The sequence below is a fragment of the Pristiophorus japonicus genome, chromosome 23, assembly GCF_044704955.1.
Source record: "Pristiophorus japonicus isolate sPriJap1 chromosome 23, sPriJap1.hap1, whole genome shotgun sequence".
NCBI classification, from domain to species: domain Eukaryota; kingdom Metazoa; phylum Chordata; class Chondrichthyes; family Pristiophoridae; genus Pristiophorus; species Pristiophorus japonicus.
In genome coordinates, this window is record NC_091999.1 from 21,713,115 (window position 1) to 21,981,567 (window position 268,453).

The 268,453-nt window shown below is 46.4% G+C and overlaps 3 protein-coding genes, 1 non-coding gene and 1 gene segment (V, D, J or C); 3 read left to right on the forward strand and 2 right to left on the reverse strand.

The window, feature by feature from the left end:
* Positions 1–314: 314 nt before the first annotated feature.
* On the forward strand, positions 315–125,133 carry LOC139235431 (Ig heavy chain Mem5-like). Its single transcript, XM_070866551.1, has 6 exons — positions 315–478; positions 15,284–15,350; positions 114,482–114,497; positions 117,392–117,705; positions 118,193–118,238; positions 124,931–125,133. Exons 1-6 carry the CDS (start codon positions 315–317, stop codon positions 125,131–125,133), a joined length of 810 nt encoding a protein of 269 aa, XP_070722652.1.
* Positions 125,134–125,670: 537 nt separating this feature from the next.
* On the forward strand, positions 125,671–132,475 carry LOC139235432 (Ig heavy chain C region, membrane-bound form-like). The segment is given in 5 exon segments: positions 125,671–126,004; positions 127,965–128,273; positions 129,173–129,502; positions 132,199–132,326; positions 132,467–132,475. Coding segments are annotated over 5 exon segments (1,110 nt in total).
* A 17,394-nt stretch (positions 132,476–149,869) lies between these two features.
* Positions 149,870–171,337, reverse strand: LOC139235434 (gastrula zinc finger protein xLCGF3.1-like). The gene is made up of 3 exons (XM_070866552.1): positions 171,305–171,337; positions 167,691–167,833; positions 149,870–150,251 (listed from the first exon to the last, which is right to left on the reverse strand). Exons 1-3 carry the CDS (start codon positions 171,335–171,337, stop codon positions 149,870–149,872), a joined length of 558 nt encoding a protein of 185 aa, XP_070722653.1.
* A 17,379-nt stretch (positions 171,338–188,716) lies between these two features.
* On the reverse strand, positions 188,717–189,403 carry LOC139235435 (zinc finger protein 154-like; the record flags this gene model as incomplete). Its single annotated transcript, XM_070866553.1, has 1 exon — positions 188,717–189,403. A coding segment is annotated over one exon (687 nt), but the record flags the coding sequence as incomplete, so codon positions are not given.
* A 75,270-nt stretch (positions 189,404–264,673) lies between these two features.
* trnad-guc (transfer RNA aspartic acid (anticodon GUC)) lies at positions 264,674–264,745 on the forward strand. The gene has a single exon. It is a non-coding gene; the product is annotated as a tRNA-Asp (tRNA).
* The last annotated feature ends 3,708 nt before the right edge of the window (positions 264,746–268,453 follow it).

The window sequence follows — 268,453 nt, forward strand, 5'->3', positions numbered from 1 at the left end:
GTTGCTGGGGGTGCGCTGAGGCAGGGAGACCTCCATGTCTGCCGAGGCCTCCCGCTCCGCCCCCCCTTTTCCTTTTCTTGCCCTCGCCCGAGCCCCTCAGCGGTATTCGTCAAGGGCTCGGGCACGGGCTCAGGGCACACCGCGCTCGCCGGTGACTGGGTTGGGCTGAGCGCAGTGGTCAATCCTTCCGGCGCACTGAAGGGACCCGCCTCTAGATGTTTCACCTTGTTCCGCGCCTTCTTTCCGGTCGGACGCTCTACCTCCCCCCGCCGGAGGCCGTGAAAACAAAGGCCCCCGACGATGCCCGTGCACCTATGGCTCCAGGCACGCGGACGCAACTAGGGGGAGGGGTGGCGGCGGCGCCAGCCTTGGCCGCCTTTGGTGGTTTGGCGGCCTTGGAGGTGGAGCAGTTCTTCCAAACATGCCCCACCTCCCTACAGGCATGGCACCACACGCCGTTCGACGTCCAGAAGATGCGGTAGGCAGTCCCCTCGTGCACCACATTAAAGTGCCCTTCCGTCGTGTCCTCCCGCGCCAACCGGACAAAGAGCTGGCGGCGGAAGGAGAACACGTGGCGCAGGCTGTTCTCTCTGAGGCCGAGCGGTATGGGGTTGATCCACGACCTTACCTCCCCCAGTTGGTGTAGATGAGGGAGGGGAGCTCAGCGGGAACAAAGGGCGGGACGTTTGACACGATGACCCTCTGCGCGGTGGCCTCGAGAGGGTCCACCGGCAGGAACGTCCCGCCCACCGTGAGCCCCTTTTCGATGGCCAGGGACACCACCCGCTCCGACCCCAGGAAGAACATGACCTTCCCAGACATCTTGGAGGCTGCGACAATGGCCGAGGGGCCGACTACCCCAGCCATCGCCCGCACGCACTCCTCGATGGTCATTGTGGGGTGAGTGTAGCTCTTGACCCCGTGTTTTTTTGTGATGAGTTGAAAAGGTGGCAGGGCAGCAGGTGGCGCAAGAGGTGCCGTGGATGTGGACACTGCCTGCGCATATGTCCTCGCTGGCCCCGCCACCGGCGTGGATGGGGTCGCCATCACGGGGTCCCATTAAGGGCTACACCCACCCCATAATCACAGGCCTCAAAGGTCTTAATTGGCCTCGTTTGATTAGACTGAGCAGAGGAGCTCTTAACGAGGCACACCTCTCCCCTAGTTGGCAATTGGGGAGGGGCCTTGCTCCCTCTGCTCAGTTCTCTTAATTTTTTTCTATTTTTAAATTGGGAGGAAGGGGTCTCAGAGAGAGAGGGGAGAAACAGAGAGTAACAGAGAAAGAGAGAGGGGGGTGGGAAGGGGGGGAACTGCGAGGGCAGGTCTCCCCTCGCAGCTGTGGGTGGGTGCAATCCCCAGATGGCAAAACACAAATAGTCTTTGGGTTGGTCTTCGGGTGAGGGGAGAAGATGTCTTCACCTGGGGCAGCTCGAGCCACCAGGCACACACTCCTAACGATGTTAAATGGGTGATTAAAGAAATGAAATCTTCAGCCTGGTAGCTCCAGCTATCCCAGGCTAGGCAATTGGGGGGGGGGGGGGGGGTTCAATTGTGTGTGGGGCCTAGTTGTAGGCAAGTCCCCCACACACACTTTCCACACACACACACCCCGCGCGATGTTCCGGCCCTTAGTGGTCTTCTTTCCTCCCCCCACCGATACAACAAAATCTATTTGGGAAATGCACCCACACCCACATGTAGAATGGTAGTCTCCCTCCTTCCACACTGGATGTTGTTGTTGATCTTTCCCCCTCTCTCCAACTCTTTGTAGAAAAGGTAAAGATGTTAAACGCTTTCTGCCTTCCTCCTCTCCCTCTGGGTGAAAGTTGGTGGTGAAGCCCCTTCCTTCCTTCACACTGCCACACACAGATACCGTTTCCTTGTTTCACATCTCAATACAAGGACCATCTCTTCACACATCCCCTTTATGCACAATTGCAGCAGACATGAGCAAGGACGTGAGGCTTATTAAAAGACACATTTCATTACAGCAAAGGTTACACTGGGAGAAATGTTCAGTTATTTTCCATTACAGCAAAAATGCCAGACAAACCAGCAGCATACTAGCACCTGAACAGTGTCTCATTAGCCTACAGGCTTTCCTTAAATAGATTTGCTGCGTGGAAATAAACTTAAACCAGCTTTGCGGGCATGATGCTCTATTCACACATTGAAGGTGAGATAGATGCTGTGGGGCACACACTAAGTCAAGCAGCTGAAAGTGATTTACAGACTGGGTTTTGTGTTTAATGATCCCGGGCGTGTTACCAATGCCGGCAAAGATGAAGCCCATGGAATAAAAGGGACAGTGGATACTGTCTCACTGTGAGCGTGTCAGAATGAGAAGCTTTAACAACAACCCATGTTTCACAAAGGGAGACCTCACCAGACGAAAGGACATTGGGCGTTTAATGGGATGTTTGTGTCACTGGGCTACAGGAGGCTACTTGTGACAGAAGGAAAGCTGGACACAGCAAACGAACAGTTTAATGGCCTGCCCAGGGCCCACTCTGACCCCCACCTTCTCTCTCTCACTATTGATGGACACTGCTGCAGTAATTGCTCCTCTAACCTTTGCTCTCTTGTCCCTCCCACACCCCTAACCCGAAACAATCTCCCTCCTCCTACATCCTCACTGTGCTGGAATCCACACCAGTCTCCCGATCTGCTCCTTCTTCTCTCCCTGGATCCTGAAACTACAGAACTCACTGATCTCCAGGCTCTAAAACTGAAGCTTGGTGGCCCTCAGTCCCTACTCCTTGATTTACCTCCGCTTCTCTCCTCCTCTTTCCCCCTTGGTTGTGTTCCACACTCTGGGCCTTGGACCTTCCCCGGGGATTCTCAGTATGAACAGGGGGATGTGTGTTGAAACAGGATGTTACTGCTCTCCTCCTTTAAAGGGAAATGGAGAGGATCAGTTGGGCTGATGGCCCTGCTTTATGACATCACCGCAGTGCCTAACAACCAACCTCCCTGAGCCCTGATCATTTTGGGCTGGGTTGAGCTCAGTGCTGTTACAGGAAGGGAAACAGGAGCAGGAATTGACCCGTGTGAAGCCCAGGATTAACGGGGAGAGGTACAGGATCAATTTATACCTTATTGAGTGCGAAATGTCATTGTCCCAGACACTCCTTGTCCCTCAGTATCTGTGTCGGGGAGCGACCGATGGGTTCACTCTGTATCTAACCCGCGCTGTGCACGACTGGAGAGTGTTTGATGCTGGCACGAGGTGCACAGCTTAATGAGCATAACATTTAATCCAAAGATGATCAGATAAACCCATGAGCTTCACCTCTGGACACAGGTCCTGAAGGACAGGGAGTGTCTCTAATAATTTGGCTGGTATCCTTGATCAAATTTAAACACCTCGCATCTCTTTTTCAAAATTCGTTCATGGGATGTGGGCGTCGTCTCTCATCTCGCATTCTTCTGTACGAGAGCGAATATAGGTCTCGTCTACTCAATCTCTCATAGGACAATCCCCCCATCCCAGAAATCAGTCTGGCGAACCTTCATTGCACTCCCTCTATAGCAAGTTTATCTTTCCTTACATAAGGAGACCAAAACTGTACACAATACGCCAGGTGTGGCCTCACCGGAGTCCTTTATAATTGCAGTAAGATGTATTTACTCTTATACTCAAATCTTTTTGTAATAAAGGCCAATATACCATTTGCTTTCTTAATTGCTTGCATGTAAACTTTTAGCGTTTTGTATACAAGAACACCCAGGTCCCTCTGATCACCAACATTTCCCAATCACTCACCATTTAAAATAAATACTCTGCCTTTCTATTTCTACTCTCAGTTTATAACTTAACATTTCTTCACATTATATTCCATTTACCATGTTCTTGCCCACTCACTGAGCCTGTATATATCCCCTTGAAACCTCTTTTCATCCTCCTCACAACTTATATTCCCAACTAGCTTTGTAGCCTCAGCAAACTTCGATATATTACATTTGGTCCCCTCATCCAAATTATCGATATAGTTTGTGAATTGCTGGGGCCCAAGCACCGATCCTTGCAGCACCCCACCAGTTACAGCCTGCCAACCCGAAAATCGCCCGTTTATTCCTACTCTCTGTTTTCTGACCGTTATCCAATCCTTGTTCATATATTACCTCTAATCTCACGAGCGATAATTTTGTTTAATAATCCCTTGTGTGGCACCTCATTGAATGCCTTTTGTAAATCTAAATAAATCACATCAAGTGGTTCGCCCTTTTCTATCCTGCGAGTGACAACCTCAAGAAATACTAACAGATTTGTCAAGTACAATTTCCCTCTTATAAATCCGTGTTCATTCTGCCCAATCGTGTTATTACTTACTACGTGCTTAATAATATATTTTAGCATTTTCACTACTACTGATATCAGAACTATCAGTATTGCACGGGTTAGATACAGAGTAAATCTCACTCCATCCTGTCCCAAACACTATCAGGGTTGATACAGAGTAAATCTTAGACTACAATATCCCAAATACTCCCAGGGCAGGTGCAACATGTTTTAGATACAGAGTAAAGCTCCCTCTACACTTTGCCATTAACCAGTCCCAGGGCAGGTGCAGTACAGGTTAGACATGGAGTATCTTTTCCTCAACCCTGCCACAAAACATTCTCAGGGCAGGTACAGCACGGGTTAGATACAGAGTAATGCTGCCTCTGCACTGTCCCATGAAACACTCCCAGGGCAGCTACAGCACATGATTAGATGCAGAGTAAAGCTCCCTCTACACTGTCCCATCAAACACTCCCAGTGCAGATACAGCACGTGGTTAGATACAGAGTAAAGCTCCATCTACACTGCCCCATCAAACACTCCCAGGATAGGTACAGCACAGGTTACACGGAGTACATCTTCTTCTACCCTGATCCAGCAATTCCGTTGCAAATACAGCATTTGTTTCATATTAAGTAAATCTCCCTCTACACTGTTCGATCAACCACTCCCACAGCAGGTACTGCATTGGTTATACACTAAGTAAAGCTCCCTCTACACTGTCGAAATAAACACTCCTAGGACAGCTACAGCACAATGTAGATACAGTGTAATTCTCTCTCTAATCTTTCTAGAATTCTGCACAGTTTTGGTCGCCTTAGCTAAAGAAGGATATATTTGCCTTGCTTAGAAACAGAGTAAAGCTCCCTCAACACTCTCCCACCATACATTGCAAGGGCAGGTACAAAGCAGGTTAGAGACAGAGTATATCTTCCTCAACCCTACCCCAAGCATTCCAGAGCAGATACTGCATTGGTTAGATACAGATTAAAGCTCCTTCTACACTGTCCCATCAAACACTCCCAGGGCAGGTACAGCACGGATGAGATACAGAGTAAAGCTCCCTCTATACTGTCGCATCAAAGACTCCCACAGCAAGTACAGCACGGGTAGATATGGAGTAAACCCCGCCCTAGACTGTCCCGTCCAATGTTATTGAATGGGGAGCAGGCTCCGGGGGCCGGGTGGCCCCCTCCTGCTCATATTTCTTATGGGGGAGAATGTGCCGCACTCAGACTGCAGGAGCTCAGTGTGCAGGTGCTGGTCCTGGCTGTGTTTGGAGTATGCGCGGTGCGTGTAATAGTGGAGGAGACACATTTCGGGCAGGCTCCACAGAAGTATCCTTTTCAGTGGGACGAAGGGGAATAATGGACCACCGGGGAGTAAGGGAGGCTTCATCAACAACCAGTACCCGCCGCAAGCCCGGAATAGTAACCAGAATATCGGCGATTGCAGCTTCGGCGCTTTTTCCCAATCACAGGCCCAGGCTAACAGCGGGCATCTTGGTGCAGGAAAGCAGGTTCAGCGCTCCGCCATCTTGATTCACTTAGTAGCACAGTGCAATGTGCGGCCATCTTGGTGCAGGAACAAAGTGAATGATATCAGTGTCTGGAACTGAACCCAGCAAGAGCAAGCAACTTCAGGGGAGGGGAAACAGTGAGTGCAGAACTGAACCCAGCCACAGTCAACACATTCAGGGGAGGGGAACCAGTGAGTGTAGAACTGAACCCAGCCAGAGTCAGCACCTGCAGGGGAGGGGAAACAGTGAGTGTACATAGAAACATAGAAAAATAGAAAATAAATGCAGAAGTAGGCCATTCGGCCCTTCTAGCCTGCACCGCCATTCAATGAGTTCATGGCTGAACATTCAACTTCAGTACCCCATTCCTGCTTTCTCGCCATATCCGTGATCCCCCTAGCAGTAAGGACCTCATCTAACTCCTTTTTGAATATATTTAGTGAATTTGCCTCAACATCTTGCTGTGGTAGAGAATTCCACAGGTTCACCACTCTCTGGGTGAAGAAGTTCCTCCGCATCTCGGTCCTAAATGGCTTACCCCTTGTCCTTAGACTGTGACCTCTGGTTCTGGACTTCCCCAACATTGGGAACATTCTTCCTGCATCTATCCTGTCTAACCCCATCAGAATTTTAAATGTTTCTATGAGGTCCCCTCTCATTCTTCTGAACTCCAGTGAATACAAGCCCAGTTGATCCAGTCTTTCTTGATAGGTCAGTCCCGCCATCCCGGGAATCAGTCTGGTGAACCTTCGCTGCACTCCCTCAATAGCAAGAATGTCCTTCCTCAGGTTAGGAGACCAAAACTGTACACAATACTCCAGGTGTGGCCTCACCAATGCCCTGTACAACTGTAGCAACACCTCCCTGCCCCTGTACTCAAATCCCCTTGCTATGAAGGCCAACATGCCATTTGCTTTCTTAACCGCCTGCTGCACCTGCATGCCAACCTTCAATGACTGATGTACCACGACACCCAGGTCTCTTTGCACCTCCCATTTTCCTAATCTGTCACCATTCAGATAATAGTCTGTCTCTCTGTTTTTACCACCAATGTGGATAACCTCACATTTATCCACATTATACTTCATCTGCCACGCATTTGCCCACTCACCTAACCTATCCAAGTCGCTCTGCAGCCTCACAGCATCCTCCTCGCAGCTCACACTGCCACCCAACTTAGTGTCATCCGCAAATTTGGAGATACTACATTTAATCCCCTCATCTAAATCATTAATGTACAATGGAATCAGCTGGGGCCCCAGCACAGAACCTTGCGGTACCCCACGAGTCACTGCCTGCCATTCTGAAAAGTACCCATTTACTCTTACTCTTTGCTTCCTGTCTGACAACCAGTTCTCAATCCATATCAGCACACTACCCCCAATCCCATGTGCTCTAACTTTGGACATCAATCTCTTGTGTGGGACCTTGTCGAACGCCTTCTGAAAGTTCAAATATACCACATCAACTGGTTCTCCCTTGTCCACTCTACTGGAAACATCCTCAAAAAATTCCAGTAGATTTGTCAAGCATGATTTCCCTTTCACAAATCCATGCTGACTTGCACCTATCATTTCACCTCTTTCCAAATGCACTGCTATGATATCCTTAATAATTGATTCCATCATTTTACCCACGACCGATGTGAGGCTAACCGGTCTATAATTCCCTGTTTTCTCTCTCCCTCCTTTTTTAAAAAGTGGGTTTACATTGGCTACCCTCCACTCTATAGGAACTGATCCAGAGTCAATGGAATGTTGGAAAATGACTGTCAATGCATCCATTATTTCCAAGGCCACCTCCTTAAGTACTCTGGGATGCAGTCCATCAGGCCCTGGGGATTTATCAACCTTCAATCCCATCAATTTCCGCAACACAATTTCCCAGCTAATAAGGATTTCCCTCAGTTCCTCCTCCTTACTAGACCCCCCAACCCATTTCATAACCGGAAGGTTGTTTGTGTCCTCCTTCGTGAATACCGAACCAAAGTACTTGTTCAATTGGTCCGCCATTTCTTTGTTCCCCGTTATGACTTCCCCTGATTCTGACTGCAGGGGACCTACGTTTGTCTTTACTAACCTTTTTCTCTTTACATATCTATAGAAAGTTTTGCAATCCGTCTTAATGTTCCCTGCAAGCTTCTTCTCATACTCCATTTTCCCTGCCCTAATCAAACCCTTTGTCATCCTCTGCTGAGTTCTAAATTTCTCCCAGTCCCCAGGTTCGCTGCTATTTCTGGCCAATTTGTATGCCACTTCCTTGGCTTTAATACTATCCCTGATTTCCCTTGATAGCCACGGTTGAGCCACCTTCCCTTTTACATTTTTATGCCAGACAGGAATGTACAATTGTTGTACTTCATCCATGCGGTCTCTAAATGTCTGCCATTGCCCATCCACAGTCAACCACTTAAGTATGATTCGCCAATCCATCGCAGCCAATTCACGCCTCATACCTTCAAAGTTAGCCTTCTTTAAGTTCTGGACCATGGTCTCTGAGTGTAGAACTGAACCCAGCCAGAGTCAGCACCTTTAGGAGAAGGAAGTGTACCTGTGAGTGTCGAACTGAATCCAGCCAGTGTCAGCACATGCTGGGAAGGGGAAGGAGGGGAACCAGTGAGTGTAAACCTGAACCCAACCAAAATTGGTAGTGAAAACTGGGAGCGGAGGAGAAACTGTCTCGAAATTTGTGTTGATTTGGATTTCAGCACAGCAGGTGGGCCAACGTGTGGGACAGGGATTTATAGCTTTGGAAGGACAAGGGAGATAAGCATGTTCAATGGAAACTAGATGAGTCTATCCTGAATTTCGGTCCTGTACTGACAGCGATGAGTTTTGTTGTCCCCTTTTACAGTGTATTAGAAGGGGAGATTTTCAGACAGGTAACACAAACCAAACATCATGTCAAGATCTGACAGTCACTCGATGCATCAGGACCTGAATATCATCGGCCTTTCAGAGTGGAAGGAGAATTGTTTGTCTGTCTTGCCTGTGGGAAAAGATTTCAAACATCAGTGTGACTGGAAAAGCACAGAGACACACACTCCCGAGTGAGTGTTCCAGTGCACGGACTGTGGAAAGAGCTTTAACCAGTTACACAGCCTGAAGAAAACATCGCAGCATACAAAGCACCGAGAAACTGTAAACGTTTTGTGCACATGGGTTAGGCTTCAACTGATCGACCAACCGTGGAGATTCACAAGGACACCCGCACCGCGGAGAAATCGTGGAAATGTGGTGACTGTGGGAAGAGACTCAGATCGCCGTCAGAACTGGAAATTCATCGACGTAGTCACATTGGGGAGAGGCCATTCACTTGCTCTCTGTGTGAAAAGGTATTCACTGCATCATCCCACCAGTTGAAATCCAGCGAGTTCCCGCATGGGAGAACACGTTCACCTGCTCTGAATGTGGGAAGCGATTCACTCGGTCATCCCACCTGCTGACACACCAGTGAGTTCACACTGGGGAGAGGCCGTTCACCTGCTATGAGTGTGGGAAGGGATTCACTCAGTCATCCGACTTGCTGACAGACCAGCGAGGTCACACTGGGGAGAGGCTGTTCACCTGCTCAGAGTGTGGGAAGGGATTCACTCAGTGATCCACCCTGCTGATATACCAGCGAGTTAACAAGTGACTCAAGGGGTTAGAATCTGCTGTTATTGCTGCTGTTAATCACATCCCGACTGAACCATGTTCATTCTCATAGTTGGGATTTGTTTCTGCTGATAATAACCCTGAAACTGGGCTGGATCTTAATATTCTGGATATATTGCTGATTGTGTTCTCGGGGCTGCAGTGTCCATTTAAAAACCCTGTGTGTTATCTTTCCCCTTAATTCAGCAACTCTCAACAATAAAATTATGAACTTTTACTTTAATCCTACCTTGATCTTTGGTGCACAATCTACAATAATATAAACGTTTGTACTGAATATAATCTCCAATTAGAAAGAGCTTGCTGACAATGCTTACTGACTTGCACATTAAACACAGCGGCCCCTCCATTATCCACCAGAAAGAAGGAGAATGGGAATTGGTGGGGAATCATTGTCCCCAAATGGTTTCCCCCATCTGGTGCAGCAAAACCCCTGGCATGGGAATGGAGTCAAGTCCAAACCAAAACTGTGTGTAGTACTCCAGGTGTGGTCTTACCAACGCCCTGTACAGTTGTAGCAGGACTTCCCTACTTTTATATTCCACCCCCCTTGCAATAAAGGCCAGCATACCATTTGCTTTCCTGATTATTGCTCTACCTGCATGCTAACGTTTTGCATTTCATGTACAAGAACCCCCAGATCCCTCCGTACTACAGCATTTTGTAATCGTCCCCATTTAAAGAATAATTTGCTTTTTTATTTGTACTACCAAAGGGGATAAGCTGAAATTTTAACACATTACAGTCCATCTGTCAGATTTTGCCAACTCACTGATCCTGGCTATATCCTTTCGTAGATTATTTGCGTCCTCCTCACAGCTTGCTTTCCCAACTATCTTTGTATCATCAGCAAATTTGATTATGTTACACTCGGTCCCTTCATCCAAGTTATTAATATAAATTGTAAATAGTTGAGGCCCCAGCACTGATCCCTGTGGCACTCCACTAGTTACAGTTTGCCAACCTGAAAATGATCCATTTATCCCGACTCTCTGTTTTCTGTTAGTTTGCCAATCCTCTATCCACGGTGATACATTACCGCCAACCCCATGAGCTCTTAGCTTGTGCAGTAGCCTTTTGTGCAGCACCATATGGAATGCTTTCTGGAAATCCAAATATACAACATCAACTGATCTCCTTTATTCACTCCGCTCGTTACATCCTCAAACAACTCCAGGAAATTTGTCAACATGATTTCTCTGTCATAAAACCATGCTGACTCTGCTTGACTGCAATATGATTTTCTAAATGTCCTGCTACTTATCCTTAATGATAGACTCCAGTATTGTCCCACTGACAGATGGTAGGCTAACTGGTCTATAGGTTCCTGCTCTCTGTCTCACTCTTTTCTTAATTAGGGGTGTTACATTTGCGGTATTCCTGTCGATTGGGGACTCGCCAGAATTTAGGGAATTTTGTTAGATTACAACCGATGCACCGACTATCTCTGCAGCCACTTTTTTCAAACCCTAGAATGCTTGTCATCAAGTCCAGGGGACTTGTCCGTCTTTAGACCCATTAGTTTGATTAGTACTTGATCTCTCGTGATAGTGATTGCTCCCCCGCTCCCCCGCCCCCCCGCAATAGCTCCTTGGTTATTAACTATTAGGAAGTTTTTAGGTGCCCTCTACCGTGAAGACCGATTCAAAATTATTCTTTTAAAGTCTCTGCCATTTCCATGTTTCCTATTATTAATTCTCCAATTTCATCTTCTAAGGGACCAACGTTTTCTTCAGCTGCTCGTTTCCGTTTTATATCCCTGTGGAAGCTCTTATTTACTGTTTCCATATTCCTTGCTAACTTGCTCTCATCTGCTATCTTCACTGTCTTCATCATTTTTTTCGTCGTCCTTTGCTGCTTTCTTAAAATTTCCCAATCCTCAGGCTTTCCACTGTCGTTCGCAACATTGTATGCCTTTTTTCAATTTGATACCATCCTTTACTTCCTTAGTTAGGGTGGGATGGTTCATCCTTCTCTTACCATCTTAATTTCTCACTTGAATAAATCTTTGCTGAGAGTTATGAAATATCTCCTTAAATGTTTGCCATTGCATTTCTACAGTCCTACCCTCTAACATATTTTCCCAGTCCACTTGTTGTCAGTGACAAGGGTTGGTTTATATCACATGGGAGGAATTTGGTGTCAGTGACTGAGGGGTTATGGAGTGTACTCTACAATTTCTGCTGTCCATATTCCCAATACAAGCCTCCTAAAGCAAGTGCTCTACTCGGAGTTTCGACATGGCAGTGACAATGCGTGGGCGGGGCTTCAGCATGTCTGTCAGTTTGATTGGACCACATGTTTGTGCCCAGGTCAGTGGCCCCTGAAAGGGAACCTTGTTGTTCTGATGATTGTTGTCTGGTGACTCTGGGCCAAATTGGCTCACCCAATTGGGTCAGCCCGTTATCACCCTATTGGGCTAGCCTTGGCTCACCTGGCCCAGGCCATCCCAGGCTCACCTCATTGGGCCAGCCTGACTCACACTATAGGGTGAGCCCGCGCTCACCTATTGGCCAGCCTGGGCACGCCCTATTAGGCCAGCCCGGCTCACACTATTGGGCCCGCCCAGCTCACCCTATTGGACCAGCCCGTGATCACCCTATTGGGCTAGCCTTGGCTCACCTCTTACAGGCCATCCCAGGCTCACCCTATTTGGCCAGCCTGGCTCACACTATTGGGCCAGCCCGCGCTCACCTATTGGCCAGCCTGGGCACGCCCTATTAGGCCAGCCCGGCTCACACGATTGGGCCAGCCCGGCTCACACTATTGGACCAGCCCGGACTCACCTATTGGGCCAGCCTGTGCTCACCCTATTGCGCTACCACGTCTCACCCTATTGGGCCAGCCCATCTCACCCTATTGGGCCAGCCCAGCTCACACTATTGGGCCAGCCCGCGCTCGCCTATTGGGCCAGTCTGGGCACGCCCTATTAGGCCAGCCTGGCTCACACTATTGCGCCTGCCCAGCTCACACTATTGGGCCATCCCAGACTCACCTATAGAGCCAGCCTGGGCTCACCCTATTGGGCCAGCCCGGCTCACACTATTGGGCCAGCCCGGGCTCACCTATTGGGCCAGCCTGGGCTCACCACAATGGGCCAGCCCATCTCACCCTATTAGGCCAGCCCGGGTCACCCTATTGGGCCAGCACAAAAGACCCATTGTCCAGCGGAGAGAATCAGCAGCTCATTGATTTTATTCTCACTCTGCGCATAGTGGATGCAGAACTGAACCCAATCTCGTAAGCTGGAAATGCATCGTCACAGTCACACCGGGGAGAGGCCGTTCAGCTGCTCTGAGTGTGGGAATGGATTCACTCAGTCATCCCACCTGCTGACACACCAGCGAATTCACACCGGGGAAAGGCCGTTCTCCTGTTCTGAGTGTGGGAAGGGATTCATTCAGTCATCCCACCTGCTGAGATACCAGCGAGTTCACAAATGACTGCAGGGGTTGGATTCTATTGTTTCTGCTGCTGGTAATCGCATCCTGATTGAAACATGTTTGTTGTATCAGTTGGGGTTTGTTTCTGTTGATGTGATAAACCTATAACTGGGCTAGAGTTTAATATTTTCATGTTTCAAATAACACAGTGTGTCGATGTTTGATATCTCCAAGATAAGAGGGGATTAATTGATGTCCTTTTACTGACTGCACCATTTTGGGCCTTTTCTCCTTTCTAACTCTGGATTATTACAGTTCTCATACCATCGGTTACTCTCCGGGACAAGTTACCAGTCTATTAATCACTTTCAGATACTGGACTTAGCGTGTGCCCCGCAGCATCTCTCTAACCTTCGATGTGTGAATGGAACACCCCGCCTGCAAACTTGGTTTCAATTTAAATTTGAATCCACTCAGCAAATGTATTTTTAAAAAATATGTACATGTAAACTGATCACATGAAATAATTGGCAAAGGTTTAGAGTCACCAAGATGAATAAGTAAACACATCACGGCCCAATAACCCAGCTCTATATTCACAGGAGAAAGTCTGTTATCTATCTCCTCGAATGGCAGTGGGTGAGATGAGCGATCGAATCACTATCCACGCTCAACAGCATACATTCCCACTGTCCCCACATTGAGAGTTGAGTCAGGTGGGCGCACGAGTCTCACAGGCTGAACGATTAGTTGTAGGAGCATCCACACACAGAACACGTGTCCTGTTTCTTCCCGCTGTGATTGGTGTTTTTACAAAGGCTAATGATAAGATGATCCTGATCAATCCGGCGAATCTGTCAAATCTTAACGCGATGTCTGGATTGCGTTTCCCAGTTGCAGATCCTCCCCTTCTAATACCCTGCAAATAAATGGTGGTTACAAACGTTGTTACTTTAAGTACAGGATATAAATTCAGAACAGACAATTCTAGAATCTATAGATCTTTCTGTCCCCTCCTGTCCCTCCTAAACTGTAAATTCCTTATTCTAGACATTTACTGTCTAAAATCAACTTTCATTTCATCGCCTGAGCTTTATTATCTCCAGAAAGTGCTGAATCTGGCTCAGTGCAATGCCACAGAGATTAGTTAACCTCTAGTGCCTCACGGTCAGTCGATTCAGTGAGTGCCAGCAGGATTTCCACTGTGTTAGGCATCACAGCCTCAACTCCTGTCGTCAAATGACATCCACACACTTCCCAGTTGTACTGAGGATAATTATAACCTGTGAACTGCTGCCTTGGCTGAGCTCAACTAACAGCCCAGATCAAGGATCGAACTTGGGAAATTCCCATTCAGTACTGCAGTATTTTAAAATTTGCGGGGGGGCGCGGGGGGGGGGGAGTTGGAGAAGGGTGGGAACAGAATATTTTGAAACAAATTTGACTCTACCTGTAAATGAAACCTTCATCACAATGCACAATTCTGAACTCTTTCCAAAGTCGACAAGCAAGTGAAATGGATCATCAAAAACAGTGAGACATTTTTGAATGGCTCAAGTCACTGATATAGCTTTACAATCATTGCACAGTACAGAAGGGAGCGACAGGTAATGGTAGCTCGGTTCGTAAAGTCCTCCGACACAATATAAACTGGACTGTCCCTTTAACTATAAAGAGGTAGAGAAACGGGAGTCCCTGTCCCTTTATGTATATATATATATATATGTATATGTGAATGTATATATGCATGTATGTATATATGTGTGTGTGTCTACAAAGCACATCATTCTTAATATTTGCTAATCAATTGCACAGAGATAAATTATTACACGCACAGGCATCTTCCACCCTTCAACATGTAGTTCAGGATCCGGAATATTAGGACCTTCATTGAAACACCTGTGAACTCATCCCTTTTCGGGGTGGAAGCAAGTCATCCTCGTTTCGAGGGACCGCCTATGAAGACGATGATAATGGTGCAAGATTACCAAGAGGCTTGTTTAAAATGGAAATAACTTCAAGGTGTTACCGACCTTGAACTTTGCTGGAACAAAAGAGAAGAACTCCAGTAATGTCCAGCTTCTTATATGCAGCAATGAATCTTGAATGCCACAGCATGGTAACAAAATTGAACTTAAGACTTTAAAAACAAATGCTTGGAATGAATGATTTGGAGTCATGTGTTATCTTCTACGACAGACTGCTCGAGGGGGAAGATAACAGACTTGCTGTAAACGCATTGCAGATAGCTTTTGTATTGTTAAATCACAAAGGCTGGACACAGGTTTTTGTGAAAATAAAATTGATGAGCTAAATAGATAGGAGCTCCTGCTCAAGCATTCGGGACAGGAAATCTAATTCAGATAAGCTAAGTTTGACCTATGGAGGGAAGACCTCTCACAGAGCGGTGATGTTTTTCCTTTGTTTCTTTTTCTTGCAGAAGCAAGTGGAAGCGAGGGCGCAGGATGCAATATCGCAACCAGCAAGGGCCAGGTGAACGAGGGAAGGTGTGTGTGCCTAGAATGCTGGGGAAGCATCGCTGACCTACATAATTCCCGGTTAAGCAATGCCTCGATTTCAAAATGTTCATGCTTGTTATCAGATCCCTGCAAGGCCTCGCTCCTCCCTATCTCTGTAATCTCCTCCACAGCCCCACAACCCCTGAGATATCTGCTCTCCTCTAATGCTGCCTTCTTGAGCAGCCCTGATGATCATCGCCCAACCTTCTGTTGCCTTGGCCCCAAGCTCTAAAACTCGTTCCCTAAACCTCTCTGCCTCTCATTCTTCCTTTAAGATGCTCCTTAAAACCCATATCTTTGACCAAGCTTTTGATCACCTGTCCTAATATCTGCTTATGTGGCTTGTGTCAAGTTTTTTGTCTTATAATACTCTGTAAAATTCCTTGGGACGTTTTACACATTAAAGGCATTATATAAATACAAGTTTTGTTTTTGTTGTTGCTGATACCCTTGATTTGACCTTTCACGGTATTTTATAGAACGTGCAGCTCAGAAACAAGCCATTTGGCCGAACTGGTCCACGTCGGGGTTTAAATGCCACACGACCCTCCTCTCAAACTATCAACATACCCTCCTACTCCCCTACATTGAGCAGTTCCACATTCACTGGTTGCCTTCCAGTGCCTATCCAAAGGGCCAATGTGTGAGGGTATGCAGTGATTGTTGGCAGCCTATTCAACCTTTGGGGCATCATAGTCCCTTTGCAGACTTGGCCTTTGCTGCTGTGGTGAGTGTACAGTGACCAGTGGAAGGAGCCCAGGGCGGTGAGGTTAACTGCAGTCTGCCCACCAGCAGCCCATCCTGGGTCAGCTGACAACCCCCACAGTGAGCAGCTGGAATGTGCAACCTCTCCTGGTCTGCACTGGGGAGCAAGGGAGGTCAAGGGTCAGCACAGAATTTCATCAACGTTGACCTCCAGCCTCTCTACCTCAGGAGAATCAAGTTGCAACAACGTCATGTTGTCATCACTTTCCAGCGCGCGTCACACTCGGCCCCCACTGTTCCGGCGATCTCAGTCCCCATTGGGTGGAAGCTCCTGTCAATCAGGTCGTGGGTTCTGGTCACATGCCCAAAGGCTGGAGGCGGAGAGAAGATTCCGGAACGGGGAAGCGTCGGGCAGCTCAGGGGAGCCCTGGACCTGGCCGGGGGTGGGTCTTTCTAAACACCCGAGTTAGGCCTCAGGCCCCAAGCAGGAACATGCAGCTCCGGCGTTTGCCCAGAGCTCGAGTGTGTCAGATGCTTCACGGAGGCGGTCGGAGATTGTAGGGGCGGGGAAGGATGTGTATCCGCGTGTGGGCCGGGGAGCCTCACACACATCCGTTGTTGGCCTCAGGCCCCAATCACAGCCCACAGGCCCCGGGTATGCGCGGCTGTGACAGGCCCGGCTCAGCGGGGTCACTGGCCGCCGTCTTGCACAGGGCGGGGTCACAGTGCATGCGCGACCACCTTGCCCAGGAACAATAAGTTGGCGGGGCTTCAAGGTCCCAGTGCCCGCGAGATGGAGCAACCTGGGCATCAGGCTCTTCATCACCTCGCAACAATAACCAAGGCAACAGGCTCTTCATCCCCTCACAACAATAACCTAGGCAACAGGCTCTTCACCCCTCACAACAATAACCTAGGCAACAGGCTCTTCATCCCCTCACAACAGTAACCTAGGCAACAGGCTCTTCATCTCCTCACAACAATAACCTAGTCAACAGGCTCTTCATCCCCTCACAACAGTAACCTAGGCAACAGGCTCTTCATCCCCTCACAACAATGATCTAGGCAACAGGCTCTTCATCCGGTCACAACAATAACCTAGGCAACAGGCTCTTCATCCCCTCACCACAATGACCTAGGCAACAGGCTCTTCATCCCCGCACAACAGTAACCTGGGCAAGAGGCTCTTCATCACCTCACAACAGTAACCTGGGCAACAAGCGAGTCATAACCTCACAACACCATCCTGTTCAACAGTTACAACATTAGCCTCTAATTATATAGTGCCTTCTACGTAGAAAATCGTCCAAGGGCACTTCATAGGGACGTTATTGGAGAATAATTTGATACCGAAGCGTAGAAATATAGAAAGTAGGTGCGGGAGTAGGCCATTCGCCTCTTTGAGCCTGCAGCTCCATTCAATATGATCATGGCTGATCATGCAACTTCAGTACCCCATTCCTGCATTCTCTCCATATTTCTTGATCCCTTTAGCCATAAGGACCACATCTAACTCCATTTTCAATATGTCCAACGAATCGGATTCAAAACTTTCTGTGGGAGACAATTCCACACGTTCACAACTCTCTGGGTGAAAAAGGTTCTTCTCATCTCAGAGGAACAAAAGAACATAAGAATTAGGAATAGGAGTAGGCCATCTAGCCCCTCGAGCCTGCTCCGCCATTCAACAAGATCATGGCTGATCTGGCCGTGGACTCAGCTCCACTTACCCGCTCGCTCCCAGTAACCCTTAATTCCCTTATTGGTTAAAGATCTATCTATCTGTGATTTGAATACATTCAATGAGCTAGCCTCAACTGCTTCCTTGGGCAGAGAACTCCACAGATTCACAATACTCTGGGAGAAGAAATTCCCTCTCAACTCAGTTTTAAATTGTCTCCCCCGTATTTTGATGCTGTGCCCCTAGTTCTAGTCTCCCCGAACAGTGGAAACAACCTCTCTGCCTCTATCTTGTCTATCCCTTTCATTGTCTTTAATGTTTCTATAAGATCACACCTCATCCTTCGGAACTGCAACGAGTACAGACCCAGTCTACTCAATCTATAATCATAGGGTAACCCCCTCATCTCCGGAATCAGCCGAGTGAATCGTCTCTTTACCCCCTCCAAAGGTAGTATATCCTTCCTTAAGTAAGGTGACCAAAACTGCTCGCAGTACTCCAGGTGAAGCCTCACCAATACCCTACACAGTGTGAGCAGGACCTCCCTGCTTTTGTACTTCATCCCTCTCGCAATGAAGGCCAACATTACATTCGCCTTCCTGATTACCTGCAGCACCTGCAAACTAACATTTTTTGGGGATTCATGCACAATGAGAGGGAGGGGTGTTCAACAAAAGACTCCGCTCCCTCTCCCACAATAGGTTAAGGTAGAGGTTGCACTATGCTTTTGCCATGAAGATACCCATAGCCAAACTCAACATCAACGGCAGCAGAGAGGCACGCCATAGATTTGACAATTTTTCGTTCCTGCGGGAGGGGAAATATGCGGTGTGCTTCCTGCAAGAAACCCACACCGTTCCGGGAGACGAAGCCATGTGGCTCCTGGAATGGCAAGGAGAGGTCCGCATGAGCCACCTCACCGCCATTTCTAGTGGGGTGGCCATCTTGCTGGGCCCGCATTTTCAGCCGGAGATCTTGGAGGTCGAGGAGCCCGTGCCAGGCCGCTTGCTGCACGTAACGGTTCGCCTGGGGGACGTGCCGCTCCATCTCGTGAGCATGTACGCCCCTCAGCCCGGCCCGCAGCAAACGCGCTTCTTTGAAGAGGTGTCCGCTCTTCTTGGCTCCGTCGACGTCGGCGACTGCATTGTCCTCGGGCGGGATTTTAACTGCACCCTCGAGGCGAGGGACCGCTCCGGTGCCCCGCAGTGCATGACGGCGATGGAGAAGTTGAGGGACCTGGTCGGGTCCTTCGATTGGTGGACGTCTGACGAAATCTCCACCCAGACTCCAGCGCCTTTACTTGGGTGAGGCCTGGAGTAGGATGGTCCAGAGTCGACCGCCTTTACGTGTCTTGGGCGTACGTTTCCTGCATCCCGGCGGCCTCCATGCGGCCGGTGCCGTGTTCGGACCACCACCTGGTGTGGGCGGAGCTCGCTTCGCTCCGCGCGAGGACGGGGTCTGCGTACTGGCACTTTAACAACCGGCTGCTGGAGGACGTGCGGTTCCAGGACTCGTTCCGTCGATTCTGGTCCGACTGGAGAAAGAAGCAGGGGGGCTTCCCCTCCTTGAGGCGATGGTGGGACGTGGGCAAGGCTCACGTCCGCGTCTTCTGTCAGGATACGCGAGGGGGTCGACCAAGAGGCGGGCGGCCAGGGTCGGGCGCCTAGAAAAAGAGGTGCTCGACCTGGAATCCCGTCTCGGTCAAGTCGTCCAGGACCCGGCCCTGCGGACGGTGTACGAAGTGAAGAAGGCCGCGCTGAAGGACCTGCAGCTCGTCGGGTCCCGAGGCGCGTTCGTGAGATCGCGGATCCGGTTCCTGCGGGATCTGGACCGCGGCTCCCCCTTCTTCTACTCGCTGGAAAAAAGGCAGAGTGTCCGTAAGCAGCTCTTGACGCTGCTGGCCGACGACGGCTCTCTCATCTCGGATCCGGAGGGCGTCAACAACAGGGCCCGTGAATATTACGGGGCTCTGTTCTCTCCGGATCCGTCCAGCGAGGAAGTGCGTAGAGTTTTGTGGGAGGACCTGCCGAAGGTCAGCCCGGAGGGCGCCGAAAATCTGGAAGCTCCGCTAAACCTGGCGGAGCTGACCGACGCCCTCGACCGGCTCACGAGGGGAAAATCCCCGGGGCTGGACGGGCTGACCGTGGAGTTCCACAGGGCGTTCTGGGACGTCCTGGGGAGCGACTACGCGCGGGTCCTGGGGGAAAGTCTGGCGACCGGGGAGATGCCCCTCTCTTGGCGCAGGGCAGTCATCGTCCTGCTGCCTAAGAAGGGCGATCTCCGCCTCCTTAAGAACTGGCGCCCGGTCTCCCTCCTCAGCACGGACTACAAAATCTTCGCCAGGGCGATGTCTGCTCGCCTTGGTGCCGTGCTGGACCACATGATCCACCCCGACCAGTCCTACACGGTCCCGGGCCAGACAATCCACGATAACATCCATCTGGTCCGAGACCTCATCCATTGTTCCCAGGAGGCTGGTCTGTCGGTCGCCTTCCCATCACTCGACCAAGAGAAGGCGTTCGACAGGGTGGATCACGACTATCTGCTCGGAACGCTGCGCGCTTTCGGGTTCGGGACGCATTTTGTACACCGCCGCGGAGTGTCTGATTAAGGTTAACGGGTCCTTGACGGCGCCCCTTCGCTTTAGGAGAGGGGTGCGCCAGGGATGCCCCATGTCCGGCCAGTTATACGCCGTTTGCGTGGAGACTTTCCTGCGCCTCTTGTGGACGAGGTTGACGGGACTGGCTCTGCAAGGGCCGGGTGTGGAGGTCGTCCTCTCGGCTTACGCCGATGACGAGCTCCTCGCGGTAGAGGATCCTGCTGACCAGCGGAGGATGCGTGAGTGCCAGGAGATTTACTCGGCCCCGTCCTCCGCCAGGATCAACTGGGGGAAATGTTCCGGACTCCTGGTGGGTCAGTGGCGGGTGGACCCCCTGCCGGAGGAGCTCAGGCCTTCTGCCTGGAGCACGACCCATCTCCTCTATCTGGGAGTCTACCTTAGCCCCGACGAGGGAGCCTGGCCGGCGAACTGGCAGGAGCTGGAGGCCAAGGTCGCCGCTCGCCTAGGGCGCTGGACAGGACTGCTCCGAGTGCTGTCCTACAGGGGTCGAGCGCTAGTCATAAACCAGCTGGTGGCCGCAATGTTGTGGTACCGGCTGGTCACTTTGACCCATCCCCCTGCGTTTGTCGCCAAGATACAGAAGAAGCTGGTGGACTTCTTCTGGAACAACAGGGAGCACTGGGTCTCTGCCGCGGTCTTGAGTCTCCCGCTTGAGGAGGGCGGTCAGTCGTTGGTGTGCGTCAGCGCCCAGCTCGCGACTTTCCGTCTTCAGACCCTGCAGAGATACCTTTACATCGAGCTCCCTCCTAGGTGGTGTGCTCTGGCGACGTATTTCTTCCGCCAGCAGCGCGACCTCAATTATGACACGCAGCTCCTGTTTGTGAACTTGGGGGGTGTCAGGACGGCCCTCCGGGAGCTGCCTGTCTTTTACAAGGAACTCATCAGGGTCTGGAACAAAGTCTCCACCAAGCGCAGCTCTCCGCCGGCTGCAGTGGCGGCCGTCCTGCAGGAGCCGCTGCTCGGGAATCCGTACCTCCACGACCGAGGTTTTATGTGGCGGTCGGAAGAGAGGGCTGTGGCTGGTGAGGTGACCAGGGTCAGGGACCTGCTCGATGGAGGAGGAGCGGGCTGGATGGCGCCAGACACGCTGGCGCGGCGCCTAAATTCTGCCAACGTCCGCCACGCGGCCGATGCCATCGAGTCGCTAAAAACAGCTCTGGGCCCTGACTCCGTTAGGTGCATCGAGGAGGCTCAAGCACGTGGGGAGATCCCGTCCGAACTGACCCCCGTCTGGACGGAATTCCTCATTGGCGCCAAACCCCGGAACCTCCCTCGGGGGCCGGCGCCTCACAACTTGAGCCAACTCGAGGAAATCCCCTCCGTGCCTTTCAGTTCCGCGCGGAGGGGTTTCCTGTACGGGATGCTCCTGCACACTCTCAACTTTGCCATCCTCGCCTGCCGTCCGGACACGCCATGGCATACCATCCTGCCGTCCGGAGGAGGCGGGGGTCCCCGATGGAGGGCACTCTACGCAGGGGTCCTCCCACTATTCAACGGGGAGTTGGCCTGGAGGGTGGTGCACGGAGCAGTGCACAGCAATAAATTTTTAAGCCAGTTCACGGACTCCCAGGCCGCCTGCAATTTCTGCGGTCTGGAGGAGTCCGTGTTCCATGTTTTTATTGAATGCACGAGGTTGCAGCCCCTGTTCCATTATTTGAAGGGGCTGCTCCTGAAATTCTGGCTGCACTTCAGTCCCACTCTCCTGATCTTTCGGCACCCTGTGCGGAGGGGAGCGGGTAGGTCTGAAGGCCTCCTCTTAGGACTGCTCCTGGGCGCGGCCAAGGGTGCCATCAGCCGGTCCAGGCAGCGGGCGGTCGAGGGGGTCGTTCAACCTGACTGCCTGCCTCTCTTCCGCTCTTACATCCGGTCCAGGGTGTCCTTGGAGATGGAGCACGCGGTGTCCAACGGTACGCTCGCAGCCTTCCGTGAGAGTTGGGCACAGGAGGGACTGGAGTGCATCATCAAGCCCGGCAACCAAATTTTAATTTGATTTTACGTTTTAAAGTTTAATTTGATTTAATTGCCGGTGCTTTTAGTGTCCCCCTTCCCTTTTATAGGGGGCACTGGGGAAAAATTGTGATTTTAGTGCCAAAAAAAAAACCAAAAGAAGAAAAACACAGAAAGAAAAAAAAAAAGGAGAAAAAAAAAAGGGCCTTGTAAATGTCTGGTGTGTCACCCAGGTCGGGTGGCACGGTTTAATGTTTTTTGTTTTGCAGATAAGCTCCAAAAAGAGTTTCATGCACAAGGACCCACAGGTCCCTCTGCACCGCAGCATGTTGTAATTTCTCCCCATTCAAATAATATTCCCTTTTACTGTTTTTTTTTCCAAGGTGGATTACTTCACATTTTCCAGCTTACCCATTATCCTTAGACTGTGCCCCCTGCTTCTGGACTTCCCCAACATCGGGAACATTCTTCCTAAATCTAACCTGTCCAGTCCAGTCAGATTTTTATATGTTTCTATGAGATCCCCTCTCATTCTTCTAAATTTCAGTGAGTATAAGCCGAGCCGATCCAGTCTTTCCTCTTATGTCAGTCCTGCCATCCCGGGAATCAGTCTGGTGGACCTTTTCTGCACTCCGTCAATAGCAAAAACGTTTTTCCTCAGATTAGGAGACCAACACTGCACACAATAGTCAAGATATGGTCTCACCAAGTCCCTGTACAACTGCAGTAAGACCCCACTGCTCCAATATTCAAATCCCCTCGCTATGAAGGCCAGCATACCATTTGCTTTCTTTACTGCCTGCTGTACCTGCATGCCTACCTTCAATGACGGATGAACAATGACACCCAGGTCTTTTTACACCTACCCTTTTACTGATCTGTCACCATTCAGATAATAATCTGCCTTCCTGTTTTTGCTACCAAAGTGGATAGCCTTAAATGTATCCCCATTATACTTCATCTGACATGCATTTGCCCATTCACCGAACCTGCCCCAGTCCCCTGCAGCCTCATAGCTTCCTCCTCGCAGCTCGCACTGCCACCCAGCTTAGTGTCATCTGCAAACTTGGAGATATTACATTCAATTCCTTCGTCTAAATCATTAATGTATATTGTAAATAGCTGGGGTACCATCACTGAACCCTGTGACACCCCACTAGTCACTGCTTACAATTTTAAAAATGACTCGTTTATTCCCACTCTTTGCTTCCTGTCTGCCAACCAGTTCTCTTTCCACGTCAATGCATTACCCCCAATACCATATGCCTTAATTTTGGACACTAATCTCTTGTGTGTGACTTTGTCAAAAGCCTCTTGAAAGTCCAAATACATTACATCCACTGGTTCTCCCTTGTCCACTCTGCGAGTTACATCTTCAAAAAACTCTAGAAGATTTGTCAAGCATGATTTCCCTTTCATAAATCCATGCTGACTTGGATTCATCCTGTCACTGCTTTCCAAATGCGCTGCTATTACATCTTTAATAATTGATTCCAGCATTGTCCCCACCAACGATGTCAGGCTAACCGATCTATAATTCCCTGTTTTCTCGCTCCTTCCTTTTTTAAAAAATGAGGTTACATTAGCTACCCTCCAATCCATAGGAACTGAACCAGAGTCAATGGAATATCGGAAAATGACCACCAATACATCAACATTTTCTAGGGCCACTTCCTTAAGTACTCTGGGATGCAGATTATCAGGCCATGTGGATTTGTCGGCCTTCAGTCCCTTCAATTTCCCTAACACCATTTCCTGACTATTAAGGATTTCCCTCAGTTCCCCCTTCTCGCTAGACCCTCGGTTCCCTAGTATTTTCGTGAGGTTTTTCGTGTCTTCCTTTGTACAGACAAAACCAAAGTATGTGTTCAGTTCGTCTGCCATTTCCTTTTTCCACATTATGAAATCACTTGATTCTGTCTTCACTAATCTTTTTCTCTTCACTAATCTACAGAAGCTTTTACAGTCAGTTTTTATGTTCTCTGCAAGCTTACTCTCATACTCTATTTCACCCCTCCTAATTAAACCCTTGGTCCTCCTCTGCTGAATTCTAAATTTCTCCCAGTCATCAGGTTTGCTGTTTTTTCTGGCCAATTTAGATGCATCTTCCTTGGATTTAACCCTATCCTTAATGTCCCTTGCTAGCCACGGTAGAGCCACCTTCGCTGTTTTATTTTTACTCCAGACAGGGATGTACAATTGTTTAAGTTCATCTATGTGATATTTAAATGTCTGCCATTGCCTATCCACCGTCAACCCTTTAAGTATAATTTTCCAGTCTATCCCAGCAAGTTCACGTCTCATACCGTCGAAGTTTCCTTTCATTAAGTTCAGGATCCTAGCCTCTGAATTAACTGTGTCACTCTCCATCTTAATAAAGATTTCTACCATATTATGGTCACTCTTCCCCAAGGGGCCCGTCACGACCAGATTGCTAATTAATCCTCTCTCGCTACACATCACCCAGTCTAGGATGGCCTGCTCTCCAGTGGGTTCCTCGACATGTTGGTCTAGAAAACCATCCCTTATACACTCCAGAGGATTTACTGTGATTGAAAGGCTGCATTCGAGGGAGCAGGGTGCGGCGGCGCGGTCCCGGCCTGCAAGACCATCAGCAGGCCGGGGCCATCAGATGTAACTGCGTGCGGCAGTGGCATACCACTGCAGGAGGTCGACGGCTGTGAAGCCAGGTCGCTCATTGCAGTATGAGCAGGCACAGCACGAGGGGCCTAGGAGCTGCAAGAGATTGTAGAGGGAAGTGACCCGGGCCCAGGGAAGGCGTGAGTCTGGGGCCCAGAAGAGGCGAGTGCCCAGAGGCAGCATGGACCTGCCCACACTGCTATATGCGTGTATGCTAGGTCCGTGCAGCAGAGCTGTTCTCCAGTCGTCTGAGGGAATCATTGCCATTGGACCAAGACCTAGCTGTAACAAGCCTGTGTGGTGGCTGGTGTGCAACGGCCATTACACGTTAAAAATATCCAACCACAGGCATCGTACACCCTCCAAAGTGTAGTTCGTGATCTGGAATATTAGGTCCTTCATTGAAACACCTGTGAACTCAGCCCTTTTTGGCGCAGAAACAAGTCATCCTCGCTTCGAGGGACTGCCTATGGTGATGATACACTCCAGGAAATCCTCCTCCACAGTATTGCTACCAGTTTGGTTAGCCCAATCAAATTATGGCTTAATGTCACCCATGATAACTTCTGTACCCTTATTGCACGTGTCCCTAATTTCCTGTTTGGTGCCATCCCCAAACTCCCTACTACTGTTTGACTGTCTGCACACAACTCCCACTAATGTTTTCTGCCCTTTGGTGTTTCGCAGCTGTATCCATATAGATAAAACATCATCCACGCTAATATCCTTCCTTACTATTGCGTTAATCTCCTCTTTAACCAGTAACACTACCCCACCTCCTTTTCCTTCCTGTCTGTCCTTCCTGAATATTGATTACCCATGGATGTTGAGTTCCCAGCCTTGGTTACCCTGGAGCCATGTCTCCGTAATCCCAATTACATCATATCTGTTCACAGCTACCTGCGCAGTCAATTCATCCACCTTATTACGAATGCTTCTCGCACTGAGAATCCGAGCATTCAGGCTTGTTTTTTAACAGTCTTTGTCCTTTTAGAATCATGTTGTAGTGTGCCCTTTTGTAGGCCTTTTTTGATTTTTGTCCTTGATTTCTCTGCCCTCCACTCTTGCCTTTCCCCTTCCTACCTTTTGCTTCTGCCCCCTTTTTATTTCCCTCTGCCCCCCTGCACAGATTCCCATTCCCCTGCCATTTTAGTTTAAAACCTGCCCATTTAGAATCATAGATTTAGAATCATAGAATCATAGAAATTTACAGCACGGAAGGGGGCCATTTCAGCCCACCGTGTCCGTGCCGGCCGACACAGAGCTATGCAGCCTAATCCCACTCTCCTGCTCTTGGTCCGTTGCCCTGTAGCTTATGGCACTTTAAGTGCACATCCAAGTACTTTTTAAATGTGCTGAGTGTTTCTGCTTCTACCAAATTTTCAGGCAGTGAGTTCCAGACCCCCACCAGTCTCTGGTTGAAGACATTTCCCCTCAAATCCCCTCTAAACCTCCTACCTGCAGAGGAAAGGAGTTCTGGAGCTTTGGGCCTAGGCAGCAGAAGGCAGGATCACCGATGGTTACGCGATTATAATTACGGATCCTCAAGAGGGCAGAATTTGAGAAGCACAGATATATGGGGAGGGGGGTGGGCTTTTGAGGCTGACGGATATTACTGAGATAGGGAGGGACGAGGCCACGGAGGGATTTGAAAATAAGCTGAGAATTTTGAAATTGATATGTTGCATACCAGGGAGCCAATGTATGTCACATGGATGATGGGTGAACAGGATTTGGTGCGAGTTAGAACACGGCTGCAGAGTTTTGGATGAGCTCGGGTTTACTTAGTGTAGAACATGGGAGGCCAGCCAGGAGTGTGTTGGAATAGTCAAGTCGAGAGGTAACAAAGGCATGGTTGAGGGCTTCTGCAGCAGATGAGCTGTGGCAGTGGCGGAGACGGACAATGTTTTGGGGGTGGAAATAGGTGGTTTTGGTTAAGGTGCGGATATGTGCTCGGAAGCTCATTTCAGGGTGAAAGTTTGCGAACAGTCTCGTTCAGCCTCGGCCAGATGCTAGAGAGAGGGATGCAGTCAGTGAGGAGTGAATGGAGTTTGTGATGGGGACAAAAGACAATGGCTTCAGTCTTCCCAATATTTAATTGGGGAAGATTTCTGCTCACCTGGTACTGGATGTTGTACAAGCAGTCTGACAATTTAGAGACTGTGGAGGGGTCGAGAGAAGTGGTGGTGAGTTACATCTGGGCCTCGTTAGAATCATAGAATGGTTACAGCAGAGAAGGAGGCCATTCGGCCTGTCGAACCCATGCCGGCTCTCTGCAAGAGCACTTCAGCTAGTCCCACTCACCTGCCTTTTCACTGTAGCCCGAAAAATTTATCTCCATCAGATACATATCTAACTCCCTTTTGAAACCAGTGACTGAGTGAACCTCCACCATCCCTTCAGGCAGTGCATTCCAGATCCTAACCACTCGCTGTGTAAAAATGATTTTTCTCATGTTGCCTGTGGTTGTTTTGCCAATCACCTTAAATCTGTGTCCTCTGGTTCTCTAACCTTCCACCAATGGGAACAGTTTCCCTCTAACTACTCTGTCCAGACCACTCATGATTTTGAACACCTCTATCAAATCTTCTCTGCTCTAAGGAGAAAGCCCCAGCTTCTCCAGTTTATCCACGTTACTGAAGGCCCTCATTCCTGGAAACATTATCGTACATCTTTTCTACACCCTCTCTAAGCCCTTCACATCCTTCCTAAAGTGCGGTGCCCAGAATTGGACACACTACTCCAGTTGAGGCCGAATGAATGTTTCATACATGTTCATTTTAATTTCCACACTTTTGTACTCTATCCCTCTATTCATGAAGCCCAAGCTCCCATAAGTTTTTTTAACTGCTTTCATAACCTGTCCTGCCACCTTCAACGATCTGTGCACATAAACCGTTAGAGCTCTCAGATGTATTCTCGACCTGACATCTGTCATACGCGCTCTTCTTCGGCTTCACCTTACTCCCAGGCCACATGTGATGTTCGCGGCCTAGATAAGTCCATGGGCCATGTATATATTCAGTGTGAGAGGTTGCAGCCCCTGAATAGTTACCTGAAGTGGCTGCTCCTCAACTCTTGGTTACACTTTAGCCCCGTGTTCCAAATCTTTGTCCGCCTGGTGCAGAGGGGGGTGGGTAAGACGGAGGATCTTCTCCTGGACCTGTTCTTGGGCCTGGCTCAAACAGCAACTTGTAGGTCCGGCGTGGGCGAGGCCCACAGGTGGATCACTCTAGCTGCCTGCCTCTCTTCCACGGTCAAGAAAGGAGGGAGAGAGAAAACGGGAAACTACAGAACAGTTAACCTGACATCAGTCCTTGGGAAAATCCTGGAATCCATTACTACAGAAGTGGTAACAGAGCTTTTAGAAAATCATGGTATGATTAGGCAGAGTCAACATGAATTTATGAAAGGTAATCGTGTTTAATACAGTTATTAATTTTTTTGAGGATGTAACTAGCAGGGTGGATGAAGAGGAACCAGTGGATGTAATATTTTAGAATTTCCAAAAAGCATTTGATGTGCCACATGAAATGCAACTTAAGAGCTGATGGAGTTGGGGGTAATATATTAATATGGTTAGAGGATTGGTTAACGGATGGAAAACAGAGAGTAGGGATAAACGGGTCATTTTCCAGTTGGGAGGCTGTGACTAGTGGGGTGCCAGCGCTTTACTTGAACTATTTACAGTCTATATTAATGACCAAGTGCATTGTATACATGATTGCTGACGATTCAAAGCCAGAAGGGAAAGTACGTTGTGAGGAGGACGCAAAGAGCTGCAGAGGGATATGGACAGGTTAAGTGAGTGGGCAGTAAGGTGGCAGATGGAGTATAATGTGGGGAAATGTGAGGTTATTCACTTTGTTAGCAAGAATAGAAAAACAGAATATTTTATTAATGGTGAAAAACTAATAAATGTTAGTGTTCAGAGAGATTTAGGTGTCCTTGCACAGAAAACTCAGAGAGCTGGCATGCAGGTCCAGCAAGCAATTAGGAAGGCATGTTGGCCTTGATTGCCAGGTGGTTGGAGTACAAGAATTACAAAGTCTTGATACAATTGTAAAAGGCCTTGGTGAGACCACACCTGCAGTGTAGTGCACATTTCTGGTCTCCTTATTCTGAGGGAGTGCAACAAAGGTTTGTCAGATTGATTAACGGGATGGGGGATTCTCCTATGAGGAGAGATTGAGAATAACGGGCCTATACTCTCTGGTGTTAATATGAACGAGAGGTGATTTCATTGAAACATATACAATTCTGAGGGGGGTTGAAAGGGTAGTGCTGAGAGGTTGTTTCCTCCGGCTGGAAAGGCTGGAACTAGGAGGCATAGTCTCAGGATAAGGGGTAGGCCATATAAGACTGAGATGAGGAGGAATGTCCGCACTCAGAGATTTGCACATATTTGGAATTATCTACCCCAAAGGATTGTGAGTGCTGAGGTGTTGAATATAGTCAAGAATGAGACAGGTAGAATTTTGGAATCTCGGGAAATCAAAAGATATAGAGAGAGGGCAAGAAAGTGGAGTTATGGTCAATGATCAACCATGATCTTATTAAATGACGGAGCAGGCTCGAGGGGCTGTATGGCCTATTCCTGTGCCAAATTCTTGTGGTCTTTTGTGTTGTCGGTGCCCGGATGGCCCTGGACAGAGAGCATGCATTGTGCACTTGTTCCTTAATCCCTTCTGCGACCAGTGGTACCTCAGGGTATGGAGGGTCTCATACATACTGGGAATTACATTCAGGTTTCATTGGGAAGGTTCCCTTTGCTTTTGTTGCTTATGTTGCCTTATTCTAGTTTGATTGGAACACATGTTTGTGAGAACGAGAGAGGAAAGAATATTCCATAGGAACTAGAATTGTCTGTTTTGATTTTCTATCCTGGACTTTTGTAAACTCCTTTTTCGCGTGTTAGAAGGGGAGGATTTACTGACGAGAAATTGAAACCAATCAAGATCTGACAGTCACTCGATTCATCAGGACCTGAATATCATGAGCCTTTGAATGTGGAAGAAGAAATGTTTGCCTGTTCTGTCCGTGGGAAAATATTTCAAACATCAGTGTGACTGGAAAATCACCGAGACATGCACACACACCCGAGTGAGAATGTTCAAATGAAATGACTGTGGAAAGAGTTTTAATCTTTTAAAGTGTCTGAGAAATATTCCACCATTCGCAGCGGGGAGTTCTACACTCACTGGTTCCCCTCCCCTGAATGTACTCACTCTGGCTGGGTTCAGTTCTGCACTCACTGGTTCCCCTCCCCTGAGGGTACTGACTCTGGCTGGGTTCAGTTCTACACTCACTGGTTCCCCTCCCCTGAAGGTACTGACTCTGGCTGGGTTCAGTTCTACACTCACGGGTTCCCCTCCCCTGAAGGTACTGACTCTGACTGGGTTCAGTTCTACACTCACTGGTTCCCCTCCCCTGAAGGTACTGACTCTGGCTGGTTTCAGTTCTACACTCACTGGTTCCCCTCCCCTGAAGGTACTGACTCTGGCTGGGTTCAGTTCTACACTCACTGGCTCCCCTCCCCTGAAGGTGCTGACTCTGGCTGGGTTCAGCTCAACAATCACTGGTTCCCCTCCCTCTTTGCCCCTGAAGGTGCCGGCTCTGTCTCCATTCCTCTTCCCAATACTCTGTCTTTCACTATAAGCTTTCGCTCTGTAATTTTGGTGAGGTGCTCTCCTCAACTAATCACCAATGTGCGGTTATTTACAGACTGTCCATGATTCCCTTCCTGTCCTGGAGTTTGCCATGGGGCCGCTTTTTTGAGCTTCGGGCTGAAACATTGCAGGAGAAACCGGGAACTGGCGGCTGAGGGGTGGATAATGTTAGATAGAGAGTAAAGCTCCATCTTCACTGCCCCAGCAAACACAACCAGGGTACGTACAGCACGGGGCTAGGTACAGATAAAGCTCCCTCTACTCTGTCCCATCAAACACTCCCAGGGCAGGTAAGCACGGAGTTAGATACAGAGTAAAACTCCCTCTACACTACCACATCAAACACTCCCAGGGTCGGTACAGCACGTGTTAGATACGGAGTAAAGCTCCTCTACACTGTCCCATCAAACACTCCAAGGACACGAACAGCACGGGTTTAGATACAGAGTAAAAATCAATCTGCAATGTCCCATCGGACATCCCAGGGCTGGTACAGCACGGGGTTAGATACAGAGTACAGCTCCCTCTACACTGCACCATCGAAACTTCCAAGACACATACAGCACGGGATTAGATACAGAGTAAAACTCCCTCTACACTGTCCCATCAAACACTCCCACGGCAGGTACAGCACGGGTTAGATACAGAGCAAAACTCCATATACACTGGCCCATGAAACACTAACCAGGGCAGGTACAGCACGCATTAGATACAAAGCAAAGCTCCATCTACACTGCCCCAACAAACATTCCCTGGGCAGGTACAGCACGGGGTTAGATACAGAGTAAAGTTCCCTCTGCACTGTCCCATCAAACACTCCCAGGAAAGCTACTGCACGGGTTAGATACTGACACCAATCCCCACCTGTCTGATATAAACCAACCCCACAGTCACTGACACCAATCCCCTCCTGTCTGATATAAACCCACCCCACTGTCACTGACACCAATCACCTTTTGTCTGATAAACCAACCTCACAGTCACTGACACCAATCCCCTCCTGTCTGATATAAACCCACCCCACAGTCACTGACACCAATCCACTCCTGTCTGGTATAAACCCACCCCACAGTCACTGATAACAACCCCCTCCTGTTCGATATAAATCAACCCTACAGTCACTGACACCAATCCCCTCCTGTCTGATATAAACCATCCCCACAGTCACTGACACCAATCCCCTCCTGTCTGATATATACCAACCCCACAGTCACTGACACCAATCCTCTCCTGCCTGATATAAACCAACCCCACAGTCACTGACACTAATCCCCTCCTGTCTGATATAAACCCAACCCACAGTCACTAACACCAATCCCCTCCTGTCTGATATAAACCAACCCCACAGTCACTGACAGCAATCTCCTCCTATCTGATATAAACCAACCCCACAGTCACTGACACCAATCCCCTACTGTCTGATATAAACCCACTCCACAGTCACTGACACCAATCCCTTCCTGTCTGATATAAACCCACCTCACAGTCACTGACACCAATCTCCTCCTGTCTGATATAAACCAACCCCACAGTCACTGACACCAATCCCCTCCTGTCTGATATAAACTTGCCCCACGGTCACTGACATCAATCCCCTCCTGTCTGATATAAACGAGCCCCACAGGCCCAGAAGGATTAAACTCAGCCCGTTACTTGGATTGTACTTGTCTCCAGAGCTTGGAGTGCTGCAGCATAAAATGGCATTTGTGAGTTTGGTAATTGGGTGAGTTTTAAGGGTTATTCTCTTTAAATCATTTGGAGGCTGGAGTAAATTTTTAGTGGCAATTGCCAGTAGCTTCTAAGTAAGTAGCAGTTTAATTTAAAAGGGAAACGTTAAACAGTTGGGAATCTTTCAGATTTCGGCAGAGAAAAACAAGGTAACTGTCCAGTAGGAGGCAATTCGCAGTTAGTTAAAATCAGTTCTACAAACGACTGACCAGTAGTGAGTCATCTGACCTGGATACAGTTTAAAAAGAGGCAGCTCGTGCAGTGCACCGAGTGCAGCAGCATAGAGTGGCATTTGTGAGTTTGGTAACTGGGTGAGTTCGGGCAATTTGGGGTGGCTGGTGCTGTTTTGTCTTATTTTTCCTACCAGTGCTGACACTAGTGCAGCTGACAAGGAGTGCGAGAATAGGAGACGGAGGCCCAGAGTCAAGCCCAACCAGCTGCAGATAAAGATACAATGGTGTGAAATCGAAAGGTGACGTCACAGCCTAGCTGGTAAGTGATTGGCTGTTCGACTGGTAAGTATAACTCTCTTTTAGACTAACTTTTAGATTGGTTTAATTGGCAGCGAACTGCTAAGCAGCTGTTTGGTCTTTAAGTAAATTTTAGTAAGTAAATTAATTTAAGGGTTAAGTCATGGCAGGAGAGCTCGGACCCGTGTCATGCTCCTCCTGTGCTATGTGGGAAATCAGGGGCGCTTCCAGTGTCCCTGACTACTATGTGTGCAGGAAGTGTGTCCAGCTGCAGCTCCTGACAGACCACATGATGGCATTGGAGCTGCGGATGGACTCACTCTGGAGCATGCGCGATGCTGAGAATGTTGTGGATAGCACATTTAGTGAGTTCGTCACACTGCAGGTAAGGGTTAGGATAGATAGTGAATGGGTGACCAAGAGACAAGGCAAGAGCAGGAAGGTACTGCAGGAGTCCCGTGCGGTCATCTCCTCCAAAAAAAATATACCATGTTGAATAATGTTGGGGGAGATGACTTACCAGGGGAAGGCACCAGCAGCCAGGTTCATGGCACCCTGGGTGGCTCTGCTGCACAGAAAGGCGGGAAAAAGAGTGGGAGTGCTAAAGTGATAGGGAACTCTATGGGAATAGATAGGAGTTTCTGCGGCTGCAATTGAGACTCCAGGATTGTATGTTGCCTCCCTGGTGCAAGGGTCAAGGATGTCTCGGAGCGGCTGCAGAGCTTTCTGGAGAGGGAGGGTGAACACCAGTTGTCGTGGTGCATGTAGGCACCAAGGATATAGTTAAGAAGCAGGAAGAGGTCCTACAAGCTGAATTTCGGGAGCTAGGAGTTAAATTAAAAAGTAGGACCTCAAAGGTAGGAATCTCTGGATTGCTACCAGTGCCACGTGCTAATCAGAGTAGAGGGAGCAGGATAGTTAGAATAAATACGTGGCTTGAGCAGTGGTGCAAGAGGGAGGGATTCAAAATCCTGGGACTTTGGAACCAGTTCTGGGGGAAGTGGGACCTGTACAAAAGGGACAGTCTGCACTTGGGCAGGACTGGAACTGATGTTCTAGGGGTAACATTTGCTAATGCAATTCGGGAGTGTTTAAACTAATATAGAAGGGGGATGGGAACTTATGCAGCGAGACAGGGCGAATTAATATGGAGCCAGAAACAGACGGTAGAAAGGTAAAAAGCAATAGTGGAAGGCCGAGTAAATAAAGGCAAGAAAGAAAAAGGGCCACACTACATCATAATTCTAAAAGGACAAAGGGTGTTACAAATAACCAGCGTGAAGGCTTTGTGTTTTAATGCAAGGAGTATCCGTAATAAAGTGGATGAATTAACTGTGCAAATAGATGTTAACGGATATGATGTGATTGGGATTACAGAGCCGTGGCTCCAGAATGATCAGAGCTGGGAACTCAACTTCCAAGGGTATTCAACATTCAGGAAGGATAGAATAAAAGGAAAAGGTGGTGGGGTAGAATTGCTGGTCAAAGAGGAGATTAATGCAATAGTTAGGAAGGACATTAGCTTGTGATGTGGAATCTATATGATTAGAGCTGCAGAACACCAAAGGGCAATATATATTCGTGGGAGTTGTCTACAGACCTCCAAACAGTAGCAGTGATGTTGGGGAGGGATTCAAACAGGAAATTAGGGGTGCATGCAATAAAGGTGCAGCAGTTATCATGGGTAACTTTAATATGCATATATATTGAGCTAACCAAACTGGAAGCAATACGGTGGAGGAAGATTTCCTGGCATGCATAAGGGATGGTTTTCTAGACCTATATGTCGAGGAACCGACTAGGGGGGAGGCCATCTTAGACTTGATGTTGTGTAATGAGAGAGGATTAATTAGCAATCTCGTTGTGCGAGGCCCTTTGAGAAAGAGTGACCATAATATGGTGGAATTCTACATTAGGATGGAGAATAAAACAGTTAATTCAGAGACCATTGTGCAGAACTTAAAGAAGGGTAACTTTGAAGGTATGAGGCGTGAATTGGCTGGGCTAGATTGGCAAATTATACTTAAGGGGTTGACTGTGGATGGGCAATGGCAGACATTTAGAGACCACATGGATGAACTGCAACAATAGTACATCCCTGTCTGGCATAAAAATAAAAAAGGGAAGGTGGCTCAACCGTGGCTGTCAAGGGAAATCAGGGATAGTATTAAAGCCAAAGATGTGGCACACAAATTGGCCAGAAATAGTAGCGAACCCGGGACTGGGAGAAATTTAGAACTCAGCAGAGGAGGACAAAGGGTTTGATTAGGGTAGGTAAAATAGAGTACACGAGGAAGCTTACAAGGAACATTAAGGCGGACTGCAAACACGTCTCTAGATATGTAACGAGAAAAAGGTTAGTAAAGACAAGCGTAGGTACCCTGCAGTCAGAATCAGGGGAAGTCATAACGGGGAACAAAGAAATGGCAGATCAATTGAAACATAGAAAGAAAGAAAATAGGTGCAGGAGTAGGCCATTCGGCCCTTCTAGCCTGCACCGCCATTCAATGAGTTCATGGCTGTAAATGAAACTTCAGTACCCCTTCCTGCTATAGAACAAGTACTTTGGTTTGGTATTCACTAAGGAGTACACAAACAACCTTCCGGATATAAACGGGGTCAGATGATCTAGTAAGAAGGAGGAACTGAGGGAAATCCTTATTAGTCGGGAAATTGTGTTGGGGAAATTGATGGGATTGAAGGCAGATAAATTCCCAGGACCTGATGGACTGCATCCCAGAGTACTTAAAGAGGTGGCCTTGGAAATAGCGGATGCATTGACAGATATTTTCCAACTTCCATAGACTCAGGATCAGTTCCTATGGAATGGAGGGTAGCCAATGTAACCCCACTTTTTAAAAAAGGAGGGAGAGAGAAAACAGGGAATTGTAGACCAGTCAGCCTGACATCGGTAGTGTGTAAAATGATGGACTCAATTATTAAGGATGTCATAACAGCGCATTTGGAAAGAGGTGACATGATAGGTCCAAGTCAGCATGGATTTGTGAAAGGGAAATCATGCTTGACAAATCTTCTGGAATTTTGTGAGGATATTCCCAGTAGAGTGGACAAGGGAGAACGAGTTGATGTGGTGTATTTGGTCTTTCAGAAGGCTTACAACAAGGTCCCACACAAGAGCAAAGTTAAAGCACATGGGATTGAGGGTAGTGAGCTGACGTGCACTGAGAACTGGTTGCCAGACAGGAAGCAAAGAGTAGGAGTAAATGGGTACTTTTCAGTATGGCATGCAGTGACTAGTGGGGTACCGCAAGGTTCTGTGCTGGGGCTCCAGCTGTTTAAATTGTACATTAATGATTTAGACGAGGGGATTAAATGTCGTATCTCCAATTTTGCGGATCATACTAAGTTGGGTGGCAGTGTGAGCTGTGAGGAGGATGCTATGAGGCTGCAGAGTTACTTGGATAGGTTTGGTGAGTGGGCAAATGCATGGCAGATGAAGTACAATGTGCATAAATGTGAGATTATCCACTTTGGTGGTAAAATCAGAGAGACAGACTATTATCTGAATGGTGACAGATTAGGAAAAGGGGAGGTGCAACGAGACTTGTGTGGCATGGTACATCAGTCATTGAAGGTTGGCATGCAGGTACAGAAGGCGGTTAAGAAAGCAAATGGCATGTTGGCCTTCATAGCGAGGGGATTTGAGTACAGGGGCAGGAATGTGTTACTATAGTTGCACAGGGCTTTGGTGAGGCCACACCTGGAGTATTGTGTACAGTTTTGGTCTCCAAACTTGAGGAAGGACATTCTTGCTATTGAGGGAGTGCAGCGAAGATTCACCAGACTGATTCCTGGGATGGCGGGACTGACATATCAAGAAAGACTGGATCAACTGGGCTTGTATTCACTGAAGTTCAGAAGAATGAGAGGGGATCTCATAGAAATGTTTAAACTGTTGACGGGTTAAAACAGGTTGGATGCAGGAAGAATGTTCAAAAATGTTGGGGAAGTCCAGAACCAGGGGTCACAGTCTAAGGATAAGGGGTAAGCCATTTAGGACCGAGATGAGAAGCAACGTCTTCACCTAAAGAGTGGTGAACCTGTGGAATTCTCTACCAGAGAAAGTTGTTGAGGCCAATTCACTAAATATACTCAAAAAGGTGTTAGATGTAGTCCTTACTACTTTTGGGAAAAAGGTATAAAGCGAGAAAACAGGAATGGGGTACTGAAGTTGCATGTTCAGCTATGAACTCATTGAATTGCGGTGCAGGATCGAAGGGCCGAATGGCCTACTCCTGCACCTATTTTCTATGTTTCTATGTTTCTTTTCCCCTGCCGAGAAGATTGATGCACCAGACGGAGGGGCAACATTTGGGACATTGATTCTCCATCAATTCCCATTTCCCTTCTTTCTGGTAGATAATGGAGGGGCCGCTGTGTGTAATGTACAAGTCAGTAAGCATTGTCAGCAAGGATTAATCAGCACTTTCTAATTGGAGATGTGCATCAGTGAAACCTTTCAGACACTGAATTATAGATATTGTACCAAAGATCAATTTAGGATTGAAGGAAAAGTTTATAAATTTAGTTGTAAACACATTTCTGAAGAGCATTCTGAGGAACAGTCATCAAACTGAAGCTTTAACTCTGTTTCTCTCCAAAAAGGCTGCCTGACCCGCTGAGATTATCAGCATTTTCTGTTTTTATTTCAGATTCCAGGACAGAACAGTTCAGGACGTGACATTCCAGGATACTCACAGACAGAACACACACATATTTATCCTTCCACATTCACAGGCCGATTATATTCAGATCCTGATTACTCGAGTGACTCTTGACGCGATGTTTGGTTCGAGTTCCCTTTCTCCAAATCCTCTCCTTCTAATACCCTGTAAAAGGAGTTTTCAAAATACATCACTGTAAGGACAGGATATAAATTCAGAACAGACAATTCTCGTTTCTATGGAACATTCTTTCCTCTCTTATTCCCCCAAACCTGTAAATCCCCGTCACACACACTCTCCTTCTTCCCTGTGCTGAAATCCAAACCCATTTCACCATCTCCGACGTTTCTTTCCTGCACTCCCAGTTTTTTCCTTCCCTCTGCTCTGGATGGGTTCCGTTCTTCACCCGCTGTGTGCAGAGCGAGAATAAGATCAATGAGTCAATGATTTTATCTCCTGGTCACTGGGACACGAAATCCCTGCCCTCTCTTCATTCCAGTACCAAGATGGCCGCACTGCGAGGGGAACCATTAGCTCTTTCCTTCACCAAGATGGCTGTCCGTAACGGGCCTGTCACCAATAAAAAGCCTCACGGGCGCCGTCGGATGGAACATAGACCGGGCCGCTGGTTCACTTTCAGGCCTTGAGCCTGTTCTCCAACATTATAAATCGTGTGGTGCGGCCTACCCGCAGTTTATTAATCACCCGCTCCCGCCCGCCAACACTATTTTGCTTGTGTTTTATTGCCCGCGTTGCTCAAGATCCAAATCTGGAAACACAGAATGAGCAATTCAGATCTCATTGAAAGCTAAATGATTCTGAGGGGGTTGACATGTTGGATGCCGAGAGGATCTTTCCCCTGGCTGGAGAGTCTACATCTAGAGGGCATAGTTCCAGGATAAGGGGCGGGCCATTTAAGACAGAGAAGAGGAAAAATTTCATCACTCAGAGCGTTGTGAATCTTTGAAATTTTCAATCCAAAGGCCTGTGGATGTTGAGTTGTTGAGTATATTCAAGGCTGTGATAGATAGATGTTTGGACTGCAGGATAATCAAGGGATATGGGGATATTGCAGCAAAGTGCAGTTGCGGTAGATGATCAACCATGATCTTATTGAATGGCGGAGCAGGCTCGAGGGGCCGTATGGCCTACTCCTATTCCTAATTCTTATGTTCTTATCTAACTTCACACCTTCCCATGAAAACCTCCTCAGAATTGAGAACACTAATTGTGTCCTTTGTCGCTTAACTCCCCCTGATCTCTTGGCCTTCTTGTGATTTGCTCTGAGAAACTCCTCTGGCGGACCGTCACTGGGAGAATGCAAGTTGTTGTGTGTGGAATTATATAATCATGTTTACAAAACGCTGGCGCCTGCAGTATAGGAATAGTGCAATCAAGCAGACGGAACATGGATTCATGGAGGAGAAATCATGTATAACTAAATTACTGGAATTCTTTGAGGATATAACGAGCATGGTGGATAGAGGTGTACTGATGGATGTGATGTTTTTAGATTTCCAAAAGGCATTCGATAAGTTGGCACACAAAAGGTTACTGCAGAAGATAAAGGCACCTGGAGTCAGAGGAAATGTATTAGCATGGATCGAGAATTGGCTGGCGAACAGGAAGCAGAGAGTCGGGATAATTGGGTCCTTTTCGAGTTGGAAATCGATGGTTAGTGGTGTGCCACATGGATCGGTGCTGGGACCACAACTGTTTACAATATACATAGATGACCTGGAAGAGGGGACAGAGTGTAGTGTAACAAAATGTGCAGAAGACACAAAGATTAGTATGGAAAGCGGGTTGTGTAGCGGAAACATGAGAGGCTGCAAAGAGATTTAGATCGGTTAAGCGAATGGGCTAAGGTTTGGCAGATGGTATATAATGTCGGATAATGTGAGGTCATCCACCTTGTTAAAAAAACAGTAAAAGGGAATATTATTTGAATGGGGATAAATTACAACATGTTGCGGTGCAGAGGGATCTGGGGGTCCTTGTGCATGAATCCCAAAAAGTTAGTTTGCAGGTGCAGCAGGTAATCAGGAATGCGAATGGAATGTTGGCCTTCATTGCGAGTGGGATGGAGTACAAAAGCAGCGAGCTCCTGCTGCAACTGTATAGGGTATTAGTGAGGCCTGGAGTACTGCGTGTAGTTTTGGTCACCTTACTTAAGGAAGGATATACTAGCTTTGGAGGGGATACAGAGACGGTTCACTCGGCTGATTCTGGAGATGAGAGGGTTATCTTATGATGATAGATTGAGTAGACTGGGTCTTTACTCGTTGGAGTTCAGAAGGATGAGGGATGATCTTATAGAAACATTTAAAATAATGAAAGGGATAGACAAGATAGAGGCAGAGAGGTTGTTTCCAATGGTCGGGGAGACTAGAACTAGGGGGCACAGCCTCAAAATACGGGGGAGCCAATTTAAAACCGAGTTGAGAAGGAATTTCTTCTCCAAGAGGGTTGTGAATCTGTGGAATTCTCTGCCCAAGGAAGCAGTTGAGGCTAGCTCATTGAATGTATTCAAATCTCAGGTAGATAGATTTTTAACCAATAAGAGAATTAAGGGTTATGGGGAGCGGGCGGGTAAGTGGAGCTGAGTCCACGGCCAGTTCAGCCATGATCTTGTTGAATAGCAGAGCAGGCTCGAGGGGCTAGATAGCCTACTCCTGTTCCTAATTCTTATGTTCTTATGTTTTTATGTTTAGTATATGTTTATGATCAGCAGGTGGCGACAGTGAGCTTATTGAAACAGGAATCATGCAGAGGCTGCTGTTGCTGAGCAGATGTGTCACAGTCTGCATGGTATCAAGGCCGTGAAGATGGTGCAGAAAAGATTTACTAGAATTCTGCCAGGAATGTGGTATTTCAGTCATGCAGAGACGAGGGAAACTGGAATTGAGCAGAGAAGGTTAAAGGATGATTTAATAAAGGTGATTAAAATGATGAAAAGTTGTGACAGAATCATCGAGGTTTACGACACAGAGGGAGCTCTTTGTGCCATCATGTCCGTGCCGGCCGAAATACAACGATCCGGCCGAATCACATTTTTCATTGTTCCATAGCTCTGTATGTTATGGCACCTCAAGTGCATATGCAGGTACTTTTTCAATGAGATGGAGATTTCTGCCTGTACCTCCATTTTTGGCAGTGACTTCCAGACCCCCACCACCCTCTGGATGAAAAGGAATTCTCCTCCATCCGCTCTAATCCTTCCAGCAATTACTTTCCATCTATTTTCCCAGGTTATTGACCACTCTGCTCAGGGAAATAGTTCCTTCCGAGCAACTCTATCTCAGCCCCTTATACTAGAAACATAGAAACGTAGAAATTTACAGCGCAGATGGAGGCCATTTCGGCCCATCGTGTCCACGCCGATCGACAAAGAGCTGCACAGGCCTTGGTCAGCAGTCCTAAAGTTTACATATAAACCTATGAAGAATGATCGAAAGGCAAAGAGCACCCAGCCCAACCAGTCCGCCCCACACAACTGTGAAACCCCTTATACTAAAACATTCTACACTCCACCTCAACAGGAGCCATGTGATCTCAAAACAAGAGGCAAAAAACAGATACAATCTTAGGCCAATTTAGGGAGAAAAATTCTGGGAAAATTACTCTCTGACCCATCCAGGTGATCGAAATTATTCGGAGAGATCACCCTGGCCGAATTCTGTTCCCCACAGTACTTACCATTATATCTGCTCCGTCCAACAAAAGGTCGTCCAGTCTACTCCAAACTATCAGCTCTCGGTCTGTAACCCTGCAGATAACGGCACTTTAAGTGCCCATCCAACCATCTCTTAAAAGTGGAGAGGTTCTCTTCATTCACCACTCTCCCAGGCATAGATTTCCCGATCCCCAGAACCCTCTATGTAAAGAAACCCCCCTTTCAAATCCCCTTTAAACATTCCACCAACCATCTTAAAAGTATGCCTCCTCGTAATAGATTGCTCCACCAATTGAAATAGGCCCTTACTATCCACTATGTCCAGGCCCCTCAATATTTTGTACACTTCAATGAGGTCTCCACTCAACAACCTCTGTTCCAATGAGAACAAATCCAGCCTATCTAATCTGTTCTCATAACTAAGATTCTCCATTCCAGGCAGCAAACTAGTAAATCTCACCTGCACCCTCTCCAGTGAAATCAGAAATCACGTCCTTCCTATAATATAGCTACTAGAACTTCACATCGTACTCCAGCTGTGGCCTAACCAAAGTAGTATACACTTTAAGCATAACCTCCCTGCTCTTATATTCTATGCCTTGGCCAATAAAGGCAAGCATTCCGTATGCCTTATTGACCACCTTATCCACCTGGCCTGCTACTTTCAAGGGTCTGTAGACAAGCACTCCATGGTCCCTTTGTTCATCTACACTATTAAGTGGCCTACCGCTTAATGTGTATACCCTTTCCTTATTAGCTCTCCCAAAGTGCATCACCTCACACTTCTCTGAAATAAATTCCATTTGCCACTGCTCTGCCCACCTGACCAGTAGAATGATATCCCCCTGCAGCACATGACTTTCCTGTACATTATTAACCACAATTTTAGTGTCGGCTGAAAAATTCTTAATCATACTCCCTATATTCAAATCTAAATCGTTGATAGTGTAGTGTATGGAGAAAGAGTCAGACTGAACACTGTGAGCTCAAAGTAAAGTGTGAACTTAATCTTTTATTGCAGGTCTCCAGAGTGCTTCTCCAACCTGTGAAGCTTTCTTAAATATGGGATCCCTTGGGACTCCGGGGAATGAGCCCTCTGTTGGTTGTACAGTGTAGATACAAGTCCACAAATATAACAACACTCCCGCCCAAAGTCAATAGGGTAACTATTTACAATGTGAGTCGATATGGGTCTCTTGTTGCCCTGGTTGAACATCTCGGTGTGAAAGCTGGTGTTGTTGTTGCTGAATAATTTGTTGGGCCCTCGCTGGGCTCTGTGCAGCTGGCCTTGCTGGGATGCCTGGTGTGTTGGGCTCTGCAGGGCTGGTGTGGATGATGGGTTCTGCTTCGTGGTCAACCGTGGTGTCATTTGTCACTGGTGTTTATGTTAGGGATCTAAAAATGCAGGGTCTAAGGTGGGTTGCTCAGGGTAGTCCGTGAATGTGAGTTTGATTTGGTCCAAGTGTTTCCGGTGAATGAGTCCATTTGAAAGTTTGACCCGAAACACACTGCTCCCCTCTTTGGTCACGACAGTTACGGAAAGCCACTTGGGACCTTGTCTATAATGTAATACAAATACAGCATCATTGACTTCAATCTCGCGTGACACATTTCCACTATCATGGTTTGCACTTTGTTGAAGCCGCCTGCTCTCTACCTCTTCATGTAGATCAGGGTGAACGAACGAGAGCCTTGTCTTAAGTGCTCTTTTCATGAGCAGTTCAGCAGGTGGGATCCCAGTGAGTGAGTGGGGTCGCGTGCAGTCGCTAAGCAGGACTCGGGATAGGCGAGTCTGCAGTAAGCCTTCAGTTACTCTCTTCAAGCCTTGCTTGATGGTTTGCACTGCTCTCTCTGCCTGACCATTGGACGCTGGTTTGAACGTGGCAGATGTGACATATTTGATCCCGTTACGGGTCTTTAATTATTTGAACTCAGCACTGGTAAAACATGGCCCGTTGTCGCTCACCAGAACATCGGGTCAGCCGTGAGTGACAAACATGGCCTGCAGGCTTTCAGTGGTGGCGGCGGACGTGCTAGCCGACATTATCTCACATTCAATCCACTTGGAGTACACATCTACAACCACATGGAACATTTTAACCAAGAACAGGCCTGCGTAGTCGACGTGTACCCTGGACCACGGTTTGGAGGGCCAAGACCATAAACTTAGCGGCGCATCCCTGGGTACATTGCTCAACTGCGAGCATGTATTACATCTGTGAACTCAGGATTCTAAATCCGCATCGATACCGGGCCACCACACGTGAGATCTGGCTATCGCTTTCATCATTATGATGCCTGGGTGGGTACTGTGAAGGTCATTGATGAAGGTGTCTCTGTCCTTCTTAGGGACTACTACTCGATTGCCCCACAGAAGGCAGTCTGCCTGTATAGACATTTCATCTTCGCGCTGCTGGAATGGCTTTATCTCTTCCTGCATTTCCACTGGGACACTGGACCAGCTCCCGTGAAGGACACAGCTTTTGACTAGAGATGATAAGGGGTTCTGGCTTGTCCAGGTTTTGATCTGCCGGGCAGTGACGGGTGATTGCTCTCTCAAATGCTTCCATTACCATGGCTGGATCTTCAGGCTGCACCATTTCCACCCCCGTGGTGGGCAACGGCAGCCTACTGAGATCATCGGCGCAGTTTTCTGTGCCTGGTCTGTGGCGAATGGCGTAATTGGTTGCGGACAACGTGAGCGCCCATCTCTGGATGCGGGCCGATGCGTTGGTATTTATCCCATTACTCTCGGAAACCATGGATATAAGTGGCTTATGGGCAGTTTCCAATTCGAATTTTAGCCCAGACATGTTTTGCTGCTTTTTCTTTACCATTGACACATGCTAACGCTTCCTTTTTAATCATGCTGTAGCGTCTCTCGGCCTTAGACAGATTTCTGGATGCATAAGCAACTGTTTGCAGTTTCCCGAAATCATTAGCTTGTTGCAATACACACCCGACGCCATATGACGACGCATCACATGCTAGTACCAAATGCTTACATGGATCAAACAACACAAGCAATTTGTTTGAGCACAATAATTCTCTCGCTTTTACGAAGGCATTTTCTTGGCTTTTGCCCCAAACCCATTCGCCACCTTTTCGTAGGAAGAACTGTAATGGTTTTAGCAGTGTGGTGAGACCCGGTAGGAAGTTATCAAAGTAGTTCAAGAGTTCCAAAAACGACCGCAGTTCGGTCACGTTCTGTGGGCTCGGTGCATTCTCGATTGCACTCACTTCGAGCGTTTTAACCTGAGCCCCACACGGTTGAGTCGACGAAGAACCTCCTCCAGGTTCTGCAGGTGCTCGACTGTGTTCCGACCTGTGACCAAGATTTCGTCCTGGAAGACGAAGGTTTGCGGGACCGACTTCAGTAAACTTTCCATGTTTCTCTGGAATATTGCTGGCGCTGATAGAATTCCAAACGGACATCTGTTATAAACAAAAAGACCTTTGCGCGTGTTGATGCAGGTGAGGGCCTTCGATAATTCCTCCAGTTCCTGCATCATGTAGGCTGAAGTCCGATCCAGCTTCGTGAACGTCTTTCCTGCCGCCAGCACTGCAAAGAGGTCGTCGGCTTTTGGTAGTGGTATTGGTCCTGCAGGGAGAAACGATTGATAGTTACTTTGTAATCACCATAGATTCTGACGGTGCCATCCCCCTTGAGGACTGGGAGAATAGGACTGGCCCACGCACTGAACTCGATCGATGAAATGATGCCCTCTCTTTGTGGACTGTCTAGCTCGATCTCTCCCCTTTCTCTCATCATGTATGGTACTTCTCTCGACTTGTGATGGATGGGTCGCGCCCCCGGAATTAGGTGGATCTGCATTTTTGCTCTTTGGAATTTCCCGATGCCTGGTTCGAACAACGAAGGATATTTGTTTAAGACCTGGGCACAGGAATTGTCGTCAGCGGGTGATAGCGCTCGGATGTCGTCCCACTTCCAACATATCTTTGCCAGCCAGCTCCTGCCAAGCAGCGTGGTACCATCGCCAGAGTGGTAGTTTGTGCACAGCTCAATCGTAAGAGACCTTTACGGTAGCACTGCCGATTACAGGAATCTATTCTTTTGTGTAAGTTCTTAGTTTCCTGCGAATTAGAGTTAAGACTGACCTTGAGGCCTTGTTGCACCACAACCTTTCAAAAGTCATTTTGCCCATAATGGACTGGCTTGCACCCGCGTCCAGCTCCCTTGACACCGGGAGCCCATTTAGTTCAACATTCAGCGTTATCGGGGGACAATTCGTGGTGAATGTGTATACCTCATGTACCTCTGCCTCCTCTATCTGAAGCTCTGTTTCGTCATGATCCTCCTCTGTAACCTGGTGGTTTGCAGGTTTAACAGGCTGAGCAGCTCGCCTGCATACTCGTCGGACGTGTCCCATTGTTCCACAGCCCTTGCAAACTTATCATTTGAATCGGCATGAATGGAAACGATGATCACCCCCGCAGTGCCACAAGGTGTTAATGGCCTTGCATTCATCACCCTTGATGTTAGACTCTGAGACATCTGCCGACGTGTAGCTGCAGGTATGTGTGACCTGTCCTGTACGTTCCGATTCGAAAACAACGTGACTTTGTTCATCATACTTGTAGCAGCACAAACTGTATCTCGTCGCCAGTTTAGTGTGTGGAGAAAGAGTCAGACTGAACACTGTGAGCTCAAAATGATGTGTGACCTTAGTCTGTTATTGCAGAATGCCTCTCCAACCTGTGAAGCCTTCTTAAATACCTGTGTTCCCAAGGGATTATGAGATCCCTTGGGACTCCGGGGAATGAGCCCTCTGGTGGCTGTACAGAGTAAATACAAGTCCACATATATAACAGATATATACCACAAAAACCAAGGGACCGAGTACTGAGCCCAGCGGAAACCCACTGGAAACATCCCTCCAGTCAAATGAAATCCATCAATCATTACCCTTTGCTTCCTACCTCCAAGCCAATTTTGCTTTCAACTTGCCACTTTGCCCTGAATTGCCATGCTCTTTATACCTCATTGCATTTTTTGAGGAGGTAACCAAAAGGGTCGATCTTCCCTTAAGCAATCCGTGCTGACTGTCCCTAACTAATCCTTGCCTTCCAAGTGTAGATTCATCCTGTCTTTTAGGACTTTTTTCCAATAATTTTCCCACCACAATAATCTTGTACACGTCAATTAAATCTCCCCTCAGCCTCTTCTGTTCCAAACGAAACAACTCCAGCCTGTCCAATCTTTCCTCATGGCTAAAATCCTCCAGTCCTGGCAACATCCTCTTCAATCTCCTCTGTACCCTCTATAGTGGAATCACATCTTTCCTGTAATGTGGTGACCAGAACTGCACACTGTGGCCGAAATGGTATTTTGTAGTGTTAATGGCGGACCACGCCGCTCTTATATTCTATGCCATGACCGCTAAAGGCACGTATTCTGTATTCCTTTTTAAAACAACTTATCTGTCTAGCCTACTACTTTCAGGGATCTGTGAACCTGTACTCCAAGGTCCTGGAATACTGGGGCAGTTTGGGTCTCCTTATCTAAGGAAGGATATACTTGCCTTGGTGGTGGTGCAACTGAGGTTCACTAGATTGAATCCTGGGATGAGAGAGCTGTGTTATGATGAGAGATTTTACAGAATGGGCCTCTGCTCTCTGCAGTTTAAAAGAATGAGTGGTGCTCTCATTGAAAGATACAGGATTCCGAAGGGGATTGACAGGTTAGATGCTGAGAGGTTGTTTCCCCTGGCTGGAGAGTCTACATCGAGAGGGCATAGTTTCAGGATAAGGGGCGGGCCAATTAAGACAGAGAAGAGGATGAATTACATCACTCAGAGCGTTGTGAATCTTTGAAATTCTCAATCCAAAGGACTGTGGATGCTGAGTCGTTGAGTATATTCAAGGCTGAGATAGATAGATATTTGGACTGTAGGAGAATCAAGGGAAATGGGGATAATGCAGCAAGGTGGAGTTGAGGTTGATGATCAGCCATGATCTGATTGAATGCTGGAGCAGGCTCGTGGGGCCGTATGGCCTAATCCTGCTCCTAAATCTTATGTTCCATATAACTTAACACCCTCCCAAGAAAACCCCCTCAGAATTGATAACACGAATTGTGTCCTTTCTCCCTTAACTCCCCCTGATCTCTTGACCCTCTTGTGGTTTTCTCTGAGAAACTCCTCTGGATCAACGTCACTGGGAAAATGTAAGTTGTTGTGTGTAGAATTAGATAATCATGTTTAAAAAAAACTCTGGCCCCTGCAGTAGATGTTTATCATCAGCAGATGGCGACAATGAGCTTATTGAAACATTATTCATGCAGAGGCTGCTGTTGCTGAGCAGATAAGTCACAATCTGCATTGTTAGAACATGTTATATAATTGCTATCAATCAATAATTACTAATACTCAGATTACTGCTCAGTCCAATTTTAAGAGAGCAAGAATCCTTATAATTAATCTAATGGAACAATAGAGATTGAATTAATTTCAGTCCAGACTTTGGGAAATGTGTCACGGCCTTGAAGACGGTGCAGAACAGATTAAACATAGAAACATAGAAAATAGGTGCAGGAGTGGGCCTTTCGGCCCTTCGAGCCTGCACCACCATTCAATAAGATCATGGCTGATCGTTCACCTCAGTACCCCTTTCCTGCTTTCTCTCCATACCTCCAGATTCCCTTAACTGTAAGGGTCATATCTAACCCCCTCTTGAATATAGCCAATGAACTGGCATCAACAACTCTCTGCGGCAGGGAATTCCACAGGTTAACAATTCTCTGAGTGAATAAATTTTTCCTCATCTCAGTCCTAAGTGGTTTACCCCTTATCCTAAGACTTTGTCTCCTGGTTCTGGACTTCCCCAACATCGGGAACATTCTACCCGCATCTAACCTGTCCCATCACTTCAGAATTGGGGTAACTTCATGCCCTAAAATTGCTTCACAGGAGCGTTATCAAACAAATTGTGGCACCGAGCCACAGAATGAGATATTGGGACAGGTGATCAAAAGCTTCGTCAAAGAGGTAGGTTTTACGGAGCGTCTTAAAGAAGGGAAGACAGGTGGAGAGTGTTAGGGAGGGAATTCCAGAGGTTAGGGACTTGGCAGCTGAAGGCACGGCGATGGTGGGGTGATTAAAATCACGGATGCTCAAGAGTCAAATATTGGAGGAGCGCGGAGCTCCTTGGAGTGTTGTGGGGCATAACACAGCGGTTCCTACATGGAGCTGCAACACGGCAAGCGAGCAGAGGAAACATTTCAAGGACACCCAAAAGGCCTCCTTGATGAAGTGCAACATCCCCACCAGCACCTGGAACTCTCTGGCCAAAGACCACCCTAAGTGGAGGAAGAGCATTCGGGAGGGCGCTGAGCACCTCGAGTCTCATCGCCGAGAGCATGTAGAAACCAAGCGTGGACAGTGGAAAGAGCATGCGGCAAACCAGACTCCTTACCCAGCCTTTCCTTCAACCACTGTCTGACCACCTGCGACAGAGACTGTAGGTCCCGCATCGGAATTTCCAGTCACCCGAGAACTAACTTTTAGAGTGGAAGCAAGTCATCCTCGACTAGAATTCTACCAGGAATGAGGTATTTCAGTTATGCAGAGACTAGAGAAATTGTGATTGAGCAGGGAAGGTTAAAGGTTGATTTAATAGAGGTGATTAAAATGCTGAAAGGTGGCGATAGAATCATAGACGTTTACATCACATTAGACCCTGTCTCTATTTATATTCCACTTGACCCTGTCTCTGGTTTAATACACTAGACCTTGACTCTGTTTATATTCTACTAGACCCTGTCTCTGTTTATAATACACTAGACCCTGTCTCTGTTTATTTTACACTAGGCCCTGACACTGTTTATATTACACTAGACTCTGTCTCGGTTTATTTTACACTCGGCCCTGACACTGTTTATATTACACTAGACACTGTCTCTGTTTATATGATACTAGACCCTATCACTGTTTATATTACACAACATCTTGTCTCTGTTTATAATACACTAGACGCTGTCTCTGTTTAAATTACACTGGAACCTGTATCAGTTTTACTGCCCTAGACCAAGAGTGAAATATTTTACAGTATAACCTGCCCCTGTTCATATTGCACTCGACCTTGTCCTAGTTATTACTGCACTAGACAATGCATCTATTTATAATATGCAAGGCTGTGTCTTAGTTACATTTACTGAGGTGATTAAAATGATGAGACGTGGTGATAGATTCATAGACGTTTACAAAACACTAGACCATGTCTCTGTTTACATTACACTAAACACTCTCTCTCTGTTTATCTTACAAGAAAACCTGTCCCAGTTATTACTGCACTATAACATGACTCTGTTTATACAGTGTGCGATAGTATAGTGGATATGATACTGGACTAATCCACAGATCTAGAAGAATAATCCAGAGACGTGATTTCAAATCCAGCCACAACAGCTGGGCGAATTTAAATTCAGTTAAATGAATATAAAATTGGAATCATAAGCTAATATGAGTAATGCTGACCATGAAACTACCAGATTGTCCTTTAGGGAATGAAATCTGCCATCCTTACCCGGTCTGGCCTATATGTGACCCACAGTAAGGGTCTCTTAAATGCCTTCTGGAATGACCCAGCAAGCCACTCAGTTGTATCAAACCGCTAGAACAAAGTCAGCACTGAGTACTTTCACCACACGCACTGCAGCGGTTCAAGAAGGCGGCTCAGCACCACCTTCTCAAGGGCAAATAGGGATGGGCAATAAATGCTAGCCTTGCCAGTGAAATCCAGACCCCATGACGAAGAAATAAAAATGATTACATTAGGCAGTACCTCAGTGATTACAGCAAAATGATATTTATTATACAGCAGTACCTGTCTCAGTTATTACTACACTATACCGTATCTCTGTTTATATTACACTAGGCCCTGTCTCTTTATATTATTCTAGACACTGTCTCTTTATATTATTCTAGACCCTGTCTCTGCTTATATTACACTAGACCTTGTCTCTGTTATTACTGCACTAGAACGTGTCTCTGTTTATATGACACTAGACCCCGTCTCTGTTTATATTACACGAGACCCTGTCTCAGTTATTACTGCACTAGAACGTGTCTCTGTTTATATTACACTAGACCCTGTCTCAGTTATTACTGCAATATAAGATGTCTCTGTTTATATTACACTAGACCCTGTCTCCGTAAGATAGAGAGACAGATGATAGATAGATACTGATAATCGTCAAGATATATATTTGCGTGTGTGAGAGGATGCAATAATTGTTTTTTTTACTTAGGAGCACATTTATTCTTGTTAACAGCTATCAGCAGCAGTGGGCAATGTCCTATTGATCTTGTATTGTGACGGTAATATTTGTGTTGAGAGGATGGGGTGAATCTCGTAACAATCTCCCAGAGATGGTCCGGGATTGAGGGACAGGACTGAAGGTGAGCAATTCACTGCACTTTGCACTACTTAGTGGCACTCTGTGTGTTAAATGTTACTAATTCACACGTGTGTTGCCCTGTGCCAATTGCTCACAGTTTTTAATGTTAAGGATTGTTTTTCCTGCAGTATTTTCCATTCAGCTTTCACATGGCCCACTGATTGTGTCAGACAGAGCCTTGAATCGTGACCTCACAGCACCGCCGGATGGGCAGCCGCAGAGTCCTAACGTGCACTCAGTTCAACAGCTCTCAGTTTGTTGAGAGGAACATAAAAAACACACACAAGGTGTTTGCTATATAAGAACATAAGAACTAGGAGCAGGAGTGGGCCATTCGGCCCCTCAAGCCTGCGCCGCCATTCAATCAGCTTATGGCTGATCTGATATTGGCCTCAACTCCACTTTCCTGCCTGTACCCATAACCCTTGACTCCTCTGTAGTTCAATAATCCGTCTGTCTCAGCCTTGAATGTATTCAATGACCCAGCTTCTACAACTTTCTGAGGTAGAGAATTCCTCAGATCCACGATCCTCTGATAGAAGAAATTCCTCCTCATCTCCGTGATAAATGGGTGACCCCTTATTCTGAAACTGTGCCCCCGAGTTCCTGATTCCCCAACGAGGGGCAATATCCTCTCAGCATCTGCCCTGTCAAGCCCCCTCAGAATCGTATATCCACCAATAAGATCACCTCATATTCTTCTAAACACCAATGAGTACAGACCCAACCTGCTCAAAATTTCCTCATAAGGCAACACTTTCAATTCAGGAATTAACCTCATGAATCTTCTCTGAACTGCCTCCAATGCATGTATGTACTTTCTTAAATAAGGAGACGACAACTGTAGGCAGAACTCCAGGTGTGGTCTCACCAACACCCTGTGCAGTTGGAGCAGGACTTTCCTACTTTTATACTCCATCCCCCTTGCAACAAAGCTCAACATTCCATTTGCCTTCCTGATTACTTGCTGTACCTACATGCTAACTGTTTGTGTTTCATGCACAAGGACAGCAAAATCCCTCTGTCGCGCAGAATTCTGTAGTCTCTCTCCATTTAAACAATATTTTCCTTTTCTATTCTTCCTACCTAAGTTGGTATCCTCACATTTTCCCACATTATACGCCAGCTGCCATTTTTTTGGTCCGCTCACTGAGCTTGTCTATATCCCTTTGCAGACGCTTTGTGTCCTCTTTAAAACTTGCATTCCCACCCATCTTTGTATAATCAGCAAATTTGGCAACATTACACTGTCATTTAATCCATGTCATTAATATAGATTGTAAATATTTGCGGCCCCGGCATTGATCCCTGTGGGACCTCACTAGTTACAGTTGCCAACCTGAAAATTACCATTTTATCCCAACCCTGTTTTCAGTTAGTTAGCAAATCCTCCATCCATATTACCCCCAAAACCATTACCTCTTATCTTGCGTCGTAACATTGATGTGGCACCTTATCGAATGCCTTTTGGAAATCCAAATACACTCCATCTACCAATTCCCCTTCATCCACCCTGCTCGTTATATCTCAAATAACTCTAATAAATTTATCAAACACGATTTCCCTTTCATAAAACCATGCTTATGCTGATTGATTGCAATTATGATTTTCTAAATATCCTGCTACGACTTAATATATTTAAGGTGGAACTAGATAGATTTTTGAATGATAAGGGTGTGAAGGGTTTTGGGAAGCGGGCAGGGAGGTGGAGCTGAGCTAGCAGCAGATCAGCCATGATCTTATTAAATGGCGGAGCGGGCTCGAGGGGCCAAATAGACTGCTCCTACTTCTATTTCTTATGATCTTACGGCCCATCGCGCCTGCTCTGCCATTCAATAAGATCATGGCTGATCGGATCATGGACTGAGGTCCACTTCCCTGTCCACTCCCAATATACCCTTATTCCCTTATCGTTTAAGAAACTGTGTATTTCTGTCTTAAATGTATTCAATGTCCCGGCTTCCACAGCTCTCTGAGGCAGCGAATTCCACAGATTTACAGCCATCTGAGGGAAGAAATTCCTCCTCATCTCAATTTTAAATGGGCTGCCTCTTATTCTAAGATCTTGCGCTTTAGTTCTAGTTTGGCGGGAAAAAAATCAAAGATCAAGTTATTATTTAAATGAAGAAAAATTGCAAAGTGCCGCCGTACAGCGGGACCTGGGGGCACTTGTGCAAGAAACGCAGAAGATTAGTATGCAGGTAGAGCAAGTGATCAGGAAGGCAATCGAATCTTGGTCTTTGTCGCAAAGGCAATGGAGTATAAAAGCAGGGAAGGCTTGCTGCAGTTGTACAGGGTATTGGTGAGGCCACACCTGGAATACTGTGTGCAGTTTTGGTTTCCATATTTACGACCAGATGAACTTGCTTTGGAGGCAGTTCAGAGAAGGTTCACAAGGTTGATTCCGGAGATGAGGGGTTGATTATCAGGAAAGGTTGAGTAGTTTGGGCCTCTACTCATTGGAGTTCAGAAGAATGAGAGGTGATCTTATCGAAACGTATAAGATTATGGGGGGTTTGACATAGTGGATGCAGAGAAGATGTTTCCACTGATAGGGGAGTCTAGAATTGGAACTAGCGGTTTTCAGTCAGTAGTGAAAACTGACTGCAAAAGCTTCTATCGATAGGTGAAGAGAAAAAAAATAGTTAAGACAAATGTAGATCCCTTGCAGTCAGATTCAGGTGAATTCATAATGGGGAACAAAGAAATGGCAGACCAGTTCGACAAATGCTTTCATTCTGTCTTCAAGAAGGAAGACACAAATAACCTTCATGAAATATTGGGGGAACGAGGGTCTAGTGAGAAGGTTATTAGGCGGGAAATTGTGTTGGGGAAATTGATGGTGTTGAAGGCCGATAAGTTCCCGGGGCCTGATAGACTGCATCCTGGAGTACTTAAGGAAGTGGCCCTCGAAATAGTGGGTGCATTGGTGATCATTTTCCAACAGTCTATCGACTTTGGATCAATTCCTATGGACTGGAGAGTAGCTAATGTAATAACACTTTTTAACAAAGTAGGGGAGAGAAAACGGGTAATTATGGACCGGTTAGCATGACATCAGTCGTGGAGAAAATGTTGGAATGAATCATTAAAGATGAAATAGCAGCGCATTTGGAAAGCAGTGTCAGGATCGGTACAAGTCAGCATGGATTTAGGAAAGGGAAATCATGCTTGACAAATTTTCTAGAATTTTTTGAGGATGTAACAATAGAGTAGACAAGGAAGAACCAGTGTATGTTGTGTATTTGGAATTTCAAAAGGCTTTTGACAAGGTCCCACACAAGAGATTGGGGCGTAAAATTAAAGTGCATGGTATTGGGGGTAATGTACTGACGTGGATAGAGAACTCGTTGGCAGACAGGAAGCAGAGAGTCGGAATAAATGGTCTTTTTCAGAATCGCAGGCAGTGACTAGTGGGGTGCTGCAGGGCTCAGTGGTGGGACCCCAACAATTTACAATATACATCAATGATTTAGATGAAGGAATTGAGTGTAATATCTCCAAGTTTGCAGATGATACTAAGGTGGGTGGCGGCTTGAACTGTGAGGAGGATGCCAAAAGACGACAGGGTGACTTGGACAGGTTAGGTAAGTGGGCAAGTGCATGGCAGATGCAGTATAATGTGGATAAATGTGAGGTTATCCACTTTGGTGTCAAAAACACGAAGGCAGAATATCATCTGAACGGCGGGGGATTAGGAAAAGGGGAGTTGCAACGAGACCTGGGTGTCATGGTACGTCTGTCATTGAAAGTTTGCATGCAGGTACAGCAGGTGGTGAAGAAGGCAAATGGTACGTTGGCCTTCATAGCGAGGGGATTTGTGAACAGGAGCAGGGAGGTCTTAGCGCAGTTGTACAGGGCCTTGGTGAGGCCTCATCTGGAATATTGTGTTCAGTTTTGTTCTCCTAATCTGAGGAAGGACGTTTTTTGCTATTGAGGGAGTGCAGCGAAGCTTCACCAGACTGATTCCCGGGTTGACAGGACTGACATATGAGGAGAGACTTGATAGACTGAGCCTGTATTCACTGGAGTTTAGAAGGATCAGAGGGGATCTCATAGAAACATAAAATTCTGAAGAGAATGCACAGGTTGAATGCATGAAAAATCGTGCCTGTGCCGGCTCTTTGAAAGAGCGATCCAATTAGTCCCCCTCCCCTGCTCTTTCCCCATAGCCCTGTGATGTTCTCCCTTCATGTATCTGTCCAATTTCCATTCGAGAGTTATTAGTGAATCTGCTTCCACCACCCTGTCAGGCAGTGCGTTACATTTCACAACAACTTGCCGCGTAAAGAAAAACATCACCATATAAAATGAAAGGGAGCGAGTCACCATCTCCAGGCTTCAGAGAGCAGAGGGAGCTCAGTGACCGATCCACACACACCGCCAGTCATTTCCAGAATGGACACTCTGAACAACAGGCTCATTTGCAAATGTCACCGCAATGTGTGGCTCTGCACCGACTCCCTGGCCAAGTATAGGTCTCTTGTCAGATGTTTCCACCAGATTGCGGCCCGTGTGTTTATTTACTGCCCAGAAGTGAGATGTGCGGTTTGGAGCCTGCAGCACAGAAACAGGAAGTTGTGTTGCCTGAGACTGAAATAACGTCAATTTGATGTTATCACCATGAACAGGCTTCCGGTCTGTGAGGGAGGCCTCACCCTGACAGCACCAAGACCCACAGCACAGATTGCCATTCATCTCAACATTGCATTCACCTCTATTCTCATTTTGAAGATTAACACCCAAGCACTTATTTGGGGTTTAACACGTTCACCAAGGAGCGAGATGGACTGAATGTGATCACTGGGATAAAAGAGGGGAGATAAAAATGAACTTACCCCAAACAGTGCTATTGGAAAATAGAAGGTTTTTGGTAATTTAGATACTCTCTGAGAGATAGAGAGGGAGAGATAGGCGAGAGGTAGAGTGCGTTAGGTGTTCTCTGAGGCAAAGGCCGCTACATCTTTTAAGGGACAAAATAAAAACAGAAAACACTTTAAATCTCAGCTGGTCAGGCAGCATCTGTGGAGAGAGAAACAGAGTTAACGGTTCAGAGAGAGGAGAGAGGTTGTGTGAGTTCGGTGATGTCCGAGAGAGGAAGACAGAGAGGAGATGTGTTAAGTCTGAGGCAGAGAGGAGAGAGGATATGCGCGTGAGGCACTCTTTGAGACAAAGGCCGCTACATGTTTTAAGGATTAAAACAAAAACAGAAAATACTGGAAATCTCAGTGGGTCAGGCAGGAGAGAGAAACAGAGTTAACGTTTCAGGTCGATGACCCTTCATCAGAACATCTTTCAAGGGGACGGTGGAACAATTGTCTGAAGCAAGTATGATACCAAGCTATGCAGAAAGAGTGGACCAGCATAATTAGATTTGGGTTATTCCAGTACAGGTCCAGTACAGATGCGGTGGGCCAAATGGCCTATTTCTGCGCAGTGAGCTACTAAGATTCTATGGTACAATATGAGGAAGGGAAGGGACGTATTTGGACATCCCGATTAAGACCTCTCGCTCTCCCAGCGCAAAATAATTTATTTCACTACACCCGTGAATAACTGGACTTTCGCTTGTGTTAATTACCAACATTTTAACACCATTTCTTGTATGTGGAGCACATTGATGTGTTTGTGGAGCACACTGATGTGTGTGTGTGGAACACGTTGATGTGTGTGTGGAGCACATTGATATGTGTATGCAACACATTGATATGTGTGTGTGGGGCACATTGATGTGTGTGTGAAGTACATTGATATGTATGTGTGGAAATATTGATGTGTCTTTGTGACAGATTGATGTGTCGGTGGAGCACATTGATGTGTGTGTGGAGCACGTTGATATGTGTGTGTGGAGCACTTTAATGTTTGTGTATGGAGCGCATTGATGTGTGTGTGGAACACATTGATGTGTGCAGGGAACATTATTGTGTGTGTTGATCATGCTGATGTGTGTGGTTCACATTGATGTGTGTGTTGCTGTCCATGTGCTGATATTTCTCCTTCTTCGGCGTGGAAATGCATCGTTTGAACATCATTCAAAAGAAAATGCATCAATTAGAAAGAAAGACTTGCATTTACACAGGTCCTTTCACCACCTGAGCACGTCCCAAAGCGCTTTACCGCCAATGAAATTACTTGAAGTGTAGTCACTGTTGTAATGCAGGAAACATGGCAGCCAAAATGAGTGCAGCAAGCTCACACAAGCTGCAAGTGATCATTGAGCAGATAATCGATTTTCTCTGTGTAGTTCGTTGACTGGAAGTTATTGAACTGGACACTGGGGAGAAATCACCTGTTCTTCTGCACAATCATGCCATGGGACCTTTTAAGTAGATCTGAGGGGGCAGATGGGGCCTCGGGTTAACTTCTCAACCCAAAGACGGCAACTCCGACAGTGCTGCACTCCCTCAATACTGGCACCAGGAGTGATGTGCCTGGACTTTGCGCTCAAGTCTATGGATTGTGAGTTTATCCCAAAACTATCTTAGACCAAGGGGAAAGTGAGATACACTGAGCCTCGGCTGACACAAACAGACGTTGCCCTGTGCAATGCAATGAATACATGCCCCCGGGTAATATAAACAGAGACAGGGTCTAACGTAATATAAACAGAGACAGGGTCTAGTGTAATATAAACATGGATAAGGTCCAGTTTAATATAAACAGGGACAGGGTCTAGTGTAACATAAACAGTAACAGGGTACAATATAATATAAACAGAGACAGCTTGTAGTGTAAATTAAACAGTGACAGGGTCTAGTGTAATATAAACAGAGGCAGAGTCTAGTGTAATATAAACAGAGACAGGGTCCAGTATAATATAAACAGAGACAGGTTGTAGTGTAATATAAACATTGACAGGGTCTAGTGTAATATAAACATTGATAGGGTCTAGTGTAATATAAACAGAGACAGGGTCTTGTGGAATATAAACAGAGATAGGGTCTCGTGTAATATAAACAGAGACAGGGTCTCGTGTAATATACACAGAGCCAGAGTCTAGTGTAATATAAACAGAGACAGAGTCTAGTGTAATATAAACAGAGACAGGGCCCAGGGTAATATAAACAGAGACAGGGTCTAGTGTAATATAAACAGAGACAGGGCCCAGGTTAATATAAACAGAGACAGGGTCCAGTGTAATTTAAACAGAGACAGGGTCCAGTGTAATATAAACAGAGACAGGGTCTAGTGTAATATAAACAGAGACAGGGCCCTGTGTAATATAAACAAAGACAGGGTCTAGTGTAATATAAACAGAGACAGGGCCCCGTCTAATATAAACAGAGACAGGGTCTAGTGTAATTTAAACAGAGACAGGGCTTAATACAATATAAACAGAGACAGTGCCTAGAATAGCAGAAACTGAGACATGGCCTTGCGCAGTCATAGCTGTGCCCTTTGTTTAATGGCCCTGCTGCACGTGGAAACATTTTCACAGAATCACAGTGCCCGAATTTGTTGGACTTATTGCCAGCTGCCACCGCGTTTTCTCCGCGCTCTCCCTGTATTTTGAGTGCCCTCCTCTCCGAGCGATTTTGATGAGGTCGCAACACCAACAAAAGACTTCCTGCCCGCTCCCTCCCGAGATTGGTCCAGCCAGTCCTCCACTGCGGCAGCAGAAGATAGTGCACTTGTTTTCTTCATTGCTTTTGTAGCCATTTTGTTGGTCCTCTGAAGAATTTGTTGAAATGTTTTTGTCCCGTTACCCCCTCCGTGGGCTGGACTCTATCCACGGCGTTGCTTTGCTAAGGATCGCATTTACCAGCCAGGATCCGAACCACGGCCCGCTGCTGCCTAGAATCGGCGTGTAAGGCCAATTTTTATCCACTGGGCATTATTTTCCCATTTTTCCACCAAACTTTCACCCTGCACCGTGAGGAAATTCGTAGTCCTTTCAACGTTACATGGGCGGTATTTAGCTTTGACCAAACTCGGGCCCATAGATTAGTACAGCACGGTCAGTGGCAATTCAGCCAATAGAGTCTGAGCCGGTTCTTCCCAAAACCAATCAAATTAGTCTCACTCCACCACTCTTTTGCTATATCCCTGCATTTTTCTCCTTCAGGTATTTATACAATTTCATTTTGAAAGTTAGTCTTGAATCTGTATCTACCACCCTATCAGGCAGTACACTCCAAATCCTAATCAGTGGTTGCAAAAATAAGTTTGTCCATATATTGCCTCTGGTTCTTTTGTCAATCACCTTACATCTGAAACAGTTTCTATTTATTTACTCTATCTAAACCCTTGATGATTTTAAACACATCTATCAAATCTCCTCTTACTTCTCTCCTCTAAGGAGTAGAATCCCATCTTCTCCTGTCTCTCCACAATGACTGAACTCCTTCATGCCTGGTACTCAACTCGTGAATCACCTCTTAACCTTCTCTTCTCCACGGAGCATAACCACAGCTTATCCAGTTTCAGAATATATGAACGCCCGGTGAAGGAATTGGGTGCAGAAAATTCCAGCTGAGGAATCCTCATCGATGGAAACAGAAACACTGCAAAGGGAAAAATAGGAATCACTTTGGCTGAGAGAATGATGAAGGGAGGGAGGACTGGAGCAAGCGAAGAGTGGAGTGATGGAGGGAGGGAGGGGTGGGTGCAGGTAAGGAGCGATTGATGGAGGGAGCGATGGAGGGAGGGAGGGATGGGTGCAGGTAAGGAGCGAGTGATGGAGGGAGTGTTGGAGGTATGGAGGATGGGAGCGATGAAGGGAGAGAGGGATGGAGAGATGGATGGAGGGTGAGAGGGATGGTGAGAGGGAGTGATGGGCTATCTCCCAATTAACCTGAGCAAAACTCTCCATGATTTTGAACACTTCTATTAAGTGGCCCAAACCTGCTCGGCTCTAAGGAGAACAGTCCCAGCTTCCAGCTGCTCTGATGGTGTAGCTCACAGAGGGTAAAACTCAGGTTCCTTGAGTCCTTCTGCCTGGGGCACTTTGAGATGTTCCTTGCGGAATTGCCGACACTTTTATATGGACCCAGTGTAAATCCTAGTGTGGGAATGACATCCAAGGCAAGAAAAGAGAACTGGCCCCTGATAATAAATGGATCAGTGTAATTCTGGTCTCAGGCCCTCAACTTCAGACACGATGAGCTGAATGGAAATTTAAAAAAATACAAGCTGTGATATGTTCAAGCCTCGGCTCAGTGTGGTCGCTCTCGGCTCCTGACTCAGAATGTCACAGATACTAAACCCACTCCAGAGACCTGAGCACAAAATCTATGCCGACATGCGCAGTGCCAGTACTGAGGTCGTGCTGCACGATCATATGTGCCATCTTTCGGGGCAGACATTAAACTGAGGCCCATATTCCAACTCAGTTGGATTTAAAGGACTCATGGCACTCTGTTAAAGAGCAGAGGAGTTCTCCATGGTTTCAAGGTCAAATATGTAACCCTCAAGCAACTTCTGAAAAATTGATTATCTGATCATTATTCCATTGCTTTTTCTGGTCTCTTGCTGTGCACAAAATGGCTGCCCCATTTCCTACATTGCAACAGTTACCACACTTCCAAAGTAATTAATTGGCTGTAAAGCACTTTGTGACAACATGAAGTCGTGATAGGCGATATATAAATGCACGCTGTTGCTAAATTTCAACATTTGAAAATACAATTTGCATTATGTGAAACGTTCAGATATTAAAGTGATTGTAGGACACTCCTCTGGTCACTGGTGTAACTTGTTTAGTTTCAAAAGGTTAAATCCTCCACTAAATGGAGATCCAGTGGAATAGCAGCCTGTTCATAGATGATCCCAGCAGCAGAATATTTAGAACTGAATTATTCATTTTAATATTTATTCGCTTTGATAAAAATCACATCTGTTTTAATTGAACAAAACTGAAGCCAACTTCACTGTTCGACATATTTCTATTAATGTTGTATCAACTGTCAATATTCTTAAAATAATTGCTTGTTGTGAGTTGAAACTAATCAATAACTGACTCTGTTAATCTGATTCTGCTGCCATGAACACTTCATGGGAACCAGTGAGTCGTTTATGTAAATAATCAGATAAAAAGAAGTCCCAGATTAGAGTATTGAGCGATGGAAACACAATAAATGTGTCCCCACCAACACAGCACAGAAATAAAGATAGAGAGAAATGCAAATCTCTCAACAGATTCCAGCAACAATTGTTTTTTGGTACATTTCACTAAATTATAGGAGAATAAAATAAAGATGATACCCACGGACAAAATGGGGAAAGATTCTAATCACCGTACACAGCAACATCACAAGTGTGACAGTGGAGATTTCCTGTATCTCTCCCTCTCCTATTTCCACTTTCCATCTTGTCTCTCAAGAAGAGATAATTGGCCTTCCCGCACAACTAGATGTCAACATCTAACAAATGTTTTCCTTGAGCCCCAATGATATGCCTCGGAACAAATTGATTGGGTTGCACAGAAGGAGCATTAATCCAAAATATGACACGTGTATTAAATTATCTGGCATTGTTTGATGGAACAGTGCAGAGGGATCTTTACACTGTATTTAACCCGTGCTATACCTGCCCTGGGTGTGTTTGATGGGACCGTGTAGAGGGAGCTTTACTCTGTTTCTAACACCGTGTTGTACCTGCCCTGGGTGTGTTTGATGGGAACATGCAGAGGAAGATTTACTCTGTTTGCAACCCGTGCTGCACCGGCGCTGGGAATGTTTGATGGGACGGTGTAGAGGGAGAATTACTCTGTATCTGACATCTGCTGTACCTGCCCTGGGAATTACTGGGTTGAGTGTAGTAATAGCTGAGACAGGGTGCAGTGTAATATAAACACTGACATGGTGAATTATAATAAAAGCAGAAACAGGGTCTAGTTGAATAGAAACAGAGGCATGGTCTCGTGCAGTAATAATGGTGACAGGGTCTCGACTAACATAAACAGAGACATGGTCTAGTTTAGTAATGTGAAAGGATGGGGCCAGTGTAATATAAACAGTGTCCTTGTCTAGTTTAATATAAACAGATTCAGCTTATTGTGTAATAGAAACAAAGGCATGGCACATTCCAGCAATATCTGAGTCAGAGTCTAGAATAATATTAGTAGCTCTACTGCAATAATAACTGAGGTGGAGCCTTGTGTCGTAATTACTGATACAGTGATACTTTAATTGGTTCCTGGCATGTGGGTGTGGGTGCCGCTGACGAGGCTAACATTGATTCTCTATCCATAATTGGCCTTGAGAAGGAGGTCATGTGCGGCCACCTTGAACCGCTGCTCTCCGTGTGGTGAAGGGACCCCCACAGTGTTAGGGAGTGGGTTCCATGAATTATACCCAGCGACTATGAGGGACGGTAATAAATTTCCTAGTCAGGATGTTGTGTGATTTGGAGTGAACTTTGAGGTGGTGGTGTTCCCACGAGGCTGCTGCACTTGTCCTTGTAGGTTGAAGAAATCGTAGGTTTGGAAACTGCTGTCGAAGATGTCTTTGCGAGTTGTTGCAATATATCGTGTAGATAGTAATCCCTGCAGACATGGTGTGCCGGTGGTGGAGGGAATAAATATTTAACGTGGTGGATGGGGTAATATAAACTGGAGCAGGGTCTAGGGTATTAATAACTGAGACAGGCTCTGATGTATTACAAAATCATAGAATAGTTACAGCACAGAAGAGGGCCATTAGGCCCAAGTTGCCCGTGCCGCTCTCTGCGAGAGTATTTCAGCTAGTCCACACTCCACCCTTTCCCGTAGCCCTGTGAATTTTCTTCCTGCAGGTACTTACCCAGTTCTCTTTGCAATGCCATGATTGACTCTGCCTCCACCACCCTTTCAGGTAGTGCATTCCAGATCCTAACCGCTCGCTGTTTAAAAACGTTTTCCTCATGTCGCCTTTGGCTCTGCTGCCAATCACCTTAAATCTGTGGTCCTCTGTTCTCGACCCTTCCACCAATGGGAACAGTTTCTCTCTAGCTATTCTGTCTTGACAGTTTATTTTTCTGAACACCTTTATCAAATCTCCTCTCAATCTTTTCTATTCTACAGAGAACAACTCCAGCTTCCCAAGACTACCACGTAACCGAAGTCCTTTATCCCTGGACTCACACTTGTAAATCTTTTATGAACCCTCTCTAAGGCCTTCACATCTTTCCTAAAATGAGGTGCCCAGAATTGGACCCAATACTCTAGTTGAGGCTGAACCAGTGTTTTATAAATATTCATCATAACATCCTTTCATTTGTATTCTATGCCTCTAATTATGAAGCCCAGGGTACCGTATGCTTTTTAGCCACATTCTCAGCCGCCTCTGCCACATTCAATGAGTTGTGCATGTATACCCCCAGTTCACTGCGTTCATGCATCCTTTAGAATCGTATCCTTTAGTTTATTTTGCCTCTCCTCGTTCTTCTTACCAAACTTTATCACTTCACAATTTTCTGCGTTTAATTTGCCACGTGTCCACCCATTCCACCAGCATGTCAATGCCATCTTGCAGTCATTATTATCCTCCTCACTGTTCACTATGCTTTCAAGTTTGATGCCATCTATAAATTTTAAAATTGTGCCCCTACACCCAAGTCTAAGTAATGAATATGAATCATGAAAAACAGTGTTCCTAATGACAACCGCTGCGGAACTCCACTATATACCTTCCTCCAATCCCCAAAAAAAACCACTACTCTCTGATTCCTGTCACTCAGCCAATTTCATACCCTGCCGCCACTGTCCCTTTTATTCTATAGGATTCAACTTTTCTGCAAATGATATTTTCAAGATACTTTATCAAACGCCTTTTGGAAGTCCACCACATCAACCATATAAACTGAGACTCGGTCTTGTGCAGTAAAAACTGCGACAGAGTCTGGTGTAATGAGAGAAACAATAATTGCAGATTTATTAACCGTATGCCAGGTACAGGTGCAGTTTCATGTTGGCCATCACTTGCACCAATAATCATACACTCGAGGTGTATAACAGGGCATTCTGTCTGGCGGTGAGGTGATCACTGGTCAAAGAAGCTCAGAGACTGGTGGTGGTCTGCTCATTATCCTCGGTGTGAATTAATCCCCTTTCCCACTGAACACTGCAAACAGACATGGTCACCTTGGTAACGGAATGGTCAGTGTGACATCACTTTCTAAAGCAGAACACGCAAGACAATGTGTTATCAATAAATATTAAAGGTAATAAACGACCTACCATTAGCTGCAGAATAACATTTAAAGGAAAAAAAGTAATGGTTGAAGCTAATCATTTATCTTTGTTGATAGCACTTGCACGTATTATAAATGATGTGTCTTATACACACACACACATACACAGACACACACACACGCACACATACACACACACATCATAGGCAGTCCCTCGGAATCGAGGAAGACTTGCATTCACTTTAAAAATGAGACCTTAGGTGGCTGAACAGTCCAATACGAGAACCACAGTTCCTGTCACTGGTGGGACAGAGAGCCGTTGAGGGAAAGGGGCGACGTGGTGTGGGACAGGTTTGCCGCACGTTCTTTCCGCTGCCTGTGCTTGCTTTCTGCATGCTCTCAGCGATAAGACTCGAGGTGCTCGGCACATTCCCGCATGCACTTCCTCCACATAGGGCAGTCTTTTGTCTTTGGCCCTGCTGTATGCCTCAGAGACATGGACCATGTCGAGTACAACCCTCAAGCCGCTGGAGAAATACCACCAACGATGTCTCCGCAAGATCCTGAAAATCTCTTAAGAGGACAGACGCACCAACGTTAGCGTCCTCGACCAGGTCAACATCCCCATCATTGCAGCACTGACCACACTTGATCAGCTCCGCTGGGCAGGCCACACTGTTCGCATGCCAGACACTAGACTCCCAAAGCATGCACTCTGCTCGGAACTCACGTCAAACGAGCGAAAGGTGGGCACTGGAAGCGTTACAAGGACACCCTCAACGCCTCTCTGAAAAGGTACACACACACAGACACATATAGCGAACACTTTGTGTATGCTATTTTCAGTTGTTCGTCTTAACCAAATGAGCGATACAGTTTTTGAAGACATTAGGACCCTGAGGCCGCCCATCCAGTGGTGCTGTGAGGTCACGGTTCCAGGCTCCTTCTGACATAACCAGTGGGTCACGTGACAGCTCCAGAGAAAATATTGCAGGAAAAACAATTCTTATCATTAATTAACTGAGAGAAATTGGCACAGCACACCACAAGTGTGAATTAGTAACCTTTAACACACAGTGTGCCACTAAGTAGTGCAAAGTGCAGTGCACTATTGCCCACATTCAGACTTGTCCCTCAATACCAGTCCATCTCTGGGAGATTGTTACAAGATTCACTCCATCCTTTCAGCACAAATATTAACGACATGGCACCAGATCAATTAGGCATTGCACACAACCTTTGATAGCTGTTAAGGAATCGAAACATATGTTCCAACCAAAAAAGTATTGCATCCTCCTACCCACACACATGTATATCTTTATTTATATTAATATCTCTCCAGCGTCTATATATCTTCTGTGTTGCTTTGGCATTCTCGTGTCCTGGCATGCAAACTATGTGGCCTGCCCAGCGGAGCTGATCAAGTGTGGTCAGTTCTTCAATGTTGGGGATGTTGGCCTGGTCGCGGACGTTACAAGGACATGCTCAAAGCCTCCCTGATAAGGTGCAACATCCCCACTGACACCTGAGAGTCCCAGGCCAAAAACCGTGCTAAGTGGAGAAAGTGCATCCGGGAGGGTGCTGAGCTACTGGAGTCTCATCGCGGAGAGCATGCAGAAATCAAGTGCAGGCAGTGGAAAGAGCGCATGGCAAACCATTCCCACCCATCTCTTCCTTCAATGACTATCTGTCCCACTGTGACAGAGACTGTAATTCCTGTAATTGGACTGTTCAGCCACCTAAGAACTGATTTTAAGAGTGGAAGCAAGTCTTCCTTGATTCCGAGCAATTGCCTATAATGATGGTCTTCTGTCTAGCTAACAGACGCATGGTCAAGTGCCGAAATAACTGAGACAGGGTCCGTTGTGCAATAAATTGAAATATAGAGCCTGGAGTGGGTGTTTATTCAAAAAATATCTGAGACCGAGACAAAAGTGAGACATACTGAGCATCGTCTCACACAAACAAACATTGTCCTGTGAAGCGCAATGGATATATGGCCCAGTGTAACATAAAGCGACACAGGGCCTAGTGTAACATCAAAGGATACAGGGCCTCGTGTAATATAAACAGAGACAGGTTATAGTGCCATTTAAACAGAGACAGAGCCCAGTGAAATTTAAGCAGACAAGGCGTAGTGTAATATAAACAGAGACATGATGTAGTGAAATTTAAACAAAGACAGGGTCTAGAGTAATATAAACATGGACAAGGTATAGTGTATTAAAAACGGAGACACTGCCTCGTGTAATATAAACTTAAGAACACAAGAACATAAGAAATAGGAGCAGCAAGAGACCACCTGACCGCTCGAGCCTGCTCCGCCATTGAATAAGCTCATGGCTGATCAGATCATTGACTCAGCTCCACTTCTCTGCCTGCCCCCCATAACCCTTTATTCCCTTATCGCGCAAAGATCTGTCTATCACCGCCTTAAATATATTCAATAACCTAGCCTCCACAGCTCACTGGGACAGAACATTTCATAGATTTACAACCCACTGAGAGAAGAAATTCCTCCTCATCTCAATTTTAAATAGGCGGCCCCTTATTCTGAGACTATGTCCCCTTGTTTTATGTTGCCCTGTGAGTGGAAACATCCTCTCTGCATCCACTCTGCCAAGCCCCCTGATTATCTTATACGTTTCGATAAGATCACCTCTCATTCTTCTGAATTCCAATGAATAGAGGCCCAACCTACTCAACCTTTGCTCATAAGTCAAACCCCTCTTCCCCGAAATCAACCTAGTGAACGTTTTCTGAACGGGCTCCGAAGCAAGTAAATCGTTTCTTAAATATGGAAACCAAAACTGCACGCAGTATTCCAGGTGTGGCATCACCGATACCTTATGGTGTTGGTTCAATGGTGTAATGGTGAGCACTCTGGACTTTAAATTCAACGATCCGTGTTCAAATCTTAAGATAGATATAGCTGTGGAAAGCCGTCCCTGCTTTTATACTCCATCCCCTTTGCAATAAAGGCCAAGATACTATTGGCCTTCCTGATCACTTGCTGTACCTGCATAGTATCCTTTTGTCTTTCATGCACAAGTACCCCCCGGTCCCGCAGTCCTGCGACAATTTGCAATTTTTCTCCATTTAAATAATAACTTGCCCTTTGTTTTTTTCTGCCAAAGTGCATGACCTCGCACTTTCCAACATTATACACCATCTGCTAAATTTTTGACCACTAACTTAGCCTGTCTGTGAACTTTTGCAGATTTCTTGTGTCCTCATCACACATTGCTTTTCCTCCCATCTTTGTATCATCAACAAACTTGGCATCGTTACACTCAGTCCCTTCTTCCAAATCATTTATTTAGATTGTATACTGATCCCTGCGGCCCCACACTAGTTACTGGTTGCCAAACAGAGAATGAACCATTTATCCAGACTCTCTGTTTTCTGTTAGTTAGCCAATCCGCTATCCATGCTAATATATTACCCCCAACCCCGTGAACTTTTATCTTGTGCAGTAACCTTTTAGGTGGCACCTTGTCAAATGCCTTCTGGAAGTCCAAACGCACCACATCCACTCGTTGCGCTTTATCCTCCCTGTTCGTTACATCCTCAAAGAACTCCAGCAAATTTATCAATCATAAATCCATGCTGACTCTGCCTGACCGAAGTTTCCTTTTCCAAATGTCCTGCTACTGCTTCTTTAATAATGAGTTCCAACATTTTCCCAACCACAGATGTTAGGCTAACTGGTCTATAGTTTCCTGTTTTTTGTCTGATTCCTTTTTTAAATAGTGGCGTTACATTTGCAGCTTTGCAATCTGCGGGGACCTCCTCAAACTCCGGGCAATTTTGGTAAATTACAAGCAATGCATCCACAAACCCTGCCGCTACTTTTCTTAAGACTCTAGGCTGCAAATCATCAGGTCCAGGGGAATTATCTTCCTTTAGTCCCAATATCCTACTGAGTACCACCTCCTTAGTGATTGTGATGGTCATTTGTTGATTAGTAGAGCACAGAAGGTGACAATTCAGCCCATAGAGTCTGTGCCGGTTCTTTTGAAGAACAATCCAGTTAGTTTCACTCACCCGCTCTTTCGCTATATCACTGCATTTTTAACTCCTTCAAGTATTTACACAATTTACTTTTGAAGGCTACTATTCAATCTATATCTACCACCCTATCAGGCAGTACACTCCAAATCCTAACCAGTGGCCGCGTAAAGAAGTTTGTCCACATATCGCCTTTGGTTCTTTTGTCAATCACCTCACACCTGCAACAGCTTCTATTTATTTACTCTATCTAAACTCTTGATGATTTTAATCTGGTCTTTCAAATCTGCTCTTAGACTTCTCTCCTCTAAGGTGGAGAATCGCATCTTTTCCTATCTCTCCACATTAACTGAAGTCCCTCATCCCTGGTAACATTCTATTAAAGATGCCCTTAACCTTGTCCAATCCAAGGAGAACAATCCCATCTACTCCTGTCTCTCCACATTAATTGAAGTGCTTCATTCCCGCTGCTATTCCACTGAATTCCCTCTTAAACTTCTCTACTCCAAGGAAAACAACCCCAGCTTCTCCAGTCTTTCCACATAATTTTAATCCCCCATCCCTGATGCGTTTCCAGTAATTCTCTTCTGCACCCTCTCGAAAGTCTTCACGTCCTTCCTAAAGTGTGGTGCCCAGAATTGGACACAATCCTCCAGCTGGGGCCGAACTCGTGCATCTAGTCTTTCATCCTTGGTGCCAATCTGGTAAATCTCCCCTCACCCTTCTCTGCTGTAAGAAGAACAGTCCCAGATTCTACAAGATGTCCGTGTAACGAGAGCTTGCGTCCTACCTTCCAGTACACACAATGTCATCGAGCTCCAGGCAGGAACTGGCCCAACTTCAATAGCGAGAAGGGGCAAGAAAAAGGAGCAACTGAAAGTCGCGGATGTCTAAAAACAATTTTTCAAACTGTTACCCTTATTTATTTAATTTATAAGCAGAAAAAGTATCCTCACTGCCCCAGCTAGAACTTCTACCCAAAGCCAGTTCCCCAGCCAACTCCCTCTCCGAAAAGGTCACCATTTTATTTCTTGTCAGTCTTTTTAGGTGGGGAGGGGTTGGGAGGTTAAATATAAATATTTGCCATCGCTCGCTCTTTTATTTGTTAATATATATGGAAGCCCGGTGAAGGAATTGGGTGCAGAAAATTCCAGGTGAGGAATCCTCATCGATGGAATCAGAAACACTCAAAAGGGAAAAATAAGAATCTGTTGGGCTGAGGGAGGGATGGAGGGACGGACGAGTGGAACAAGTAGGGGTGGGGTGATGGATGGGTGGAGGAATGGACGGAGGGAGGGATGGGTGCAGGGAGAGAGTGATTGATGTAGGGAGGGATTGAGGAAGGGGGGAGTGGAGCAAGGGAGGATTGATGTGAAGAATGGGTTTAGTGTGGACAGAGGCAGGGAGCGGTGGGTCCAGGGAGGGAGCGATTGATGGGAAGGGGGATGGTGGGAAGAAGGGAAGGAGGGATGAAGGGAGGGAGGGAAGGAGATACGGGTGGATGGAGGAAGGGATGGTAGGAGGGAGTGATGTAATATCTCCCAGTTTACCCGATCAAAACTCTTCATAATTTTTAGCACCTCAATTAAGTGGCACATAACCTGCTCGGCTCTAAGGAGAACACTCCCAGCTTTTAGCTACTTTGATTGTGCAGCTCACACATTGTAAAACTCAAGTTCCGTGAGTCCTTTTGCTTCGGGCACTTCCAGATGTACCCTGCGGAATCGCTGACACTTTTATTTCGACCCAGTGGAAATCCCAGTGTGGGAATGACATCCCAGGCATGATAAGATAACTCGCCCCTGATAATAAATGGAGCGGTGTAAGACTGGGCTCAGGTCTTGAACTTCAGACACGATGAGCTGAATGGCAACATTTTAAAATACAATCTGTGATATGTTTAAGCCTCGGTTCAGTGGGATCACTTTCGCCTCTGACTCAGAAGCTCACAGATACTAAACCCCACTCCAGAGACCTGAGCCCTTAAGCTGTGCTGACACATCCGGTGCCAGTACTGAGGGAATGCTGCATGGTCAGATGTGCCGTCTTTTGGGGCAGGCATTAAACTGAGGCCCCAGCTTCCCACTCAGCTGGATATAAAGGACTAATGGTACTATCCTAAAGAGCAGAGGAGTTCTCCACGGTTTCCCGCGCAAAAAATTATCCCTCAACCAACACCTGAAAAATAGATTATCCGATCATTATTTCATTGGTGTTTGTGGGATCTTGCTGTGCATAAATTGGCTGCCACATTTCCTACATTACAACAGTGACCACATTTCCGGAAAAACTCATTGGCTGTAAAGCTGTTTGGGACAACATGAGGTCAGGAAAGACGCTGCAAGGTGTTTCTAAATGTCAACATTTGAAAATAGACGTTCCGATTTGTGAAAAGCTCAGATATTACTGTGATTGTCGGGCACTCCTCTGGTCACTGGTTTAACTTATTTAGTTTCAATGGGTTAAATCTTCCAATAAATGGAGATCCAGTGGAATAGCAGCCTGTTCAGGGATGTTCCACTGATTTCAGCTGCAGAACTTTCAGAACCGAATTATTCATTTTGCAATTTATTCCCTTTGATATGAAACACATCTGCTCTAATTGAACAAAACTGAAGCCAAAGTCACAGATCGAGATATGTATATATCTGTGTACCAAATGTCAATATTCTTAAAATAAGCCCTTGTTGTGAGATGAAACGAATCAATAATTGACTCTGTTGATTTGATTTTGCTGCCATGAACACTTCATGGGAATCAGTGAGGCGTTTATGTAAATAAACACAGAAATAGAAATCCCAGATTAGAGCATTGAGCGACAGAAACACAATAAATGTTTCCCCACCAGCACAGCACAGAAATAAAGATAGAGAGAAATGCAAATCTCTCAACAGATTCCAGCAACAATTGTTTTTTTGGTACATTCTCTAAATTATAGGAGAATAAAGTAAAGATGATCCCCACGGTCAGAATTGGGAAAGATTCTAGTCACCATATATAGTGACATCACAAATGTGACAGTGGAGATTTCCTGTGCCCTCTCCCTCCCGTATTTCCACTTTATGTCTTGTCTCTCAAGAATGGATAATTGGCCTCCCCCCCACAACTAGATGTCAATATCTAACAAACGTTTTCCTTGAGCCCTACTGAAATGCTTCGAACCATGTTGATGATAGTGCGCAGAGGGAGATTTAATCCAAAATGTGACATGTGTATGAAATGATCTGGGAGTTTTTGATGGGACAAAGTAGAGAGATCTTTACACTGTATCTAACCCGTGCTGTACCGGCGCTGTGAATGTTTGATGGGACGGTGTAGAGGGAGCTTTACTCTGTATCTAACCCGTGCCGTACCTGCCCTGGCAATGTTTGATGGAAAGGTGTAGCGTTAGCATTACTCTGGATCTGACACATGCTGTACGCGCCCTGTGAGTTACAGAGTTTAGTACAGTAATAACGGAGACAGGGTCTAATTGAATATAAACAGAGGCATGGCCTAGTTTTTTAACATGAAAGAATGGGGCTAGTGTAATAAAAACAGTGTCTTTGTCTCGTTTATTATAAGCAGAGACATGGTTCTGAGTAATAGGAACAAAGGCATGACATATTCCAGTAATATCTGAGACACGGCATAGTACAATATTAATAGCTCTAGTGCAATAATAACTGAGATAGGACATAGTGCAGTAATTATTGATACAGGGACAGTGTTTTATTCATGCCTGGCATGTGGGTGTTGATGGCAAGGCCAACATTGAATGCCTAACCCGAATTGGACTTGAAAATCAGGTGTTGAACTGCGACCTTGAACCGCTTGCAGTCCGTGTGGTGAAGGTACTTCCACAGTGTTAAGGAGGGGGTTCCACGAATTTGACCCAGCAATTATGAAGGAACCGTAATAAATTTCCAAGTCAGAATGGTGTGACTTGGAGGGGTACGTGGAGGTGATGGTGTTCCCATGAGCCCGCTGCTCTTGTCCTTCTAGGTGGAAGAGGTCGTAGGTTTGGAAAGTGCTGTCGAAGATGTCTTGGCGAGTTGCTGCAATGCATCTTGTAGATAATACTCACTGCAGACAAGGTCCGCCGATGGTTGAGGTAGTGAATTTTTAATGGATGGTGCAATATAAACAGGAACAGTGTCTAGTATACTAATAACTGAGACAGGCTCTGGCGTAATTATACAATCATAGAATGGTCATAGCACATAAAAGTGCCATTGGACCCATATAGCCCGTGCCGCTCTCTGCAAGATTATTTCAGTTCGTCTATTCCCACGTCCTTTCCCGTAGCCATGTGAATTTTCTTCCTTCAGCTACATATCCAAATCCATTTGTAATGCCATGATTGACTCTGCCTCCACCACCCTTTCAGACAGTGCATTGCAGTAATAACTGTAACAGGGTCCAGGGTCTCAATTACCAAGACAGGGACTGCAGGGTGGAAGAGTAAACTGACCACAGAACCGAGGTAAGGGGGCCATTCAAGTGGGGGAGCAAAACGAAATGTTGGGTGGGAAAGCAAATTGTGAGGAAGACACTAAAAAATCTGCAAGAGGATCTAGACGAGCTAAGTGAGTGGGCAAAAATTTGTCTCACGATGTATAATGTGGGAAAATGTGAGGTTGTCCACTTTGGCAGAAAAAATAAAAAATACAATTATAATTTAAATGGAGAAAAATTGCTAAGTGCTGCGGTAAAGAAGGACCCTGAGGGTCCTTGTGCATGAACCACAAAAAGTTAGTATGCAGATAAAGCAAATAATCAGGAAGGCAAATGGAATTTTGGCGTTTTTTTCAAGGGGGATAGAGTATAAAAGCAGAGATGTCCTGCTACAACTGTACACTGTATTGGTGAGGCCAAACCTGGAGTACTGCTTACAGTTTGGATCTCCGCATTTAAGGAGGGATATACTTGCATTGGAGGCTGTTCAGATAAGGTTCACTAGGTTAATTCCAAAGATGAGGTGGTTGTCTTATGAAGAAAGGTTGAGTAGGTTGGGCCTATACTTGTTGGAATTCAGAAGAATGAGAGGTGTTTTTATCGAAACATATAAGGTAATGAAGGGGTTCGACAAGATGGATGAAGAGAGGATATTTCCACTCATAGGGGAAACTAAACCTAGGGGTCTTATTCTCAGAATATGGGGCTACCCAGTTCAAATTGAGATAAGGAGGCATTTCTTCTCTTGGAGGGTTGTGAAGCTGTGGAATTTTGTGCCAGAAAGAGCTGTGGAGGCTGGGTCATTGAATATATGTGAGGCGGAGATGGACAGATCTTAGAGCGATAAGGGAATAAAGGGTTATGGGAACTGGCAGGGAAGTGGAGCTGGGTCCATGATCAGATCAGCCATGACTAAATGGCAATGCAGGCTCAAGGAGCCAAATGGCCTCGTCCTGCTCCTATTTCTTATTTTCTAATATTCTTATGTCCTAGCGTGATTTAAAAATATTCCTTGTCCATTGCAATAATAAGTGCGGCAGGATCTAGTGTTTTATAAATAGAGACGGGTCTTAGTGTAATATGAACCTAGACATGATGTAGTTATAGAATAACAGAATAGAGAATGATACAGTAGATAACGTGCACATTCAGTCCACTTGTGCCTGCGCCGGCACTAAGCTGAAACAGCTAAGCAATTAGTCCCACTCCCCTTGCTGTTTCCCAATATCCCTGCATTTTTTCAAATACCATTATTTACCCAATTCCCCTTTGAAACTTATTACCGGAACTGCTTCCAGCACCCTATCAGGTAGTGGATTCAAGATCATAACAGCTCGTTGTGTATTTCTTTTTCCTCATTTCGCCTCTGGCTCTTTTGCCAAGTTCCTTAAATCTGTATCCTCTAGTTACAGACCGGTCAGCCAATGAAAAATTAGCTTCTTATTTATAGTGTCAGACCCATTCCCGATCTTGAACATGTTTGTCAAGCTCACTTTAGCCTTCTCTGCGCGAATTACAGCAATACCAATGTCCCGAGTGTCTTCACTTTACTGAAGTCTTTAATCCAAAGTACTATTCTAGTAACTTTCCGCTGCACCATTGCCAAGGCCGTTCAATCGTTCCTAAATATGGCGCTCACAAAAAACAATGCCTTCCAGATGCTTAGCAATATGTTCCTTGCATTTGCACCCTTTATCTCTATTTATAAAAACGAAAGATAAGGTATACATTCTGCAATTCAGATCAGAACAACTTGCTATATCAAAACATCTCCTCATCTCCCTTCTGTTATTTTTTTGCAAAGGATCTTAAATCTGTGCCCTCTGGTTACCGACACTCCTGACAGTGTAAACAGTGTCTCATTATTAACCGTATCAAATCACGTCATAAAGGGAAGGCTATAACTGGCAGAGGCATTATTTTCTGATTGCTCCAGAGATTGATTGGTAGATTTTGGTTCCGTTAGGATGTTACGTGTGACGGAACTAATCCTGGTCGATGGAATTAAGATGCCGATCATCCGTCATCTAATTGAGTAGAAGAATGGTATAGTTCAGTACTAATTGAGAAAGCGTATCGTGAAATTTAAACTGAGGAATGTTCTAATCCATTAATAACAGAGACAACACCTAGAGCAATATAAAGAGGAGACATCGTCTAGTGTAGTAAAAACTGTGACAGTGCCTAGTGTAACATATATAGAGACATGGTATAGATTGTAATAACTGAGAGTGCCCAGTGTACTATAAGAATAACATTGCCTAGTGCATTATAACTGAGGCAAGATTTCGTGTAATATGAGAGATACATAGCCGAGTGCAGCAATAAATGAGACAGTATTTAATCTTAGACTATATGAATACAGGCACGGTCCATTACAATAATAAACTGAGAGAGGGCATCGTGTAATATAAACTGAGACAAGGCTGAGTGAAATTTAATCACATGCATGGTCTAGTGGAGCGATAACTGAGACAGAGCCTAGTGTAATATAAAGAGACACGTGTTCTCATGCACTAACAGAGAGAGCCTTGTGTAATATAAAGAGAGACATGGCTTAGTACAGCAATAACTGAGATATGGCCCAGTGTAATATGAACAGATGCAGAACATAGTGTAATATAACTAGTGACAGGGTCTAGTGCAATGATGAATGAGGCTGGACATTGTGCAATATTAACAGAAACAGAGTCTAGTACAGTACTAATGGAGACAGGACCTAATGTAATATACCAGCGATATGGTCTGGTGAAGTAATAACTGAGACATTGTCTCGTGTAATGTAAACAGGGACATTGTCTTGTGTAATATAAACAGAAACATTGTCGAGGACAATGTAAACATGCACATTGTCTTGCGTAATAAAAATAGAAAAATTTTCTTGTGCAATATAAACAGAGACATTGTCTAGTAAAATATAAACAGAGACATTGTCTGGTGTAATATAAACAGAGATATTGGCTAGTGTAATATAAACAGAGACATTGTCTGGTGTAATATAAACAGAGATATTGGCTAGTGTAATATAAACTGAGACATTGTCTACTGTAATATAAACTTAGACATTGTCTAGTGTAACATGAACTGAGACATTGTCCAGTGTAATATAAACAGAGATATTGTCCAGTGTATTATAAATTGAGTCATTGTCTACTTAAATATAAACTGAGATATTGTCTACTGTAATATAAACAGAGACTGGACCTACTGTAATATAAACAGAGACAAGTTCTATTGCAACAAAAACTAAGATATGCCCTACTGTACTTCTAACAGAGGCATTCTCTAGATCAATATAACTGAGGCAGGGCACAACTGTCTAAGTTATTAGTGTAGTTAACCTGGTCTTCGTTTATATTGTACTGGACCATGTCCCTGTTTATATTACACATGGCCCAGTCCCAGTTATTCCTGCACCAGAACATGTTTAATTTAAATTATATCTGACAATATCTCTGTTTATATTACATAAGTCCCTTTATCAATTATTACTGAAACAGATATTTTTCTGTTTATAAAATTCATGACCTGGTTTATATTATACTCGGTCCTGTCTGAGTTATACTGCACTACACACTGTCTCAGTTTAAGAAAATAAGGACATAACAATTAGGAGCAAGAATAGGCCATTCGGCCCCTCAAGCCTGCTCCGCCATTGTGGCTGGTCTTCGACCTCAACTCAACATTAACCGAAGTCTCTCATGCCTGATACTAATCTACTACATCTCCTCTTAACCATTTCTGCTCTAAGGAGAACAGCACCGGCTTCTCCAGTCTCTCCACATATTTGTTATCGCCCATCCCTGATGCGTTTCCAGTAAATCTCTTCTGCACCCTCTCGAAAGACTTCATGGACGTCCGATAGTGTGGTGCCCAGAATTGGACACAATACTCTAGCTGGGGCTGAACTAGTGTTTCTAGTCATTCATCCCTGGTACCAATCTGGTAAATCTCCCGTCAGCCTTCTCTGCTGTAAGGAGAACAGCCCCAGCTTCTCAAAGTCTGTCCGCGTAGTGAGAGCTTGTGTCCTACCGTCCCACATAAACAATGGCAGCGAGATCGAGGCGGGAACTGGTCCGTCCCCAACAGCGAGATGGGGGTGGGAAAAAGGGCAGCTGAAAGTCGACGATGTCTTGTAACAATTTATTCTTTTTATTTAAAAATAGTAAAAATTTCCTGACTGCCCCAACTAGAATTTCTACCCAACACCAGTTTCCAACCAACTCCCACTACGGAAAGGTCAACATGTTATTTCACGTCACTTTTTTAGGGGAGCATGGAGGGATTAAATGTATAGATTTAGCATCTTTCGCTCTCTCTTATTTGTTAAAATATATGAAAGCCCGGTGAAGTAATTGGGCACAGAAAATTCCAGCTGAGGAATCCCCATCGATGGAAGCAGAAACACTGCAAAGGGAAAAATACGAATCATTTGGGATGGATGGAGGGTGGAAGGAGTGGAGCAAGGGCGGGGTGGAGTGAAGCAGGGTTGTAGTGAGGGACAGCGGGATGGAGGGTTGGGTGTAGGGAGGGTGAAATTAATGGAGGGAAGAATGAAGGGTGGGAGAGAAGGAGATACTGGTGGAGGGAGGGAGGGATGGTGGGAGGGAGTGATGGAGTATCTCCCCTTATAGCCGATCAAAACACTTCATCATTTTGAACACCTCTATTAAGTGGCCCATAACCTGCTCGGTTCTAACGAGCACAGTCCCAGCTTCCAGCTGCTCTGATGATGCAGCTCACACAGTGTAAAACTGAAGTTCGGTGACTCCTTCTGCCTCGGGCACTTCCAGATGTTCCCCGTGGAATCGCTGACATTTTTCTATGGACCCAATGTAAATCCCAGTGTGGGAATGACATCCCATGCAAGAAAAGAGAACTGGCCCCTGATAATAAATGGAGCGGTGTAAGACTGTGCTCAGGCCCTGAACTTCAGACACAATGAGTTTAATGGCAGCATTCTAAAATACAAGATGTGATATATTCAAGCCTCGGCTCAGTGGGATCGCTCTCGCCTCTAACTCAGAAGGTCACAGATAATAAACCCCACTCCAGAAACCTGATCCATAATCTACGCTGACTCGCCCGGTGCCAGTACTCAGGGAGTGCTGCACGGTCAGAGGTGCCATCTTTCAGGGCAGACATTAAACTGAAGTCCATCTTCCCACTCAGTTGGCTTTAAAGGACTCATGGCACGATATTAAAGAGCAGAGGAGTTCTCCAGGGTTTCCAGCGCAAATACTTATCCCTCAACCAACATTTGAAAAATAGATTATCTGATCATTATTTCATTGCTGTTTGCGGGATCTTGCTGCGCACCAATTGACAGCCACGTTTCCTACATTACAATAGTGACCGCACTTCCACAGTAAATCATTGGCTGTAAATCACTTTGGGACATCATGAGGCCATGAAAGGCGCTATATCATGCAAGGTATTTCTAAATGTCAACATTTCAAAATACAAGTTGCAATATGTGAACAGCTTAGATATTACTGTGATTGTCGAACACGCCTCTGCTCACTCGTTAAACTAATTTAATTTTAGTTGGTTAAATCTTCCATTGAATGGAGATCCAGTGGAATACGAACCTGTTCAGAGATGTTCCACTGATTAAGCAGAACTTTCAGAACTGAATTACAAATTTTAATATTTATTCCCTTTGATATAAATCACATCTGTTGTAATTGAACAAAACTGAAGCCAAGGTGACTGTTCGACATCTTTCTACTTATGTGTACCCACTGTCAATATGCTTAAAATGAGACATTGTTCTGAGTTGAGACTAATCAATAAGTGACTCTGTTGTTCTGATTTTGCTGCCATGAACACTTCATGGCAACCAGTGAGGCGTTTATGTAAACAGACACAAACATAGAAGTCCCAGATTAGAGTATTGAGCGACAGAGACACAATAAATGTTTCCCCACCAATACAGCATCGAAATAAAGATAGAGAGAAATGGAAATGTCTCAACAGATTCCAGTAAAATTGTTTTTCGGTGCATTTTACTAAATTATATTAGAATAAAGTAAAGATGAAACCCACGGACAGAATGGGGAAAGATTCCTTCTCGTCAGCATATAGAACAATATCACATGTACCGTCTCCCTCTCCTTTTTCCATTTTCTGTTCCATCTGTCAAGAATTGTTCGTTGACATTTCCCCACAAATAAATGTCAACAGATAACAAAAGATTTCCCTCAGCCATAAGGATATGCCTCGGACCAAATTGATTGGAGTGCACAGAGGAAGCTTTAATCCAAAATGTGAACTGTGCATTAAATGACATGCGAGTATTTGATGGGAAAGTGTAGAGGGATCTTTACTCTGTATCTAACCCGTGCTGTAATTGCCCTGAGATTGTTTGATGGGACTTTGTAGGGGGAGCTTGAACTCTGTGTCTAACCAGTGCTGTACCTGCCCTGGGATTCTTTGATGGGACTTTGTCGGGATAGCTTTACTCTGTATCTAACCAGTGCTGTACCTGCCCTGGGATTGTTTGATGGGACTTTTTAGAGGGAGCATTATTCTATGCCTCAACCGTGCTGTACCTGCCCGGGCAGTGTGTGATGGGACAGGAAAGAGGAAGTTTTCTTGTATCTGACACATGCTGTACCTGACCTGGGAGTTACATGGTCTAGAGCAGTAATAATTGAGACAGCGTCTAGTTTAATATAAACAAGGACATAACCTAATGCAGTGATAACGGTGACAGGGTCTAGTTTAATATAAACAGAGACATGGTCTCGTGCAGTAATGTGAAAAGATGGGGTTAATGTAATATCAGCAATGTCCTTGTCTAGTTTAATATAAACAGATGCAGGGTTTTTAGCAATAGGACAAAACGCATGGCATATTCCAGTAATATCCGAGAGAGCGCTGAGTACAATATTAGTAGTTCTATAAAGGGACATTGTTTTATTGGTCCCTGAAATTTGGGTGTCGCTGGCAAGGCCATCATTGATGGTCTATCCATAATTGGCCTTGAGAAGCAGGTGGTGAGCTGCCACCTTGATCTGCTGCAGACCGTGTGGTGAAGGTACTTGCACAGTGTTAGGGAGGGGGTTCCACGAATTTGACCCAGCGACTCTGAAGGAACGATAATCAATTTCCAAATCAGGAAGGTGTGTGATTTGGACGGGTACGTGGAGATGATGGTGTTCTCATGAGCCTGCTGCCCTCGCCCTTCTAGTTGGAAGAGGTCGTAGGTTTGGAAAGAGCTGTCGAAGATGTCTTGGCGAGCTACTGCAACGCATCTTGTGGATAGTAATCACTGCAGACATGGTGCGCTGGTGGTGGAGGAAGTGAATATTTAACTTGGTATGTGGAGTTATATAAACTGGAATAGTGTCTAGTTCAATAACAACTGAGACAGGCTCTGGTGTATTATAAAACCATAGAATGGTTACAGCACAGAAGAGGGTCTTTCGGTCCATATAGCCCGTACCGTGCTCTGCAAGAGCATTTCAGCTAGTCCACTGCCCCGCCCTTTCGCGAAGCCCTGTGAATTTTCTTACTTCATGTTCTGATCGAATTCCCTTTGCAATGCCATGATTGAATCTGCCCCTATCACATTTCAGATTCTAAACACTCGCTGCATAAAAATATTTCTGTTTTGTCGCCTTTGGTTCTTCTGTCAATCACCTTAAATCTGTGTCCTATTTTCTCAACCCTTCCGCCAATTGGGAAAAGTTTTTTGCCAGCTACTCTGTCTAGACCCCTTATGATTCTGAACACCTCGATCAAATCTCATGTCACCCTTCTCTGCTCTGAGGAGAAAAACCCCAGCTTCTCCACTCTAACCACATAACTGAAGTACCTTATCCCTGGAACCACACGTAAATCTTTTCTGCACCCTCTCTAAAGCCTTCATATCTTTACTAAAGCGCGGTGCCCAGAATTGGAGACAATACTCCATTTGCGGCCTAATCAGTGTTTTATACAGGTTCATCATAATTTCCTTGCTTTTGTATTCTATGGCTCTATTTATGAAGCCAAGGATGTCGTATGCTTTTTAAAACACTTTCTCAACCTGCCCATTTAATGATTTGTGCACATATAACCCCAGATCTCTGTGTTCATTGCACCCTTTAGAATTATATCCTTTTGTTTATTTTGCCTCTCCTCATTCTTCCTTCCAAAATGTATCACTTCACAATTTTCTGCTTTTTATTTGCCACGTGTCCGTCTATTCCACCAGCATGTCTATGTCCTATTGAAGTCTCCTACAATCCTCCTCACTGTTCACTATACTTCCAAGCTTGAGTCATCTGCAACTTTTGAAATTGTGCCCTTACACCTGAATCTAAGTCATGAATATAAATCAAGAAAAGGAGTGTTCCTGGCACCAACTGCTGAGAGCACCACTGTATACCTTCCTCCAGTCCAAAAAAATCACTGCTCTCTGATTCCTGTCACTCAGTCAATTTCGTATCCATGCTGCCACTGTCCCTTTTATTCTATCGGCTTCAACTTTGCTGGCCAAGATATTGTCAGGGCACTTTTTCAAACACCTTTTGCAAGTCACCCACAACAACGATATAAACTGAGACTTGGTCTATTGCAGTAAAAACTGCGACGGTGTCTGGGTGTAATGAGAGAAACAATGAGTCAGCTATTTACAGATTTATTAACCTCAAGCCTGGTACAGGTGCAGTTTCATGTTTACCATAATTTGCAATAATCATCACACACTGCAGGTGCATATCAGGGGATTCTGTGTGATGGTGAGGTGATCACTGGACAATAACGCGCAGAGACTAGTGGCTGGCTGCTCATTTTCCTCGGTTTAATTTAATCCCCTTTCCCACTGAAAACTGCGGACAGACATGGTCACCTTGATAACAGAAAGGTCAGCGTGACATCACTTTCTAAAGGAGAGTATGCAAGACAATGTTGCATCAATAAATGTTAAATGTATTAAACGATCTGCAATTAGCTGTTCATTGAAATAAAATGCTGAAAAATAATGGTTGAAGATAATCATTTATCTTTGTGGCATGCAATTGCACATTTTATGATTTGTACATACAGGCACAGACACACATACATTTGCACATTCACACACACACACACACACACACACACACACGTACACACACACACACACACAAACACACACGCACACACACATACATACGCACATATATAGCAGTCACTTTGTCTGTACTCTTGTCAGTTGATCGTCTCAACCAGAAGAGATTATCTTTCGGTGGACATTAGGACCCTGCGGCCACCCATCCGGTGGTGCTGTGAGGTCACGGTTCCAGACTCTGTCTGACACATACTGGTCACGTGAAAGCTCAATAGAAAATACTGCAGGAAAGACACTCCTTAAAATTAAATAACTGGGGGAAATGAGCACAGTACAACAAAAGTGTGAATTAGTAACCTTTAACACACAGAGTGCCACTAAGTAGTTTAAAGTGCAGTGAATTGCTCACCTTCAATCCTGTCCCTCAATCCCAGTCCATCTCTGGGAGATTGTTACAAGATTCACCCCATCCTCTCAACTCAAATATTACCGTCACAATACCAGATCTAAAGTACTTTGCACACAACTCTTGATAGCTAGTAACAAAATTAAACGTATCTTGCAACGAAAAAAGTATTGCATCCTCCCACCCTCACGCATATATATCTTTATTTATATTAACATCAATCCACCGTCTATATAGCTTCTGTCTATCTAACAGACGCATGGTCGAGCGCAGAAGTAACTGACAACAGTGTCTGTTGTACAATAAATCGAGATATAGTCCCTGGAGTGGGAGTTTATCCCAAAACTATCTGAGACTGAGGCAAAAGTGAGAAAAATTGAGCCCCAGTTGACACAGACAGACATTGTCTTGTGAAGTCAATGGATACATGGCCCAGTTTACCATAAAGGCAGACTGGGCCTCGTGTAACATAAAGGGAGACAGGGTCGACTGCAACCTAAACAGAGACAGGGCGTAGTGTAATATAAAGAGAGACAGGATCCAGTGTAATATAATAAGAGATAGGGTCTAGTGTAATATAAAGAGAAACAGGGTCTAGTGTAATATAAAGATAGAAAGGGTCTAGTGTAATATAATCAGAGACAGAGCCCAGTGTAATATAAACTGATACAGGGTCTAGTGAAATATAAATATAGACAGGGTCTAGTGTAATTTAAACAGAGACAACGTCTAGTGTAATATAAAGATAGACAGGGTCCAGTGCAATATAAAGAGAGACATGGTCTAGTGCAATATAAACAGAGACAGGGTCTCGAGTAATACAAACAGAGACCGGGCCTAGTGTAATATAAACACGTTAATTATAGGTTAATTAGTATTTTAATGTGATACTTGTGTCTGACTTTTTTTTAGATATGTCACTAATATTAGGGCATATAACCGATACGGCCTCTCTCATTTCGTGTTCAAGTTCGATAATTTTTTCTCTTTTTTTGCATTTGATGTTCATAAGAGATGTGAATCCTAATTCGCAGAGATGTAGAAAACTGCATCAGAATTATCAAAGCTTTTTTTGATATTGCAGGATATTCTTCTTTAATAGAAATCCAGAATTCATCAAGAGACATATCTGAATGTTTCATTTTAAGACTGTGGTCTGTAGAAGTAGAAGTCAATTCTTCTTCTTCTTGCAACGTAAAATCAAAATCTGACGTATTAGTTGGAGAAAATGGAATCATATTCTCTACATACAAAGATCGAAAATATTTTTTGATGCTGTCTTCCAGTGATGCCAAATGCTCTATCACAATAGGAGCAACCTTTTTAATACTGTGATTTGGTATCAAAGGGAAGGTTTTAAGATTTTTTTTCTGTTGCACTCTTTTTTCCAGGGAGAATTGTTTTTCTGAAAAACTAATAGCTTGTCTGTCGAGGTGAGAATGTTTTCATTTCGCCCTTGCATACTGGTATTAACGCTGTTTAGACAATTAAATACAGCTGCCAAATATGCCAACTTAGCACACCACTTTTCACTCTTCAGGTATTTGCAAATGGTATCATTTCCTTCTTTTTCAAAAAATACTGACAATTCTTTTTTAAGTTCAAATACACGACATAAGACTTTTCCCCTTGAAAGCCATCCTACCTCTGTATGCAAAAGTAAACATTCGTGCTGTGCATCCATAGCTTTGCAGAGCTGTTTAACAAGCAAGTTTTTAAAGGTCTTGATTTTATATAATTTACAATATTATCAACCTGATCTAACACAGATTTTAATTCGAGCAGTAATGTCTTTGTAACAAGTGCTTCTCTATGCAAAAAGCATTGGGGGAATATATTTGGATTATGTTTTTTTGCAAGCGTAATGAACCCTTTGACAAATCCCACCATAGATTGAGCACCGTCAGTGCAGATTCCAACACATGAGTCCCATGAAATTCTCAAGTCTTCTAAATATGAATTCACAGAATCAGATATGTCTTGACCTCTAATACTTTTGGGAAGTTCTCTTCAGCACAGAAATTGGTTAACTATCTCGTTTTCATGAATGAAGCGAACAAATGCTAACATTTATCACTAATGTTGGTGGACACGTCGATTTGCACAGCACAATTCGAGTTTGTAAGTTTATTGGCTACATTTTCTTCAATGTTAGGTGACATTTCATTTATGCTTCTCCGAATTATAACGTCAGACAGCGGAATGTTTGCAATTTCTTGTTCCGCTGCATCACCAAGCATTATTTTGGCAATTTTACGACATGTATGCAACATACGTGACTCAGCTACAGTATGAGACTACATTTTCTGCGCTATTAATTCAGCAATTTCCTAAGATGCAATTTGAAACTTACCTTAACATTTTTTTCAAAATATTTCACTTGTTTTGATTGCGTTGCCATCAATCTCTGAAAATACATCTGATCTTTTGTTGAAAGATGTGCATGTTTCGTAGTACAATGACGTTTGAATGTCCTGGGAACCATTGCACTGTTCTACAGTTTTTTTTGCCGCACAAACACACAGTGGAATGGGGCATTCTTCTTCTCCTGTCCATGAAAAAGTGAACCTCAAATAATCCTCCATATATTGACGATGAATTTTGGATTTTTTAGGATTCGGTTTGGCGCCGCTTGTACTGGCGTTGGTTGTAGGCCTACTAGCGCCACTTGTAGTGGCATTGTGATTGATATCACCTTGCTCATTGTTACGTTTTCTTATGATGAATATGTCCATTGGGAGGACAACATTTTTCTTCTGAATGATCCAAACTCCGGACAGATACGAACTGAGTCTTCCAATTTCCAAACTCCAGAGAGTCCAGACAGAAACGAAACTAGAGTTGAACAGGAAGTTTTGATTTTGACTGTGGTCAAAATATGCCAAAAGCGAACGCTCAGAAATCAAAGTAACCGCTAGAATGGCGAGGCCAGGTCAAATTGGATGACGCTTACATCAAAGGAGGAGCTAATTGGCGCTATATCAGGTCAAAGCATCAAAGATGCCGCCAGTCCCGGCCACACATCAAGCTGCAGATCAATGAACAAAAATAACAAAATATAAATAAGAATGTAATTAAATAAGGTTTGACATTTTCGTATAAAAACTACACATTTTACTGCATATGTGTTAGAGTCATCTTTCATTTCTTTCATCCAATATAATAATTACATTTTAAGCTTTTCAAATGAACAATTTAATACTATTATTTTGGATTGGGCATGGACATGGCCCAACTGCCCCCCTGGCTAAGCCTTGGTACAGACGCACATACACACACAAGCACACGCTTACACACACAGTTTCAGTCGATGGTAGGCACTCGCACTTCTCTATCAGTAATGGGAGGGAGTAAGGTAATGATAGAGGTGGGGTGGGGGGGGGGGGGGCGGGGTTGTGCGATGTCGAGTACTCAAAGGAAACAAATTTTGCCAAAGGATTTTGTTCTGAGTATGGACATTTAAATTGTTTGTATGTGCTATCTCTTGTCATCATTACTTGTACAACTCTAGAACATAGTTTTTTTTAATAATAATAGAGATAAATAGATAGTTATTTGTCAATATTGACAATGTTTATGACAGCAGTGGCGTCATACATATAGGTAGATGACATATGTGTCTGTCTGTTTCTCTCCCTCCCCCTCCCCTTCTGTTTCAGAGTGAAATGGTTTGTGTTTCATTGAGAAATCAGCTAAAGTCCACCATACTTTTACACAATTTGCCGGCACACTTGTGAAGGGTTCACGGCACACCAATATGCAGCGGAATACCTGTTGAGAACCATTGATCTAAAACCTTTATGATTTTAAACACGTCGATCACATCTCCACTTTAACTTCTCTTCTTCAAGTAGAACAATCCCATCTTCTACAGTCTCTCCACATTAACTGAAGTCCCTAATGCCTCGTACTAATCGTGGTTGGAAAAATGTTGGATTCCATTATTAACGAAGAAGTAGCTGGACATTTGGAAAAACAAAATTCGGTCAGGCAGATGCAGCATGGATTTATGAAGGTGAAGTCATGTTTGACAAATTTGCTGGCGTTCTTTGAGTATGTAGCGAACAGGGTGGATAAAAGGGAATCAGTGCGTGTGGTGTATTTGGTCTTCCAGAAGGCATTTGACAAGGTGCCACATAAAAGGGTACTACACAAGATAAAAGTTCACGGGATCGGGGGTAATATATTAGCATTGACAGAGGATTGGCTAACTAACAGAGAACAGAGAGTCGGGATAAATGGTTCATTCTCTGTTTGGCAACGAGAAACTATGGGGTGCTGCAGGGATCAGTGCAGGGACCCCAACTATTTACTATCTCCATTCACAGCTTGGAAAAGGGACTGAGTGTAACGTAGCCAAGTTTGCTGATGATAAAAGGATTGGAGGAAAAGCAATGTGTGAGGAATATACACACTATCTGCTAAAGGACATAGACAGGTTACGTGAATGGGAAAAAATTTGGCAGATGGAGTATAATGTTGGAATATGTGAGGTCATGCACCTTGCAGAAAAAAAAATCAAACAGCATGTTATTATTTAAATGGAGAAAGATGGCAACGTGCCTCCGTACAGCGGGACGTGGGGGTACTTGTGCATGAAACACAAAAGGATAGTATGCAGGTATAGCAAGTGATCAGGATGGCCAATGGTATCTTGGCTTTTATTGCAAAGGGGATGGAGTATAAAAGCGGGGAAGTCTGCTAGAGCTATATAAGGTATTGGTGAGGCCACACCTGGAATACTGCATGCAGTTTTGGTTTCCTTATTTATGAAGGATAAAATTGCTTTGGAGGCAATTCAGAGAAGGTTCACTCAGTTGATTCCGTGGATGAGGGGGCTGACTTATGAGGAAAATTTGAGTCGGTTGGCCCTCTACTCATTGGAATTCAGAAGAATGAGAGGTGATCTTATCGAAACGTATAAGATTATGAGGGGGCTTGTCAAGGTGGATGCAGAGAGGATGTTTCCACTGATGGTAGAGACTAGAACTAGAGGGTATGATACTAGAATAGTTTTCATCTCATGAAAAACTGAGATGAGCACAAATTTCTTCTCTCAGAGGGTGGTAAATCTGTGGAATTCCCTTCCTCAGAGAGCTGTGGAAGCTGGGACGTTGAATACATTTAAGACAGAAATAGACAGTTTCTTAAATAATAAGGGGATATGGGTTTATGGAGAGCGGGTCCGGAAGTGGACCTGAGCCCATGATCAGATCATCCATGATCTTATTGTAGAGCGCAGCAGGCTCGAGGGACCGTATGGCCTACTCCTGCTCCTCATTCTTATGTTCTTATGTTCTTATAATTTACTAAATCTCCTCGCAAACTTCTCGGCTGTAAGGAGAGCAGCCCGAGATTATCCAGTCCCTCCACATAATTATAATCCCCATCCCTGATACATTTCCAGTAAATCTCTTCTGCACCCTAGCGAAAGTCTTCATGTCCTTCCTAAAGTGTGCTGGCCAGAATTGGACACAATACTCCAGCTGGGGCCGAACTCGTGTTTATAGTCATTCATCCCTGGTACCAATCTGGTAAATCTTCCCTCACACTTCTCTGCTGTAAGGAGAACATCCCCAGCTTCTCCAAATCTGTCCGTGTAGCGAGAGCTTGCATCCTACCGTCCGGTACACACAATGGCAGCGAGCTCCAGGCGGGCACTGACCCGTCCTCAACAGCGAGAAAGGGGAGGAAAAATGAGCGGCTGAAGTCGATGATGCGTTAAAAGAATTTCTAAAATGATTATCTGTTTTTTTAATTACATAACGGAAAAATATCCTGACTGCCCTGTCTAGAATTTCTATCCAGTGCCACTTCCCCAGCCACTCCCTCTCCGGAAATGTTGCCATTTTATTTCTTGTCAGTTTTTTGGGGGGATGGTATTAAATATAAATATTAGCCATCGCTCTCTCTCTTATTTGTTGATATATATTAAAGCTCGGTGAAGGAATTGGGTGCAGAAAATTCCATCTGAGGAATACTCATCGATGGGAGCAGAAAAACTGCAAAGGAAAAAAATAATAATCGGTTGAGCTGAGGGAGGGATGGAGGGGGGGAGAAGTGGAGCAAGGGAGGGGTGGCATGTTCGAGGGGTGAGAAATGGACGGAAGGAGGGAGGGATGGTTGCAGGGAGGGAGAGTTTGATGGAGGGAGTGATGGAGGGAGGGAGGGAAGGAGAGACAGGTGGAGGATAGAAGGGATGGAGGGAGGAAGCGATGAAGGGAGGGAGTGAAGTAGAGTCGGGTGGAGTGTGGGAGGGATGGAGGGACGGAGTGATGGAGTATATGTCAATTTACCCGAACAAAATTCTTATTGATTTTGAGCACCTCTATTAAATGGCCCATAACCTGCTCGGCTCCAAGCAGAACAGTCCCAGCTTCCAGCTACTCTGATAGTGCATCTGACACAGTGTAAAACTACAGTGTAATCGGTGAGTCCTTGTGCTTCAGGCACTTCCAGATGTTCCTTGCGTATTCGCTGACACTTTTACATAGATCCAGTGGAAATTCCAGTGTGGGAATGACATCCCAGGCAAGATAGGAGAACTCGTCCCTGATAATAAACGGACCGGAGTAAGACTGGGCTCAGGCCCTGAACTTCAGACACGATGAGCTGAATGGCAATATTTTAAAATACATGCTGTTATATGGTCGAGCCTCGGCTCAGTGGGATCACTGTCACCTTTGATTCAGAAGTTCAGATACTAAACTCTACTCCAGTGACCTGAGCCCATAATCTATGCCGACACGTCCGGTGCCAGTACTGAGGGAGTGCAGCACGGTCAGAGGTGCTGTCGTTCAGGACAGACATTAAACTGATTCCTCTTCTTCCCACTCAGGTGGATTTAAAGGTCTCATGGCACTATGTTAAAGTGCAGATGAGTTCTCCAGGGTTCACAGCGCGAATGTTTATCCCTTAACCAACATCTGAAAAATAGATGATCTGATCATTATTTCATTGCTGTTGGTGGGATCTTGATGTGCACCAATTGGCTGCCACACTTCCTACATTACAACAGTGACTAAACTTCCAAAGTAATTCATTGTCTGTAAATCATTTTGGGATATCATTAGATCATGAAAGGCGCTATATGAATGCAATGTGTATCTAAATATCAACATTTCAAAATACAAGTTGCAATATGTTAAATGCTCAGATAATCCTGTGATTGTCGGCACTCCTCTGGTTACTGGTTTAAATTATTTAGTTTCAGTTAGTTAAATCTTCCATTAAATTGAGATGCAGTGGAATAACAGCCTGTTCAGAGATGTTCCACTGATTTCAGCAACATACCTTTAAGAACTGAATTATTCATTTAAATATTTATTCCCTTTGATATAAATCACATCTGTTGCAATTGAACAAAACTGAAGTTAACGTCATTGTTCGACATATTTCTACTTCTGTCAATATTCTTAAAATAAGCCATTGTTGTGAGTTGAGCCCAATCAATAAGTGACTATGTTGATCTGATTTTGCTGCCATGGACATTTCATGGCCAGCAGTGAGGCGTTTATGTAAATAAACACAGAAATAGAAATCCCAGATTAGAGCATTGAGCAACAGAGACACAATAAAAGTTTCCCCACCAACAAAACATAGAAATAAAGACAGAGAGAAATGCAAATCTCTCAACAGATTCCAGCAACAATTGTTTTTTGGTACATTTCTCTAAATTATAGGAGAATAAAGTAAAGATGATACCCACGGACAGAATGGGGAAAGATTGCTTCTCATCAGCATTTACAGCAACATCACAAAGGTGATAGTGGAGATTTGTGTATCCTCTGCCTCTCAATTTTCCATTTTCCTCCTATCTCTTAAGAATGGATCATTGACATTCCCCCACAACTAGATGTCAACATCTAACAAAAGATTTCCTTCAGCCATAAGGATCTGCCTCGGACCAAATTGATTGGAGTGCACAGAGGGGGTTTTAGTCCAAAATGTGACCTGTGCATTAAATGGCATGGGAGTTTTTGATGGGACAGTTTAGAGGTATCTTTACTCTGTATCTGACACATGCTGCACCTGCCCTGGCAGTGTGTGATGGGACAGTATAGAGGGAGCATCACTCTGTCTCTAACCCGTGCTGTTATTGTTCTGTGCAAGTGTGATGGGACAGTATAGTTGGAGCTTTACTCTGTATCTGACACATGCTACATCTGCCCTGGGAGTTATATGTCTAGAGCAGTAATACCTGACACTGCGTGTAGTGTAATATAAAGAGAGACATATTCTCGTGCAGTAATAACGGTAACAGGGTCTAGTCTAATATAAAAAAGAGACATGTTCTAATGCAGTAATGTTAAAGGATGGAGCTACTGTAATATAAGCAATGTCCTTGTCTAGTTTAATATAAACAGAGACAGGATCTTTTGTAATCGGAACAAATGCAAGGCCTATTCCATTAATATCTGAGACAGGGCCTAGTACAATATTAATAGTTCAAATGCAGTACGAACAGAGGTAGTGGCTAGTACTGTAATGACTGATACAGGGATATTGTTTATTGGTTCCTGACATGTGGGTGTGGGTGTCGCTGGCAAGGCCAACATTGAATGTATTTTCCTAATTGGCATTGAGAAGCAGTTGGTGAGCTGCCACCTTGAACCGCTGCAGACCTTGTGGAGAAGGTACTCACACAGTGTTAGGGACGGGGTTTAAGAATTTGGCCGAGTGTCTATGAAGGAAAGATAATACATTTCAAAGCCAGATTGGTGTGTGATTTGGAGGGGTACGTGGAGATGATGGTGTTCCCATGAGCCTGCTGCCCTTGTCCTTCTATGTGGAAGAAGTCGTAGATTTGGAAAGTTCTGTCGAAGATGTCTTGGCGAGTTACTGCAATGCATCTTGTGGATAGTAATCACTGCAGACATGGTACGCCGGTGGTGAAGGGAGTGAATATTTAACATGGTGTGTTGGGTTATATAAACTGGAACAGTGTCTTGTGTAGTTATAACTGAGGACAGGCTCTGGTGTATTATAGAATCATAGAATGGTTGCAGCACAGAAGAGGGCCATTCGGCCTTTATAACCCGTGTCGTTCTCTGCAAGAGAATTTGAACAAGTCCAGTCCTCCGTCCTTTCCCGTAGCCATGTGAATTTTCTTCCTTCAAGTACCTATCCAATTCCCTTTGGAATGCCATGATTAAATCTTCGCCCACCGCCTTTCAGGCATTGCATTTCAGATCATAACCACTCGCTGCATACAAACGTTTTCCTTATGTCGCCTTTGGTTGTGTCAATCACTTTAAATCTGTGTCCTCTGTTCTCGACCCTTCTGCCAATGGGAAAAGTTCATCTCCAGCTACTCTCTCGAGACCCCTTATGATTCTGAACACCTCATTCAAATCTCACCTCAAACGTCTTTGCTCTAAGGAGAACAACCCCAGCTTCTCCTGACTAGACCACATAACCGAAGTACCTTATCCCTGGAACCACACGTTAATATTTTCTGCACCCTCTCTAAGGCATTCACATCCTTCCTAAAGTGCGGTGCCCAGAATTGGACACAATATTCCAGTTGAAGCCTAATCAGTGTTTTTTACAGGTTCTACATAATTTCCTTGCTTTTGTATTCTATGCCTCTATTTAGTAAGCACATGCTCCCATATGCTTTTTAAACCAATTTCTCAATCTGCCCTGCCACATTCAATGATTTATCCACATATAGCCTGAGGTCTCTGTGTTCATCATACCCTTTAGAATTGTACCCTTTGGTTCATTTTGGCTCTCCTCGTTCTTCCTACCAAAATGTATCACTTCAAAATTTTCTGTGTTTCATTTTCCAGGCATCCGTCTATTCTACCAGCAAGTCTACATCTGTTTGAAATATATAATAACCCTCCTCACTGTTCACTATACTTCCAAGCTTTGAGTCATCTGCAAATATTAAAATTGTGCCCTTACACCCAATATAATTCATGAATATATATCAAGAAAAGCAGTGTTCCTCGCACCAACTGCTGCAGAACACCACTGTATAGCTTCCTCCAGTCCAAAAAAAAACACTGCTCTCTGATTCCTGTCACTCAGTCAATTCCATATCCAGGCTGCCACTGTCCCTGTTATGCTATGGGTTTCAACTTTGCTGGCACGGATATTATCAAGGCACTTTATCAAACACCTTTTCTAAGTCCACCACATCAACGATATAAACTGAGCCTGGGTCTAGTGCAGTAATGAGAGAAACAATTAGTCAGGTAATTACATATATACTAACCTCATGCCAGGTACAGGTGCAGTTTCATGTTTACCATCACTTGCACCAATCATCATATACTTGAGGTGTATATCAGGAGATTCTGTGTGATGGTGAATGATTGTTGGATAATAAAGCGCAGAGACTGGTGGCTGGCTGCTCATTATCCTCGATGTAATTTAATCCCTTTTCCCACTGAATACAGCGGACAGACATGTTCACCTTGGTAAGGGAATCGTCAGTGTGACATCAGTCTCTAAAGTAGAGCGTGCAAGACAATGTGTTATCAATAAATGTTAAAGGTATTAAACGATCGGCAATTAGCTGTTGAATAAAATAAAATGCTGAAAAATAATGGTTGAAGATAATCATTTAACATTGTGGAATGTTCTTGCACACATTATAATTTGTACATACACACACATACAAACATGTACATAAACACACACACATACACACACACATATACATACACATATAGAAAATACTTTGTGTGTTCTCTTTTCAGTTGATCGTCTTAGCCAGATGAGAGATTGAACTCCGGTGGATATTGGGAGCCTGCAGCCGCCCATCCGGCGGTGTTGTGAGATCACGGTTCCAGGCTCGGTCTGACACAATCAGTGGGTCACGTGAAAGCTCAAAAGAAAATACTGCAGGAAAAACAATCCTTAACATTAAAGAACTGGGAGCAATTGGCACAGGAGAAGACAAGTGTGAATTAGTGACCTTTAACACACAGGGTGCCACTAAGTAGTGTAAAGTGCAGTGAATTGCTCACCTTCAGTCCTGTCCCTCAATCCCAGTCCATCTCTGGGAGATTGTTACAAGATTCACCCCATCCTCTCAACACAAATATTACCCATACAATACCAGATCAATACGACATTACACAAAACTACTGTTAGCTATTAACGAAATTAAACTGATGTTCCAACCAAAAAAAAGTATTGCATCCTCCTATCGACACACATAAATATCTTTATTTATAGTAATATCTATCCACCGTCTATATAGCTTCTGTCTCTCTAACAGACGCATGGCAAAAATAACTATCTGTTGTACAATAAATAGATATATAGTCCCTGGAGAGGGAGTTCATCCCAAAACTATCTGAGACCGCGGAGAAAGTGAGACACCCTGAGCCTCAGTTGACACAAACAGACATTGTCTTATGAAGTCAATGGATACATGGCCCAGTTTAACATAATTGCAGACAGGGTCTAGTGTAACAGAAAGAGAGACAGGATCTAGTGTAATATAAAGAGAGACAGGGTCGAGTGTAATATAAAGAGAGACAGGGTCTAGTGTAAGATAAAGAGATACAGGGTCTAGTGTATATAAACAGAGACAGGGTCTAGTGTAATATAAGGAGAGACAGGGTCTAGTGCAAAAGAAACAGAGACACGGTCTCGTGTAATACAAACAGAGACAGGGTCTAGTGTAATATAAACAGAAACAGGGTCTAGTGTAATTTAAATAGTGACAGCGTCTAGTGTAATATGAACAGAGGCAGCGTCTAGTGTAATTTAAGAGAGACAGTGCCAAGTGTAATGTAAGCAAAAGAACATTAGAAATCTGAACAGGAGTGGGCCACCTCGAGCCTGCTCGCCATTGAATAAGATCATGGCTGATCTGATCATGGACTCAGGTGCATTTCCCTGCCCGATCCCAATAACCCTTTATTCTCTTAGAAACATAGAAACATAGAAAATAGGTGCAGGAGTAGGCCATTCGGCCCTTCTAGCCTGCACCGCCATTCAATGAGTTCATGGCTGAACATTCAACTTTAGTACCCCATTCCTGCTTTCTCGCCATACCCCTTGATCCCCCTAGTAGTAAGGACCTCATCTAACTCCTTTTTGAATATATTTAGTGAATTGGCCTCAACAACTTTCTGTGGTAGAGAATTCCACAGGTTCACCACTCTCTGGGTGAAGAAGTTCCTCCGCATCTCGGTCCTAAATGGCTTACCCCTTATCCTTAGACTGTGACCTCTGGTTCTGGACTTCCTCAACATTGGGAACATTCTTCCTGCATCTAACCTGTCTAACCCCGTCAGAATTTTAAAAATTTCTATGAGGTCCCCTCTCATTCTTCTGAACTCCAGTGAATACAAGCCCAGTTGATCCAGTCTTTCTTGATAGGTCAGTCCCGCCATCCCGGGAATCAGTCTGGTGAACCTTCGCTGCACTCCCTCAATAGCAAGAATGTCCTTCCTCAGGTTAGGAGACCAAAATTGTACACAATACTCCAGGTGTGGCCTCACCAATGCCCTGTACAACTGTAGCAACACCTCCCTGCCCCTGTACTCAAATCCCCTTGCTATGAAGGCCAACATGCCATTTGCTTTCTTAACCACCTGCTGCACCTGCATGCCAACCTTCAATGACTGATGTACCATGACACCCAGGTCTCTTTGCACCTCCCCTTTTCATAATCTGTCACCATTCAGATAATAGTCTGTCTCTCTGTTTTTACCACCAAAGTTGATAACCTCACATTATCCACATTATATTTCATCTGCCATGCATTTGCCCACTCACCTAACCTATCCAAGTTGCTCTGCAGCCTCACAGCATCCTCCTCGCAGCTCACACTGCCACCCAACTTAGTGTCATCCGCAAATTTGGAGATACTACCTTTAATCCCCTCATCTAAATCATTAATGTACAGTGTAAACAGCTGGGGCCCCAGCACAGAACCTTGCGGTACCCCACTAGTCACTGCCTGCCATTCTGAAAAGTATCGCTCAAAGATCTTTCTATCTCCGCCTTAAATATATTCAATCACCTAGTCTGCAAAACTCTCTGGGGCTGAAAATTCCATAGATGTACATACCTCTGAGCGAAGAAATTCCCCGTTAGTTCAGTTTCAAAAGTGCAGCTTGTTTTTCTGAGACTATGTCCCCTAGTTTTATTTTCCCCTATGAGTGGAAGTATCCTTTCTGCATCCACAATGTCGAGTGCCTTCATTATCTTATAATTTGCAATAAGATCACCTTTCATTCTTCTGAACTCCAATTTTTATTGGCCCAACCTACTCACACTATCTTCATAATTCAACACCCTCATCTCCGGAATCAACCTTCAACGGAATGCCTCCAATGCAGGTATATCCTTCCTTAAATACAGAGGCTAATACTGGACGCAGTACTCTAGATGTGGCTTCACCAATATCCTGTCGAGTTTTGCCCATTCACTTAGTCTGTCCATATCCCTTTACAGGTTATTGGTGTCCTCCTCACAATTTTCTTTCCCACCCTTCTTTTTATCATCTGAAAATTTGGCTATATTATACTGGGTCCCTTCATCCAAGTCATTACTATCGATTGTAAATATTTGAGATTCCACCACCGATCCCTGCGGCATACCACGAGATACTGTTTGCCAATCTGAAATTGACCCATTTATCCCGACCCTCCGATCTGTTAGTGAGCCAATCCTCTATCCATGCCAATATATTGCCTTCAAACCCGAGAACTTTTATCTTGTGCAGTAAACTTTTATGTGGCACCATATCGAATACCTTCTGGAAATCCAAATACGCTATATCCACTGGATCCCCCTAATTCACCCTGCTCGTTTCATCCTCAAAGATCTCCAGCAAAGTTGTCAATCATGTCGTCCCGTTCATGAAACCATGCTGATTCTGCTTGATTGTATTTTGCTTTTCCAAATGTCCCGCTACTGCTTCCTTAATGGTTTTCAGCATTGTCCCAATGACAGATGTTCCGCTCACTGGTCTATAGTTTCTTGCTTTTTGTCTGCCTATTTTTTAAAATAGGGGCACTACATTTGCAGTGTTCCAATCCGCTGAGACCGCCCCAGAATTCAAGGAAGTTTGGTAGATTACAACCAAAGCATCCACTATCTCTGCAGCCACTTCTTTTAGGGCCATAGGATGTAACCCATCAGGCCTTGGGGACTTGTCCGTCTTTAGTCCCATTATGTTACCGAGTACAACTTCATTAGTAATAGTGATTGTAATAAATTCCTCCCTCCATATAGCCCCTTGATTTTCCACAATTTGGATGTTTTTAGTGTCTGCTACCATGAAGACCGATACAAAATATTTGTTCAACGTTTCTGTCATTTCCCTGTTCTCCATTATTCGTTCCCCAGTCTCATCCGCTTGATAACCAACATTTACCTTAACCGCTCTTTTGCTTGTTATGTACCTGTAGAAACTCTTACTATCTGTTTTTATATTTCGCGCTAGTTTACTTTCATAATCTATCTTCCCTCTCTTCATCATTTGTTTCGTTGTTCATTGCTGGCTTTTAAAAGTTTCCCAGTCCTTTGGCCTCCCACTAGTCTTGGCCACACTGTATGCCTTTATTTCCAATTTGAAACCATCCTTATTTCCTTAGTTAGCCACGAATGGTTATCCCCTCTCTTACAGTCTTGCCTTCTCATTGGGATGTATTTTTGTTGCGAGTTATGAATTATCTACTTAAATGTCTGCCACTGCTCATCAACCATCCCATACTTTTATCTATTTTCCTAGTCCGCTTTAGCCACAACTGCCCTCATACCTTTGTAGGCTCCTTTATTGAAGCTTTGGACAGTGGTTTGAAAATCAACTCTCGCGCTCTCCAACTGAATTTGAAATTCAACCGTGTTATAGTCATTCATAGATTAGTATGGCACAGAAGGTGATAATTCAGCCCACAGAGTCTGCGCCGGCTCTTTCGAAGAACAATCCAGTTACTCCCACTCCCGTGCACTTTCCCTATATCACTGCATTTTTTCCTCCTTGTAGTATTTGTACAATTTCTTTTTGAAGGAAACTATTGAATCTATATCTACCACCCTACCAGGCAGTACAATACAAATCTTAACCAGTGGTTGCATAGAAAATTGCGTCCAAATATCGCCTCTGGTTCTTTTGTTAATCACCTTACATCTGAAACAGTTTCTAGTTATTTACTCTATCTAAACCGTTGATGAATTTAAACAGATCTATCAAATCTCCTCTTAGACTTCTCTCCTCCAAGGAGAACAATCCCATATTCTCCACTTTCTACATATTAACTGAAGTCCCTCATGCCTGGTAATAATATTGGTTGGGAAAATGTCGGAGTTCATTATTAAAGAAGCAGTAGCAGGACATTTGGAAAAGCAAAATTCGGTGAGGCAAAGTCAGCATGGATTTATGAAGGGGAAGTCATGTTTGACAAATTTGCTGGAGTTCCTTGAGTATGTAGCGAACAGGGTGGATAAAGGGGAACCATTGGATCGGGTGCTTTGGACTTCCAGAAGACATTTGACAAGGTGCCACATAAAAGGTTACTGCACAAGATAAAAGTTCACGGGGCTGGGGTTAATATATTAACATGGATAGAGGATTGGAGCAAAGAACAGAGAATCAGGATAAATGGTCCATTCTCTGATTGGCAACCAGTAACTAATGGCATGCCGCAGGGATCAGTGCTGCGACCCCAACTAATTACAATCTACATTAACTACTTGGAGAAGGGACTGAGTGTAACGTAGCCAGGTTTGCTGGCGATAAAAAGATGGGAGTAAAAGTAGTGTGTGAGGAGGACACAAGAAATCTGCAAAAAGACATAGACAGGCTAAGTAAGTGAGAAAAAAATTGGCAGATGGAGTATAATGTTGTAAAGTGTGAGGGCATGCACTTTGGCCGAAAAAAATCCAAGAGCATTATTGTTTAAATGTAGAAAGATTGCAAAGTGCCGCAGTACAGCGGGACCTGGGGGTATTGTGCATGAAACACAAAAGGACAGTACGCAGGTACAGCAAGTGATTAGGAAGGCCAATGGTATTTTGGTCTTCATTGCAAAGGGGATGGAGTATAAAAGCAGGTAAGCCTTGCTACAGCTATATAAGGTATTGCTGAGGCCACATCTGGAATACTGCATGCAGTTTTGGAGTCCATATTTACAAAAGGATATACGTGCTTTGGAGGCAGTTCAGAGAAGATTTACTAGGTTGATTCATGGGATGAAGGGTTTGACTTATGAGGAAAGGATGAGTAGTTTGGGCCTCTACTCATTGGAATTCAGAAGAATGAGAGGTGATCTTATCGAAACTTATTAGATTATGAAGGGGCTTGACAAGGTGGATGAAGAGAGGATGTTTCCACTGATGGGTGAGACTAGAACTCGAGGGCACGATCTTAGAAGAAGGGGCCACCCATTTAAAACTGAGATGAGGAGCGATTTCTCCTCTCAGAGGTTGTACATCTGTGGAATTCGCTGCCTCAGAGAGCTGTGGAAGGTGGGATATTGAATAAATTTAAGGCAGAGATAGACCGTTTCTGAAACGATAAGGGGATAAGGGTCTATGGGGAGCGGACGTGGAAGTGGAGCTGAGTCCATTGTCAGATCAGCCATGATCACACTGAATGGCGCAGTAGGCTCGAGGGGTCGTATGGCCCACTCCTGCTCCTCTTTATTATGTTCTTATGTTCTTATAATTTACTAAATCTCCTCTTAACCTTTTCTAATCGAAGGAGAACAGCTCCAGTTTCACCAGTCTCTCCACATAATTTCAATCCCCCATCCCTGATACATTTCCAGTAAATCTCTTCTGTACTCCATCGAAAGTCTTCACGTCCTTCCTAAAGTGTGGTGCCCAGAATTAGATACAATACTCCAGCTGGGGCTGAACTAATGTTTCTAGTCATTCATCCCTGGTACCAATCTGGTAAATATCCCCTCACCATTCTCTGCTGTAAGGAGAACAGCCCCAGCTTCTCCAAGTCTGGCCACGTAGTGAGAGCTTCAATCCTACCGTCCCGTACACACAATGAAGCGAGCTCCAGGCGGGCACAGGCCCGTCCTCAACCGCGAGAAGGCGGAGGAAAAAAGAGCAGCTGAAAGCCGACGATGTCTTGAAATTTTTTTAAATTGTTATCTTATTTTTTTTATTTAAAAAAGGAAAGATATCGCGACTGCCCCAACGAGAATTTCTACCCAGTGCCGGTTCCCCAGCCAACTCCCTCTCCTGAAAGGTAAACATTTCATTTCTTGTCAGTTTTATTTAGCGTGGGGGCTTCAATATATATATTTGCCATCGCGCTCTCTCTTACTTATTAATACATATGAAACCCCGCTGAAGGAATTGGGTGCAGAAAATTCCAGCTGAGGAATCGTCATCGATGAAGCTGAAACATTGCAAAGGGAACAATAATAATCGTTTGGGCTGAGGGAGGAAAGAGTGGAGGGTGGAGTGGAACAAGGGAGGGATGAAGTATGGTGGAGTATGGAGGAATGGTGGAGGGATGGACAGAGGGAGGGAGGGATGGCTGCAGGGAGGGAGCGATTGATGGAGGGATGGATGGAGGTATGAACGGAGGTAAGAATAAAGGGAGAGAAGTAAGGAGAGACGGGTGGAGGGCGAGAGGGATGGTGGGGGGAGTGATGGAGTATCTCCCAATTTACCCGATCAAAACTCTTCATGATTTCAAACACCTCTATTAAGTGGCCCATAACGCGCTCGGCTCTAAGGAGAACAATCCCAGTTTTCAGCTGCTTTGATGGTGCAGCTCACACAGTGTAAAACTCAAGTTCCGTGAGCCCTTCTGCCTAGGGCACATCCAGATGTTCCTTGCGGAGTCGGTGTCACTTTTATATGGATCCAGTGAAAATACCAGTGTGGGAATGACATCCCGGGCAAGATAAGAGAACTCGCCCTGATAATAAATCGATCAGTGTAAGACTGGGCGCAGGCACTGAACGTCAGACACGATGAGCTGAAAGTGAACATTTTAAAAAGAAGCTGTGATATGTTCAAGCCTCGGCACAGTGGGATGACTCTCGCCTGTGATTCAGAACGTCACAGATACTAAACCACATTCCAGAGACCTGAGCCAATAATCTATGCCGACAAGCCCGGTGCCAGTTCTGAGGGAGTGCTGCACGGTCCGAGATACCGTCTTTCAGGGCAGGCAATAAGATGAGGCCTCATCTTTCTGCTCAGTTGGATTTAAGGGATTCATGGCACTATATTGAAGAGCAGATGAGTTCTCCAGGGTTTCCAGCGCAAATATTTATACTTCAACCAACATCTGAAAAACAAATTATTTGATCAATATGTCATGCTCTTTGTGGGAGCTTGCTGTGCACACATTGGCTGCCATGTTTCCTACATTACAACAGTGAGCACACTTCCAAAGTAATTCATTGGCTGTAAAGCACTTTGGGACATCATGAGGTCAAGAAAGGCACTATATAAATGCAGGGTATTTCTAAATGTCAACACTTGTAAATACAAGTTGATATATGTGAAAAGCTCAGATATTAATGTGATTGTAGGACACTCCTCTATTCACTGGTTTTACTTGTTTAGTTTCAATGGTTTAAATCTTACACTAAGTGGAGATCCAGTGGAATAGCAGCCTGTTCAGAGATGTTGCATTAATTTCGGCAGTAGATCTTTCAAAACTGAATTATTAATCTTACTATGTATTTCTTTGATATAAATGACATCTGTTCTAATTGAACAAAACTGAAGCAAACCTCACTGTTGTGGATGTTTCTATTAATGTTGTACCAACATTTAATAATTTTAAAATAAACAATTGTTGTGAGAGGAGACGAATCAATAAGTGACTCTGTTGATCTGATTTTGCTGCCATGAACACTTCATGGGAACCAGTGAGGCGGTTATGTAAATAAACACAGAAATAGAAGTCCCAGATTAGAATATTGAGTGACAGAAACAATTTAAATGTTTCCCCACCAATACAGCATAGAAATAAACCGAGAAAGAAATGAAATTTCTCAACGGATTCCAGTAGCAATGTTTGGGGGGACATTTCTTAAATTATAGGAGAATAAAGTAAAGATGATACCCAGGGACAGAATGGTGAAAGATTCGATTCGCCGTCTCTAGTAACATTACAAATGTGTCAGTGGAGATTCCCTGTATCCTCTCCATCTCCTATTTCCACTTTTTGTATTGTCTCTCACGAATGGATAATTGGCCATCTCCCACAACTAGATATTAAAATCTAACAAAAGTTTTCCTTGAACCCTAATGATACGCCTCGAACCAACTTGATTGGAATGCGCAGAGGGAGATTTAATCCAGGATGTGACCTGTGCATTAAACGATCTGGGAGCGTTTGATAGGACAGTGTAGGGAGAGCTTTACTCTGTATTTAAACTGTGCTCTACAGTGTCCCTGGGAGTGTTTGATGGGACACTGTAGAGGTCGCTTTACTCTGGATCTGGCACATTCTGCACCTGTCATGGGAGTGTTTGATGGGACAGAGTCGAGGGAGCTTTAAACTGTATCTAACCCGTACTGTACCTGTCCTGGGAATGTTTGATTAAAATGTAGAGGTCGGTTTACTCTGTATCTGACGCATGCTGTACCTGACCCGTGAGTTACAGTGTTTAGTGCATTAATAACGGTGACAGGGTCTAAATTAACATAAACAGAGACATTGTCTCGTTTAGTAAAGTGAAATGATGGGGCTAGAGTAATATAAACAGTGTCCTTGTCGAGTTTAATATAAACAGAGACAGGGACTTGTGTAATAGGAATAAAGGCATTGCCTATTCCAGTAATATATGAGACAGGGCCTAGTACAATATTAATAGTTCTATTACTGTAATGACTGAGGTAGGGCCTAGTGCAGTAAGTACCGATACAGGGACATTGTTTTATTCGTTCCTGTAATGCAGGTGTGAGAGTCATTCGGCCCATATAGACCATGCCGCTCTCTGCAAGAGTATTTCAGCTAGTCCACTCCCCCGCCCTTTTCCGTAGCCCTGTGATTGTTCTTCCTTCAGGAACTTATCCAATTCCATGCCATGATTGAATCTGTCTCCACCACTCTTTCAGGCAGTGCATTCCAGATCCTAAGTTTTCCTCGTGTCGATTTAGGTTGTTCTGCCAATGCGACAAATCTGTATCCTCTGTTCTCGACCCTTCCGCCAATGGGAACAGTTTCTCTCCAGTTGCTCTGTCTCGACCCCTTATGATTCTGAACACCTCTATCAAGTCTCATCTCAAACTTCTCTGCTCTAAGGAGAACAACCCCAGCTACTCCAGTCAATCCACATAACTGAAGTACCTTATCCCTGGAACCACAGGGAAATCTTTTCTGCACCCTCTCTAAGACGTTCACATCCTTCCTAAAGTACGGTGCCCAGAATTTGACACAGTAATAGCTTGAGGCCGAAACCGTGTTTTACACAGGTTCATCATAATTTCCTTGCTTATATATTATATGCCTCTATTTATGAAGCCCAGGATCCCATATGTTTTTTAAAACACTTTCTCAACCAGCCCTGCCACCTTCAAATAATTTTGCATATATACCCCCAGGTCCCTGAGTTCATCACAGCTTTTAGTACTGTACCCTTTAGTTAATTTTAATCTCCTCGTTCTTCCTTCCAAAATGTATAACTTCACACTTTTCTGCATTCCATTTGCCACGTGTCCGTCTATTCCACCAGCATGTCGCTGTCCTCTTGAAGTCATCACTATCCTCCTCTCCTCACTGTTCACTAAACTTCCAAGCTTTGAATCGTTTGAAAATGTTGAAATTGTACCGAGTACACCCGAAACTAGGTCATAATTATAAATCAAGAAAAGCAGTGTTCCTAGTACCAACCGCTGAGAAACACCACTGTATTCCTTCCTCCAGACCAAAAAAAACCACAGCTCTCTGATTCCTGTCACTCAGCCAATTTCATATCCATGAAGCCACTGTCCCTTTTATTCTATGGGATTTAACTTTTCTGGCAAGGATATTATCAAAGCACTTTATCAAATGCCTTTTGGAAGTCCATCACATCAACTATATAAACTGAGACTGGGTCTACTGCAGTAAAAACTGCGATGGGGTCTAGTGTAATGAGAGAGACAATATTCAGATAATTACAGATTTATTAACCTCATGCCAGGTACAGGTGCAGTTTCATGTTTACCATCACTTGCACCAATAATCATACACTTGAGGTGTATATCAGCGGATTCTGTGTGATGGTGAGGTGATCACTGGACAATAAAGCGCAGAGACTGGTGCCTGGCTGCTCATTATTCTCGGTGTGATTTAATCCACTTTCCCACTGAATACTGCGGACAGACATGGTCACCTTGGTAATGGAATAGTCAGTGTGACATCACTTTCTAAAGAAGAGCACTCAAGACAATGTGTTATCAATAAATGTTAAAGGTATTAAACGATCTGCAATTAGCTGTTGAATAAAATAAAATGCTGAAAAATAATGGTTGGAGCTAATAGTTTATCTTTGTGAAATGCACTTGCACACCTTATGAATGATGTGCATTGTAAATACACACACACACATATATATACACACACACACACATATACACGCACACACATGCACACACATACATACACAGACATACAACACACATACACACACACACATACATATGCACACACATAAACACACACACACACATGCACACACACACATACATATAGAAAACACTGAGTGTGTGCTCTTTTCAGTTGTTCGTCTTAAGCAGATGAGTTGTTCTTCTGGTGGATGTTTGGACCCTGCGGCCGCCCATCCGGCGGTGATGTGAGGTCACGGTTCCAGGCTCTGTCTGTCACAATCAGTGTGCCATGTGAAAGCTCAATAGAAAATACTGCAGGAAAAACAATCCTTAAAATTAAAGAACTGGGAGCAATTGGCACAGTACAACACAAGTGTGAATTAGTAACCGTTAACACACAGAGTGCCACTAAGTATTGCAAAGTGCAGTGAATTGCTCACCTTCAGTCCTGTCCCTCAATCCCAGTCCATCTCTGGGAGATTGTTACAAGATTCACCCCATCCTCTCAACACAAATATTACCGACACAATGCCAGATCATTTCGACATTGCCCACAACTCTTGTTACCTATTAGTGAAACTAAACATATGTTTTAACCAAAAAAGTATTGAATATTCCCACCCACACACATATATATCTTTATTTTTATTAATATCTATCCACCGTCTATATATCTTCTGCTTATCTAACAGTCGCAGAAATAACGGAGACAGGGTATGTTGTGCAATAAATAGAGATATATTCATTGGAGTGGGAGTTTATCCCAAAACCATCTGAGACCGGAGCGAAGTGAGACACGCTGAGCCTCGGCTGACACAAACAGACATTGTAACATTATAAGACCATAAGAATATAAGAAATAGAAGCAGGAGTAGACCATACGGCCCCTCGAGCCTGCTCAGCCATACAATACGAAGATGGCTGATCCGATCATGGACTCAGATCCACTTCCTTGCACGCTCGCCGTAACACATTAATCCCTTATCGCATAAGAAACTGTCTATCTCTGTCTTAAATTTATTCAATTTCCCGGCATCCACAGCTCTCGGAGGCAGTGCATTCCACAGATTTACAACCCTATGAGAAAATAAGTTCCTCCTCATTCCAGTGTTAAATGGACGGTCCCTTATTCTAAGATTATGCCCCTAGTTTTAGTCTACCCTATCAGTGGAAACATCCTTTCTGCATCCACCTTTTCGATAAGATCACCTCTCATTCTTCTGAATTCCAATGAGTAGATGCCCAACCTCCTCAACCCTTCCTCGTAAGTCAAGCCCCTCATCTCCGCAATCAACCTAGTGAACATTCTCTGGACTTCCTACAAAGGAAGTATAACCTTTCGTAAATGTGGAAAACAAAGCTGTACGCAGTTTTCCAGGTGTGGCCTCACCAATACTCTGTATAACTGTAGCAAGACCAACCTGCTTTTATACTCCATCCCCTTTGCAATAAAGGCCAAAATTCCATTGGCCTTCATGATCACTTCCGTTCCCTGCATATTAACCTTTTGTGTTTCATGCACAAGTACCCCTAGGTCCCGGTGTAGTGCAGCACTTTGCAATTTTTCTCCATTTAATTAAAAAGTTGCTCTTTGATTTGTTCTGCCAAAGTGCATGATCTCACACGTTCTTACATTATACTCCATCTGTCAATTTTTCCCCACTCACATGGCCTGTCTGCGTCCTTTTGCAGATTTGTTGTGTCTTCCTTACACATTGCTTTTCCTCACATCTTTGTACTTTGTATCGTCAACAAACTTCTCTGTGTTATACTCGGTCCATTCATTCAATTTGTTAGTATAGATTGTAAATAGCTGGGGCCCCAGCACTGATCCCTGCGGCACGCCACCATTTACTGATTGCCAAACCGAGAATGAACAATTTAGCCCGACACTCTGTTTTCTGTTAATTAGACAATCCTCTATCAATGCTAATATATTACCCCAACCCCGTGAAGGTTTATCTTGTGAAGTTATCTTTAATGTGGCAACATGTCAAATGCCTTCTGGAAATCGAAATACACCACATTTACTGGTTCCCCTTTATCCACGCTGTTCGTGACATCCTCAAAGATTTCCACCAAATTTGGCAAACAAGACTTCCTCTCCATAAATCTATGCTGAGTCTGCCTGAGCGAATTATGATTTTCCAAATATCATGCTACAGCTTCTTTAAAAATGAACTCCAACAATTTCCCAAACACAGATTTTAGGCTATCTGATCTATGGTTACCTGCTTTCTGGCTGTCTCCTGTTTTTAAATAGGGGCCTTACATTTGCAGTTTTCCAATCTGCTGGGTTTTCTTGTGAAGTGCAATGATACGTGACCTATTCCAACATAAAGGGAGACCGGGTCTAGTGTAATATAAACAGAGGCAGGGCCTAGTGTAATATAAATAGCTACAGTGCCCAGTGCAATATAAATATAAAAATATAAGTACATAAGAACTAGGAGCAGGAGTAGGCCAACTGGCCGCTCTAATCTGCTCAGTCATATAGTAAGGTCATAGCTGATCTGTTCATGGAGTCAGCCCCACTTCCCTGCCCGCTCCCAATAATTTTTTATTCCCTTATCGCTCAAAGATCTGTCTGTCTCCGCCTTAAATATATTGAATGTCTAGCCTCCACAGCTCTCTGGGGCATAGAGTTCCATAGATATGCAATCCTCGCAGAGAAGAAATTCCTCCTCATTTCAGTTTTAAATGTACTGCCCCTTATTCTGAGACTATGTCCCCTAGTTTCTTTCTCCCCTTTGAGTGGAAATATCCACTCTGAATTCATCTTGTTGAGCCCCATCGTTTTCCAATCTTTCAGTAAAATCAGCTCTCATTCTTCTGAACTCCAATCTGTATAGGCCCAACCGACTCAACCTATCTTAATAAGTCAACTACCTCCTCTCCAGACTCATGCTAGTAAACCTTCTCTGGACAGTCTCCAATGTAAGTATATCCTTCCTTAAATAGGGAGACCAAAACCTTATTGCAGTACTCTAGTACAATATCGTGTACAGTTCTGCCCACTCACTTAGCCTGTCTATATCCCTTTGCAGATTTTTTGTGTCCTCACAATTTTCTCACCCATCTTTATATCATCAGCAACCTAGGCTACATTACACTCAGTGCCTTCATCCAAAGTCATGACTATAGATTGTAAATAGTTGAGGACCAAGCACCGATCCCTGCGGCACCCCACTAGTCACTGTTTGCCAACCGGAAAATGACCCAACTATCCCGACTCGCCGATCTGCTAGTTAGCCAACACTCTACCCATGCTAGTATATTAACACCAATCCTGTGAACTTTTATCTTGTGCAGTAACCTTTTATGTGGCATCTTATCGAATGCATTCTGGAAATCCAAATACACCACATCCACTGGTCACGCACTATCCACCCTGCTTGTTACATCTTCAAATAACTCCGGCAAATTTGTCAAACATGATTTCCCCTTCATTAAACCATGCTGACTCTGCTTGATGCTTTTCTTAATGTCCCGCTACTGCTTACTGAATGGAATCCAGCTTTATTCCAATGGCTGACGTTCGGCTTATTGAACTATAGTTCCTTGCTTTTTTTCCGTCTTCTTGTTTAAATAGGGGGCGTTATATTTGCAGTTTTCCAATCTACTGGGTCCGCCCCAGAATCCAGGGAATTTTGGTAGATTACAGCCAAAGCATCCACTATCTCTGCAGCCACTTATTTTAGGACCCTAGGATATAAGCCGTCAGGTCCAGGGGACTTGTCCGTCTTGAGTCCCATTATTTTACCGAGTACTACTTCATTAGTGATCGTGATTGTAATACGCTCCTCCCTCCCTATAGCCCCTTGATGTTCCAATATATTAATGTTTTTAATGTATTCTACCGTGAAGACAAATACAAAATATTTCTTCAACGACTTTGCCATTTCTTTGGTCTCCATTATTAATTGCCCAGTCTCATCCTCTCGGTGACGAATATTTACTTTAGCCAATCTTTTCCTTTTTATGTACCTGTAGAATCTTTTACTACCTGTTTTTATATTTCGGGCTAGTTTACTTTCATAATCTATCTTCCCTCTCTTTATGTTTCATTATTTCTTTGCTAGGTTTTTAAAGTTTCCTAATCCTCTGACCTCCCACTCCTCTTGGCCAAATTGTATGCATTTGTTTGCAATTTGATACCATCCCTTGTTTCCTTAGTTAGCCCCGGATGGTTATCCCTTCTCATGCAATGTTGCCTTCTCATTGGGATATATTTTTGTTTCGAGTTATGAAATATCTCCTTAAATGTCGGCCACGGCTCATCAGCTGTCCATCCTTTTATTTATTTTCCCAGTCTACTTTAGCCAACTTTGCCCTCATAGTGTCCTTCATTTAAACTTAGGACACTGGTTTGTGAATCGATTCTCACCGACCACCGCCCCCCCCTTCCCCCCGCCGCAACTGAATTTGAAATTCAACCATGTTATGGTCACTCATAGATTAGTACGGCACACAGGGTGGCATTCAGCCCATAGATTCTGTGCCAGCTCTTTCGAAGAGCAATCCCATTAATGTCAATCCCCCGCTCGTTCCCTATATCCCTGCATTTTTTCTCCTTCAAATACTTACACAATTTCCTTTTGAAGAGTACTATTGAATCTGTATCTACCACCCTATTATGCAGTACACTCTAAATCCTAACCAGTGGTTGCATAGAGAATTTCGTCTACATATCGCTTCTTGTCCTTTTGTCAATCACCATCCATCTGAAACAGTTTCTGTTTATTTACTCTGTCGAATGATTGACATTTTCAAAAAAGTCTATCAAATCTTCTCTTCGACTTCTCTCCTCTAAAGAACAGAATCCCATCTTCTCCTGTCTCTTCACATTAACTGAAGTCCCTCATCCCTGGTACCATTCTCTTACACATGCCCTCAACCGTGCCCCCTCCAAGGAGAGCAATCACATCTTCTCCAATCTCCACTTTAACTGAAGTCCCTCATGCAGGTACCAATCTACTGAATCACCCCTCACCCTTCTCTGCTGTATGGAGTACAGCCCCAGCCTCTCCAAGTCTGTCCGTGTAGCGAGAGCTTGCGAGCTACCATACCGTACACACAATGGCAACAAGCTCCAGGCGGGCACTGGCCCATTCTCAACAGCGAGAATGGGGAGTGAAAACGAGAAGCTGAAAGTCGGCGATGATTTAAAACAATTTTAAAGATGTTACCCTTCTATTTTTTATTTATGAAAAGGAAAAATATCCCGACTGACCCAACGAGAATTTCTACCCAGTGCCAGTTCCCCAGCCAACTCCCTCTCCGGAAAGGTCACCATTTTATTTCTCATCAGTTTGTTTTTCGGCAGGTGGATGAAATATATCCATTTGCTGTCGCTTTCTCTCTTATTTGTTAATATAAGAAATTGGGTGCAGAAAATTCAAGCTGAGGAATCCTCATCGATGGGAGCAGAAAATCTGCAAAGGGAAAATAAGAAACGGCTGAGCTGAGAGAAGGATGGAGGTAGGGAGGAGGGGAGCAAGGAAGGGGTGGTGTGATGGAGGGGTGAACATAAGAACATAAGAATTATGAACAGGAGTAGGCCATCTAGCCCTTCGAGCCTGCTCCGCTATTCAATAAGATAATGGCTGCTCTGGCCGTGGACTCAGCTCCACTTACCCGCCCGCTTCCCGTAACCCTTAATTCCCTTATTGGTTAAAAATCTATCTATCTGTGACTTGAATACATTCAATGAGCTAGCCTCAACTGCTTCCTTGGGTAGAGAATTCCACAGACTCACAACCCTCTGGGAGAAGAAATCCCTTCTCAACGCGGTTTTAAATGGGCTCCCCCTTATTTTGAGGCTGTGCCCCCTAGTTCTAGTCTCCCCGACCAGTGGAAACAACCTCTCCGCCTCTATCTTTTCTATCCCTTTCATTATTTTAAATGTTTCTAGAAGATCACCCCTCATCCTTCTGAACTCCAATGAGTAAATACCCAGTGTACTCAATCTATCATCATAACATAATGAGGTGGAGGGATGGTCGGAGAGTGGGAGGGATGGGTGCGGGGAGGGAGAGATTGATGGAGGGAGGGATGGAGGTATGGAGGGCTGGAAATGGAATGAGCGTGACACGGATGGTGGGAGGGAGTGATGAAGGGAGGGAGGGAAGGTGAGACTGGTGGAGGGTGGGAGGGATGGAGGGAGGGAGGGATGATGGATGGGAGGGAAGGAGAGACGTGTGGTGGGAGGGAAGTATATTGGGAGAGAGTGATGGAGTATCTCCCATTTTACCCGATCAAAACTCTTCATATTCTTGAGCACCTCTGATAAGTGGCCCATAACCTGCTCGGCTCTAAGGAGAACAATCCTAGCTTCCAGCTGCCATGATGGTGCAGCTCACACAGTGTAAAACTCAAGTTCCGTGACTCCTTCTGCCTCGGGCACTTCCAGATGTTCCTTGTGGAATCGCAGTCACTTTTATATCGACCCGGTGGAAACCCCAGTGTGGGAATGACATCCCAGGCAAGATCAGGGAACTCGCCCGTGATAATAAGCGGATCGAAGTAAGACTAGGCTCATGCCCTGAAATTCAGGCAGGATGAACTGAATGACAACACTTTAAAATGCAAGCTGTGATATGTTCAAGCCTTGGCTCAGTGGGATCACTCTCGCCTCTGACTCAGAATGTCACAGATACTAAACCACACTCCAGAGAACTGAGCCCATAATCTATGCCGACATGACCGCTGCAAGTACTGAGGGAGTGCTGCACGGTCAGAGCTGCCGTCTTTCGGGGCAAACATTAAACTGCGGCCCCATTTTCCCACTCAGGTGGATTTAAAGGATTCATTGCACTATCTTAAACAGCTGAGGAGTTCTTCAGGGTTTCCACGGAAAACATTTGTCCCTCAAACAATTTCTGCAAAACAGATTATCTGATCATTATTTCATTGCTGTGTATGGGATCCTGCTCTGCACAAATTGGCTGCCACATTTCCTACATTACAACACTTCCAAAATAATTAATTGGCTTTAAAGCATTTGGGACATTATGAGGTCACGAAGGGCGCGATATAAATGCTAGTTCTTTCTAAATGTTAATATTTTTAAATACAAGGTGTGATATGTGAAACGCTCAGATATTACTGATGGTCACTGGTTGAACTTGTTTAGTTTCAATGGGTTAAATCTTCCACGAAATGGAGATCCAGTGGAATAGCAGCATGTTCAGAGATGTTCCACTGATTTCAGCTGCAGAACTTTCAGAACTGAATTATTCATTTTAATATTTATTTCCTTGATATAAATCACATCTGTTCTAATTGAACAAAACTGAAGCCAACGTCACTTTTCGACATATTGCTACTTCTGTGTACCCACTGTCAATATTCTTCAAATAAGCCATTGTTGTGAGTTGAGACTAATCAATAAGTGACTCTGTTGTCATGATTTTGCTGCCATGAACACTTCGTAGGAACCATTGAGGCCTTTATGCAAATAATCACAGAAATAGATGTCCCAGATTAGAGTATTGAGCATCAGAGACACCATGAATGTTTCTTCACCAACACAGCATTGAAATAAAGATAGACAGAAATGCAAATCTCCCAACAGACACCAGCAACAATTGTGTTTTGGTATATTTCACTAAATTTTATTGGAATAAAGGAAAGATGATACCCACGGACAGAATGGGGAAATACTCCTTCTCGTCAGCATGTACAGCAAAATCACTAATGTGATAGAGGAGGTTTATGCTTAAAGGTGTACCTGCCCTGGGAGTGTGTGATGGGAGATTGTAGATGGAGTTTTACTCTGTATCTGACATATGATGTACCTGCCCTGGGAGTGTTTGATGGGGTAGTGTTGAGGGAGTTTTTCTCTGTATCTAACCCACACTCTACCTGCCCTGGGTGTATGTGATGGGGTAGTATAGAGGGCACTTGACTCTGTACCTGACACATGCTGTACCTGGCATGAGAATGTTTGATGGTGCGATGTAGAGAGCGCTTTACTCTGTATCTAACACATGCTGAACCTGGCCTGGAAGTTACAGAGTTTAGTGCAGTAATAACTGAGACCGGGTCCAGTGTAATATAAACAGAGAAATGGTCTAGTTTAGTAATGGAAAAGGTTGGGGCTAGTGTAACATAATCCATGTCCTGGTCTAGTTTAATATAAACAGAGACAGGGTCTTGTGTAATAGGAATAAAGGCATGCCATATTGCAGTAATATCTGATATCGGGCCTAGTACAATATTAATAGTTCTAGTGCAGTAATAACTGAGATAGGGCTCCGTGCAGTAATTACTGATGCAGGGACATTTCTTTATTCGCTTCTGGCATATGGGTGTGGGTGTCGCTGGCAAGGCAAACATTGATGGTCTATTCTTAATTGGCCTTGATAAGCAGATGGTAAGCTGCCCCTTGAACCGCTGCAGTCCATGTTATGAACGGACCTCCACATTGTTTGGTAGCGGGTTCCAAAATTTGACCCAGTGACTATGAAGGAACGGTAATAAGTTCCTAGGTCAGGATGATGTGTGATTTGGAGGGATACACGGAGGTGATGGTGTTCCCATGAGCACGCTGCCCTTGTTCTTCTTGGTGGAAGAGGTCGCAGGTGTGGAAAGGGCTGTCGAGGATATCTTGGCGAGTTGCTGCAAAGCATCTTGGGGGTTTTAATCACTGCAGACATGGTGCGCCGTTGGGGGTGGGAGGGATTATTTAATGTGGTGGATGGAGTAAAATAAACTTGAGATGGGTCTACTGTAGTGTAGTGGAGTCTTTTTGTGTCCTCGTCACACATTGCTTTTTCTCCCATCTTTGTATCATCAGAAAACCTGGCTATGTTGCTCTCGATGCATTCTTCAACGTCGGTAGATTGTACATAGAGGGGTTCCCAGCACTGATTCCTGCAGCATCCCACTAGTTACTGAATGCCAACCCGAGAATGAACCTTTGATCCTGACTCTCGGTTTTCTGTTAGTCAGCTAATCCTCTATCCATGCTAATATATCAGCCCGAACCCCGTGAATGTTTATCTTGTGCAGTAACCTTTTATGTGGCACCTTATCAAATGCCTTCTAGAAGCCCAAATACATCACATCCACTGGTTCCGTTTTACCCACCCTGTTTGTTACCTCCTCAAAGAATTCCTGAAAATTTGTCAAACATGACTTCCCCTTCATAAATCCACGCTGACTTTGTCTGACCGAATTTTGCTTTTCCAAATATCCTGCCACTGCTTCTTTAATAATGGACTCCAACATTTTCCCAAGCGCAGATGTTAGACTAACTGGTTTATAGTTTCCTGCTTTTTGCCTGCATCCTTTTGCAAATAGGAGCATTAAATTTGTAGTTTTCCAATCTGCTAATCACCTTAAATCTGTGTCCTTTGTTCTCGATCTTCCCACCAATGGGAACAGTTTCTCTCTACCTACTCTATCTAGACCCCTTATGATTCTGAACACTTCTATGAAATCTCATCTCTACCTTTCTGCTCTAAGGAGAAAAGTTCCAACTTCTCCAGGCTATCCACATAACCGAAGTACCGTATCCTTGGAACCACAATTGTAAATCTTTTCTGAATCCTCTCTAAGGCCTCACATCCTTGCTAAAGAATTGGACACAATATTCCAGGTGAGGCTTAAACAGTGTTTTATAAACGTTCATCATAACTTCCTTTCTTTTGTACTCTATGCGTGTATTTACGAAGCCCAGCATCATGTAATCTATTGACCATTGTCTCAACCGGCCCTGCCACCTTCAATGATTTGTGCACATATACCATCAGGTCACTGTGTTCATGCACCTACTTTAGCATTGTACACTTTAGTTTATTTTTCCTCTCCTCATTCGTCTTATCAAAGTGATTCATTTCACACTTTTCTCCGTTTCATTTGCCACGAGTGTGCCCATTCTACCAGCATGTCTACGTCATCTTGAAGTCATCACTATCCTCCTCACTGTTCACTCTACTTCCAAATTTTGTATCATCTACAAATTTCGAAATTTTACCCTATACTCCTAAGTCTCAGTCATCAATATAAATGAAGAAACGCAGTGTTCCTGGTACCAATCGCTGCAGAATACCACAGTGTACCTTCCCCCAGTCCAACACAAAATAACTGGTCACCACTACACTGTGGTTCCTGTCACTCCGCCAATTATGTATACCATGCTGCCACTGTTCTCTTTATTCTGTGGGTTTAAATTTTTATGGCAAGGATATTATTAAGGCACTTTATCAAACAACTTTTAGAAGTCCACCACATCAACCTTATAAACTACGACTGGGTAAATACTGCGACGGGGTCTGGTGTAGTGAAAGAAATAATGCCAGATAATTAGAGATTTATTAACCTTCTGCCAGGTACAGGTGCAGTTTCATTTTTTACCATCATGGGCACTAATCATAGAAACATAGAAAATATGTGCAGGAGCAGGCAATTCGGCCCTTCGAGCCTGCAGCACCATTGAATATGATCATGGCTGATCATACAACTTCAGTACCCCACTCCTGTCTTCTCTCCATACCCCCTGATCCCTTTAGCCGTAAAGTCCACATCTAACTCCCTTTTGAATATATGCAACGAACTGGACTCAACAAATTTCTGTGGTAGAGAATTCCACAGGTTCACACTTCTCTGGGTGAAGATGTTTTTCCTCATCTCTGTCGTAAATGACTTACCCCTTATCCTTAGACTGTGACTCCTGGTTCTGGACTTCCCCAACATCAGGAACATTCTTTCAAGATCTAACCTGTCCAATCCCGTCAGAATTTCATATGCTTCTCTGAGATCCCCTCTCATTCTTCTAAATTTCAGCGAATATAAGGCTAGTCAATCCAATATTTCTGCATATGTCAGTCCTGCCATCCCGCGATTCAGTCTGGTGAACTTTGGCTGCACTCCCTCAAGGTATATATCAGAGCTTTCTGGGTGATGCTGAGGTGATCACTAGACGATAAAGCGCAGAGACTGGCGTTTGGTTGCTCATTATCCTCGGTGTGATTTAATCCCGTTTCACACTGAATACTGCGGACAGAAATGGTCACCTTGGTAACAGAATGGCCAGAGTGACATCATTCTAAACAAGAGCACGCAAGAGAATGTGTTAACAATAAATGTTAAAGCTATTAAACGACCTGCAATTGCATTTTGAATGAAGTAAAACGCTGAAAAATATTGGCTGAAGCTAATCATTTGTCTTTGTGGAGTGCACTTGCAGACATTATGAATGTGTGCAAGTGTTTCGTACACACACACACACATACACTCACACACACACACACACACAGACACACGCACACACACACACACACACACATAAACACACACACACACACATAAACACACAAACGCACAGACACACAAACACACATAAACATATACCAAACACTTTTGTGTTCTCTTTTCAGTTGTTCATTTCACAAGGTGAGAACATATTTTCCGGTGGATATTAGGACACTGTGGCCGCCCATCCGGCGGTGCTCTGAGATCACGGTTCCAGGCTCTGTCCTACATAATCAGTGGGTCACGTCAAATACTGGATGAAAAACAATCCTTAACGTTAAAGAACTTGGAGAAATAGGCACAGGACAACACAAGTGTGAATTAGTAACCTCAAACCCACAGATTTTGCTAGTAGTTCAAAGTGCAGTGAATTGCTCACCTTCCGTCCTGTCCCTCAATCCCAGTCCATTACTGGAAGATTGTTACAAGATTCACTCATCCTTTCAACACATTTATTACCGTCATAATAACAGATCAATTAGAGATTGCACACACGTGCTGATAGCTGTTAACAAATCTAAGCATATACTTCCAAACAAAAAAGTATTGCATCCTCACACCCACACATATATACATCTTTATTTATATTAATATCTGTCAATCCCTCTTTATATCTCCTGCCTATGTAACAGACGCATGTGCAAGTGCTGAAATAACTGAGGCAGGGTCGATAGTATAAGAAATACAGACAGGGTCCAGCGCACTAATAGTTTAGACAAGATCTAATGTAATATGAAGAGAGACAGGCATTTATTATAATATATTTCAGCCATGGTCTATGGCAGGAATAACTGATGCAGTGCCTCGTGTAATATAAACAGAGACATGGTCGAGTTTAATATAAACTGAGACGGAGGTAGGGATGGGTGCACGGAGTGAGCGATTGATGGAGGGAGCGATGGAGGAATGGAGGAGTGGAGCAAGGAAGGTGTAGTGTATTGGACGGGTGGAGTGCGGACGGAGGGAGGGAGAGGTGTGTCCAAGGAGGGAGCGATTGATGGAGGCAGGTATGGAGGGCGAGAGGGATAGAGAAATGGAGTGATGAAGGAATGGAGAGAAGGAGAGGCGAGTGGTCAGAGGGAATGATGAATTATCTCCCAATTTACCCGATCAAAACTTTTCCTGATTTTGAACACCTCTATTAAATGGCCCATAACTTGCTCGGCTCTGAGGAGAACAGTCCCAGCTTCCAGCTGCTCTGATGGTGCAGCTCACACAATACAAATCTCTTAAGTCTGTGAGTCGTTCTGCCTGGGGCACTTCCAGATGTTCCCTGTGGAATCACTGACACTTTTATATGAACCCAGTGAAAATCACAGTGTGGTAATGATATCTCAGGCAAGATGAGAGAACTCGCTCCTGATGATAAATGGAGCGTTGTAAGACTGGGCTCAGACCCTGAACTTCAGACATGATGAGCTGAATGGCAGCATTTTAAAATACAAGCTGTGATATGTTCAAGATTCGGCTCAGTGGGATCACTCTCGCCTCTGATGCAGAAGGTCACAGATACTAAACCCCGCTCGAGAGAGCTGAGCCGATAATCGAAACCGGCACGCCTGGTGCCAGTACTGTGGAAGTGATGGATGAATAAGGTGGATGAATTAACTGTGCAAATAGATGTTAACGGATATGATATGATTGTGATTACGGAGACGTGGCTCCAGGATGATCAGGGCTGGGAACTCAACATCCATGGGTATTCAACATTCAGGAAGGAAAGAGTAAAAGGAAAAGGAGCTGGGGTAGCATTGCTGGTTAAAGAGGAGATTAATGCAATAGTTAGGAAGCACATCAGCTTGGATGATGTGGAATACATATGGGTAGAGCAACAGAACATCAAAGGGCAAAAAACGTTAGTGCGAGTTGTGTACAGACCTCCAAACAGTAGCAGTGATGTTGGGGAACGCATCAAACAGGAAATTATAGGTTATCACTAGAATGATTTTCCGTAAATTCCATGCTCACCACATTAAAAATAGGATCGGAAAATAATGAATTGATCAACACGGTATCTAATGAAAACTATTTCCAAATAAAGACCATTCTGGACCATTCAGTCCCTTTATTCAGTACAGGATACACCGTGTTCCTGTTACCCGTGTCTGTTACATAGTCGGTCGCTATTAAAGTTAGCTGCAAGGATTTGGATATCGAGGTTTGCTGATCACATTATCGGTTCTGATTCACAAGTTTCTCTCATAAAACGCAGGTCTGAAGCGGGACGGACCCACTTTCTTATGTGTCTCCGTCAACAACTCACTCCTGAATCATCAGTCAAGCGGACTTATTTTACAGCTAAATTTACAAACGGCTGTCGTCGGGTCACAGACTCAGGGGCAGTTATTGAAATGCAATGAGAGACAATTGTGTAATGTGAGGAGGATGATCTCATCTCCAGACCAAAAGTGTGTAGCTTTAGCCAAGTACACCGTAAATAGAATCACATTACCCATCTCCCGCACTCGGTTACATAGGTGATAACAATTCAGATTATAGGGGATACTTTATTGGTACAGATGCATGGATAGATAGCGGGAGATGGAGAAACAGAAACTGGCAGTATCTTTAGACCCTGATAATGTAATTCATTCTCAGAGATTCACATCCTCTGTGAAGGAGTGAGGAAATAAAGGGATTTAATTTACAGTCCAGATGTGAGTCCATTCTGTTGGTGATGTGGAAGGTGTGATGTGAATCCAGAAACCGCCACTATCAGTGAATCAATGGGCGGCGCCTGCAACCTCGCCCCCATCTCCCGGGTATTTAACTGCCGGTCACTGGGACCGCAATACAACAGTCTGGGAGTGGGTTTGTTCAGTGAGTTCTTGCCGGAACCATTCACCACACATTGCCAGGAGGATGAGGTCGGCGATTTCTCTCAGTCTGTTACTGGCTTTCTTTTCCCGTGAGTAGTTTTTATTGTCCAATCTCTCACTGTTACTGTCTCAGTGTTAGTCTCTCTCTGGAATGTTACAGAGTCAGGAATCATTTCACCAGGATTGAATCTTCGGGTATTTTGATTATTTTTACAGGTGTCCAGTCGGATGTGGTGTTGACTCAGCCCGAGGCAGAGATCAGGATTCCCGGAAGCTCCCTGAGACTGACCTGTAAAACCAGCGGCTTCGATCTTGGTGGCAGCTACATGTACTGGATCCGCCAGAATCCCGGACAGGGGCTGGAGTGGCTGGTTCAGTATTACAGTCCATCGAACAAGTATTACGCCGCAGGGATTGCGAGCCGATTTACTGCATCCAAAGACACTTCAAACAACATCTTTGCGCTGGACATGAAGAATCTGAAGAGCGAAGACACCGCCATCTATTACTGTGCAAGGTACCACAGCGAGAGGAACCAGGGCTGGACCTGTACAAGAACAGATCGAGGGGGAATTCAACAACTGACATCATAACCTGATGGTCATTAATTGTGTCAAATGCAATGTTACCGGCAATGTACAGAACAAGACCATAAACCGCTTCTTACAAAACTAACACACTGAGAATTCAATGGTGAAAATATAACACACTAACCCATGTACTGAGGGGAGGTTTTGATTATGCTCCTGTTTAATGTTAACCGTGTCAGCAATTGCAGAGCTGGAGGTGATGCTCGATTCACTGTGCCTGGTACATGCAGGGAGCTGGTTAGAACTGTGTTCACTTTCAATTGTGCTATGTAAACTGTTGGCTAAATTCTAAATTTGATCAGAAGCGAATGTGTATTGGAAGTGAATGTCTATTTGACGTGAATGTTGAGAGTCAGTACTGAGCAGAGAGTGAGTGCAGTATGTGTGCGGGTTCCTGTCACTGTGGGACTGCGGGAGTGGGTACATTGCCAAGGACTACTGGGGACAAGGGACCATGGTGACGGTGACTGCAGGTAAGGAACATTCACTCATTCAGTAACTCTTGTATTTGTGTCTTTATTTTATATTTCTGTTTATTTTAATAATTATTTCGTTCACTGAAACTTAGGTTCAGTGGATTTTGTTTTGAGATTTTTTGCAATGTTCAATGTGATTCTGCTGCAAAGTGATTATAGAATTCAACTGTTTCTCCACAGAAAATGTTGTTGATGTGATTTGGTGTTTATTTGCTGACGAGACATGTGCCTGGGTTACTCTAAATACATTATGGTTTTTACACTGTTTGATGTTTCTGCAATGTTTAATTTTGGTGACCATTAATTGCTGCAGTTTTTCTGATCGAATGCAAACATTGTGTTTAAATGTGTTTAAAAGAACATTGTAGGCACAAAACAGAAAGCTTAGCGACCAGTAAATATTCTTAAGGAATTTTAAGTTTTTTAATGAAAATTGGATTGTCATCTACTGACCGAATGTTCCCGAAATCTCAGATTCAATACGTGAGCTGTTACTGTAATTAAGTACTGAACAATTAACATATTTCACGCTGGGACAAATTAAATTAATATTATTAACATTATTATAATGTAGCAATATCATCACGTTTTATTAAATATGCTATAATATCAACATTAATGTATTTAACATGATCTGTCTAATCACAATTCTGCTCTCATTATTTTATATTTCTGTTGAATTCAATCTTTAGTTATTTCAGTGTTAGGCGGGTTCAGTGATTTTGTAATGAGATTTTTTGCAATGATACATTTGATTCTGTTGAAAGGGTTGATGAAATGAAGGATCTGCTCCATGAAAGGTTCTGTCGAGGGATTCCGCCCCTCAGTGATGTGATTTAGTGTTGATCTGCTGAGGAGAGATGTGCCTGTGTTACTCAGAATACCTAGAATTTGTGAATCTAGGCGTTTCTACAATGTTCAATATCGGTGTCAGCGGGCAGCAGCAGGTTTGTGCTCGAATGCAAACACGATATGTGTTTGAAACTGTTTGAAAACAGTTTATAGGCAGAGAACAGGACGGGTTTAGAAATCAGAAATCATTGAAAGGTATTTTAACATAACAATTGTACAAGTGATAATTATATATTCAACTATTAATTTATGTTTACGATGCTGATATTTTATTGTGCGAAATGTAACTAATTGCCATCTGAATAATTAATGTGTTCAGTATGTAGTTGAATTAAATTAATATTAACAACCGATTATAATGCGATAATATCTCCCAGTGTTATTAAAATATGCTATAAGTCCAATGTTAATTTATTTAATATTATTCGCCTTCCAAAATCCTGCTCTACACTGGGCTCCATTAAAGGAAGCAGAAACTTTTAGAGGCTGGATACAGTTATTAATTATGCCTGCAATTATTTCATTAACAACATACTCATTCCACCGCTGTGTTCAGTTTGAGTCGGGAGTTCAATTACTTGCTACCTCCTGTATACACAGATGAATGACTGAGTGCAATTAATTATAACTTAAAGCCGTGTTGCAAATTGCATTTTGTCAATTTAATATATCTGCCGGGGTATGACATTCTCACTGTGCAGCCGAAAATTGTTATTGAATCAATATTGTGTGTTGTTTGATAGAATTATTACTAAATTAATCTTGAACACTTTGCAAGACCAAAAGCTGAGAGACAGGCGTCGCTGGCAGTCAAAGAATTTTTCATGTAATTATATTTAAGTTCAAGGCAGGTTCCGACTGCGTATGGCTGGAGACAGGCAAATAATCCATTGAAATACAAGCAGATTAATTTACTTACAAAAGGTTTTCCTTATTTTGAATTTAAAACAAAATCTATTCTCCCAAAACGCTGATGTATGCGGAATAGAACGGTAGACAAAGCACAGATAATATCTGAGAGTTATGTTTAATTCTTATGAATGTTAAATTGATGAACAAAGTCTCACCTCATTCAGTTTCAGTGTCGCATATGGTCTGAATGATGTGTTATCCTCCAGTTTTACACTGACCATTCTGGAAACTATTTTCAAGAAGTAGCAGAATATATTTAATCATTAATTTGCGGGCATTATGTGAATAACGGGAGTGAACTATAAAAGATTGTCTGTGTTATTAAACAGCGGAGGCTCTGCTATTGACTTTAAGCTGCACGGGTGGGTTTTAATTAATAAAACCATTTTGGGGGTTTAAGATTGAGGAGAATATTTCAGCTTGAGATTCCAGTATTAGTAAACAAGCGGTTTACAACCATCGGAGTTGTGACCTCGGCTGGACAGAGAACTATTCAAAATAGTCCACCCCTAAATCCATCATGTGAAATGTTCTCTGCGAATAGACGCAGTTTTTGCTATATCAGAAACATGCAGAGTTTAAAAAGATGTCGGTCGAGAGCGGGACAGTGGTAGAACTGCGTGATTATTGTCAATTATTCAAATTTGATTCGATTTAAGTAAATATAAGGTATTTTTCTGAGAATTTATGTATTAATATGCTGCTTAATCTTTTAATATTCATGAATTGTTATTGTAAGTTAAGTTAATCTTAATATATCACAAGTTACCAGGCAGAAAAAGGTTTTAATATTATTATTAATTAATTGCATTAGTAAGGCTGAAATTCAACAACGTTAATTTAATTTCAAAAGTTCCAGGTACGTGTGCTTCTGAGCAGGAAGAGCCAGATAGTCACTCAGATTATTTTCAATAATCAGCTAACATGAACATTAACTTAGACAGTAACATCAGTGCTAATTCATTAAACATAAACGATCCATTACAATTGTGTTGCATACTGGTCACTATTACAATTATTGCAAAATCTCAATGGTTGCAGATAATGTTTAATTAATTCATAAGTTAATTTACAAAACAATGCATGTATAACCCGGCTGTGCTGAGTTTGATAAGGTGTCGCTGCAGATTTTAGTGAATTAACTTCTTGTTTTGCCTCGATGATTTTACAGGTTATATTTACTGATGAAAATATATAAAATCAGTGGGTGATCAGGTTTCAATGTAGATGTCCCCTGGATTGTGACATTCTGAATATGTCACCGAGTCCAGTGTGACGGGCAGCAAATTCCCGTGGAATGCGAATTATTTCCAGATACTTACTTTCAGGGAAGTTAATTTTTACACGGTTTACAAGATAGTTGACAGAGATGGAAAAATGGCTGGATGTTGAAGAGTCTCTCAAATTAATATCAGTTTAATTTCAAAGAATCTGCAGAGTTGCGGTGGTTGGAAATTGGCAAGAAATAAATTAGAAATCAAACAACTTCATTGAAATTAATAGATTGAACTGGTCCCTCTGCCTGGAGCACAGTTTCGTCTGTTCTGTTTATGTGCGCCTGCTCACTGTGTGAGAATCAGGAGTCCTCCTGACGGGTTGTAAAACTTCTGGATTGTGATCCTGTATTGCGGGGAGTGTCATTTAACTCAGTTATTTAAGAAACTGGCATAGGTGAGAAACGTGAAAGATTGACTTTGAGGTTGTAGAGTCTCCGCAGAAATGAGATCGTTAATCCAGATTATGATAGTCAGAAGAAGCAGTTCCGAAACACCATGGGGAGACAGTAGAAGGAGCTTTAATCAGTTTCTAACCCGGTAGTACCTGCCCTGGGAGTGTTTGATGGGACAGGGCAGAAGGAGCTTTACTCTGTATCTAGCCCATGCTATACGTGCCCTGGGAGTGTTTGATGGGACAGTGTAGAGGGAGTGTTACTCTGTATTTAGCCCATGCTCTATGTGCCCTAGGAGTGTTGATGGGACAGTGTAGATGGAGCTTTACTCTGTATCTTGACCCATGTTGTACCTGCCCTGAGAATGTTTAATGGGACACTGTAGAGGGAGCTTTACTCTGTACCTGTCTTGGGAGTGTTTGATGGGACAGTGAAGAGGGAGCTTTATTCTGCAACTAACCCGTGCTTTACCTTAAATGGCAGTGCTTGATGGGACATTGCAGAGATAGCTTAATCAGTATTTCAACTTTTATTTACAAGGACGTGGAGCTTAATTGGTTCCTTCAATATAGATTGATCTTCTATTTAATCAGAGCTCTAGATGAGCTGGTGCGCTTTAATGGATCAGTGTATCGGAAGCTTTTATTTGTACTTGTGATAATTGTGCTTAATCTAATCGGTCAATTTGATAACGCATTTTAAGATAAGACATTTCGTAGCACATCTCTGCAGTACTTCAGCTGGGAATGTTTGACGGGATAGCACAGATAACGTATTACACTGTGTGCAACCCTTGCTATACCTGTCCTGACCCACACGGCAGCATAGCGGGAGCTTTGCTCTCTTATCCGTACTATATCTGACCTGAGAGTGCTTGGTCAGGCAGTGTTCAAGGCACCGTTATCTGCGTCTAACAGATAGCAGATAAACTGCTCGTGCCAGATATATACAATAAATCGTCCCATTGCCCAGATTAAACAACGCACATTCATTGATGTTTATATTCTTTCTGAAAAAAATGCCCAATTTTTAATGAGTTATTAATGTTTGAACATTTTGAGCATCAGATTACTATTGAACACGATTGGCCTGATCCTCAGCTCACTTTCAGAACAAACCGTTTCAGGAAGTGAATAACGCTCCAGAAAGCAGTGCCTGTTCTGATCTGTTGGGAGGCTGTAAGATATTTTCACAATTTAAATGGAGAATATCGGGACTGCCGCTTCAAATGACCGTCATGAGGACCTCATGTTTAGAAACATTATGTTGTTCAATTCTTCCTGAGAAGGTTAAAGGCAGGGACAAACTATGACGAGATGCAGCTATTGGCCTGGGTCACAAGACAAGGCACACAGTCACTGATCTGCAATTCTGTGAAACATTTAAAGAGATAGAGACAACCTGCAATACGTCATCATTCACAATGAACTTTAAGCCTTTATAACAGCATGCGAATGACTAATTTGCGTCAGATTTATAAGATCCTTTTCTGAAATATCCTCTTTCATTCTAATGAACAATAAAAGTAGATCTGGTAGAGGTGTCCAAAATATGAAGCGTTTCCTTCCATTAAATCTAGAAGAACTATTCCCACTGACTCGTATAGAATGATAGCATCTCACAACACTGAAAGACCATTCAGGCATCGTGCCTGTGCCGGCTCTGAAAGAGCTGTCCAATTTAGTCCAACTCCCCAGGGTTTTCCTTGTAAACGTGCAAATGAATCCTGACGTAAAGGATGAACTGCTGGAGCATTCCTGAAATTACCAACCCTCTGTGTGAAAAAATTTCCCCAATTTCCCCTTTCGATCTTCTACCAATTATTTTAAATCTGTGACCTTTGGTTACGCACCTTCTTTCCATCGAAAGCTGTTTCTCCCTACTTGCTCTATCAAAACCTGTCATAATGTTGAATATCTCACTTAGGTCTCCTCTTAACCTCTGCTCTAAGGAGAACATCCCAGCTTCTCCAATCTCTCCACATAACTGAAGATCCCATCCCTGGCATCATCCTGGTAAAAGCCTCCCCTCTACACTCCCCAAGGGCTTGACATCCTTCCTACATTGTTGTTCCAGAATTGTGCACAATACTCCAGCTGAGGTCTAACACGTGATCTGTAAGTTTAGCATAACCGCCTTGTTTTTGTAGTCAATGTCCCATTTACAAAGTCAAGTATCCCATACGCTTTCATAATAGTCTAACCAGTTTGCCCTGCCCCCTTAAAAGATTTGTGAATATGTACATCTAGATATCTCTGTTCGTGCATCCCCTCAAAATAATACTATTTAGATTATACTGCCTCTCCATCTTCCATCCAATGTGCATCGCCTTCTCAATGATTCGCATTAAATTGCAATTGCCATGTTCCGGCCCATTTCACTGGACCATCTGTCTCCTCATGGAGTCTGCTGCTATCATGTTCACTATTGGCTACGTTGCTAAATTCGAAATTGCATTCCCTATACCCAAGTCCAGGTCATTGTTACATAACAAGAACAACAATGGGAATTGAAATGGGCCATTTAAGGAGAAACTTCCAATTAACCGGAATTTGGAATGGTATTTTATTCGGATTAATAATTGAGTGGCAGGGAGGAGGAAACTCAAGAGACATGCATTCAATAGGATGGGATAGAGTCCAGATCACAGTGCGCTGAAGGACATCGCTCTCCCTCAAATACTGAGAAAGAAAGGGAGAGATTCAACTCAATCGCGATTCATCTACAGACTGAATCTTAGAAACTAGACTATGGAAATGCTACCTGTTGAATTATGTGGCAGGCAAATTTAGAGGGTTTTTTGCTGACGTGCGAGGCAGGAATTCCGCTGTTACTTTGAAGTGCAGTCACTGTTGTTTTGTAGGGATACGCCGCAGGCAATGTGCACAGAGTAAATTTCCCCAAACTGCAATAAAGGACCAAAAATGGTGCTGATTGAGAAATAAATGATGGCCGAAAAAGCAGGAACACGTCTCTGTTCTTCGATTGTATGATCCAATGAAGGATTCTTTATTGACGAGTTATGTAAAAGTTCTTGTTGTGTAATGTGATAGAGCTCGGGGATAGAGAGGTGTGTTCCTGACAGGGGCATCGACAGGTGCTTATGACGGAACTGACAGAAGCTCAAATGCCCGTGTAGTCTTTGATGGGGAAATGGTGGAATTAGTTTATTCTGCAGTCAAATTTCGAGTTGTTTATTTCTTTTATAAGCACGGATTACAGAGTCTAACTTGTTCAATGGGCCATTCCTTCCCAGTAACACCGTCTCCCCCCACCCTCTACGCCCTGCTCTCCTCCTGTGAACAACCCAGCGCCGATGGCTCCATCACGTACGGCTGTTTGGCAATGGACTACTCCCACGACATCACCAGCCTTTCCTGGAAGAAAGATAAAGTGCCGATCACCACTGGATTGAAGACCTACCCGCCAGTGCTCAACAAGAAGGGAACCTACACCTAGAGCAGCCAGTTAACCATCACCGAGTCAGAGGTGGGGAGCAGCACAATCAACTGCGAGGTTCGACGTGGTGTGTCGGTCTGGGCCATCACAATACCAGGTTAGTGGTGTGGGATACAGGGCAAACTGTGATAAGATGAGAAATTATGTTTAACTTGCATCGGAACTTGATCAGACAACACTTAGAGTACTGTGTACAATTCTGCTCTCTGTATCATAGTTATAATGCTGTGCACAGTTCTAGTCTCCTTATCACATTTAGAATATTGTTTAAAGTTCTGGTTTCCATCTCGTACTTAGAATATTATGCATAATTCTGGTCTCCATATCACACTTAGAGTACTGTGCATGGTTCTGGTCCCCATATCGCACTTAGAATATTGTGCACAGTTCCGGGCTGCATATTACACTGAGAATTCTGTGCACAGTCCTGCTCTCTGTAACTGCCAGGTTTGTGTTAGTCTGACAGCAAAGAACCCGTTAAAATATAAGGACACTTTGCATTTCTTAATCATTTATTTTGCAAGCAATGTCAGTAATATGTCTTCTCTTGAAGATCCTGAACGGGACATCGTTCCTCCAACTGTTCTCCTCACACTGAGTTCCACTGAACAAATCACCAGCAGCAGATATGCAAGCGCCGTGTGTTCAATCATCGATTTCAGGCCAAAGTCACTGACTGTGAATTGGCTGAAGAGTGGACAACTCATGGATTCGGGCTTCGTCACCTCTCCCGTCTTTGAGGTGAACGGGAACTTCTCGACGGCCAGTCGGCTGACAGTCCCCGCCGAGGAATGGTTCACCGGCTCGGTCTACACCTGCCAGGTCACTCATCAAGGGGTCATGCAAAACCATAACTTCAGCAGATCTCAGGGTAAGAGGCACAATCCCGGGAGGTTCCAGACCTTTCTGAGCGCTGATCTCAGTCAAGACTTTTACTGGAATTAGTAAAAAGCACAGAACTATTCCTAATTTCCAATCATGCAGTTTGTGTATTCTTGTGATACAAACTTGCCTTTATACAGCGCCTTCAGCGACCACAGACTGACGCAAAGCGCTTGCCAGCCAATGAATTAAGTTGTGAAATGTGGTCACAGTTGTAATGTACAAAGTGCGGCAGTCATTTAGTGCACAGCAAGCTCCCACAAACAGCAGTGTGATAATGACCATTTTTTTTGTTTAGTAGTATTTCTTGAGGGATAAATATTTCCAGGCCACCAGGGAGAACTCCTCTGCTTTTCATTGAAATATTTCAAGGGGAACGTTTATGTCCACCTGAGAGGCCAGACGGATCCTCGGTTTAACACCTGATCTGAAAGCCGGAACCTCCGATAGTGCACCACGCCCCCAGTACTGCACTGGGAGACTCAGCTTACATTTTGTGATCAAGTATCTGGAGTGGGACTTCAACCCACGATCTTCTGGTTCATGATTCCTCATTGTTCAGGATATATTAACCTCGCCAAAGAAGATTTCTCCCTGCTCTAACGCCAGGCAGTGAGTGAAGTGTCCTTAGTCTCAGGTATATCCTGAGTTGGCTGATCATATACAGAGTGGCAGTCGGAGTCTGGAACCCTTTACCGCTAACTGTCCAGGAACCCACTGCTAGAATGGGCATTTACCCTATTCAGAGCACTGAGCCCAATTCTGGGTTGCGCAACTCAGGAAGGATATACTGGTCGTGGAGGCGGTAAAGTGCATGTTTACCTGAATTATACCGCGACTAATAATATAAAATGAGCAGGAGACGAATATAGAACGTTAAGAGATGATCCAATTGACATGTTTAAGTTGATAAATGGAATTGATCGAGTAGATACAGAAAAAATTATTTAGTTTGATGAAAGAATCGTGAAGAAGTAGCAGAACCTTAAAATTAGAGCTAGGCCGTGCAGAGGTGATGTCAGAAAGGATTTTCTCACAGGAAGACTAGTGCAAGTCGGGATTTCCCTCCCCAAAAGCTGCTGACGGTTGCTTTCAATTGAAAAGTTGAAAATTGAGATTGATAGATTTTTGTTCGTCAAAATTAGCAAGGGTTACATAACCAAGGCGTGAAGATGGTGTTGATGATCTAACTGGATGGCAGGACAGGATGGATGGGCTGAATGGCCTCCTCCTGTTCCTCTGTTGCTATTAATGCCCTGAGGTCATATTTCACCCTGACTCTCTCTCACCAAACATGATAAATGTTCAGTAATTACAGAAATTGACAAACTACCTCACATCATTACAAATGACGCCCGACCACAAAGATTCCTTGGAACTCCATTCTCCCGATATTGCACTTCTCCTCTGACGGGGGATGTGACTGGTACCTGCACATTTTCACCGCAACAAAAAACGCAGCAAGAGACCAGAAATTTAACTTTGTTTCCTGTTGACCTATAAATCCTGAAATTAATTTGACACTGGTTTTGAACCAGTATAATGCTGGTGTAGACCTCTTGAACTTCGGGCTATTCGGGCTTCAGCTTTTATAACCAGTGGAGATGCATTTGGGTGCAAGGATCTATAGACGGGTGTAAAGGAGCAAGGGATTTCAGGAAGAGCGCAATTCAATGCCTAACACAATTGCACCCCATCTATTCCCATTTTACGCCGGGTATTTGCTTCACAGCCCATTACAGGTGGCTCTGGCTGAAAATACACAGGAAATGTTACAGGTCTACCGGAATCGTTGCCAATTCATTGTCTTCCAATAACGCTGGTGTTGAGGCAACAGCAAGAGGTTGATATCTAAAAAGTGATTTATTCCCCTTAAAGAGTTAAGGCTAAATATTGGTATCCTGATTCTGAAGCTGCAGCTTTTCTTGACTATCATTCCTGTTTTGCAGTGGATGTCCCATGCAGCGATTCAAAAATCACTCTTCGCTCACCATCACTGGAACAGATATTACTGGAGGCAACGGTGACCTTAACCTGCGTCGTGTCAGACGCTCCTTATGGGCTCACTGTGACCTGGACTCGAGAAAAGGAGGCTTTGAAATCAGAAATTGCCGTCCAACCGGGAGAGGATCCCAACAGCGTGATCAGCAACTTAAAAATCTCGACACAAGACTGGCTGAGTGGGGATAAATTCTACTGCGTGGTGAGCCATCAGGATATGCCGACACCGATCAGAGAATCCATCCACAAGGAGAAGGGTGAGCGGGGAGATTGTTGCAATAAGTGACTATTTCTGCTGCATGTGCAAGGGCCAATTCATTATTTAAAGTGTTTAATGGGCTAATCTGATCATTCAGTTTGCTAATTCCACGAACTCAGCACTCTGGGACCTGATGTTGTGTATGTTAGGGGAAACTGGATAAGTCCATGAGCGAGAAAGGGTATGGTATTAGGGTTAGATTAAGTTAGCTAGGAGGAGGCTTGTGTGGAACATACACACCGGCATAGACCAGTTGGCCAAATCTCCTTGTTATGTGCAGTAAATTGTATTTAATTTTCCACACCAATCCTTCAAGATTTCAGAGTGAAAGATTGTGTTCCCTCTGCTGCGGGATGGAAAACCAGAGGGGCCCCAGAGGGGAAAATGAAAAGCTTTAAAATTCAACGCAGTTTCCATTTCTTTCACATCTAACCACCTGAAATTGGCTGAATTTTAATGAGGAAGGCGAGTTGTGGGCGGTGGTCTCACTGGTCACCCGGGAGAATGGGAGGATTGGAAGCCGAGTGAGGAGGTCTCATATCACGGGGGGTGGGTTTTATAGGGATCCTGGATCCAGGGAGTATGTGTAAGGGCAATTATCACCTGGTTGCAGAAGTCCCCGCCTCGCTGTAACTGCAGGGATTTACACAGTGTGTCCAACCGGACCAGCGACAGTTAAACACCAAATGGTGGCTAAAAAAGAGCATTCAGCCTAATTTAAATACATTACTCAAATATAATATTACAACTGGGAGTGGGCTAGTTGATGTCGGGATTACGATTTTTAACAATTTAAATACCTCCACGCCCAAAACCCGCCCGCTGTATTCGTTTAAAGTTCCTCCATTGTCTCTGGAACTGTCCAGTTCATTGGTCTTTATTGTAACTCTTCTACAGCGAAAGATCCACGGGAACCAGCCGTGTCTGTCCTCCTGCCCTCGGCAGAAGAAGTCTCCGCTCAGAGGTTGGTCAGCCTCACCTGCTTAGTGAGAGGTTTCTCCCCCCGAGAGATCTTCGTCAAATGGACCGTGAATGACAAGCCGGTGGATTCGGGCAACTACAAGAACACCGAGGTGATGGCGGAGAACGGCAGCAGATCCTTCTTCATGTACAGCCTGCTATCCATTGCAGCCGAGGAGTGGGCCAGCGGCGCTTCTTACTCCTGTGTGGTGGGACATGAAGCGATCCCCTTGAAGATCACCAACAGAACCGTCAATAAATCCAGCGGTAAACCCAGTTTCGTCAACATTTCCCTTATTCTGATGGACACCATCAATTCTTGTCAATGAGAATCTCTCGATTGCATTTTCGTTCTTAAATTAAAAACAATAAAGGGTTTTTTGTCCAATCGTGAGTTAAACACACAGCCGCTCAATTAACTATGTTTCCTATTTTTGCCAATGTGAGGGCTGTTTATCTGAAGTAGGGTGTTTGCGCGCCTCGGTCCCAATGCTTGTACAGCCAGCGCTCCCAGCTCAGATACACCATGGGTTGGAGACTGGGTGAAGTTCTCTTATTACAGAATTCCTGAAAGTAACTTCAGCAGAGAGAGAGTAAAGGCTAATTTTAATTCACTGTACCTCTCACAGCCACCAGCGAGAGGGGAATGGGAAATGTGTAATTCACGTAACCCCCACTGCCCCTCCTGCAGGGAGATGGGAAGTGAACCACTCTCTTTTAAATGCACTAAGTTGTTATCAGTACAATGTCACATTCTAACCCATGGTCTAAAGATTTTAAACTTGCCACATGAGTATTATCTTCTGAAATAACTGTTTATTCCACGTAATATTTTTAAATAGGGTTGGGGTGCAACAGTCCCTGTTAATTGTAAACTAACATGCTGAATTCTAATGGGCCATATCTAAACTGGTGATTTAATCCTCTGCTAGTTTCTCACAGTTGTGTCCCTGATGTTTCTGAGGCCCATCGGTTGAATTGTTGCATTCCTTCGGCTGACATCACATTGCGCCTCACACAGGACACATTTACACAGAGCAGGGAGAATACTTGTGAAAGTGAGTTTGTCTGTGTTCATATGTAAGTGTGTTGATGATTTTTTATAAGTGTGTGTGTTTTTGTGTAAGTGCACAATTACACACAAACACACATAGACTTACATATAAAGACATACATTAACACTCTGACACATAATATTATACATAACTAGAATATAATGAAAACCATCATTGTCAAATCCAGTTCTTGATGCTCTCTGAATATTTTAACAATAGCAATAATACACGTCAATCTAAACGCACACTTACACAACGGATACTTACACACACTTACACACACACAGACAAACACATCAATCCACACAGACACTGACATAAAGCACACCTACACACACATAAACACATACATCAATCCACACACACACTTACACAAAACACACTTTCACACACAGACATACGCACCAATCCATACACATACACTTACAAAACACCACTTATACACACATAAATGCATACATCAATCCACACACACACTTACACAAAACACACACACACTCGTAAACAAACGCATCAATCCAAACACACATTTACACTAAACACACATACACTTACATGCAAACATACTATTGCACTTAGACACATACATCAATCAAAACACACACTTTCACAAAACACACACACACAAATTTACCTGCAAACCCATTGTTACACATAAACACACACACGCTTAAACCTAAACATGAACAACACTGATACATAGCCATACACTTACAGAAAAACACACAACTGAACAGACTTACACAAGCATGAACATGCATATAAATCCAAACACAAACTAACACAAAACAAACACACACAAACTTATAGGTATACACAATGTTACACGAAAACTCACACACGCACACTTACACCTCAACAAAAACAAACACTTATAAATAACCATACACATACACTTGTAGGGAAACACACACATGAACATACATATACACAAGGATACACATACACATAAGCACACACATGAACACCCTTGCACACACACACACACACACACCCCACACACAGACACACACAAACACTTAGATATGAACATGCTTACACATAAAAGTACACACACTCACCTACACCAAATCGCACACTCGCAACTAAATATAAAAACACACACTTACATGCATTCTTAAACAAAACATAAACAAAGATATACACACACATACACAATCTTACAAATACACACACGCACAACCTCACAGATCAACACCCTCACAGGGAAACACAAACACTGACTAATCCAGAACAAGAGATAGTCATACAGTGATATAGACATTAAAGAGCACAAACAAAAACGTCAGGCTTTAGAAGAATGTAGAACTAAGATGCATTTTTATGACGGACAATGTATCCAACGCTTGGCCTGAATAAATAATTCCTGATACCATAATATCTCACAATTCACTATTCTGGTCTTACACATACACTGGATCAATGTAGTTGTTGCAAACTGACATGTTATTTATGTTCAGAGCATTGCCGTAACAAATAAAAAAACAAGGTTATAACTCACAACTGATCTCTTACCTAGCCTCCTTGGCAGCCTCCAACTAAGTAACTACGTTAACCTAGCGGAAAAATAATCGATATCCTGCTGTAAACCTTCCGCGATGTTTCATCGTCTTATTTCCGAATGATAGATCGTTGCTATGTCATCCAAAATCAATTAGCCTCTGACATGGAAGCAAAACTATCATTTTTTCCAAAACGGACGACAGGGGGATCGTAAAGGAAGAGCGGCTGTGGAGTGAGGAACAGTGAGAGATTGTTGAGAGTGATTAACTTAACACAAAATATACATTGAAAGTCCAATTAAAGAACAAACTAATACCTTAAGGGAAAAAAGAGAATATAAAATCATAGCATGATACCCGGGATTAATAAACGATCTGAATATATTTCCTCCGTACATCCCCGTAGATTCCTCAGACCACATCTGGAATGAAGACTATGAGGACGAGAGCGGCAACATCTGGACAACCGCTTCCACATTCATCATCCTGTTCTTCCTGAGCATTTCCTACAGCACTGCCGTCACTCTGGTGAAGGTTGGAAAATTCAATCCGCTCACACTTCCATCTGACTGAAGCCGTTTGACAAATCTCTGGATGTTTCATTAATAAAAACCCTGAGATAAATGCCCCAGACCACTAAACTTCCGCTTAATTCTTTTATCTCACTTTTGCAGCTCAAGTGATGATCTGAATTTCGGCCGCCGTGGATGTTCCTCATCTGTTTATCATGTCTGTGTCACTAAAAATAAAATATATCCTCTTGGTGATTCTCAGAGTAAAATGCCTTCATTTACTAGATCCGAATCAGTATCTGAGAAATATATAACTGGGATTTCCATCTTTCTGTTTGAAATGTGTGCGATAATTGTGGCTGTAATGTAACTGCATCTCAGAGTTTCACCGTGCCTTGTACATTTCATGTGTAAATAAATAACTTTTCTCATTCTTATTCACAAGTGTTCCCTTCCCTTTATGCTGAGCCCCTGTTCACTCGCTCTGATGTCTGTCACAACTGTACAGATAGCGGCAGCTCTGACATGAGAAATAGGAGAAGGAGTCGGCCCGACGGACCCTCGAGTCTGCTCCGCCATTCAATAAGATCCGGGCTCATTATCGACCTCAACTCCACTTTCCCGCCCGATAGCATATCCGTTGCTTCACCTAGAGTCCAAAAATCTAACTATTTGAGCCTTTGAATTTATTTAGAGACTCAGCATCCACAGCCGACTGGGGCAGGGAATTCCAAACATTCACAACCCTCTGAGTGAAGAAATTCCTCCTCATCTCCGTCTTAAATGGCCGATCCTTTATCCGGAGAGAGTGCTCCCTAGTTCTAGAGTGTCCAGCCGGGGAAAACAAACCTTCAGCATTTAACTTGTCATGCGCCCTCAGAATGTTATGTTTCAATCAGATCACCTCTCATTATTCTAAACTCCAGAGAGTACAGGCCCATCCGCCTGTATTCGGTTCTCAAAGTATTGCTCAGTTATATTCACTTTATGTTCACTTTTTTACACTTCCCTGTAAATTGTTTTCTGTGAAATTGTTAATTAATCTCGAATGACAAATGAAGTAACTTGGACTTTGCTGTATTCCTTTCTCCACGGCTCCTGTACACTGCTCCATTTTCCCTGTCACACTGTGTTTTATTTGCCTGACAGGTATGTTTCACCCGTTCTATCTGGGTTGTGATTGAACCCAAAGTTCCATTGGCGCCACCCAGTGTCCCATCGGAGAAAAGACATCTCTACCGCAGCCTTGTTGTATCTGGTCCCAGAAGCGGAATTGCGGCACAACGACCAGGTGCACCATGCAGTCTCCACTAATATTATGATCTGTCACAGTCACATGGCAGGTTCTGTGAAAAAACAGGTCTCTGTCCCGTCACAGATTTTCACAGTTCAGTACACGGCAGAGTAAGTCTCCCTTTCACTGTCCCATCAAACTCTCCCAGGGCAGGTACAGCACGGGTTAGAAATCTGACACAAACGCCCAAGGTAGCACAACACCGGAGAATGGCCCCCAATAGGGTGAGCCTGTGCTGGCGTAATAGGGTGAGCCTATGCTGGCCCAATAGGATGAGCCAGGCTGGCCCAATAGGGTGAGCCCATGCTGGCCCAATAGGGTGAGCCCGAGCTGTCCTAATAGGGTGAGCCCGGGCTAGCCCAATAGCGTGAGCCCATGCTGGCCCAATCGGGTGAGCCCATGCTGGCCCAATAGGGTGAGCCGGGTTGGTCCAATAGGGCGAGCCCAGGCTGGCTCAATCGGGTGAGCCCAGGCTGGCTCAATAGGATGAGCCAGGCTGGCCCAATAGGGTGAGCCCATGCTGGTCCAATAGGTTGTGCCTGTGCTAGTCCAATTGGATGAGCCCAGGCAGTCCCAATAGGGTGAGCCCATGCTGGCCCAATAGGATGAGCCAGTGTTGGCCCAATAGGGTGAGCTCAGGCTGGCCCAATAGTGTGAGCCGGGCTGGCCCAATAGGGCGAGCCCGGGCTGGCCCAATAGGGCGAGCCCGGGCTGGCCCAATAGGTTGAGCCGGGCTGGCCCAGGGTCACCATACAACAGTCAGCACAACTAGACTCCCTGTCAGGGGCCACTGACCTGGGCACAAACATGTGTTCAATCTAACTGTCAGACACGCTGAAGCCCCGCCCATCCATTATCCCTGCCGAAAGGGCCGCGCAAACACCGCCATACTCGCCCTGACCAAGATGGCGGCCACTGAGCCCGCTCCCCTGGGAAGCTCACTGACTGGGCCTGGAACCGGGCTGTGATTCGGTTCTTGGGGACGAGCCCGGGTGTGTGTAAAGCAGATGGTGCGGTGTGTTGCCTCTCGGGCCTGGGCCCGCACTCGGGCTGCGTGTCCCGCCTGGGGTTTATTAACGCAGGAATCGATTGATTCTGCACTTTTTGACAGACAGGCGACAAGCCCCGCCCCATCCGGGCACGAATCATTCCATGCATGTGGTGCAGAGAAATAAAACTCGGGTAAGGCACTTGGGCTGGGGGAGGCGTGCACTGGGACTGGGGTAAGGCACTCGGACTGCAGTAATGCACTTTGGATGGGGGAGGCTTGCACTGGAACTAGGGTAAGGCACTTCGGCTGGGGGAGGCATACACTTGGACTGGCTAGGGCACTTCAGCTGGGGGAGGCGTGCACTGGGACTGGGGTAAGGCACTTGGGCTGGGGGAGGCATGCACTGGGACTGGGTTAAGGCACTTTAGCTGGGGTGGGGGCATGCACTTGGAATGAGGTAAGGCACTTCGGCTGGGAGATGCATGCACTGGGACTGGGGTAAGGCACTTCGGCTGGGGGAGGCATGCACTGGGACTGGTATAAAGCACTCCAGCTGGGGGAAGCCTGCACTTGGACTGGGATAAGTCACTTCGTCTGGTGGGGGCATGCACTCGGAGTGGGATAATGCACTTCGGCTGGAGGAGACTTCCACTGGGACTGGGGTAAGGCACGTTGGCTGCGGGAGGCGTGTACTGCGACTGGGGTAAGGCACTTTGGCTGGGGGAGGCATATACTGGGGTAAGGCACTTCGCCTGTGGGAGGCATATACTGGGACTGGGGTAAGGCACTTTTGCTGGGGGAGGCATGCACTGGGTCTGTTGTAAGGCACTTTGGCACTGGATGCATGCACTGGATCGGGTTAAGGCACTTTGGCCGGGGAGGCATATACTAGGACTGGAGTAAGGCACTTCGGCTGGGGAGGGATGCACTGCGACTGGAGCAAGGCACTTTGGCTTGCAGTCGCTGTCTTCTGGGAGTTCTGCCTCTGTTGTTTCAGGAAGTCAAAGTGGATCAAGTTACAATTTGCAAAGTCAGTGAGACGTTGGGATGGGTGGTTTCAGTTACACATTCGAGTGAAACCTCAGGCTGTGGCTTATCCTCCAAAGGATCCAATCATGCAAAAAGGTTGGAGCATGGCGGCCATTTTTGCAGTACAAATAAGCACATCCTTTATTAAATCGCTCCCTCCCTCCACCCATCTCTGACCCCCTGTCTCACCCACCGCGCATGCTCAGCTCACACTGCCTGGCTGATTGACGGCAGCTCCCGCCCAATAGGGAGAGCAGTTGTGGAGCTGGTGGTCTGGGTGGGCGGTTAGTCTTCCAACCAATCGGCGTGTGCAAGGGGTGCGGCTTGCTGTATTGTATAGGGTTAATCACATAGGGTTAATTATGATATTTCGACATTTACAGTGTGTTTCTGCTTCATGCCTCGTGGAATGTTGTTGATGCAGAGAGAGAGAGAGAGAGAGACCTTGATGCGCACACCATCTTGTTTATGGGACAGTCGGCGCCTCGAGGTCTCATGCTTTGTGAAAGAACAGCTGGGGCCTTACTGATTAGGAGTTGGCCATAAGCCACATGCACCCATGTTTGTTCAATAGTATAAAGGAATGGAACTGTCCAGTAGCTCTTTTAACTTCACCTTGGACCATGATTCACGAGCGGTGCCGGGACCCCCAAGGCTCCAGACTAGCCGTCGTTGCGGAGTTCCCGACGGGCCGAAGGCTTTGAGCTTTGTTACATCTTATCATACTTCTCTTTTCTTCATAAACTGTATTATGTTTCTTTTCCCTCAGTAAACGGTGTTTTATCTTTACTTCATTTGTCTTGTCTCTTATTTAACATTCATCCAGATCCCGAACCTGGGTCTATTATTATCGATCCAAAAAATGTTGGCATCACGAACAGGATCTGGTAAAATGTTTAAGAGAAAAGACAAGGAGCAGTCTCCTCCTGCGGGAGAGAAGTATAGAATACCAGGGTGGAGCATGAGGGATGAGTGTTTTGGCTCTCTTGCCAATGTGCTAGCCCAGTTTGCACCCCCGCAGTATTGGGATATGCAGTTATTGGAACAGAGCAAAGATAGAACCGTAGCCCACGCGGTACTGTCTCTCCTGGAGGAAGCGGGCTTCCCACAGGAGAAAAGTAATCCCTCACAAATGGGATGGATTTTGTTGACAGCATTAAAGACGATGTGTAAACAACTTAAGGAAAGTGAGGCAGAAAACCTAGAGTTAAAAACAGCTGTTAAGGTTTTTCGAAAGTCAAAACTCGACTCTGACTGAAGCGGTCCACACTGCACAATAACGGGTGGACAAGCTCAATGAACAATCAGAAACTTTAATATGCCATCTGGTGACAGTACATCATTATTAAAAAGCCAGACGACGGAAATTACAGATAGATCGGTCAAAGGTACGTGCATTCGTAGCTGGACCCACTTGGGATCCGGCTCATTGGGAAGGAGACATCTGGTACTCCTCTGACTCAGAATATGAATGGTCAGATGGAGAGGGTGGGAACGGGAGGAAACTAAAAACTCTCCCCCATACGCTCCGAGCAAGAAAGCTAGACCCCTTATGACAAATAAGGTGAAACAGCAAGATGGGGAACAGCCAGTAACCACTAGAGGGGTGCGTGACTTCACCACTTGTGAGTTACAAGAAATAGGGTCTCGATTTCGCAAAAAACCCGAGGAATCATTGTCAGAATGGCTAACCCGGATTTGGGATCAGGGAACATCAGGCGTAATACTTAACCCTGAAGAGTTAATAAAAATGAGGACTATGATTACGGACTACCATATTACAGCAGTGCTACGAAATGTCCAGGGCACAAGTTCGCTATGGGACATGGTTACTATAGGGGTCCAGCAAAATATCCCTCTGCCGTTGATTGGGAAGGGGAGGTAAAACCTTGGAGTACTGTGGTGGAGGGTCCGATACAAATGCACAACATGGAAACACAGGGAGGAACATATCACCAACAATATGGGGGGCCAGATCAGGAGCTCTTTACGGCAGGAATGCAGAGCAGGCTGATGAAGAGTGACCCTCCTATGCTGAGGGGTGCGCTACGTGCATTATTGGGACCAGCCCAAGAGCAGCGGGTAGGGGATGCTATCCTGTTGTTAGGACAGTTAGAGGATGTAGAAGATAGTGTGCGAGAGTCGAGAACGGCTAATGTAGAGGGGGATCGGGACCAGCGACAACGTTCGACCTCTGGGAAAGATATAAGGTCAGGAAAGTCAAAAAAAAAGAATTGCGCAGAGGGACATGTACGCGGCTTTATTGAAAGCAGGGGTCCCCAAGGAAAAAAATTGATGCAATCCCAACAGGAGCAATGTATTCTATGTGGAAGCAACACTGCGTCCCGGGAACAGGGAAGGGTAAAAGGAGGGAGGTAAGGGAGACTAAGTCGGATAGCGTCAAGTCTGCGGATGCGGAGAAACCATCTCCCACTAGTCGATATCCCAGCGTAGAAGAGCTGTGGAAGGCTAGTAATCCCCTCGACTGGGGTGTGGCCTGGATCCGGGAGTACTCCCCGTTAGAACCACATCAACCCAAGCTCCCGGGGATCTGAGGCCACACATTCCGATTACGATACATTGGCGGGGTGGGGGCGAACATACAAAGAGATGTTGCTTTACTAGACACAGGGGCAGAAGTTACTATTATCCATGGAAACCCTAGGAAACACACAGGGACCTGTATGATGATTAATGGGTCGGAGGGGGCAGAAACGCCCGCTGTCCGAACAACTATCAGAATGGCGTTGGGAAATGGGCCTCCGCGCTGCGTAACGGTCTTAATATCGACAGTAAAGGAGCATATTATTGGGATGGACCTTTTAAAGGGAACCACACACAACATCTCGTTCGGGCGATTCTCATTCGGGATATGGGCGATCATTGAGATTGCAGAGGAAGCAAAGTGGGAACCAGTGGTAATACCACGGCCATTGCGTATAGTGACTATAAAACAGTACCAAATACCTGGGGGACACAAAGAAATAGGGGAAACCATACAAGGGCTCTTGGAAACGGGAATCATTAGACATGTGGTGTCCCCTACAAAAGCCCTGTTTGGCGTGTGCAGAAACCCGACAAAAGTTGGAGGATGACTGTGGATTACCGACAACTGAACAAATGTGCCCCTCCCCTGGCAACCGCTGTCCCAGATGTAGTAACTATAACAGAGCGGCTGTCTGAAGAAGGTGCGGAGTGGTATGCGGTAACCGACCTGGCCAATGCCAGTTTCGCCATTCTAATAGCGGAAGAATCCCAGGACCAGTTTGCACTCACTTGGGAAGGGAGGCAATACACGTTTAAACGCCTACCTCAAGGTTACCTACATAGCCCTACCCTATGCCATGGATTGGTGGCCCGGGAACTGGACATGTGCACGTTGGCTCCTAATATCTCACTGGCACACTACATCGATGAGGTACTAATAAGGGGTCCCACCGAGGCTGTGGTGTCAGAAGCCCTAGCTACTTTAGTCCAACACATGCGAGATCTGGGCTTGGAGATAAATCCGAAGAAGGTGTAGGGCCCTAGCCAGATTGTCCAGTTTGTGGGGATCCAATGGACTCGCGGTGAGCGCATCATACCCGAGCCTGTGAAGAATAAAATTCAATAAATGGTCACCTCCACGAATAAAACTGAGACACAACGGTTCGTGGGACTATTGGGTTACTGGAGGAGACACATACCTCACCTCACGTTGCTATTAAAATCGTTGTATGCCGTAACACGAAAAAAGGCCCACTTCGAGTGGGGAAAGGAACAACAGGTGGCTTTTGATGCAGCCAAAGAAGCCGTAGCTCAAGCTTTACCCCTAGCCCCGCGAGTGCCTAGACAGCCTTTTGAGCTCCAGGTATCCGTTACCAATGATACTGCAGTATAAAGTTTGTGGCAGGTTCAACATGGCACTCGTATACCGTTAGGGTTATGGTCTAGAACATTGACAGATGCTGCTGCTCGTTACACTCCATTTGAGAAACAATTATTAGCATGTTATTGGTTCCTAACAGAAACAGAAGGACAGACAGGGGACGACAAATTCAGTTTAAGACAAGACCTACCCATATTATCCTGGGTTCTCTCAGAAAATGAGACACACAAGGTCGGGCGAGTGCAGCAAAGCTCCATAGTGCGCTGGAAATGGTATATCGCAGACAGAGCAAGTAAAGGGAAAGAAGGAATCACCCGACTACATGAGCATGTGGCTGGATACCCACAAACAGCTGAGAGTGAACTTACGCAGTCGTCTGTCAGTTTAACCAAAGAGTCACCGATCTCCTGGGATGTGTCTTTTGAACAGTTAACACCCGAAGAACGTAGCCATGCCTGGTTCACAGGTGGCTCAGCGGTCTGGCGAAATGGCCTTCGGTGATGGCGAGCCGCTGCCTTCAATCCAAAAAACCAGACAATTGTGCATGATGAGGGCGTGGGAGGCTCCAGCCAGCAAGCAGAACTAGCAGCTGTAGTCCCTTCGCCAGAAGAGGAACAGCAACAAATACACATATATACTGACTCATGGGCAGTAGCCAATGGCATGGCGGGCTGAATGCGAAACTGGCATGAACATAACTGGCAAATAACTGGGAAAGACTTGTGGGGAAAGTACCTATGGGAACAAATATGTTCCAAAGCCCAGAAAATGAAAATAACTGTATATCATGTGGACACCCACATGAAAAACACTTCAAAGACTTCTGAATATAATAACACAGTTGATAATATAGCCCGGGTACGGGCTGTCAAAGAGGCGGAAGAGGAAGAATATGGCATAGGCAAGTGGGCCCAATACAAATCTGGACATTTTGGCATTCAGGGTACGATACATTGGGCACGAAATGGGGGGTTACATTTGACTACGGACGGTGTTAATCAGATCATAAACACCTGTGAAATTTGTCAAAAGGTGAAGCATTTCCCCCTACAACGACAATTAAGAGAGGGACTCAACCAGCACAAATATGGCAAGTTGATTATGTAGAACCTTTACCATTGCAACAACGGTTCCAATATTTTCTCACTGTTGTTGATACCTATTCTATACTTTTGATCGCTTATCCTGTGACTAAAGCGAATCAACCAAGTACGATTAAAGGACTGGAGAATTTAATCACATACTACGGTGAACCAGCAGAAGTACAGTCCGATAATGGGTCGCACTTCACAGGTCAAACAGTGCAACAGTGGGCGGTAGATAACGAGATTTATTGGATGTTTCACATACCTCACTATCCGCAAGCTGCAGGTTTAATGGAACGCATGAATGGATTACTTAAACAACAGATTAAAATATTAACTCCCACTAACACATTGCAAGGGTGGTTAAAGATTTTCCCACAAGCAGTGCGCAATCTGAATCACTGACCATTGTGGGGGGAAACTCCCATAAGCCACATGTTAGGCAAAGTTAGTGTCCCTACTATTGAAAAAGAAAATCAGACTCAGAGCACAGTTTGTGAAGGAGGAAAAGTGTGGGTGCAGTACCCCCAGAAACGCTTACAAGCAGGGGAAATCTTTGTGAAAGAAGAACAAAACACTTATTGGGTGCTCCTGACCGGTCAAGATGTTCCTCCCTCTGTTGACAAGGGTAAATTGACTAAACGGGGTTGAATTAATATAATTATGCTTCCTCCCACAGGAATTCAGCCCAAAATGGCGACTTACCAACTCGTGCTGGCCAGCCTCTGTGTCTCGTTATCTGTGACTGTGCTACTTCCATCCTCAAACACAGCATGGGGTGGCGGATAGCTAACACTGATCGTATGCAAGACAATTACTAACCTTCCTCCACACTGTAGACCTAACTCGTTAAGCTCAATTTCTAAAAGATAATCAAAAGGTCACTGACGAATTGAGCAAACGAGGGCGTACTCTTCATACTCTGCAAGTTGCTATGAGTTACAGTGAAGGCGCCTTGGTCAGAGTTGCGACAACGGTCAATGACCTTACTGTACACCATTGGTGGGACATCTTTTACGAATGGTCCCCAAAGACATCTGCCGCTTTGAAGCTGTTACTACATCCTATCGTTGTTTTACTCATCGCGTTATTACTGATATTTATGTATTCTTTGATGTAGATTGTGGGCGTTGTTCGCGCATACACAATATGTAACTGATGCATTACGCTTTCAACTCGATTATATTACTTAGAATGTCTAAATATCAAGATTGGATGTTATTGTATAGGGTTAATCACATAGGGTTAATTATGATATTCCGACACTTACAGTGTGTATTCTGCTTCATGCCTCGTGGAATGTTGTTGATCCAGAGAGAGAGAGACCTTGATGCGCACACCATCTTGTTTGTGGGACGATCAGCGCCTCGAGGCCTCATGCTTTGTGGAAGAACATCTGGGGCCTTACAGATTAGGAGTTGTCCATAAGCCACATGCACCCATGTTTATTCAATAGTATAAAGGAACGGAACTGTCCAGTAGCTCTTTGAATTTCACCTTAGACCGTGATTCGCGAGTGGTGCCAGGACCCCTAAGGCTCCAGACCAGCCGTCGTTGCGGAGTTCCCGACGGGTCGAAGGCTGTGAGCTTTGTTGCATCTTATCATACTTCCCTTTTCTTCGTAAACTGTATGATGTTTCCTTTCTCTCAGTAAATGGTGTTTTATCTTTACTTCATTTGTCTTGTCTCTTATTTAACATTCATCCAGATCCCGAATCTGGATCTATTATTATCGATCCAAAACACATGCTCGCACAAGTCTTTTACACAGGTTATACAATACAAGCAGCTTGTTGGAGCATAAAATGTTTCTAGCTTTCTCAAAAGCAATTACTTGTTTTTTTCCCCCATACCCAGTTCTCACCTTTACGCAATAACACATGTAAGGGCTCTAAGAGGGTGCTTAACCCCGGTAGAAATTTGCCAAAATAGTTGAGAAGTCCCAGGAACGACCGCAGCTCCATGATGTTCTGTGGCCTGGGCGCGTTCCTGATAGCCCCAGTCTTGGCGTCTGTGGGCCGAATGCCGTCCGCCGCAATCTTTCTCCCCAAAAACTCCACTTCTATTGCCATGAAAACGTATTTCGACCTCTTCAGCCGCGGCCCTACGCTATCCATTCGCTGGAGGACCCCCTCTAGGTTTGTAGGTGCTCCACAGTGTCCCGACCCATGACCAATATGTCGTCCTGAAAGACCACTGTGCATGGTACCGACTTGAGTAGGCTCTCCATGTTTCTCTGGAAGATCGCTGCCGCCAACCGAATTCCAAACGGGCATCTGTTGGAGATGAACAGTCCCTTGTGCGTGTTGATGCAGGTGAGGCCCTTCGAAGTCTCCTCCAGCTCCTGCATCATGTAGGCCGAAGTTTAGTCGAGCTTGGTGAACGTCTTGCCTCCTGTCAGCATCGCAAATACGTAGTCTGCCTTAGGTAGTGGGTATTGGTCCTGTAGCGAGAAATAATTAATAGTTACTTTATAATCGCCGCAAATCCTGACTGTGCCATCACTTAGGAACAATCGGGCTGGCCCACTTACTGAATTCCACTGGGGAGATGATGTCCTCGCGTTGCAGCCTGTCCAAGTCGATTTCCACTCTCTCCCTCATCATGTGAGGTACCGCTCGCACCTTGTGGTGAATGGGCCGTACCTCTGGGACCAAGTGGATGAGCACCTTCGCCCCGGTAAAAATGTCTAATGCCTGGCTCAAAAAGGGAAGGATATTTTTAAGAACCTGGGTACATGAGGCCTCATCGACATGTGATAGCGCTCGGATGTCATCCCAGTTCCAGCGGATTTTGCCCAGCCAACTCCTTCCAAACAGTGTGGGGTCATCGCCCGGGACAATCCAGAGTGGCAGTTCATGCACCGTGCCCTCATAGGTGACCTTGACCATGGCGCTGCGCAGGACAGTGATGAGCTCTTTGGTGTACGTTCTCAGTTTCGTGTGCATGGGGCTCAGGGCTGGTATGAGAGTCTTGTTGCACCACAGTCTCTCAAACATCTTTTTACCCATGATGGATTGGCAAGCGCTAGTGTCCAGTTCCATGGCTACGTGTAAGCCATTGAATTTAACATTTAGCATTATAGGTGGACATTTTGTCGAAAATGTGTACAGCCCGTCTACTTCAGCATCTGCCTCCTCTCTCTGAGGCTCGAAATTGCTTTTATCCACCATGGACTGATCTTACTCTGCCACGTGGTGGTCAGCAGGTTACAAGCTCGTTGGAGGAGCCCCATTGTTCCACAGCTGTTGCAAACATACCCTTTGGAGCGGCATGATTAGGCTGAATGGAAGCCTGCACAACGCCAACAAGGTGTGAATTACCTTGCATTCATCCTTTGTTGCGGACTCTGAGTCATCTGGGTCACCTGAGGCCTTCTGGCTGTTGCAAACTCGTGGTTTCTGCCCTGTACATTTCTGCTCACAAACACAGTTCCAATTAATTTGTGAACATTGCAAGCACTTGTGTGCTGAGAGATTTGTTTGGTGTTATCACTGACGGACATAAACGCCTGTGCTATTTCAATGGACTTACTGAGGGTCGGTGTCTCTTCAGTCAAAAGTTTTCGTCAGATGGTCTCGTGGCCAATGCCCAGTACAAAAAAGTCTCCGAGCAGCTGCTCCAGGTAGCCATCATATTCACATTGTCCTGCAAGTCGCCTTAGCTCGGCGATGTAGCTCGCCACTTCCTGACCTTCAGATCGCTGGCACATGTAGAACCGATACCACGCCATCAGCACGCTCTCCCTCGGGTTAAGATGCTCCCGAATCAGTGCACACAGCTCCTCATACGACTTATCTGTGAGTTTCACTGAAGCCAGAAGATTCCTCATGAGGCTGTAGGTCGGTGCCACGCAAACCGTGAGGAGGACTGCTCTCCTTTTCGCAGCACCTCCTTCTCCATCCAGCTCATTGGTTACAAAGTACTGGTTTAGCCGTTCGACATAGGCTTCCTAGTCCCCATCCTCCAAGACCTTCTCCAGGACGCCCACAGTTTGCTGCATCTTTCCATTGGATTTGCATAGTCGTCGCCAGTTATTGTGTTCCTAACAGAGATGAGACTGCACACAGGGAGGTTAAAGTAACAGTGACCTCAGTCTTTATTAAGGCACTCCAGAATGAGGAACAGGCCTTAGGGGCCGGCTTATATACAGTGCTCCCAAGGGATGCTGGGATCCCTTGGGACTTCAGGGGATGTGATACCTGTTGGCAGAACATGGGAGTGCATGCTTTACAGATACAGAACACACCCCTCCCCCAACTCGGGCTCCCACCCCTCCTCTCCCCAACTCGGGCTCTCTCCCAGCTCAACTCGGGCTCCCTACCCTCCCCCCACAACTCGGGCTCCCTCCCCTCCCACCAACCACAATCTGGCTCGGGCTCCCTCCCCTCCCGACTCGGGCTCCTTCACCCTCCCCTCTCCTACCGACTCGAGCTCCTACATCCTCCCCTCCCCCCCGACTCGAGCTATCACCACACCCACCCCCCCGCAACTCAGGCTACTCCTCTCCCCCACAACTGGGGCTTCTCACCTCCCCCAACTGGGGTTCCTCCCCACCCCCCAACTCGGGCTCCTCTCCTCCCCACAACTCAGGCTCCTCCCCTTCCCCCTCTCCCCAAAAAACTTGGGCATTCCCCCTCCCCCACTCCCCCAACTCGGGCTCTCCCCCTCCCTCACCCTCTCCCCCAACACGGGCTCTCCCCCTCCCTCTCTCCCCCAATTCGGGCTCTCCCCCAACTCGGACTCTCCCCTTCCACCTCTCCCTCAACTCGGGCTCCCCCTCCCCCTCTCCCCAAACTCGGGCTCCCCATCCTCTCTCCCCCAACACGAGATTTCCTCCTCCCCCTCCCCCGCAACCCGGGATCCCCCCTCCCCCTCAATCGGGCTCTAACCCTCTACCCCAACTCGGGCTCTTCCCCTCCCCCTCTCCCCCAACTTGTGCTCTCCCCATCCCCCCTCCCCCAACTCAGGCTCTCCCTCTCCACCCCTCTCACCCAACTCGTTCTTTCTCCCTTCCCCTCTCCACCAACTCCGGCTCCCCCAACCCCGTCTCTCCCCCTACCCCAACTCGGGCTCGCCCCCTCCCACCTGAAGGTACTGACTCTGGCTGGGTTCAGTTTTACAGTCACTGGCTCCCCTCCCCTGAATGTACTGACTCTGGCTGGGTTCAGTTCTACACTCACTGGTTCCCTTCCCCTGAAGGTACTGACTCTGGCTGGGTTCAGTTCTACACTCACTGGTTCCTCACTGTTTGTGAAATGCTCCTGACACTTTATTAAACACACACAGCAGAAGCCCATGAATGTGATGCTAGATCACTGACTCTTGAACAGCCAGCAGTGTTGAGCCTCCTGAGGATTCGATCCCTTTACGGCCAGTATTTACAGGAGCTGGGACACGGGAAATTATACATTTGTTCACTAAAAATAGTAATTTCTACTTAATTTACAGACGCTCCCTGAACAATCCCCATTTTCCCTCCATTTGCAAACGCTCCCTGATCGGTACCCATTTCTCCATTTACGGACACTCCCTGTCCAGTCCCCATTTCTCCCAAATTTACAGATGCTTCCTGACCAGTCCCCATTTCTCCTCCATTTACAGACGCTCCCTAACAGGTCCCCATTTCTCCATTAACAGACACTCCATGACCGGTCCTCATTTCTCCTCCATTTAAAGACACTCCCAGACCGGTCCTCATTTCTCCTCCATTTACAGACACTCCCTGACCGGTCCTCATTTCTCCTCCATTTACAGACACTCCCTGATCAGTCCCCATTCCTCCTCCATTTACAGATGCTCCCTGACCAGTCCCCATTTCTCCATTTACGGACGCTCCCTGACCAGTTGCTATTTCTCCTCCATTTACAGACACTCCCTGACCACTCCCCATTTCTCCTCCATTATAGACACTCCCTAACTCGCTGGGGATTTCCCAGCACTTCCTGCTGGTCCCAGAGTCTGTGTCTGAAACTGGCGGGTGGTTGTGGTGCAGCGGATAATGCGGCGTGTTGTCTCTTAAACTCCAGGAGGAATCGGGATTTTGTGTTGTGGCTTAAACAGATGGAACCCTGTGGGGTGGAGTAAACATTGGATCATCTGTTAGTGAAAGGGATTCATTCAGGACAATCAGCAGGGTTTCAGGAAATCACACAGTGCAGTGAGAAAGGAAATAAATGTAGTGTAGATGGATTGTCAAAAGGTGTTTGATAAGATGCCGGACAGGAGGCTTGTTGACCAAATTAATGCTCACAGTATTAAAGGGAGTGGGGCAGCGTGGAGAGGAAGTTGGGTCAAGGGCAGAAAACAGAGAGTGGCGGTTAATGGAGGTTCTTCAGACTGGGGGGATGTAAACAGTGGTGAGCCCAGGGTCAGTGTTGGAACCATTGCTCTGCTCAATATAGAGAAATGATCTGGGCTTGGGTATATGGGGCACACAATCAAAATCTCCAGGGAACACCAAAAAGGGCCCATGGCTAACTGTGAAGAGGACTTTAAGTGCCTTCATTGTCAATACACAGGTTAATAATTGGGCAGGTAGATGTGAAATGAAAGTTAATGCAGAGAAATGTGCTGCGATAGATTTTGGGAGGAAGAAAAAGGGAGGAAATGTATATTAAATGGTAAAACTTTCAATGGAGTAGAGGATCAGAGAGATTTAGGATTGTAGGATTCCAGCTAATTCCATGTCTTATTGAGGATCGAGAGACGAGTGTTAGAACACAAGAACATAATAAATAGGAGCAGGAGTAGGCCATCTGGCTCCTCGAGTCTGCTCCGTCATTCAATAAGATCATGGCTGATCTGATCCTGGCCTCTAATCAACTTCCTTGCCCGCTGCCCATAACCCTTCACTCCCTGATCGCTCAAAAATATGTCTATCTCCACCTTAAATATATTCAATGATTATTATTAGAAACATTAAGATTTTAAGAACTGTAATTTGAGCAGATTCTCTGTGCTCTACCACATCAGAGTAAAGATGCAAGTCCCGCGTGTCCACAGTAACTTACACCAGGTCAGTTTGCTGGATGGTACCTCGGGTGCCCTGAGCTTGATCTCCGGTGTCTCTAGTCCCCACTGCCCTCGTACATCAGTCACCCCTCACTTTTATGCCCTGCACTGGTCCATCTCTGGCACTGGACTCTTCTTTGTCTTGTCTGCTGGGTTTGGGCAGGATACGAGGAAAAGACAGCTAGAACGTCTCTAATCCGTGATTTACAAGGACACTTTCCCTGGTTCCCAGCAGTTACTTTTCTTCAATAATTTTCTCATTATCCCTAAACTCCCCTGCCTGCTGTTAGTTGTTAGTTCTTATAGTTTCACAATTATAGGTATAAGCATCACGCGTTATATTCTAATCTATTGTGTTACTCACTCTGGTTTAAGCTTACATTCTGGTTACTCACAGACAAACCCTGTTCTTTTCCCTGATCTGATTACAGATTGCAACTGTGGATTCAGTGAATGGAATGTCTTATCAGTGTTGCCATGGTGACCTGTCTGCAGTGAATCGATTGTTTGAGTTTCTAACTCAGACTAAACGTATCTTTCCCATGATGCACATTTAAGTCAAAGTCAATGTATTTTAGCCATTTTATGTTGATAACGTGGTTAAAGAAGCACAAAGGGTCCTATGGTTTATAAATAGGGCTGTGTAGTACAAAAGGGCAGAGGTCATGTAAACGTGCACAAATCATTGGTTAGGCTGCAGTTCGAGTATTGTGTCAGGTTTTGGGGATCTTACACCAGGAAGGATATCGAGGCCATGGAGAGGGTGCAGAGAGATTCACTGAGATGATACCAGGGAAGAGAGGATTTAGTTATCAGGGCAGATTGGAGAAACTGGAACTCTTTTCATTATAACAAAGGGTCATTGGAGATCTGAGGGAGGTGTTCAAAGTTTGATCGGTAAGTGAGGAAAAACTATTTATACCAGTCGGTGAGTCAGCAACTCGAGGGCATCAAATTCAAATCATCACTAAAAGGCTCAGACCCAGGGGTGAGCTATCGAACACACTGTACAACAATGTTCGGGAGACTCACTGTCCCTCCGGATCTGTGTCCAGGGGAGGAACCGATGGGTTTTCCTTATCTTTGGGTTAAATGATGTTCTCATCGATGTGATGGATGTCAGTGTTTGGGAATGGGTCATTCTGAGCACCTTGTGTCTGCATAAAGCACTTCCAGGGCAGGTAAAGCACGGGGTTAGATACAGAGTAAAGGTCTCTCTACACTTTCCCAACAAACACTCCCAGGGCAGGTACAGCACGGGTTAGATACAGAGTAAAGCTCTCTCTACACGGTATCATCAAAACGCCCAGGGCAGGTACAGTACTGGTTAGATACAGTGTAAAGCTACCTCTACACTGTCCCATCAAACACTCCCAGGGCAGGTACAGAACGGGTCAGATACAGAGTAAAGCTCCCTCTACACTGTCCCATCAAACACTCCCAGGACAGGTACTGCACAGGATTGCTGCACTGTCAGTGTTGCCATCTTTCAGATGAGTCGTTCAACCGAGGCCCCATCAGCTCTCAACCAATATCACTCAAACAGATTCTCTGGCCATTGCTGTTCATGGCAGCTTGCTGTGTGCAAATCATCTGCTGCATTTCCTATACTACAACAGTGAATGCACTTCAAATGTACTTTGGTGTTGTTGCACTTCATTGGCTGTAAAGCACTTTGAGGTCATGTGAGGTGTTGCATAAGGACAGGTCTTTGTTAAATGAAGGAGAAAAGTTCCAAAAAAGGAACAGTTAGTAACAGTACAACAATTAGTCTCTTCTTATATTGGAGAATTCAAGGAATCGACACACTGTGTGTTGGAACCAAAGCTGATTTATTTGTCAGATATCCAGAACATTAAATCCAGCCCAGTTACAGGGGAAACACAGCCCGACTGTCAGAATGAACACGATTCAGTCCTGATGTGATTCACAGCAGAATCCAACCCTGCAGTCACTTGTGAACTCGCAGGTGTCTCAGCAGGTTGTATGGGGCAGTGAATCCCTTCCAACAGATGGAAAGGTGAATGGCCTCTCCCCAGTGCGAACCCGCTGGTGTGTCAGCAGGTTGGATTTCTGAGTGAATCGCTTCCCACACTCTGAGCAAGTGAACGGCCTCTCCCCAGTGTGAACTCGCTGGTGTGTCAGCAGGTTGTATGGAGCAGTAAATCGCTTCCCACAGACGGAGCAAGTGAACGGCCTCTCCCCAGTGTGAGTGCATTGGTGTTTCCTCAGGTCATTTCTGCTTTTAAAGCTCTTCTCACAGTCAGAACATTTAAACGGTTTCTTATTGGTGTGAACAAGTTGGTGTGCCAGTAGGTTGGATGAACAAGTGAATCCCTTCCCACACACGGACACAGGTGAATGGCCACTCCCCAGTGTGAACTGGCTGGTGTGCCAGTAGGCTGGATGAATCACTGAATCCCTTCCCACACATGGAGCAGATGAACTGCCTCTCCCCGGTATGTATTCGCTGGTGTCTCAGCAGGTGGGATGGCCGAGTGAATCCTTTCCCATACTCTGAACAGGTGAACAGCCTCTCCCCAGTGTGAATGCGCTTGTGAATTTCCAGCTCAGAACGGGTAACTGAATCCCTTCCCACAGTCTCCACATTCCCACGGTTTCTCCATGCTGCTGGTATCTCTCCAGATTGGATGATCAGTTGAAGCCTCGCCCACACACAATACGTTTACAAATTCTCTGCGCTGTGAATGGTGCGATGTTTTTTCAGGCTGTGTGACTGGTTAAAGCTCTTTCCAAAGGCAGTGCCATGGAACACTCTCACTCGGCTGTGTGTGTCTCAGTGCTTTTGCAGTCACACTGATGTTTGGAATATTTGCCTGCAGGCAGAAGAGACAAACATTTCTCCTTCCACATTCAAAGGCCAATGATATTCATGTTGCGGTGGATCAAGTGACTCTGTGAGATCTTGGTGATGTTTGGTTCCAGTTTCCCATCTGCAAATCTTCCCCTTCTAATCCCCTGAAAAAGGAGTTTACAAATGTCATCCCTACTCCCCATGTTGAAATCCAAACCCATTACATCATTGCCAATATTTTTTCCTTCTTGCTGAAGTTATTGACTCTGGCTGGGTTCAGTTCTACATTCACTGGGTCCTCTCCCTCTCCTCCCCTGAAGGTGCTGACACTGGTTGGATTCAGTTCTACACTCAATGGTTCCTCTCCCTCTCGTCCCCTGAAGGTGCTGACACTGGTTGGATTCAGTTCTACACTCAATGGTTCCCCTCCCTCTCCTTCCCTGAAGGTGCTGACTCTGGCTGGTTTCATTTCTACACTCACTGGTTCCCCTCCCCTGAAGCTGCTGACTCTGGCGAGGTTCTAGTTAGGCCACAGCTAGAGTACTGTGTGCAGTTCTGGTCACCACATTACAAGAAAGATGTGATTGCACCACTCAGGGTACAAAGATTTACGAGGATGTTGCCTGGACATGAGAATTTTAGCTATGAGGACAGATTGGATAGACTGGGGTTGTTTGTTTAGGAAAAGAGGACGCTGAGGGGAGACCTCATTGAGGTGTATAAAATTATGAGGGGCCTAGATAGAGTAGATAGGAAGGATCTATTTCCCTTAGCAGAGGGTCAATCGCTGGGGGTGCATAGATTTAAAGTAATTGGTGAAATGTTTAGATGGGATTTGAGAAATCTTTTCACCGAGAGGATGGTGGGAGTCTGGAACTGACTGCCTGAAAGGATGGTAGCGGCAGAAAACCTCATAACATTTAAAAGTACTTGGATATGCACTTGACGGGCCTAGATAGAGTGGATACGAAGGACCTATTTGCCTTAGCAGAGGTGTCACCTGTGGCTCAGTGAGTCAGAAGGTTGTGGGTTCAAGTCCCACTCCAGAGACTTGAGCACAAAAAATCTACGCTGACACTCCAGTGTCACTGCACTGTCGGAGGAGCCATCTTTCGGATGAGGCTTTAAACCGAAGCCTGGTCAACTCTCTCTCTGGTGGACATAAAAGATCTCATGGCACTATTTCGAAAAAGAGGAGGGAAGCTACCCCCGGCGTCGTGGCCAATATTTGTCCTTTAATCAAAATAACAAAAACAGTTTATCTGGTCTTTATCACATTGCTGTCTGTGGGAGTTTGCTGGTCACAAATTAGCTGCCGCCTTTCCCACATTACAACAGTGACTACACTCCAAAAGTACTTCATTCTCTGTGAATAGCTTTGAGACGTCCGGTGTTCGTGAAAGGCGCTATATAAATGTACGGCTTTCTTTAATGTGCCATAACCTACAGAGCTACAGACCAAGAGCTGTACAGTGGGATTAGGCTGCAGAGCTATGTGCCAGCCGGCAGGGACACGGTGGGCTGAATGGCCTCCTTCTGTGCTGTCAATGTCTGGGATTCGATGATGTCACAGGTCTCACCAGCAGCTGAGCTGCCTGATTGGTGATTGACAGCCGAGAGTCTGCGCATGCACACCGGGAAAAGCGTCCGGCACAGCGCCCCCCTCGCGATCGCCATCGGTAATAGCCGCGCATGCCCAGGGGACACCAACCAACTCCTCCCCCCCACACTCGGAGCTGCGCCTCTGCACTCGGATCCTGTGGTGTGGAGTCGGCGCGGCGCCTTCTGGGGAAAGGCGTTTGTGTCCGTTAAAGTGCCTCGAGCGGTGATGCAAAGCGACTTTCCTCCACTCTGATTGGGTAGAGATTTGCGCGGGGGAGCGGGGGGGATAGGGAGAGAATAAAGGGAAATCCAAACCCGAGAGCCGCCCATCCGGGTCCCCGAGACCAGTTTTCAGCAGTTTGGCGGAGCGCGCTCGAGGGACATGTGACCGGTACTGATTGACGGGAGCTTCCAACCAATGCGGAGCGAGCGGGTCGGGGTTGGAGGAACGAGCCAGCGACAGGTCCTCCAACCAATTGGGGAGCCCGAGGGGCGGGATTTGTGCCACTGATTGTCTGAGCCACAGGGCGCGACCTTGTGCAGTCCCTTGTTCAGGGCCTGGTGTCCTTGGAGATGGAGCACGCAGTGTCCACCGGTACGCTCGCGGCCTTCCGCGAGAGGTGGGCACCGGAGGGACTGGAGTGCATCATCACGCCCGGCAACCAAATTTTAATTTGATTTTACGTTTTAAAGTTTAATTTGTTTTAATTGCCGGTGCTTTTAGTGTCCCCCTCTCCTTTTATAGGGGGCACTGGAAAAAGGAACAATTTGATTTTAGTGCCCAAAAAAAAAACACAAAAAAACCCCCCCCCCCAAAAAAAAAGGGCCTTGTAACTGTCTTGTGTGTGTCATCCAGGTCGGGTGGCACGGATACATGTTTTATGTTTTGCAGGTTAACTCAAAAGAGTTTCAGGGCCTGGGGCCAGGGGAGGCTATGGGCCTTTATTGTGCGCCCTTTTGGACACATCATCATCATCATCATAGGCAGTCCTTCGGAATCGAGGAAGACTTGCTTCCACTCCTGAAGTGAGTTATGTGGTGGCTAAACAGTCCAATACGAGAACCACAGACTGTGTCACTGGTGGGCGGGACAGGTTTGCTGCACACTCCTTCCGTGCCTGAACTTGACCTCTTCATGCTCTCGGCATTGAGACTCAAAGTACTCAATGCCCTCCTGGATGCACTTTCTCCATCCAGGGCAGTCTTTGGCCAGGGACTCCCAGGTGTCAGTGGTGATGTCGCACTTTATCAGGGAAGCTGTGAGGGTGTCCTTGTAACATTTCTGCTGCCCACATTTGGCTCGTTTGCCGTGGACACAAGGCTCTGGGGCTCACAACCCACTGGCTCACATTTTAATGCAGATTTTTAAAATTCATCCTTTTAATATAGACTTGTTAAATTCATCAATAAAAGCAGACAAACCCCGTGCTTCTGTGGAATAGTCGGGAGGAGACCAGCATCGCGAGACCTGAGCGGACGTGGGAGTACAAAGGGTAGTGGCAGCTTGGAGCAGCGGCAGTCAGGAGGAGGCCAGCATCACGAGACTTGATTGGATGCGGGAGTACAAAGGGAAGCAGTCAGGAGGAGGCCAGCGTCGCGAGACCTGAGCGGACGCGGGAGTACAAAGGGCAGCAGTCAGGAGGAGGCCAGCATCGCGAGACCTGAGCGGACGCGGGAGTACAAAGGGCAGCAGTCAGGAGGAGGCCAGCTGCAGCAGGAACATAAAGTGAAAAAAAATCGAAATCGAAGTGTGACGTCACAGCCAAGCAGGTAAGTGATTGGCTGGTGGATATGTGACTTTATTTTCTTTAAGAAATCTTTGGTATTGTTGTAGGTTTGGAACTGCAATTAAATATATGTGATCTTTATTATCTAAGGAGAACCAGTTGATTAAATCGGCTGTGTGCTGAAACAGTTTGGGTGGAGATAAGGAATAATAAAGGGAAAAAGTCACTTGGTGGGTGTATTCTATAGGCCGCCGAACAGCAGCAACTCTGTTGGTCAGAGTATAAACCACGAAATAGTGGGGGCTAGTAAAAAGGGAACAGCAATAATCATGGGTAATTTTAATCTCCATTATGATTGGACAAATCAAGTTGGTCAGGTAGCCTTGAGGAAGTGTTCATCGAGTGCATAAGGGATGGGTTCCTTGAACAGTATATAACGGAACCAACCAAGGGGCAAGCTATCTTAGTTCTGGTCCTGTGTAATGAGACAGGATTAATAAACAATCTCCAAGTAAAAGATCCCCTTGGAATCAGTAGCATGATTCAATTTCAAATTCAGATGGCAGGGGGATGGGAACCTATGTAGGGAGGCAGAGGGAAATAAAAGGGAGACAGAGGCAAAAGAGAGAAAGGAGAATAGTAAAAGTGGAGGGCAGAGAATCCCAAGGGCCACATTACAGCAAAATTATAAATCGACAATGTGTGTTAAAAAGACAAAGCTGAAGGCTCTGTGTCTTAATGCAAGGAGTATCCGTAAAAAGGTGGATGAATTAACTGTGCAAATAGATGTTAACAGATATGGTGTGATTGGGATTACAGAGACGTGGCTCCAGGATGATCAGGGCTGGGAACTCAACATCCACGGGTATTCAACATTCAGGAAGGATAGAATAAAAGGAAAAGGAGGTGGGGTAGCATTGCTGGTTAAAGAGGCGATTAATGCAATAGTTAGGAAGGACATTAGCTTGGATGATGTGGAATCTATATGGGTAGAGCTGCAGAACACCAAATGGCAAAAAACGTTAGTGGGAGTTGTGTACAGACCTCCAAACAGTAGTAGTGATGTTGGGGAAGGCATCAAACAGGAAATTAGGGGTGCATGCAATTAAGGTGCAGCAGTTATCATGGGTGACTTTAATATGCATATAGATTGGGCTAACCAAACTGGAAACAATACGGTGGAGGAGGATTTCCTGGAGTGCATAAGGGATGGTTTTCTGGACCAATATGTCGAGGAACCAACTAGGGGGGAGGCCATCTTAGACTGGGTGTTGTGTAATGAGCGAGGAATGTGTAATGTGAGGCCCCTTGGGGAAGACCATAATATGGTGGAATTCGACATTAGGATGGAGAATGAAACAGTTAATTCAGAGACCATGGTCCAGAACTTAACGAAGGGTAACTTTGAAGGTATGAGGCGTGAATTGGCTAGGATAGATTGGCGAATGATACTTAAGGAGTTGACAGTGGATGGGCAATGGCAGACATTTAGAGACTGCATGGATGAACTACAACAATTGTACATCCCTGCCTGGCATAAAAATAAAAAGGGAAGGTGGCTCAACCGTGGCTATCAAGGGAAATCAGGGACAGTATTAAAGCCAAGGAAGTGGCATGCAAATTGGCCAGAAATAGCAGCGAACACAGGGACTGGGCTAAATTTAGCACTCAGCAGAGGAGGACAAAAGGTTTGATTAGGGCAGGGAAAATATAGTACGAGAAGAAGCTTGCAGGGAACATTAAAACGCACTGCAAAAGCTTCTATCGATATGTAATGAGAAAAAGATTAGTAAAGACAAACGTAGGTCCCCTGCACTCAGAATCAGGGGTAGTCATAACGGGAAACAAAGAAATCGCAGAACAATTGAACGAGTACTTTGGTTCGGTATTCACTAAGGAGGACACAAACAACCTTCCGGATATCAAAGGGGTCAGAGGGTCTAGTAAGAAGCACGAACTGAGGGAAATTCTTATTAGTTGGGAAATTGGGTTGGGCACATTGATTGGATTGAAGGCCGATAAATCCCCAGTGCCTGATGGATTGCATCCCAGAGTATGTAAGGAGGTTGCCTTGGAAATAGCGGATGCATTGACAGTCATTTTCCAACATTCCATAGACTCTGGATCAGTTCCTATGGAATGGATGGTAGCCAACGTAACCCCACTTTTTAAAAAATGAGGGAGGGAGAACAGGGAATTATCGAACAGTCAGTCTGACATCGATAGTGGGTAAAATGATGGAATCAATTATTAAGGATTTCTTAGCAGCGCATTTGGAAAGAGGTGACATGATAGGTCCAAGTCAGCATGGATTTGTGAAAGGGAAATCATGCTTGACAAATCTTCTGGAATTCTTTGAGGATGTTTCCAGTAGAGTGGACAAGGGAGAACTAGTTGATGTGGTGTATTTGAACTTTCAGAAGCTTTTCGACAAGGTCCAACACAAGAGATTAATGTACAAAGTTAAAGCACATGGGATTGGCGATAGTGTGCTGACGTGGATTGAGAACTGGTTGGCAGACAGTAAGCAAAGAGTAGGAGTAAATGGATATTTTTCAGAATGGCAGGCAGTGACTAGTGGGGAACCGCAAGGTTCTGTGCTGGGGCCCCATCTGTTTACATTGTACATTAATGATTTAGACGAGGGGATTAAATGTAGTATCTCCACATTTGCGGATGACACTAAGTTGGGTGGCAGTGTGAGCTGCGAGGAGGATGCTATGAGGCTGCAGAGTGACTTGGATAGGTTAGGTGAGTGGGCAAATGCATGGCAGATGAAATATAATGTGGATAAATGTGAGGTTATCCACTTTGGTGGTAAAAACAGAGAGACAGACAATTATCTGAATGGTGACAGATTAGGAAAAGGGGAGGTGCAACGAGTCCTGAGTGTCATGGTACATCAGTCATTGAAGTTTGGCATGCAGATACAGCAGGCGGTTAAGAAAGCTACTGGCATGTTGGCCTTCATAGCTAGGGGATTTGAGTACTGGGCAGGGATGTGTTACTACAGTGTACAGGGCCTTGGTGAGGCCACACTGGAGTATTGTGTACAGTTTGGTCTCCTAACTTGAGGAAGGACATTCTTGCTATTGATGGAGTGCAGCGAAGGTTCACCAGACTGATTCCCGGGATGGCGAGACTGACATATCAAGAAAGATTGGATCAACTGGGCTTCTATTCACTGGAGTTCAGAAGAATGAGAGGGGATCTCATAGAAACGTTTAAAATTCTGACGGGTTTAGACAGGTTAGATGCAGGAAGAATGTTCAAAAATGTTGGGGAAGTCCAGAACCAGGGATCACAGTCTAAGGATAAGGGGTAAGCCACTTACGACAGAGATGAGGAGAAACTTCTTCACTCAGAGTGGCGAAACTATGGAATTCTCCACCACAGAAAGTTATTGAGGCCAATTCACTCAATATATTCAAAAAGGAGTTAGATGTAGTTCTTACTGCTAGGGGGATCAAGGGGTATGGCGAGAAAGTAGGAATGAGGTACTGAAGTTGCATGTTCAGCCATGATGGAATACAATGTCGGAAAGTGTGAGGTCATCCACCTTGGGGAAAAAAAACAAAAATTGGGAATATTATTTGAATGGGGAGAAATTACAACATGCTGCGGTGCAGAGGGACCTGGGGGTCCTTGTGCATGTATCCCAATAAGTTAGTTTGCAGGTGCAGCAGGTAATCAGGAAGGCGAATGGAATGTTGGCCTTCATTGCGAGAGGGATGAAGTACAAAAGCAGGGAGGTCCTTCTGCAACTGTATAGGGTATTGGTGAGGCCGCACCTGGAGTACTGCGTGCAGTTTTGGTCGCCTTACTTAAGGAAGGATATACTGGCTTTGGAGGGGGTACAGAAACGATTCACTAGGTTGATTCCGGAGATGACAGGTTTACCTTATGATGATAGATTGAGTAGACTGGGTCTTTACTCGTTGGAGTTTAAGAAGGATGAGGGGTGATCTTATAGAAACATTTAAAATAATGAAAGAGATAGACAAGATAGAGGCAGAGAGGTTGTTTCCACTGGTCGGGGAGACTAGAACTAGGGGGCACAGCCTCAAAATACGGGGGAGCCAATTTAAAACCGAGTTGAGAAGGAATTTCTTCTCCCAGAGGGTTGTGAATCTGTGGAATTATCTGCCCAAGGAAGCAGTTGAGGCTAGCTCATTGAATGTATTCAAGTCACAGATAGATAGATTTTTAATTAATAAGGGAATTAAGGGTTATGGGGAGCAGGCGGGTAAGTGGAGCTGAGTCCACGGCCAGATCAGCCATGATCTTGTTGAATGGCGGAGCAGGCTCGAGGGGCTAGATGGCCTACTCCTGTTCCTAATTCTTATGTTATGTTCTTATGACCTCATTGAATTGCGGTGCAGGCTCGAAGAGCCAAATGGCCTAATCATGCACCTATTTTCTATGTTTCTATGATCTCTAACCAGCGTACTAAGCTTAAATAAAGGGGACTATGAAGGGATGAGGGCTGAGTTGGCTAAAGTGGACTGGGAAAATAGATTAAAGTGTAGGATGGTTGGTGTACATTTCAGGAGATATTTCACAACTCTCAAGAAAAATATATTTCAGTGAGGAGGAAAGGGTGTAAGAGAAAAGATAGCAATCCGTTGGTAACTAAACGTGTTTCAGCATCCTGATCATTTGAGCCAATATCGTTTCTCACTATGGCGGTGATTCCATCCTTTATCATCAGAGCTACCCCACCTCCTTTTCTTTTCTGTCTTTCCTTCTGGATTGTCAAGTACCCCGAAATGTTAAGTTCCCAGTCTTGGTCACCTTGCAACCATGTCTCTGTAATGGCTATGAGACCATATCCATTTGTAACTGGTGTTGGTGCTAAACCCTGACTAAGAACCTAGAGGTCCCACGTTTGCAGCTCTGGGACTTTTTCACGGGAACAGGCCCAGGTTGGCAGCCTTTGTAAAGGTACGATGCAGATCTGTGCACCGCTATCACTGTTCGTCGAGCCATAGAGCGCATGTGTGGTCACCTTTTAAATGAACACAGAGTGCTTGGAACTTCAGGGCCTCATCCAGATTCAGCACCATCAGGGGAGGAGAGGGAGGGGAACCAGTGAGTGCAGAAGTTAACCCAGTCAGTGTCAGCACCATAAGGGGAGGAGAGGGAGTGGAACCAGTGAGTGTCGTACTGAACCCAGCCAGAGTCTGCACCATTAGGGGAAGAGAGGGAGAGGAACCAGTGAAGGAGAACGGAACCCAGCCAGAGTCAGCACCATCAGAGTAGGAGAGGGAGTGTAGAACTGAAACCAGCCATAGTTGGTGGGGAAAACTGGGAATGGAGGATAAAATGTCTTGAGAAGTGCGATGTGTTTGGATTTCAGCAGAAGGAGGAGGCAGCGATTTACAGCCTTGGAGGAACAAGAGAGGAAAAAATGTTCCATAATAACTAGAATTTACTGTTCTGAATTTTTTTTGTGTACTTATGGTGATGAGATCTGTAAACTCCTTTTACAAGGTATTCAAAGGATTTGAAGATGGAAAACTCAAACCAAACATCACACCAAGATCTGATGGAGTCACTCGATTCCTCAGGACCTGAATATCATCGGCCTTTCAATATAGAAGGAGAAATGTTTGTCTCTTCTGCCTGTGGGAAAAATTGCAAACATCAGTGTGACTGGAGAAGCACCGAGGCACACACACCCGAGTGAGTGTTCCAGTGCACTGACTGTGAAAAGAGCTTTAACCAGTTACACAGCCTGAAAAAACATCGCAGCGTTCACATCGGGGAGAACCGTACACGTGTTGTGTGTGTGGACCAGGCTTCAACTGAGCGTCCAACCTGGAGAGACACAAGGATACCCACACCATGGACAAACCGTGGAAATGTGGAGACTGTGGGAGGGGATTTAGTTCACCGTCTAACCTCGATATTCATCAGCACAGTCACACCGGGGGAAGGGATTCACTCAGCCATCCAGCCTGCGAACACACCAGGGAGTTCACACCGGGAAGAGGCCGTTCACCTGCGCCCAGTGTGGCAGGGGATTCACTTGGTCATCCCACTTGCTGACACACCAGCGAGTTCACACTGGGGAGAGGCTTTCCACTGCTGAACTTAGCGTGTGCCCCATAGCATCTCTCTCACCTTCGATGTGTGAATAGAGCATCATGGCTGCAAACCTGGTTTTAATTTAAATTTGAATCCACTCAGGAAATGTATTTGACAAAAGATGAACAAGTAGACCGATCATATAAATTAATTGGCAAAGCTTTAGATTCACCAAAATGAACAAATAAACACATCAGAGCCCAATAGTCCAGCTCTGTATTCACAGGAGAATGTCTGTTATCTAACTGATCGCGTGGACAGAATATAGAAAGACCATAAGTCCAAGAACCTGTAGAATCTGTTGTAAATATCTTTCAAATCCTGACTGGTACAATCTCTCTGTTTCCTTTCAATTGAAATGACTAAGATGAGAGGGGTTTAAGAGGAGTGGTCAGTGAGGGTGGAGAATAAGGGTGAAAGGAGTTGGGATGAAGATGGTTGGAGACAGATGTGCAAGGGGAGTTGGGATGCGGGGTTTGGTGAAGAGTAGTGTCTCAATTTCACTGAATAAAATATAATTACTGTCACCAATACGAGTTAAGTGAAAGCTTTCTGAACTTAGGTGTGAAAGGGCGAATTGGCACAGACCCAAAAACTCAACAAATTGACTTGACAGATAGTAATTAATCAATATTTTGTTCAGTGGAACTGGGGTCCGTAGATCTCTGGCCATCTCGTTTTACTCAGCCAGGCTATCAATCCAGGATGGAGAATTTCTGGGAGATGTAGGACTAATCTACCAGTAATTGAGCGATGGGTTTGCTAAGCATGGCTAACCTGACAGAGTGTGCCAGGAACAATGAACATGTGAAGCTGCTCCATACCACTCACTTGACATCATTCCTTGCGAGTCCACAAGGTGACTCGTACTGAAACTCGGTCGATTGGGTCCAGAGTCAAATTGACGAGGGCAAGTTCCAATTTGACAAAGGGAAGCGTATATTGGTTTACGCAACCCACCTCTGTGCACAGACTTGAGAAATTAACAGGTGAGAGAGGAGAAGCATAAGGAGCAGGCGAGACAGAGAGGGGAAAAGATCTAAGGTGCAAGTTAACCCAGCCGAGAACTCAGCAAAGGAAGGACAAAACAGAATTAGAGAATAAGTTACTGAGATGACAATTTAAAAGGTGAAAAAGGGGAACTTAAAGTTGAAACCAACACTGAAGCTGTCAGTGTCTGTGCCGAGAAAAATAAAGCACAAGATTACTGAGTGAAAGGAACCTGAAAGGATGCTGGAATTTAAGTTTGGGTGAATTATATTAGAGTGGAAGTTTTCCTGACCATGACTGTTTAAGAATTTACAGTATTCCTTTTGTCTGAAAGTCTGTCTTTGAAAAAAGCATCTGTTATGTTTGTTTTAGCTTCACCCACTTTTCTCTGCATGGAGCTCAAAGCCATTTAACCCTTTGTTGTCTTGGATGTTGGGAGTTTTACAGAAGTGTGGATGTGTTGAGTATGTTCATTTCAATTCAGATTGTGGAACTAGTAGCATTGGATCTTTGTGATTTACATTTTGAAGTTAAAGACGCTGCTGTGGATATATTTTGACTGGGGCAAGCAGTGCAACTCTGAAAGTCAGGCGAGTTTGTTTTACAAAAGATAAGCTTCAGCCTTGAAGTTACGGTTGCCATGTGCCTGATGCATGGTTTGAAATTTCCATAGCACTTTGTTTTTTCACATTTAAACAAATTAAATCAATATTTGTCTACTCATAGTCAGTATTTTTAGTCATTTGGAAAAGCACCTGAAGGTAACAATGATGTAATTTACTGTGTTCTGTAAGCATGTGCTATTTTGTTTCATTTTATCTGTTCTGTATTGTTTAGTTAATAAAATATTGGTCTGAATTAAATTGGAGCTATTGAAATTAACTACGCTATGTTTTATTCAAGGATAATAATGATAGCTTTACTAATGATTTTGCTGTTTTAACGGATTTTTAATTCTTAAGGAAGTTATGAAGTTCCAAACTTAAAAAAAAATAACCAAGTGTTGATTTAAAACAAACTTCTGTTTGTTCACTTGAGTAGTAACGAATTCAGTCTTCTGTTTATAATCAATTTATTCTTTACCATCAGCATGAAAAGCAATTTACAAGTGGAATATAGTCACAGATGGAGCACGTGTAACCAGGCACGGGTATCTCCATGCTAACGAACAAAGGAAAAAGCTTACATTTATAGACTGTTTTCTTATCAAACTGGAGCCGGCATTGCCTAATATGGTAGTCTCTGGCTACTGCATAGTTCAGAGACACAAGTTTACAACAGCAACACATTTAGAAGCATTGCGGCCTGGCCAAGGTGATCATAAACCACTAGTTCTGGACTTTACTTATCCTAACAATATTTCTAATCCATTCTATTATGAATATCGAAGCCTGGTTGGTCACAAAACACCAGCTGTTGCTCAGTGAAATCTGTCTCTCTCTCCCTAATAATATGAACTACATTTTCCCACTATCGAATGAATTAAACATAAACCCCTTTCAGAAGCTGAATTAACCAGGGTCCACGTGTCAACCTGTCCCAGAGGTTTTTTTTTATGGGTTACATTACATGTTGACAAAGTGTTTTATATCCTTCTTTGTCTTTACTAATCCTGGTTTCCTCTCAGTGTCCTTCCCTTTCCTTATATTTTCAATGTCTCTTATTGACTTCCTTACAGCATAATGCAATGCCCAGATTCCCTGAAGCTATTATCCGTGCTATCACCAATCCCAGCTGGAACAATCTAATTAGATACTACTTTCCTCCATTCCTGATTCTCATGTCTCGGGATTGCCTGTTCTGTCTTTCTATTCGTCTATATCATTTGCACTGTGTGTTTCTGGGATGTCCTAATTCGCTGAATTATGAGCTTTAAAGCCAGAAACAAGGAGAATATAGTGTCCTATATGTGGAATGACTTGAATGGCTTCATCCTCCAGAGGCAGTCTTGTCTGCAGATAAGTTGCGTCATGCTGATGTGCCAGAACCAATGTTTAGCAGCGATACATGTGCTCCTCGGTGGAATCAAGCTAAAGTGATGTTCTAGTATGGGGCATCGGTTTAACCCACAGTCATATACGTGACAGTAGTAGTCACACAATACTGTCCTTTTCCTTTACACACGGTATTAGTTTGGCCTTCACCCCATTTACTTACTTCAATCTGGCATTCTGGAGATTCTTTGTCGAGGTTGAACCCACAAGCTGGAGCATCTATAAACCCATGTTGTCCCTTTCAGAGTACAACACTGCATATCTGGTGCTATCCAAGTTCCTCCCTTCTTAATCAGATATCTTGGATATTCCTCATACTGCTTATGGATCGGACCGAGCTCAGTCTTCCACCCTTGCAAACAGTTCTACCCTATACACCGGCCAAGATTTCGTTTCATTTCCATTTTTCCTTAGCAAAGGCAAGACCAATCCCAATGGTCTAATATCTTCACTTCTTTCTTCTTCCCTACGAGCCAAAATCTCCAATCCTATTGTCGGCATCACATCAAAGCCTATGACTTGGTTGCCCTAAACCATTTTCTCAGTTGTTCTTCATGAATAAACAAAGGGATTTGATTACTCTCTCTCTTGTCCAGTCCCTTCTGTATCACATTCATCATAAATGTCACAGAGGCTACACATGATACCTCCAGTAAGCCACATCGTGTTCCCATTCACTTTCTATATCTATTCTGTTTACTCCTGCTAACCTTGCTGTGGCTCCTATTCTGAGCTATCCTGTCAGCTCTCACTTTCCTTGTGATTTAAACTGATTCTCCTTGTGTTCTCCATCTTCCTCATCCCTTGGTTCCTGTTTTCTCTTCTTTACTAACACATTATTTACTAATTCTCTTCCCATTTTGTCTATTAATTGTGAATATCTCCCTTCACATAATCTAGTTGATAGATTCAAGCTCATGTTTAAAACTTTTGATTTCAATGAACAATTTAAAAACACACATTGTTATATAATACATTTCCTGATTCAGTTACTTCTAGTCCATTAAATGTGGGTTCTTTTACTGGATGGGTCAGGTCGAGTTCTTTTTGTGAGGTGGGATGTCATTTTATTTAAGTCCCACATATGATGAACACGATCAGCGTTTGTACTTGGCAAACCAATAGTTAACATTACTGATCAACATACAATATTTCTTACTTTAAAATAACCTGCCGTCATTACCTTTTAAGTTTGTATTGAAGTATGTTATAATGGTCTTGAATTACTTATTGTCCTGGAGTGATACTAACTCTTTAAGTGAACACTATTAATTTAGTGTTTGGGGTCAGGATGTGTTCCAACCCACCTGGTTCAGGGGAGTCTTCCTGGTCTCCTAATCTTCCCAAGGAGCACGCTTTAGGGTTCTTTCTCTATTACCACTAAAAGTATGCTTTTGAGGGTCTATACCTCGGTTTATCACGGATTCCAAAACTAACTCTTTTGAGGTCCTCTGTTTCCTACTGGAGATCGCCTCTCACTTGGATCCATGTTTTTTTATGGAGCTTGTAAGGTCTGGCCTCCTTATCTCCCACCTTCAGCTTGTAGCGGATCTGTACACAGCCATGGCCACCTTTTCCAGACAGAGACAGGCTGACTTTTTTTGTTTTTAGCCTCTCTACAAGCTTTCTTTGTTCAGTACTTAGTGGAGGCCTTGAAACTGATGACCATTCCAGCTGTAAGGAAATCCTAATTTGGTCAGCATTCTCGCTCCTGTTAATTCTAATGCCTCTGACAAGTAGCAGTGTGTTTAACTCTATCCGGATTATTTCAAAGTCGCTTTCTCTATGGAGAATGTGTGACGACCTTGATGGTTTAAAAAGTTCTCTCACTCTCCTGTGCCACATTAGCCATTTCATGTTGTGCTGTTGTCGATAACTGAGCATGCCTGAGACTCGTTCACACACACACGCAGCGGTATCCCAGTATCATGCCACATGTGACATCTGATCCAAGCCATTTGAGGTGATCTTATCAAAAGATCGTGGGGTGTCTGAAGATCTTTGCTCATCTCACTCTGCACGGTCCCGATGTCTCGGGTAGTGACCAGATGATCAAATTCAGTTTTCTTATTGTTCAGTGTAGGCAATGACACAAACATCTCAGAGAAATCTTAGCAATTTCCTACACATCCCTGACTTTAACAAGAATTTACATTAACACCAGATTGTACCCAGGTGATTTATGACAATTCACCCAGGAACAATGAGTTAAGAAACATTTCTATTTGGAGATGTAACTTTCCTGTTTTCTTCTTATATCCTCACTCATTTCCTCTCATTACATTTTATACAGTGTTCACCATTTCATTCATGAGCACAGAGGAACTTTTCTGTCGAATACAATATTATCATACTGTCTTTAAACATCGATCAAACATTCCCACTTGGTCCAAGTTTTGACCCAGTTTCTTTGTTTAATTTTATTTAACCGAACCTCTTCTTGGACCTTTTATTCTCCAAAATATGCCAGAGAGCAATTCAGTATCCAAGAGGAAGGATGTTAGTTACCTTTAGCATAACAGTCGCCCCCAAAAACTTATTTCTGAATACATAGTTTGGACAGAACCACAGAGACAGGACTTTTTCAAAAATAAAACTTAATTATCTCAATTTTCAGCTAAATTTTCCTTCCCATGGGTTTGACCAGTGATGCTTAGCAATATATATATATATATATATATATATATATATATATAAAATCAGTTTTAATTTCACAAACAAATTATGCCCAGACTTTGTCATTTTACAAAGAAGACAAAAGTAACAATCGCGTTTGGATGCAAGTCATTTATCTTCCCCTTCGAGCAGTGTGACTTGGACAATAGGATTACATCGGATATAGGACACAGAAACAGGCCATTCGGCCCAACCAGTCCATGCCGGCGTTTATGCTCCACTCGAGCCTCCTCCCTTCTTTCCTCATCTAACGATATCCACATAACCCTCGATTCCCTTCTCCCTCATATACTTGTCTAGCCTCCCCTTAAATGCATCGATACTATTCGCTTCAACCACTCCCTGTGGCAGTGAGTTCCACATTCTCACCACTCTCTGGGTAGAGGTTTCTTCTGAATGCCCCATTTGATTTCTTGGTGACTATCTTATGTTGATGGCCTCTAATTATGCTGGTCCCCACAAGTGGAAACACTGTGTCTACTCTATCAAAACCTTTCATCATTTTAAAAACATTTGGTCACCCCTCAGCCTTCTTTTTTCAAGAGAAAAGAGACCCGGCCTGTCCATCCTTTCCCGATAGGTACACGCTCGCCTTTCTGGCATCATCCTTGTAAATCTTCTCTGCACCCTCTCCAGTGCCACCATACCCTTTTTATAATATGGTGACCAGAATTGCACACACAAAGTCTAACCAAGGTTCGATACAAGTTTAGCATAACTTCGCTACTTTTCCATTCCACAACAATTCAATTCTATAACAATCGATCGCAATAATTTAACTCAATACTTTAAATTCTTAAGTCCAACTGTGTCAGCATGCTGCAGATAACTGGAGATAATGTTGTCTTAACTGCTGGATCTTTTGCTATTCCATCAACCTCTTATCCAACTGGAACTGGCATTGTCTAATATGGTAGTCTTTGGCTACGGCATAGTCCAGAGACACAAGTCTGCATTTTCTTCACCATGCATCAACAATGTTAGAAGTACGTAAAACACTGGTCTTCCTGTGGCAAGCACAAACCACTAGTCTCTGAACTCTTCTTTTTCAAACATAATATTTCTAATCTAAACATTCTATGATGAAAATATCCACGGCCAGTTGTTTGCAAACACCAACTGCTGCTCAGTGAAATCTCTCTCTAATGATAACAACCACATTTTCCCCGATATGCAATGAACTAAACATGAACACCTTTCAGAAGCTGAATTAACCGAGTTCCCTATGCCAACACCCCTCTCATCTTCCATTCACTTCAACTGAAAGGAAAACGCCAGATTGTATCAGTCGGGATTTGAAAGATATTTACAACAGATGCTAGATATTCTTCGAGTTAGCATTGTTCTCTATTCTGTCTAATCGAGGAGTTTGATAACAGGCTTTCTCCTGTGAATGTAGAGCTGGAATCTTGGGCCGGAATGTATTTACTTGTTCATCTTGTTGACTCTAAACCGTTGGCAATTATTTGATGTGATCTGTATTTTCTTAAATACATTTGCTGAATAAATTCAAATTTAAATTGAACCCAGGTTTGCAGGCGTGAAGCTCCATTCACACATCGAAGGTGAGAGAGATGCTGTGGGGCACACGCTAAGTCCAGTATCTGAAAGTGATTCACAGACTGGGTTTTGTGTTTAGTGATCCGGGGCATGTTACCGACACCTTCCCACAATTCCAAGGGGAGGAGAGGTACTCTGGAAGGTATGGGGAACTGGCATTTGTCCACGAGAGTAACCAAAGGTATGAGAACTGAAATAATCCAGAGTTAGAAAGGAGAAAAGGCCCCAAAATGGTGGAGTCAGTAACAGGACATCAATTAGTCTCCTCTTATCTTGGAATATTAAATGTCGACACACGCTGTTATTGAAACATCAAAATATTATATTCCAGCCCAGTTATAGGGGTTATTATCATCAGAAACAAACTTCAACTGTCGGAATGGACACGATTCAGTCGGGATGTGATTAACAGCAGCAATGATAGCAGAATCCAACCACTGCAGTCACTTGTGAACTCGCTGGTGTGTCAGCAGGCGGGATGACACAGTGAATCCCTTCCCACACACGGAGCAGATGAACGGCCTCTCCCCAGTGTGAACTCGCTGGTGTGCCAGCAGATTGGATGACACAGTGAATCCCTTCCCACACACGGAGCAGATGAACGGCCTCTCCCCAGTGTGAACTCGCTGGTGTGCCAGCAGGTGGGATGACCGAGTGAATCGCTTCCCACACACGGAGCAGGTGAACGGCCTCTCCCCAGTGTGAACTCGCTGGTGTTTGAGCAGATTGGATGACAGAGTCAATCCTTTCCCACACTCCGAGCAGGTGAACGGCCTCTCCCCGGTGTGAACTCGCTGGTGTGCCAGCAGGTTGGATGAAACAGTGAATCCCTTCCCACACACGGAGCAGATGAACGGCCTCTCTCTAGTGTGAACTCGCTGGTGACTCAGCGGGCTGGATGACACAGTGAATCCCTTCCCGCACTCAGAGCAGGTAAACGGCCTCTCCCCAGTGTGAACTCGCTGGTGTGCCAGCAGGTCGGATGACTGAATGAATCCTTTCCCACATTCAGGGCAGGTGAACGGCCTCTCCCCAGTGTGAACAAGCTGGTGTTTCACCAGGCTGGATGACTGAGTGAATGGCTTCCCACACACGGGGCAGGTGAACGGCTTCTCCCCAGTGTGAATGTGTTGATGAATTTGCAGCGCAGACGGGTAGCTGAATCCCTTCTCACAGTCCCCACATTTCCACGGTTTCTCCGTGGTGCGGGTGTGGTTCTGTCTCTCCAGGTTGGATGATCAGTTGAAGCCTCCTCCACAGACAACACGTTTACAGTTTTCCCCCGCTGTGAATGGTTCGAGGGTTTTTCAGGCTGTGTAACTGGTTAAAGCTCTTTCCACAATCAGTGCACTGAAACACTCTCACTCGGGTGTGTGTGTCTCAGTGCTTTTTTCAGTCACATTGATGTTTGTAATCTTTCCCCACAGACAGAATAAACAAACATTTCTCCTTCCACATTCAAAGGCCGATGATATTCAAGTCCTGCTGAATCGAGTGACTCTATCTGATCATGACGTGATGTTTAGTTTGAGTTTCCCTCCTTCAAATCCTCCCCTTCTAACACCCTGCAAAAGGAGTTTACAAAAGTCATCACTAAGTACAGGATCGAAATTCAGAAGAGACAATTCTAGTTTCTATGGAACATTCTTTCCTTCTGCTGTGTGGCTTTAAGTATTGACTTAATAAAAATAATAAAGAGGGAGAAGATATATTGAGGGTAAACTGACAAGGAACATAAATACAGTCAGAGCTTCTACAGATATATAAAAAGGAAGAGATAGCAAAAATAAACGTTGGTCCCTGAGAGAATTAAACGGGGAAATGGCAGAGACTTTAAACAAATATTTTGTGTGGTCTTCACGGTGGAAGACACTAAAAGCATCCCAATAATAATAGATAATCAAGGGTTCACAGGGAGCGAGGAACTTAAAACAATCACTATCACTGGAGAAAAAGTACGAGACAAACTATTGGGACTAAAGGTGGACGTCCCCTGGACCTGATGGCCTGCATCCTGGGGTCTTAAAAGTGGCTGCAGAGAAAGTGGATGGATTGGTTGTAATCTACCAAAATTCCCTGGATTCTGGCAAGGTCCCAGTGAATTGGAAAACCTCAAATGCAACACCTCTATTCAACAAGGGAGGGAGAGAGAGAGAAAGCAGGAAACTATAGAGCAGTTAGCTGAACATCTATCATTGGGAAAATGCTGGAGTTCATTATTAAGGAAATAGTAGCAGGACATTTAGAAAACCATAATAGTCAAGCAGAGACAGCATGGTTTTATGAAAGGGAAATCAGGTTTGACAAATTTGCTGGAGTTCTTTGAGGATGTAACGAGCAGGGTGGATGAAGAGGAACCAGTAGCAGTTGTGTATTTGGATTTCCAGAAGTCATTCGATAAGGTGCCAGATAAAAGGGTACTGCACAATATAAGAGCTCACAGGGTTGGGGGTAATATATTAGCATAGATGTAGGATTGGCGAACTAACAGAAAACACAGAGTCGGGATAAATGGGTCATTTTCAGGTTGGCAAACTGTAACTAGTGGGGTGCCACAGGGATCAGTGCTGGGGCCTCAACTATTTACAATCTATATTAATGACTTGGATGAAGGGACGGAGTGCACTGCAGCCAAATATGCTGCTGATACAAGTGGGAAAGCAAGTTATGAGGAGGACACAAAGAATCTGCAAAGGGTTATAGACAAGCTCAGTGAGTGGGTAAAAATTTGGCAGATGGAGTATAATGTGGGAAAATGTGAGGTTATGCACTTTGGTAGGAAGAATAAAAAAGCAAATTATTATTTAAATAGCGACTGCCAAATGCTGCGGTACAGAGGGATCTGGGGGTCCTTGTGCATGAAACACAAAAAGTTAGCATGCAGGTACAGCAAGTAATCAGGAAGGCAAATGGAATGTTGGCATTTATTGAAGGGGAATGGAGTATAAAAGTAGAGAAATCTTGCTACAATTGTACAGGGTGTCCGTGAGACCACACCTGGAGTACTGCGTACAGTTTTGGTCTCCTTATTTAAGGAGGGATATACTTGTATTGGAGGCAGTTCACAGAAGGCTCACGAGGTTGATTCCTGAGATGAAGGGGTTGTCTTATGAAGTAAGATTGAGCAGGTTGGGCCTGTACTCATTGGAGTTTCGAAGAATGAGTGGTGATCTTATTGAAACGTGTAAGATTCTGAGGGAGCTTGACAGGGTAGATGCAGAGAGGATGTTTCCCCTCGTGGGGGAATCTAGAACTAGGATGCTTAGTTTCAGAATAAGGGGTCGCCCATTTAAAACGGAGATGCGGAGGAATTTCTTCTCTGAGGGTCGTGAATCTTTGGAATTCTCTACCCCAGAGAGCTGTGGAGGCTGAGTCAGTCAATATATTTAAAAGGGAGATAGACAGATTTTTGAATTATCGGGGAATCAAGAGTTATGGGGAGCAGGCAGGAAAGTGGAGTTGAAGTCAAGATCAGATCAGCCATGATTTTATTGAAAGGCAGAGCAGGCTCGAGGGATCCAATGGCCTCCTCCTGCTCCTATTTCTTATTGTTAATCTGTGAACCTTGACCTGAACCTTCCAAAATGTTACTGATTTTGAGGAATAGACAAAATATCTAAGCATTGATAAATGCATCATCAAACATCTCCAACTGAGCTAACCTGCTGTAACTATGTCAGTATTTGTGTCAGCTGTGACTCAGTGGGTAACACACTTGCCTCTGGGTCACAAGGTTGTGGGTTGATGTCGCACTCCAGAGACATGAACACAAAAATCTCAGCTGATGCTCCAGTGCAGTGCTGAGGGACTGCTGTACTGGCGGAGGTGCTGTCTTTTTGATAAGATGTTAAACCGAGACCCCATCTGCTCCCTCAGGTGGATGTAAAAGGTCCCATTGCACTATTTCAAGCAGAACAGGGGAGTTATCCCCGATGTCCTGGCCAATATTTTCCCTTATCAGTGAAGCAGATTATCTGGTCATTATCACATTGTAAATTGGTTGCTGCGTTTCCTACATTACGATAGTGACTACACATCAAAAATAACTTAATTGACTGTAAAGCGCTTTGGGGCATCTGGTGGTGGTGAAAGGTGCGAAATAAATGCAAGTCTTTTTATTTTCTATGTGTCTTTTATTACTCTCCCTTCTCCCATTGTGCCTCCTTTTGTCTGCTGTCACTTCCCCACCTCTTCTTCCCCACCCAACTTTACAGTTCATTTCTTGTGTACATGGTCTCTCTCTCTCTATCTCTCCTTTCCCTCACTGTATCGCTCCCGATAAGCTGTCCATTTGCCATATCTCCCAGTTCTGATCAAATGCTCTCCCTGACCCATCACCATTTCTCCTTCCTTTATCAACAACAACAACTTTTATTTATATAGCACCTTTAAGAACATAAGAGTTATGAGCAGGAGTAGGCCATACGGCCCCTCGAGCCTGCTCCACCATTCAATAACATCATGACTGAACAACAACCTCAACTCCACTTTCCCGCCCGATCTCCATATCCCTCGATTCTCCAAAACACCAAAAATGTATCTATCTCAGCCTTGAAATAACTCTGTAAAATGGCCCCTGGTACTTCACAGGAGCATCATCAGATAGCATGACACAGAGGGTCAAAGAGGCACATTTTAAAGAGGGTTAAAAAGGAAAAGAGTGGCTAAAGTAAATGTTGGTCCCCTGGATGATGAGACTGGGGAATTAATAATGGAGAACAGGAAAATGGCAGAGACGTTGAACAAATGTTTTGCATCGGTCTTCACGGTAGAAGACACTAAAAACATCCCAATAGTGGATAATCAAGGGGCGATAGGTAGGGAGGAACTTAATACAATCACTATCAGTAATGAAGTGGTACTAGGTAAAATAATGGGACTAAAGCTGGACAAGTCCCCGGACCTGATGCCTTACATCCCACGGTCTTAAGAGAAATGGCTGCAGAGATAGTGGATGCATTGGTTGTAATCTACCAAAATTCCCTGGATTCTGGGGCGGTCCCAACAGATTGGAAAACCACAAATAACGCCCCGATTTAAAAAAGGAGGCAGACAAAAAGCAGTAAACTACAGATCAGTTTGCCTAACATCTGTCGTTGGGAAAATGTTGGAGTCCATTATTAAGGAAGCAGTAATGGGACATTTGGAAAAGCATGATTCAATCAAGCAGAGTCAGCATGGTTTTATGAAAGGGAAATCATGTTTGACAAATTTGCTGGAGTTCTTTGAGGATGTAACAAGCAGAGTGGATCAGGGGGAACCAGTGGATGTGATGTATTTGGACTTCCAGAAGGCATTCGATAAGGTGCCACATTACAGGTTACTACACAAGATAAAAGCTCACTGGGTTGGGGGTAATATATTAGAATGGATAGAGAATTGGCGAACTAACAGAAAACAGAGTCGGGATAAATGGGTCTTTTTCCAGTTGGCAAACAGTGACTAGTGGGGTGCCGCAGGGATCGGTGCTGGGTCCTCAGCTATTAACAATTTATATTAATGACATGGATGAAGAACAGAGTGTAATGTAGCCAAGTTTGCTGATGATACAAAGATGGGTGGGAAAGCAAATTGTGAGGAGGACACAAAAAATCTGCAAAGGCTCAGTGAGTGGGCAAATATTTGGCAGATGGAGTATAATGTGGGAAACTGTGAGATTATCCACGTTGGCAGAAATAATAGAAAAACAAATTATAATTTAAATGGAGAAAAATTGCAAAGTGCTGCAGTACAGAGAGACCTGGGGGTCCTTGTGCATGAAACACAAAAAGTTAGTATGTAGGTACAGCAAGTAATCAGGAAGGCCAATGGAATGTTGGCCTTTTTTGCAAGGGGGATAGAGTATAAAAGCAGAGAAGTCCTGCTACACCTGTACAGGGTATTGGTGAGGCCACACCTGGAGTACTGCGTACAGTTTTGGTCTCCTTATTTAAGGAGGGATATACTTGCATTGGAGGCTGTCAGAGAAAGTTCACTAGGTTGATTCCGGATATGAGGGGGCTGTCTTATGAAGATAGGTTGAATAGGTTGGGCTTATACTCATTGGAGTTCAGAAGAATGAGAGGTGATCTTATTGAAACATATAAGATAATGAGGCAGCTCGATAAGGTGGATGCAGAGAGGATATTTGCATCCACTCATAGGGGAAACTAAAACTAGAGGACATAGTCTTAGAATAAGGGGCCGCCCATTTAGAACTGAGATGGGGAGAAATTTCTTCTCTGAGGGTTGTAAATCTGTGGAATTCTCTGCCCCAGAGAGCTGTGGAGGCTGTGTCATTGAATATATTTAAGGTGGAGATAGACAGATTTTTGAACAATAAGGGAGTAAAGGGTTATGGGGAGTGGGCAGGGAAGTGGAGCTGAGTCCATGATCAGTTGAGCCATGATCTTATTGAATGGCGGAGCAGGCTCGAGGGGCCAAATGGCCGACTCCTGCTCCTATTTCTTATGTTCTTAGGGTCTTAAAGGAGGAAGGAGAGGTTTAGGGAGGGAATTCTGGAGCTTCGGGCCTAGGCAGCTGAAGGCATGGCCACCAATGGTGGTGTGATTAAAACCAGGAATGCGAGGGAGGCCAGAGATCCTGGAGGGTTGTCGGGCTGGAGGAGGTTACAGAGATAGGGAGGGGCGAGGCTACGGAGGAATTTGAAAACAAGGATGAGAATTTTAAAATTGAGCTTCATGCCCAGTCACCATTTCACCTTTCTTTACGGACGCTCCCTGACCACTCTCCATTTCTCCTTCCTTTACAGACGCTCCCTGGCCACTCTCCATTTCTGCTACATTTTTTGAAATATTTAAAGATTTTAATAAATCTTTGAAGGTCGCAGGACAGGTTAACAAAGCTGTTAATAAAGCGTAAAGGATCCTGGCTTTATAAATCGAGGCACAGAGTATTAAGCCGGGAAGTTATGCTAAAGCGATATAAAACACTAGCTCGAGCCCAGCTGGAGGATTGGGTCCAATTCTGGGCACACTTCAGGAAGGACACAAAGGCTTTGGAGAGGGGACAGAAGAGATTTACTGGAATGGTGCCAGGGATGAGGAACTTCATTTATGTGGAGACTGGAGAAGCTGGGATTGTTCTCCTTGGAGCAGAGAAGGTAAAGACGGGATTTGATAGAGGTGTTAAAAATCATGAAGATGAGATAGAATAAATAGAGACACTGTTTCTATCGGCTGATAACCAGAGGGCACAGATTTGAGGCGATTGGCAAAAACAGAGGTCACATGAGGAAAACCATTTTCCCACAAGGAGTGGTTAGGGTTTGGAATGCACTGCCTGACGGAGCGGTGGGGACAGAGTCAATAGTTGCCTTCAAAAGTGAACTGGACAAACACTTGAAGCAGAATGATATTGCAGGGATTTGGGGAAAGAGCGGAGGAAGTGGGATAACCGGATTGCTCCCCGAAAGTATCGGCGCAGACTCGATGGGCCGAATGGCCCCCATCTTTGCTGTAATATTCTGTGATTCTAGAATTCTTTACAGATGCTCCCTGCTCAGTCACCATTGCTCCTTCATTTACAGACGCTCCCTGGTCCATTACTATTTCTCGTTGAGTTACAGACGCTCCCTGAGAGTTTGACGCAGACACAGCGCGTGCACTGACCGCTCCTTCGGGCTGGAACGGACCCAGGACCCGGCAGGCAGGAGGAGAATGTTCCCTGGTTTATATCCCCCCCCCCGCACCACCCCACCCCACCCCACCCCACCCCGGTGTGGGGAGAATGTTCCCCGGTTTATGTCCCCCCTCTCCCCCCTCCCCGGTGTGGGGAGAATGTTCCCAGGTTGATATCTCCCCCCCCGGTGTGCAGTGAATGTTCCCCGGTTTATATCCCCCCCCCCGGTGTGAGGAGAATGTTCCCCGGTTTATATCCCCCCCCCCCCGGTGTGGGGACAATGTTCCCCGGTTTATATCCCCCCTCCCCCCGGTGTGGGGAGATTGTTCCCCGGTTTAAATCCCCCCCCCCCGGTGTGGGGAGAATGTTCCCCGGTTTATATCCCCCCCCCCCGGTGTGGGGAGATTGTTCCCCGGTTTATATCCCCCCCCCCCGGTGTGGGGAGAATGTTCCCCGGTTTATATCCCCCGGTGTGGGGAGAATGTTCCCCGGTTTATATCCCCCCCCCGGTGTGGGGAGAATGTTCCCCGGTTTATATCCCCCCCCCCCCGGTGTGGGGAGAATGTTCCCTGGTTTATATCCCCCCCCTCGGTGTGGGGAGAATGTTCACCGTTTTATATCCCCCGGTGTGGGGAGAATGTTCCCCGGTTTATATCCCCCCCCCCCCGGTGTGGGGAGAATGTTCCCCGGTTTTTATCCCCCGGTGTGGGGAGAATGTTCCCCGGTTTATATCCCCCGGTGTGGGGAGAATGTTCCCCGGTTTATATCCGGGCCCGGGGCTGCACTCGGTGTTGTTGTCCCCAGCGTTTCTTTAACCCGCTCCCTGGAGCTCGCTCACCTCCTACGTCAGCGTCTGTCACCGCCGCCTGCACATGCTCAGCTCACACTGCCCGGGTGATTGACGGCAGCTCCCCACCAATAGGAAGAACGGGGCGGGGCTGGAAGACCAAATGGGCGGTTGGTCCTCCAACCAATTGGAGTGTGTGAGGGGCGGGGCTTCCGGCAGGCTGTAACTGGTGGGGTGCAGCAAGGATCAGTGCTGGGGCCTCAGCTATTCACAATCTATATTAATGACCTAGATAAAGGGACCGAGTGTAATATTTGCTGACGATACAAAGCTAGGTGAGACAGTAAACTGTGAGCTGAACACAAGAGTGCAAAGATATATAGATAGACGATGTGAATGGACAGTAAGGTGGCAGATTGAGTATAATGTCGGGAAATGTGAGGTAATTCACTTTGGTAGGAAGAATAAAAAAAACAGAATATCTTTTAAATGGTGAGAAACTTTAAATGTTGGTGTTGAGAGAGATTTGGGTGTCCTTGTGCAAGAAACACAGAAAGCGAGCATGCAGGGACAGCAAGCAGTAAGGGGGTGGAGTATAAGAGTAAGGATCTATTGCTACAATTGTACAGGGCCTTGGTGAGACCACACCTGGAGTACTGGGCAGTTTCGGTCTCCTTATCTAAGGAAAGATATACCTGCCTTGGAGATGGTGCAACGGAGGTTCACAAGATTGATTCCTGGGATGAGAGAGCTGTCTTACGATGAGAGATTGTGTAGAATGGACCTATACTCTCTGGAGTTTGGAAGAATGAGAGGTGATCTCATTGAAACATACAAGATTCTGAAGGGTATTGACAGGGTCGATGCTGAGAGCTCGATTCCCCCGGGCTGGAGTGACTGGAACTCGGGGCTCAAGATAAGGGGGAGGTCATTTAAGACAGAGATAAGAAATGTCTTCACTCAGAGGGTTGTGAATCTTTGTAATTCTCTGCCCCAGAGGGCTGTGGATGCTCAGTCTATTCAAGGCTGAGATAGTTAGATTTTTGGACTCTCGGGGAATCAAGGGATATGGAGATCAGGTGGGAAAGTGGAGTTGAAGGCGATGATGTTATTGAATGGTGGAGCAGGCTCGAGGGGCCGTATGATCTACTCCTTCTCCTACTCTGATATTCTAATATTGACATCCATGGGGCTCTAGATTTATTAGTCCCACCCTTTATCTTAAGGGAACATACTTGCTCTGAACCCTCGCTATCTCCTCCTTGAATGCCTCCCACTGCTCTGACACTAATTTACCTTCAAGTAGCTGTTTCCAGTCCACTTTGGTTAAATCACCTCTCTGCTTAGTAAAATTAGCTTTACCCCAATTGAGAACTTTTATTCCTGGTCCATCTTTGTCCTTTTCCATAACTACTCTAAATCTAACTGAATTATGATCACCAGCACCAAAATGCTCTCCCACTGATACCCCTTCCACCTGCCCAAGCTTCATTCATTAAACCTAAGTCCAGAACCACCCCCTCTCTTGTTGGGCTTGCTACGTAATGGCCAAAAAAGTTCTCCTGAATGCATTTTAAGAATTCTGCTCCTTCGATATCTTTCATACTAATTATATCCCAGTTAATATTTGGGTAGTTAAATCCCCGACTATTACTGTCCTATTATTTTTGCACGTAGCAGAAATGTGCCGACATATTTGCTCTTCTGTCTCCCTCTGACTGTTTGGGGGTCTATAGTACATCCCCAGCAGTGTGATTGCCCCTTTTTTGTTCTTCAGTTCTCCCATGTGGCCTCATTTGATGATCCTTCGAACATATCATCCCTCCCCACAGCAGGAATTGTTTCTTTAATCAACACTGCGACGCGCTCTCCTTTTTTTATCCCTGTCTCTGTCTCGTCTTAAAACCCAGTAATCAGGAATGTTGAGCTGCCATTCCTGCAATTCTTTTAGCCGTGTTTCACTAATAGTTACAATATCATACCCCCCCATGTCTGTCTGTGCCCTCAGCTTATCTGCCTTAATCCCTAGACTCCTTGCACTGGCATTGAAGTATTTCTAGATTGATTCCTGTGATGAGAGGACTGTCTTATGATGAGAGTTTGTGTAGAATGGGCCTATACTCTCTGGAGTTTAGACGAATGAGAGGTGATCTCATTGAAAAACACTGGCACTGGCATTTAGTGCTGCCAAACTCCCCTATTGTCTATTTTCTAGCTTTTGTTTCCACTGCCTTCCAAACATGATACCTACTGTCCCCCCTCTCTGTCCACACTGTCCCCCCTCTCTGTCCACACTGTCCCCCCTCTCTGTCCACACTGTCACCCCTCTCTGTCCACACTTTCCCCCCTCTCTGTCCACATTGTCCCCCCTCTCTGTCCACACTGTCCCCCCTCTCTGTCCACACTGTCCCCCCTCTCTGTCCACACTGTCCCCCCTCTCTGTCCACACTGTCCCCCCTCTCTGTCCACACTGCCCCCCTCTCTGTCCACACTGTCCCCCCTCTCTGTCCACACTGTCCCCCCTCTCTGTCCACACTGTCCCCCCTCTCTGTCCACACTGTCCCCCCTCTCTGTCCACACTGTCCGCCCTCTCTGTCCACACTGTCCCCCTCTCTGTCCACACTGTCCCCCCTCTCTGTCCACAATGTCCCCCCTCTCTGTCCACACTGTCCCCCCTCTCTGTCCACACTGTCCCCCCTCTCTGTCCACACTGTCCCCCTCTCTGTCCACAGTGTCCCCCCTCTCTGTCCACACTGTCCCCCCTCTCTGTCCACACTGTCCCCCTTCTCTGTCCACACTGTCCCCCCTCTCTGTCCACACTGTCCCCCCTCTCTGTCCACACTGTCCCCCCTCTCTGTCCACACTGTCCCCCCTCTCTGTCCACACTGTCCCCTCTCTCTATCCACACTGTCCCCCCTCTCTGTCCACACTGTCCCCCCTCTCTGTCCACACTGTCCCCTCTATCTATCCACACTGTCCCCTCTCTCTGTCCACACCGTCCCTTCTCTCTGTCCACACTGTCCCCTCTCTCTGTCCACACTGTCCCCTCTCTCTGTCCACACTGTCCCCCCTCTCTGTCCACACTGTCCCCTCTCTCTATCCACACTGTCCCCTCTCTCTGTCCACACTGTCCCCCCTCTCTGTCCACACTGTCCCCTCTCTCTCTCTACACCGTCAACTCTCTCTATCCACACCGTCCCCTCTCTCTCTCCACACTGTCCCCTCTCTCTGTCCACACTGTCCCCTCTCTCTCTCCACACCGTCCCCTCTCTCTTTCCACACCGTCCCCTCTCTCTCTCCACACTGTCCCCTCTCTCTGTCCACACTGTCCCCTCTCTCTCTCCACACCGTCCCCTCTCTCTCTCCACACCGTCCCCTCTCTCTATCCACACCGTCCCCTCTCTCTCTCCACACTGTCCCCTCTCTCTGTCCACACTGTCCCCTCTCTCTGTCCACACCGTCACCTCTCTCTGTCCACACTGTCCCCTCTCTCTCTCCACACTGTCCCCTCTCTCTCTCCACACTGTCCCCTCTCTCTATCCACACTGTCCCCTCTCTCTGTCCACACAGTCCCCTCTCTCTGTCCACACTGTCCCCTCTCTCTGTCCACACTTTCCCCTCTCTCTGTCCACACTGTCCCCTCTCTCTGTCCACACCGTCCCCTCTCTCTGTCCACACTGTCCCCTCTCTCTGTCCATACCGTCCCCTCTCTCTGTCCAGACTGTCCCCTCTCTCTATCCACACTGTCCCCTCTCTCTGTCCACACTGTCCCCTCTCTCTGTCCACACCGTCCCCTCTCTCTGTCCACACCGTCCCTTCTCTCTGTCCACACTGTCCCCTCTCTCTATCCACACCGTCCCCTCTCTCTGTCCACACTGTCCCCTCTCTCTGTCCACACTGTCCCCTCTCTCTATCCACACTGTCCCCTCTCTCTGTCCACACTGTCCCCTCTCTCTGTCCACACTGTCCCCTCTCTCTGTCCATACCGTCCCCTCTCTCTGTCCAGACTGTCCCCTCTCTCTATCCACACTGTCCCCTCTCTCTGTCCACACTGTCCCCTCTCTCTGTCCACACTGTCCCCTCTCTCTGTCCACACTGTCCCCTCTCTCTATCCACACTGTCCCCTCTCTCTGTCCACACCGTCCCCTCTCTCTGTCCACACCGTCCCCTCTCTCTGTCCACACTGTCCCCTCTCTCTATCCACACTGTCCCCTCTCTCTGTCCACACTGTCCCCTCTCTCTATCCACACTGTCCCCTCTCTCTATCCACACTGTCCCCTCTCTCTCTCCACACTGTCCCCTCTCTCTATCCACACTGTCCCCTCTCTCTATCCACACTGTCCCCCCTCTCTATCCACACTGTCCCCCTCTCTATCCACACTGTCCCCTCTCTATCCACACTGTCCCCTCTCTCTATCCACACTGTCCCCTCTCTCTATCCACACTGTCCCCTCTCTCTCTCCACGCTGTCCCCTCTCTCTATCCACACTGTCCCCTCTCTCTACCCACACTGTCCCCTCTCTCTATCCACACTGTCCCCTCTCTCTATCCACACTGTCCCCCTCTCTATCCTCACTGTCCCCTCTCTCTATCCACACTGTTCCCTCTCTCTATCCACACTGTCCCCTCTCTCTATCCACACTGTCCCCTCTCTCTATCCAGACTGTCCCCCCTCTCTATCCATACTGTCCCCTCTCTCTATCCACACTGTCCCCTCTCTCTATCCACACTGTCCCCTCTCTCTCTCCACGCTGTCCCCTCTCTCTATCCACACTGTCCCCTCTCTCTATCCACACTGTCCCCTCTCTCTACCCACACTGTCCCCTCTCTCTATCCACACTGTCCCCTCTCTCTATCCACACTGTCCCCCTCTCTATCCTCACTGTCCCCTCTCTCTATCCACACTGTTCCCTCTCTCTATCCACACTGTCCCCTCTCTCTATCCACACTGTCCCCTCTCTCTATCCAGACTGTCCCCTCTCTCTATCCACACTGTCCCCCCTCTCTATCCACACTGTCCCCTCTCTCTATCCACACTGTCCCCTCTCTCTATCCACACTGTCCCCTCTCTCTCTCCACGCTGTTCCCTCTCTCTATCCACACTGTCCCCCCTCTCTATCCACACTGTCCCCTCTCTCTATCCAGACTGTCCCCTCTCTCTATCCACACTGTCCCCCCTCTCTATCCACACTGTCCCCTCTCTCTATCCACACTGTCCCCTCTCTCTATCCTCACTGTCCCCTCTCTATATCCACACTGTCCCCTCTCTCTATCCACACTGTCCCCTCTCTCTATCCACACTGTCCCCTCTCTCTATCCACACTGTCCCCTCTCTATATCCACACTGTCCCCTCTCTCTATCCAGTGAGGATATTGTCTGGTCCTGTTGAGGTGCAACCTGTCCGGCTTGTACAGGTCCCACCTCACCCAGAAACGCTCCCAATGCCTCAGGAATCTAAAGCCCTCCATCCTGCACCAAACTCCAGCCATGCATTCATGTGCTCTATCCTCTTATTTCTGTACTCACCGCACGGGACACAGGGAGTAATCCGAACATTACTACCTTTGAGGTCCTGTTTTTTAATCTCTTTCCTCGCTCACTAAATACTGCCTGCAGGATCTCATCCCTCTTTTTAACGATGTCATTGGTCCCGATATGGACCACAACCTCTGGATGTTCATCCTCCCCCCTCAACAATGTCCTGCAGCCGCTCAGTGACATCCTTGACCCTGGCACCAGGGAGGCAACATACCATCCTGGAATCATGTCTGTGCCTGCAGAAGCGCTTGTTTGTTCCCCGAACTATCAAATCCACCACCACTATTGCTCTTCCACTCTTCTTCCTCCCCGCCCTGTGCAGCTGAGCCACCCACGGTGTCGTGGACATGGCTCTGGCTGCACTCCCCAGAGAAACCATCAGTATCCAGAACTGAAAACCGGTTAGCGAGCGAGATGCACTCAGGGGACTCCTGTCATACTCTTGCCCCATAACGCTGAAAGTTTTTTAAACTCATGTTTATCTCTTTCGAAAGTTACAAGTGAATCTGCTTCCAGCACCCTAACAGGCAGTGCGTTCCAGGCCAGAACATCTCGCTGCTTCATTAGTCCCCTCATGTAGCATCTGGTTCATTTGCCAATCACATTCAATCTGTGCCTCTGGTTACTGAACTTTCTGACACTGAAAATTGTTTCTCCTTATTAAGAGGATTGGCGGGCTGGAGGAGGTTCCAGAATTAGGGAGGGGCGAGGCCTTGGAGGGATTTGAACAAGAGGATGAGAATTTGAAAGCCTGAAGCCACCAGCCGTCTCCCCCAGTGCAGAATGTGACTCACTGCTAACAGAAAGGATTTTTGTTTACTTACAAAAGATGCATAATGGAGGGAAATCAATCTCTGTATCTTCAACTGACAGCGACATGAGGGAAATGAATGACCTTTAAACACCTGGTCCACTTGGCACTGAAGTGTCTGAAACTCATAATAGGAACTCCAGGGAAATAAAATACTGACAAATGTTAAACTGTTTTGCTGACAAAAGAAATCTCGATGAACTTTAAAAAATAAATAGTTTAACAGGGGTTCACACAGACTCACCTGATAGGCTGACTCAGGATCCACCCCTCAAGCACCGCGATTGGTTGCAGAACACGCTGCTCCCTGGGCCCTCCGGTCTCTGAGCTCTCTTCCTGTTGGTTCCCAGAACAATCAATCACCACTCGCCAACATTACGCTGCCACATTAAGTTGAGAGGCTCAGAGGAAGAAATAAAATGGGGCCGTGAATCTGAGTTCAGAAATAAAATTAAAGAAGCATAATTAAATTTATAAACAAAACTATTTAAAGTAAAATCAAATTAATTGTTGCATTTAATACATCCTTCTGGGCCAAGTGGGAAACAAGTGATGTGTGTGCTGTGCAGAGTGTCTGTGCCCGGTTACACAGCGTGTCCCTGGCTCCCCGCTCCAAGTGCACATGTTTCAGCTCACATCCAACTGACTGGATAAACCTCGCCCGTCTAAACCCCATCACACAAATAGCAGCATTTGATGTTTAGTTATGCCCAACCTTTATAAAACATAGGTTAGGCCTCAGCTGACACATTGTGCTCAATTCTGGGCACCACACTTTCAGAAGGGTATCTGCACCTTAGAGAGGGACCAGAAGAGATTTACTAGAATCGTACGAAGGAGGAGGGACTTCAGTTATGTGGAGATACTGGAGAAGCTGCGGTAATTCTCCTTGGAACAGAAGAGGTTAAGAGGAGATTTGATAGAGTGTTCAAAATCATGAACGGTTTTAATAGACTAAATAAGGAGAAACACTTTCCAGTGGCAGAAGGGTCGGTAACCAGAGGACACAGAGTTCAGGTGATTGGCAAAAGAAGCAGAGGCGACATGACGATCCATTGTATAAGCAGCGAGTTGTTGCAATCTGGAATGCACTGCCTGACAGGGCGGTGGAAGCAGATTCAATAGTGGCTTTCAAAAGTGAATTGGATAAATACTAAAGGGACAGTATTTGCAGAGCTATGGGGAAAGAGCAGGGGAGTGGAACTAACTGGATAGCTCTACCATAGAGCCAGCACAGGCACGATGGGCCGAATGGCCTCCTGCGCTTTCATTCTATGAAAATGGCGGATGTTCTTATCCAGAATGCTGCGACCACATATCCCCAGAAAACCAAGACCGCCTATTTCCACCTGTGTAATATCGGCCGTCTCCACCACTGCCTCAGCTCGCCCTCTGCTGAAACCCTCATCCATTCCTTGGTTACCTCTAGACTTGTCTATTCCAACACACTCCTGGTTGGCCTCCCACATTCTACCCTACGTAATCTTCACCTCATCTAAAACTCGGCTTCCCGTGTCCTAAATCGCACCAAGTCTCGTTCACCCATCACCCCCTGTGCTCGCTGACCTACATTGGCTCCCGGTTAAGCAACACTTCGATTTCAAAATTCTCATCCTTGTTTACCAATACCTCCATGGCCTCGCCCCTCCCTATCTCTGTAATCTCCACCAGCCCCACAACCCCCAGAGATGTCTGTGCTCCTCTAATTCTGCCTCCTGAGCATCCCTGATTATAATCGCTCAACCATTGGTGGCTGTGCCTTCTGTTGCTGAGGCCCCAAGCTCTGGAACTCCCTCCCGAAAACTCTGTGTCTCATCCCTGAAGGTACTGACTCTGGCTGGGTTCAGTTCTACACTCACTGGTTCCCCTCCCTTGAAGGTGCTGACTCTGGCTGTGTTCAGTTCTACACTCACTGGTTCCCCTCCCCTGAAGGTACTGACTCTGTCTGGGTTCAGTTCTACACTCACTGGTTCCCCTCCCCTGAAGGTACTGACTCTGGCTGGGTTCAGTTCTACACTCACTGGTTCCCCTCCCCTGAAGGTACTGACTCTGGCTGGGTTCAGTTCTACACTCACTGGTTCCCCTCCCCTGAAGGTACTGACTCTGGCTGGGTTCAGTTCTACACTCACTGGTTCCCCTCCCCTGAAGGTACTGACTCTGGCTGGGTTCAGTTCTACACTCACTGGTTCCCCTCCCCTGAAGGTACTGACTCTGGCTGGGTTCAGTTCTACACTCACTGGTTCCCCTCCCCTGAAGGTACTGACTCTGGCTGGGTTCAGTTCTACACTCACTGGTTCCCCTCCCCTGAAGGTACTGACTCTGGCTGGGTTCAGTTCTACACTCACTGGTTCCCCTCCCCTGAAGGTACTGACTCTGGCTGGGTTCAGTTCTACACTCACATCATCCGGGCTCCACCAACTGTCGCCGCCGCCCGCACATGATCAGTGCAGGAGATCCGGGCTCAGCCCCGCCCCTCGCACACTCCGATTGGTTGGAGAACTCACCTCCAGCTCGGTCTTCCAGCTCCGCCAACTCTGTGGCCGCAAGCCACGCCTCTCGCACACTCTGATTGGTTGGATGACCCACCGCCCGCTCGTCAATCACCCGGGCAGCGTGAACCGAGCATGCGCGGAGGGGCAGCTGTGTCTGAGGCAGCGGCTGAGAGATGGGCGGAGGGAGGGAGCGGGTTAATAAACCCCGGGGGGCCGCGGGCTTCACACACACCGAGTGTGGGCCCAGGCCCCGCCCGCCCGAGAGACAACACTCCGCATTATCCGCTTCACACACCCGGGGAGGTGGGCTCTGGGCTCGTTGCCCCCGGGGAGGTGGGCTCTGGGCCCGTGCGGGGCCCCCGGGGAGGTGGGCTCTGGGCCCGTGCGGGGCCCCCGGGGAGGTGGGCTCTGGGCCCGTGCTGGGCCCCCGGGGAGGTGGGCTCTGGGCACTGGGCCCGTGCGGGACCCCCGGGGAGGTGGGCTCTGGGCCCGTGCGGGGCTCCCGGGGAGGTGGGCTCTGGGCTCAGGGCACCCGGGGAGGTGGGCTCTGGGCCCGTGCGGGGCCCCCGGGGAGGTGGGCTCTGGGCCCGTGCGGGGCCCCCGGGGAGGTGGGCTCTGGGACCGTGCAGGGCTGTCCGGTGTTGTAATTTCCTCGACCCCGAGTTGGACTCAGACAATTAAGAACATAAGAATTAGGAACAGGAGTAGGCCATCGAGCCCCTCGAGCCTGCTCCGCCATTCAATAAGATCATGGCTGATCTGGCCGTGGACTCAGCTCCACTAGCCCACCCGCTCCCCATAACCCTTAATTCCCTTATTGGTTAAAAATCTATCGATCTGTGATTTGAATACATTCAATGAGCTCGCCTCAACTGCTTCCTTGGGCAGAGAATTCCACAGATTCACAACTCTGTGGGAGAAGAAATTCCTTCTCAACTCGGTTTTAAATTGGCTCCCCCGTATTTTGAGGCTGAGCCCACGAGTTCTAGTCTCCCCGACCAGTGGAAACAACCTCTCTGCCTCTATCTTGTCTATCCCTTTCATTATTTTAAATGTTTCTATAAGATCACCCCTCATCCTTCTGAACTCCATTGAGTAAAGACCCAGTCTACTCAATCTATCATCATAAGGTAACCCCCTCATCTCCGGAATTAGCCGAGTGAATCGTCTCTGTACCCCCTCCAAAGCTCGTATATCCTTCTTTAAGTAAGGTGACCAAAACTGCATGCAGTACTCCAGGTGCGGCCTCACCAATACCCTATACAGTTGCAGAAGGACCTCCCTGCTTTTGTACTCCATCCCTCTCGCAATGAAGGCCAACATTCCATTCGCCTTCCTCTCGCACTTTCTTCGCTTGTCGCAGTTTCTTTATTTCCTTGCGAAAGGGGTAGCAGCTGCTCAATCACCGGATGAGCTGGTCACTCCCCCAAGACAAGATGTCGCACATATTTATACACACTAGTAAACAGGCTCCGTGTATTAAGTGTAATGAAATTAATGTCATCAGTTAGTTGCAGGAATAAGTCACATTGTTACAAAGTCTCACAGGATCTCAGGTTAGTTGATTAAGTTAAAAACAATAAATTCTTTACATATCGCAAGGCCATAGGTTTTAGATCTGCGCTTATCTCTGTCAGCCTTAGTTGTCTGATTGCAGTTTCCCGTATTTTCGGTCATTCTGAGTCTGCCTTACAAACTGTCGTCCTTTATCTTCCCCTTTCTGACCTTTGTGTAACTATGTCACAGGATAACGATAACACAGCATGTGGTTTCAACTACTGATGCCTTGATTTAATTCTAGTTGCTGACAAAAGTTTTGGTTTTTATTAAATTCTAAGTTGGCCAAGTCATATCCCAATCGAACATTGTAACTATATTTTCACAAGGTGTAACTTTCCTGTTTTCCTCTTATATCCTCACTCATTTCCTCTCATTAAATTTTATACAGTGTTCACCATTTCATTCATGAGCCCGGAGGAACTTTACTGTCTAACACAATATTATCATTAAAGCAGGAATGGGGTACTGAAGTTGCATGTTCAGCCATGAACTCATTGAATGGCGGTGCAGGCTAGAAGGGCCGAAAGGCCGAATAGCCTACTCCTGCACCTATTTTCGATGTTTATGTTTCTATGTATCATACTGTCTTTAAAACATCGATCAAACATTCCCACCAAGTTTTGACCCAGTTTCTTTGTTTAATTTTATTTAACCAAACCTCTTCTTGGATCTTTTATTCTCCAAAATATGCCAGAGAGCAATTCAGTCTACAAGAGGAAGGATGTTAGTTACCTTTAGCATAACAGTCGCCCCCAAAAACTTATTTCTGAATACATAGTTTGGAAAGAACCACAGAGACGGGGCTTTTTCAAAAATAAAACTTAATTATCACAATTTACAGCTAAATTTTCCTTCCCATGTGTTTGACCAGCAACGCTTAGCATATTGAGAAAATGTTTTAATTTCACAAACTAATTATGCCCAGACTTTGTCATTTTACAAAGAAGACAAAAGTAACAATTGCGTTTGGATGCAAGTCATTTATCTTCCCCTTCGAGCAGTGTGACTTGGACAATAGGATTACATCAGATATACGACACAGAAACAGGCCATTCAGCCCAACCAGTCCATGCCGGCGTTTATGCTCCACTCGAGCCTCCTCCCTTCTTTCCTCATCTAACTATATCCACATAACCCTCGATTCCCTTCTCCCTCATATACTTGTCTAGCCTCCCCTTAAATGCATCGATACTATTCGCTTCAACCACTCCCTGTGGCAGCGAGTTTCACATTCTCACCACTCTCTGGGTCGAGGTTTCTTCTGAATTCCCCATTTGATTTCTTGGTGACCTGTAATTATGCTGGTCCCCACAAGTGGAAACACTGTGTATACTCTATCAAAACCTTTCATCATTTTAAAGACATTAGCTCACCCCTCAGCCTTCTTTTTTCAACAGAGAGAAACCCGACCTGTCCATCCTTTCCCGATAGGTATACGATCGCCTTCCTGGTATCATCCTTGTAAATCTTCTCTGCACCCTCTCCAGTGCCTCCGTATCCTTTTTATAATATGGTGACCAGAATTGCACACACAAAGTCTAACCAAGGTTCGATACAAGTTTAGCATAACTTCACTACTTTTCCATTCTATAACAATTCAATTCTATAACAATGGATCCCAATAATTTAACTCAATACTTTAAATTCTTAAGTCCAACTTTGTCAGCATGCTGCGACATTCGATGTTTGCAGATAACTGGAGATAATTTTGTTTCAACTGCTGGATCTTTTGCTATTCCATCAACCTCTTATCCAACAAGAACTGGCATTGCCGAATATGGTAGTCTTTGGCTCCGGCATAGTCCAGAAACACGAGTCTGCATTTTCTTCAACAGACATCAACAATGTTAGAAGCACGTAAAATACTGGTCTTCCTGTGGCAAGCACAAACCACTAGTCTCTGAACTTTTCTTATTCTAACACAATATTTCTAATCTAAACATTCTATGATGAAAATATCCACGGCCAGTTGGTTGGAAACACCAACTGTTGCTCAGTGAAATTTCTCTCTAATGATAACAACCACATTTTCCCCGATATGGAACGAACTAAACATGAACACCTTTCAGAAGCTGAATTAACCTAGTTTCCTATGCCAACACCCCTCACATCTTCCATTCACTTCAACTGAAAGGAAAACTAGATTGCATCAGTTGGGATTTGAAAGATATTTACAACAGATGCTAGATATTTTTAGAGTTAGCATTGTTCTCTATTCTGTCTACTCGAGGAGTTTGATAACAGACTTTCTCCTGTGAATGTAGAGCTGGAATATTGGGCCGGGATGTATTTACTTGTTCATCTTGTTGACTCGAAAACATTGCCAATTATTTGATGTGATCTGTATTTTCTTATATACATTTCCTGAGTGGATTCAAATTTACATTGAACCCAGGTTTGCAGGCGTGATGCTCCATTCACACATCGAAGGTGAGAGAGATGCTGTGGGGCACATGCTAAGTCCAGTATCTGAAAGTGATTCACAGACTGGGTTTTGTGTTCAGTGATCCCAGGCATGTTATCGACATGTTCCCTCAATACCAAGGCTCGGAGAGGCACTCTGGAAGGTATGGGGAACTGGCACTTTTCCACGAGAGTAACCAAAGGTATGAGAACTGAAATAATCCAGAGTTACAAAGGAGGAAAGGCTCCAAAATGGTGCACTCAACAACAGGACATCAATTAGTCTCCTCTTATCTTGGAACATTAACTATCGACACACTCTGTTATTGAAACATCAAAATATTATATTCCAGCCCAGTTATAGGGGTTATTATCATCAGAAACAAACTTCAACTGTTGGAATAGACATGATTCAGTCGGGCTGTGATTAACAGCAGCAATGACAGCAGAATCCAACCCCTGCAGTCACTTGTGAACTCGCTGGTGTTTCAGCAGGTTTGATGACCGAGCGAATCCCTTCCCACACTCAGAACAGGTGAACGGCCTCTCCCCAGTGTGACCTCGCTGGTGACTCAGCAGGCTGGATGACACAGTGAATCCCTTCCCGCACTCAGAACAGGTGAACGGCCTCTCCCCAGTGTGAACTCGCTGGTGACTCAGCAGGCTGGATGACACAGTGAATCCCTTCCCGCACTCAGAACAGGTGAACGGCCTCTCCCCAGTGTGAACTCGCTGGTGTGCCACCAGGCTGGATGGCTGAGTGAATCGCTTCCCACACTCTGAGCAGGTGAATGGCCTCTCCCTCGTGTGAACTCGGTCGTGTTGCAGCAGGTGAGATGACTGAGTGAATCCGTTCCCACACTTTGAGCAGGTGAATGGCCTCTCCCCAGTGTGAACTCGCTGGTGTTTGAGCAGGTGAGATGACCCAGTGAATCGCTTCCCACACACGGGGCAGGTGAACGACCTCTCCCCGGTGTGAACTCGCTGGTGTTTCCGCAGGTCGGATGACTGAATGAATCGCTTCCCACACACGGGGCAGGTGAACGGCCTCTCCCCTGTGTGAACTCGCTGGTGTTTCACCAGGCTGGATGGCTGAGTAAATCGCTTCCCACACTCTGAGCAGGTGAATGGCCTCTCCCTCGTGTGAATGTGTTGATGAATTTCCAGTGCAGAAGGGTAGCTGAATCCCTTCCCACAGTCCCCACATTTCCACGGTTTCTCCGTGGTACGGGTGAGCTTCCGTCTCTCCAGGTTGGATGATCAGTTGAAGCCTCCTCCACACACAACACGTTTACAGTTTCTCCCCGCTGTGAATGATGCGATGCTTTTTCAGGCTGTGAAACTGGTTAAAGCTCTTTCCACAATCAGTGCACTGATACACTCTCACTCGGGTGTGTGGGTCTCTGCTTTTTCAGTCACATTGATGTTTGTAATCTTTCCACACAGACAGAATAAACCAACATTTCTCCTTCCACATTCAAAGGCCGATGATATTCAAGTCCTGATGAATCGAGTGACTCTATCAGATCTTGACGTGATGTTTGTTCGAGTTTCCCTTCTTCAAATCCTCCCCTTCTAACACTCTGCAAAAGGAGTTTACAAAAGTCGTCACTGTAAGTACAGGATCGAAATTCAGAAGAGACAATTCTAGTTTCTATGGAACATTCTTTCCTTCTGCTGTGTGGTTTTAAGTATTGACTTAATAAAAATAATAAAGAGGGAGAAGATAGATTGAGAGTAAACTGACAATAAATATAAATACAGTCACAGCTTCTACAGATATATAAAAAGGAAGAGATAGCTAAAATAAACATCGGTCCCTTCGAGGATGAGACAGGGAATTAATAATGGGAAACAGGGAAATGGCAGAGACTTTAAACAAATATTGTGTGTGGTCTTCACGGTGGAAGACACTAAAAGCATCCCAATAATAATAGATAATCAAGGGGTCACAGGGAGTGAGGAACTTAAAACAATCACTATCACGAGAGAAAAAGTACTAGACAAACTATTGGGACTAAAGGTGGACGTCCCCTGGATCTGATGGCCTGCATCCTGGGGTCTTAAAAGAAATGGCTGCAGAGAAAGTGGATGGATTGGTTGTAATCGACCAAAATTCCCTGGATTCTGGCAAGGTCCCAGTGGATTGGAAAACCTCAAATGTAACACCCCTATTCAACAAGGGAGGGAGGGAGAGAGAAAGCAGGAAACTATAGAGCAGTTAGCCGAACATTTATCATTTGGAAAATGCTGGAGTCCATTATTAAGGAAATAGCAGGACATTTAGAAAATCATAATCGTCAAGCAGAGACAGCATGGTTTTATGAAAAGGAAATCACGTTTGACAAATTTTCTCGAATTCATTGAGGATGTAACGAGCAGGGTGGATGAAGAGGAACCAGTAGCAGTTGTGTATTTACATTTCCAGAAGGTATTCGATAAGGTGCCAGATAAAAGGTTACTGCACAATATAAGAGCTCACAGGGTTGGGGGTAATATATTAGCATCGATGTAGGATTGGCTAACTAACAGAAAACAGAGAGTCAGGATAAATGGGTCATTTTCAGGTTGGCAAACTGTAACTAGTGGGGTGCCACAGGGATCAGTGCTGGGGCCTCAACTATTTACAATCTATATTAATGACTTGGATGAAGGGACGGAGTGCACTGCAGCCAAATATGCTGCTGATACAAAGATAGGTGGGAAAGCAAGTTGTGAGGAGGACACAAATAATCAGCAAAGGGTTATGGACAGGCTCAGTGAGTGGGCAAAAATTTGGCAGATGGAGTACAATGTGGGAAAATGTGAGGTTATGCACTTTGGTAGGAAGAATAAAAAAGCAAACTATTATTAAATGGAGACTATAAAATGCTGCGGTACAGAGGGATCTGGGGGTCCTTGTGCATGAAACACAAAAAGTTAGCATGCAGGTACAGCAAGTGATCAGGAAGGTAAATGGAATGTTGGCCTTTATTGAAGGGGAATGGAGTATAAAAGTAGAGAAGTATTGCTACAACTGTACAGGGTATTCGTGAGACCACACCTGGAGTACTGCGTACAGTTTTGGTCTCCTTATTTAAGGAGGGATATACTTGCATTGGAAGCAGTTCAGAGAAGGCTCACGAGGTTGATTCCTGAGATGAAGGGGTTGTCTTGTGAAGTAAGCTTGAGCAGGTTGGGCCTGTACTCATTGGAGTTTCGAAGAATGAGAGGTGAACTTATTGAAACGTGTAAGATTCTGAGGGAGCTTGACAGGGTAGATGCAGAGAGGATGTTTCCCCTCGTGGGGGAATCTCGGACTCGGGTGCATAGTTTCAGAATAAGGGTTCGCCCATTTAAAACGGAGATGCGGAGGAATTTCTTCCCTGAGGGTCGTGAATCTTTGGAATTCTCTACCCCAGAGAGCTGTGGAGGCTGAGTCAGTCAATATATTTAAAGGGGAGATAGACAGATTTTTGAAATATAGGGGAGTCAAGAGTTATGGGGAGCAGGCAGGAAAGTGGACTTGGGGTCAAGATCAGATCAGCCATGATTTTATTGAATGGCAGAGCAGGCTCGAGGGATCCAATGGCCTCCTCCTGCTCCTATTTCTTATTGTTAATCTGTGAAACTTGACCTGAACGTTCCAAAATGTTACTGATTTTGAGGAATAGACAAAATATCTAAGCATTGATAAATGCATCATCGATAAATGCATCATCTAACATCTCCAACTGAGCTAACCTGCTCTAACTATGTCAGTATTTGTGTCAGCTGTGACTCAGTGGGTAACACACTTGCCTCTGGGTCACAAGGTTGTGGGTTGATGTCGCACTCCAGAGACATGAACACAAAAATCTCGGCTGATGCTCCAGTGCAGTGCTGAGGGACTGCTGTACTGTCGGAGGTGCTGTCTTTTGGATAAGATGTTAAACCGAGGCCCCGTCTGCTCTCTCAGGTGGACGTAAAAGATCCCATTGCACTATTTCAAGCAGAACAGGGGAGTTATCCCCGACGTCCTGGCCAATATTTTCCCTTAACATCAGTAAAGCAGATTATCTGGTCATTATCACATTGTAAATTGGTTGCTGCGTTTCCTACATTGCGATACTGACTACACTTCAAAAATAACTTAATTGGCTGTAAAGGGCTTTGGGGCATCTGGTGGTGGTGAAAGGTGCAAAATAAATGCAAGTCTTTTTATTTTCTATGTGTCTTTTATTACTCTCCCTTCTCCCATTGTGCCTCCTTTTGTCTGCTGTCACTTCCCCACCTCCTCTTCCCCACCCAACTTTACAGTTCATTTCTTGTGTACATGGTCTCTCTCTCTCTCTCTCTCTCTCTCTCTCCTTTCCCTCACTCTATTGCTCCCTATAAGCTGTCCATCTGCCTATCTCCCAGTTCTGATCAAATGCTCTCCCTGACCCATCACCATTTCTCCTTTCTTTATCAACAACAACAACTTTCATTTATATAGCGCCTTTAAGAACATAAGAGTTATGAGCAGGAGTCGGCCATACGGCCCCTCGAGCCTGCTCCACCATTCAATAACATCATGGCTGATCATCAACCTCAACTCCACTTTCCCGCCCGATCTCCATATCCCTCGATTCCCCAAACACCAATAATGTATCTATCTCAGCCTTGAAATAACTTTGTAAAATGGCCCCTGGTGCTTCACAGGAACATTATCAGATAGAATTTGACTCCGAGGGTCAAAGAGGCACATTTCAAAGAGTGTTAAAAAGGAAAAGAGTGGATCAAGTAAATGTTGGTCCCCTGGAGGAGGAGACTGGGGAATTAATAATGGAGAACAGGGAAATGGCAGAGACGTTGAACAAATATTTTGTAATGGTCTTCACGGTAGAAGACACTAAAAACATCCCAATAGTGGATAATCAAGGGGCGATAGGTAGGGAGGAACTTAATACAATCACTATCAGTAATGAAGTGGTATGAGGTAAAATAATGGGACTAAAGGCGGACAAGTCCCCGGACCTGACGCCTTACATCCCAGGGTCTGAAGAGAAATGGCTGCAGAGATAGTTGAAGCATTGGTTGTAATCTACCAAAATTCCCTGGATTCTGGGGCGGTCCCAGCAGATTTGAAAACCACAAATGTAACGCCCCTATTTAAAAAAGGAGGCAGAGCAAAAGCAGGAAACTACAGAGCAGTTACCCTAACATCTGTCGTTGGGAAAATGCTGGAGTCCATTATTAAGGAAGCAGTAATGGGACATTTGGAAAATCATGATTCAATCAAGCAGAGTCAGCATGGTTTTATGAAAGGGAAATCAGGTTTGACAAATTTGCTGGAGTTCTTTGAGGATGTAATGAGCAGGATGGATGAGGGGGGACCAGTGGATGTGGTGTATTTGGATTTCCAGAAGGCATTCGATAAGGTGCCACATAAGAGGTTACTGCACAAGACAAAAGCTCACTGGGTTGGGGGTAATATATTAGCATGGATAGAGGATTGGCTAACTAACAGAAACCACAGAGTTAGGGTACATGGGTCTTTTTCCAGTTGGCAAACAGTGACTAGTGGGGTGCCGCAGGGATCGGTGCTGGGTCCTCAACTATTTACAATCCATATTAATGACTTGAATGAAGGGACAGAGTGTAATGTAGCCAAGTTTGCTGATGATACAAAGATGGGTGGGAAAGCAAATTGTGAGGAGGACACAAAAAATCTGCAAAGGCTCAGTGAGTGGGCAAAAATTTGGCAGATGGAGTATAATGTGGGAAACTGTGAGGTTATCCACTTTTGGCTGAAATAATAGGAAAGCAAATTATAATTTAAATGAAGAAAAATTGCAAAGTGCTGCAGTACAGAGAGACCTGGGGGTCCTTGTGCATGGAACACAAAAAGTTAGTATGTTGGTACAGCAAGTAATCAGGAAGGCCAATGGAATGTTGGCCTTTATTGCAAGGGGGTTAGAGTATAAAAGCAGAAGTCCTGCTACAACGGTACAGGGTATTGGTGAGGCCACACCTGGAGTACTGCGTACAGTTTTAGTCTCCTTATTTAAGTAGGGATATACTTGCATTGGAGGCTGTCAGAGAAGGTTCGCACGGTTGATTCCGGATATGAGGGGGTTGTCTTATGAAGATAGGTTGAATAGGTTGGGCCGATACTCATTGGAGTTCAGAAGAATAAGAGGTGATTTTATTGAAACATGTAAGATAATGAGGGGGCTCGATAAGGTGGATTCAGAGAGGATATTTGCACTCATAGGGGAAACTAAAAGTAAAGGACATAGTCTTAGAATAAGGGGCCTTCCATTTAGCACTGAGATGAGGAGAAATTTATTCTCTCAGAGGGTTGTAAATCTGTGAAATTCTCTGCCCCAGAGAGCTGTAAAGGCTGGGGCATTGAATATATTTAAGGTGGAGATAGACAGATTTTTGAACGATAAGGGAGTAAAGGGTTATGGGGAGCGGGCAGGGAAGTGGAGCTGAGTCCATGATCAGATCAGCCAAAATCTTATGGAATGGCGGAGCAGGCTCGAGGGGCCAAATGGCCTACTCCTGCTCCTATTTCTTACGTTCTTCGGGTGTTAAAGGAGGAGGGAGGGAATTTTGGAGCTTAGGGCCTAGGCAGCTGAAGGCATGGCCAGCAATGGTGGTGTGATTAAAACCAGGAATGTGCAGGAGGCCAGAGATCCTGGAGGGTTGTAGGGCTGGAGGAGGTTACAGAGATAGGGAGGGGCGAGGCCACAGAGGGATTTGAAAACAAGGATGAGAATTTTAAAATTGAAGCTTCGTGCCCAGTCACCATTTCTCCTTCGTTTACAGACGCTCCCTAACCACTCTCCATTTCTCCTTCCTTTACAGACGCTCCCTGACCACTCTCCATTTCTCCTTCCTTTACAGACGCTCCCTGACCACTCTCCATTTCTCCTTCCTTTACAGACGCTCCCTGACCACTCTCCATTTCTCCTTCCTTTACAGACGCTCCCTGACCACGCTCCATTTCTCCTTCCTTTATACACACGCCCTGACCACTCTCCATTTCTCCTTTCTTTACAGACGCTCCCTTACCATTCACCATTTCTCCTTCCTTTACAGACGCTCCCTGACCACTTTCCATTTTTCCTTCCTTTACAGACGCTCCCTGACACTCTCCATTTCTCCTCCCTTAACAGACGCTCCCTGACCGCTCTCCATTTCCCCTTCCTTTACAGACGCTCCCTGACCACTCTCCATTTCTCCTTCCTTTACAGACGCTCCCTGACCACTCTCCATTTCTCCTTCCTTTACAGACGCTCCCTGACCACTCTCCATTTCTCCTTCCTTTACAGACGCTCCCTGACCACTCTCCATTTCTCCTTCGTTTACAGACGCTCCCTGACCACTCTCCATTTCTCCTTCCTTTACAGACGCTCCCTGACCACTCTCCATTTCTCCTTCCTTTACAGACGCTCCCTGACCACTCTCCATTTCTGCTACATTTTTGAAATATTGAAAGATTTTAACAAGTCTTTGAAGGTGGCAGGACAGGTTAACAAAGCTGTTAATAAAGCGTAAAGGATCCTGGGCTTTATAAATCGAGGCACAGAGTACTAAAGCCGGGAAGTTATGCCAAAGCGATATAAAACACTAGCTCGACCCCAGCTGGAGGATTGGATCCAATTCTGGGCACACTATAGGAAGGACACAAAGGCTTTGGAGAGGGGACAGAAGAGATTTACTGGAATGGTGCCAGGGATGAGGAACTTCATTTATATAGAGACTGGAGAAGCTGGGATTGTTCTCCTTGGGGCAGAGAAGGCTAAGACGAGATTTGATAGAGGTGTTAAAAATCATGAAGATGAGATAGAATAAATAGAGAAACTGTTTCTAACGGCTGATAACCAGAGGGCACAGATTTGAGGCGATTGGCAAAAACAGAGGTCACATGAGGAAAACCATTTTCACACAAGGAGTGGTTAGGGTTTGGAATGCACTGCCTGACGGAGCGGTGGAGACAGAGTCAATAGTAGCCTTCAAAAGTGAATTGGACAAACACTTGAAGCAGAATGATATTACAGGGATTTGGGGAAAGAGCGGGGGAAGCGGGATAACCGGATTGCTCCCCGAAAGTATCGGCGCAGACTCGATGGGCCGAATGGCCCCCTTCTGTGCTGCAATATTCTGTGATTCTAGAATTCTTTACAGACGCTCCCTGCTCAGTCACCAATGCTCCTTCATTTACAGACGCTCCCTGGTCCATTACTATTTCTCGTCGATTTACAGACGCTCCTTGAGAGTTTGACGCAGACACAGCGCATGCACTGACCGCTCCTTCGGGCTGGAGTGGACCCAGGTCCCGGCAGGCAGGGGGAGAATGGTCCCCGGTTTATATCCCCCCCCCGGTGTGGGGAGAATTCTCCCCAGTTTATATCACCCCTCCCCTCCCCTGGTGTGGGGAGAATGTTCCCCGGTTTATATCCCCCCCCCAGTGTGGGGAGAATGTTCCCCGGTTTATATCCCCCGGTGTTGGGAAGAATGTTCCCCGGTTTATATCCCCCCCATCCCCCCGGTGTGGGCAGAATGTTCCCCGGTTTATATACACCCCCCTCCTCCCGGTGTGGGGAGAATGTTCCCCGGTTTATATCCCCCCCGGTGTGGGGAGAATGTTCCCCGGTTTATATCCACCCCCCGGTGTGGGGAGAATGTTCCCCGGTTTATATCCCCCCCCCGGTGTGGGGAGAATGTTCCCCGGTTTATATCCCCCCTCCCGGTGTGGGGAGAATGTTCCCCGGTTTATATCCCCCCCCGGTGTGGGGAGAATGTTCCCCGGTTTATATCCCCTCCCCCCGGTGTGGTTCCCCGGTTTATATCCCCTCCCCCCGGTGTGGGGAGAATGTTCCCCGGTTTATATCCCCCACCCTCCCCCCGGTGTGGGCAGAATGTTCCCCGGTTTATATCCCCCCCCCGGTGTGGGGAGAATGTTCCCCGGTTTATATCCCCCCCCCGGTGTGGGGAGAATGTTCCCCAGTTTATACCCCCCCTCGGTGTGGGGAGAATGTTCCCCGGTTTATATACGCTCCCCCCGGTGTGGGGAGAATGTTCCCCGGTTTATATCCCCCCCCCGGTGTGGGGAGAATGTTCCCCGGTTTATATCCCCCCCCGGTGTGGGGAGAAAGTTCCCCGGTTTATATCCACCCCGGTGTGGGGAGAATGTTCCCCGGTTTATATCCCTCCCCCCCGGTGTGGGGAGAATGTTCCCCGGTTTATATCCCCCCACCCGATGTGGGGAGAATGTTCCCCGGTTTATATCCCTCCCCCCCCGGTGTGGGGAGAATGTTCCCCGGTTTATATCCCTCCCCCCACGGTGTGGGAAGAATGTTCCCCGGTTTATATCCCCCCCCCCCCGGTGTGGGGAGAATGTTCCCCGGTTTATATACCCCCCCGGTGTGGGGAGAAAGTTCCCCGGTTTATATCCCCCCCGGTGTGGGGAGAATGTTCCCCGGTTTATATCCCCCCCCCGGTGTGGGGAGAATGTTCCCCGGTATATATCCCCCCCCCCCCCCGGTGTGGGGAGAAAGTTCCCCGGTTTATATCCACCCCGGTGTGGGGAGAATGTTCCCCGGTTTATATCCCCCCCCCCCGGTGTGGGGAGAATGTTCCCCGGTTTATATCCCCCCCCGGTGTGGGGAGAATGTTCCCCGGTTTATATCCGCCCCCCGGTGTGGGGAGAATGTTCCCCGGTTTATATCCCCCCCCCCAGTGTGGGGAGAATGTTCCCCGGTTTATATCCCCCGGTGTTGGGAAGAATGTTCCCCGGTTTATATCCCCCCCATCCCCCCGGTGTGGGCAGAATGTTCCCCGGTTTATATACACCCCCCTCCTCCCGGTGTGGGGAGAATGTTCCCCGGTTTATATCCCCCCCGGTGTGGGGAGAATGTTCCCCGGTTTATATCCACCCCCCGGTGTGGGGAGAATGTTCCCCGGTTTATATCCCCCCCCCGGTGTGGGGAGAATGTTCCCCGGTTTATATCCCCCCTCCCGGTGTGGGGAGAATGTTCCCCGGTTTATATCCCCCCCCGGTGTGGGGAGAATGTTCCCCGGTTTATATGCCCTCCCCCCGGTGTGGTTCCCCGGTTTATATCCCCTCCCCCCGGTGTGGGGAGAATGTTCCCCGGTTTATATCCCCCGCCCTCCCCCCGGAGTGGGCAGAATGTTCCCCGGTTTATATCCCCCCCCCGGTGTGGGGAGAATGTTCCCCGGTTTATATCCCCCCCCCCGGTGTGGGGAGAATGTTCCCCAGTTTATACCCCTCCTCGGTGTGGGGAGAATGTTCCCCGGTTTATATACGCTCCCCCCGGTGTGGGGAGAATGTTCCCCGGTTTATATCCCCCCCCCCGGTGTGGGGAGAATGTTCCCCGGTTTATATCCCCCCCCGGTGTGGGGAGAAAGTTCCCCGGTTTATATCCACCCCGGTGTGGGGAGAATGTTCCCCGGTTTATATCCCTCCCCCCCGGTGTGGGGAGAATGTTCCCCGGTTTATATCCCCCCACCCGATGTGGGGAGAATGTTCCCCGGTTTATATCCCTCCCCCCGCGGTGTGGGGAAAATGTTCCCCGGTTCATATCCCTCCCCCCACGGTGTGGGAAGAATGTTCCCCGGTTTATATCCCCCCCCCCGGTGTGGGGAGAATGTTCCCCCGTTTATATACCCCCCCGGTGTGGGGAGAAAGTTCCCCGGTTTATATCCCCCCCGGTGTGGGGAGAATGTTCTCCGGTTTATATCCCCCCCCGGTGTGGGGAGAATGTTCCCCGGTATATATCCCCCCCCCCCGGTGTGGGGAGAATGTTCCCCGGTATATATCCCCCCCCCCCCGGTGTGGGGAGAATGTTCCCCGGTTTATATCCCCCGGTGTGGGGAGAATGTTCCCCGGTTTATATCCACCCCCGGTGTGGGGAGAATGTTCCCCGGTTTATATCCCCCCCCCCGGTGTGGGGAGAATGTTCCCCGGTTTATATCCTCCCCTGGTGTGGGGAGAATGTTCCCCGGTTTATATCCCCCCCCCCGGTGTGGGGAGAATGTTCCCCGGTTTATATCCCTCCCCCCGGTGTGGGGAGAATGTTCCCCGGTTTATATCCCCCCCCTCGGTGTGGGGAGAATGTTCCCTGGTTTATATCCCCCCCCCCGGTGTGGGGAGAATGTTCCCCGGTTTATATCCCCCCCCCCCGGTGTGGGGAGAATGTTCCCCGGTTTATATCCCCCCCCCGGTGTGGGGAGAATGTTCCCTGGTTTATATCCCCCCCCCGGTGTGGGGAGAATGTTCCCCGGTTTATATCCCCCCCCGGTGTGGGGAGAATGTTCCCCGGTTTATATCCCCCCCCCCGGTGTGGGGAGAATGTTCCCCAGTTTATACCCCCCCCCGGTGTGGGGAGAATGTTCCCCGGTTTATATACGCTCCCCCCGGTGTGGGGAGAATGTTCCCCGGTTTATATCCCCCCCTCCCGGTGTGGGGAGAATGTTCCCCGGTTTATATGCCCCCCCGGTGTGGGGAGAAAGTTCCCCGGTTTATATCCACCCCGGTGTGGGGAGAATGTTCCCCGGTTTATATCCCTCCCCCCCGGTGTGGGGAGAATGTTCCCCGGTTTATATCCCCCCCCCGATGTGGGGAGAATGTTCCCCGGTTTATATCCCTCCCCCCCCGGTGTAGGGAGAATGTTCCCCGGTTTATATCCCTCCCCCCACGGTGTGGGGAGAATGTTCCCCGGTTTATATCACCCCCCCCCGGTGTGGGGAGAAAGTTCCCCGGTTTATATCCACCCCGGTGTGGGGAGAATGTTCCCCGGTTTATATCCCCCCCCCGGTGTGGGGAGAATGTTCCCCGGTTTATATCCCCCCCCCCGGTGTGGGGAGAATGTTCCCCGGTTTATATCCCCCCCCCCCCGGTGTGGGGAGAATGTTCCCCGGTTTATATCCTCCCCTGGTGTGGGGAGAATGTTCCCCGGTTTATATCCCCCCCCCCGGTGTGGGGAGAATGTTCCCCGGTTTATATCCCTCCCCCGGTGTGGGGAGAATGTTCCCCGGTTTATATCCCCCCCCCGGTGTGGGGAGAATGTTCCCCGGTATATATCCCCCCCCCCCCGGTGTGGGGAGAATGTTCCCCGGTTTATATCCCCCCCCCGGTGTGGGGAGAATGTTCCCCGGTTTATATCCCCCCCCGGTGTGGGGAGAATGTTCCCCGGTTTATATCCCCCCCCGGTGTGGGGAGAATGTTCCCCGGTTTATATCCCCCCCCCCCCCCGGTGTGGGGAGAATGTTCCCCGGTTTATATCCCCCCCCGGTGTGGGGAGAATGTTCCCCGGTTTATTCCCCCCCCCCCCGGTGTGGGGAGAATGTTCCCCGGTTTATATCCTCCCCCGGTGTGGGTAGAATGTTCCCCGGTTTATATCCCTCCCCCCTGTGTGGGGAGAATGTTCCCCGGTTTATATCCCCCCCCCCCGGTGTGGGGAGAATGTTCCCCGGTTTATATCCCCCCCCCCCGGTGTGGGGAGAATGTTCCCCGGTTTATATCCCCCCCCCGGTGTGGGGAGAATGTTCCCCGGTTTATATACCCCCCCCCCGGTGTGGGGAGAATGTTCCCCGGTTTATATCCCCCCCCGGTGTGGGGAGAATGTTCCCCGGTTTATATCCCCCCCTCCGGTGTGGGGAGAATGTTCCCCAGTTTATACCCCCCCCCGGTGTGGGGAGAATGTTCCCCGGTTTATATACGCTCCCCCCGGTGTGGGGAGAATGTTCCCCGGTTTATATTCCCCCCCCCCCGGTGTGGGGAGAATGTTCCCCGGTTTATATCCCCCCCCGGTGTGGGGAGAAAGTTCCCCGGTTTATATCCACCCCGGTGTGGGGAGAATGTTCCCCGGTTTATATCCCTCCCCCCCGGTGTGGGGAGAATGTTCCCCGGTTTATATCCCCCCCCCCGATGTGGGGAGAATGTTCCCCGGTTTATATCCCTCCCCCCCCGGTGTAGGGAGAATGTTCCCCGGTTTATATCCCTCCCCCCACGGTGTGGGGAGAATGTTCCCCGGTTTATATCACCCCCCCCCGGTGTGGGGAGAAAGTTCCCCGGTTTATATCCACCCCGGTGTGGGGAGAATGTTCCCCGGTTTATATCCCCCCCCCGGTGTGGGGAGAATGTTCCCCGGTTTATATCCCCCCCCCCGGTGTGGGGAGAATGTTCCCCGGTTTATATCCCCCCCCCCCCCGGTGTGGGGAGAATGTTCCCCGGTTTATATCCTCCCCTGGTGTGGGGAGAATGTTCCCCGGTTTATATCCCCCCCCCGGTGTGGGGAGAATGTTCCCCGGTTTATATCCCTCCCCCGGTGTGGGGAGAATGTTCCCCGGTTTATATCCCCCCCCCGGTGTGGGGAGAATGTTCCCCGGTATATATCCCCCCCCCCGGTGTGGGGAGAATGTTCCCCGGTTTATATCCCCCCCCCGGTGTGGGGAGAATGTTCCCCGGTTTATATCCCCCCCGGTGTGGGGAGAATGTTCCCCGGTTTATATCCCCCCCCGGTGTGGGGAGAATGTTCCCCGGTTTATATCCCCCCCCCCCCCCCGGTGTGGGGAGAATGTTCCCCGGTTTATATCCCCCCCCGGTGTGGGGAGAATGTTCCCCGGTTTATACCCCCCCCCCCCGGTGTGGGGAGAATGTTCCCCGGTTTATACCCCCCCCCCCGGTGTGGGGAGAATGTTCCCCGGTTTATATCCCCCCCGCTGTGTGGGGAGAATGTTCCCCGGTTTATATCCGGGTCCGGGGCTGCACTCGGTGTTGTTGCCCCCAGCGTTTCTTTAACCCGCTCCCTGGATCTCTCTCACCTCCTGCGTCAGCGTCTCCCACCGCCGCCTGCACATGCTCAGCTCACAATGCCCGTGTGATTGACATAGAAACATAGAAACATAGAAAATAGGTGCAGGAGCAGGCCATTCAGCCCTTCTAGCCTGCACCGCCATTCAATGAGTTCATGGCTGAACATGAAACTTCAGTACCCCCTTCCTGCTTTCTCGCCATAACCCTTGATCCCCCGAGTAGTAAGGACTTCATCTAACTCCCTTTTGAATATATTTAGTGAATTGGCCTCAACTACTTTCTGTGGTAGAGAATTCCACAGGTTCACCACTCTCTGGGTGAAGAAGTTTCTCCTCATCTCGGTCCTAAATGGCTTACCCCTTATCCTCAGACTGTGACCCCTGGTTATGGACTTCCCCAAATTTGGGAACATTCTTTCTGCATCTAACCTGTCTAAACCCGTCAGAATTTTAAACGTTTCTATGAGGTCCCCTCTCATTCTTCTGAACTCCAGTGAATACAAGCCCAATTGATCCAATCTTTCTTGATAGGTCAGTCCCGCCATCCCGGGAATCAGTCTGGTGAACCTTCGCTGCACTCCCTCAATAGCAAGAATGTCCTTCCTCAAGTTAGGAGACCAAAACTGTACACAATACTCCAGGTGTGGCCTCACCAAGGCCCTGTACAACTGTAGCAACACCTCCCTGCCCCTGTATTCAAATCCCCTCGCTATGAAGGCCAACATGCCATTTGCTTTCTTAACCGCCTGCTGTACCTGCATGCCAACCTTCAATGACTGATGTACCATGACACCCAGGTCTCGTTGCACCTTCCCTTTTCCTAATCTGTCACCATTCAGATAATAGTCTGTCTCTCTGTTTTTACCACCAAAGTGGATAACCTCACATTTATCCACATTATACTTCATCTGCCATGCATTTGCCCACTCACCTAACCTATCCAAGTCACTCTGCAGCCTAATAGCATCCTCCTCGCAGCTCACACTGCCACCCAACTTAGTATCATCCGCAAATTTGGAGATACTGCATTTAATCCCCTCGTCTAAATCATTAATGTACAATGTAAACAGCTGGGGCCCCAGCACAGAACCTTGCGGCACTCCACTAGTCACTGCCTGACGGCATTTCCCCACCAATAGGAAGAGTGGGGCGGGGCTGGAGGACCGAATGGGCGGTTGGTCCTCCAACCAATTGGAGTGTGTGAGGGGTGGGGCTTCCGGCAGGCTGTAACTAGTGGGGTGCAGCAAGGATCAGTGCTGGGGCCTCAGCTATTTACAATCCATATTAATGACCTAGATAAAGGGACCCAGTGTAATATTTGCTGACGATACAAAGCTCGGTGAGACAGTAAGCTGTGAGCAGAACACAACAGTGCAAAGATATATAGATCGACGATGTGAATGGGCAGTAAGGTGGCAGATTGAGTATGATGTCGGGAAATGTGAGGTTATTCACTTTGGTAGGAAGAATAAAAAAAACAGAATATCTTTTAAATGGTGAGAAACTTTAAATGTTGGTGTTGAGAGAGATTTGGGTGTCCTTGTGCAAGAAACACAGAAAGCGAGCATGCAGGGACAGCAAGCAGTAAGGGGGTGGAGTATAAGAGTAAGGATCTATTGCTACAATTGTACAGGGCCTTGGTGAGACCACACCTGGAGTACTGGGCAGTTTCAGTCTCCTTATCTAAGGAAAGATATACTTGCCTTGGAGATGGTGCAACGGAGGTTCACAAGATTGATTCCTGGGATGAGAGAGCTGTCTTACGATGAGAGATTGTGTAGAATGGACCGATACTATCTGGAGTTTAGAAGAATGAGAGGGGATCTCATTGAAACATACAAGATTCTGAAGGGTATTGACAGGGTAGATGCTGAGAGGTCAATTCCCCCGGGCTGGAGTGACTAGAACTCGGGGGCTCAAGATAAGGGGCAGGCCATTTAAGACAGAGATGGGAAATTTCTTCACTGAGGCTGTGAATCTTTGGAATTCTCTGCCCCAGAGGGCTGTGGATGCTCAGTCTATTCAACGCTGAGATGGATAGATTTTTGGACTCTCGGGGAATCAAGGGATATGGAGATCAGGTGGGAAAGTGGAGTTCAGGGCGATGATCTTATTGAATGGCGGAACAGGCTCGAGGGGGCGTATGACCTACTCCTGCTCCTATCTCTGATATTCTAATATTGACATCTAAGGGGCTCTAGATTTATTAGTCCCACCCTTTATCTTAAGGGAACATACTTGCTCTGAACCCTCGCTATCTCCTCCTTGAATGCCTCCCACTGCTCTGACACGAATTTACCTTCAAGTAGCTGTTTCCAGTCCACTTTGGTTAAATCACATCTCTGCTTCGTAACATTAGCTTTACCCCAATTGAGAACTTTTATTCCTGGTCCATCTTTGTCCTTTTCCATAACGACCCTAAATCTAACTGAATTATGATCACCAGCATCAAAATGCTCTCCCACTGATACCCCTTCCACCTGCCCAAGCTTCATTCATTAAACCCAAGTCCAGAACCACCCCCTCTCTTGTTGGGCTTGCTGCGTAAAAATGGCGAAAAAAGTACTCCTGAATGCATTTTAAGAATTCTGCTCCTTCTATATCTTTCGTATTAATTCTATCCCAGTTAATATTTGGGGAGTTGAAATCCCCGACTATTACTGCCCTATTATTTTTGCACGTATCAGAAATGTGTAGACATATTTCCTCTTCTGTCTCCCTCTGACTGTTTGGGGGTCTATAGTACATCCCCAGCAGTGTGATCGCCCTTTTTTGTTCTTCACTTCTCCCATGTGGCCTCAGTTGATGATCCTTCAAACATATCATCCCTCCCCACAGCTGGAATTGTTTCTTTAATCAACACTGCGACGTGCCCGCCTTTTTTTATCCCCGTCTCTATCTCCTCTTAAAACCCTGTAACCAGAAATGTTGAGCTGCCATTCCTGCAGTTCTTTTAGCTGTGTTTCACCAATAGTTACAATATCATACCCCCTCATGTCTGTCTGTACCCTCAGCTTATCTGCCTTAATCCCGAGACTCCTTGCACTGGCATTGAAGTATTTCTAGATTGATTCCTGTGATGAGAGAGCTGTCTTATGATGAGAGTTTGTGTAGAATGGGCCTATACTCTCTGGAGTTTAGACGAATGAGAGTTGATCTCATTGAAACACACTGGCACTGGCATTTAGCGCTGCCAAACTCCCTTATTGTCTATTTTCTAGCCTTTGTTTCCTCTGCCTTCCAAACACTAGCAAAACCCCCAGTGAGGATATTGTCCGGTTCTGTTGAGGTGCAACCTGTCCGGCTTGTACTGGTCCCACCTTCCCCAGAAACACTCCCAATGCCTCAGGAATCTAAAGTCCTCCCTCCTGCACCAAACTCCAGCCATGCATTCATCTGCTCTATCCTCTTATTTCTGTACTCACCAGCACGTGGCACCGGGAGTAATCCGGACATTACTACTTTTGAGGTCCTGTTTTTTGATCTCTTTCCCACCTCCCTAAAATCTGCCTGCAGGATCTCATCCCTCTTTCTACCGATGTCATTTTCCCGATCTGGACCACAACCTCTGGATGTTCATCCTCCCCCCTCAACAATGTCCTGCAGCCGCTCAGTGACATCCTTGACCCTGGCACCAGTGAGGCAACATCCCATCCTGGAATCATGTCAGTGCCTGCAGAAGCGCTTGTTTGTTCCCCTAACTATCAAATCCACCACCACTATTGCTCTTCCACTCTTCTTCCTCCCCGCCCTGTGCAGCTGAGCCACCCACGGTGTCGTGGACATGGCTCTGGCTGTAATCCCCAGAGAAACCATCGCCATCATCAGTATCCAGAACTGAAAACCGGTTAGCGAGCGAGATGCACTCAGGGGACTCCTGTCCTACTCTTGCCCCATAGCGCTGAAAATTTTTTCAACTCATGTTTATCTATTTCGAAAGTTACAAGTGAATCTGCTTCCAGCACCCGAACAGGCAGTGCGTTCCAGGCCAGAACATCTCGCTGCTTCATTAGTCCCCTCATGTAGCATCTGGTTCATTTGCCAATCACATTAAATCTGTGCCTCTGGTTACTGAACTTTCTGACACTGAAAATTGTTTCTCCTTATTAAGAGGATTGGCGGGCTGGAGGAGGTTACAGAGATAGGGAGGGGCGAGGCCTTGGAGGGATTTGAACAAGAGGATGAGAATTTTAAAGCCTGAAGCCACCAGCCGTCTCCCCCAGTGCAGAATGTGACTCACTGCTAACAGAAAGGATTTTTGTTTACTTACAAAAGATGCATAATGGAGGGAAATCAATCTCTGTATCTTTAACTAACAGCGACATGAGGGAAATGAATGATCTTTAAACACCTGGTCCACTTGGCACTGAAGTGTCTGAAACTCATAATAGGAACTCCAGGGAAACAAAATACTGACAAGTGTTAAACTGTTTTGCTGACAAAAGAAATCTCGATTTAACTTTAAAATATGAATAGTTTAACAGGGGTTCACACAGACTCACCTGACAGGCCGACTCAGGATCCACCCCTCAAGCACCGCGATTGGTTGCAGAACACGCTGCTCCCTGGGCCCTCCGGCCTCTGACCTCTCTTCCTGTTGGTTCCCAGGACAATCAATCACCACTCGCCAACATTACGCTGCCAGATTAAGTTGAGGGGCTCAGAGGAAGAAATAAAATGGGGCCGTGAATCTGAGTTAAGAATTAAAATTAGAGAAGCATGATTATAAACAAAACTATTTAAAGTCAAATCAAATGAATTGTTGCATTTAATACATCCTTCTGGGCCAAGTGGGAAACAAGTGATGTGTGGGCTGTGCAGAGTGTCTGTGCCCGGTTACACAGAGTGTCCCTGGCTCCCCGCTCCAAGTGCACATGATTCAGCTCACATCCAACTGACTGGATAAACCTCGCCCGTCTAAACCCCATCACACAAATAGCAGCATTTGATGTTTAGTTCTGCTCAACCTTTATAAACACTGGTTAGGCCTCAGCTGACACATTGTGCTCAATTCTGGGCACCACACATTCAGAAGGGGATCTGCGCCTTAGAGAGGGACCAGAAGAGATTTACGAGAATGGTACGAAGGAGGAGGGACTTCAGTTATGCGGAGATAGTGGAGAAGCTGCGGTAATTCTCCTTGGAGCAGAAAAGGTTAAGAGGAGGTTTTATAGAGTGTTCAAAATCATGAACAGTGTTGATAGATTAAATAAGGAGAAACACTTTCCAGTGGCAGAAGGATCGTTAACCAGAGGACACAGAGTGGCAAAAGAAGCAGAGGCGACATGAGCAACCATTGTATAAGCAGCGAGTTGTTGCAATCTGGAATGCACTGCCCGATAGGGCGGTGGAAGCAGATTCAATAGTGGCTTTCAAAAGTGAATTGGATACATACTAAAGGGACAATATTTGCAGAGCTATGGAGAAAGAGCAGGGGAGTGGAACTAACTAGATAGCTCCACCATAGAGCCAGCACAGGCACGATGGGCCGAATGGCCTCCTGCCCTTTCATACTATGAAAATGGCGGATGATCTCATCCAGAATGCTGCGACCACATATCCCCAGAAAACCAAGACCACCTATTTCCACCTGTGTAATATCGGCCGTCTCCATCGCTGCCTCAGCTCACCCTCTGCTGAAACCCTTGTCCATTCCTCGGTTACCTCTAGACTTGACTATCCCAACACACTCCTGGCTGGCTTCCTACATTCTACCCCACGTAATCTTCACCTCATCTAAAACTCGGCTCCCCATGTCCTAACTCGCACCAAGTCTCGTTCACCCATCACCTCCTGTGCTCACTGACCTACATTGGCTCCCGGTTAAGCAACGCTTCGATTTCAAAATTCTCATCCTTGTTTACAAATCCCTTCTTGGCCTCGCCCCTCCCTATCTCTGTAATCTCCTACAGCCCCACAACCCCCAGAGATGTCTGTGCTCCTCTCATTCTGCCCTCCTGAGCATCCCTGATTATAATCGCTCAACCATTGGTGGCCTTGTCTTCTGTTGCCGAGACCCCAAGTTCTGGAACTCCCTCCCTGAACCTCTGTGCCTCATCCCTAAAAGCACTGACTCTGGCTGGGTTCAGTTCTACACTCACTGGTTCCCCTCCCCTGAAGGTGCTGACTCTGGCTGGGTTCAGTTCTACACTCACTGGTTCCCCTCCCCTGAAGGTGCTGACTCTGGCTGGGTTCAGTTCTTCACTCACTAGTTCACCTCCCCTGAAGGTGCTGACTCTGGCTGGGTTCAGTTCTACACTCACTGGTTCCCCTCCCCTGAAGGTATTAAATCTGGCTGGGTTCAGTTCTACACTCACTGGTTCCCCTCCCCTGAAAGCACTGAATCTGGCTGGGTTCAGTTCTACACTCACTGGTTCCCCTCTCCTGAAGGTACTGACTCTGGCTGGGTTCAGTTCTGCACTCACTGTTTCCCCTCCCCTGAAGGTGCTGGTTTCAGTTCTACACTCACTGGTTCCCCTCCCCTGAAGCTGCTGATTCTGGCTGGGTTCAGTTCTACACTCACTGGTTCCCCTCCCCTGAAGGTGCTGACTCTGGCTGGGTTCAGTTCTACACTCACTGGTTCCCCTCCCCTGAAGGTACTGGCTCTGGCTGTGTTCAGTTCTACACTCACTGGTTCCCCTCCCCTGAAGGTACTGAATCTGGCTGGGTTCAGTTCTACACTCACTGGTTCCCCTCCCCTGAAAGCACTGACTCTGGCTGGGTTCAGTTCTACACTCACTGGTTCCCCTCCCCTGAAGATACTGACTCTGGCTGGGTTCAGTTCTACACTCACTGGTCCCCCTCCCCTGAAGGTACTGACTCTGGCTGGGTTCAGTTCTACACTCACTGGTTCCCCTCCCCTGAAGGTACTGACTGTGGCTGGGTTCAGTTCTACACTCACTGGTTCCACTCCCCTGAAGGTACTGACTCTGGCTGGGTTCAGTTCTACACTCACTGGTTCCCCTCCCCTGAAGGTGCTGACTCTGGCTGGGTTCAGTTCTACATTCACTGGTTCCCCTCCCCTGAAGGTACTGACTCTGGCTGTGTTCAGTTCTACACTCACTGGTTCCCCTCCCCTGAAGGTACTGACTGTGGCTGGGTTCAGTTCTACACTCACTGGTTCCCCTCCCCTGAAGGTACTGACTGTGGCTGGGTTCAGTTCTACACTCACTGGTTCCCCTCCACTGAAGGTACTGACTGTGGCTGGGTTCAGTTCGACACTCACTGGTTCCCCTCCCCTGAAGGTACTCGGCGTGTGCGAGGGGCGGGGCTGAGCCCGGATCTCCCGCACTGAGCATGTGCGGGCGGCGGCGGCGACAGTTGGAGGTGCCCGGATGATGTCGGTTGTCGGCGCAGGGCAGGAATTGGAGCCGCGCGTGGGGCTGGTGAGCGTCATAAACACGTGGTGTAGGGCCCAGGGCCAATCACAGCCCAGAGGCTGACCCCGGGCTTGACCCGCGGTGACAGACCCGGGGTCAGCGGGGTCACCGGCCGCCAGCTGGGATTTGGGAAGGAGGAAAAATGGGAGACATTCTAAAGCAAATGGTGCAATTTGCAGGTGAACACAAAGCTGTGAGGGGCAGGGTCCGCTGATCAATCTGTTCCAGCATTAATAGCAGTATAGAGTACAACAAGCAAGTTCTGGTCAACCTTTATCACTCACTAGTTAGACTCAGATATTGAGGGTTGGCCACAATTCTGGGACATCAATAATAACTTTCAAAACCAGCAATGGTCAAAGGGAACATTTTCTGGTGTTTTGGGGCAGGTGCAGGGAGTGGGACTTTCAGTGAGTCGGACAGGCTCGATGGACCGAATGGCCTCATTCTGTGCTGTATGATTCCCTGAAATGGTGAGAGTCAGGGAGTGAGTGGTCAGGGAGAGCCCATTACCAAAACAGGGAGATATTACAGATATATCGGGAGGGTCAGAGTGTATAAAGAGGTGACGAGAGCACAGACACCCAGAGTCAGTACCTTCAGGGGAGGGGAACCAGTGAGTGTAGAACTGAACCCAGCCAGAGTCAGTACCTTCAGGGGAGGGGAACCAGTGAGTCCTCCAGTCCCGCCTCCGCTCTTCCTATTGGCCCGGTGCCGCCGTCAATCACCCGGGCAGTTTGAGCCGAGCATGCGCGGTGGGGCGGCTGTGTCTGAGAGATGGGCGGAGGGAGGGAGCGGGTTAATAAACCCCGGGGGGCCGCGGGCTTCACACACACCGAGTGCGGGCCCAGGCCCCGCCCGCCCGAGAGACAACACTCCGCATTATCCGCTTCACACACACCCGCTGTAGGCCTCAGGCCCCGAACAACAACCTGCGGCTCCGGCCTTTCCCCGTGCGGGGCCCCCGGGGAGGTGGGCTCTGGGCCCCCGGGGAGGTGGGCTCTGGGCCCGTGCGGGTCCCCCGGGGAGTTGGGCTCTGGGACCCCGGGGAGGTGGGCTCTGGGCCCGTGCGGGGCCCCCGGGGAGGTGGGCTCTGAGCTCGGGGCCCCCGGGGAGGTGGGCTCTGGGCCCGTGCGGGGCCCCCGGGGAGGTGGGCTCTGGGCCCGTGCGGGGCCCCCGGGGAGGTGGGCTCTGGGCCCGTGCGGGGCCCCCGGGGAGGTGGGCTCTGGGCCCGTGCGGGTCCCCCGGGGAGGTGGGCTCTGGGCTCGTGGCCCCCGGGGAGGTGGGCTCTGGGCCCGTGCGGGGACCCCGGGGAGGTGGGCTCTGAGCTCGGGGCCCCCGGGGAGGTGGGCTCTGGGCCCGTGCGGGGCCCCCGGGGTGGTGGGCTCTGGGCCCGTGCGGGGCCCCCGGGGAGGTGGGCTCTGGGCCCGTGCGGGGCCCCCGGGGAGGTGGGCTCTGGGCCCGTGCGGGGCCCCCGGGGAGGTGGGCTCTGGGCTCGGGGCCCCCGGGGAGGTGGGCTCTGGGCCCGTGCGGGGACCCCGGGGAGGTGGGCTCTGGGCTCGGGGCCCCCGGGGAGGTGGGCTCTCGGCCCGTGCGGGGCCCCCGGGGAGGTGGGCTCTGGGCCCGTGCGGGGCCCCCGGGGAGGTGGGCTCTGGGGGTGATTTGATTGTTAAACACACCCTGTCCACACAATGGGAAAGTGTTTGAGGAACAAGTATTTCTGGAGAGACTTTTAATCCATTGAACATTTGCAGATTTTTAAATGTGTTCCGGGCTGTGGCCGTCTCTGCCAAGGCCGGCATTTATTGGCCATTCCTAGTTACACTGGAGAAGGTGGTGGGGAGTCACCTACTTGAGCCGCTGCAGTCCGTGTGGGGAAGGTGCTCCCACAGTGCTGTTAGGGAGCCAGTTCCAGGATTTTGACCCAGTGACGATGAAGGAACGGCGATATATGACCAAGTCCGGATGGTGTGTGACTTGGAGGGGAACTTGCAGATGATGGTGTTCCCATTCACCTGCTGCCCTTTTCCTTCTGGGTGGTAAAAGCCGTGGGACAGGTTGGGTGCCAGGTTCTCTTCCGTCAGAACATAAGAATTAGGAGCAGGAGTCAGCCATATGGTCCTTCGAGCCTTCTCCGCCGGTCAATACGACCATGGCTGATCTTCGACCTCAACTTGACTCTCCCACCCGATCCCCACATCGCTGGAGGACATTACTGCGCCAGTTGGGATTTTAGTGACAATCCGGCAGCTTTCATGGAGACTGTTTTTCTAGAGCCTGCCACACAAATTCCCCGATTTTTTAAACTCAATTTTACAACAAGCCTTTGTGTTTTTCTGGGTTCTCTCTCACTCCCTTTTATCTGTTTTATATTCATTTTACAGGTTATTAGAACGAGAGGACTTGTGGGCGGGAGATTTAACTCCAACGTCACATCAAGATCGGCCAGTCTATTCATCGGGACCTGAATATCATCAAACATAACATGTAAGCAAAAAGCAGAGTTGACAGCGGGGAGAAACCGTACACGTGTTGTGTGTGTGGACGAGGATTCAGCTGATCCTGTGGCCTGGCCAAACACAAACGCAGTCGCACTGGGGAGAAACCGTGAAAATGCGGGGACTGTGGGAAAGGATTCAATTACCCATCTGAGCTGGAAACTCATCAACACAATCACACTGGGGGGAGGGAGGCTGTTCAGCTGCTCCGTGTGTGGGAAGAGATTCACTCGGTCATGTGAGCTGCTAACACACCAGCAAGTTCACACTGGGGAGAGAACTTCGCCTGCTCCGTGTGTGGGTCAGGATTCATTTCCTCAACCCACCGACTGACACACCAACTTGTTCACACCAATGTGAGACCTTTTAAATGTTCTGCCTGTGAGAAGAGCTTTAAAAGCAAAAAGGAACTGCTGGCACACCAGCGCACTCACACTGGGGAGTGGCCGTTCACCTGCTCCGTGTGTGGAAACACATTCAACAGTAACTACTGTAGTGTTTGCCAGCACTCGAGTAATGACTCCACGAGGTAAGGTATTGCACTTGCACTGTTGTGACCTTAGTCCTTTTATTGCAGCTCCTGAATGAGGTAACAGTAAGGTGGGCTCCCTTTTATACCTGCAGTGTGCAGGTGACCTCGAGGTCTCCACCTGTTGCACCCTCTGGTTGTACAGGCATATTGTATACAGTGTAAAGATACAATCAAAGGTCTTATGTAACTGTACATTGAGTGTACAGGGTATATACTCGCACAACAATTATCACCTTCTGAGACACCAGCGAGATCATACCGGGGAGAGGTCATTCACTTGCTCCATGTGTGGGAAGGGATTCACTCGATCATTCAGCCTGCTGAGACACCAGCGAGTTCACAAGTGACTGCAGGGTTTGGATTCTGCTGTTAATCACATCCAGGACTGAACCATGTTCATTCCACTGTGGAACTCCGCTGACCTCGCTGAAGGTTGTGAGCTCAGGGAGTGGGACCTCCAGGAGTGGAGTGTAAGAAAGCTGGGTTTCAGTATCCTGACAAATATATGGCGCGGTACCAGAGGAATCCTTACTGGTTAGGATCTGGAATGCACGGCCTGAGAGGGTGGTGGAGGCATACTCAATCGCGGCTTTCAAAAGGGAATTGTATAAGTGCCTGACAGAAAAAGATTTGCAGGGCTCCGGGGAAAGGGCGGGGGAGTGGGACTCGCTGAAGGGCTCTTGCAAAGAACTGGCACAAACTTGATGGGCCAAATGGCCTCCTTCTGTGCTGTAACCACTCTGATTCTCTGCTGAGGAACCATCCAGCGTACGCCTCGGGGTGAATGATGCCTGATTCACTGAACTGTTTCACATTGAACCCAGTTCAGATCCAGATGAATTCAGTTTACAGAAGAATAGAGAGAAATATCACCCCCAACTGAGGGAGACAAAAGCAGCCATTAGAGAAGCTCAGAGATCTTTGGAAAAGAGAGTGCTCAATTATGGTAATCATTGCAAAAGCTTTTCCAGCTACGTCAGGAGGCAGAAGATGGTTAAAGATGGTTTAGTGCAGGGGTGGGCCATTATTTGGGCTGGAGGGCCACTGAACAAGTTTTGCTGAGCTGTTGAGGGCCGCCCACCAATGTACCCCCTTAGGTGGACGGCCGCACGGTCACGCATCAATCGCGGGGTCCCGCGCAGGGTGCTCACCAGCTCCCACCGCTGGAAGAGACACTGTGCAGCAGATTTAAAGGGACCGCTCACCAGCTCCCACCACTGGAAGAGACACCGTGCAGCAGATTTAACGGGACCGCTCACCAGCTCCCACCGCTGGAAGAGACACGGTGCAACAGATTTAAAGGAACCGCTCACCAGCTCCCACCGCTGGAAGAGACACCGTGCAGCAGATTTAAAGGGACCACGCACATTGCTGAGAACAAAGTGCTAAATTGGTAAATTTGAAACAGTCCCACTCTTGGGGCCCAAATTTGACCAGTAGAGATTTCTGTCGAACTCACCAGAGGTGCGCCGCTTTTCTGTACCGATTCGGGTGCCAAAAATCTTCAGGCCGAGTTTGGCCGCTCCCCAGCCTCGCCTCGATAGAGGCGCAGCCAGGTCCCGGAGCTGAAAACAGTGCCAGGACCTCTGCACATGCACGCTAGAGTGTGCACGCACGTGCAGTAGCTCCTCGTCACCAGAATCTCTGCGTGTGCTCTGCAGGCTGTGTGGGAGGGGCCCGAAGCGTGCCGCCCCTATCCCTGGCCGAGTGGGCTCCCTCATCGGCGGCCCGCTGAAGGTAGGACTTCTATTTTTTGTGTGTTTATTTATTTATTGATTGATTGTGGTCTATTTTTCTTTTTGCTTTCTGGGTTGCAAGAGATCTCTTGGGACCCCAGTTTAAGTTCACTAAATAGATTTTGAGCTTTTTCTGAGTTTTGACTGCACATACATGCAAGTTGAGTTGCAGTCAGTCGGAGGATGAGGGTATATCACCAGGAGCAGATCTACACAGTGAGAAAGAACCGATTCTCCGACCTTTTTATTTGTTATTGATTGATTGATTATTACATAGAAAATAGGTGCAGGAGTAGGCCATTCGGCCCTTCTAGCCTGCACCACCATTCAATAAGATCGTGGCTGATCATTCACCTCAGTACCCCTTTCCTGCTTTCTCTCCATACCCTTTGATCCCTTTAGCCGAAAGAGCCATATCTAACTCCCTCTTGAATATATCCAATGAACTGGCATCAACAGCTCTTTGTGGTAGGGAATTCCACAGGTTAACAATTCTCTGAAGACATTTCTCTATCCTTGACTATGTCCCCTGGTTCTGCACTTCCCCAACATCGGGAACATTCTTCCTGCATCTAACCTGTCCAGTCCCGTCAGAATTTATGTGTTTCTATGAGATATCCTCTCATCCTTCTAAACTCCAGTGAATACAGGCCAAGTGAAGTCCAAAAACCATAGGTCAGTAATAGTAGGGGATTTTAACTATCGTAATATTGATTGGGGCAAATATGCTGTAAAGGGTATAGAGGGTGCGGAATTCTTAAACTGAATTCAAGAGAACTTTTTTAGTCAGTATGTAACACGCCTAACACGAGAGGGGGCGGTTTTGAATTTAGTTTTGGGGAATGAAGCTGGGCAGGTTGAAGGGGTATTAGTGGGAGAGCACTTGGGTGCCAATGACCATAATTCAGTCAGATGCAAGTTAGTTATGGATAAGGACAACGATCGGCCTCGAATAAAAGTTGCAAATTGGGGAAAAGCTAACTTTGCTAAGTTGAGCAGTGATTTGGCCACAGTGGACTGGAAACTGCTACTTGCAGGTAAATCAGTGTCGGAAAAGTGGGAGACATTCAAGGAGGAGGCCTGGAAGGCTCAGGCCAAACATGTGACTTTAAAGAAAAAGGGTGGAATAACAATTCTAGAACCCGCTGGATGTTCTGGGACTTACAGGGGAGGATAAAGAAAAAACGAGAAGCTTGTGTCATACACCAACGGCTAAATATTGTAGCATCTTTGGACGAATATAGAAAGTAAAGAGGTAAAATTAAAATGATATTAAGAATGTTAAGAGAGAGCATGAAATATTATTGGCTCGTAAAATTAAAACCCAAATATGTTCAATAAATATATTAAGAGCAAGAGGATAACTAAAGAAAAGGTAGGGCCTATTAGAGACCATGAGGGTAATCTTTGTGTGGAGGCAGAAGATGTTGTTATGATTTTAAATGAATTTTTTGCGTCTGTCTCACAAAGGAAAGGGGCAATGCAGAAACTGGTATCGAGGAGGAGTGTGAAATTCTGGATGAAATAAACAGTGAGAGAGGAGTATTAAGGGGTTTAGCAGCTTTGGAAGTAGCTCAGTCCCCAGGCCCAGATGAAATGCATCCCAGGCTGTTGAGTGAAGTAAAAGAGGAAATAGCAGATCCCTTGACCATCATTTTCCAGTCCTATTTGGATTTGGGCATGATGCCAGAGGACTGCTAATGTGGTACCCTTGTTAAAGGAAGGAGCAAGGGATAGGCCGAGTAATTACAGGCCTGTCAGCCTAACCTCAGTGGTGGAAAATTATTGGGAAAAATCCTGTGAGAGGATAAATCTACATTTGGAAAGGCAAGGATAAATTGGGGACAGTCAGCACAGATTTCTTAAGGGAAGATCGTGTTTGACTGACCGGATTACCTCCTCAAAAAATTCAACGAAGAGGGTCGATGAGGGTAGTGCACACAATGCAGTGTATATGGCCTGTAGCAAAGCTTTTGATAAGGTCCCACATGGTAGACCAGTCACAATGGTTAAAGCCCATGGGATCCAGAGCAAAGTGGCAAGTTGGATCCAAAATTGTCTTTGAGGTGGGAAGCAAAAGGTAATGATTGATGGATGTTTGTGTGACTGGAAGGATGTTTCCAGTGGGGTTCTGCAGGGCTCAGTCATGGGTTCCTTCCTTTTTGTGGAATATATCAATGATCTAGATTTGAATCCAGGGAGTAAGATTAAGACATTTGCAGATGACACTAAAATTGGCTGTGTGGTTGATAATGAAGAGGAAAGTCATGGACTGCAGGAGGATATCAATCTACTGGTCAGGTTGGCAGAGCAGTGGCAAATGGAATTTAATTCTGAGAAGTGTGAGGTAATGCACTTTGGGAAGGCTAATAAGGAACGGGTATACACATTAATGTTTGAAGATCAGTCCCTCAAAACTGTCACCAAGCTCATTGTCTACAGGGCCATAGTAATACTCACCCTCCTGTATGGCTCAGAGACGTGGACCATGTACAGTAGACACCTCAAGTCACTGGAGAAATACCACCAGCGATGTCTCCGCAAGATTCTGCAAATCCCCTGGGAGGACAGACGCACAAACATTAGCTTCCTCGTCCAGGCCAACATCCCCAGCATTGAAGCACTGACCACAATTGATCAGCTCCGCTGGGCAGACCACATAGTTCGCATGCCAGACACGAGACTCCCAAAGCAAGCGCTCCACTCGGAACTCGTCCACGGCAAACGAGCCAAAGGCGGGCAGAGGAAACGTTACAAGGACACCCTCAAAGCCTCCCTGATAAAGTGCGACTTGCCCTCTGACACTGGGAGTCCTTGGCCATAGACCGCCCTAAGTGGAGGAAGTGCATTTGGGAGGGTGCTGAGCTCCTCGAGTATCGTCGCAGAAAGCATGCAAAAATCAAGCGCAGGCAGCGGAAGGAGCGTGCGACAAACCAGGCTCCCTGCCCACCCTTTCCCTCAATGACTATCTGTCCCACCTGCGACAGAAACTGTGGGTCTTGTATTGGACTGTACAGCCACCTAAGAACTCAGGCTAATTGTGGAAGCAAGTCTTCCTCGATCCCGAGGGACTGCCGGTGATGATGATGCTGATGACACGATGATACACAGTAAAGCGGTAGATGATCAAAGGGATCTTGGAGTGCTTGTCCACAGATCCCTGAAAGTAGCCGGCCAGGTGGATCAGGTGGTTAAGAAGGCAGACAGAATGCTTGCCTTTATTGGCCGAAGCACAGAATACAAGAGCACGGAGGTTATGCTTCAATTGTATAATACTCTGTTTAGGCGACAGCTGGAGTTCTAGTTGCTGTATTACAGGAAGGATGTGATTGGACGAGAGAGGGTGCAGAGGAGATTTACTAGGATGCTGCCTGGCATGCAGCATCTTAGCTGTGAGAACAGATTGGATAGGCTGCGTTTGCTCTCATTGGAACAGTGGAGGCTGAGAGGAGACCTCATTGAGGTGACAATTTTGAGGGGCCTGGATATTGGTGGACAGCAAGGGTCTATTTTCCTTGGTAGAGGGGTCAATTACGAGGGGGAATAGTTTAAGGTGGTTGGTGGAAGGCTCAGAGGGGATTTGAGGGGAGGCTTCTTCACGCAGAGGGTTGTGGGGGTCTGGAACTCACTGCCTGGAAGGATGGTGGATGCAGAAACGCTCACCACATTTAAAAGGTGCTTGGATGGGCACTTGAAGTGCCGTAATCTGCAGGGTTATGGACCTAGAGCTAGTAATTGGGATTAGACTGGATAACTTCCTGTTGGCTGCCGCAGATACGATGGTAAGTACTGCAGCGAATCGAATATGGCCAGAGTGATCTCCTCCATGGGTCAGAGAGGAATTTTCCCAGATTTATTTCCCCAATTGGCCTGGGTTTTATCTGGTTTTTGCCTCTCCCAGGAGATCACATGGCTCCGGTTGGGGTGGATTGTGGAATGTTTCAGTGTAAGGGGTGTCGCAGTTGTTTGAGGCAGACTGTTTGGCCCGGGTGCTCTTTACCTTTCTGTCATTGTTCATTGCTCATAGGTTTCTAGTAACCTTCAGGGCTGCTGACCGAGGGCCGTGCGGCTCTTTATCGGTCGGCGTGGACACAATGGCCCGAAATGTCCTCCTGCGCTGTAAATTTCTACGTTTCTACCAATTACTTTCAATCTATGCCCCTAGTTATTGACCCCTCTGCTAAGGGGAATAGGTCCCTCCTAACCACTCCATCTAGGCCCCTCATAATTTTATAAACCTCAATCAGGACTCCCCTTAGCCTCCTCTGTTCCAAAGAAAATAACCCCAGCCTATCCAATCTTTCCTCAGACCTAAAATTCTCCAGTCCAGGCATCATCCTGGTAAACTCTTCTATACCCTGTCTTTTCTGTAATGTGATGACCAGAATTGCACGCAGTATTCTAGCTGTGGCCTAACTAATGTTTTATACAGTTCAAGCTCTTGTATTCTATGCCTCGGCGAATAAAGTCTAGTAGCCCGTATGCCTTCTTGACCACTTTATCGACTTGTCCTGCTACCTTCAGGGATCAGTGGACAAGCACGCCAAGGACCCCCTGTTCCTCCACACTTCTCAGTGTCCTACCATCTATTGTGTATTCTCTTTCCTTGTTAGCCCTCACCAAATGCATTACCTCACACTTCTGCAGATTGAATTCCATTTGCCACTGCTCTGCCCACCTGACAGGTCCATTGATACCTTCCTGCAGTCTACAGCTTTCTTCTTCATTATCAACCACACGGACAATTTTCCTATCATCTACAAACTTCGTAGTCATACCCCTGACATTCAAGTCTAAATCATTGATTTATACCAGAAACATCTTTCCAGTCACAAAAACACCCATTGACCATTAACCTTTGCTTCCGACCTCAGCCAATTTTGGATCCAAGTTGCCACTTTGCCTTGTATCCCATGGGCTATTACTTTCATGACCAGTCTGCCATGTGGAATCTTATCAAAAGCCTTGTTAAAATCCATATACACAACGTCAAACACAACACTGTCATCGACCCTCCGTGTGACCTTCTCAAAAAATGCAATCAGGTAAGTAAGACACGACCTTCCATTAACAAATCCGTACTGAATGTCCCTGATTAATCCGGCTCTTTCTGAATGAAGATTTATCCTGTCCCTCAGAATTTGTTCCAATAATTCAAAGTCCAAATTGGGGGAACTGAATTTTATTTTGTCATGCTATCGAGATTGGGGCCAGAGGGATAATAAATAATAATAAATAAATTATTTTAAAAATCGGTGATCAGACCTGCAGTGTGATCAAAATCTCCAGATGACGCCAAAAATGGGGAGCGTGGGGCTCTGTGAAGAGGACTGTAAGTGAGCTCAGTCTGAATGCACAGGTTTGTAAATGGGCTGGATGGATGGCAGCTGAAATTTAGTGCAGAGAAATCTGATGCAAAACATTTTGGAAGAAAAATGGAGGAAATGTACATTAAATGGTAACATTTTAAAAGGAGTGGAGGGGTAGAGAGATTTGGGGATGTAAAGGTCGAGCTAATCCCTTGTCTTATTAATTAGCAAGTTCCAGAGTCCAGTGTCAGCAACTTTAATACCTTAATAAGAAATATAAGATGAGCAGTTTCTCCGTCATCCACTGATCCACCAATCAGAGTAAAGATGCAAGTCCCGCGTGTCCACAGTAACTGACACCAGGTCAGCCCGCTGGATGGAACCTCGGGTGCCCTGAGCTTGATCTCCGGTGTCTCCAGTCCCCACTGCCCCCTTACATCAGTCTCCCCTCACTTTTATACCCTGCACTGATCCACCTCTGGCACCGGACTCTTCTTTGTCTTCTCTGCTGGGTTTGGGCAGGAAGTGAGGAAAAGACAGCTGGAACTTCTCTAATCTGTGATTTACAAGGACACTTTCCCTGGTTCCCAGCATGTACTTTTCTTCAGTAATTTTCTCATTATGCCTAAACTACACTGCCTGCTGTTAGTTCTTATAGTTTCATAATTATAGATGAAAACATCTCACATTATAATCTAATCTATTCTATTACTCACACTGGTTTAAGCTTGGAAGAAGCACTGAGTGTAGCAAGGGCACAGAATGTACTCTGGGTGGGGAACTTCAATGTCCATCACCAAGAGTGACTCAGAAGTACCACTACTGACTGAGCTGGCCGAGTCCTGAAGGACATATCTGCCAGACTGGCCCTGCAGCAGATGGTGAGAGAACCAACACGAGGAAAAAACCTACTTTAGCTGGTCCTCACCAATCTACCTGTCACAGATACGAATAATGACGGACAGGTAAATACCATCGGGAACATCGAGCCTGTCCCACATGGAGCTGCCTCTGTCTATGACAGCATTCGTAGCAGTGACCACCGCACACAGTCATTGTGGAGACTAAGTCACACCGAACACACTCTCAAATGTGTTGTGTGGCACCATCACCGTGCTAAACGGGATAGATGCAGAACAGATCTAGCAGCTGAAAACGAGGCATCCTCAGGGTGCTGTGGGCCATCAGCAGCAGCAGCATTGTATTCCACCACAATCTGTAACCTCATGGTCCGGCATATCGCTCACTCTAACAGTACCATCAAGCCTGGTTCAATTAGGAGTGCAGAAGAGCATGCCAGGAGCAGCACCAGGCATACCGAGAAATGAGGTACCAGCCTGGGGAAGCTGCAACACAGGACGACATGTATACTAAGCAGCGAGAGCAGCATGGTATAAACAGGGCTAAGCAATCCCACAATCAATGAATCAGATCAAAGCTCTGCAGTCCTCCCACATCCAGTCCTGAATGAACACAAGAACATATATAAGAACTAGGAGCAGGAGTAGGTCATACGGTCCCTCGAGCCTGCTCCGACATTCAATAAGATCACGGCTGATTTTCTACCACAACTCCACTGTCCTGTACTATCCCCATCTCCCTCAATTCCCTTGATATCCTATGCTGGGTTCAGATCTACACTCACTGGTTTCCGTTCTACACTCACTGGTTTCCTTCCATCTCCTCCCTTGAAGTTATTGACTCTGGTTGGGTTCAGTTCTGCACTCACTCGTTCCCCTCCCTCTCCTCCCCTGAAGTACTGACTCTGGCTGGGTTCAGTTCGACACTCACTGGTTCGCCTCCCTCTCCTCCACTAAAAGGTATTGACTCTGGTTGGGTTCAGTTCTACACTCACTGGTTCCCCTCCCTCTCCTCCCCTGAAGGTGCTGACTCTGGCTGGGTTCAGTTCCCAATTCACTGGTTCCCCTCCCCTGACGGTGCTCACTCTGGCTGGGTTCAGTTCTCCAAATATAGAAACATAGAAAATAGGTGCAGGAGTAGGCCATTCGGCTCTTCGAGCCTGCACCGCCATTCAATGAGTTAATGGCTGAACCTGCAACTTCAGTACCCCATTCCTGCTTTCTCACCATACCCCTTGATCCCCCTAGTAGGAAGGACTACATCTAACTCCTTTTTGAATATATTTAGTGAATTGGCCTCAACAACATTCTGTGGTAGAGAATTCCACAGGTTCGCCACTCTCTGGCTGAAGACGTTTCTCCTAATCTCGGTCCTAAATGGCTTACTCCTTATCCTTCGACTGTGACCCCTGGTTCTGGACTTCCCCAACATTGGGAACATTATTCCTGCATCTAACCTGTCAAAACCCATCAGAATTTTAAACGTTTCTATGAGATCCCCTCTCATTCTTCTGAACTCCAGTGAATACAAACCCAGTTGATCCAGTCTTTCTTGATAGGTCATTCCCGCCATACCGGGAATCAGGGTGGTGAACCTTCGCTGCACTCGCTCAATAGCAAGAATGTCGTTCCTCAGGTTCGGAGAACAAAACTGCACACAATACTCCAGGTGTGGCCTCACCAAGGCCCTGTACAACTATAGTAACACCTCCCTGCCCCTGTACTCAAATCCCCTCGCTATGAAGGCCAACATGCCATTTGCTTTCTTAACCGCCTGATGTACCTGCATGCCAACCTTCAATGACTGATGTACCATGACACCCAGGTCGCGTTGCACCTCCCCTTTTCCTAATCTGTCATCATTCAGATAATAGCCTGTCTCTCTATTTTTACCACCAAAGTGGATAACCTCACATTTATCCACATTATACTTCATCTGCCATGCATTTGCCCAGTCACCTAACCTATCCAACTCACTCTGCTGCCTCATAGCATCCTCCTCGCAGCTCACACTGCCATCCAACTTAGTGTCATCTGCAAATTTAGAGACACTGCATTTAATCCCCTCGTCTAAATCATTAATATACAATGCAAACAGTTGGAGCCCCAGCACAGAACCTTGCGGTACCCCACTAGTCACTGTCTGCCATTCTGAAAAGTACCCATTTACTCCGACTCTTTGCTTCCTGTCTGACAACCAGTTCTCAATCCAAGTCAGCACACTACCCCCAATCCCATGTGCTTTAACTTTGCACATTAATCTCTTGTGTGGGACCTTGTCGAAAGCCTTTTGAAAGTCCAAATACACCACATCAACTGGTTCTCCCTTGTCCACTCTACTGGAAACATACTCAAAAAATTCCAGAAGATTTGTCGAGCATGATTTTCCTTTCACAAATCCATGCTGACTTGAACCTATCATGTCACCTCTTTCCAAATGCACTGCTATGACATCCTTAATAATTGATTCCATCATTTTACCCACTACTGAGTTCAGGCTGACCGGTCTGTAATTCCCTGTTTTCTCTCTCCCTCCTTTTATTAAAAAGTGGGGTTACATTGGCTACCCTCCACTCCAATAGGAACTGATCCGGTGTCTATGGAATGTTGGAAAATGACTGTCAATGCCTCCGCAATTTCCAAGGCCACCTCCTTAAGTACTCTGGGATGCAGTCCATCAGGCCCTGGGGATTTATCGTCCTTCAATCCCATCAATTTCCCCAACACAATTTCCTGACTAATAAGGATTTCCCTCAGTTCCTCCTCTTTACTAGACCCTCTGACCCCTTTTATATCCGGAAGGTAGTTTGTGTCGTCTTTAGTGAATACCGAACCAAAGTACTTGTTCAATTGGTCTGCCATTTCTTTGTTCCCCGTTATGACTTTCCCTGATTCTGACTGCAGGGGACCTACATTTGTCTTCACTAACCTTTTTCTCTTTACATATCTATCGAAACTTTTGCAGTCCGTCTTAATGTTCCCTGCAAGCTTCTTCTCGTACTCCATTTTCCCTGTCCTAATCAAACCCTTTGTCCTCAGCTGTGGAGTTCCAAATTTCTCCCAGTCCCCGGGTTCGCTGCTATTTCTGGCCAATTTTATGCCACTTCCTTGGCTTTAATACAATCCCTGATTTCCCTAGATAGCCACGGTTGAGCCAACTTCCCTTTTTTATTTTTACGCCAGACAGAAATGAACAATTGTTATAATTCATCCATGCGGTCTCTAAATGTCTGCCATTGCCCATCCACAGTCAACCCCTTAAGTATCATTCGTCAATCTATCCTAGCCAATTCACGCCTCATACCTTCAAAGTTACCCTTCTTTAAGTTCTGGACCATGGTCTCTGAATTAACTGTTTCATTCTCCATCCTAATGTAGAATTCCACCATATTATGGTCACTCTTTCCCCAGAGGCCTCGCACAACGAGATTGCTAATTAATCCTCTCTCATTACACAACACCCAGTCTGAGATGGCCTGGTCTCCCTCCGAGTTGGTTCCTCGACATATTGGTCTAGAAAACCATCCCTTATGCACTCCAGGAAATCCTCCTCCACCGAATTGCTTCCAGTTTGGTTAGCCCAATCTATATGCATATTAAAGTCACCCATGCTAACTGCTGCACATTTATTGCATGCACCTCTAATTTCCTGTTTGATGCCCTCCCCAACATCACAACTAATGTTTGGAGGTCTGTACACAACTCCCACGAACGTTTTTTTCCCTTTGGTTCCCCTCCCCTGAAGGTGCTGACTCTGGCTGGGTTCAGTTCTACACTCACTGGTTCTCCACCCCAGAAGGTACTGACTGGCTGGGTTCAGTTCGACACTCACTGGTTCCCCTCCCCTGAAGGTGCTGATTCTGGCTGGCTTCAGTTCTACACTCACTGGTTCCCCTCCCCGGAAGGTACTGACTCTGGCTGGGTTAAGTTCTGCATTCACTGGTTCCCCTCCCCTGAAGGTGCTGACTCCGGCTGGGTTCAGTTCTACACTCACTGGTTCCCCTCCCCTGAAGGTGCTGACTCCGGCTGGGTTCAGTTCTATGCTCACTGGTTCCCCTCCCCTGAAGGTACTGCTTCTGGCTGGGTTCAGTTCTACACTCACTGGTTCCCCTCCCCTGAAGGTGCTGACTCCGGCTGGGTTCAGTTCTACACTCACTGGTTCCCCTCCCCTGAAGGTACTGACTCTGGCTGAGTTCAGTTCTAAACTCACCAGTTTCTCTCCAACATGTGACCCATGTGCCCAAACTCCATGTGTGAACCTCGACAGTGAGTGTCCTCACCTGAGGCCTCACACGTGCATTTTCCAGCAGAGGCACCGGACCCTCCTCCCAATGGCTCAGTGGATAAAGGCATGTAGGATCTGTTCCCCAATTCCCCTCCCCAACTTTAGAATGGACTGTCGAATGGAATATAAAATCGATAAACAGTGGGACTGGTTAATAAAAAACAAACCTCAGTACAAACACCCAAAGGGTGTGCTATACAGTAAGGGGTTCATTCAAACATTGCAGCGAAACGATGATTCATTGAGAGACTGGAAGGACATCCTCAGAGACAATGATACAGGATACCTGCCATCGATCTAATCAACACAGGCAATAGCAGCAGACGCCGGCCATGCACACCATCAATGGTCCCTGGTCCCTGTCAAGAAGGAAGAGGGACATTCATTCATTCCTCAACTGTGGAGTCAGACATGTTCCCAAGGAAGGTTTGCATTGTACTACACAGCAGGAGAGCTGATCGTGCCCCTGTCTGGGCCAGGGAGTGGAATACACTGATGATCAAGAGGTTATTAACCATCGGAAGAGTCGACAGGGGAACAGAAGGAAATATGTTTGATGCTATGATTATGAAGCCCCATAAAAAGAGAACCACTTCGGAGCGAGGGCAGTGCAGTGAATGAGGATGCAGGGTGGTCACCTGGTCCCGGCCTACAATCCACACCACAACCACCAGCTGTGTGGGTGATTATAAGTTTCAGTCAAACCGTCGGGGAATTTGTCCCAGTCGTTTTATAATCGCAGTCGAATTGCGGAAGGGTGTTAAACTGTGATATTTCCTGTTAGGTTTCAGGTAACCTAGTGTGGGGGGTTTGTATTATGGGTTCGGTGTTATTCCGGTCAGAATCTCAGGGAGGTTGTGTACTGGGGAATAACACAAGTTCAATAAACATACAAGTTTAAGGTTGAGCCAAAACCCTGTGCCGAGTGTATTTTGTTCTTATAAATCCTGAAGTCAAGAACTGTTGGTGAGGGTTTACCGAATCTCTCACAGGCACCACCCAGTGTGACTGAGTCATAGTTCCACCATTCAATTCAATCGTGACTGATCAGTATCTTAACTCCGTCTACCTGCCTTGGTTCCATCACTCTTAATACCCTTGCCCAAGAAGCATCTATCAATCACAGTTTTGGAATTTTCAATTGGGCCCCAGCCTGAGTTTTATGGGGAACAGAGTTCCAGATTTCCACAACCTTTAAGAACATGAGAAGCAGGAGCAGGAGTAGGCCATACGGCCCCTCGAGCCTACTGCACCATTCAATGAGATCCAGGATGATATTGTACTTCAGCTCCACTTCCCGCACTATCCCCATATCCCTCGATTCCTTTAGTGTCCAAACAGCTTTCTATCTCACCTCTGAATATACTCAATGACTCAGCATCCACAATCCTCTGGGGAAGAGAATTCTAAAGATTCCCGACCCTCTGAGTGCAGAAATTTCTCATCAGCTCAGTCCTAAATGGCCGAGCCCGTATCCTGAGACAATAACCCTTAGTTCTCGACTCTCGAGCCACGAAAAACAGATTCTCACCATTTGTGTGAGGAAGTGCTTCCTGACATCACCCCGGAACCTCAGTGGTGGGAAAATTATTTGAAACAATTCCTGAGGGACAGGATAAATCTTCATTTGGAAAGACATGGATTAATTAAGGACAGTCAGCATGGATTTGTTAAGGGAAGGTCGTGTGTGACTAACTTGATTGAATTTTGAGAGGAGGTAAACGTGAGGGTCGATGAGGGTAGTGTGTATGATGTAGTGTATATGGATTTTAACAATGCTTTAGATAAATTCCCACATGGCAGACTGGTCACAAAAGTAAAAGCCCATGGGATCCAGGGCTAAGTGACAAGTTGGATCAAAACTTGGCTTAGGCTGGAAGCAAAAGGTAATGGTAGATGGGTGTTTTTGTGACTGGAAGGCTGTTTCCAGTGGGGTCCTGCAGGGCTCAGTGCTGGGTCCCTTGTTTTTAGTGGTATATATCAATGACTTGGACTTGAATGTTGGGGGTATGATTAAGAAGTTTGAAGGTGACACTCAAATAGGCTGTGTGGTTGAGAATTAAGAAGAAAGCTGCGGACTGTAGGAAGATATCAATGTACTGGTCAGGTGGGCAGTAAAGTGGTAAATGGAATTCAATCCGGATAAGTGTGAGGTAATGCATTTGGGGAGGTCTAACAAGGCAAGGGAATACACATTAAATGGTACAACACTGAAAATTGTAGAGGAACAAAGGGACCTTGGAGTGTAGGTCCACAGATTCCTGAAGGTGGCAGGCCAGGTAGATAAGGTGGTTAAGGCGACATATGGAATACTTACCTTTATTAGTCGAGGCATGGAATACAAGAGCTAGGAGGTTATGCTTGAACTGGTTAGGCCGCAGTTGGAATACTGTGTGCAGTTCTGGTCACCACATTACAGGAAAGATGTGATTGTACTGAAAAGGGTGCAGAGGAGATTTACAAAAATGTTACCTGGACTGGAGAATTTTGGCTATGAGGAAAGATTGGAGATGCTGCATGTGTTTTCTTTGGAACAGCGGAGGCTGAGGGGAGACCTGATGGAAGTCTATAAAATTAAGAGGGGCCTGGATAGAGTGGATAGGAAGGGCCTGTTTCCCTTGGCAGAGGGGTCAACAACCAGGGGCATAGATTTAAAGTAACTGGTTTAGAGGAGATACGAAGGGAAATATCTTCACCCAGAGGATGGTGGGGGTCTGGAACTTACTGGCTGAAAGGGTGGTAGAGGCAGAAACACTCACCACATTTGAAAAATACTTGGATGTGCACTTCAAGTGCCATCACCTACAGGGCTACGGACCGAGAGCTGGAGAGTGGGATTAGGCTGGATAGCTGTTTATCTGCCGGCACGGACACGTTGGGCTGAAATGATCTCCTGCCGTGCTGTAAATTTCGATGATTTTATGATTAATGACCTAGATGAAGGGACCGAGTGTAGTGTATCCACATTTGCTGATGATACAAAACTAGGTGGGACAGTAAGCTGTGAGAACCACAAGAGTCTGCAAGATATACATAGATAGACTATGTGAGTCGGCAGTAAGGTGACAGATGGAGCATAATGTAGGGAAATGTGAGGTTATTCACTTTGGTAGGAAGAATAAAAAACAGAGTATCTTTTAAATGATGAGAAACTTTTAAACATCGGTGTTCAGAGAGATTTGGGGTGTCCTCGTACAAGACACACAGAAAGTGAGCATGCAGGTACGCAAGCAATAAGGAAAGCAAATGGTTTGTCCTTTATTGCAAGGGGGTTGGAGTATAAGAGTAAGGAGGTCTTACTTCAATTGTACAGGGCCTTGGTGAGACCACACCTGGAGTAGTGGGCACAGTTTTGGTCTCCTTATCTGAGGAAGGATATACTTGCCTTGGAGACAGTGCTACAAAGGTTCACAAGATTGATTCCTGGGATGAGTGGGCTGTCTGATGATGAGATAGTGTAGAATAGGCCGAGACACACTCGAGTTTAGAATAATGAGGTGTGATCTCATTGAAACATACAAGGTTCTGAAGGGGACTGACAGGTGAGATGCGGAGAGGTTGATTCACCTGGCTGGACTCTCTAGAACTAGGGGGCACCGTCTCAGGATAAGGGTTAGGACATTTAAGACAGAGATGAGGAGGAATTTCTTCACTCAGAGTGTTGTGAATCTTTGGCATTCTCCCCACCAGAGGGCTGTGGATGCTCAGTTTATTCAAGGTTGAGACAGATCGATATTTTGGCTCGAGGTGAATCAAGGGATATGGAGATCAGGCAGGAAAGTGGAGTTGAGGGCGATGATCAGCCATGATCTCATTGAATGGCAGAGAAGGCTCGAGGGACCTTATGGCCTACTCCTGCTCCTATTTCTTATGCTGATATCCAGGGGGCTCCAGATTTATTAGTCCCACCCTTTTTCTTGAAGGTAACATACTTCCTCTAAACCCTCATTATCTTCTCATTGAATGCCTCCCACTGCTCTGAGACTGATTTAACTTCAACATAAGAACATAAGATTTCAGAGCAGGAGTATGCCATTCTGCCCCTCGAGCCTGCTCTGCCATTCAATGAGATCATGGCTGATCTTCTACCTCAACTTCACTTTCCTGCACTATTCCATATCCCTTGATTCCCTTAATTTACAAAAATCTATCGATCTCTGTCTGAAATATACTGAAAGACAGAGCCTCCACAGCCCTCTGGGGATAGAGAATTACAAAGATGAATGAGTGAATAAGTTTCTGCTCATCTCAGTCCTAAATGGCCAACCCCTTATTTTGAGACTGTGACCCCTGGTTCTAGACTCCTCAGCCAGAGGAAACATCCTTCCTGCATCTATCCTCTCAAGCCTTGTAAGCATTTTGTATGTTTCAATGAGATCATCTCTCATTCTTCTAAACTCTAAAGGATAAATGCCTAGTCTACGCAATCTCTACTCATAGTACAATCCGCCCATCCCATGAATTCAGTTTGGTGAACATTCATTGCCATCATCAATGGCAAGTACATCCTTCCTTTGGTAAACAGCCAATACTCCAGGTGTAGTCTCACCAGGGCCCTATATATCCTTACACTTGTACTCAAATCCTTTTGTAATAAAGGCCAACATACCATTTGGTTTATTCATTGCTTGATGCACCTACATGTTAACTTTCAATGATTCGTGTACAAGGACACCGAGGTCCCTCTAAACACCAGCATTTCCCAATCTCTCACCATTTCAAGTAGCTGTTTCCAGTCCCCTTTGGCTAAACCACATCTCAGCTTAGTAAAATTGGCTTTTTCCCAATTGAGAACTTTTATTCCTGGTCTATCTTTGTCCTTTTCCATAACTACCCTAAATCTAACTGAATTACGATCACTAGCAGCAAAATGCTGTCCCATCGATACCCCTTCCACCTGCCCAGTTTCAGTCCATAGTGCTAAGTCCAGAACTTCCTCCTCTCTTGTTGGGCTTGCTACGTACTGGCTAAAATGTTCTGCTGTTTGCTGACCCCTCTGTGAAGGGACATAGGTCCTTCCTATCCACTCTATCTGGGCCCCTCATAATTTTATACACCTCATTAAGCTCTCCCCTCAGTCTCCTCTGTTCCAAAGAAAACAAACTATTTAAGAGGGTTGGAGGAGGTTACAGAGATAGAGAAGGGTGAGACCCTGGAGAGATTTGAACAAGAGGATGCATATTTTAAAGGCTGATATCACCAGCCATCTCGCCCAGCACAGAATGTAACACACTACCAACAGGAAGGATGTTACTTTAACTACTACAAATGCATAATGCGGGGAAATCAATCTGTCCCTTCAACTAACAGCGACATGGAAAGAGGGAAATGAATGACCTTTAAACACCTGGTCCACTTGGCACTGAAGTGTCTGAAACTCATAATAGGAACTCATAAATAGAAATAAAATACTGACAAATGTTAAACTGTTTTGTGGACAAAAGAAATCTCGATTTAACTTTAAAAGGTGAATTGTTTAACAGGGGTTCACACAGACTCACCTGACAGGCTGACTCAGGATCCACCCCTCAAGCACCGTGATTGGTTGCAGAACAGGCTGCTCCCTGGGCCCTCCGGCCTCTGAGCTCTCTTCCTGTTGGTTCCCATGGCAATCAATCACCACTCGCCAACATTACGCTGCCACAACAAGTTGAGAGGCTCGGAGGAAGAAATAAAATGAGGCCGTGAATCTGAGTTAAGAAATAAAATTAGAAAAGCATGATTAGATGAACGAGGAGAGACAATATAAACTAAAGGGTAAAATCCTAAAGGGGGTGCATGAACAGTGAGACCTGCGGGTATATGTGGACAAATCACTGAAGGTGGCAGGACAGGTTGAGAAAGCAGTTAAAAAAGCTGACAGGCTCCTGGGCATCACAGAGTACAAAAGCAAGGAGGTTATGATGAACCTTTGCAAAACACTGGTTCGGTCTCAACTGGAGCATTCAGTCCAATTCTGGGCACCACACATTAGGATGTGATGGCCTTAGAGTGGGTGCAGAAAAGATTAACAAGAATGATTCATGAGATGAGGGACTTCAGTTCCGTGGATTGACTGGAGAAGCTGGGGTTGTTCTCCTTGGAGCAGAGAAGTGTTCAAAATCATGAGGGGTCCGAACAGAGTAGATAGATAGATACTGTTCCCACTGGCGGAAGGGTCGAGAACCAGAGGAGATGGATTTAAGGTGATTGGCAAAAGAACCAAAAGGTGACATCAGAAAATCTATTTTATGCAGCGAGTGGTTAGGACCTGGAATGCACGGCCTGAAAGGGTGGTGGAGGCAGACTCAATTACAGCTTTCAAAAAAAAGTTGGATAAGTATCTGAAAGAATACATTTGCAGGGCTGAGGGAAAGGGCGGGTCAGTGGGACTAGCTGGGAGCCGGCAAGGGCTCGACGGGCCGAACGGCCTTCCGTGCTGTAACCATTCTCTGATTCTGTGAGCAGAACCACTCTGTTCCCTGACTCAATCTAAAGCCGTCCTGATTGTGAGCACCTCTGTTAAACCTGCCCTGCACCTTCACTGCTCCAAGGAGAACCACCCCAGATGCTGCAGTCATCATCTTATTGAATGGCGGCAGGCTCGAGGGGCCAAAGGGCCGACTCATCTCCTATTTCTGATGTTCTCATGTATTCTCGTCACCAGCCCACCCAGCGCGCTGCTCCGCGCCAATCAGTGGCGGGGGGCAGGGCCGCGGCTCCAATCACTGGTCCCTGAAGGAACTGACTCTGGCTGGGTTCAGTTCTACACTCACTGGTGCCCCTCCCAGGGAGGTGGGGTAGCTCTATTAATAAGGGATGATATCAGGGCAGTTGTGAGGGATGATATTGGCTCCAATGAACAAAATGTTGAATCATTGTGGGTGGAGATTAAAGATAGTAAGGGGAAAAAGTCACTGATCGGTGTAGTTTATAGGCCCCCAAATAATAACTTCATGGTGGGGCGGGTAATAATCAAGGGAATAATGGAGGCATGTGAAAAAGGAACGGCAGTAGTTATGGGGGATTTTAACCTACATATCGCTTGGTCAAATCAAATCGCAGGGGGTAGCCTGGAGGAGGGATTCATAGAATGCATACGGGATTATTTCTTAGAACAGTATGTAGCAGAGCCTACAAGGGAGCAAGCCATTTTGGATCTGGTCCTGTGTAACGAGACAGAATAAATAAACGATCTCCTTGTAAAAGATCCTCTCGGAATGAGTGATCACAATATGGTTGAATTTGTAATACAGATTGAGGATGAGGAAGTTGTGTCAAAAGTGAGCGTACTATGCTTAAACAAAGAGGACTACAGTGGGATGAGGGCAGAGTTGGCTAAAGTAGTCTGGAAACAAGGACTAAATGGTGGCACAATTGAGGAACAGTGGAGGACTTTTAAGGAGCTCTTTCAAAATGCGCAACAAAAATATATTCCAGTGAAAAAGAAGGGCGGCAAGAGAAGAGATAACCAGCCGTGGATAACCAAGGAAATAAAGGAAAGTATCAAATCAAAGACCAATGCGCATAAGGTGGCCAAGGTTAGTGGGAAACTAGAGGATTGGGAAGATTTTAAGCAACAGCAAAGAATGACTAAAAAAGCAATAAAGAAAGGGAAGATAGATTACGAAGGTAAACTTGCGCAAAACATAAAAACACATAGTAAAAGCTTTTACAGATATATAAAACGGAAAAGAGTGACTAAAGTAAATGTTGGTCCCTTAGAAGATGAAAAGGGGGATTTAATAATAGGAAATTTGGAAATGGCCGAGACCTTAAACAATTATTTTGCTTCCGTCTTCACAGTGGAAGACACAAAAACCATGCCAAAAATTGCTGGTCATAGGATTGTGGGAAGGGAGGTCCTTGAGATGATCACTATCACTAGGGAGGTTGTGCTGGACAGACTAATGGGATTGAAGGTAGACAAGTCCCCTGGTCCTGATGAAATGCATCCCAGGGTATTAAAAGAGATGGCGGAAGTTGTAGCAGATGTACTTGTTACAATCTACCAAAATTCTCTGGACTCTGGGGAGGTACCAGCGGATTGGAGAGCAGCTAATGTAACGCCACTGTTTAAAAAAGAGGGCAGGCAAAAGGCAGGTAACTATAGGCCGGTTAGTTTAACATCTGTAGTGGGGAAAATGCTTGAAAGTATCATTAAGGAAGAAATAGCGGGACAACTGGATAGGAATAGTGCAATCAAGCAGACGCAGCATGGATTCATGAAAGGGAAATCATGTTTAACTAACTTACTGGAATTCTTTGAGGATATAACGAGCATGGTGGATAGAGGTATACCGATGGATGTGGTGTATTTAGATTTCCAAAAGGCATTTGATAAGGTGCCACACAAAAGATTACTGCAGAAGATAAAAGTACACGGAGTCAGAGGAAATGTATTAGCATGGATAGAGAATTGGCTGGCGAACTGAAAGCAGAGAGTCGGGATAAATGGGTCCTTTTCCGGTTGGAAATCAGTGGTTAGTGGTGTGCCACAGGGATCAGTGCTGGGACCACAACTGTTTACAATATACATAGATGACCTAGAGGAGGGGAAAGAGTGTAGTACAACAAAATTTGCAGATGACTCTAAGATTAGTGGGAAAGCGGGTTGTGTAGAGGACTCAGAGAGGCTACAAGGAGATTTAGATAGGTTAAACGAATGGGCTAAGGTTTGGCAGATGGAATACAATGTAGAAAAGTGTGAGGTCATCCACCTTGGGGAAAAAAAACAGTAAAAGGGAATATTATTTGAATGGGGAGAAATTACAACATGCTGTGGTGCAGAGGGACCTGGGGGTCCTTGTGCATGAAACTCTTTTGAGTTTATCTGTGAAAACATAAAACATTAAACGGTGCCACCCGACCTGGGTGACACTCCAGACATTTACAAGGCCCATTTTTTTTTTTTTTCCCCCCTTTTTTTTTTTTTTTTTTTTTTTTTTTTTTTTTTTTTTTTTGGGTACTAAAATCACAATTTTTCCCCAGTGCCCCCTATAAAAGGGAAGGGGACACTAAAAGCACCGGCAATTAAAACAAATTAACTTTAAAACGTAAAATCAAATTAAAATTTGGTTGCCGGGCGTGATGATGCACTCCAGTCCCTCCGGTGCCCACCTCTCGCGGAAGGCCGCGAGCGTACCGGTGGACACCGCGTGCTCCATCTCCAAGGACACCCTGGACCGGATGTAAGAGCGGAAGAGAGGCAGGCAGTCAGGTTGAACGACCCCCTCGACCGCCCGCTGCCTGGACCGGCTGATGGCACCCTTGGCCGTGCCCAGGAGCAGTCCTACGAGGAGGCCTTCGGACCTACCCGCTCCCCTCCGCACAGGGTGCCCAAAGATCAGGAGAGTGGGACTGAAGTGCAGCCAGAATTTCAGGAGCAGCCCCTTCAAATAATGGAACAGGGGCTGCAACCTTGTGCACCCAATAAAAACATGGAACACGGACTCCTCCAGACCGCAGAAATTGCAGGCGGCCTGGGAGTCCGTGAACCGGCTTAAAAATTTGTTGCACGGCACTGCTCCGTGCACCACCCTCCAGGCCAAGTCCCCGATGAATAGTGGGAGGACCCCCGCGTAGAGTGCCCTCCATCGGGGACCCCCGCCTCCTCCGGACGGCAAGATGGTACGCCATGGCGTGTCCGGACGGCCGGCGAGGATGGCAAAGTTGAGGGTGTGCATGAGCAGCCCGTACAGGAAACCCCTCCGCGCGGAACTGAAAGGCACGGAGGGGATTTCCCCGAGGCGGCTCAAGTTGTGAGGCGCCGGCCCCCGAGGGAGGTTCCGGGGTTTGGCGCCGATGAGGAATTCCGTCCGGACGGGGGTCAGTTCGGACGGGATCTCCCCACGTGCTTGAGCCTCCTCGATACACCTAACGGAGTCAGGGCCCAGAGCTGTTTTTTAGCGACTCGATGGCATCGGCCGCGTGGCGGACGTTGGCAGAATTTAGACGCCGCGCCAGCGTGACTGGCGCCATCCAGCCCGCTCCTCCGCCATCGAGCAGGTCCCTGACCCTGGTCACCTCACCAGCCACAGCCCTCTCTTCCGACCGCCACATGAAGCCTCGGCCGTGGAGGTACGGATTCCCGAGCAGCGGCTCCTGCAGGACGGCCGCCACTCCAGCCGGCGGAGAGCTGCGCTTGGTGGAGACTTTGTTCCAGACCCTGATGAGTTACCTGTAAAAGACAGGCAGCTCCCGGAGGGCGGTCCTGGCACCCCCCAAGTTCACAAACAGGAGCTGCGTGTCATAATTGAGGTCGAGCTGCTGGCGGAAGAAATACCTCGCCAGAGCGCACCACCTAGGAGGGGGCTCGACGTAAAGGTATCTCTGCAGGGTCTGAAGATGGAAAGTCGCGAGCTGGGCGCTGACGCACACCAACGACTGACCGCCCTCCTCAAGCGGGAGACTCAAGACCGCGGCAGAGACCCAGTGCTTCCTGTTGTTCCAGAAGAAGTCCACCAGCTTCTTCTGTATCTTGGCGACAAACGCAGGGGGAGGGGTCAAAGTGACCAGCCGGTACCACAGCATTGCGGCCACCAGCTGGTTTATGACTAGCGCTCGACCCCTGTAGGACAGCACTCGGAGCAGTCCTGTCCAGCGCCCTAGGCGAGCGGCGACCTTGGCCTCCAGCTCCTGCCAGTTCGCCGGCCAGGCTCCCTCGTCGGGGCTAAGGTAGACTCCCAGATAGAGGAGATGGGTCGTGCTCCAGGCAAAAGGCCTGAGCTCCTCCGGCAGGGAGTCCACCCGCCACTGACCCACCAGGAGTCCGGAACATTTCTCCCAGTTGATCCTGGCGGAGGACGCGGCCGAGTAAATCTCGTGGCACTCACGCATCCTCCGCAGGTCAGCGGGATCCTCTACCGCGAGGAGCACGTCATCGGCGTAAGCCGAGAGGACGACCTCCACGCCCGGCCCTTGCAGAGCCAGTCCCGTCAACCTCGTCCGCAAGAGGCGCAGGAAAGGCTCCACGCAAACGGCATATAACTGGCCGGACATGGGGCATCCCTGGCGCACCCCTCTCCTAAAGCGAAGGGGCGCCGTCAAGGACCCGTTAACCTTAATCAGACACTCCGCGGCGGCATACAAAAGTCGGATCCGGGCGACGAAATGCGTCCCGAACCCGAAAGCACGCAGAGTTCCGAGCATATAGTCGTGATCCACCCTGTCGAACGCCTTCTCTTGGTCGAGGGATAGGAAGGCGACTGACAGACCAGCCTCCTGGGAATGATGGATGAGGTCCCGGACCAGATGGATGTTATCGTGGATTGTCCGGCCCGGGACCGTGTATGACTGGTCGGGGTGGATCATGTGGTCCAGCACGGCACCAAGGCGAGCAGACATCGCCCTGGCGAAAATTTTGTAGTCCGTGCTGAGGAGGGAGACCGGGCGCCAGTTCTTAAGGAGGCGGAGATCGCCCTTCTTAGGCAGCAGGACGATGACTGCCCTGCGCCAAGAGAGGGGCATCTCCCCGGTCGCCAGACTTTCCCCCAGGACCCGCGCGTAGTCGCTCCCCAGGACGTCCCAGAACGCCCTGTGGAACTCCACGGTCAGCCCGTCCAGCCCCGGGGATTTTCCCCTCGAGAGCCGGGCGAGGGCACCGGTCAGCTCCGCCAGGCTTAGCGGAGCTTCCAGATTTTCGGCGCCCTCCGGGCCGACCTTCGGCAGGTCCTCCCACAAAACTCTACGCGCTTCCTCGCTGGACGGATCCGGAGAGAACAGAGCCCCGTAATATTCACGGACCCTGTTGTTGACGCCCTCCGGATCCGAGACGAGAGAGCCGTCGTCGGCCAACAGCGTCAAGAGCTGCTTACGGACACTCTGCCTTTTTTCCAGCGAGTAGAAGAAGGGGGAGCCGCGGTCCAGATCCCGCAGGAACCGGATCCGCGACCTCACGAACGCGCCTCGGGACCCGACGAGCTGCAGGTCCTTCAGCGCGGCCTTCTTCGCTTCGTACACCGTCCGCAGGGCCGGGTCCTGGACGACTTGACCGAGACGGGCTTCCAGGTCGAGCACCTCTTTTTCTAGGCGCCCGACTCTGGCCGCCCGCCTCTTGGTCGACCCCCTCGCGTACTCTTGACAGAAGACGCGGACGTGAGCCTTGCCCACGTCCCACCATAGCCTCAAGGAGGGGAAGCCCCCCTGCTTCCTTCTCCAGTCGGACCAGAATCGACGGAACGAGTCCTGGAACCGCACGTCCTCCAGCAGCCGGTTGTTAAAGTGCCAGTACGCGGACCCCGTCCTCGCGCGGAGCGAAGCGAGCTCCGCCCACACCAGGTGGTGGTCCGAACACGGCACCGGCCGCATGGAGGCCGCCGGGACGCAGGAAACGTACGCCCGAGACACGTAAAGGCGGTCGACTCTAGACCATCCAACTCCAGGCCTCACCCAAGTAAAGGCGCTGGAGTCGGGGTGGAGATTTCGCCAGACGTCCACCAAGTCGAAGGACCCGACCAGGTCCCTCAACTTCTCCATCGCCGTCATGCACTGCGGGGCACCGGAGCGGTCCCTCGCCTCGAGGGTGCAGTTAAAATCCCCCCCGAGGACAATGCAGTCGCCGACGTCGACGGAGCCAAGAAGAGCGGACACCTCATCAAAGAAGCGCGTTTGCTGCGGGCCGGGATGAGGGGTGTACACGTTCACGAGATGGAGCGGCACGTCCCCCAGGCGAACCGTTACGTGCAGCAAGCGGCCTGGCACGGGCTCCTCGACCCCCAAGATCTCCGGCTGAAAATGCGGGCCCAGCAAGATGGCCACCCCACTAGAAATGGCGGTGAGGTGGCTCATGCGGACCTCTCCTTGCCATTCCAGGAGCCACGTGGCTTCGTCTCCCGGAACGGTGTGGGTTTCTTACAGGAAGCACACCGCATATTTCCCCTCCCGCAGGAGCGAAAAATTGTCAAATCTACGGCGTGCCCCTCTGCCGCCGTTGATGTTGAGGCTGGCTATGGTTATCTTCATGGCAAAAGCATAGTGCAACCTCTACCTTAACCTATTGTGGGGGAGGGAGCGGAGTCTTTTGTTGAACTCCGCTCCCTCCGCAGCCCAGCGAGGAGTCCCTCGAGCTCGCGCAGCTCAAGGTGCTGCTCCTTTGTCAAGGGCCCGCCCGCGGCCAAGGTTTTAACGGCGGCGCGGACGGACCCCTTGATCAGCTCCGGCTCGGACCATTTTTCCAGGGCCAGTCGGGCTTGGTCGCGGAGACCCCGGCTCTGGGCCAAAAAGTCCCGGAGTTCCTTTGCAGGAATGAGGAGGGCCTCAGCGGCGGCCGCGAGCAGATCCACCGCCTCACTGGCGGTGGTCTCTAGGTCTTCACCCGCGTCCCCCACCGAGTCCACGTCCTCCTCCGGGAGGTGGCCGCCAGCAGCCAGCCCATCGACCGCACAAGGTACGGCAAATGAACCGGCCGCTCCAACCGGCCCTGGCACTGCCCCGATCCCACCCCCAGGATCGTCGGCAGAGGAGTCCCCACTGGGCTCTTTTAAAAATGGTGCTGGGTCGGGAAATGACAGCGGAAGGGGTTCCCCCTCCGCCCCAGGAACCGGAGAACAAGGAGAGACCCGGCCATAGGAAATCCCCAGGCCCTCCAAGTGCTCCAGCTCCAAAGTAAGGGGCGAGGGTGGGTGTTCCTCCCCCTCCCCGCTGCCACCCCCCGGCCCAGCGTCTACAGTTTCATTAAAATCAATATATTTTGTTTCTGCCGGGTCGAGCAACTCCCGGGGGAAGTTGGGTAATAGCTGGGCGGGCTCAGGTTCGGCCTTTTCGGCCTCGCCCGCCTCAGTCCCTGGGACGCCCGGCCCGGCGGCTACGCATTCCTCCGCGGTCCCCACGCCCCCCACGACAGGCAGATCTTCCACTCCATCCCCGGGAGGCAGAGGCTGGGCAGCCTCAACTGTCTCACCCTCCCCGGGGAAAGACTCCTCGCGCCTGCAGCGCAATTTGGGGGCGCTGGTGGGGGACGCGGGACACGCGGCGGGCACCGACTCCTCCGCGGAGGGATATTGTTCCCCCTCCGCGTCATTGGGGCGGTGCCTCTTTTTGTTCCTGGGGGCGCGCGGAGTCAGGGAGACCTCCATGTCTGCCGAGGCCTCCCGCTCCGCCCCCCCCTTTTCCTTTTCTTGCCCGCGCCCGGGCCCCTCTGTGGTGTTGTTCAAGGGCTCGGGCACGGGCTCGGGGCACCCCGCGCTCGCCGGTGACGGGGTTGGGCTGAGCGCGGTGGTCAAATTATCCGGCGCACCGAGGGGACCCGCCTCTTGATGTTTTGTCTTCTTCCGCGCCTTCTTTCCGGTCGGACGCTCTCCCTCCCCCCCGCCGGAGGCCCTGAAAACAAAGGCCTCCGACGATGGCCGCGCACCCATGGCTCCCGGCACGCGGACGCAACTAGGGGGAGGGGTGGCGGCAGCGCCAGCCTTGGCCGCCTTCGGTGGTTTGGCGGCCTTGGAGGCGGGTCAGTTCTTGCGAACATGCCCCACCTCCCTGCAGGCATGGCACCGCACGCCGTCCGACGTCCAGAAGACGCGGTAGGCAGTCCCCTCGTGCACCACATTAAAGTGCCCTTCTGTCATGTCCTCCCGCGCCAGCCGGACAAAGAGCTGGCGGCGGAAGGAGAACACATGGCGCAGGCTGTTCTCCCTGAGGCCGAGCGGTATGGGGTTGATCCCTGACCTTACCTCCCCCAGTTGTTGTAGGTGAGGGAGGAGGAGCCCAGCGGGAACAAAGGGCGGGACGTTCGACACGATGACCCTCTGCGCGGTGGCCTCGAGAGGATCCACCGGCAGGAACGTCCCGCCCACCGTGAGCCCCTTTTCGAGGGCCAGGGACACCGCCCGCTCCGACCCCAGGAAGAAAACAGCCTTCCCAGACATCTTGGAGGCTGCGACAATGGCCGAGGGGCCGACTACCCCAGCCATCGCCCGCACGCACTCCTCGATGCTCATTGTGGGGTGAGTGTAGCTCTTGACCCCGTGTTTTTTTGTTATAAGTGTAAATGGTGGCAGGGCAGCGGGTGGCGCAGGAGGTGCTGTGGAAGCGGTTGCCACCTGCGCATACGTCCTTGCTGGCCCTGCCACCGGCGTGGATGGGGTCGCCATCACGGGGTCCCTTTAAGGGCTACACCCACCCCAAAGTCACAGGCCTTAATGGTCTTTAATGGCCTCGTGTATTTAACTGAGCAGAGGAGCCCTTAACGAGGCACCTCTCCCCTCGTTGACAATTGGGGAGAGGCCTTGCTCCCTCTGCTCAGTTGTCTTAATTGTTTTTTTTTTAAATTTGGAAGGAAAGGGTTCTCAGAGAGAGAGGGGAGAAACAGAGTAGCAGAGTAAGAGAGAGGGGGGTGGGAAGGGGGGGGGGGGCTGCGAGGGCAGGTCTCCCCTCGCATCTGTGGGTGGGTGCACTCCCCAGATGGCAAAACACAAAAGTCTTTGGGGTGGTCTTCAGGTGGGGGGAGAAGATGTCTTCACCTGGGGTAGCTGGAGCCACCAGGCACTCCCAACGATCTTTAATTGGGTGATTGAGAAAAACAACAATCTTCAGCCTGGTAGCTCCAGCTATCCCAGGCTAGGCAAATGTGGGGGGGGGTGGGGGGGGTTCCAATTGTGGGGGGGGCCTAGTTGTAAGCACGGCCCCCACGCACACTTCCACACACACACACACCCCCCCCGCGATGTTCCGGCCCTCAGTGGTCTTCTTTCCTCCCCCCACCGAAACAACAAAGTCTGTTTGGGGAAATGCACCCACACCCACCTGTAGAATGTTGGGTCTCCCTCCTTCCACACTGGTTTGTTGTTGGTTTTTCCCCCTCTCTCCAACTCCTTGCAGAATGGTAAAAGATGTTAAATGTTTTCTGTTCTCCTCCTCTCCCTCTGGATAAAAGTTGTGTTGAAGCCCCTTCCTTCCTTCTCCTCCTGGGCTGGTCTCAGGGCTCTCCAGGCAGGAGCTCAAGTTGCTAGCAGCTTCCCTCACTGCTCACAGCTCCAACTGAGCAGGACACGCCTCTACTGCTCCCCAATTGGTCCTTGTGCATGAATCCCAAAAGGTTAGTTTGCAGATGCAGCAGGTAATCAGGAAGGCAAATGGAATGCTGGCCTTCATTGCGAGAGGGATGGAGTAAAAAGTAGGGAGGTGTTGCTGCAACTGTATAAGGTATTGTTAAGGCCGCACCTGGAGTACTGCGTGCAGTTTTGGTCACCTTACTTAAGGAAGGATATACTAACTTTGGAAGGGGTACAGAGACGATTCACGAGGCTGATTCGAGAAATGAGGGGGTTACCTTATGATGATAGATTGAGTAGACTGGGTCTTTACTCCTTGGAGTTCAGAAGGATGAGGGGTGATCTTTTAGAAACATTTAAAATTATGAAAGGGATAGACAAGATAGAGGCAGAGAGGTTGTTTCCATTGATGGGGGAAGACTAGAACTAGGGGGCACAGCCTCAAAATATGGAGCAGCCAATTTAAAACCAAGTTGAGAAATAATTTCTTCTCCCAGAGGGTTGTGAGTCTGTGAAATTCTCTGCCCAAGGAAGCAGTTGAGGGTGGCTCATTGAATGTTTTCAAGTCAAAGATAGATAGATTTTAAAGCAATAAGGGTTACGGGGAGAGGGCGGGTAAGTGAAGCTGAGTCCATGACCAGATCAGCCATGATCTTATTGAATGGCGGAGCAGGCTCGAAGGGCTAGATGGCCTACTCCTGTTCCTAATTCCTATGTTCCTCCCCTGAAGGTACTGACTCTGGCTGGGTTCAGTTCTACACTCACTGGTTCCCCTCCCCTGAAGATGCTGACTCTGGCTGGGTTCATTTCTACACTCACTGGTTCCCCTCCCCGGAAGGTACTGACTCTGGCTGGGTTCAGTTCTACACTCACTGGTCCCCCTCCCCTTAAGGTACTGACTCTGGCTAGGTTCAGTTCCACACTCACTGGTTCCCCTCCCCTAAAGGTACTGACTCTGGCTGGGTTCAGTTCTACAATCACTGGTCCCCCTCCCCTAAAGGTACTGACTCTGGCTGGGTTCAGTTCTACACTCACTGGTTCCCCTCCCCTGAAGGTACTGACTCTGGCTGGGTTCAGTTCCACACTCACTGGTTCCCCTCCCCTGAAGGTACTGACTCTGGCTGGGTTCAGTTCTACACTCACTGGTTCCCCTCCCCTGAAGGTACTGAGTCTGGCTGGGTTCAGTTCTGCACTCACTGGTTCCCCTCCCCTGAAGGTACTGACTCTGGCTGGGTTCAGTTCTGCACTCACTGGTTCCCCTCCCCTGAAGGTACTGACTCTGGCTGGGTTCAGTTCTACACTCACTGGTTCCCCTTTCCTGAAGGTACTGACTCTGGCTGGGTTCAGTTCTACACTCACTGGCTCCCCTCCCCGGAAGGTACTGACTGTGGCTGGGTTCAGTTCCACACTCACTGGTTCCCCTTCCCTGAAGGTACTGACTCTGGCTGGGTTCAGTTCTACACTCACTGGTTCCCCTTCCCTGAAGGTTCTGACTCTGGCTGGGTTCAGTTCTACACTCACTGGTTCCCCTTCCCTGAAGGTACTGACTCTGGCTGGGTTCAGTTCTACACTCACTGGTTCCCCTCCCCTGAAGGTACTGACTCTGGCTGGGTTCAGTTCTATACTCACTGGTTCCCCTCCCCTGAAGGTACTGACTCTGGCTGGGTTCAGTTCTGCACTCACTGGTTCCCCTCCCCTGAAGGTACTGACTCTGGCTGGGTTCAGTTCTACACTCACTGGTTCCCCTTCCCTGAAGGTACTGACTCTGGCTGGGTTCAGTTCTACACTCACTGGTTCCCCTTCCCTGAAGGTACTGACTCTGGCTGGGTTCAGTTCTACACTCACTGGTTCCCCTTCCCTGAAGGTACTGACTCTGGCTGGGTTCAGTTCTACACTCACTGGTTCCCCTCCCCTGAAGGTACTGACTCTGGCTGGGTTCAGTTCTACACTCACTGGTTCCCCTCCCGTGAAGGTACTGACTCTGGCTTGGTTCAGTTCTACACTCACTGGTTCCCCTCCCCTGAAGGTACTGACTCTGGCTGGGTTCAGTTCTACACTCACTGGTTCCCCTCCCCTGAAGGTACTGACTCTGGCTGGGTTCAGTTCTACACTCACTGGTTCCCCTCCCCTGAAGGTACTGACTCTGGCTGGGTTCAGGTCTACACTCACTGGTTCCCCTCCCCTGAAGGTACTGACTCTGGCTGGGTTCAGTTCTACGCTCACTGGTTCCCCTCCCCTGAAGGTACTGACTCTGGCTGGGTTCAGTTCTACTGACATCTTTCACTTTGTTCCTGCACCAAGATGGCCGCACATGCGCTGTGCTACTCACTGAATCAAAATGGTGGAACGCGGAATCTACCATCCTTTACCAAGATGGCCGCCGTTAGCCTGGGCCTTTAACTGGAGAAAGACCCGAAGTTGCAAGCACCGATATTCCGGTTATTATTCCGGGCTTCCGGCGGGCACCGGTTGTTTCTGAAGCTTCCCCACCTCCCCGCTGGTCCCTTACCTCGCTCCGGTCCGCTGAAAATGACACTTGTGAGGAGCCTGTCCAAAACATTTCTTCACCGCCATGAAAAGCCTCGCGCATGCTCCAAACCAGGCAAGGCTTGCGCCTGCGCACTGAGCTGCTGTCGTCTGCGTGCAGCACATTCTACCCCGCGGGGCACGCTGGGTACATAAGACCATGTTAAATCGGTGTCGGAGTGGGCCAGATACTGCACGGTTATATACAGAGTAAAGCTCCCTCTGTACTGTCCTAAACAATCCCAGGGCAGGTACAGCACGGGTTAGTTACAATTTAAAGCTTGCTATACGCTGACCCATCAAACACTCCCAGGGCAGGTGCAGCACATATTAAATACACAGTAAGGATCCATCTGCACTGTCCCACCAGGTATTCCCAGGGTATGCACAGCACAGGTTAGATACAGAATAAAGCTCCCTCTCTCTTATCCCAAGAAAAAATCACAGGGCAGGTACAGCACAACTATTTTGTTGTTGATCTGTAAATCAAATGCACCCTGATTAAAGGGGGGAGGGAACACTATAACCGGCAAAATAAACCAATTAAACTTTGGACGGTAAACTTAAATCAAATTAAAATTTGGTTGCTGGAGGTGATGATGCACTCCAGTCCCTCCGGTGCCGACCTCTTGCAGAAGGCTGCAAGCGTACTTGTGGCAGGTACAGCACATGTTAGATACAGAGTAAAGCTCCCTCTACAGTGACCTACCAAACACTCCCAGGGCAGGTACAGCACGGGTTAGATACAGAGTAAAGCTCCCTCTACACTGTCCCATCAAACACTCCCAGGGCACGTACAGCACATGTTAGATACAGAGTAAAGCTCCATCTACAGTGAGGAATGAAACACTCCCAGGTCAGGTACAGTATCGGTTAGATATGGAGTAAAGCTCCCTCTACACTGTCCCATTAAACACTCTTAGTGCAGGTACTGCATAGGTTAGATACAGAGTGAAGCTCCCTCTATACTTTCCCATCAAACACTCCCATGGCAAGTACAGCATAATTTAGATGCAGGGTAAACATCTCTCTAAACAGCCAATCCAAAAATTCACAGGACAGGCACAACACAGGTGAGATACACATCATCATCATCACAGGCAGTCCGTCAAAATCGAGAAAGACTTGCTTACACTCTAAAGATGAGTTCTGAGGTGACGAAACAGTCCAGTATGGGAGTGAGAGTCTCTGTCACAGGTGGGACAGAGAGTCGTTGAACGAATGAGTGGGTGGGACTGGTTTGCCACATGCTCCTATGCTTGCTTTCTGCATGCACTCAGCGATGAGACTCGAGGTGCTTAGTGCCCTCCCAGATGCCCTTCCTCAATTTAGGGCGGACTTTTTTCAGGGACTCCTAGGTATCGGGGGGTTGGTGAATTTCATCAAGGAGGCTTTGAGGGTGTCGTTGAAAGGTTTCCTCTGCCCACTGTAGGCTCGCTTTCCGTGTAGGAGTTCCGAGTAGAGCCTTGCTTTGGGAGTCTTGTGAACAATGTGTTGAGCCATGGTATCCATGGAGATTGAGCATGGAGTGTCCACTGGTAGATTCGTGGCCTTCCATGAGAGGTGAGCACCAGAGAGACTGGAGTGCATCATTCAAGAGGGAACAGAATTGTAATTTTAATTCATTTGATTTGATTTGACAAAAGTTACCTTTATGTTGAATTGTTAAGTTGTGTTTTTGGTTCCTTAAAAAAAATAAGGGGGCACTTTAATGAAAGTTTCTGGAGTGTGACCCCCCCCCAACCTTTAATCAGGGGGAACTTGATTATTGTTCTACTTAAAATAGTTGTGAACAATGTGGCCAACCCAACGCAGCTGGTCGAGTGTGGTCAGTGCTTCGATGCTGGGGATGTTGGCCTGATCGAGGAAACACCAGGACTAGTTTGATGAGAATGACCAGGAGATCCAAGAGCTAATTAATCTCAAGCACAGGGCAATTCTGAACCTAAAACAACAACCCAACTCGGGAGCAGCAAAGCAGCATTACAGATGGCTTAAGGCCGATGTCCAAGAAAAAACCTGTGACATAAAGCATAAATGGTGGGTGGAGAAATCACAGGAGTTTCAGCAGCTGGCCGGCAGCCATGATGTGCGAGGATTCTTCATCGCAGTCAAGGCCTCCTATGGCCCAAGCACCCAAGGCACCGCCCCAATGCTGGCCAAGAATGGGGAAACACTCATCAAGGACACTGAGGCAGTCAGGACCCGCTGGAAGGAGCACTTCGAAGATGTCCTTAACCGATACTCTGCCTTTGACTTGAGTGTCCTCGACTCCATCCTGCAGCATGCTATCTGCCAACATCTCAACAAAACCTCAGCCCTGCACAAGATAGAAAAGGCCATCCGCCAGCTCAAGAACAACAAGGCAATAGGAGCGGATGGAATCCCCGCTGAGGCACTAAAGTATGGTGGAGAGGCAATATTGGCATGAATGCATGACCTCATCTCTCTCATCTGGAAGGAGGAGAGCATGCCTGGAGATCTCAGAGATGCAGTAATCATGACCATCTATAACAAAGGGGACAAGTCCGACTGTGGCAATTACAGATGAGTCTCTCTGTTACCAGCCACTGGGAAAGTCATCACTAGAATCCTCCTCAACCGTCTTCCCCTGTGGCTGAGGAGCTTCTCCTGGAGTCACAATGAGGATTTCGTCCTCTACGGAGTACAACGGACATGGAGTACATACAGATTAAAGCTCACTCTACACTGTCCCATCAGACATTCCCAGGGCAAGTACAACATGGGTTATGTTATGTATGCAACCCGATGTAACCAGCAATCTACCGCCATCAGAGGGCATATCTGTTGGAGTCCCAAGGAATCCCAGTATCTCTTGGGAGCACTGTATATAAGCAGGCCTCCCATGCTGTACGTGCACTCCGGAGTTAGAAAAAAGAGACCAAGATCACACTTACTCATGTCTACAGTACTCAATCACATTACTTTATTCTGGACATAACAATTAGCGACGAGATAATGAACCATCATGTGAAAATGCAGAGAACTGTTGATATACTGGAGAAATTCTCAGAAGGGGACGATTGGGAGGTCTTCATGCAGCGACTCGATTAATACTTCATGGCCAACGAGCTGGCAGGGAATGTAAATTATGCCAAACAAAGGGCGATCCTCCTCACTCTCTGCAGTGCAACAACCTATGGTCTCATGAAGAATATGGTCTCCGGTGAAACCAACAACCAAATCGTATGAAGAACTGTGTGCGCTGATCCAGGAGCACCTACATCCGAAGGAGAGCATTCTGATGGTAAGGTATCAATTTTACAGATGTCAACGGTCTGAAGGCCAGGAAGTGGCGAGCTACGTCGACGAAATAAGGCACCTTGCATGACATTGCGAATTTGATGGACACCTGGAGTAAATGCGAAGAGATATTTTGTGCTTGGCATTGGCCATGAGGATAACCTTCGCAAACTATTGACTGTTGAAACACCGCACCTGAGAAAAGCCATAACGATAGCCTAGGCATTTATGTCCACCAGCCAAACAAATTTCGCAGCATACAGATGTTTCGGCAAGTACTGTACACAAAGTAACATCGTTTCCAGGCAGGAATGCATATGGCAGAATGTACACGCCTGCAGCTGCATGATCTCAGATGACTCAGATTCTGCCATCAAGCGTTAATGCGAGGCAGTTAACAGCTTGTTGGCACTGCGGAGGTGATCATCGAGCACATTAATGCAGCTTCAAACACTATGCGTTCAAAGGCTGTGGAACAATGGGACACCTCCAGCGAATGTGCAGATGAGCTGCAAACACTGCAAAGCACCACATTGCAGTGGTAGACCGATCCATGGTGGATCAAACTGAACTAGAGACTCAAACCGAGGAGGCGGAAGTGTACAGCGTACACACTTCACCACGGAATGTCCACCAATCATGTTAAATGTTGAACTGAACGGAATTCCAGTGTCTGTGGAATTGGACATGGGTGCGAGTCAGTCCATCATGAGAAAAGGGCCTTCGACAGGCCCAAGCTGAGCCCCATTGACACCAAACTGAAAACTTACACTAAAGAGCTGATCCCAGTAATTGACAGCACAGTATTAAAAGTCTCTTATAATGGAACAGTACACGAACTACCACTCAGGATAGTGTCAGGAGATGGCCCCACACTGTTCGGCAGAAGCTGGCTGAGAAAAATACGTTGGAACTGGGATGACATCCGAGCGCTTTCATCCATCGATGACGCCTCATGTGCCCAGGTTCTGAGCAAGTTTCCGTCATTGTTTGAGCTAGGGATCGGAAGTTTCTTGAGGGTGAAGGTGCAGGTTCACTTGATTCCCGGAAAATGACCCATCCATCACAAGGCAAGGGCAGTGGCATATATGATGCGAGAGAAAGTGGAGATCGAGTTAGACAGGCTGCAACGAGAGGGCATCATCGCACTGGTGGAGTTCAACGAGTGGCCCAGTCAGATTGTTCTGGTTCTCAAGGGTGATGTCATGGTCAGAATTTGCGGGGACTATAAAGTAATGATTAACCATTTTTCGCTGCAGGACCAGTACCCGCAACCCAAGGCAGATGAACGATTTGCGACACTGGCAGAAGAAAAGACATTCACCAAGTTGGACCTGACCTCGGCCCACATGACGCAGGAGCTGGCGGAACCTTAAAAAGGCCTCACCTGCATCAACACGCACAAAGGTCTGTTCATCGACATTAGATGCACGTTTGGAATTCGATCGACCGCGGCTTTTTTTCAGAGGGACATGGAGAGTCTGCTAAAGTCTGTGCTGCACATTGTGGTTTTCCAGGATGATATACTAGTCACAGGTCGGAACACCATCGAGCACATGCAGAACGTGGAAGAGGTTCTAAGTCGGCTAGATCATGTGGGACTCAGGTTGAAACGCTCGAAGTGTGTTTTCCTGGTGCCAAAGGTCGAGTTCTTAGGGAGAAGAATCGTGGCAGATGGCATCAGACCCACTGACATCAAGACGGAGGCCATCAAGAATGCGCCGAGACCACAGAACGTGACGGAGCTGTGGTCCTTCCTGGGGCTCCTCAATTATTTTGGTCATTTCCTACCCGGGTTGAGCACCTTGCTAGAACCTCTACACATATGGCTGCGCAAGAGAGATTATTAGGCATGGGGGAGATCAAAAGAGACTGCTTTTGAGGAAGCCCGAAATCTGTTATGTTCCAACAAACTGCTTGTCCTGTATGATCCATGTAAACATTTAGTGCTAGCTTGCAATGCACATTTGTACAGGGCCGGGCATGTGTTACAATAAGCAAACGAATTGGGAACATTGCAACCGGTCGCCCATGCGACCAGGAGTTCGTCCAAGGCCGAAAGGACCTACAGCATGATTGAAAAAGAAACGCTCGCATGCGTTTACAGGGTGAAAAAATGCACCAGTACCTGTTTGGGCTTTAGTTCGAGTTAGAAACTCACCATAAGCCGCTCATATCGCTATTCACAGAGAGCAAAGGTATGAATACCAATGCTTTTGCTCGCATCCAAAGATGGGCGCTCACGCTGTATGCATATAAGTATGTAATTCACCACTGGCGAGGCACAGAGAACTGCACTGATGCCCTCAGTCGGCTACTTTTCCCACCACCGGGATGGAAATGGCACAGCCTGCAGACTTGCTCTTGGTGATGGATGCATTTGAAAATGAAAAGTCACCCGTTACGGCCGCCAGATGAGGATCTGGACCAGCCAGGATCCTTTACTGTCCCTTGTAAAAACTGTGTCCTCCATGGGAGTTGGTCCAGCGTCCCAGCGGAGATGCATGAAGAGATCAAGCTATTCCAGCAGCGTAAAGACGAAATGTCCAGACAGACGGACTGTCTTTTGTGGGGTAATCACGTGGTTTTGCCCAAGAAAGCGATGGAAATGTTCAAACGTTACCTACACTGTGCCCACCCAGGCATAGTAATGATGAAAGCTATAGCCAGACCACATGTGTAGTGGCCCGATATCGACTCAGATTTGGAGTCTTGCGTGCGCCAATGCACCACTTGCTCGCAACTGAGCAATGCACCCAGGGCACCCAAGTTTGTGGTCAAGGCCCTCCAAACCGTGGTCTAGGATCCACTTTGACTTTGCCGGCCCATTTTAGGCAAAATGTTCTTCGTTCTTGTGGATGTTTATTCTAACTGGATTGAGTCTGTAATAATGTCTGTAAGCACGTCCACTGCATTCCTCGAAAACCTACGAGCCACGCACGGCCTGCCTGATGTCTTTTTAGCGACAACGGGCCGTGCATACTTCACCAGCGCTGAATAAAAGCATTTAATGACACGTAATGGGATCAAGCACATCTCATCTGCCCCGTTCAAGCCCGCATCCAATGACCAGACAGAACGTGCAGTCCAAACCATCAAGCAAAGCTTGAAACACATGTCAAAAGGCTCCCTGCAGACCCACCTGTCCCGAGTCCTGCTCAGCCACTGCACCAGACACCATGCTCTCACCGGGGTACCCCAACTGAGCTGCTCCTGAAAAGGATGCTCAAAACAAGACTTTATCTTGTTCACCCTGATCTCCATGATCAAGCCGAGGGCAGGCGGCATCAACAAAGCATGTACCGTGATCGCACAGATTTGTCACGCAATATTGAAGTCAATGACCCTGTATTTGTACTCAACTGTGGACATGGTCCCAAATCGCTTGCTGGCACTGTCATAGACAAAGAAGGGAGGAGGGTGTTTCAGGTCAAACTCGCAAATGGATTAACTTGCAGAAAGCATTTGGACCAAACCAAACTTCGATTCACAGACAGCCACAAGCAACCAACTTCGACCCTCTGACACACACACAAGTGGCAACCAACATCATGGTTGACCACGAAATTGAACTCATCCATCCCCAGCAGCCCAGTAAGGTCAGCTGCACAGCAGCCCAGCGAAGAACCAACCAACTCACCTGCACCTGTATTTGTACCGATACGATCGACTCGGGAGTGAAAAGCCCCAGATCGTCTCAACTTGCAAATAAGTGTACTTTGACTTTAGGAGGGAGTGATGTGATGTATATAACTCTATGTAACCAGAATTCTACCACCACCACAGGGCGTATCTGTTGGAGTCTCAAGGGATCCCAGCGTCCCTTGGGAGCACTGTATATAAGCAGACCTTCCATTTTGTACGTGCACTCTGAAGTTAGAATAAAGAGACAGGTCACACTTACTCACGTCTACAGTACTCAATCACATTACTTTTTCTGGACTTAACAGGTTAAATATAGAATAAAGCTCCCTCTATACTGTTCCACCAAACGTTTCCAGTGCAAGTACAGCACAGGTTAGACACAGACTACATCTCCCTCTAACTTGTCCCAGCCATTCCAGGGCAGATACAGCACCTGTTAGATATAGAGAAAATCTCCCTCTATACTATTCCAGCGGATATTCGCGGGGCAGGTGCAGCACGGGTGAGATACAGAGTAAAGCTCCCTCTACACTGTCCCATCAAACACTCCCAGGACAGACACAACACGGGTTAGAGACAGAGTAAAGTTTCCTCTGCACTGTCTCATTAACCTTTCCCTGGGCAGGTACAACCAAGCTCATGGTCTCCAGGGCTGTAGTAATACCCGCCCTCCTGTATGGCTCAGAGGCATGGACAATGTGCAGTAGACAATTTTTCTCGCTGGAGATATATCACCAACGATGTCTCCGCAAAATCCTACAAATCACCTGGCAGTACAGGCACACCAACATCAGCGTCCTCGTCCAGGCTAACGTCCCCAGCATTGAAGCACTGACCACACTCGATTAGCTCCGCTACGCAGACCACATAGTTCGCATGCCAGACATGAGACTCCCAAAGCAAGTGCTCTATGCGGAGCTTCTTCACGGAAAATGAGCCAAAGGTGGGCAGCGGAAACGTTACAAGGACACCCTTAAAGCCTCCCTGATAAAGTGCGAGATACCCACTGACATCTCGGAGTCCCTGGCCAAAGACCACCATAAGTGGAGGAAGTGCATCCAGGAGTCTCATCGCCAAGGGCATGCAGAAAACAAGTGCAGATAGTGGAAAGAGCGTGCTGCACCCAACCACCCCTTCCTTCAACGACTATCTGTTCCACCTGTGACAGAGTCTGTGGCTCTCGTATTAGACGGTTCAGCCACCAAATAACTCACTTCAGGAGTGGAAGCAAGTCTTCCTCGATTTCGAGGGACTACCTATGATGATGATGATGATGATGACAACACAGGTTAGATACAGAGTAAAGCTCCCTCTACAATGTCTCACCAGACATTCTCAGGTAGATACAGCCTTGGATATTGAAGGTTAAACCACCCTCTAGCCTGTCCCAAACAGTCCCAGGGTAGGTACAGCATTGGTTAGATATAGAGTTAATCTCCCTCTACACTGTCCCATCAACCACTCGCACAATAGGCACATGGGTTAGTCAGAGTGTAAAGCTCCCATAGACTGATCCATCAAACACTCCCATCGCAGTTACGGCATGGGTTAGATATAGAGTACAACTCCTGCGACATTGTCCTATCAAACACTCCCAGCGCAGGTACAGCACAGGTTACATACACTGTAAAGCTCCCCCGACACTGTCCATCAAACACTTCCAGGACAGGTAAAGCACGGGTTAGATACAGAGTAAATCTCCCTCTACACCATCCCATCAAACACACCCAGAGGAGGAACAACACGGGTTAGATACTGAGTAAAGTTCACCCTACACTCTGCTATCAAACACTCCGTGGAAAGATGCAGCATGGATTAGATAAGAGTGAAAAGCTTGCTCTGCAGTATCCCATCAAGAACTGCCAAGGCAGGTACTGCACAGGTTAGACAGAAAGGTTTAGGCTGGGTTCTCAAGAACTTGGGGCCTGGACAACAGAAGGCACAGCCACCAATTATAATCAGGGATGCTCAGGAAGATAGATATCTCATGGGTGGGCGGCGGGGGGTCGGGGCGGGGGGAAGGTGGCGGTGTGGTGCTGGTTGGGGCTGGAGGAGTTTACAGAGCTCGGGAGGGGTGAGGCCATGGAGAGTTTTGAAAATAAGTATTAGAATTTTGAAATCAAGGCGTTGCTGAACCAGAAGCCAATGTCGTTCAACGAGCACAGGGCTGATGGGTAAGCTGGACTTGGTGAGAGTTAGGGCACGGGCAACCGAATTTTGGATCAACTCTAGTTTATGCAGGTGAGAATGTGGCAGGAGTGTGTTGTAATAGTCAAATCCAGAAGGAAGAAAGGCAGGGATGAGGGGTCAGCAGCGGATGAGCTGAGGCAAGGGCGATGTTACAGAGGTGGAAATATGCATTCTTAATTATGCTGTGGATATGTGGTCAAAAACATACTTCAGGATTAAATATGGCACCAAGGTGGCAAACAGTCCGGTTCAGGTACAGACACAAGTTGGGGAGAGGGATTGAATCGGTGGCTAGAGAGCTGAGTTTGTGGCAATGACAATTACAAATATCAGAATATTTCACAGGCTATCACGGGCAAAATGTGTGGATGCATTTTAAAATTCAATCGGTTCCAAAACCAGGTTACAGAAAGTAACGGATTTCAAATCTTTTGCAAGGCAGTTCAATAAAGGGGTGGTTCAAAGGATTTCAGCTGATTTTAAATTAAGACACTGCAGTTAAGTCTACTACAATTGCAACTCATGTACTCAAACGGGACAATTTTGGGGTTTGATATAATAGAAGATGAACTAGGTGAGAAGTGATATAAGTTAGATTAAGAAAAAGCACTAAAATGGAACAGTCGGTAACAGAAATTCAATTAGTCTCCTCTGATCATGGAGGAATCAAATATTCGACACACTGTGTTTGAAACGAAGATAATTTGTTCAACATTTATACACGACATTAATCTCCAGCCCATATATAGGGGTTATTAAGATAATCAGAAACAAACAAGAGCTGCCAGAATGAACATGGTTCAGTGCCCAAAGCAATCCGAGTAAATTCTGTTCTATTTACAAATGCAGCCTTTCTCCTCAGACCATTTAAAAATGAGATCAATAGGAATTTCTTCTTGCAAATCTGTGGAATTCTCTGCCAGAGAGCTGTGGAGGCTGGATCATTGAATATATTTAAGGCGGAGATAAAGAGGTTTAACAGAGGTGCTCACAAACAGGAAGGCTTTAGATTGAGTCAGGGAACAGAGTGGTTCTGCTCACGCAATGAGAGAATGGTTACAGTACGGAAGGCCATTCGGCCCGTCGAGCCCTTGCCGGCTCTGAGCTAGTCCCACTGCCCCGCCTTTTCCCCCCGGCCCTGCAAATGTTTTCTTTCAGATATTATCCAATTCCCTTTTGAAAGCTGTGATTGAGTCTGCCTCCACCATCCTTTGAGGCCGTGCATTCCAGATCCTGACGATTCGTAGCATGAAATAGATTTTTCGTACATCGCCTTAGGTTCTTCTGCTCATCCACCTTAAATCCGTCTCCTCTGGTTCTTGACCCTTCCGCCAATGGGAATAGTATCTCTCGATCTTCTCTGTCCGGACCCTCATGATTTTGAACATTTCTATCAATTCTCCTCTCAACGTTCTCTGCTCCAAGGAGAACAACCCCAGCTTCTCCAGTCAAGTCACAAAACTGAAGTCCCTCATCTACTGAATCATTCTTGACAATCTCTTCTGCACCCTCTCTAAGGGTATCCCATCCCAATGGGCGGTGCTCAGAATTGGACACAATGCTCCACTTGAGGCCGAACCAGTGTTTTACAAAGGTTCATCATAACCTCCTTGCTTTTGTACTCTATGATGCCCAGGATCCTGCAAGCTTTTTTAACTACTTTCCGAACCTGTCCTGCCACCTTCAGCGATTTGTCCACATATACCCGCAGGTCTCAATGTTCATGCATCCCCTTTAGGATTGTACCCTTTAGTTTATATTGTCTCTCCTCGTTCATTTAATCATGTTTTTTCTAATTTTATTTCTTAACTCAGATTCACGGCCTCATTTTATTTCTTCCTCCGAGCCCCTCAACTTAATCTGGCAGTGGGATGTTGGCGAGTGGTGATTGATTGCCCTGGGAACCAACAGGAAGAGAGATCAGAGGCCGGAGGGCCAAGGGAGCAGCGTGTTCTGCAACCAATCGCGGTTCTTGAGGGGTGGATCCTGAGTAGGCCTATCGGGTGAGTATGTGTCAACCCCTGTTAAACTATTTATCTTTTAAAAGTTAAATCGAGATTTCTTTTGTCAACAAAACAGTTTAACATCTGTCAGTATTTTATTTCCATTTATGAGTTCCTATTATGAGTTTCAGACACTTCAGTGCCAAGTGGACCAGCTATTTAAAGGTCATTCATTTCCCTCTTTCCATGTTGCTGTTAATTAAAGGGACAGAGATTGATTTCCTCTCATTATGCATTTGTAGTAGTTAACGTAACATCCTTCCTGTTGGTAGTGAGTCACATTCTATGCTGGGCGTGATGGCTGGTGGCATCAGCCTCTAAAATACGCATTCTAGTGTTCAAATCTCTCCAGGGTCTCACCCTTCCCTATCTCTGTAACCTCCTCCAGCCCATCAACCCACTTAATGGTTTGTTTTCTTTGCAACAGAGGAGGCTGAGGGCAGACGTTAATGAGGTGTATAAAATTATGAGGAGCCTAGATAGAGTGGATAGGAAGGACCTATTTCCCTTCACAGAGGGGTCAGGGAACTCGGAGTGAATTAAAAAGTAGGACCTCAAAGGTCTCTATTTGTGCCTATCTGTATGTATGTCACTGTGTCTGTGCAACTATCTGTGGCTATCATCACCATGAATTTGGTATGTACTGGAACTTGTTAAAAAGACTTGGGGAAAATAATACGGTTGTGACATTTGATATCGGCTTTGGTTCAGCGGCAGTATTTTCGACTTCAAGTCCCACTCCTGAGATTTGAGCATATAATCTTGGCTAACACTCGAGTGCAGTACTTGCAGAATTTTTCATTGTCGAAGCTGTTGACTTTCGGATGAAATGTTAAATTGAAGCTCTGTCTGCTCTCTCGGGTGAATGTTAAAGTTCCAACAGCATTATTCGATAAAGAGTAGTGAGTTGCCCCATGTCACTTTTATATAAATATTCTGAAATGCTCACTGAAAACCTGTGTGTATGCGTGTGTCTGTGAGGGTGGAGCTCAAGCCCAGATTCTCACAGAGACAGAATGTGAAGGTTCACAAGTCCTGAATGGCCGAGTGTATAAGTCGTTGCATTTAAGATCTAATGGGTTTATACCCACGTGGTGTCGAACCCCACTCCTGGTAACTCTTGAATTTAACACCGATTTTCTACCATCCTGCTCAGTGTTACCCGAATGGCTTCCGTTGAATTTGTAGCCCTGTCACACTCTCAACTGACAAAGAAATGGAATCGTGAAATGTATCTGTGCCTCTCACTCTCTGTCTTTAGAGAGCCCTGTATATCTTTATGTGTTTCAGTCTCTGTCACCATCTGATTCACTCTGTCTGAGGACCTACAAGCTGAATTCAGGGAGCTCGGAGTTAAATTAAAAAGTAGGACCTCAAAGGTCGCAAACTCAGGATTGCTACCAGTGCCACTTGCTAGTCGGAGCAGGAATCGCAGGATAGCTCACGTGAATACGTGGCTTGAAATGTGGTGCAGATGGGAGGGATTCAATTCCTGGGACTTTGGAACTGGTTCTGGGGGGGGGGAAGTGGGACCAGAACTAAACCGGAAGATCTGCACCTGGGCAGGACCAGAAACAAAGTCCAAGGGGGATTGTTTGCTAGTGTTGGGGCATGTTTAAAGTAATATGGCAGGGCGACGGGAGACAGAGGGAAGTAGAAGGGGCGCAGAAGCGAAAAAATAAAAGTAAAGGTGGAGAGCAGAAACCTTATCGGGCCACTTTACAGCAAAATTATAAAGGGTCAAAATGTACTAAAATAACAAGCCTGAAGGCTCTGTGCCTCATTACGAGGAGTATTCGTAATAAAGTGGACGAATTAACTGCCCAGCAGCAATTACTGAATATGGTATAATTGGCATGATGGAGACACAGCTCCAGGGTGACCAAGGCTGGGAATTCAACATTCAGGAAGCACAGACAGAAATGAAAAGGTGGTGGGGTAGCGTTGCTGGTTAAAGAGGAAATTAAGGCAATAGTAAGGAACGACATTAGCTTGGATGATGTGGAACATGTATGGGTGGAGTTGCGGAATATCAAATGGAAGAAAACGCTAGAGGAGTTTTGTAGAGATCAGTAAACAGTAGAAGTGAAGTTGGGGACAGCATCCAACAAGAAATGAGGGATGTGTGCCATAAAGATACAGCAGTTATCAAGACGTTACTCTACATGTAGATTGGGCGAACCAAACAGGAAGCAATACGGTGGAGGAGGATGTCGAGGGACCATCTAGAGGGCTGGCCATCCTAGACTGGGTGATGTGTAATGAGAAAGGACTAATTAGCAATCTTGTTGTGCGAGGCCCCCTTGGGGAAGAGTGACCATAATAAGGTAGAATTCTTTATTAAGGTGGCAAGTGACACAGTTAATTAAGAGACTAGGATCCTGAACTTAAGGAAAGGTAAATTCGATGGTATGAGACGTGAATTGGCTAGAATAGATTTGCAAATGATACTTAAAGGGTTGACGGTGGATAGGCCATGACAAATAATTAAAGATCACATGGATGAACTTCAACAATTGTATTTCCCTGTCTGGAGTAAAAATAAAACGGGGAAGGTGGTTCAACCGTAGCTAACAAGGGAAATTAAGGATAGTGTTAAATGCAAGGAAGAGACATATAAATTGGCCAGAAAAAGCCGCAACCTGAGGACTGGGAGAAATTTAGAATTCAGCAGAGGAGGACAAAGGGTTTAATTAGGAAGGGGAAAATAGATTATGAGAGGAAGCTTGTTGGAAACATAATAACGTTCGAAAGATATGTGAAGACAAAAAGATTAGAGAAGACAAACGTAGGTCCCTTGCAGTCAGATTCAGGTGAATTTATAATGGGGAACAAAGAAATGGTAGACCAGTTGAACAATTACTTTGTTTCTGTCTTCACGAAGGAAGACACGCATAGCCTTCCAAAATACTAGGGCACCAAGGATCTAGCGAGAAGGAGGAACTGAAGGAAATCCTTATCAGTCAGGTAATTGTGTTAGGGAAATTGATGGGATTGAAGACCGATAAATCCCCGGGGCCTGATAGTCTGCATTGGAAAGTACTTAAGGAAGTGGCCCTAGAAATAGCGGATTCATTGGTGATCATTTTCCAACAGTCCATGGACTCCAGATCAGTTCGTATGGACTGGAGAGTAACTAATGTAACACCGCATTTTAAAAAAGGAGGGAGATAAAAAACTGATAATTATAGACCGGTTAGCCTGACATCAGTAGTGGGGAAAATGTAGGAATCAATTATTAAAGATGAAATAGCAGTGCATTTGGACAGCAGTGACAGGATCGGTCCAAGCAGCATGAATTTATGAAAGGGAAATCAAGCTTGACAAATCTTCTGGAATTTATTGAGGATGTAACTAGTATTGTGGACAAGGGGAACCAGTGGATGTGGTGTATTTGGACTTTCAAAAGACTTTCAATAAGGTCCCACACACGTATTGGTGTGCAAAATTAAAGCACATGATATTGGGGGTAATGTACTGACGTGGATAGAGAACTGGTTGGCAGACAGGAAGCAGAGAGTCGGGATAAACGGGTCCTTTTCAGAAAAGCAGTCAGTGACTAGTGGGGTGCCACAGGGCTCAGTGCTGGGACCCCAGCTATTTGCAATATACATTAATGATTTAGATGAAGGAATTGAGTGTAATATCTTCAAGTTTGCAGATGATACTAATAAGGTGGGGGTGTGAGCTGTGAGGAGGACGCTGAGAGGCTGCAGGGTGACTTGGACAGGTTAGGTGAGTGGGCAAATGCATGGCAGATGCAGTATAATGTGAATAAATGTGAGGTTATCCACTTTGGTGGCAAAAACACGAAGGTAGAATATTATCTGTATGGCGGCAGATTAGGAAAAGGGGAGGTGCAATGGGAGCTGCGTGTCGTGGTACATCAGTCATTGAAAGTTGGGATGCAGTTACAGCAGGCGGTGAAGAAGGCAAATGGTATTTTGGCCTTTATAGATAGGGGTTTTGGGTATAGGAGTACGGAGGTCTTACTGCAGTTGTACAGGGCCTTTGTGAGACCTCACCTGGAATATTGTGTTCAGTTTTGGTCTCGTAATCTGAGGATGGACTTTCTTGCTATTGAGGGAGTGCAGCGAAGGTTCACCTGACTGATTCCCGGGATGACAGGACTGACATATGAGGAGAGACTGGATCGACAGTGGCTTGTAGTCACTGGAGTTAAGAAGCATGAGAGGGGATCTCATCAAAACATGAACAATTCTGACGGGACTTAACAGGTTAGATGCAGCAAGAAAATTCCCGATGTTGGGGAAGTCCAGAATTAGGGGACACAGTCTAATGATAAGGGGCAGGTCATTTAGGACCGAGATGAGGAGAAACTTCTTCACTCAGAGAGTTGTTAACCTGTGGAATTCCCTATCGCAGAGAGTTGTTGATGCCAATTCATTGGCTATATTCAAGAGGGAGTTAGATATGGCCATTATGGCTAAAGGCATCAAGAGGTTTGGAGAGAAAGCAGGAAAGGGGTACTGAGCTGAATGATCAGCCATGATCTTATTGAATGGTGGTGCAGATTCGAAAGCCCGAATGGCCTACTCCTGCACCTATTTTCTATGTTTCTCTGTTTGTCCCTGTCTCTCAATCTGTCTCTTACTTTCTCACGGTGTCAAAATTCTGCTTCAATGGGATTCTCTCAGTCTCCCTGTCTATTTGGGTCTCTCTTTCCCATCATCCCTCTCTGTCTGACTGTCTCTCTCTTTCCCATCGTCTCACTCTATCTGTCTATGTCTCTGCCTGCCTGGCTTTCTTTGCCCTGTCTCTAACCTGCTGAGTATTTCTATCATTTTCTCTTTTTATCTCTGTCTCTCTCACTCTATCTGTCTCTCTCTCTCTATATGTCTATCTCTGTGACTCTCTTTGTCCCTGTCTTCATCTCTGTATTTCTATCACTCTTTCCCTTTCTCTCTTTATAGAGCACACACACATCTTTGTATGTATGTGCTTGAGTTTTTTTTCTCACTGAGTCTTTCTCTCCCTCTCAGTCTCACACTTTATCTGTCTCTTTGTCTCTATCTCGCTGTCTGTCTCTCCCTGTTTCTCTGTTTATCTCTGTGTCTCAATGTGCCTGTCGACTTCTCATGGTGTCCAGTTCTGTTCACAGCTCGATTTCTGCTCTTAGAGAGCCCATACCCGTCAGTACCTCGTTAGTATAGTGGTGATTATCACCGCCTGTTACGCAGGAGACCGGAGTTGAATTCCCAGACAGGGGGAAGGCTTTTTCAAAATGTAGAATTTTACTTTTGTTTCTTGGTATAGATTCATGTTAAAAAGTTCGAGAGCAATAAAGAAGAGTAAAAATACAAATAGAGGAGATTGCCTCTTCCAGATTTTTAGCAAACAGAAACTTTTTCAGGATTCTGTGGCCGTCTGCTGTACAGCGATGGATGACTGAGTTTTATCTGAGTGATATTTAAAAATGCAGCAAACTAGTAGTCGTGGCCCAGTGATTAAGGCGATGCGCTAGAAATGCATTAGGTTTTCCCCGCCAGGTTCGAATCCTGCCGACAACAATTATTTCCATTTCACAATTTAGCGAGGTCTCCGCAAAACTGATCCTGTGGTTGGTTGAATAAAGTACCACATCTTTCAACACTGCCATTTTTTTTATTTCTTTCATTAATCTGCAATATTCACGATACATACGGATAGAAAAAACCAAAGGCAGCCAAAGTAGCGAGAGTGATCCTTCATGTCTATCCTTCGATTTGTCTAAGGCACTCTGTGTATATCTTGATCTGGTGTCATAGTACATGAGTCATTGAAAGTTGGCAGCAGGCGGTAAAAAGGCAAATGGCATGTTCGCCTTCATAGCGAGGTGATTTGAGTATAGGAGCAGGGAGGTCTTACTGCAATTACACAGGGTCTTGGTGAGGCCACACCTGGAATATTGTGTTCAGTTTTGGTCTCCAAATCTGAGGAAGGACGTCCTTGCGATTGAGGGAGTTCAGCGAAGGTTAACCAGCTTGATTCCCGGGATGGCAGGACTGACATATGAGGAGAGGCTTGATCAACTGGGCTGGTATCCACTGGAGTTTAGAAGAATGAGAGGCGATCTCATAGAAATATATAACTTTCTGACGAGATTGGACGGGTTAGAGGCAGAAAGAATGTTCCCGTTGCTGTGGAGTTCAAGAACCAAGGTCTCAGTCCAAGAATAAGGGGTAAGCCATTTAAGACAGAGATGAGGAGAAACTTCTTCACTCAGAGAGTGGTTAACCTGTGGAATTCTCTACCGCAGAAAGTTGTTGAGGCCATTTCGTTAGATATATTCAAAAGGGAGTTAGATATGGCCCTTACGGCTAAAGAGATCAAGGGGTGTGGAGAGAAAGCAGGAAAGGGGTACTGAGGTTGAATGATAAGCCATGATCTAATTGAATGGCGGTGCAGGCTCGAAGGGCCGAATGACCAACTCCTGCAACGAATTTATTTGTTTCTATGTTGATGCGTGTATATTTTTGATAAGTGTGTGTGTGTGTGTCTGTGTATGTCTATCTGTATGTATGTCTCTGTGTATGTGCAACTGTCTATGGAAATCATCACATTGAATTTGATGTGTCCTGGAACATTTTTAAAAACTTGGGGAAAATAATACAGTTGTGATCTTTGATATTGGCTATGGTTCATTGGCTCCATTCTCGACTGAATCAGGAGGTTGTGTGTGTAAGTCCCACTCCTGAGAATTGAGCACACAATCTTGGCTGACACTCAAATGCAGTATTTGGGGAATTTTGCATTGTTGAAGCTGTTGACTTTCGGATGAAATGTTAAATGGAAGCTTCGTCTGCACCTTCGGGTGGATGTGAAAGTTCCCAGAGCCTTATCGAAGAAGAATAGGAGAGTTGCGCCCGTGTCAATATGACGAAAAACGTTGGAAAATGCTCCCTGAAATCCGATGTGTCTGTGTGCGTCTGTGCGGATGGAGTTAAAGGCCAGCTTCTCATCGAGACAGAGTCCCAGCATTGACAGGGCTAGGATGGCCGGGCGGTTAAGGTGTTGGGCATAAAATCCAATGGCTTTATACCCGTGTGAGCTCGAACCCCACTCCTGGAATATCTTAATTAAACAGAGATTTTTCCCATCCTGCTCAGTGATATCCGATTTTCATCTGTTGCATTTGCATTTTTCTGTAACTCTGTGACACTCTGAGCAGACAATGAAATGAAATTGTGAAATGTATCTGTGTCGCTCAGTCTCTGCCTCTCTCTCTCTTTAGCGAGCTGTGTATGTGTTTATGTCTCTCTCAGTCTGCCTCTCTCTGACTCACTCTGTCTGTCCCTGTCTCTCCGTTTGTCTCTGTCTCTCAATCTGTCTCTCTCACGGTGTCCAGTTCTGTTCCAATAGGATTCTCTCAGACTCTTTGTCTGACTGGCTCTCTCTTTCCCATCATTTCTATGTCTCTCTCTCTATCTGACTTTCTCTCTATCTGTCTCCCTTTTTGTCTCTCTTTTTGTTCCTGTCTTTTTCTTGTCATTCCATCACAATTTGCCTCACTCTCTTTATGGAGCACGCAAACATATCTCTGTGTATGTATGCATTTGAGTCTTTGTCTCGCTCAGTCTGACCATCCCTCTCAGTCTCAAGCTTTCTGTCTCTCTCTGTCTCTATCTCGCTGTCTGCCTCTCCCTGTTTCACTGTTTGTCTCTGTTTCTCAATGTGTCTGTCTCATTCTCACGGTGATCAGTTCTGTTCCAATGGGATTCTCTCAGTCTCTCTTCTGACTGTCCCATCATCTCTGTCTGTCTATGTCTCTGCCTGTCTGTCTCTCTTTGCCTGTGGCTGGTAGTTCCTGTATCTAACCTGCTGGGAATTGCCATCATTTTCTGTTTATATCTTTGTCTCTCTCTCGCCCTGTCGCTCTCTCTCTATCTGTCTCTCTCCTTGTCACTGCCTTTATCACGGTCTTTCTCTCACTCTTTCCCTCTCTCTCTTTAGAGATCAAACACACACACATATCTCTGTATATGTAAGTGTTTGAGTATTTTTCTCACTCAGTCTTCCTCTTCTTCTCAGTCTCGACTTTCTGTCTCTTGTTGCCTCGATCTCGTTGTCTGTCTCTCCCTGTTTTTCGGTTTGGCTCTGTCTCTCATTGTGTCTGTCGACTTCTCATGGTGTCCAGTTCTGTTCAGCTCGATTCCTGCTCTGGCAGCTGCATTACCTGTCAGCTCCTCGTTAGTATAGTGGTGAGTATCCCCGCCTGTCACGCGGGAGACCGGAGTTCAATTCAAAATGGGGAATTTTACTTCTGTTTCATATTAAAAAGTTCCACAGCAATGAAGAACTGTAAAAATACACGTCGAGGAGAGAGCCACTTCCAGATTTTTCGGAAACGGAGACTTTTTCACGATTCTTTGGCTGTCTGCTGCACAGAGATTAATGACTGAGTTCTTTCTGAGTTAATCTCTACCAAGTACTCACCAGGATCTCACAGGACCAGAATAGCCGAGTGGTAATCGCGTTGGCGTTAAAATTCAATTGTTTTTTTTCCCGCGTGGGTTCGTACCCCACTCCTGGTATCTCTTTCATTTGACACGGATTTCCTCCCATTCTGATCAGTAAAACCGGATTTTCTTCGTTTGAATCAGCAATTTTCTGTAACAATGTGACAATCTAACCGATAATGAAATGTATCCGTGTCGCTCGGTCTCTGCCTCTCTCTCTCTTCAGAGAACAGTGCATTGTTCAGATGTTTGAGTCTTTGTCTCTCTCAGTCTGACTCACTCTGTCTGCAGCTGAAAAGGACAGTAATCGTGGCCGAGTGGTTAAGGCGATGGGCCAACAATGCATTGCGTTATCCTGCAACGGTCGAAACCTGCAGACTACGATTCTCAGCATTTTTCATTCCATTTCACAATTTAACCGGTTCTGTGCCAAACTGATCCTGAGATAGATGGAATAACGTCCCACACCTTTCAACACTGACATTTTTTTCTCATTTTTATTAATCTACAATATTCACGATACATCCGTTTCAAAAATCGCAAGCATCAGTCAAAGTTGCGACAGTGATTCAGCCTGTCAATCCCTCGAGATGACGCAGGCATCTGTGCATGCCTGTTGGTGCGTGCACATTTTTGGTTATGTGTGTGCGTGTCTCTGTGTCTGTCTATCTCTATATATGTCTCTGTGTATGTGCAACTGTCTGCGGAAATCATCACCATGAATTTGGTATGTCCTGGATCTTATAAAAAAGAATTGGGGGAAATAATAAGGTTGTGAACTTTTGTATCGGCTTTGGTTCAGTGGCAGCACTGTCGACTGAATCGGGTGTTTGTGTGTTCAAGTCGCACTTCTGAGACTTGAGCATTATCATCTTGGCTAACACTCAAGTGCAGCACTTGGGGAATTCTGCAATGTTGAAGCTGTTGACTTTCGGATGAAATGTTAAATTGAATCTCCGTCTGCACCTTCGGGTGGATATGAAAGTTCCCAGTGCACTACTCGAAAAAGAATAGGAGAGTTGCCCCCGTCTCAATATTCCTAAAAATGTTCCTAAATGCTCACTGAAAGCCGATGTGTATGTGTTTGTATGTCGGGTCGGGGTTGAAGCCCAGATTCTCACAGAGACGGAATGCAGGCTCTCACAGGACGAGGATCGCCGAGTGGTTGAGGCGTTGGCCTTGAATTTTAATGGATTTTTCCCGCGTGGGTTCGCACACCACTCCTGGTATCTCTTTAATTTAACACGGATTTCCTCCCATTCTGATCAGTGAGACGGGATTTTCATCGGTTGAATCAGCAATTTTCTGTAACAATGTGACACTCTGAACCGATAATGAAATGAAATTGTGAAATGTATATGCGTCGCTCGGTCTCTCCCTCTCTCTCTCTTCAGAGAGTTGTGTATGTGTTTGTATGTTTGAGTCTTTGTCTCTCTCAGTCTGACTCACTCTGGCTGTCCCTGTTTCTCTGTTTGTCTCTGTCTCTCAATCTGTCTCTTTCTCACGGTGCCACGTCTGTTCCAATGGGATTCTCTCAGACTCTTTGTCTGACTGGCTCTCTCTTTCCCATCATTTCGGTCTGTCCATGTCTTTGCCTGTCTCTGTTAGTCCCTGCCTGTAAGCTGAGAAGTATGTCCATCATTTTCTGTTTCAGTCTCTATCGCTCTCTCTCCATCTGTCTCTTTCCTTGTAACTGTCTTTATCATTGTCTTTCTATCACTCTTTCCCTCTCTCTCTCTTAATAGATCAAACACACACACATCTCTGTATATGTATATGTTTGAGTCTTTTTTTCACTCAGTCTGCATCTCCTTCTCAGTCTCACACTTTCTGTCTCTCGTTGTCTCTATCTCGCTGTCTGACTCTCCTTGTTTGTCGGTTTGTCTCTGTCTCTCAATGTGTCTGTCGACTTCTCATGATGTCCAGTTAGTTCACAGTGGCTCGATTACTGCTCTGGCAGAACTGGTGCACGTCAGTTCCTCGTTAGTATAGTGGTGAGTATTCCGGCTTGTCACGCGGGAGGCCGGGGTTCAATTCCCCGACGGGGAGGAAGTTGTTTCAAAATATAGAATTTTACTTCTGTTTCTTGGAAGAGATTCATATTAAAAAGTTCCAGAGCAATATCGAACTGTAAAAATACAGATAGATGAGATTGCCTCGTCCAGATTTTTAGCAAACGGAGAATTTTTCAGGCGATTTTGGCCGTCTGCTGCACAGAGATGGATGACTGTGTTTTTTCTGAGTCACGTTTAAAAAGGCAGCGACCCAGTAGTCGTGGCCGAGTGCTTAAGTCGATGGACTAGAAATCCATTGGGTTATCCCGCGCAGGTTCGAATCCTGCCGACTACGATTCTCAGCATTTTTCATTCCATTTCACAATTTAACCGGTTCTCTGCCAAACTGATCCTGAGATAGATGGAATAACGTCCCACACCTTTCAACACTGACATTTTTTTCTCATTTTTAATAATCTGCAATATTCACGATTCATTCGTTTCAAAAATCGCAAACATCAGTCAAAGTTGCGACAGTGATTCAGCCTGTCGATCCCTCGAGATGACGAAGGCATCTGTGCATGCCCGTTGGTGCGTGCACATTTTTGGTTATGTGTGTGCGTGTCTCTGTGTCTGTCTATCTCTATATATGTCTCTGTGTATGTGCAACTGTCTGTGGAAATCATCACCATGAATTTGGTATGTCCTGGAACTTATAAAAAAGACTTGGGGGAAATAATAAGGTTGTGAACTTTTGTATCGGCTTTGGTTCAGTGGCAGCACTCTCGACTGAATCGGGAGTTTGTGTTTTCAAGTCGCACTTCTGAGACTTGCGCATTATCATCTTGGCTAACACTCAAGTGCAGCACTTGGAAAATTTTGCAATGTTGAAGCTGTTGACTTTCGGATGAAATGTTAAATTGAATCTCCGTCTGCACCCTCGGTTGGATATGAAAGTTCCCAGTGCATTACTCGAAAAAGAATAGGAGAGTTGCCCCCGTCTCAATATCACTAAAAATGTTCGTTAATGCTCACTGAAAGCCGATGTGTTTGTGTTTGTATGTGGGGTTGGGGTTGAAGCCCAGATTCTCACAGAGACGGAATGCAGGCTCTCACAGGACGAGGATAGCCGAGTAGTTGAGGCGTTGGCCTTGAATTTTAATGGATTTTTCCCGCGTGGGTTCGCACACCACTCCTGGTATCTCTTTAAATTAACACGGATTTCCTCCCATTCTGATCAGTGAGACCGGATTTTCATCGGTTGAATCAGCAATTTTCTGTAACAATGTGACACTCTGAACCGATAATGAAATGAAATTGTGAAATGTATCTGCGTCGCTCGGTCTCTCCCTCTCTCTCTCTTCAGAGAGTTGTGTATGTGTTTGTATGTTTGAGTCTTTGTCTCTCTCAGTCTGACTCACTCTGCCAGTCCCTGTTTCTCTGTTTGTCTCTGTCTCTCAATCTGTCTCTTTCTAACGGTGCCACGTCTGTTCCAATGGGATTCTCTCAGATTCTTTGTCTGACTGGCTCTCTCTTTCCCATCATTTCGGTCTGTCCATGTCTTTGCCTGTCTCTGTTAGTCCCTGCCTGTAAGCTGAGAAGTATTTCCATCATTTTCTGTTTCAGTCTCTATCGCTCTCTCTCCATCTGTCTCTTTCCTTGTAACTGTCTTTATCATTGTCTTTCTATCACTCTTTCCCTCTCTCTCTCTTAATAGATCACACACACACACATCTCTGTATATGTATATGTTTGAGTCTTTTTCTCACTCAGTCTGCCTCTCCTTCTCAGTCTCACACTTTCTGTCTCTCGTTGTCTCTATGTCGCTGTCTGTCTCTCCCTGTTTGTTGGTTTGTCTCTGCCTCTCAATGTGTCTGTCGACTTCTCATGGTGTCCAGTTCTGTTCACAGTGGCTTGATTATGCTCTGGCAGAACTGGTACACGTCAGTTCCTTGTTAGTATAGTGGTGAGTATCCCGCCTGTTACGCGGGAGACCGGGGTTCAATTCCCCGACGGGGAGGCAGTTGTTTCAAAATATAGAATTTTACTTCTGTTTCTTGGAAGAGATTCATATTAAAAAGTTCCAGAGCAATATCGAACTGTAAAAATACAGATAGAGGAGATTGCCTCGTCCAGATTTTTCGCAAACGGAGAATTTTTCAGGCGTCTTTGGCCGTCTGCTGCACAGAGTGGATGACTGAGTTTTTTCTGAGTCACGTTTAAAAAGGCAGCGACACAGTAGTCGTGGCCGAGTGCTTAAGTCGATGGACTAGAAATCCATTGGGTTATCCCGCGCATGTTCGAATCCTGCCGACTACGATTCTCAGCTTTTTTCATTCCATTTCACAATTTAACCGGTTCTCTGCCAAACTGATCCTGAGATAGATGGAATAACGTCCCACACCTTTCAACACTGACATTTTTTTCTCATTTTTAATAATCTGCAATATTCACGATACATCCGTTTCAAAAATCGCAAACATCAGTCAAAGTTGCGACAGTGATTCAGCCTGTCTATCCCTCGACATGACGAAGGCATCTGTGCATGCCCGTTGGAGCGTGCACATTTTTGGTTATGTGTGTGCGTGTCTCTGTGTCTGTCTATCTCTATATATGTCTCTGTGTATGTGCAACTGTCTGTGGAAATCATCACCATGAATTTGGTATGTCCTGGAACATATAAAAAAGACTTGGGGGAAATAATAAGGTTGTGAACTTTTGTATCGGCTTTGGTTCAGTGGCAGCACTCTCGACTGAATCGGGAGTTTGTGTTTTCAAGTCGCACTTCTGAGACTTGCGCATTATCATCCTGGCTAACACTCAAGTGCAGCACTTGGGGAATTTTGCAATGTTGAAGCTGTTGACTTTCGGATGAAATGTTAAATTGAATCTCCGTCTGCACCTTCGGGTGGATATGAAAGTTCCCAGTGCATTACTCGAAAAAGAATAGGAGAGTTGCCCCCGTCTCAATATCATTAAAATGTTCGTTAATGCTCACTGAAAGCCGATGTGTTTGTGTTTGTATGTGGGGTTGGGGTTGAAGCCCAGATTCTCACAGAGACGGAATGCAGGCTCTCACAGGACGAGGATAGCCGAGTAGTTGAGGCGTTGGCCTTGAATTTTAATGGATTTTTCCCGTGTGGGTTCGCACACCACTCCTGGTATCTCTTTAATTTAACACGGATTTCCTCCCATTCTGATCAATGAGACCGGATTTTCATCGGTTGAATCAGCAATTTTCTGTAACAATGTGACACTCTGAACCGATAATGAAATGAAATTGTGAAATGTATCTGCGTCGCTCGGTCTCTCCCTCTCTCTCTCTTCAGAGAGTTGTGTATGTGTTTGTGTGTTTGAGTCTTTGTCTCTCTCAGTCTGACTCACTCTGCCTGTCCCTGTTTCTCTGTTTGTCTCTGTCTCTCAATCTGGCTCTTTCTCACGGTGCCACGTATGTTCCAATGGGATTCTCTCAGATTCTTTGTCTGACTGGCTCTCTCTTTCCCATCATTTCGGTCTGTCCATGTCTTTGCCTGTCTCTGTTAGTCCCTGCCTGTAAGCTGAGAAGTATTTCCATCATTTTCTGTTTCAGTCTCTATCGCTCTCTCTCCATCTGTCTCTTTCCTTGTAACTGTCTTTATCATTGTCTTTCTATCACTCTTTCCCTCTCTCTCTCTTAATAGATCACACACACACACATCTCTGTATATGTATATGTTTGAGTCTTTTTCTCACTCAGTCTGCCTCTCCTTCTCAGTCTCACACT

Bases quoted from the DNA above. Each gene is read 5' to 3' on its own strand.
- LOC139235431 (XM_070866551.1), top strand. From the start codon at position 315: ATGGCTCCAGGCACGCGGACGCAACTAGGGGGAGGGGTGGCGGCGGCG. The intron at 479-15,283 runs GTAGGCAGTCCC...TTTTTCTTGCAG, and splicing joins TTCGACGTCCAGAAGATGCG to AAGCAAGTGGAAGCGAGGGC. The intron at 117,706-118,192 runs AGGAACCAGGGC...AGTGGGTACATT, and splicing joins GTGCAAGGTACCACAGCGAG to GCCAAGGACTACTGGGGACA.
- LOC139235434 (XM_070866552.1), bottom strand. From the start codon at position 171,337: ATGGCAAATGGACAGCTTATCGGGAGCGATACA. The intron at 167,834-171,304 runs GTGAGGGAAAGG...CTGGCACACCAG, and splicing joins AGCTTATCGGGAGCGATACA to CGAGTTCACACCGGGGAGAG. The intron at 150,252-167,690 runs GTCATCCCACCT...TGTGTGGGCGAG, and splicing joins TGTGGGAAGCGATTCACTCG to GCTTCAACTGATCATCCAAT.